The 288,358-nt window shown below is 38.3% G+C and overlaps 1 protein-coding gene and 1 pseudogene across 1 annotated transcript; both read right to left on the bottom strand.

Annotated features, from left to right (window-relative positions):
• Positions 1 to 65,115: 65,115 nt before the first annotated feature.
• On the bottom strand, positions 65,116 to 65,332 carry LOC130021635 (60S ribosomal protein L39-like; annotated as a pseudogene).
• A 93,167-nt stretch (positions 65,333 to 158,499) lies between these two features.
• ST8SIA4 (ST8 alpha-N-acetyl-neuraminide alpha-2,8-sialyltransferase 4) lies at positions 158,500 to 262,343 on the bottom strand. Its single transcript, XM_056112568.1, has 5 exons — positions 261,980 to 262,343; positions 254,471 to 254,602; positions 243,512 to 243,769; positions 218,705 to 218,998; positions 158,500 to 159,433 (listed from the first exon to the last, which is right to left on the bottom strand). Exons 1-5 carry the CDS (start codon positions 262,090 to 262,092, stop codon positions 159,151 to 159,153), a joined length of 1,080 nt encoding a protein of 359 aa, XP_055968543.1. The 5' UTR covers positions 262,093 to 262,343; the 3' UTR covers positions 158,500 to 159,150.
• Positions 262,344 to 288,358: the final 26,015 nt, after the last annotated feature.

Genomic DNA, 288,358 nt, shown 5'->3' with positions numbered 1-288,358 from the left:
TCTTCTTATTTTCTTAGACTCATCTGTTTTTTTTTTTAGCAATTAATTCGGAACCTGACACGTAACAGAGTTATAAAATATTAGCTCTCTGCTTCTGTTAATGTTTATTAATGTTAAACTTTTGAGACTATTTATAGATCCACCACAATAAATCTGAGATGAGAATTTTAGTGTATCTAAGTTAAGTTAAAATTATGTAAATAAGTAAAACATATGTATGTCTTATCTGTTAATATTTGAAATATATGTTGATTATATCAGGAAAAAAGCAGGAGACAACCATGGTTATTCTAAACCTCCATTGCCCTTTTGATTTTTATCTGGCTAAGTTCAATTTTTTGTCTCCTCTTCCAGGTGGAACATATTTATTCCACCTATTCTATCAAAACTGAGCATTACGCAAAATCATTCTCACTTGATTAAAAGGTTAGGCAAGTGAATGAATGCATTCATGAAGAAAACACACAACAAGCATTAGAGATTAGAGATTGAGAAGAACTACACTTGATTCTAAACATTCACGACAACAAAATGTAAAGATATTAAGAATAAAGTGGGTCATGGGCCATTGAGCATTAACCCTGGATTTCAATTGGAACACTGAACACTCAACACTTTATTATTGGACGTTTTATAAGTAAAAATAAGATTAAACTGGAAAGCAGGGCTGTACTTATATGAAGAAATTACACTAATACTTATCTAGATGATGCTTGTCTGCATATTTGTATTTAGAACTGACATGAATATAGATGAATAGAGATGATTGTCAATTTTACATGTTGTAGTATTGCAGTGAAACTAACTTTTCAGGTTCTTGTGGATAAAGGTAAAGGTAAAGGCCCTCCCGTTGATCGTCGATTTGCTCGAGCGGGCCCAGTAACGTCTCCATTGGAGACTTTGTTGTTACTGTGTCTGGCATATCGAATACTCTCGGTAGCTTGCCGGGCTCTCCGAGAGGGGCGGAGGAATCGAACTCGGGTCGGCCATGTTGGCCGCGTGTAAGGCGAACGCCTTACACGCTCCAGGAGCGATAGCACAGCAGGTAGGGCGTTTGCCTTGCACGCAGCCAACATGGCCCGCCCGAGTTCGATTCCTCCGCCCCTCTCGGAGAGCCCGGCAAGCTACCGAGAGTATTCGATATGCCAGACACAGTAACAACAAAGTCTCCAATGGAGACGTTACTGGGCCCGCTCGACCAAATCGACGATCAACGGGAGGGCCTTTACCTTTAGGTTCTTGTGGATGGCAAAAAATATTGCATTCCAAGCTCTGAATTTCTTTAGTGCTATGTGTATTGATTTACTGTGCTAAGCATGACTCTTTAGCAGAATTAGTAGCAATAGTAGTGGGATTGCCCAACAACACCAACAGCCCCAATAACACCAACCTAAACAGTGACCTGAGCTTATTGCTATATCCTTCCTCTTAACAATTTTTGTTATCTGATTGGTTATACCCCATGCAAATGAGGATTTAAGGAATTGAGCAATTGTATTGCAAATCCAAATGAGAGATCAATTTTGAGGTCTACATTTTCTAGGTGCTTTTTCTCACTATTTGCATACCACTGGCTCATGGCTAAGTATCTTTAAAAATTTATTATTTATTTATTTTAAAAATGATTTTATTTTATTTTAGGTAAAGGTAAAAGCCCTCCCGTTGATCGTCGATTTGCTCGAGCAGGCCCAGTAACGTCTCCATTGGAGACTTTGTTGTTACTGTGTTTGGCATATCGAATACATCACGGGTAGCTTGCCAGGCTCTGCCGTGCGGGCGAGATACTCTCGGTAGCTGGCCGGGCTCTCCGAGAGGGGCGGAGGAATCGAACTCGGGTCGGCCATGTTGGCCGCGTGTAAGGCAAACGCCCTACCCGCTGTGCTATCGCTCCAGCCCTATTTTATTATTATTTTTTAACAAAGCTGTTCATGATTTGATTTCAGTCATAAAGTATTACAACATCCATCCCTCCACTATTGTTTTTAATGTATGTGTTTGTTTAATTTTAATTTAAAAAACATGTGGACGTGCCATGTGTGCATTCGGTGCCACATGGCAGCTCCCGAGGCCAGCTGATGGTGACAGGTGAATGAGGGAACACAGAACCGAGGCTGGTTGTTGGTCAGCTTATTTCTTTCTCTTCTTCTCCTCTCTTACAGATTCATTCTCCTGCTTCTCTCTTACAGTGTAGTTATTTCTTCTACAGCATAGTTAAATCTCTTCCCTCTTTACAGTGTCAATATTTCTTCTCTATTTACAGCGTCACTATTTCTCCCTTTCCCCCAAAGTAGTTCAGTTTTTCCCCTTGCAATATAATCATATAGAAATCATGAAGGGGAGGGGTACACATAGGTGGGGTACACATAGGGTCCAGGATTCAATAAACAAACGTAAAGTCACTCCTTCAGGGGGAGTTCTAGGAGAATAACTCAAGGATAAAAGCTCATGTGAGGGTTCAGCACTCTAGATTACTAGGAGATCTGCTCAAGGGAGGGATTCCATCTAGGGTGTATTGCTTTCTTTTTTTCCTCAGCTAGTAATCCATTTAAACAATCAGAGTAAATGTACTACTAATATTTGTAGTCATTTTGTATGAACACAGTAGCACTGTCACTGTAGCACTGTCCTCCTTTGTTCATCAATTTGCTCGAGCAGGCATCAGTAACATCTTCATTGTGAGACTTGTTACTGTTTTTGGCATATCAATTATGTCACAGGTAGCTTGTCACAGTCCTCAGGCCAGGTTAGTCTCTCCTAACCCCAACAGGGTCCTTATTCAGTTACTTCTTTTTGAGTCATGACAGTTTGTTCCATGACCATACTCTTAATTTATTATACTTATGGTTAGCTTGTCTCCTTTCGATTCCAGGGTAGCTTACAGTTTGCCCTGGGTCCATCCTTGTCCCTCGCTGGGACACTCCTTTTGGGGGTGTTAGGAAGTAAAGGCAACTGAGGTTAAGTCAAGTAAATATGGATGGGTGCTCAGGAGTAAGTATTATTTGGAGTCAATTAACTGCCATGTAAAGCATAGCATCAACTGTCTTCCAAAAAGAACATTGCTAGACCATGCAAATGACATAAAAGAAAGAGAAAGTCAATATAGGGTTATTAGAGCTTGATGGAATTGGGGTGCCTCAGAGACACTATAATGGGAGTAACTCAATAAACCTAAAACTCCCTGAAGGAGGAAGGATAATTTATGCTATGCAACTGTAGTGTAACTATCATGTAAGTCATGAAGTATGTCCTATTTTTATTCACAGGACACATGAGGAAACTGAGGTAGTGACAAGTTGAGATTATTCACTGAAAAAAGTCAAGACTTGAATCCAGAATTTAAACTGAGATTCTATACATATGTCCATGAAACTATATTAATTACAGTATTTTTAATTAAGATATTAAAAATAGGAAATTAATTTTTACAGAAAATTGACAAAATTTAATGAGTGATACAGCAAAACTAATGAAAAGTAAAAAAGATAGTTTTTAAATTGAAAACAGGAAGAATGTTGCAATAATACTCTGTATATAAGATAGGACTGGAATTTATTTAAAAGAGATTTTTATTGTGGTGGAACTTCTAAACTGCTGCACAAAGGAAAAATTATTTTTGTATCTTATACTTTTTTACTAGTGATTTTAGATTCAGCAAACTGTCATTCTAATTTCTTAACAATGAAGACTAATACTAAAGTCCTCTGTCATGCCTTAATATCTGTGCTCATTATGCCTTAAGAGCAGGGAAACTTAATTTTGTTTCATTGAATTTAAGCTTTTGTCCAACAACTGGACATTTTTTTTCATGTAACTCTGAAAGCAGCTTTAGAACATACTTAAGAGCATTGTTATGAAATTGTATGAAAGAAAGATAATACAGCTTTCCCTGCAGTGTAAACATTTCCACTGTCTCAGATGGCAGATTTTAAATTACATATTCTATATAATGCTCGAGCGGGCCCAGTAACGTCTCCATTGGAGACTTTGTTGTTACTGTGTCTGGCATATCGAATACGTCACGGGGAGCTTGCCAGGCCCTGCCCTGCGGGCGAGATACTCTCGGTAGCTTGCCGGGCTCTCCGAGAGGGGCGGAGGAATCGAACTTGGGTCGGCCATGCTGGCTGTGTGCAAGGCAAACGCCCTACCACTGTGCTATTCTATATAAAAACAAAGTTGCAATTGATATGGCATATATGTCCATGGGACAAACCCCCTGAACTCCCATGCCTTGTCCCACAATTAGACATGCAACAAAGCAAAGCTGGAGGGAGAATTATACAATTAAGGAATTAGGAACAATTGAGGAATTATAAACAACAGCCCAGTGACTGAATGGTTTTGCACTTTAGAAAGGACACATACGTATTGTTTCACTCACTTAAACATGGCTCTGGCTATAGCTAACTGCTGTGAAAAATGTAACTCAGCTTTTGGAATGACTTTATGTGATTAGTTTTATCAGTGCTGGAAGTTCCTAAATTATAAAAATATATCCAAAATTTTAAACAATAGATCTGGATTTGTGGACCAGATAACACAGCAGGTAGGAGTCTTGTCTTCTATGCAGCTGACCTGTGTTTGGTTCCTAGTACCCTGTATGATCACCCAAACCCCATCAGGAATGAGTCCTGAGTGCAGAGCCTGGAGGAAACCCTGTGCACTCCCAGCTGTGACTCAAACAAACAAAAGAAATACTTCCAGCTATGGACCAAAGTCAAATTCTAGAAGGAAATTAAGAGAACGTTTTCAACTTTATCATTATTTTATAGAATATGGTTTACTTCTCTTAAAATTGCCAAAGACAACTGAGCAAAGCTATAGGAACTAAGAACATTTGGAGCAAATTTCAATCTGAAAATGCTGTTTTTTTTCTCTCTCTCATATGGAGTAGCTTTTTATCCCAGGGAGACCATTGTATACCCTAGGGTTAAATATAGGGAACAAAATGGCAAAATACATAGGAAAATCACCACAGAAAAACTGAACTGTCTTCTGAAAACTAGGCATGGGACTAGAAAAATAGATTTCCTTTATCTATTCGACTGGCTACACCTCATGCCGGCAAGATTGAAAAAATCAATTGTGTTAACTGGATTACCTGACTCCATCCCTTGCCTCTTTCATTTGCACTTTAGTAATGCAATTGAAACCTTTGTTTAAGCTTGCAGATAAGATGGAGCTTGCCTGGGAGGGAATTTATTCAACACTTTGGATCTTCAGTCAGCAATCCCCCCTTTCTTATTCTCTTTTATTCTCTCTCTCTCTCTCTCTCTCTCTCTCTCTCTCTCTCTCTCATTCTCTCTCTCTCAATGTTTATTGCCCATATTCACCTGTATTAGTGCTCACCCCTGGCTCGGTGCTCAGGGATCATTTCCCTTAGTGCTGGAGTGAGGGACCATTTACTGTGCTGGGAATCAAGCTGAGATCTGCCTCATGCAAGTCAATTTCCCTAACCTCTGGATTATCTCTCAGGCTGCTTCTATGCTCTTTTTTTTTTTTAATAGAAAACGTTTCTTGTGCCTTGCAGAGAAGATAATTTCTATGAAGATGTGAATATACGATCCTTTCCCTGCTGCCCTGCTGAGAACAAAGCTCCTTTGTGACCCATTGTCAACATCTATTAATTACTTGGCCGTGAGTGACCAGTGTAGAACTGGACCTTTACGGTTCCGATTCAATAAGAGATTCAGGAGTGGAGACTATGCCAGTGAGCCAATTTTTGTTTGGAAACTTTGGGCTAAAACCCCTCAACTGACAGAACTTTCCACTCTGCCATCTAGCTCCTAACCATAGCTGACTGTCTCTGGAGCCATTTTCTAGGTTAGAGAAACAAGTATAGATAAGTTAACCGACTATTAATTTATGTGGCCACTTCTGCGTGTGTAAGAGGGGAAGTAGCATTTGAACTCTGTTCTGGGTTTCACCTTTTCCTCCCTCTGGGACAAAGCAACCAGTCGAAGAGGACTCTTTTTAAGCCGAAACAGTTATGGAAGTTTTTCTGGAAATTTGTGAATAGATTGATCTGCTGCCTTTTCTGCAGATCATATGTCCACAGATTAGACTAATGCAGATGTATCTGCATTTTTCAAATAAACAGCACCCTGGGAGGTAGATTTCTGATATGAAAATAGGTAATTCACCACACTGTGAGAAATCTTGAAGGTCAAAATCTGATTGAAGTCTTAAGTAAGACATCATGTTCAGGTGATATGGTCTAACTGAGAACTAAAATGGACTTTTGAATCATTGCTGGAGTCTTAGACAAGGAGTGTGGAAACGAATTTAACAATCTGAGAAATCTAGGAACTTGTTAGATGAATTCTCTTACCAGTTCTATGACTTCCTAAGGCTCTGGGACAAGTCAGTGTCAGTTGGGTTCTCCATTTTTGTGTGATTTGCCTTTAGTCTTTTTAAAATCTTATTTCAATATCTTGAGTATTATGTTTTGTTTATATTATATATGATTTTCAGGTTTGTTTGTGAATCCAAAATTTTGTAGTAACTTTAAAGATTTCCCGATAGCTTCATGTGTTGTGGTATACAGGCTCTGTCTTTTTGGTTGTTATAAGAAGAAAATCTTGAATGTCAAAAATCACAAATTGAAGTATGTAATGACCATTAAGAGCACTCACGCTTGCCGCACTCAGTAGTGAAGAAACCAGTGGGCACCACAACACTGGAGAATTCTCTGGGCCTCAAACCAACCCAATATCACCAGGGTGCCCCAGATAGAGCAGGTGCAGGTCTCCCCACCTTCTCCAGATGGAATTCTGGCGACCATGAGCTTCTACAAGCATGGCTCTGGTGTGTGGGGACCAGGACTATTTCTTTGAACTGCGTGACCACTTACGCGGCCATGCGACTGATCCTGATAATACAAATGTATAAAAATTAATATATTTCTATGGTGTTAACATTTCTGGTTTTTATGTTTAAAATTACTGTACCTTCCCTACACCAAAGGGCTAAGACCCTAGAATATTATCAGCACTGTTGAAGGGATGAATATTATAACATTTTGTAACTGAAACTCAATCATGAAAAAACAAAACAAAACAAAAAAAAGAAAATCATGAACAACTTTTTAACTGTATATCTCACAGTAAGTTGATTAAAATATATTTAAAATTTAAAAAGATAAAGAAACTTTTCACTTTGTTAAAGAAATGTATTCTAATGTCCAAAAGGAAAGAGAGTGAGAAAGAGAGCAAGCCAGAGATAGACAGACAGATACAGAGAGAGGGAAACATGGGACATTGGTAATGGAGACCTACACTGGTGAAGGGATGGCATGGAAACTTTGTATCACTGAAATCTAATTGGGAACAACTTTGTAACTCTGCAACTCATGGTGATTCAATAATTTTTTTAAAATTATATATATATAAAAGAACACTCACATGTTCCTAATTTTGAAACTCAAGTTTCAAAATCAAGCTCATTTCCAAAACATGGATTTCAAAAGAAAAACTGAATTGGACTGATTAGAGTCTATGAGCAACTAAAAATATGAAATTTCGGTCTACCCCCTTCTTCTGTACCTGAACTCTGTGTTTTGTGAATTTCATGAGATGAGATCATGTAATCAGATTATGTTGGATTTCTTCTTTTGGCTGGGAGTGGGGTCAGTGGTGATCTTTAAAAAATGGCTGAACAGATGAGAGGATATCCCCACCAAATATTTACAATCCAAATTTGAGGAATTAGGTTCTCTTTGTCTTTCCAGTGATAGTGTGGCTTCAGAGACTGTGTGGAGAAGGCCCTTGAAGCAGATGTAGGGAACAATTTTGAAATTAAGTCAAAGGAAGTTTTCATTTTTGTAGAAATATCAGCAGCCATTTTTTTCAACTAATCCAGAGTACCTAAAATTCTTATAAATTGAAGAATACCTTTTGTGATGTGAATGTACTTTTATTCTCTCCCACTTATAATTTGCCTCAGAATGAAAAGTTAGAATATCTGACTCCAAATGTGTGAAATCCAACAACAATTTGGTAAATTAAATCTCATTTAGAGTCTAATAGGCTAGTTTGAAACATACATGGATGTTAATTCATATAAGAGGAGACAATGTTTTCACTCCATCTGTGCTAATGCATGAGAAAATACATGTCTTATTTAACTAGAGAAAATACTTACTTGGTCTCATAAATTTTGAAATTGGTGTGGGGAGATAGGATGATTCTTTCTAGGATGTGAGTCCACCAACGTACAACCTTCCAGCTGTAAAATTCTCAGATATATCTAAATGTTTAAAATATGCTAGATGCATTTCTTTAATTGGATTATATACAAACATATTATATATACAGAACATTTTGTACTGTGTTCTAGGTTATTCATAAACATTAACACATTCAAACTTTTTCATATCTCTGTTAAATAAAAAACAATTAATTTTGATCTTGCTCTTTAGTAGATGCAGAGAATGAAGAAGAATGTGAATTAGTACTTTACCCAAGGTACATACCGCTCAGTATTGTCAAAATTGAAATTCTAGTCAGTTTTGGTATCCACTGCTAGTTTACTTCTTTGTTAATAATGGCTGAACTTGAGTCCTATGATTAGACCAGATAAATTTCAAAAACATAATGCTGAATGGAAATATCCATTAAAAATGACAGATTCAGAGTGATACCAAATACTGGATTATTAAAACTAAGAAAATATTGCTACATATCATTAATAGTTTTATATATACATATATGGGCTGGAGCCATAGCACAGTGGGTAGGGCATTTGCCTTGCAGGATGCAGACCCAGGTTCAATTCCTCCACCCCTCTCCAGCAATCTACTGAGAGTATGCTGCCCCCATGGTAGAGCCTGGCAAACTCCCCAGGGCATATTTGATATGCCAAAAACAGTAACAACAATTCTCACAATGGAGACGTTACTGGTGCCCACTCAAGCAAATCTATGTACAACTGGAGGACAGTGCTGCAGTGCTCTCTCTCTCTCTCTCTCTCTCTCTCTATATATATATATATATATATATATATATATATAGTTTTTATGTATATAAAGAGAGAGCACTTAAATTACTGCTAAATGAATATAATAGATAGAAATCAAATTCAGGTTACCAATTAATTTTGAGTATGAAAGAAAAAAATATAATACTAATGAAAGTATACCAAGGGTTTCAACTGCATTGAAACAGTTCATCCATGTAAAACAAAAAATATTTGAAGCTTAGATGACAAAATTACATTATATTAAATCTGAGAGGCAACACACATACAATTATTGTAGTATTATATCATAATCATTTCAAATACATAGTATTAACATACATATATGTCTTTATACTCCTCTCATGGAAACATTACTAAGGATTCATGTAAGTATTTTACAGATGTTAATATTAATAATAAAAACATTTAAATGTTTATATTAATAATATAATAAACATTATATAAATGTTTATATTAAATTTTCATATCCACACAAGTATGCACTTATACCCATAGCATAAATTTCAACATTTTCAATCCATTCTATTGAACCCATGGATCATTTTTTCATAGATATGATGTTATTTCAAAGTTTTCATGTAAACTTGTCGTAAGTGGAGGGAGGGCAGTTAGTATACAGAAGGGACCACTATGACAATGATAGCGGAAAATGATAACTCTGGACAAGAACAAAGTGTTGAAAATAGGTAAACGGATATACATGATAACTTTTCAGTAGCTATTGCAAACTGTAATGCCCAGAAGAAGAAAGAGAGAGAGAGAGAGAGACAAAGAGAGACAGAGACAGAGACAGAGAGATAGAGAGAGACACAGAGAGAGAGTCTCTGCCATAGAAGCAGATAGTGTGTGTGTGAGGGAGTATGGGGACTGACAGAAAGAAAACTGGGGATATTGGTAGTGGGGTATGTACGCTGGGGATGGGCATGAGAACGTTATATGACTGGAACCAAATCATGAGCAACTTTGTAACTGAATCTCATAGTGATTCAATTAAAAAAAAAGTTTTGACCATGTAGGTAATTCAGCAATATACATAATTAAGTAAGTAATATTTTTGAAAGTAAAAAAAGAAAAATAGAAGGTGCACGAACACTTTTTTATTCCTTATATAAAGTTTCAAACAGATGCTTCCTTTCGATAGTCAAGTTGGCGAATTTTAAAAGCAGGAAATGAACTTGAAACAAATCTTTCTCACTAAAGTTACTGGTACTCAGTTCTCTAAGTGATTAATAACAAGGTTCTTAAAATGCATGAGGTTGTAAAGAAATTGTTAATTATTTTAATATACACTTTCTTCTAGAGTCAACTGGAATGCCACATTTAGGTGTGATTTAATACAAATCATAATATATATGTATATGTATATATATAGGTAAAGGTAAGGTAAAGGCCCTCCCGTTGATCGTCGATTTGCTCGAGCGGGCCCAGTAACGTCTCCATTGGAGACTTTGTTGTTACTGTGTCTGGCATATCGAATACTCTCGGTAGCTTGCCGGGCTCTCCGAGAGGGGCGGAGGAATCGAACTCGGGTCGGCCATGTTGGCCGCTTGTAAGGCGAACGCACTACCGCTGTGCTATTGCTCCAGTAACAACAAAGTCTCCAATGGAGACATTACTGGGCCTGCTCGAGCAAATCGATGATCAATGGGAGGGCCTTTACTTTTATATATATATATATATATATATATATATATATATATATATATACACAACTAGGACTGGAGCAGTAGCACAGCGGGTAGGGTGTTTGCCTTGCATGCAGCTGACCAAGGGTTCGATACCTCTGCCCCTCTCAGAGAACCTGGCAATCTACCAATTGCATCTCGCCCACATGGAAAAGCCTGGCAAGCTACCTGTGGCATATTTGATATGCCAAAAAGAGTAACAAGTCTCACAATTTGTTGTGAGAAATCACTGATGCCCGCTTGAGCAAATTGATGAACAATGGGAGGACAGTGCTATACTACAGTGATATATATATATATATATATATATATATATATATATATATATATCCCCGCCCTGAGCAGAGCCCCAGCAGCTGAGGACCTCCGGAGCCAGTCACAGCCATGCTGGGACCACTCTCCACATGTCCAGACGGGTCTCATGAATGAAAGAACTGGCAGAGGAACCCAGGCATGCGGGTCCCGGGGCTGAGGTCTCCAAGCCTACTCGGATTGGGACTGGGCCTTCTCCACCTAGACCCTCCATCTTCCAGTAGGTAGGCGTCACACCCACCAGCTACCGCCAGCGCCAGGTTGGTTCCCCATCGGCCAAGATGCAGAGACTATAAAACCCAGCTCCCAGAGGCTTGCAGCCGCATTCATGGCCACACGACATCTCATTATCTTATTTTTCCTTTGAAGAACCTGGCAGGCTACCAAAAGTATCCTGCCCGCATGGCAGCGTTTGGCAAAACTTCCCATGTCGTATTAAATTTGCCAAATACCAGTAACAATGAATGGGTCTTGTTCTCCTAATCCTGAAAGAGCATTGAAATGGCTCTTTTAAAATCTCAGGGCTAGGAAGAAGGAGACGTTACTGGTGCCTGCTTGAGGAAATTGACAAACAACAGGATGATCGTGATCGTGACATATATATATATATATATATATATATATATAATGGAGGCATATATATATATGCCTCCATTATCTCTCTATATGTTAAACATCTCTATTAGAATTTGGGAAGCTTAATAGTACTGAAATTTATGGTATCAATATAAAAACTTACCATGCTCTACCACTACCAAAGTGTCCATGACCTACAAGGTCACAATGTCACCCTACTCTGGTCTTTGCTCTCCCCTTCTCTCCTCTGCACTATTTGGTAAGCAGTTTTGTATTCCAATGCCAAGGGTTGTCATTGTTCTCTTTCTTGATTTTACTCTCTATATTCCACAGGTGAGAAAGAAACTTATTTTTCCCTTACCTTTATTGTTCTTGTTTATTTTGCTTTGTTTCTGGACATAACTGGCAGTGCTCAGGGTATCCTTCTGTCTCTATATTTCTGGATCACTCCTGGCTGTACTCTGGGGACCATACGTGGTGCTGGGGATTGAACCCTGGGCAGCTGCATCATGGGCCTACCCCGTGCTATTGTTCCAGCTCCATTAAGGAAACTTTTGACCCATATCTTTCATCCATATCTTTCTTGGAAAAAATAGCACTGTAGAAATCTCCACTCCTGTTTCACCTAAAGTTTATGAATTATCATCAACATCATCAACAGACTTCAATCAACCATATCCAAGTTCATTCTATATGCTTATGATCAGAGCCTGGCGAACTGCCCGTGGCATATTTGATATGCCAAAAACAGTAACAATAACGGGTCTCATTCCCCTGGCCCGGAAAGAACCTCCAATACGGCAGCATTGGGAAAGACGAGTAAGGAGAGGTTGTTAAAATTTCAGGGCTGGGAAGGATGGAGACGTTACTGGTGCCTGCTCAAGTAAATCGATGAACAGCAGAATGACAGTGATACAGTGATAAACTGATGCTTATGATCTCACTATTTTTTTGCCACTCTTGAAACTTGCTAAAGTTTTCCTTTTAAAGGCAAGTGTAAGTGAACAATTCAGAATTTTACCTTATGGATAATATAATTGCAGTGTATTAATGTGCCTTTGCATTTAAGATCAGAATCTGTAGTTTATTTCCAACGTCTATTAAGGTCTTGGCAGACCGCTCTTTCCTACCACTAGGTTATCTTTCAGACTTCAGGGAACCGTGCTGTCATTTACCCTGGTCAAAATGCAGTAACTAGACCTTTCTGAATAATGCTTACCTAATTCTATTTCTTTTCAAATAAATATGACCGACACCTCACCCCATGCTTTAAGTATTTTTCTAACTTCTTTGTCTGATTATCATTTTCCCCTGACATTCAGATTTTCTTATCTTGATATGCCCTCAAAATGGTGGAACTATTAATGCGGTATTTTTTACATCTAGGCCTAAATCCCGAAGTGTTATTTATTTATTTATTTTGGCTTTTTGGGTCACATCTGGCGATGCTCTGTGGTTACTCCTGGCTTTGCGCTCAGGAATTACTCCTGGCAGTGCTCAGGGGACCATATAGGATGCTGAGAATCGAACCCGGGTTGGCCATGTGCAAGGCAAATGCCCTATCCGCTGTGCTATCGCTCCAGCCTCCACTAAAGTTTTAAACACTAAATAACTCTTTATATGTCATGGGAGAAAAACTGAACAATCCATAACTTGCACATATATATGTGTGTATATATATATATTTTAATTTTTATTAGTGAAACTGGTATATGGATATGGTATATGGTATATGCATCTCATTTCCCTAACCCTGAATATGCAGAGTCGAGAAGGATATGGAAGGAGAGGATGATAAAACACCAAGGCAGACATAGGCTGCCAAAACGCAGAAAAACAAAAATGATTGTCTGTACTTTTAATGCTCGTACCCTGGCATCTGCTGCATCCATTGAAGACCTTATGGTACAAGTGCGAAAGATCAAGTACGACATCATTGGTCTGACCGAAACGAGAAGACATCAATCCCATCATGCCGTTTTTGACACTGGAGAAGAACTGTTCCTTGGAACATGTGATAAAAGAGGCGTCGGTGGTGTCGGTATCCTTGTCAACACAAACTTAGTCACGAGCATTGATTCATTCGAATGCCTAACAACCCGAATCGGACGATTACACTTGAATAAATGTGGCTCACTACCGGCAATTTCTATCTTTGTTGTCTATGCACCAACATCCAGTTATGGTGAAAGAGAAACTGAGAAATTCTACATGGAGCTGGAGAAGTTCTATAAAGAAGATCACACCTTCTACAAGATCATTGTTGGTGATTTTAATGCCAAGATAGGACAAGAAGATCAGTGGATGAACTCCACATCGGAACCCATGGCCTGGAATGGAACGAACAGGGTGACAGACTATCTGAGTTCATCATGTCAACCAATACCTTCCATGGTAACTCACAATTCCAAAAGGCTGAATCTAAACGCTGGACATGGGAGTCTCCCGATGGACGGTTCCACAATGAAATAGACCACATCATATTCAATCGGCGGTTTTGCCTAACCGATGTTGCTGTTGTCCCAAAATTCCAAACGGGATCAGACCAATATCTTCTTCGTGCAAAATTCTACCTCACAGAATGAGGAGAAAAGAATGCAAGGTTTAAGAAGAGGACTCCCAGAACAACCACCAACTGGGAGCTCTTTGGCTCTATTGCGGCAACATGGGAAGATGCCGTCATTGACAACATTGATGAGGAATACGATCGAATGATTCAGCACCTCCATGATTGTGCAAGGAATGCCAAGAGAGAGATAACCACAAAAAACCGTCTTTCTTCGAACACTCTTGAACTTATTCGCCAATGTGGCTTGGCACATGCCTCAGGCAACCACAAGCAAACATCCGAACTGGCAAAACAGTGCAGAGAAGCCATCAAGGATGACCTCAAAAACAGGAGAGCAGCAGTACTGGTAGATGCAGCAGAAGCTGGGAAAAACATTCGTAATGCCTGCCTGTCCTTCACCAACTACAAAACCAAGATGACTGCCCTCCTACATCATGATGGATCTATCACATCTTCCAGAAGGGCAATGGAGAAGATTATTCATGACTTCTACTCAGATCTCTTTAATAGCCACATCCACTTGCCCACATACCACATAGCACATGATGGATGTCGTTCCCATTGTTCTCCCTTCCGAAATCCAACATGCCATCTCGTAGGTAAAGAAACAAAGAGCACCTGGCCCAGACAAGATCAGACTTGAACACCTGAAGAACTTACCATCAGTACTCATCAATACATTGGCTCGACTCTTCACACGCTACCTGTCTGAATGCAAGGTTCCATCCCAATGGAAAACCAGCAGGACTGTACTACTATACAAGAAAGGAGACATCCACGACATTGGCAACTATCGCCCAATCTGCCTATTGTCTGTCATCTACAAACTATTCACTCGAGTCATCCTGAATAGGATTAGCAGAACACTAGATGAAGGACAACCATGTGAACAAGCTGGATTCCGAAAAGGATTCAGTACCATCGACCATATCCACACAGTAACCAAGCTCATTGAGGTATCTCGGGAGTTCAAGATGCCGCTCTGTCTAACGTTCATTGATTTAAAGAAGGCCTTTGATTCTGTTGAGACGGAAGCGGTCATGGAAGCCCTAGCCAATCAGGGCATACAAACTCAATACATCAAGATCCTTCGTGAGCTCTATTGCAGATTCACTACCAAGATCTCACCATTCTACAAAGAAGTAATCATCCATATCAAGAGAGGGGTTCGGCAGGGTGATACCATTTCACCAAAACTCTTCAGTGCCACCCTCGAGAACATCATGCGACGACTGGAATGGGAAGGAATGGGAGTGAAGATAGATGGTCGGCAACTACACCACCTCCGCTTTGCTGATGACATTATTTTAATAACACCAAATATCAGCCAAGCGGCACAAATGCTGGCCGACTTTGACCGTGAGTGTGGAAAGGTAGGTCTACAGCTGAATCTTACGAAGACAATGTTTATGAGAAACAGCCTTGTTCCTGACGCCCCATTCGCTCTCAACGGAACCACCATCTCCGAATGCAACAGTTATATATACCTAGGTCGAGAAATCAACATGATGAATGACCTGGCACCTGAGTTGCGCAGGAGGAAGAGAGCAGCTTGGAATGCCTTCAAGAGCATTGAAGAAATAACTAAAAGGACAAAGAACCTCCAGCTACGAGCATATCTCTTTGATTCCACTATTCTTCCTGCATTAACATATGCCTCAGAGACCTGGACCCTACGAAAACAGGATGAGAACGCTATTCGGGTCTCTAAAAGAGGAATCGAAAGAACTATGCTTGGAATATCATGATTCACTCAAATGAGAGATAGAATCCGGAGTTCTGATCTTCGTCAACGCTCAAGAATCAGGGACGCTGTCTCATTTGCCAAGACATCAAAAATAAGATGGGCTGGACACGTAATGAGGTTTACAGACAACCGCTGGACTAGAGCCATTACTGATTGGATTCCACGGGACATCAAAAGATCACGTGGACACCCACCTATAAGATGGTTAGACTTCTTCGTCAAGACCCTAAATGATCTGTTTGAGGCTCTACATGTTCCTAGAACGAACAGATACCATTGGGCTACGCTAGCACGCAACCGGGATGAATGGAGACGTTACTGGCACCCGCTCGAATAAATCGATGAATAACGGGGATTAAGTGATTAGTGAAACACCATGAGGTAGAGTTGTAGACTTACAAATTTTTGTGCTTGGGTTTCAGTTATACAATAACCCAGTACCCATCCCTCTACCAGTGCCCATTCTCCCATCATTTACTTTTTTATTTATGCGTTTGGTCAAACACTTTCCATCTTCACAGCTTCCAAAACTGATTGTGATTTACATTATATTTGAAATACAGTATCTTTTGTGTGAATTTCAAAACTATTTCCCACTGGAACTTCCAATGATCATATTGTTTCATTTTATAATATTTTATATAATGGGCACATATAACATGTCAATTATTTTGTTAGACATTTTACCATGGCATTTCACTTACTTCCATTAAATTCCTGAGCTTGTAAATCACATATCTTTCACAGCTAATGCCCTACTTTATATGTGTTTTATAGTGACCTGTTTGCTATCACAAACTTGAATTGTCAAAAAAATCTAATTTTGTAAATAAAACAATTTTTCTTATTAAATATGAACAAATGCAAAGATGTTAAATTTTAATATGTGAATGTTAAAGCATGTCCACAATAGGTGTTGGTCATGAATTATTCTTTCGACTGCTCATAGTAGATAATCTCATTTAAAGAAATATTTACAGGTGTGAAAGATTTTAGTTTCTATTGGAAACAAAAATGAAAATTAATTCTAAATGAATGCAGGATAAACATAGCAAGATACGCTATAAATTGAATTGGAGAAAATGAGCAAGCATGAGTCAGAGAACATGACTCAGTGTTAGTGTCTGACATGTACTAAACTGGATGTAATCTTGGCACTGTCCACCTCACAGAGGTCATTTGTTTTTTTTTTTTTTCAAGTGATAGAGATTTTAATTCAAGAGTTAGTAACTTGATCTTTGATATGTTAAAACTTGCTCATAAAAATCAATTGTTAAATTATAGGAAATTTGTATTCTGGTAGCAAACACAGCCATTATTAAAACAGTATTGAAAAATATTTTTAAGTGTATTGTAATACAAGTTCATAAATCTTCCATTGCCATCATTAGTTCTTAGTTACTTGAGTGAATTACAGTTTTACCTATGCTCCTAATGTAGTATCTACATGTATGTAATCTGATATTCTATAAATATATAAGCTGTACTTCTCCCAAATCCATGCTCAGTTACAGGACTCTTGGTAAATTACAATTAGATGTGGTTACATATTTACACTATGAAAAATGAATACTCCTTATCAACCAGTTTATGGTTTAATGTTTTGTTGATTGTCTAAACTTATGAAAATCATTTCATTATTCTCTATATTCAACAAATGAGTGAAATGATCTTCTATTTGTCCTCTCACAGAGGTCATTTGTGGTAGTGTCGAATACAATCATAGTCACCACAGATGACACAGTATCACACCTCTGTCACAACAAGAGAGGAAGAAAAGAAGAAGAATGTTTTATGTAATCAGTTCTGTTTTCATTGTAAAATCGTTACTCATTTTTCTCTTTTCAATTTGGATTGCGTGCATTATTGGAGAAAAAAATCTTGGCAGAATATACATATATTTATTTTCCGGGAGGTTATAGAATACAGTTACAAGTAAGTATTCACAAAAGAATTTTCAAAGTCTTATACACTGAACACTTTCAAAGAAAAAATATATTTTATGTATTTTACTCAGGCTGGAGCAATACCATAGTGGGTAGGGCATTTGCCTTGCATGAGGACGACCGGGGTTTGATTCCTCCGTAGAGCCTGGCAAGCTACTGAGAGTATCCTGCCCGCATGGCAGAACCTGTCAAGCTCCCTGTGGGTATTCGATATGCCAAAATCAGTAACAACAACTCTTACAATGGAGACACTACTGGTGCCTGCCTGAGCAAATCGATGAACAACCGGACGACAGTGCTACAGTGCTACAATATTTTACTCAGTTCATGTTCCTCGTTTTCCTTTATCTAGCTATCCATCTATTTTTTTATTCCACCTGTCTCTCATGCAAGTGTATGGTTTTAGCAGTTTAAATACAATTTTGTCTTCAGGCTTTTATTTCTAAAATGCTAGGTCATTTCTGATAAAGTTGAAGTAATAAAAGTTATAGACTATTAATTAGCATATTAAAATATAAAATTAAATAAGAACTGAATCTGTGAAGTGTATTTGGTTGGTAAAGATTAACATATTTCTAGCTTCATTATTATAAATATATTTTTAAAACTTCAAGATTGCAGGTCTCAGAGAGAGAGCACGAGGGTGAAGACACTTGTCTAGAATGCTGCCGACCGCAGGTTGATTCCAGAATGACAATTATCATCCCCATGAGCATAAGATTCAGGAGAAGCACTGAGCACTAAAAGGCATGGCCTCTAAACCAAAAAAATCCAAATCAAACAAAACTAAGCCAAAGCAAAGCAAAGCAAAACTATAAATTATACATTCCTAAGTCTAGGAGACACCCCACCCAGGGCTGCCTAAACATACAGGACATACATTTCTGTTACTTTTGTTTTTCTCCCAAATCTTAGAATTCCTTTGAGGGTTAGGGTTCATCACTCAACAGGATTACTAACGAAAAGAGTCTGTTGATGACAGACTTTTCTTAATCCTAGCAAGGGTGCTCTCGGAAATAGAGGGCAGTACTTCCAGTCACCAAAACAATCACTCCTAATAGGTGCAGTAAACAGGTTTGTTTGTTTATTTTTACTAACTTGGATATGAATTTAGAAGAATGTTAGTTTGAAATTATTTTTGTGTACCCTAAATGTATCTGGCATAATATCTATCAGTCAATGAAAGTATAAATATTTTTCCATTATTTGATTTAGGATTTAATTAATCACTTATTGAATAGCTTGTTACACATTTGAAGAGTTCAAATAAATCAGAGAATTTACCTAGCACATCTTATTCTAGAGGCAAATCTCAGTCCTATTTAAATTCATCAGTCAGATCATGTTCACTCTTAGCAAATAATACTTAGTGTGATATCTCAAAGATATCTAGGAAACACATCTCTCTAGAGACTGTGAGAACACGTACTTTGTTCAACGTATCTTATCAACCCCAAATTTGCAAGAGAGCATTATATCTGCCTGGAATCTCAGATGATAGGGACCCTTTCGATCTGATGCTATACGTTTTTATGTTGTTTAGAATCTTTTGACAATCTCCCCTTTGTTTTATTTCTGGAATAAATATCTGATGAAATTAATTCTTAGTCACATTTTCTAAATTCAAGGTGACTATGTTTAAGAATTTATATATGTGTATTTGCATCTTATTTAAAATTATAGTGAGAATGATTTGTGCTGATTATAGAGCCACATATAAAAATGAAATAAACTTGAATGAGTATTGGTTCATAACTAAGGAATGCAGGCAAAGTTTTCTCTACCTCCTGTAAGAGTGATTTCCTATCTCCAACACTCTGGTGTTGCTCAGATGGCAACTTCGGACAACTTCTACAAAATTTCCCCAGAAGGTTTCTGTGGTAAGTATAGTTTTGTTTAGTCTCTCATGTGGGCTGAAGTGTGTTAAAAAGAATCCTGTGTTTCTTTCCAGAGTCTGACCAAATAAGTGTCATCTGACTCTGCCCCTTCTCCTGCTAAGTACACTCATATTAAGTCACCAATCTATAACTATGAATACAGATGACTAATGTTTTCTTTTTACTCTTTTTTTGGGGGGGGGTGCATTTAAATTCCCCTCAAGGATTCCACATAGCGTATCCTGTCAAGATCAATGGTTAGGCATGTTTGGTAGGTTTCATTTGAAATGTGCTGAAGATTTATAGGATTTCATTATTGCTAATGGTTTGCTGAGTGAAAAGTATGTTCAATCGAGAGCTTCTTTGAATAAGATTCCCAGATGTCACTCAAACACAACTGATTTCTAGGCAGAATAATGCAAAGACTATTTCAGCCAAAGTGTATGTTTTATAGAACTTAGGTGGAACTCTCAAAATACTGTTGCATTTTCAAAACCTGAAAATTTATTTTGCTTTGTGTGTGGAACAAGACCAAATGTTATAGAGAATTTCTTAGTCATTTTTTTTTCTTTTTTCTCTGTCTGTCTTGGCAATCCGGGTGTGAGTTTATCTGTTGCCTGCAGATACTGTGGCTACTTGGCGTTAGTTTTTAGAAATACTTAATTGCTATTGCTCTTCTGCCTCCAGGGCCAAGTAGGATCCAAGCAGCTCATCTCTAGTCAGTGTTAGTCTGAAGGACACTTACAGAGCAGTTGAAGCAACTCTTCTTGCTAGGTCATAAATTTATTTTTATTTCATGATGTGATATCAGATACATATCAGTGATGCTGGTACTAAAAGTTAAAAACCACGCTAAAAAAGAAACTTGATAATTTTTCAGCTTTCATTAAGAAAACACACATCTTGATTGCAGAAGCTATAAAAGTGTGAATTTAAAAAAGTCAGTCTAGCTGGTTTAAGCACAGAGAAAATATACTGACCATGTAACAAAGACCCAAAGCTAGAGTTCGATTTATGTATTTTTGGATCTAGAAGCTGGAAGAGTGTTAACAAGGTTGTTTATTTTTTTCTTTAATTTTCACTCTGCTTCCCCTATCTCAGCTTTGCTCTGAAAAAAAGTTTGCATTGGGTAGAAGTATGAATGGCAGCAATTTCAGGTTATCTCTTTATTTTTCTAGATTTAAAACTGAAACTATGTGACAGAAAGAAGTGAAGGAAGCACAAGAAAATGGTTCCTTTATGATCTGAGGAAATGTTCTAAGCAGCTGATATACTTTTCCCTAAACCAATTGAGTTCCCTTCCAGATCCTATTTAAATGCCATTTTGAGTACTGGATTCAAGAGGAAGTTTATAACACTGCAAATGGTTGTTCAAAGAATGATATATGGTAGTCTTTGAAGAAAATCAGATGGATGAGCAGAAGATGAATGACTGGATATTGACAAACCTAGTCCAAATTTCTAGCCAATTAGTGAAAAATGAAACACTTATTTGTACATAGGCGCCATATCCAATAGTGCTCAGAGCCTCTGCATCAGTCCTGGTAGAGCTCTGCCTAGTGGCGCTAAGGTTATGGAGCAGCAGACAACAACAGTGAGGTCCATGCAGGGTTGAATTTAAGGTCTGGCACATCCTGGGCATATATCCACTCTGCTGGCCCTCTCTTTAGCTGCTGTCTTCTGCATCCCTGAAACAATAAATAAGCATTATCTGGTTAGGATTAAATCATGGCAATTTTCCAAAAAATTAGTACTTTAACCAATCATTTGAAGATCAAACCTAGAACACAGGATATTTCGAAGATCATTAAAATCTTCAGGAAAAAATTTCATAATCTGAGGATTTCTGGAAATGCAAAACTTCTCTTGTTTTTTAGTCCCATACAATGAAACTGGGGAACTTCTGAATGGAGCTGGAAAAGTGCCTTTAGAACTCCTCAGGGGCTTCGGAGCCCCTCCTCAATTTGATTCTTGGACAGGAAATTCTCTAGCTTTGCCCTATTGTGGAAACTCTGGGTGTATCACTATAACAGAGATGCAGAATACCCATTGGAAAATTTGTAAAGATGAGAATTTAACCATGGATAAAAGAGGAAAATGATATTTATGTAATTATAGGCCAGAAGTGGTAATAAACTAAGTGGCATGCAGTTTTACAGTTATTCTATTACAGAAATACACAAATAACAGTATGTAACAAAAATTTGATGAAACTGAGGTACGTTATGCATGAAATTATTGAATGTGTAAAGGACTAAAGAACATGAAATTCGCTTCTGATTATTCAGAGTTGGTGCTGAAAGAACTTACAGAGACATGTATGCACTAAGAGAGGAGTCCCCCAAAATCCAGGGACCCACCAATTATGACAGAGATGACATCTAGACTAGCAGATAGATCTAATATGAGGAGAGCTTTGAAAATTCTTATGGTGTCTGAGTTAGGCTAACAGACATGCATTGAAAAGTAAAACAGTAGACTTGATTTACCTTGCATCAAATATCATAAGTTACTCTGTCAAACTACTTGATAAAGGATTGATCATTTTCATACAAATAAATGTTTACTCATTAAAAATGTAGACAATCAATAAAACTTCCTGGGCAATAATAATTCAGATATTATAGTAAAATTGAATTCCAAATCTTAAATCCAGCAGATCTCCATTCTTCCTTCTTGCATTAAAATTTCATAGTTTTTCTTCAGCTGTGGGGTTTTCTTTTGAACACCGTATTGCTTCAGACTAAATATCCTATCTGAACTCAAGATGGACAGTATATTCAACTCAACAGGAAATCTCAGTTGTCAAGAAAAGATTTCAAACTGGCAGGTCAGTCAGGAGTGCAGAACCCCTGCTTCCAGTCAAATTTCCATGCTGACTCAGAACAGCACACCAATGGCTCTTCTCTGTTGGTAAGGTATGTGACCTTAACAAATTTACATTTTCCTTCCAGGGAAAACACTTTTTACAGAATTTTTGTCTTGATTTTTGGACTATAACTGTGTCTTTATAGTCTTTATAGATCACAATAGTTCTAACATTATAAAGCTGGATTAAATGCTTTAATCTGCTGATTACTTGGAAGTATTTTAATAATTATTTTCCCTTAAATAAGACTAAAGTATATTTCATACATCATATGTAGTGCACCTGATTGTTCTATAATAAACTGGTGAACAGATCAATAATTTGTAAACACAATTTCTTCTTTTTCAGACTTAACTTGAGAGCAAATAAACATGTTAAATAAGCACATTTCCCCCAGCTATTGTTGCCTAGGTTGAATTAGTAATGAACTAATTCAAACACATGGGGAATAGAAGGCACTACTGGATTTTTTTCGGTCTTAGAATATACGTATTAATCTTCAGGAGAGCTGATGTTTTGAAACAACTAACAAGTCAATTATTTAGTTAAATGAGGAACCCTTGTCAGGCCAAGAGTTAGTACAGCTGGTTGAGTGTGTCATGTAACCAATCTGGGGTTAATCCCTGTGATCACATATGTTCTCCTGAATACTCCCAGTACTGATCCTTGAGCACAGAACCAGGAGTATCCCTGAGCACATATATGGCCCCAAATCTGTCTGTCTGTCTGTCTTTCTGTCTGTCTGTCTCTCTCTCATTCTCCCCCATTCTCTCACACACATAAACGCAAACATATATCCATACACAAATACATATATGCATTTTTCTAATATGTGTTTGTGTATATACTTTCTAGTATGTATATACATTTTTTAATATGTATTCTAATTTAAGTCAACTTTATTTTTCTATGCTAGACAAAGAGAGGGCTGGAGCGATAGCACAGCGGTAGGGCGTTTGCCTTGCACGCAGCCAACATGGCCGACCCGAGTTCGATTCCTCCGCCCCTCTTGGAGAGCCCGGCAAGCTACCGAGAGTATTCGATATGCCAGACACAGTAACAACAAAGTCTCCAATGGAGACGTTACTGGGCCCGCTCGAGCAAATCCACGAACAACGGGAGGGCCTTTACTTTTACTTTACTTTAGACAAAGAGAAAGTTGTCTGAAATGACATGTCAGGGGTAGGTATCTCTGAAGGATCATAGAAATAAATGAAAGAACATGTAAGTACATAGTAGCAGGAGTTCATAATGAGAGGTGGGGTTGTTTTCATAGAACGGGGACGAAAGCCTTCAGAAATGGGCTGCAGGCCTGGCTGCTCTTCATGATTCTTTCTCTCACATTTTTCTTTTCTTTATTATATCTTCTGATCTCTCATTCAGGTAAGACTTCCTGCTTTTGTGACTGCAATCTCTCTGTCACATAGTTTCTTACTATTCGTCATTTTGGCTTCCAGTGAGATTTCGTGGCTTAAGCACTAGGTCATCCCCATCCTTCTAGCAACAGCTCTAACATTAAAACTATTATAAGCAATAGTAAAGCATTGAATCAGATTAGTGTCTTTGTACTTCTAGTCTATGGATTTACTGCTTTAGGATAATGCCCCCATCTCCCCAATCGACTGCACAGGTCACTTTACAGGGTATAAAACAAAGTTCATTAAAATAGATACATAAAACATCCTCAGAGTGAGAGAAAGGTCACCTAGCAGGACACGCTGGGTAGTAGATATTTCAAGACTTGTGTCTTTCAGTTATATTTCTTTTTCATAAAATAAATGTCTCTCTGGTAGAGAAGAGGGGTCTTGATATTGTAGTCATCCCAAAACTTCTACTTCTGTTTGTCTATCCTAAGAATGCAACCCATGTGATTGGTATATTATTGCTTTATTTATTTGTTTTTGTGTGTTTAGAAGTAGATGTATTCCAAGTCACTTCAATCAACTCCTTGTTAATAGCACCTGATGTTCTAAAACCAGACTTTGATTTTCTTGGGCAGAAAAATGATTTGATCAATCTCAATAAAGCATGGAATTATTACACAATCTTCAGTACTATTGAGACTTTACTTTTGTCTGCTTGATTTGAATGACAATAATAGTTAACTAGTTATAAAGATAGTCAGTGTTTTTGATGTAACATATACTGCTTAAGGCAGAAAAATAATAAAAATAAATTGATGTTTTATAATATTGTTAAACTTTTAAATTTAGTTATATTTGTCCATAGTTCTTTTAGAATTTAAGTAATTTGAGTTGATGTATTTTATATGTGATTTAACTCAATTTGTATTGGAGAATTTCAAGTAACAGATAATGGAGTATATAGGTTACATTTTATTAAACAAGGCAAGATGGTAGAAATTTTAGTGCGTATTAACACAAACAAACAAAAGAACCCCATTATGTTTTATATCGGTAATATCTACCAAACTGTGTTTTCTTGAAGAATAAAGGTAAGAGATAAGGCATTCCATAAAAATTGGGAAAATATCAGTGCAATGTCTGACAGTAGTCAATTTCTAGGAATTCTTTGCAGCCTGGGACAAAAGATGCGCCATAGAAGATATATATAACTTTGAATTCTAGTTATTCCAGTCCAAGTTATTCTGCTCATTTGCAGTGTGGCAACACTACGTTTTGTTGTTGCTCTTGTTACATCTTTTATGTCCTCTTGAAATGGAATATGCCTTCTCTTACAGAACTCCCAACTTTTTTCTTGATTAGTTTGTGGGAGTGATAGCACAGTGGTAGGGCGTTTGCCTTGCACACAGCCGGCTCGGCCGAGCCAGGTTCGATTCCTCCACCCCTCTCAGAGAGCCTGGCAAGCTACTGAGATTATTCAATATGCCAAACACAGTAACAAGAAGTCTCACAATGGAGACGTTACTGGGTCCGCTTGAGCAAATTGATGAACAACGGGAGGACAGACAGACAGACAGACAGACAGACAGTCTGTGGTAGTGATGGGAGATACCTATAGTGTCTCTCTGTCTCTGGAAAATGAGTAGCGTTGTAGGTGGTAGGAGAAAATGCCTACCAGGGACATGGGTGTGGGTCCTGAGCAGAAGAAAGGGAGCATGGTTAGAAGTGTGTAGGTGACTCCATCCCTCTGAATGACAGGAGCAACTTGAAATACAACTCTGCTTCTGTGTAAACAAAACTAGAGAGGAGAGTGCCAAGCAGGCAGAACTTTTCATCTGGGAACTTTAAGATCAAAAATACACTTTGGGGAAGAATGGAGATTTCAAAAATATATATATATTAAAGCTAGAAGAATCTTAGGGATAAACATTTCCCAGGGTGTCTCATAAAAAAAAGGAAATTCTTTAGTATGGTAATAGATGTTACATGAAAAGTAGCAGTTTTTAAATATTTTTTGATAAAAAATGTATGCAGAAAGAAATCCCAAACATGGAAACATTTATTTACTGCCAAGTTTCTCATTAATATTCTTTGTGATACTGCTGATTTGGTGTGTCTTCTCTATCTATTATTTTCTCTATTTTTTTAATTTTGCAAAGAGAATTTTGTGACTATGGAGCTCAAGACATTTATTTTAGAAAATTTATTTGTATTTAATATAAGAATTTTGCAAAGCAACTGAAGCTGAAAAAGAGATCACACAGTTAAACTGACACAGTTAGAAACACTATCAACTCTTATCATATGTATGTACGTATATATGTATGTATGAGTTGGAGGGCCACACCCCACAGTGCTCAGACTCATACCTGTCTTTGTGCTCAGGGATCACTCCTGGTAGTGCTCAGGGGACCTCATAGGGTGCCACAGATCCAAATGAGGTGGTCGCATGCAAGGCAAGGACCCGCCTACTGTACTAACTCTCTGACTCCAGATTTTAGATTTTTATACTTTATTTCATGATAACTTCCCTCTTCTATAGCTTTTATGCTTTGGTTTTTATTTATTTTAAGAGCATTATCATAATCTTCTCATTCATTCTACCTATTTAAGGTAAAGGTAAAGGCCCTCCCGTTGATCGTCGATTTACTCGAGCGGGCCCAGTAACATCTCCATTGGAGACTTTGTTGTTACTGTGTCTGGCATATCGAATACGTCACGGGTGGCTTGCCAGGCTCTGCCGTGCGGGCGAGATACTCTCGGTAGCTTGCCGGACTCTCCAAGAGGGGCGGAGGAATCGAACTCGGGTCGGCCATGTTGGCCGCTTGTAAGGCGAACGCCCTACCGCTGTGCTATTGCTCCAGCCCTACCTATTTAAAATGTTTTAAGTGGAATATTAATGACTATTGACCAGAAGACATGTTTCTAGTTTCTAAGAGTTGAGTTCAAGTCAAAGACTCTTAGAGCCCTCTAAACAGATGTGGGTCAGTAATGTCACAATCATCTCCAGTCGAGCAATTATAAATTCTTCATTAAATTAAACGTTTTCATTCAATAGACTGGTTAATTAATTAGTTTTATTTATTTAGGCTTCTTGGGTCACACCTGGCAATGCACAGGCATTACGCCTGGCTCTGCACTCAGGAATTACTCCTGGCAGTGCTTGGGAGACCACATGGGATGCTGGAAATTGAACCTGGGTCGACCGCATGCAAGGAAAACTCCCACCCACTGTACTAGTAATCCAGCCCCTAGACTTGTTAATTTAGAAACTACGATGTGTGAAAACACTGACTTTGTGGACTTTCTCCCTCAAATGGAAGCACTAGTATTCATATCAGCCTGCCATTATTAAAAGAGAGGAAGAAAAGGCATGAAAATCTATGCCTTAGATAATATGCATTCAATTTTTGTATGTTTTTTATGAATATAGTGTGCTCTGTAGCACTGTTGAAATTATATGAACAGTTTAATTTCTACTGTAATTCGAAGGAGGCGCAGCATCAAACACTACAAGGGCTGCCTTGCTATCTATCATCTTCTTAGAAACATTCAGACCAAACTCATGAGAATGGAATCTCAAATTAGATCTTAGTAAGGATTGCAAAATCTTGAGTTAGTTTTCACAATTTAGGACAGTACAAGACAAGCAAAGGTGGAACACATAGGAAGACTCAGTTTACTCAGTCAAAAGGAGAATATAAAATCTTGTCATTTTCAGCATTCATAATTGTAATCTGTGATTCTAAAGAAACTAATTAAATGTAAATTAATACAGACAATGACAAGTTTGAATTTTAAATGGGGGCCTTTTATATACTCATTTGAATATAAAACAATGGTGCCAAATTATATTAAATTATGTTATCTCTTCCCATAAATGTATCATTCTTTAAGATTGATTAATATTTCATCTATCAAGTCAGTGTCCAGTCGTCAGCTTTTGGGTCTCAACCCCAATACTTATGCAGTGTAAGATGGAAATCTTTTCTCCTAGTCAATATTTTGGGCAGTATACTTGAATTTGTGCTGTGTGTGATATGCAAAGAGAAAGTTCAACAACAAAATTTGTGTACTCAAAAAAATAAACAAGAGGGGTAGAGAGATAGTACAAAGGTTAATGTGCTTGAGGTCAACCCAGGTTTGATCCTCAGTAAGACATATGGTCCTTGATCATTCTCTGAACATAAAGCCAGGAGTAAGTACTGAGCACAACCAAGTGTGGATGCAAAATCAAAACAAACTGTGAACATTTATAGTTATTGGTTCAAATGGTCCAGCTAATCCAGAGCTAGAGATCCTATGAATTCGTTTCTTTTGCCTAGTCTGTTCTAGAAGTGATTAGTACATATATTATAGTACATTATAATATATAAAATGGTATTATATATTTATATTATATAATATATAAAACACATATAGTATTGTATATTATACTTTATAATACCGCAGATATATAGTATCATATATTTTACTTTATAATACTATATTCATAGTACATATAGACCTTTGATATTCTTTGATGAATAAAATGTAACAGATAAAATGCTGTGTGAATTTCCAAATCCCATGAACTTAGGTTTGGCTTTATTTAGTTCTCTGACTTCACCATGAAAACCAACATGAGATAAAATGTTGAGAAAAGATGGGGCTGAATAGATTTATATTAATCAAAATCACCCAATATTTTTCAATAATTGTAAGAGTGCCTATAAGCTAATTGTTAAAGACATGACATTCACAAGGAAAATATTAGTGTAATCTCATTTCCAACTTGTTGGATAATAATATAATTTATAGATCACTAAATTTTGTCATTGTTTATCACAACAACTAATACAGAAGTCTTTTTCCTCATTCAGTCTCTCTTCTCATGAAACAAAACATGGCTCCTTTGGTTATCCTATAAAATATCCTCATTATACCCATTCTCAACTATACCCACTACTTCATATTTTTTAATATTTGATATATAAACATATATGAAAACTTTGCTTGTGTATATAAATGAAAAATTATATAACTTGAAATGTTTAAAGCACTTTACAAGCTATTTTAAGATAATTATCTGATTAACATTTCAAAACATAAGATTTAATGATAAAATATATCAATATAATATCCCCTTGGACAAAGAATATCTGCAACTTCTTTGAAGAGAAATGTGTAATTCATAGATTCTGTTGTGAGATGAAAAAATAACTGAAAATCTTTCAATATAATTATTGACTTTTTATATTAACTCTGGGAGCTGGACATGGTGTTAAAATCTAAATTTGAAGAACTTTTCAAGGTAATTTTATATTAAGCATAATCCATACTGAGTAAAGGTTTTGCAAACTTTGAAGCTTAATGACCAATAATAGTGTTATGAAAAATTCTACATTTATAGAATACTATAATCAATCTTATTTAAATAAATAAAAAAATTCTAAAATAAGGAAGAAAATTTATCATAATCTCTATTTTATATAAAATTTATTCAGCCACAGAATTATTAAACTGGAAGATCTAAAATCCATTTCAACTTTGCTGACTTCAATCCATTATTTTTTTCACTATGAGGAAGAATGAAGACAGATAGTATTTACACAACTAGGTACAATACAAGATAGAATGTGTTAGAAAGGATAGAGAAAATATGATCAATTAGTATAGCAATTTAAAGATGATAGATATTATTTTGTTTAGAAATATTAAAAATGGAGTTTGAATTGATTTTTTCAAGGAAAGAGGTTAGTTTCAGCAAGTACAAATATGTTAGTGTAATACACTAACAAAAATAATGGGCTTTTAAAAATCTGGAACATTTCAATTAATTCAGAAAAAGTAATTGTTTAAACATTATGTGTATTACAAAGCACATAGCAAACTAAAAATGTAAGTGATTTTTTTCTTAAATTGAATAATGAGTTCCTTTCAAAAACATATTGCAAAGTCATATTTAATGGTAAAATTTTGAAAGCATAGCAATTAAATCCAGAGCATAATAAGGATGTCTAGCAGGCCTAGTGTTAAAGAGAGGTTCATAAAGACAGGTGAGTTTATTGCTTTACCTGCTTAAGAGTATATGACTTCTTGAAATCTGCTTCATTAGGCTTTATGCCAAATATTTTTGGACAACAAAATTATAGAAATAAAATTAACAAGATTATTAAAAATGGGAAACTGCTTTTATTTATTAACTGTGCAGTATTTACCCCACAGATTATAAAATATGTATATCACTGTGGGACTTCAGTCGTGCGTGAGTCTCGGCCGGAGCTGCCACGCGGGTCCGGAAAGCGTCCTGGAGTGTGGCGATGGCTGGGTAGTGGAGGTAGTGTCGACTGAAGACTCACAGAACAAGATAAGCAGAACTCTCTGAGACCTTGGACTCCAGCTCGGCAGACCCAGGGACAGAGTTTCTCTGCTTGCTCCCACCAACCACAGGTGACAAAGGGATTCTAATCAGGAGCCGCACCCTACCCTGCCCTGTCTGCTTCCATCAACCACCCAGGGATCGGGTTTGGGCACAGAAGACCCACCCTACTCAGATAAATACCCCACTGGCAGACTTCCACTATCGACACTACCTCCACTACCCAGCCGTCGCCAAACTCCAGACGCTTTCCGGACCCCACTTCGTGGCCATGCAACAAATCATAAGACAGTATATACCCATCTTCCGGAATTGTCGTACCATATTTGATAGGGTTCAAATATGGTAACACCTACAAGGGCGATTAGAGGTCTCCCCAAAAGCCTCTATCCCTCTCGGAAAGACTGGCAGGATACTGAGAGTATTCTGCCCGCACAGAAGAGCCTGGCAAACTATCCATTGTGTATTAGATATGCCAAAACCAGTAACTATAACTGGCCTCATTCACCTGACCCTGAAGGCTTCACTGACATGGCAGCACTGAAAAGGATGAGAAAGGAGAGGCCAACAAAATCTCAAGGCTGAACTAGGCTGCCACAACGAAGGAAGACAAAAATGATCGTCTGTACTTTCAATGCACGTATGCTAGCATCAGATGCATCCATGATGACCTGATGGTACAAGCGCGAATGATCAAGTACGACGTCATTGGTCTGACCGAGACAAGAAGGCACGAATCTCACCATGCCGTTTTTGACACTGGAGAAGAATTGTTCCTCGGAACATGCGATAAAAGAGGTGTCGAAGGAGTCGGTGTCCTTGTCAACACAAACTTGGCCAAGAGCATTGATTCATTCGAATGCCTAACAATCTGAATCGGACGTTTACATCTGAATAGATGTGGATCACTGCCTGCAGTTTCTATCTTCGTTGTCTATGCACCAACATCTCATTATGATGAAAGGAAATCAAGAAGTTCTACATGGAGTTGGAGAAGTTCTATAAAGAAGACGACACCTTCTACAAGATCATTGTGGGTGATTTTAATGCCAAGATAGGAACGAGAAGATCAGCTGAAGAACTTCACATTGGGACCCATGGCCTAGAATGGAACGAACAGGGTGAGAGACTGTCTGAGTTCATCATGTCGACCAAGACCATCCATGGTAACTCACAGTTCCAGAAGGCAGAATCTAAACGTTGGACATGGGAGTCTCCCGGTGGACGATTCCACAACGAAATAGACCACATCATATTCAATCGACGGTTTTGCCTGACCGATGTCGCTGTTGTCCCAAAATTTCCAACAGGATCGGACCACCGTCTCCTCCGTGCAAAATTCTACTTCACAGGGCTGGGAGAAAGGGCTGCAAAATTCAAAAAGAGAACTCCCAGAACGACCACCAACTGGGAACTCTTTGGCACTATTGCGGCAACATGGGAAGATGCCATTGTTTACAACATTGACGAGGAATACGATCGACTGGTTCAGCACCTCCATGAATGTGTGAGGAACGCCAAGAGAGAGATAGCCACAAAAATATGCCTGTCTTTGAAAACTCTTGAGCTAATTCGCCAGCGTGGTTTGGCGCAAGCTAACGTCCGAGCTCACAAAGCAGTGCAGAGATGCGATCAAGGAAGACCTCAAAGAGAGAAGAGCAGAAGTACTGGTAGATGCGGCAGAAGCTGGGAAAAGTATTCGTTATGCCCTCCTGTCCTTCGCCAACTACAAGACCAAGATGACTGCCTTCCGACGTCTTCATGGATCCATCACATCCTCCAGAACGGCAATGGAGAAGATTATCCATGACTTCTACTCAAATCTCTTCGATAGCCATGTCCACGTGCCGACATACCAAATTCCACAGGATGGATATGTCATTCCCAACGTTCTCCCTTCTGAAATCCGACACGCCATTTCATAGGTAAAGAAACAAACAGCACCCAGCCCAGACAAGGTCAGACCTGAACACCTGAAGAACCTGCCGTCAGTACTCATCAATACACTGGCTCGGCTCTTCACTCACTACCTATTTGAATGCAAGGTTCTGTCCCAATGGAAAACCAGCAGGACCGTACTACTGTTCAAGAAGGGAGACATCCATGACATTGGCAACTATCGCCCGATCTGCCTATTGTCTGTCATCTACAAGTTGTTCACTTGAGTCATCCTAAATAGGATTGGCAGAACACTAGATGAAGGACAAACATGCGAGCAAGCCAGGTTCCGCAAATGATTCAGTACCATCGACCATATCCTCACAATAACCAAACTCACTGAGGTTTCTCGGAAGTTCAAGATGCCACTCTGTTTAACGTTCATTGATTTAAAGAAGGCCTTTGATTCTGTTGAGACGGAAGCGGTCATGGAAGCCCTAGCCAATCAGGGCATTCAAGCCCAATACATCAAGATCCTCCGTGAGCTGTATTGCGGATTCACTACCAGGATCTCACCATTCTACAAAGTGATCGTTGATGTCAAGAGAGGAGTTCTGCAAGGTGATACCATTTCACCGAAACTCTTCAGTGCCACCCTCGAGAACATCATGCGACGACTGGAATGGGAAGGAATGGGAGTGAAGATAGATGGTCGGCAACTACACCACCTCCGCTTTGCTGATGACATTTTTTTAATAACACCAAACATCAGCCAAGTGGCACAAATGCGGGCTTACTTTGACCGTGAGTGTGGAAATGTAGGACTACAGCTGAATCTTATGAAGACAATGTTTATGAGAAACAGCCTCGTTCCTGATGCCCCATTCGCTCTCAACGGAAAGACCATCTCCGAATGCAACAGCTATGTGTACCTAGGACGAGAAGTCAACATGACAAATGACCTGGCACCCGAGCTGCGCAGGAGGAAGAGAGCGGCTTGGAACGCCTTCAAGAACGTCGAGGAAATAGCTAAGAAGACGAAGAACCTCCGGCTCCGGGCACATCTCTTTGATTCCACTGTTTTTCCTGGATTAACATATGCCTTGGAGACCTGGGCCCTACGCAAACAAGATGAGAACGCCATTCAGGTCTCCCAAAGAGGACTTGAAAGAGCTATGCTTGGAATATCACGTTTCACTCAAATGAGAGAAAGAATCCGGACTTCTGACATCCGTCCGTCAACGATCAAGAATCAGGGACGCTGTCTCATTTGCCAAGGTGTCAAAAATCAGATGGGCTGGTCACATAATGAGATTTAAAGACGACCGCTGGACTAGAGCTGTTACTGACTGGATTCCACGGGATGTCAAAAGACCCTGTGGCCACCCACCTACCAGATGGTCAGACTTCTTCGTCAAGATCATGAACGATCGGTTTGAGGCTCTTCATGTTCCCAAAACGAACAGTTGCCATTGGGCTACACTAGCACGTGACAGGGACAAATGGAGACGTTACTGGCGCCCGCTCGAACAAATCGACAACTAACGAGAAGTTAAGTGATTAAGTGATTAAGTATATCACTGTATCACTGTCATCCCATTGTTCATCGATTTCCTTGAGTGAGCACCAGTAATGTCTATTCCTCCCTGTCACGTGCTAGTGTAGCCCAATGGCATATTGGCTACACTTTTAGGGTCAGGGGAGTGAGGACCATCATTGTTACTGTTTTTGACATATCGAGTATGCCTTGTATGCTTACCAGGCTCTGCCATGTGGGCGGGATACTCTCAGTAGCTCTAATATAATATCAAGGCTCTGAGAGGTGCCATTACAAATCTCATCAGACACCATTAGAGTATCTTAATTAAGTGCCACCTTGAGCTCATTTGTTGGCTCATTGGATCATCGATCATCTTTCATTCACAATGAAAAAGATTCAATAGCTACTTTGAGACTCTTCTAGAATGACTCATCATTTTCATAGGATGGAATTTATCATTTTCATGACATGAATAACAAAAAACCCCAGATTTTTCTTATCTTACATCTACTCATTTTTATAAGAACAATAACCTTATTCAAAGTATCTCTTAGGCTGAGTGAGTGTCTCTGATTAGGGCTACCATATGAACTCATAAGAATAAGAAATAGCTTTTTCTAATAACCACCTTAGTGCTCACTCTCCTCCACCCCACCTCCTATAAGCACATACTTTTCCCTCTATGTTATTTAGTAAAACAATGCACTTTATGACTTCAAGAAAGTACCTGACCAGTTACACATTTGGAACCTTCTCTGTGAAGGGTCTACTTTCTATGCCAAGGAGGATTCCAGAGCAGTCTATCCCCATTGGTGTTAATTCCTGCTACTATCAACTGGCAGGTACCAGACACCACAACACTTTCATCTTAAATATTTTAGTTTTTGGTTTTAGTCTAAACTATGAAAGCATATAGAAGGACAAACTCATGGGAGGCGATTTTTCACAGATCTCTTGTGTTTCCCAGCATATCGCATTGTTCTTCTGTTTCAAAGATTTTGTATCGTAAACGGCCTTTGACAATATACAGATAATATTTATATATATTGAGCTTTTTATATATATACATATATAAAAGGCCATGTGTGTTCACTACCCAGTTACAACAATTCAGTAACAATACTTCCTTTCAAAATAGAATATGCACAAAAAACTTCCTTGTAGCTGATGACAAAATACTTAAACACAAAAAGTTTGAGATTCTGAAAGTATGATACAACTCTTCTCCATGCTTAGCTCCACTTGATCCCGTTGAATTATTCTTAGCGGATTTAGAGGCAACAGCTGCTGATAGCTAGGGCATGAATTGGAGCATCCTAAATTTCTGATTCAGGGGGTTATATCTTTCATTCAGCATCCATAAATCAAAACTAGGATATATTTTTTACTACCATGTAAATAAAATTTCAGACCCCTCACTTTCAGATACCAACATTAGATCTCCTTCTAAGAGCTAGGATTTTATCTCCACACTCAGGCACATCTATTGCTACCTCCATCTGGATGCCCCCTGTCTCCTTGTACGTCAAAAACAGTACATAGGCATACTTCATCTGATCAGCACATGAGTGCTATAATTGTGAACATACTATACAGTTTTAAAAAAATATTATGTTTTGTGCCCATAGTAACTTCTTGAACTTTCAGGGAAAATAGTTTTCTATGCATAGTTTCTGGGATTGAGTATTATGTTTAAATTGGTTAGAAGATACCTCTAAGCAATAGGCATCATTCTATAGTTCTAATTGATGACTTGATCACTTGACATCCCATTACTCATTGAGTAGCTCGAATGGGTGCCAGTAACGTCTCCAATTTGTCCCTGTCACAGGTTAGTGTAGCCCAATGGCATTTGCTCATTCTAGGAACAGGAACAGCCTCAAACCTATCATTCAGGGTCTTGACGAAGAAGTCTGATCATCTCATAGGTGAGCAGCCATATGATATTTTGATGTCTCATGGAATCCAGTCAGTAACTGCTCTAGTCCAACAGTCACCTCCAAATCTCATTACGTGTCCAGCCCATCTGATTTTTGACACCTTGGCAAAAAAAGACATCATCCCTGATTCTTGACTGATGATGGAAGTCAGAACTCCGGATTCTTTCTCTCATTTGAGTGAAGCATGATACTCCAAGCATAGCTCTTTGGGAGACCCGAACAGCATTCTCATCCTATTTTCAAAGGGCCCAGGTCTCTGAGGCATATATAAATACAGAAAGAACAGTGGAACCGAAGAGATGTACCCGGAGCTGGAGCTTTTTAGTTCTCTTAGCTATTTCTTCAACTCTCTTGATGGAGTTCCAAGCTGCTCTCTTCCTCCTGCACAAAACAGGTGCCAGGTCATTCGACATGTTGACTTCTCACCCTAGGTACACATGACTGTTGCATTCAGAGATGTTTGTTCCATTGAGAGTGAATGGAACATCAGGAATGAGACCGTTTCTCATAAACATTGTCTTCATGAGATTCAGCTTTAGTCCAACCTGTCCACACTCAAAGTCGGCCAGCATTTGTGCCGCTTGGCTAATGTTTGGTGTTATTAGAAAGATGTCATCAGCAAAGCGGAGGTGGTGTAGTTGCTGACCATCTATCTTCGTCTGATTCTGGTTGTTAGGCATTTGAATGAATCAATGCTTATGGCCTCTTTTGTTGCATGTTCTGAGGAAAAATTCCCCAGTGTCGAAAACGGCATGATGTGATTGATGCCTTCTTGTCTCGGTCAGACCAATGATATTGTACTTGATCTTTTGTGGTTGTATCATCAGGTCCTTGATGGATGTATCCAATGCCAAAATATGTGCATTGAAAATACAATCATTTTTGTCCTTCTTCGTTTTAGCAGCCTCATTTGGCCTTGAGATTTTATCAGCCTCTCATTCCTTGTCCTTCTTAATGCTGCTGTATTGGCTCTTTTAGGGTCAGGGGAATGAGACCCATTTTATTTACTGGTTTTGGCATATCAAATACATCACAGATAGCTTTCCAGACTCTGTCGTGCGGGCAGGATACTCTTGGTAGCTTGCCAGGCTCTCTGAGAGGTATAGAGGCTTTAAGGGCTGCCTCTAATTGCCTTTGCAGGTGTTCCCATGGCTCAAACAATATTTGGACCTTATCAAATACGGTATGGTAATCTTGGAAGACGGGTATCAAGTGTCTTATGATGTCTTGCACAGCCACAAAGTGGCCTCATGGTCCAGAAAGCATCCTGGAGTGTGGCGGCAGCTGAGTAGTGGAGGTAGGGGAGTTCTGCTGATGAGGTATTTATCTAGTACCAGTTGGGTGGGTCTTCTGTGTGTAATTCCTGGGTCACTGGAGGTTGGTGGAAGCAGACAGGGTAGGGTAGGGTGGAGCCTCTGGTTTTAATCCCTTGGTTGTTGGAGATCGGTGGGAGCAGGCAAAGGATCTCTGTTCCTGGTCCATTGAGCCTGGAGTCCAAGGTCACAGAGTTCCACTTATCTGGTTCTGTAGAGCTTCACTGGTGCATAAGTCTCAGCCCTCCACTATCTCCACTACCTAGCCGCCACCATGCTCCAGGACGCTTTCCTGATGCTCGAGCTGAGACTCACTCATGAGTGAAGCCCCACAGAACCAGATATAGTTCTAATTGAGCATAATTTTTCACAATTTGGGAAAGCATTTTTTTTTTGCTTTTTGTTTGTGGGGGGGTCACATCCAGTAATGCACAGGTGCATAGGGGTTACTTCTGGTTCATGCACTCAGGTATTACTCATGGCAGTGCTCAGGGGACCATATGGGATGCTGGGAATTGAACCTGGTTTGGCTGTGTGCAAGGCAAATGCCCTACTCACTGTGCTATCACTAAAGCCCCTGGAAAAGAATCCTTAATGTGAAAAATTACTTGCTGTCTCCATAAGGTAAAAATGTTTTTTGAGCTCGTTCTTTGTGCATCATTCAAAAATTATTTCTGGATTGATCCAATCAATCCTTTAGACACATCCTCTTATACCACGATTAAATACAGCTTAGACTTAATTGAGAAACTGTTTCGATTCTGATCTTACAGGAAATCGTTTTTTTAATTGTTCAGTTTGATAGTTAAGGTATATAAATAGGCTAAAGCTGATATTAAGATAATTGGTGGTTATTTTTTCAAATAGTTACCTTCCTCCAGGATGCAAATAGCAAATAATAATGATAATAATAATTTCTACTAGTTAAAATTCATGAAAAAGATATTTGCATCTGCTTTACAAATTCCTTTTACCTGGATTCAATGCCCAATCACGTAGACTTTGCTAAATATGTGAGATTAGGGAATTCCCAAAAAATTTATAATTTTATAGGAATAGTGTCTAGGGATATAAGAGTCCTTATATTTTACAATCTAGGTTTTTAGGGTCAAATGTATAAATTTTAAGAAAATCAAATTTGAGACATTTTTATTCTTCTAGCCATCTGTGTTAGGAAGTTGATAAATACTTTAAATTTCTGACTTGAATTTTTTATCAAAAGACATTAAAATTTCAAATAGGACTTCCCTGCCTCCCCCCACATCCTTCAGTGTTCAGTGCTTACCCCTGGCTCTTCACACAGGCATCACTTCTGATGGGACTTTGGAGATTATATGGAGTGACAGGGATCAAACCCAGGTTGGCCGTGTGTGAGACAAACACCCTATTTGCTAAACTATTACTCTCGTCCTCAGGGAATTTTAATCAGGATTTGATGGATAAGATCATATTCTTAGAATAGTTACTTAAGTATAGAAAGTAGCACTGTCCTATACCACTGTCCTCCTGTTGTTCATTGGTTTCTTGAGCGGGCATCAGTAGCATCTCCAGACTTGTTGTTACTGTTTTTGGCATATCAAATACGTCATGGGTAGTTGCCAGGCTCTGTGGTGTGGACTGGATACTCTGGTTGGCTTGCTAGGCTCTCTGAGAGGGAAGGAGGAATCGAACCAGGGTCGGCCACATGCAAGGCAAATGCCCTACTCACTGTGTTATCGCTCCAGCCTAAGAAAACACTCAATCAAAATCATAGCAAAGTTCACAAAGAATGATCATTTGTAATTAAATTTTTTTCAAATAGTTCTCAATTCCTTTGAGACATTCATTGGATTCTTACCCATTACATCTAAAAGGTGTTTGTACATATTTTAAGCATTTTATATTTTTCATTCTTCTATTAATTTAACACACATACACACATGTATATATATATATATGTATATAATTTAATTTATAAAGTTTAGGGCACTTGGCCAACACAGCCAAACTGAGTGCGATTCCTCCACCCCTCTCGGAGAGCCCAGCAAGCTACTGAGAGTATCTTGCCCACTTAGCAAAGCCTGGCAAGCTAACTGTGACGTATTTAATATGCCAAACACAGTAACAAACAAGTCTCACAATGTTATGGGCCAGCTCAAGCTAATCAATGAAAAACGGGGGGACAGTGACAGTGACAGGTGGATATATCAAAATAATATTTTTGAGCATTCTTAGAATCATCCATTCAGTTATAGATAAATGTGCATTTAAAATGTGCAAATAAGGTGGACCAGGTGCAGTCAATAAAAATAAATATCAAGAAGACATACATTTTAAAGATATAGAATGACATTGCTATAAATTAGCCTGGATTTTCAGCTCTTTGTAGAGTGGTAGCTCCTATCACATTCCAAGTCAGCAATACAGTGAAGGCCACGAGGAATTAAAATTAGACAATTAATAAAATGAGATGAGTATGAAATTTCTCAGACTTTATTATGCATGACAATTTTACAAAAAAACAGGTGTCTCAGAAGAAAGAACTGGCGTGGATACCTAGACTGGTGTACCATCAGGGCATAAGATTGTACCTTGAAAAACAATTCAAATCTTTACTTCTTTTTTAAAAAATTTTTATTAGTGAAATACCATGAAGTACAGTTGTAGACTTACAAATTTTTGTGCTTGGTTTTCAGTTATATAGTGATCAGTACCCATCACTCCACCAGTGCTCATTCTCCACCACCAATGATCCCATATCCTCCCACCCACATACCCTCATCCCACGCCTTGTGTTCTCTCTCTCCTTTTGGGTGCTGTGGTTTGCAAAAAAGGCATTGAGTGGCAATCATGTTCAGCCTATAATCTACTTTCAAAATGCATTTCCCGTCCTGGGAGGATCCTCCCAACACCCATTATTTAGTGCTCCCTTCTCTAGCTGAGCTGCCTTTCCCCCTAGAATGTGCGGCTGGCCTCCAAGCCATAGAGTGAACCTCCTGGTATTTATCTCCACTATTCTTGGGAGTTAGTCTCCTATTTTGTTACTTTATATTCCCCAGATGAATGCAATCTTTCTATGTCTGTCCATCTCTTTCACAAATCACAAATCACAAATCATCCTGTTATTCGTCGATTGCCTCGAGCAGGCCCAGTAATGTCTCCTTCATCCTAGCCCTGAGATTATATTCAAGGCTCTTTAGGAGAATAAGACCCATCATTGTTACTGGTATTTGGCATATTGGGTACACCACGGGGAGTTTGCCAGACTCTACTGTGTGGGCAGGCTACATTTGGTAGCCTGCCAGTTTGTCAAATCCGGGAGCTGGTTTTTATACTCTCTGAATCTTGGCCGCTGATGGGATTACATGGCGCCAGGGGGCCAGTTGGTGGGAGTGACTCCCGCCTACTGGAATGTGGAGGATCTGGGTGGAGGATGCTCGACTCCAATCCAAGTAGGCTTGGAGATCTCGGCCCTGGAACCCACGTGGCTTTGTCCCTCTGCCGGTACCTTCAGGTGTGCGGAAAGTGGTCTCAGCAAGGTGGTGGCTGGTCCTGGAGGTCTTCGGCTGCCGGGGCCCTGGTCAGGGCGGGGATATACAAAGTACTGGTTGAACTCCACAAGAAGAAAACATCCAACCCCATCAAAAAATGGGGCGACAAAATGAACAGAAGCTTTCTCAAAGAAGAAATCAGAATGGCAAAAAGGCACATGAGAAAATGTTCTACATCAGAAATCATCAGGGAGATGCAGATCAAAACAACAATGAGATATTTCACACCACAGAGACTGGCCCACCTCTAAAAGAACAAAAGCAACAGGTGTTGGCGCTTTAAACTTAGCATGATACTATCCATGCAGTACCACTTGTATACATCACCATTTACAAATTTCATGACTTCATCCTTTCTAACAGATACATAGTACTCCATTGTGTAGATGTACAAGGTTTCTTTAATCAGTCATCTGTTCTGGGGTACTCGGGTTTTTTCCAGATTTTGGCTACTGTGAACAGTGCAGCAATGAACATAGAAGTGCAGATGTCATTTTGACTGTACTTTTTTGCCTCTCTGGGATATATTTCCAGGAATGGTATTGCTGGATCAAATGAGAGCTTAATTTCTAATTTTTTTAAGAATTTTCCATACTGTTTTCCAAAAGGGCTGATCTAGTCGGCCTACCCACCAGAAATGAAGGAGGGTCCCTTTCTCACCGCATCCACGCCAACACCTGTTGCTTTTGTTCTTTTGTTGGTGGGCCAGTCTCTGTGGTGTGAAATATCTCATTGTTGTTTTGATCTGCACCTCCCTGATGATTACTGATGTAGAGCATTTTCTCATGTGCCTTTTTGCCATTCTGATTTCTTCTTTGAGAAAGCTTCTGTTCATTTTGTGGCCCCATTTTTTGATGGGTTTGGATGTTTTCTTCTTGTGGAGTTCAACCAGTACTTTGTATATCCTTGATATAAACCCCTTTTCTGATGGGTATTGGGTGAATATACTTTCCCATTCTGTAGACTGTCTTTGTTTTTTGGTCACTATTTCTTTTGAGGTGTGGAAGCTTATTATTTTAAGATAGTCCCATTTGTCTATCTCTGTTTTCACTCGCTTGGCCAATTAGTATGACATCTTTGAAGATACCGTTAGCTTCTATGACATGAAGGATTTTGCCAAGCTTGTCTTCAATGTAACTTATGGATTCTGGTCTGATGTTGAGGTCTTTAATCCATTTTGATCTTACTTTGTATATGGTGATAGGCAGAGATCTGAACCCATTTTTTTTTGCATGTAGCTGTCCAGTTTTGCCTGCACAATTTGTTAAAGAGGCTTTCCTTGCTCCACTTCATATTTTTTGCTCCCTTGTCAAAGATTTTTATAGTCTCAGAGACTATAAAAACCCATCTCCTGGAAGTGCGTGGCTGCATTCATGGCCGTGTGACATCTTATTATATCATTCCTACTTTGGACAAACTAGCTGGCTACTGAATGTAACCTGCCCACACTGCAGAGTCTGGCAAACTCCAATATGCCAAATACCAGTAACAATGATGGGTCTCATTCTCCTAACTCTGAAAGAGTCTTGAATATGGCACTTTTTAAAAAATCTCAGGGCTAGGACGAAGGAGACATTACTGGGGCCTGCTCGAGGCAATTGACGAATATCAAAGATTATATTATCATATGTTGGGGGAAGATGTCAGTATATTCAACCCTGTTCCATTGGTCTGCAGCTCTGCCTTTGTTCCAGTACCATGCTGTTTTAATTATTACTGCTTTGTAGTAGAGATTGAAGTTATGAAGGTTGATTTCTCCCATTTTCTTTTTCCCAAGAATTGCTTTAGCTATTTGTGGGGGCTGATTGTTTCATATGTTTTTCAGGAGTGTTTGCTCCATTTCTTTATAGAATTTCATGGGTATCGTTATCAGGATCGATTTGAATTTGTACAATGCTTTGGAGGAGTATTGCCATTTTTACAATGTTAATTCTCCCGATCCATGAGCAGGGAATATCTTTCCATTTTCTCGTGTCTTCTTTTATTTCCTGACTTAGCATTTTATATTTTATTTGTATGGGTCTTTTAATTCCTTAGTTAAGCTGATTCCTGTCACTGTCACTGTCCTCCGGTTGTTCATCGATTTTCTCAAGCGGGCCCAGTAACGTCTCCATTGTGAGACTTTGTTGTTACTGTGTTTGGCAAATTGAATACGTCACAGGAGCTTGCCAGGCTTTGCCGTGTGGGCGAGATACTCTCGGTAGCTTGCTAGGCACTCCAAGAAGGGCAGAGAAATTGAAGTCGGGTTGGCCATGTTTGCTGCGTGCAAGGCAAATACCATAACAGCTGTGCTATCACTCCAGCCCGAGCTGATTCCTAGATACTTGTTTTTCTGGGGCAAAATTGTGAATGGGATTGTATTTTATGTAATTTTCTTATCTCACTATTTGCATATAGGAAAGCCATGGACTTCTGGGTATTGATTTTTAGCCTGCAACTTTACTATAGAAGTCTATTGATTCTAGGAGTTTCTTGGTAGAGATTTTAGGGTTATTTAAGAATAGTATCATATCATCTGCAAATAGTGAGATCTTGATTTCTTCCTTTCCTACATGAATGACCTTAATATCTTTTTCTTGCCTGCCCACTATTGCAAGTACTTCCAGTACTATACTGAACAGCAGTGGAGAGAGTGGGCATCCTTCTCTCGTCCCTGATCTTAAAGGGAAAGCTCTCAGTTCTTCCCCATTGAGTTTGATGCTTGCTGTAGGCTGTGGTAGATGGCTTTAACTATATTGAGGAAAGTCCCCTCGATCCCCAGTTTGGTGAGGGTTTTCATCATAAGTGGGTTCTGGATCTTGTCATATGCTTTCTCTGCATCTATCGGTATGATCATCTGTTTTTTTTCTTTTCTTTTGTTGATATGATAGATTATGTTGATTGATTTCCGAATGTTAAACCATCTATGCATCCCTGGGATGAATCCCACTTGGTCCTGGTGTATGAACATTTTGATGACTGGTTGAATACTTTTTGTTAGTATTTTGTTGAGAATCTTTGCATCCGTGTTCATCAGGGATATTGGCCTGTAGTTTTCTTTTCTTGTGGTGTTTTGTTTTCTTTTGGTATTAGAGAGATATGGGCTTCATAGAAACTGGGAGAGTTTCTGTTTTTTCAATTTTCTGGAAAAGCTTGAGAAGAGCTGGCAATAGGTCCTCTCTAAACGTTTGTAAAAATTAGCTAGTGAATCCATCTGGACCTGAGCTTTTGTTTTTGGGAAGACATTTGATTGTAGTTTCAATTTCCTTGATAATAAAAGCACTATTCAGGTATTCTTGATCTTCTTGATACAGCCTTGAGATTATAGGAATCCAGGAATTTATTTCTTCTAGGATCTCTTGTTTTATGGCATACAGACTTTCAAAGTAGTCTCTGATGAACTTTTGAATTTCTTTGGTTTCTGTTGTGATATCCCCCTTCTCATTTCAGATTCGGTTTATTAGGGTTCTACTTCTCTCTTTCTTTGTGAGTGTTGCTAGTGGTATATCTATCTTGTTTATTTTCTCGAAGAACTAGCTCTTGGTTTCATTGATCTTTCAGATTGCTTTTTTTTGTTTGTTCATTTTCCATGTCATTGATTTATGCTCTAACTTTTATGATCTTTTTCCTTCTGCCTGATTTGGACTCCTTTTGCTGGTCCTTTTCTAAGAAAATGAGCTGTGAGGTCAAGTTGTTTATGTGCGTCCTTTCTTTCTTCCTGAGAAATGCTTGTAGAACTATAAATTTTCCCCTTAACACGGCTTTAGCTGCATCCCATAGGTTCTGGTAGCTTGTTTCTCATTCTATTTTGTTTCCAGCTATCTTTTTTTTCTTACACCCGGCAATGAACAGGGGTTACTCCTAGCTCATGCACTCAGGAATTACTCCTGACAGTGCTCGGGGGACCATATGGGATGCTGGGAATAGAACCTGGGTCGGCGTGTACAAGGCAAATGCCCTACCTGCTGTGCTATTGCTCCAGCCCCTTTTTCCAGGTATCTTTTGATTTCGTCCTTGACTTCCCTCCTGACCCACTCGTTGTTCAACATTGAATCGTTTAATTTTCAGGTGTTTGATTTTGTTCTCTCTGTGTGTGATTCACTTCTATCTTCAGTGCATCGTGGTCTGAAAAGATTGTTGATACTATTTCTATCTTCCTGATTATATTCAGATATGTTTTGTGGCCTAGCACATGGTATATTTTGGAAAATGTTCTATGTACACTGGAGAACAACGTGTATTCTTTCTTTTGGGGATGTAGAGCCCTGTGTAGGTCTATAATCCCTCTCTCTTCTATTTCTTCCTTCAGAGTCAGTGTTTTCTTGCTGAGTTTTGTTCTTGTTGATCTCTTCATAGGTGATAAGATGATGCTGAAGTCTCTGGCTACCATTGTGTGGCTAGCAATGTCCTCCTTAAAATCTGTTATCAGTTGTTTTAAATATTTAGCTGTTCCTTCATTAGGTGCATATACATTTAAGAGTGTGATTCCTTCCTGTTGTACGTATACTTTGATAAATAGAAAATGGCCTTTGCTGTCCCTTCTAATCTTTTTCAACCTGCAACTCACTTTGTCAGATACTAGTATCGCCACCCCAGCTTTTTTGAGGGAGCTGTTTGCTTGCAGGATTGTTTTCTGTCCTTTAACTTTGAGTCTGTGTTTGCTCTGACTGTTCAGATGAATTTCCTGTAGGCAGCAGTATGTTGGGTTATGTCTCTGAATCCATTTTGCCACTCTGTGTCTCTTAATTGCTGAATTTAGACCATTGATGTTGAGAGAGATCATTGTTCTGGGGTTTTGTGTCATCTTTCTGTAAGGGTTTGTTATGTTTGTAGGAATTTGTTTACTCTTACAGTAGCCTCTTTAGACATTCTTTTAGGTTTGGTTTTGAGTCTATGAAGTTCCTGAGCAATTGCTTATCCAGAAAATATTGTACCGTTTCATTGAGTTTGAGTGAGACTTTAGCCAGTTAGAATATTTTTGATGAGGAGTTCATTTCAGTGTGTTTTTTAACTATATCCCCCATTACCTTTGGACTTGGAGGGTTTCCTTTGATAGGTCTGCTGTGAATCTAAGGGGTGCTCCTTTGTATGTGATTTCCTTCTTTGATCTTTCCTCTTGCCGTCTTGTGTCTCTATCCACGGCATCCATCATTCTAACTATGATATGTTGGAGGATTTTTATTAGGGTCCCTCTTAGCTGGCACTCTTTGGGCTCCTTTAATCTGAATGGCTGCATTGTCCAGCTCTGAGAACTCTTCAGCAATGATTTGTTTAACCATGCTTTTTTCATTGGAATTCTTTCCCTGACCTTCTAGTACTCCAATGATTCTAATGTTGTTCCTCTTGGAATCATCTCCTAGGACCCTGATTTGCTCTAGAGCTATTTTGAGGTCTCTTGCCATTTTTATTGTTGCCTGTTGGCTTGGTGCAGCTGATCTTCCAACTCACTGATTCTGTCTTCAGCTGTGGCCATTCTACCTTTGAGGGCACAGACTGAGTTTTTTATTTCTTCTACAGAATCTTTGATTCATGACATTTCTATGCGTAGCTTTCCAATTTCTGCTCTCATTTCTTTCTGGATTTTCTTGATTGTCCGATCCATTGTTTCTTTCATGTCCTCCTTTAATTCTGTCTCACTGTTTGATTGAGTTCATTGAATACCTTCATTACTTCATATCTGAGTTATTTCTCAGAGAGGTCCTGTAGTTGAGTAAGTAGCACCTACTGAGCCTTCTGGACGCTTTCAATCATCCTCCCCACGTGGTGGGGCTTTGCGTTGTTTCTTCATGTTGATGTCGAGGCCCGGAGACTGAGATGTTAGTTAAAACTGCTGGGTCTGAGTAGATTACCTGTGGCTGCCTGAGTGGCCAGTTGTCCAAATTAGGCCACACCCACCTCTACAGAAGCCACACCCACTTCTGAAGAGGCCACTCCCCCTCTGGGTACGTGATGTATGTGGGGAGACAACCCAGGGAGGTAGAAGACTGGTCCAGCATTGGGGATGAACAGGAAGAGATTCAGGGATAGTGAGTGTCCCAGGGTCCTAGAGGATGCTTGGGGTGCATATGCAGAGAAAGCCAAGTCCTGGGTTCAAATACTGACTGACTGACCTGGGGGAGGAAGAAGACCGGCACAGCTTTGGGGACGAACAGGAAAAGGCTCAGGGATGGTGAGCGTCCTAGGGTCCTAGAGGACACTTGTGGCCCATTCGTGGAGAGAGCCAAGTCCCGGGTTCAAATACTGACGGCAAATCACTGCTTCTTATCAGCATCCTTCGCATAGAAAGATATTCTCCAGAGCTGGATTCAGTGGCTCAGAGAGTGTTCGGGCTATATACAAAATAAAGACAGAGATGGTGCACATCAATTTTACTTAATTAGCTTTTTACATGACTTTCATTTCTGTTAAGTTCGCTAATTAACAACATGCTTCCAAATCAGCTCTCCTACTTCTCTCTCTTGAGTTCACAGGCGTTTTCACTCCCCTGCTCACTGAAATCAGCTCTGCTAACATCCCTTCTTCTGCTGTAATTCAGGCTTTAGGGTAGTTCCCCATTGAGATACAGTAGCTACACTATTAATTTTGTTCTATACTTTTCTCTCTGTGGGAAACAGGCTATTTAATTCGTGAGATTGCTCTGAGGCAGTGTATTTATGTTGTTGAGCAGATTTATGTACTGCTTGTGTTGAGCAACTGAGTATGCCGGCTGGAAATTACTAGACTTGCCACAGATATGAATTTTAAATAAAATTTCTCAAAAACCTATTTAGGTAAATGAAGAGCGCCCACTCCACAACGAAAATGATTGCTATTTTGTGTTTAATGGTGTTTTCTCCCCTAAGAACAAGCGTGATTAAACATTCATGACAAACCTTCCATTATTGTTGAATGCCTTAAATATATTTTGCTTGATTAAGATATTAATACAAATTGACTGATAACATTAGATTCCCTGACTCCAAACAACCATATTTGGAAACTTTTAAATGACTCCATGCCTTATTTAAACTTATTATCAGTCAACTCAGGCAAGCCAGTCAATTTATGGAAGGAATTAATATTTTCTTTTATTGATACAATTTTTGATATTTAGTTCTACATAAACCTTCACATATATTTCTCCTTCTGAGCACAAGGAAATACTATTTCAATTTAAATTACATAGAATAAATCATTTAAACTCCAAATACCTGGAAACAGCTTTACAATTTTCCTAATTAGGGTAACTTACTAGGTTTCTTAAAAGGTTCTGTAAAAATTTTTTTTGTTTTGTTTTCTTTTATGGCTGTACTGGCAGTGCTCAGGAGACCATAGCATGCAGAGGACTGAACTCGGGACTCCTATGTGCAATCGTGTGTTCCAACTGATTGAACTCTCTCCACTGCCCTGATGTTTTATCACAAAATAATTACTTTATTCTGATGACTTTCAAGTTTTAAGCATTATTTTTGTGGATAAAAAGGCAAAGTCAAGATGTTCATAAGTATTGCTAATATATTGGAATAGATACTTTACCCAAACCTCTACTATATACTCACAAAATTAAAGAAACCCTTTCAGTAATGGCTTTACCAAGTGGCTTAATATAAAAACATATTAACAATGAACATTTCTTTAATAAGTTCTGTATTTATAGCTCATTATACAAAGTCAGTAAAAAAATTATAGTGATAAAATGTTAGATTTTTAAAATACTGAATTGAAATGGATTGATAATTTTATTCACAGTAATTCATTTTATATATATATATACATTTTTTATGGATATAATTTGAGACTTTCTGTGGGTGTGCATTAGCTGGTGTTGGTGGTAATAATAATGTGAAAAGAAAGGTAAATATTAACGTAATCTTATCTTAAGCATTGATTTTTAGCAAATAATAACTTTTGAAACTAAAAACAAGTGGATTCCAGGTCAGAGCATATTATAAAAACTCAATACACAAAAACATGGATTTACTAATTGATATAAACTTAAACAAATTATTTTGGATTTAATGAGTTCATTATCTCTAACCACAAGGAAGAGAAATGCCTTAAATGGTATTTTATAAAATGCAGATTCTTTGCAAAAGTTATCTATTTTAACAAAAAAGTAGTACATGAAAGATGACTATTTGGCAGTAATTTTGTGAAATCTTTTTGAAGTCAGTGGGCTCCCAGCGGTGGCGCGTGTGACACAGAGGGAGAGATAGTTACTTTCTCCTGCTTCTGTGACCTCTTGACCGGCTGGGCAGGCTAGGACTGATAAAGTCTATGGCTGAGCCACTGCATGGCATAGGCCGGAGCCCCGCCAGCCCCACCAGGTGACTGTCAGACCACACCTGACATCCACTTTGTTTTCTCAGCATGGGAGTTGATCCCCATCACCCAATTTCCTGGGAGCTGCGAACTCAGGCTGCAGCACGGAACTGCTTTTTGCAAGAAAGGAAAGTCAGTCCTCGGCCTAAGCCAGACCTTCCTTGTTTTTTCCTGTCTCAAAGAAAAAAATCAAGAGGAGAAAAACAGTGAAGAGAAAACAGATTTTATTTGGAAGCTTTTAGGAAGGTGTAGGAGAAAGAGCACAGGGAGAGAGTCACATGCTCAAGAGAGAACGAGAGCTTCTCCAGAGACAGGGAGAACCCAGTACATATCTCAAGGAGAGAGATGTGGGCACACCTGAGACATATGTGCTTGGGCATTTTATGTGCGTGGCATTGACACAAGCAGAACAAGGGCTCAGGCAGCATATGCATTCACTTCTTTTGTTCAAGGTGGCTTTATAGGGCTGTCTCCAAGCTGCCTCATAGGTAAGCACTCATTGCTAGGGTGGTTGCCAAGAGGATAGATTTGGGATTAGATATAGTCTTCTTTGAAATTCCTTCCCTTGGTCCATCTGATCCATCGTTTAGATTCAGCACCATCGACCATATCCACACGATAACCAAGCTCATTGAGGTTTCTCAGGAGTTCAAGATGCCGCTCTGTTTAACGTTCATTGATTTAAAGAAGGCCTTTGATTCTGTTGAGATGGAAGCGGTCATTGAAGCCCTAGCCAATCAGGGCATTCAAGCCCAATACATCAGGATCCTCCGTGAGCTGTATTGCAGATTCACTATCAGGATCTCACCATTCTACAAAGAAGTGATCGTTGATGTCAAGAGAGGGGTGCGGCAGGGTGATACCATTTCACCGAAACTCTTCAGTGCCACCCTCGAGAACATCATGCGAGGACTGGAATGGGAAGGAATGGGAGTGAAGATAGATGGTCGGCAACTACACCACCTCCGCTTTGCTGATGACATTGTTTTAATAACACCAAACATCAGCCAACTGGCACAAATGCTGGCCGACTTTGACCGTGAGTGTGGAAAGGTCGGACTACAGCTGAATCTTACGAAGACAATGTTTATGAGAAACAGACTCGTTCCTGATGCCCCATTCGCTCTCAACGGAACGACCATCTCCGAATGCAACAGCTATGTGTACCTAGGTTGAGAGGTCAACATGACAAATGACCTGGCACCCGAGCTGCGCAGGAGGAAGAGAGCGGCTTGAACGCCTTCAAGAACGTCGAAGAAATAGCTAAGAGGACAAAGAACCTCCGGCTCCGGACACATCTCTTTGATTCCACTGTTCTTCCTGCATTAACATATGCCTCAGAGACCTGGGCCCTACGCAAACAAGATGAGAATGCTATTCAGGTCTCCCAACGAAGAATAGAAAGAGCTGTGCTTGGAATATCACATTTCACTCAAATGAGAGAGAGAATCTGGAGTTCTGACATCCGTCGACGATCAAGAATCAGGGACGCTGTCTCATATGCCAAGATGTCGAAAATCAGATGGGCTGGTCACGTAATGAGATTTAAAGACGACCGCTGGACTAGAGCTGTTACCGACAGGATTCCACGGGATGTCAAAAGACCGCGTGGCCGCCCACCTACCAGATGGTCAGACTTCTTCGTCAAGATCATGAACGATCGGTTTGAGGCCCTTCATGTTCCCGGAGCGAACAGATGCCATTGGGCTACACTGGCACGCGACAGGGACGAATGGAGATGTTACTAGCGCCCGCTCGAGCAAATCAACGACTAATGGGAAGTTAAGTGATTAAGTTATTAAGTGATATAGTCTTCTTTGAAATTCCTTCCCTTGGTCTTTGTTCCTCCTGGAGCTTCTATAGGAGTGGGGTCCAGCCTTCTCTGGGTCTGTTGGCATCAGGTGAAGATCTGATTAGCCCTTAGTTCCTGCTTCTGCAAGGTGGCTTTTTTGTAGCCTCAGGACTATTGGTCTTATTACTTCCTTGGAATTCCATTGCCATTGGCCCTTCCATATCTACCTGCCTACATCAATATCTAATTTATGTGAATAAGCCACAGCCTGCCGACACCTCCTCATCTGCCACCCTCCAGAACTCACGGATGCTCCTCCCAGACGGTAGTATAAAAGGAGGCCCCCAGAACCATGCCAACAGATTCCACACCAGACTGTGGGACAGGTGAGAGCTCTCCCCACCTCAAGGGACCCAGACCCGGCAGCCAACCTCCACTGCCCAACCACCACCATGCTCTAGGCCACCTTCTGGACACATTATAAGACACTTCCTACCCATTTATGCCTCTCATAGAGCCCGGCAAGCTTCCAGAAGTATCCCTCCTGCATGGGCAGAGACTGCCAAACTCCCTGTAGCACATTCGACATGTCAAATACAGTAACAACAACAGGTCTCATCCCCTTGACCTTGAAAGAGCCTCCAATCGTTGGGAAAAGACAAGTAAGAAGAGGCTGCTAAAATCTCAGGGCTGGGAGGAATAGAGATGGCATTGGGTGGGGTGGGAGGGGGGTAGATTGGGCTTTTTTGGTGGTGAAACGTGAGTACTGGTGAAGTGAAAGGTGTTTGATCATAGTATGACCGAGACTTAAAACTGAAAACTTAGTAACTTTTCCCACAGTGATTCAATAAATAAATATAAGACGAAAAATAAATAAATAAATAAAACTATGAAAAAAAAGTAAGGTGGAGTTCATGCCCAATTCAATCAGCTAATCAGTGGCTGAATAAATAGCAGTACTCCTACTAAAAAAAAAAAAAAGAAATACGAATGACAAAAAAAAGGCACATGAGAAAATGCTCTACATCACTAATTATCAGGGAGGTGCAGATCAAAACAACAATGAGATATCATCTCATACCACAGAGACTGGCCCACATCCAAAAGAACAAAAGCAACTGTTGTTGGTGCGGATGTGGCGAGAAAGGGACCCTCCTTCACTGCTGGTGGGAATGCCGTCTGGTTCAGCCCTTTTGGAAAACAGTATGGATGATTCTCAAAAAATTAGAAATTGTGCTCCCATTTGACCCAGCGATATGACTCCTGGGAATATATCCCAGAGAGGCAAACAAGTACAGTCAAAATGACATCTTCACTTCTATGTTCATTGCTGTACTGTTTAAAATAGCCAAAGTCTGGGAAAAAAACGAGTGCCCGAGAACAGACGACTGTTTAAAGAAACTTTAATACATTTACACAATGGAATATTATGCAGCTGTTAGAAAAGATGAAGTCATGAAATTTGAGAACAAATGGTTCTACATGGAAAATATTATGCTAAGTGAAATGAGTCAGAAAGAGAGACAGACATAGAAAGACTGCGCTCATCTGGGGAATGTAAAGTAACAGAATGGGAGTCAAACACCCAAGAATAGTTGAGATAAGTATCAGTAGGTTTGCTCCACGGCTTGGAAGCCGGCAGCACATGCTGGGGGGAAAGGCAGCTCAGATATAGATGGGAACACCAAGTAAATGATGTTTGGAGGACTCGCTTGGGATGCTAGATGCGTGTTGAAAGTAGACTATATACCAAACCAGATGGCCACTCAATACCTCTATTGCAAACTACAATACCCTAGAGGAAACATTGAGCAAAAGGGAACGCCCTGCCACAGAGACGGGGTGGGGTGGGGGAATGGGATGGGGGTGTTGGAGGGTTACTGGGATCATTGGTGGTGGAGAATGGGCACTGATGGAGGGATGGGTACCCGATAATTGTATAATTGAAAACCAAGTACAAAAGTTTGTAAGTCTACAACTGTACCTCATGGTGTTTCACTAATAAAAAAAGAATATATAGGTTATATATTGATATACAAAAATGAATATATGAAAAACAGAATGAGCTTAGTAACTGAATATTCTTTTTGATCAGTTTGCTTTATCTGTCTTTTAAATAATTATATTTATGCTATAACTTTAAAAATTAAAATAGTTTATAATATTTGTTTAATAAGACTATGTTTTAGGGGCACAGTTTACCCCTATTTTAAATGTATGTTTTCACCACTAACCACCAGCAGAGTACAAATATTCCTCTACCAGAGTCTATGGGTTCTCCTTTTCTCTTCACTTTTGTATATTCCTCACCTACCTCCCTAATCTCTTTTCACCGTAGTTATTTGGTTAGAGTAGAGCTTGTTTTCATTTGTCTTTATCTATTTCATTGCTTTATATTTTTTCTTTATATTCTACCATTTTCTTTATATTCTTTATTTTCTTTATATTCTACCTTTAGAAAGGTCAACCAGTTACATGTTTTCCTCTTTTGACTTATTTCACTTATTTTGACCCAATTCTGTTCTATCCATAATGTCACAATGGCAATTATTTTTCTCTTGGCTAATACAACTATGTTTTGTGTGTGTATTGTTTTGTGTATATACACATCATCATCATCTTTAGTCACTCATCTGTCATGTGAACACTCTGGTTGATTAAAAAATCTCAAATAATTTTAATGGTACTGCAATTACACAGGTGTGCAAACATCTTTCAGAATTTCCATTTTTGTTTATATCTGAGAGATACCTAGGAGTAGAATTGTTGTACCACATGGTAGATACATTTTTTTTAATATTTTCAGAATTCTCTCTCTAGTTTTTCATAAAGGCTAATCAATTCACCATTTTAAACAGCAGTTAAAGAGGGTTCCGTTTTCTTTCATGACTCCATATTATATTATATGATGCATTTTTATGCAGGCTATTATTATAATGGTGAGGTACCAACACCTTCATGTTTTAGTTTACATTTACCTGTCAACAAGTAAAAATGAGCATTTTCTCAGTCGTGCATTGTCCTTGGTTATTTATTTTCTTATTGTTAAGTTTTTAAGGTTTTTTATATATCTTGATTATTAGCCCTTTGTCAGATTTCTGTTGCTAAAGACTAACATCCCAAGTTCCTTATTTATTTTTTGAGTTAACTTTTATACGTGGCATGAGAAGGTGACCGAATTCAATTATTTGCATGTGTATTCCCGTTTTCCCAACAATGTTTATTGAAGAGATCCATTTACAAGTAAACTTCATTACTTTTTCGTTTGCCTTGCACGCAGCCAACATGGCCGACCCGAGTTCGATTCCTCCGCCCCTCTCGGAGAGCCCGGCAAGCTACCGAGAGTATTCGATATGCCAGACACAGTAACAACAAAGTCTCCAATGGAGACGTTACTGGGCCTGCTCGAGCAAATCGATGATCAACGGCAGGGCCTTTACCTTTGGGGCTAGAGCGATAGCACAGTGGTAGAGCGTTTGCCTTGCACGCAGCCAACATGGCCGACCCGAGTTCGATTCCTCCGCCCCTCTCGGAGAGCCCGGCAAGCTACCGAGAGTATCTTGCCCGCACGGCAGAGCCTGGCAAGCTCCCTGTGACGTGTTCGATATGCCGAACACAGTAACAACAAAGTCTCCAATGGAGACGTTACTGGGCCCGCTCGAGCAAATCGATGATCAACGGGAGGGCCTTTACTTACTTACTTACTTACTTACTTTTTTTTTCTAACAGCTTCATAGTATTCCACTGTGTAGAGATACCATGATTTACTTTAAGCAGTCATCTGTTCCCAGGCACTCGGGCTGTTTCCAGAAACTAGGTATTGTGAATAGTGTTGCAATGGATATAGAAGTTCAGACGGTGTTTCTCCTGTGTGTTGTTACTTATGGGATATGTTCCCGGAAGTGGGATTGCTTGTGTATATGAAAAATCAATTTCTAGTTTTTTGAGAATGCCCATATTGTTTCTGAAAGGCTGCAGAAGTCAGCATCCACCAACAATGAATGAGAGTCCTTTTATCCTTCTATTTACACCAGCGCTGCTTGTTCTTGTTCTTTTTTATCTTTGCCAGTCTCTGTGGTGTAAGATGATATCTCATTGTTGTTTTGAGTTACGTCTCCTTGATCATTAGCCATATAGAACATTTTGTCATGTGTCTTTTGGCCATTTTTATTTCTTCTTTAAGGAAGTACTTGCCATAGCAGTTAGGTAAGATAAAGGGCATCCATCCAGGAAAGAAAGAAGTCAAACTATCACTATCTGCAGATGACTATATAGTTAGAAAATCCTAAAGACTACCAAAAAGCTCCTAGAAACAATATATTTTAAGTTAAAGTGAAAGGCTACAAAATCATTATCCCAAAGTCCATCAGTTTCCTATATATAAATAATGAAAGAGAAGAAAAAACTATGAAGGAAAAACAATCCTGCTCACAATTGTTCCTCAGAAAATCAAGTACCTTGGAATCAGCTTAACTAAAGAGGTTAAGTACCTATCAAAGAAAACTATAACCAACTACTTCAAGAAATATAAGTGGACACAAGGAAATGGAGACACATCCCCTATTCATGGATTGGGAAGATTAATGTTAAAACAGCAGTACTCCCCAAAGAATTATGCTAATTCAATGCAGTCTCTATAAGCACACCCATAACATTTTTTCAAAGAAATATATTAAAGCACTCCTTAAATTTATATGAAACAATAAACCCCCATGAATAGCCAAAGCAATCCTTGGGTAAAAACTAGAGGGGAGGCATCACTTTCATTAAAATGCAAACTGTATTACAAAGTGGTAGTAATTAAAACAGTATGGTGATGGAATAAAGATGGACTGAAGACTGTAATAGACTCATGTGTCCTGATACCAAACCTCAAATATATGATCACTTAATCTTTGATAAAGGAACAAAAAGTGTGAAATGGAGTAAGGAAAGTCTTTTCAACAAAAGTGCCTGGAAAACTGGGCAACTACATGCAAAAAAAAACATGAACTCAGGCCTCTCTCTAATGTCAGGCACAGAAGTTAGATCAAAATAGATTAAAGTCCTCACTATCAGACTTGTTTCCATAAGACACATGAAGAAAATGTAGGCAGAACCCTCCATGACCTTGAAGCTAAAGACATCTTTAAACATGAAACACTACTGACAAAGAAATTGGAAGAGAAAATCGACAAATGGAACTTCATTAAACTAAGATTTTTCACCTCAAAAGAAATAGTGACCCAGATACAGAGACAGACCACAGAATGGGAAAAATTATTTACCCAATACTCATACTCGCCTTGGAGGGGAGCAGGTTGAGCTTTCCTCCCCGCCCTGACCAGGGCTCCAGGAGCCGAAGACCTCCAGAACCAGCCACCACCATGCTGAGACCACTCTCCGCACACATGAAGGTACTGGCAGAGGGACAAAGCCACGCGGGTTCCGGGGCCGAGATCTCCAAGCCTACTCGGATTGGGACCAAGCATCCTCCACCCAGATCCTCCAAATTCCAGTAGGCGGGGGTCACACCCACCAACTGGCCCCCTGGCGCTGTGTGATCCCATCAATGGCCAAGACTCAGAGACTATAAAAACCAGCTCCTGGAAGAGAACATTGCAGTCTCCTGCCCCTGCGCCTGGCTGTCCTCGCTGGGGCCCCTTGGAGGGGAGCGGGTTGAGCTTTCCTCCCCACCCCAACCAGGGCTCTGGCAGCCGAAGACCTCCATGACCAGCCACCACCATGCTGAGACCACTCTCTTATTGTGACATCTTATTATCTCATTCCTACTTTGGACAAACTGGCAGGCTACCGAATGTAGCCTGCCCACACAGCAGAGTCTGGCAAACTCCCCATGGCGTACCCATTATGCCAAATACCAGTAACAATGATGGGTCTCATTCTCCTAAAGAGCCTTGAATATAATCTCAGGGCTAGGATGAAGGAGATGTTACTGGGGCCTGCTCGAGGCAATTGATGAATAACAGGATGATTTGTGATTTGTGATTTGTGAATACTCATAAGATAAGGAGTTAATATCCAAAATGTAAAAGGCAAGGTAGAACTTTACAAAAAAAAATTCAACCCCATCAAGAAATGGAGAGAAAATGAAGGAACAGACTTTAAATTCACTTTAAATTATATATCTACCATTCTTATTTTGTTATTGGAAATTGTAAGTTATAGTGAATTTTTAGATTATGTATAACTCATAAATTATTAATATAAGGCACTTTCCTTGTGCTTTACACAGATAAGCACACCATTACTGATGACGGTATAATGATAAAGATGATAATGAATATAACATGTTTAAACTCATGCAGTAAACATCTAGTGTTATGTGTTTTCAGAAGAATATATAAGTGAGTTACCGGGCTGGAGCAATAGCACAGCGGTAGGGCGTTCGCCTTACAAGCGGCCAACATGGCCGACCCGAGTTCGATTCCTCCGCCCCTCTCGGAGAGCCCGGCAAGCTACCAAGAGTATTCGATATGCCAGACACAGTAACAACAAAGTCTCCAATGGAGACGTTACTGGGCCCGCTCGAGCAAATCGACGATCAACGGGAGGGCCTTTACCTTTTACCTTTATATAATTGAGTTATTGTTTTATTTAATATGCATTTTATTTACATTATATGACAGTAAAGAACTACTGAAAAAGTACTATTTCTTTTTGGTCAACCAATGCAATTAAGTATATTAAATATTATTTAGAATAATCGTTAGTCAATTTCAGGAATACACATTGTGTCATCTTTGTAAATTATTATTTAGCATATTTGAGATTTTAGTATTTATCTTAGAATTTATATTTAGAGGGTGTTTTCATACCTGGCAGTACTCAGGGATTACTCCTGGTTCTGAGATCAGGAGTCATTCCTGACAGAGCTTGGAGCATAGTATGTGGTGCCTGGGATCAAAACTGAGACAGCCATATGCCAGGCAAACACCCTCCCCTCTGTACTGTCACTCCATCCCTAAAATAAAACGTAAAGGTAAAGGCCCTCCCGTTGATCATTGATTTGCTCGAGCGGGCCCAGTAACGTCTCCATTGGAGACTTTGTTGTTACTGTGTTTGGCATATCAAATACGTCACGGGTAGCTTGCCAGGCTCTGCCGTGCAGGCGAGATACTCTCGGTAGCTTGCCGGGCTCTCCGAGAGGGGCGGAGGAATCGAACTCGGGTCGGCCATGTTGGCTGCGTGCAAGGCAGACGCCCTACCTGCTCTGCTATTGCTCCAGCCCATCCCTAAAATAAGAGTTAAAAATATTCTTTATTATAGGTGTTTGTTTGGTATGCCTAGCAGTGCTCAAAAATTACTCCTGACTCATTGTTCAGGGGTCACTCCTGCAGTGTTTAGAGGAACAGGTGCAGTGCCCAGATTGAGCTGTGGTTGGATACGCAATGCTAACACCTTAACCTCTATACCATCTCTGTGGCCCCTGAAAATATGTTTTCTTAACTTTAAAAAATTTGGATTTTTCCTTTTAGGTTTATTGTATATTTATTTAGAAATTGAGATGATTTTATATGATAAAAAAGTATCCCATTATGTTTACAAGCCATAGAACAATGGGTAGGGCATTTGCCTTGCACGCGGTCAACCTGGTCGACCGGAGTTTGATTCCTCCACCCCTGTTGGAGATTCCACAAGCTACTGAGAGTATCTAGTCCAAACAGCAAAGCCTGGCAAGCTACCCGTGATGTATTCGATATGCCAAACACAGTAACAACAAGTTTCACAATGTTACTGGGCCCGCTCGAGCAAATTGATGAACAACTGGAGGACAGTGACAGTGAGAGTGATGTACTACAATTTATGTTAATTATAAACTCATTCATTTTTTTTGGTAAAAAGTACTAATTTCCATACCCAGATTGTGCCATTTAAGACTTTGTAATTTTTTGAAAGTATGGTTCTTTGTGTCTTAGAGATTACCATAACAGTTTTATTTCAGAGCTTCCTGAGTAACTTTATTTTATTTTTTAAATTTTTTAACTTTTATTAGTGAAACACCATGAGGTACAGTTGTAGATTTACAAATTTTTGTGCTTGGGTTTCAGTTATACAATGATAGAGTACCCATCCCTCTACCAGTGCCCATTCTCCACCACCAATGATCCCAGTATCCCTCCCACCCCCAATCCCCTCATCACACCCTGCATCTGTGGCAGGGCATTCCCTTTTGTTCTCTTTCTCCTTTTGGGTGCTGTGGTTTGCAAAGGAGAAATTGAGTGGCAATCATGTTCGGTCTATAGTCTATTTTCAGCATGCATCTCCCATCGTGAGCTGATCTTCCCAACACCCTTTATTGGGTGCTCCCTTCTCTATCTGAGCTGCCTTTACACCTAGAGTGTGAGGCTGGTCTCCAAGCTATGGAGTAAACCTCCTAGTACTTATCTCAGCTATTCTTGGGTGTTAGTCTCCTATTTTGTTACTTTATGTTTCCAGATGAATGTAGATTTTCTATGTCTGTCCCTCTCTTTCTGACTCATTTCTCTTAGCATGATACTTTCCTTGTAGTACCACTTGTATGTAAATTTCATGACTTCATCCTTTCTAACAGCTACTCCATTGTGTAAATGTACCAACGTTTCTTTAACCAGTCATCTGTTCTTAGGCACTCAGGGTTTTTCCAGATTCTAGCTATTGTAAACAGTGCTGCAATGAACAAACAAGTGCAGGTGTCACTTTGACCATACTTTTTTGCCTCTCTGGGATATATTCCCAGGAGTGGTATTGCTGGGTCAAAAGGGAGCTCAATTTTCAATTTTTTGAGAATCGTCTGTACTATTTTCCAAAAGGGCTGAACCAGTAGGCATTCCCACCAGCACTGAAGAAGGGTCCTTTTTTCGCAACATCTGTGCCAACACCGATTGCTTTTGTTCTTTTGGATGTGGCCCAGTATCTGTAGTGTGAAATGATATCTCAATGTTGTTTTGATCTGCAGCTTCCTGAGAAACTTTAGAGTGTAAAGTATATGATAATTTGTACACTTGTTCTGTGGTCCTAATCTTTGGAACCATAAGTGTCTTTTAATCCTTTATATTAAATTTTTCTTTGCGGATTAGGAAATTGTTGCTAGAAAAGTATTGAATCTTTTGATGGGTTATCTTCCTGATAGGAACAAACTAATTACAGATAAATTCTCTCATTTTTCCCCCTTTGATTTTTGACGCATAAAGAAAGGCAATCACTCAATCATAGCAAGTTTCTTTATATACTTCTGAGATGTATTATTTTTTTTCTGCTAATGATTTTAAACCTTTATCTAATACAGACTATATCTTCACACAGAGAACATACTGCTAGTTTTGAACTTTTTTTTATCATATATACTTAGATACAAATGTACTAAAAAAAAGTACTAAAAATACTACAATTACTTTTACTGCTAAAAGTACTCCAAAGTACTAAAAAGTACTTAAAAGGAACAAGAAATCCAGATGTAGATAGATTTATTTTTTAGGTTATTCATCACTATTGCCTCAGCATCTTGAACAGAACAATGCCTGAGACATAAAGTAGGTTTTTAGGATATATTCTCTGAATGAACAAATAATATTTAATGACTATGAATGAAGTAAGAAATAAAAAAAAGTTCAAAGACACTAGTCTTTAAAACCCATACCTATAACACACATTGCCTTCTCATTGATTTCTCTGTTGCTACCATACCCATCTCTTCATTTTCTATTTCTAGAACCCTTAAAATTATGGTCCATTGTTTATATCTGCTTTTTTATCTCTTGAAGCTATCAAAGATGAAACTATATTATTTGTGATTATTTAAAACAGCTTTAAATTGTGTGTTTGAGAAGGCTATTGAAATTGCTATTACTCAAATTGCAGTTACTCTAAGACTAATAATTTCCCCTTGAGCATTCTCTTCCACATTGTCTACTTGCATAAAAATAAGACAGGCTCATTTCAGCACATAAAGAAATGTTTCCATGAATATTTAGGATGAAATATGAGTATAAAGAAGTGTTGAAAGCATAATTTATTGGCTTAACAAGCAAGTTTACTTCTGAGAGTCGACTTAGGAGCTGTTAAAAATTTACTCAACGGCAACTGGCATAAATTAGGCCAAACTGAAAATTGAGCTAAATCTTTTGTGCAAGGTGCTTTCTCCTGGTATTTTAGGATGCCTATAAATTTATCTTATACATTTTTTAAAAAACAAAAGGTTTAAAGTCTACTTTCAGTAGACTTTAGACCGAACATGATTGCCACTCAATGCCTCCTTTGCAAACCACAGCACCCAAAAGGAGAGAGAGAACAAAGGGGAATGCCCTGCCACAGAGAAAGGGTGGGATCAGGGGAATGGGGGGTGGGAGGAATACTGGGATCAGTGGTGGTGAAGAATGGGCACTGGTGGAGGGATAGGTACTCAATCATTGTATAACTGAAACCCAAGCACAAAAATTTGTAAATCTACAACTGTACCTCATGGTGTTTCACTAATAAAAATCTAAAAAATAGTTTTAAATAAAGGAAAATGATAATTTATTACAAAACATTAAGCATTGCTATTGAGTGTTAAATTTTTTGTCTAAGGGAATGATGCTTATGAAATGTTTAACAATCTGGAAGTCAAATTAGAAACACTTTATATGATTCAGGAAATCAAACCAAGACAAATGTGTAATTGTAACTGTACATAAACCACAACTAGTATATATTTTTAAACTTTGCTTGTGACTAATTCAATCCAGAAAATAATTTAAAAGAAATTTACTCTTCATGTATATAAAGGAATTTACAGGTTAGATAGACACAGTATGACATAAGCATTCCATTTCAATTTAGTCTGTCTCAGTGAACATTGTCAGGCTCTGTTCTAGGATCTAGAAATTAAATAATGTAATTTTGCCCTTGTGTAGACAAGAGTTAACTAATATAAGCAGTCATCTAAGAAGTCTGATTTACCAGACATACAATTTTTTGCACTAGGATACTATTAACTCCAATATCTTTTCAATAAAAGTGTCACAGAAAGTTCTAGTTATAATAAAACTATATCATTCCCAGGATAAGTGGAAACATAAATCAGGTATGAGCAATTATTATATTTTTACTGTTCTTAATACCTTAATAACAAGAGGATAAGTCAGGCTAAGAAGAATAAACAAGAAAGAAGAATCACAAATCACAGCCCCTTAGAAGGACTGGTTGTATTTTGTGATAATAACCTACATGAGAAAAATGATTTGATTTTAGCTACTGAAATGGTGTTTTAAATGCATTTTGTAAAAACTCATTGAATTAATTAATGCACTAGAATAAGAATGACTGAAAAACAGCACCCTTTAACAGTGTGTGAGGTACAGAGGAAAGTAAGTGTGCAGCCTAAGCTTAATTACTTCTTTATCACTGTATCACTGTCATCTCATTACTCATCAATTTGCTTGAGCAGGCACCAGTAACGTCTGCATTTGTCCTAGCCCTGAGATTTTAGAAGCTTCTCCTTACTCGTCCTTCCCAATGGTGCCGCATTAAAGCCTCTTTCAGGGTCAGGGAAATGAGACACATCATCGTTACTGTTTTTGACATATCGAATATGCCATGGGAGCTTGCCAGTCTCTGCCTTGTGGGCAGGATACTCTCAGTGGCTTGCTGGGTTCTTCGAGAAGGAGACCTAGACTATAAGAGGTGCACAGCCACATATGCTAAAATTTATAAAATAAAATAAAAGCAGAGCCCCGGCAGCCGCAGACCTTCGGTACACAGACACAGCCATGCTTAAGACCACTCTCCACATGCTCAGAGGAGCCTCACGCGTGAAGGAACTGTCAGAGGAACCCAGGTGCATGGGTCCCATGGCTGAGATCTCCAAGCCTGCTCGGATCGGGACTGGGCCTCCTCCACCCAGATCCCCCATTTTTCAGTAGCTAGGCAGTTATACCCACAAACTGCCCTCGGCAGTTTTATTTTATTTCATGGCACTGCCCTGCAGCACTGTCCTCCTGTTGTTCATTGATTTGCTCGAACTGGCACTAGTAATGTCTTACAACAAACTGTTAGACTTGTTGTTACTATTTTTTCATATCAAATACATCATGGATAGCTTCCCAGACTTCTCTGTGCAGGTGAGATACTCTCGGTAGCTTGCCGAGCTCTCCAAGAGAGGTGGAGGAATCGAACCCAGGTTGGCTGCATGCAAGGCAAACACCCTACCTCCTGTGCTATCACTCCAGCCCTTACTTTATTTTATTTTATTAAAATAAAATTTATTTTATTTTTATCCTGGGGATCTGCGTATGCTAAAATTTCTTTAGCTAATAAAAATTTTGTACGGAAGCTGGAAATATATATATTTTTCTTTCTATATCATTATTACACAGTTGAGATACTTTTTTTTGCACTTGTTTTTATTTTATTATTACGTTTTATAGATTCTTTCAGGAATAATAGAATTGTTATTCTAATTTTTTTAATTAAAGAATTGGTTCTAGAGTTTATCCTCACAAATGATGTTTGAATACTCTTTCTTAGCAACTGAGTCAACCAGTGTGGTCCAACTAGGCATTCTGGCTCACTCAGAGTTACTGTGAACATGGATTGGTGTATTTCTAATACAGACGTATCCTTTACTAGTGTGAGGATGTGCCCCACACCTGTTACCAGATGTTTTCTCTAAATTTGTTAATGGTCAATTAGTTTTTATCACCTTTTTTGGTTTCTATTTATAGCTGTAAGACTATTGTCTGTGTGTTTTATTGTTTGCTTGTGTTTTGGGGTTTCTTGTTTATTTTTATTTCACCTTTGGAGTCACACTTGGATGTGTGCGTGCTCTGCACTGGGCTTGTCTTTCAGTTGTCATTTCTGGGAACCACGTGGAGCCAGGAATTGAACCTAAGCTTTCCACGTGCAAAGCACACACTCCAACCCTTTGACTTATCTCCCTGGCCTTTTTAAGACTTTTATAAAATTTGTTTCTTTTATCTGTTTCCTTAGACAAGGAAGTAAAGATGTGTCTGGGAAAGAGGAGGAATTCGACTAGGATAATTTTTCATTTCACATGTGCCTTTCAAATATACAGTAACTGTGCATCAAAACCATGAATCTTAATGATATTACACTGATGTTATTGAATCTCTAATACTTAAGTAGAGGTTTAATAAAAAAAAAACACCGTAAGAGAGCCTAAAACTTAGTGCTCAAAAAGCTCTCAGAGCCAGAGCTATAGCACAGCGGGAAGAGCAATTACCTTGCACACAGCCAATCCAAGTTTGATCCCTACGATTTTATATAGTCCCCTGTTCCCGTCAGGAGTGATACCTGATGACAGAGCACAACTTAACCCTGAGCACCACTAGTTTGGCACCACTAGTTTAATTAATTAAAATGCTTGTAGGGCTGGAGAGATAGTACAGTCGATAAGGCATTTGACTTGCAGCTGGTTGACCCATGTTTAATCTGGCATGGCACAACATATGGTCCCCTCAGCCCACCAGGTGTGTTCTCTGAACACAGAGCTACAAGTAAATCCTGAGTGCAGCAAGGTATGCTCCCCCCAAAAATTAATAAACAAACAAACTCTCTAATCTAACTTCTTACTTTCTAATATGTCCGTTAATAAAATATGTACTTAATAGAAATATGCTAGTTGTGGTTTTCTGCAGGTCATTAGAAGGAAAAGCTTATAAATATGCATTTACTATAAATATATTTGAGAAATTCGTACCTTTTTTGGTTATTTTTTTATTATTTGAATCTATGGGCCCATGATAGAATCGTATCATGGACTTATAACCAAAATATAAACACTTAAATAAACACTTAAATATAAACACTTAAATTTCACATTCATAAAATAAAATCGGTTATAATTAAGTGTATGAATAATGCAAAGATGGGGTCAGAGAGATAGCTCAAATTGTAGAGCAATATCTGACAGTTGTGAGTTCCTAACTTTGTTCTCTAACATCATTTGCCTCCTGCCCCAGAATCGCTGCAAAGGGATCTCTTATGCAATCAACTTACAGGGTTGGAGATATAAAAATGAATCGAGTCCTTTCGTTTACTGTATTCTGAAAACTGTTAAGAGAGCAAGTCTTTGAAAATTTAGTAACACTGGTGAATCTATCTGCACCAGAGCTTTTGGTCTTGGCGATATCTTAATTTTATATTCAAGTTTTCATTCATACCTTACATGTTGGCATAGTTATAATCTTTTCCATTTTTGAGACAGCTACTAAACTCCTATCATCTCTGATATGATTTATTTGAGCTTTCTTTCTTTCTCTCTTTCTTTCCTTTCTTTCCCTTCCTTCCTTCCTTCCTTCCTTCCTTCCTTCCTTCCTTCCTTCCTTCCTTCCTTCCTTCCTCTCTCTCTTTCTTTATTTTTATTTTTTGATCCTAGCTAAGGGCTTCAATCTTGCTTATTCTTTTTGGAAAAAAAATCTACCGGTCACATTGACAATATTACTATTATTATTTTTTTCACGGTATCACAAAATTTATTACTGAGTTAGCAACAAGGCACAGAAGCTAGAGAAGAGGAACAGAGATCCTAATCCAAGAAACACGACTTCAGGCTTGTGGTGCCTTTCAGCCTGCTGCGTGTTCAAGATCCTAACAACCTGTCATAGCAAACACGCATGCGTCTCTGTGACTCTCGTTCCAGACCCAGCTCCGTCCTTCTTCAGTCCCTCCTCTTGGAGTTATACTTGATCTTGTTACCAATTTTCATCCGAAACCATTGAGGAATAGGCTGATTCTGCTTTTGTTTCTGCTAGGAATTGCTTGATCCTGAAGGTCTGGTGGGAAGACACGAAGAAGAGCCACGTTCACACCGCAACGACAGCGAAGGAGAGAAAAGCTATTACTATTATCTTGATTTCCATGTCATTGATTTCTGCTCTGATTTTAATATTTTCTTTATTCTACCAACTTGGGAATTCATTAATTGTTCTTTTTTTCTAGCTCTTCAATCTGTGAAGTTAGATAATTGGTTTAAGCTTTTTCTTTTTTTCCTAAAGCAAGCATATATAATTATGAATTTCTTCCTTGATACTACTTTTTTGTGTGTCCCAGAGGTTCTTATCATCTATCTTGTTCACTTACAAGAATCCGTTTCTTTTATTTCTCATAGATCCTATAATTATTTAATAGTATGTTGCTCCATTTTCAAATGTTGGTGCTTTCCTCAACTATTTTTTTTCCCCAGCACTAGGGTGAGGTGTGTATGTCACTCCTAATAGTTCTTTGGGCTAATTCCTACTTCTGTGCTCATCAGTAACCTCCGACAGTGCCAGGGCGACCACATGAAGTGACTGAAACTCAAACTTGGGTTGGCCTCATGCAGCACAAATGTCTTAGCCCGTAACCTTTTCTCTAGCCTCCTGCAAACTTTGTATCTAAGATTAATTTCTGCCCTCATTGCACTGTGTACTGAAAAGAGGTGATACGATTTCTATTTTTTTGATTTTATGCACGCTTGAATCATATCCCAGCAGGTGTTCCACTGTGGGGAATATCCCATGTACACTGAAGAAGAATGTGTATTTTGCTTCATAAGGGGGTGGAGTGTCCTGTAAGTATATTAATCACATTTATGAAAATTCCTCATTTAGGACCCTTGTTTTCTAGTTTACTTTCTGTATGGTTGATCTGCCAAATGATGACAGAGGGTTATTAAAATCTCCCACTACTTTTTGGTTACTATCATTGAATCTCCTCAGGGTTATTAGCAGCTACTTTATGGATTTTTCTTCCCCTTCATTTGGTGCATAGATGTTGGTTTAAAATAAGTTCTAGGTAAAGTCTGTTCTTACTCCCTTTTTAAAAAAAATCCTTGAATGTTATTTGGTCTGACGTAAGTATAGTTCTCTTTTCCTTCCTGTAGTCTACCATTTCAAATTTTCAATATGAATCGGCATTATCATGAGCGTTCAAGTGTATCTTGTAGTCTGCATAAAGTTGCCTTTGGTTTCTCAACCCATTCCTCTGCAACTCTTGACAGATTTCAGTTCACTGATATTTAGAGAAATTATTGTTATGAAAGGCTGGAGCGATAGCACAGCAGTAAGGCATTTGCCTTGCCTTGCGCGCAACCTGCCCTGCCGAGCTGGGTTCGATTCCTTCGCCCCTCTCAGAGAGCCCAGCAAGCTACTGAGAGTATCTCGCCCACATGGCAAAGCCTGGCAAGCTCCCCGTGACATATTCAATATGTCAAACACAGTAACAACAAGTCTCACAATGGAGATGTTACTGGGCCTGCTTGAGCAAATCAATGAATAACAGGAGGACAGTGACCGTGACCGTGATTGTTATGAAGGAATTTGTTGTCATTTTCTATGTGGGTTTTGGTCATTTTTGCACTTTAAAAATTTTTGGTAGGAGTTCACACAGTATTTTTTGTAGTCTTATTTAGATGCAACAAATGTCTTCAGTTGTTGATTGTCTGAAAATGATTTTATTACTCCATTGTATCTGAGTGATAACCCTGCACGGTAAAAAAATTTCTTGGTTTCAGTTTATTTCCATTCAGCGCTTTCACTATATCATTCTATTCTCTCCTTGCTTGTAGTTTTGTTTGAAAAATCTGATGTGAATTTTATATTGGTTTCACTTCTGTTCAGGGCTGCTTTATTTCTTGCTTCCCACTCTAAGGATTCTATTTCCCTCTTTGGTTCTTACCTTTGTTATTGCAATATGTCTTGTTGTTTTTATGTTTGGTTTATTTTGCTTGGGTTATTTTCATATGTGGGAACACTGCAAAATTCTCTGTCCTCAAATTGGGAAGTTCTTAGTTATTATCTCTTCTACCAGGGATTTGTCTTCCCTCTCCTTCTTGAATTCCTATGAACTGGAAGTTGTTACTCTTGTAACTGTCCATTAAATTGCTTAAATTTTATTAATTATTTTAAAATCTCTTCTCTGTCATTCTTTCTTTATTGATGATTCTATGTGCTTTGTCCTAGAGATCACTAATTTTTAAAATTTTTTTTAAATTTAAAATTTATTTTAATGAATCATCAAGAGAAACAGTTACATACTTACAAATTTTCATGATTACATTTGATAAAACAATGTTCCATCCCTCCACCAGTGCCCATTCTCCACCACCAATGTTCTCAGTGTCCTTACCGCCATCCCCACCCTTCCCCAGCCCTCTCCATCCCCTGCCTCTGTGGAGATCACTAATTTGATTTTCAGTTTATTTTATTATTCTGATGAGTTCTGCTACTTTATTATTTATTTTTCAATTTTTTCCACTAATTTTTCCTCAAACTTATTGAATCTCTCTTCTGATGAATTTTCTCAGTTCAGTGAACATCAAGAGGATTGTTACTCCGATGTCATCCTCGAGTACTGTTAAAAGTTTTGATACAACAGAGGAATTTTCTTGACTTCTTTCTCAATCTGTTGATGACTGCAATCCTTAATTTGGTCATTATACCTGTCCATGAAGACTAAGAGTGGAACCCCAAGTTCAAGGTTCGGTGACCCAGTGTTTCTCTTGGCCACATCAGGCTACTGTCCATTGTTCTACTAATTACCAGCAGTCACAAATGCCAGGATTTCTTAAATGCTTTCAAAATCACTGTGGTACCTGAATGACTGAAGGGCATATGAGACACCTGCACCCTACGTTGCTATAGCAGCAAGATCTAAGTAGGCTCAAGGATCACGATTTCTGGTGTCTGACAGTTCAAGTGGCATCACAGTCCAAATGGCTTCAGTAGTGACTGGGGATAATAGTCACATGTACCAAGTCATAACTGTTTGACAAAATCGACATTTATAATGCCAGGTGACTATTGCATTTGCCATTAACAGTTTGGGAATAGCTACTCCAAATCCTGGCTTGATGACTGTATCTACTTCTGAAGTGTCTACTACCTGTCTTGCTTCTGGGATGGTAGCTACCGCCTGTTTTCCCAAGAACAGTTGTTCCCAGCTTTAAGCTGGGGACAATAATATACTTTCCTGTGTATTAGTCAGTCCTCAGCCTAGGCTGTTCCATTCTGTCAGGTTCTAGACTTCTCTTCCAGTCTCTGCTTCTCCCCTTCAGCCACCCGGGGAAGCACTCCTTAGCTCTGAATATTCATAGTTCTGCCATCCATGGAGTTCAGTGTCCCTAAATTGAATTTTGCTTTCTCCAGTAAATTTTCCCATGGGGATTCCCCCTCAACAGAACACTGTGCTCCATTTAATATCTATGCATCTTTGGGTTAACACACAGAAACACCCTCAGAACTGTTCCTTTCAAACCATCTTGGCCCCACCATCTATCTGTAATTTTTTCAGGTGCAGTGTTTTTCCTTCTTGTCATACTCTTATGCCTTCATTAATTAACTTTTCCTTCTATATCTTTGGGCTTTAGCTTGTAAAGCAATTCCTCATATCATTTTCAAAAAATTTTCAAGATAATGATAAGACATTTTGTTGTCTCACAGCTAATTGATTTCTGGACTGTTGTTGTTATCATTATCACCAGTATTTTGAGAGCATATTTGTTCCAGCTATATAGCAGAAGTGAAATATTTGTTGAGAATGAAGCCTTGTATGAAAGTAGAGCAATTAGCATAGGGAAAAAAAAAAAACCTTGGGAAATTCCTAAACTTGAGTTGAGATCTGTTAGCACAAGAAAATAGAATGCTGATGCACAAAGGTCTAGCTGTGAACCTAGTTTCATGTTTGAATATTTGGGAATTTCCACTAATTGTCACTTGTATTGTTCACATAAATTGAACTAGCCAGATACAGTCATGGATGATATATGAGCTTGAAATAGATGAAATAAAATAGATATGTGATTAAAAGAGTGCCTTACAACTTTATTGTTGTTGGGGGTTGTGCTGTGTAACACATTTCTTTTTTAAAATTTCATTGATTTATTTTTGTTGAATCACAGTGAGATATACTGTTACAAAGTTGTTCGTGATTGAGTTTCAGTCTTAAAATGTTTCAACACTTGTCTCTTCACCACTGAATATTTCCCACCACCAATGTCCCAAGTTTTCCTCTCCACCCTGCCTTTATGTCAGACACTTTTCTCCTCTCTCTTTTCTCATTTTCTCTCACTCTCTCTTGCACTTTAGGCATTATGGCTTGTAAAACAGATACTGAAAGGTTAACAAGTATCGCCTTTACCTACTTTCAACATTCAGTTCTTGTCCAGAGTGATCATTTCTAACTAGTTCCGTAATACTGGACCATTCTCTATTCTAATTGTCCTTCACTCCCCTGCTCCTCCCCCCCACCCCCCAACACACACACAACACACACACACACACACACACACACACACACACACGGCAAGCTTTCAGTCCTCCTGGGCCTGTTTTTTCCTGGTTTTTGGATATTAGTCTCATACTATTTTTTAATGCACTCATTCTATATTTGTCCCTCTCTTTCTGACTCATTTCACTTTTCACTCAGCATGATACTCTCCATATCTATTTATTTGTAAACAAATTTCATGACTTCATTTTCCTCATAGCTGTGTAGTATTCCACAGTGCACCATCGTTTCTTTATTCAGATGTTTGTTCTCTAGCACTTGGGTTGTTTCCAGATTTGAGCTATTGTGAATAATGCTGCAATAATCTAGAAGAACAGATGGAGTTGCGGCTGTGTGATTTTGGGACCCCAGGTTGTATTCCCAGAAGTAGTAGCACTGTAGAACTGTCCTCCCATTGTTCATTGATTTACTCGAGTGGGCCCAGTAACGTCTCCATTGTGAGACTTGTTGTTACTGTCTTTGACATATTGAATACGTCATGGGTAGCTTGCCAGGCTTTACCATGTGGGCGAATTACTCTCAGTAGCTTGCCGAGCTCTCCAAGAGGGGCGGAGGAATCAAACCGAGCTCAGCCGGGCTGGCTGCTTGCAAGGGAAATGTCCAGAAGTAGTATTGCTGGGTAAATTGTGAACTCAATTTCAGTTTTTTGAGGAATGATCAACAGGAGGATACAAATCAAAACAACAATGACATATCATCTTATGCCACAGAGACTGGCCCACATCCAAAAGAACAAGGAACACCAGTGCTGGCACCCATGTAGGGAGAAAGTGACTCTCATTCATTGTTGGTGGAGATGCCAACTGGTACAGCATTTTGGGAAACAATTTGAATATTTCTTTTCGTGGTTGTTGTTCTAGTGTCAAACTTGGTGGTGCTCAGTGCTTACTTTTGGCTCTGTGCTCAAGAATCACCTGGTGACATTTAGGGCACTCTAAGAGACCAGGGAATCAAACATGGGTATATTGCCTAAAAGGCAATTGTTATACCCACTGTACTCTATCTGCCATGCTTAAAATTTTCTTAATTATAATAAATGTCTCTATTAACTTATAGCAGGGCTGGAGTGATAGCACAGTGGGTAGGGCATTTGCCTTGCACATGGCCGACCCAGGTTCGATTCCTCTGTCCTTCTTGGAAAGCCCCGTAAGCTACCAAGAGTATCTTGCCCGCATGGCAGAACCTGGCAAGCTCCTTGTGACATATTTGCTATGCCAAAAACAGTAACAAGTCTCACAATGGAGACCTTACTGGTACCCCCTAGAGCAAATCGAACAATGGGAGGACAGTGCTACAGTCCTGCTATATTAACTTGTAGCAGCCTGTTGGAAACAATTATGAAACATGTCTTGCAAATATTTATTTCTTATAAAGAGAGATTAATCATCTTAATTTTTTGCTTGTCTTTTGAATTACATCCTGTGATGTTTGGGGCTGCTACTGTTTGTGTACTTAGGGACCAATCCTGGAGGTGATTGGGTAAGCATATGGTGCCTGCAATCAAATCTAGGTTTCCTGCAGGCAAAGCATGTAAGCAAGCTTTTGGAGCTGTCTCCCTGACTTACTTGGTAATAACTTTTTGCTCAGGATTGTATTCTCAAAATGTAAGGAAAAGTATATATGAAAAACAGTATGCTTTTTTTTCTTCTGAGAAAGGACAAATTTACTTTTTGCTCTAGACATGATCATAATAAAGGTTATGTTACTTTCCCAGACAAGATTGGGTTGCTCTGCTTGCGGTAGATTCTAGAAAAAAATTTTTCTTATGATCAGCGATGCTTAAATGTAACAAAAATCTGCTCCACATTAGCCATCTATACAGATTTCTTCATACCACGTGGTGAGACCTCGGTGGAAAAATGAAGTGATATGTGCTATATATAATCAAGTCCTTAGTCCCACATCCATCTCTTGCAGGATAATTTGCAAGCTTGCAAGTACAGTGAACTTTCAGACTTTTTACGGTTCTTGATATAGCACTATAAAGGAAATTCTAATGTTATAGGCATTCTAAAAAAGTAATAAGTTAAGGTACAGTTTAAATAGTTTCCCCAAAGTCAGATCTATAGCAAAGCGAAGAGTAAGAGTCCCATCTAGATGATTTTGGTTCAGAATCCAAGGTTTCAAATGTGCTTTTTATTATGCTGCTGGCAATTTTAACTAGTCATTTTCTTTGTGGTACATGGTTCTAGATAATTATTGAAATATATTTACTAGCCAATAACTACCATGTTGTCCTGAAACTTCTTGATCACAAATTGTGTAATATTCTTCTCCCAAAATGACTATCAGGTTCTGACTTATTTTCTTAGCATTCCTCACACTTTCCTTCAGTCCTTCCTGTGCATTTTGCAAGTAATTGACAATAGTCAGTTTAGAATGACACAACAGTCAGTGACACTCATTTCAAAAAAGATGTGATACCACCTGGAGGGCAGAAAAGGGGAGGTTTTTTTTTTTCTTTTTTGGGTCATACCCAGCAATGCACAGTGGATACTCCTGGCTCTGCACACAGAAATTACTCCTGGCGGTGCTCAGGGGACCATATGGGATGCTGAGAATAGAACCCTGGTTGGTTGGCCATGTGCAAGGCAAAGGCCCTACCTGCTGTGTTATTGCTCCTGCCCCAAGGGGATGTCTTTTTAAAAAAATTTTATTGAATCACCATGAGATAATTACAAGCCTTTTGACCAAAGAGGAATACATGTTCCTGACCAGAGGAGGAAGTGCAAGACTGTTTTCGCTCTGTTCAGATTGGACTTTTTTTTTCTTTCTTTTTTAAAAATTTTTATTAGTGAGACACCATGAGGTACAGTTGTAGACTTACAAATTTTTGTGCTTGGGTTTCAATTATACAATGATCAAATACCCATCTCTCCACCAGTGTACATTTCCCACCACCACGGGTCCCAGTATCCCTCCAATCCCCATCCCCCCATCCCACTATGCCTCTGTGGCAGGGCATACCCTTTTGCTCTCTCTCCTTTTGGGTGTTGTGGTTTGCAAAAGAGACATTGAGTGGCAATCACGTTTGGTCTATAGTCTACTTTCAGCATGCTTCTCCCATCCTGAGAGGATCCTCCCAACACCCTTTATTTGATGCTCCCTTCTCAATCTGAGCTCCTTTTCCCCCTAGACATCATTTCACACCAAAGAGACTGGCCCACATCCACAAGAACAAAAGCAACTGGTGCTGGCACGGATGTGGCAAGAAAGGGACACTCCTTCACTGCTGGTGGGAATGCTGACTGGTTCAGCCCTTTTGGAAAACAGTATGGACAATTCTCAAAAAATTAGAAATTGAGCTAACATTTGACCCAGCAATACCACTCCTGGGAATATATCCCAGAGAGCCAAAAAAGTATAGTCAAAATGACATCTGCACTTGTTTCTTCATTGCAGCACTCTTTACAATAGCCAGAATCTGGAAAAAACCTGAGTGCCCGAGAACAGATGACTGGTTAAAGAAACTTTGGTACATCTACACAATGGAGTACTATGTAGTGGTTAGAAAAGATGAAGTCATGAAATTTATATACAAGTGGTACAACATGGAAAGTATCATGCTAAGCGAAATGAGTCAAAAAGAGAGGGATAGACATAGAAATATGGCATTCATCTGGGGAACATAAAGTAACAAAATAGGAGACTAACACCCAAGAATGGCCGAGATTAGTACCAGGAATTTTGCTCCAGATTGGACTTTTCTTGAACAAACTTTTCCCTTGTTTTGTCAGACCCATTTTTACTTACTCTTTAATCACTTGACCATGTGCAGAGGCTGCTGTAAGTCTGTTCCCAGTCCTTATTCTTCATCCTGGAAGAAGAAAAACCTCAGTAGATCAGCCACATTGATTCCTCCAACACAAACAGAGTCTTCTGTATTTTGTTACAACCAGAGAAAAGTGTAGATGATGTTCATCTACTGAATTTTCAAATACAAGGAGCATATTATGGCACGGCAGGCACTCTTTGGGAATTAAGTCTCAATGGTAAACTAGTTTGAATCTGCGTCTAGATGTAATTTCATCTTTTATGTATTCTTTGCTTTATTAAGTCCACTGAAAACGGCACATTAAAAATAACCAAGAAAATGTTTAATTTTTTCTCATAAATAAGTCTAATGAAAAGACTCAGCTAAAAACAAAAGTCTTATTATAAGACCTGAATGTCTCACATAGTATATTACAAATTAAACCTATGAATATAGGTTGTGTACATAATAATAACAGAAGAATTAAATATATAGCCAACACAACTATTTCCAGTTTCAATATCTACCTAGGTAAAACATTACTTTTTCTCTTCCTTTTATTTTTATTTGTTTGTTTGTTTGTTTGTGTCGGGGCCACACTTGTCAGTGCTCAGGACTTACTACTGGCTTGGCACTCAGGAAACACTCCTGGTGGTACTGAGGGGACCATACTTGATAATGAGGAATGAACCTGGGTAGGCCACATGTGACATAAGTGCCTTAAACTCCATATTCTCTCTTTCTCTCTCTCTCTGCAACACTCTCATACTTTTGAAAATTTAAATTTGCTCTTTGAAGTTTAATGGCACAATTTTTAGGTTTAGTGATCAGAATAGGAACAGGGTATATTCAAGTAGAGCAGATAATAAAGCAAAGTATTAGCTTTCAGCTGCAAAGATTTGCATCCACGGAAGCTCTCTACCTCCTGGACAGTGTGGTTCAGGCTCAGCCTCCCAAGTGTGCTCTGAGAAGCAGAGGCATGTTAGGGATCAGGACTGAAACACTTAATTACTTAATGCTTGAGATGCAAACTCTCTATGGAAAACACCAGGGAAAGTTTTATCCCGTCTGCTTCAGAGAAGTTTTTTTGGTCCCGGGACAACTCCCCTCATCATTTGAGTTTAAATAATCTTTGACAGCTTTGCATTCTCACTAAAAACATCTTTAAACTCTTTGCGAAGGCCTACCGTACACTTTATTGCTATTTAACCACTTATTATTGAAGTAAATGTATGAGAATGAAAGCCCCCGAGAGTGGCCTATGTCTTTTACAAAAAGTTAAGTATTGCAACACACATGTATAGTCAAGTCTAAGGAGTCAAGTATGTTTCCAAAGGTACTCTAGGAATGTGCAGAACCACAATTGTAGAACGAAGTGTTTTCAGTGAAATTAAATTTATGTTTAATTAACAACACTAAGATCCATCTGAAATCAAATTTCAAACCCAATGTCAGTAAGTGAGAATGTCATGACTGAAAATAGACTGTAAGAATCACATAAATGTAACTAAAAATTAAATCTAAGATTTTTTTAAAAAAAGAATTTGCTTGCTTATTGTATTTTTACTTATATTTTGGGTGGGGGTTGAGCAACATTCCATTGTGCTTAGGGGTCACTTTTGAAGTTCACGGAGGAACAGATGCTGTGCCAGGTATTGAACCAAGGTCAGCAGTGTGCAAAGTCAGCACCTTCCTTCCTGTACGAGCGCTCTACCCACTAGTTTTGTTTACTTTTACCGTTCCTTATTTTAAATTTTTTCCTTGCTTAAAGTTAGCATGTATTTTTTTCTGAACATTTTGACATTTATTTTATGAGTTTTTAAATACAGCAGTGTCCTGGAATAGGAAATAGTAATTATCTCCATTTTGAAAATAAGACAAAGGCACAAAAGTCATCTTGGCCTTCAGTTGAGGTCAAACAATTAGTGATTACAGAACTGAAACTAGAACACAGGTTTGCATAGGTCCTTGCCTCGTACTTTATCATTAAAGTATGTAGCTTATAGCAACTAGGATTGGGGAAAAACTGTTTGGATGGTTGATGAATCAAAGAAAATTTGCTGATTAAAAAGGCACAGGTATAAATTGAAACATAACCATCATCATAAGTGAAACTGTATTATGCTGGAAAATGATTATGTTAGTTGAAAGTGAGACAAAAATGGAATGGTATGAAATTGTGAGAGACAATGTTCTTTAAAATCTTCAATCTATTTTCTCTTGCAAATCATTTTTGGACATAGCAATTTGTGATGACAAGTATCAGTAATAATGAATCAAAGATCACAAGACAAAGGTGAAATGATTCACCCTGCTTTTCAAATCTGAGGTGAGAGCTCTGAGATTTTTTTTCAATTAAAGCACAGAGAGAAGCAACTATGTGAGTTTCATTCTAGCATCTTCAAACTTAAAGCAAAATTTTGTTCAATCCCACATGAAGATTAATTTTATTTATTTTCATCTGGTTTTGTTTTGGAGGCATACCAAGCTGTGCCTAGGGCTTATTCCTGGCTTTGCTCCCAGCTATTAATCCTACTGGTATTCTTGCTACCAGACTAAGGGCTGGGAATTAAATTGGGGTTGGTGATATGCAAGGTAAGCACTCTACTCATTGTACTCTCCAGCCCCACATATTAATTTTCACTAGAAACATGATATAGGCAATTTCAGAAAGTCACATTAGAGTTTTATAAATAAAAATAAAAGCAATGTTTTATTTTATTGAACATGTGTCCTCTAAGATTTCCTGGGAGTTCTGAGACCCACTGCGATGTGTCAGAGCATAATGCCCAGCAAAGATTCAAGGCTCAGTATCAGTGCATGATTGTGTGCAGTTATACAACTCCATCCTGTGTCCACAGACTCTGAACTATACATGTGAGCCTGGAAAAAGTATTTGAACATCTCTGAGATTTCATATCCTTCAATGAATTGGAAACACAAACCTCGGGAATTTGGTTTGATAGGAGGCAGAATGTCAATTCCTCTAAAAGATCAAACATATCTATATCCTTATTTTAATCTCCAGAATTGGTGAATTAGAAGGTATTTAGAAGAAAAAGGGCTCTTTCCTGATGCTATTAAGGAACTCGAGATCTTTGCTCACGAAGTTAAAGAACTTGGATTAACTGGGTGTGTTTTAAACCCAGTGATGTTTCCTTTCAGGTAGTGCAGATAAAAATACACAAAGAAAAACATACTATGAGTCAGTGGACTGATAAATTGGATTGTGACCACAAGGATCTCTTAAAACTACCATAATCTGGAAAACACAAGGAATAAAAATAACTGTCAATTTTAGAAAGAGATCTTCTGTCATATTAATTTTGCATTTCTGGCCCACAGAGCAGTGAGGGAGTAAATTGTTTAAGTCAACTGGTTGATATAACTCATTTCAACAAGCAAAGTAATATCATTGTGAAGAAAGTATTTAGCATATGATTTAGATGTATATAGTTGCTAAGTAGTTTTTATGTATGCAGTTCCTGAATGATTTTTTTTAATTTTTAAAAATTTTTTTATTATTATTTTTAGTGAAACATCATGAGGTACAGTTGTAGATTTACAAATTTTTTGTGCTTGGGTTTCGATTATACAATGATCAAATACCCATCCCTCCACCAGTGCCCATTTTCCACCACCATGGATAATATCCCTCCCACCCCAATCCCTCCCATCTCACCCTGCCTCTGTGGCAGGGCAATCCCCTGTGTTCTCTCTCTCCTTTTGGGTGTTGTGGTCTGCAAAAGAGGCTTTGAGTGGCAAACATGTTCAGTCCATAGTCTACTTTCGACATGCATCTCCCCTCCTGGGAGGATCCTCCAAATACCCTTTATTTGGTGCTCCCTTCTCTATCTGAGCTGCCCTTTCCCCTAGAATGCCCGGCTGGCCTCTAAGCTATGGAGTAATCTTCCTTGTGTTGATCTCAGCTATTCTTGGGTATTAATCTCATATTTTGTTTCTTTATATTCCCCAGATGAATGCAATCTTTGTCTATCCCTCTCTTTCTGACTCATTTCGCTTAGCATGATACTTTCCATGTTGTACCACTTGTATATAAATTTCATGACTTCATCTTTTCTAAGAGCTACATAGTACTCCATTGTGTAGATGTACCAAAGTTTCTTTAACCAGTCATCTGTTCTTGGGCAATCAGGTTTTTTCCAGATTCTGGCTATTGTAAAGAGTGCTGCAATGAACAAACAAGTGCAGATATCACTTCGACGATACATTTTTGCCTCTCTGGGATATATTTCCAGGAGTGGTATTGCTGGGTCAAATGGGAGCTCAATTTCTGATTTTTTGAGAATTGTCCATACTGTTTTCCAGAAAGGCTGAACCAGTCGACATTCCCACCAACAGTGAAAGAGTGTCCCTTTCTCTCCACATCCGCTCCAGCATCGGTTGCTTTTGTTCTTGTGGATGTGAGCCAGTCTCTGAGGTGTGAGATGGTATCTCATTGTGGTTTTGATCTGCATCTCCCTGATAATTAATGATGTAGAGCATTTTCTCGTGTGCTTTTTTGCCATTTGGATTTCTTCTTTGAGAAAGTTTCTGTTCATTTCATTGCCCCATTTTTTGATGGGGTTGGATGTTCTCTTCTTGTGGAGTTCAACCAGTATTTTGTATATCCTTGATATTCTGAATTATTTTAAGTCTAGAACCATTGTCACAGGATATTATCACTCCAAGGAGTTTCTTTTTTCTTTTTTTTTTTTGAGGACTTAACATTTATCAAGCTTTTTCTGTAGGCATTATGAGAATTTTTCTTCTAGCTATTAGTAGTAATTATGTTGCTTTTGACAAATATGAAAGTTGGGCCTCATAAGCATGAAATGACTTGCCTAAGGTCTTGTAAAAAGGAGAAAAAAAACAAGTTCAACTCAAATTTGGCTGTTACAAAATGTTCATTCACTTTCCCATGTTTCTTCTGTAGGACAATATGTAGAGATGATGGTTGAGTTTTGGAAGCTAAATTAAAGCCAGGAGTTCTGTGCATTATTTTATTAATTTAAATAAACTAGCACATTGGATCAAGGAATATGGCAATATGATGGATAGTGATGATGTAGTAAATGTGTGTGTGTGTGTGTGTGAGTGCGTGTGTGTGTGTGTGAGAGAGAGAGATCAAATGAGAAATTTGAAGGTCTCTTCAAAAAATTTCCTTGTCTTCGTGGTTGGAGATAAAAATTGGGTGGAGGCAAAAATGTCTGTTCAAATAGCTTCAACTTTATGACAGACAGAGTTCGAAGAAGGACATGAAGCTTGGGACACCATGACATTTGTGTGTGTGTGTGTGTGTGCGTGTTAGCATAGACAGAATGTGAATGTATATTAAATAAACGTTTAAACATTATATTTATATTGTGGTATATTTTTATATATAAATGTTTAGATATGTTGTATATTATATAAATAAATATATAAATAAAATATGTAATTATAACTCCAGCAATGCAACTCTGGAGTAAAGGTGAATTTTGTCAGTAGGGTATGATAACAATTTTATGTTACCTTCTATGACAAAGCTAAATGAATTTTCCTATTGTTACTTTTGGTTACTAGAGAGAAATATTATACTTGACGGGTGTGATTAATCAGATGAAAGCCCTTAAATAAGCCTCCAGCCCTTTCCTGTGTTTGAAATAATTCTCCTGCTGCCCTGGATAATAATTCTCCGACCACCCACTGTGTAATCCAGATGCCAACTTTACACACACAAGCACACATAAACATACATTTGCACACACATGAATATACATTAATATCTAAGTGCTCAGAGGAAGTTACATGAGGTCAACATATGCTGTACAGAAAAACATCACGTATGTGGTAGCATACTGTCGTTTCAAGTCTATAACATGTAAACCTGATTGAAAGCCTTGAGTTTCCTTACCTATTCCTATTTCTCTTTGGGACTTAAAACACACAGATGGCCAAAAGTGCCCTGTACAGTGGTATATTAATGTAACTTTCCCATTTTTATCACATCTTAATCTACCATAGTAATAATTCTTTGGTCAACTGCTGCATTATTAATAGGAGAGGTTTTTGCTTTTCCAGAAATATCCTGAATTTGTTGTGATCCACAGTCTTTATAGCCCACTAATTATCATGTGAGTCAGAATGGGAATGCAAAAGATTTGGCAAACTGTATTAGGCGCACTTTGATCCAACTACTGCCACATTTGAAGTGCTTCTTTTCTAAAAAAAGAATATTAGGGCTTGAAAACAAATCTTGGATTGTAAATGGTTGTTCTATCTTGCAATAAAAATAAGAGATTTATTGGCAAAGGTTGTAACTTCTCAATTTCATATTTTAATTTTCCAAACTCTAGTAGATGAATGCAGAAAGATATAGCTTGAGCATGGATTAGTGATTAAAAGTTCAGCATGCAAATGTCATCCAAATAGTTTATTTATTGCTAAGGTGTATTAATTTATCAAGTTAAACTAAAAATCACTCTCCCCACTGTATAAAATTAATTTTGATATTTTCTTATATAAAGAACTTAAGATTGCTGTATAAAGATAAAGGCTTTGCGAGATCAGTACCAGGAGGATTACTCCATGGCTTAGAGGCCAGCCAGGCATTCTAGGGGAAATGGCAGCTCAGATAGAGAAGGGAGCACCAAATAAAGGGTGTTTGGAGGATCCTCCCAGGATGGGAGATGCATGTTGAAAGTAGATTATGGACCGAACATTATTGTCACTCAATGCCTCTTTTGCAGACCAAAACACCCAAAAGGAGAGAGAGAACAAAAGGGAATGCCCTGCCACAGAGGCAGGGTGGGATGGAGGGGATGGGGGTGGGAGGGACACTGGAATCCATGGTGGTGGAAAATGGGCACTGGTGGAGGGATGGGTATTTGATCACTGTATAATTGAAACCCAAGCACAAAATTTGTAAGTCTACAACTGTACCACATGGTGTTTCGCTAATAAAAATTAATTTTAAAAAGAAAAAAAAAGATAAAGGCTTTGACAATGTGATGAAACACAAATACATAAATAATGTAAACAAATATAATAAAAACTAATAGAACAAACATCTCCAAAAATAAATATTTTTAAATTTCTACTAGCAAAATTCCCACATAAAACTAACTACAGGTACCCAGTTACTTATTTGTCAAATTAGCAAATAATAATTTATTTATTTGCCAAATTATAGTGAGTTATTTATTTGTCAAATTAGCAAATAATTAAATGGGAAAATCTATGTAAAAAATCTATGTAACTTGTATCGATATATATCAATATAAGTTTGAAAACCTAGAATATATTTATTTCTTTATCTTTATTATTGATTCACTGTGAGGCACAGTAACAAAGCTTTCATGTTTGAGCTTCAATCGTGCCATCATCAAACACCCATCCCGTCTCTAGTGCACGTTTTCCACCACCAAAATCCCTAGAATCCCACCCTGCCCCCGTTCCATACCTCCCCTACCTGTGTGGCAGATAATTTGCACAATACTCTCTTTCTCTACTGTAGTTACCTTCGATACTTGGAGACCAGTCCCACCCACCCCTCATGCCTGCTGAAAAGGCAATGCTAGACAATGTGTTTTGTATTGCTTGTTATGGATGCAATATACTGTTGCACGGCTGTCAGAGCGGCCATGAGCTCTAGGAATTCCAAAATTTTAGTAATTAGGATCTGGTGAGATCGCTGCAGCAAGTTCCTTGGGTTCGAGGTTAGTTTGCACGTCTCTGGATCATGGCCCTGTGGGAGCCTAAGTGGCCGGTGGCCGGATGTGACAGTATCTGAGTCCCACTGGGGCAGGGGGAAGGTGAAGGGCCCACTTCTCCCAGGCCTCATGGGACAGGGGAGCACTGCTACTCTTACCTGGACTTTGTCTCTGAATTCTAGAAAATGGTGGCCACTAGGGCTCGTGGAGAGCAGGTGAAGGGATGGCACCTCCCCCTATCTGGAATTTCCCAGCGGAGATGGCCTATTGCAAAGTCCGGGGCCATTTCTGCAGCAGGTTGCTCGGGTCCGAGGTTTGTTTGTGTCAGAATATATATATATATATATATATACATAATCTGTTATTTCAATTCTTTATTGTAATTTTCAGCTGCTGGGGTTCTGCTTAGGGTGGGTAGGGAAAATTTTCGGCAGCTGAAAGCCTCCAGAACCCAGCCACAGCCATGCTCAAGGCCACTCTCCACATGCCCGGATGAGCCTCACACTTGAAGTAACCGGCAGAGGAGCCCGAGTATGCACGACCCAGGGCTGAGATTTCCAAGCCTGTTTGGATTGGGACTGGACCTCCTCAACCCAGATTCCCATTTTCCAGTAGCTTGGCAGTCACACCCACAAACAACCCCTGGTGCCATGTAATCCCATCAATAGCCAAGATCCAGAGTCTAGAAAACAAAGCTCCCAGAAGTTTATGGAAGACTTCTTATAGTCTAGCCCACTGATACACCTAAAGTAGCACACGTGTGTCTGGTTTTAATGTACTTGCTTGTATTCTCTTATATGCATTCTCCATCCTTCTCAGAGAGCCCAGCAAGCTACCGAGAGTATCCTGCCCACACAGCAGAGCCTGGCAAGCTCCCTGTGGCATATTCGATATGCTAAAAACAGTAACAATAGTGGGTCTCATTCCCCTGACTCTGAAAAAGCCTCCAATATGGAACTGTCAGGAAGGAAAAGTAGAGACTGCGAAAATTTCAGGGCTGGAACTAATGGAGAAGTTATTGGCACCTGCTCGAGCAAATCGATGATGACAACGGGATGACAGTGATACAGTGATTTTAATTTTCAAAATAATACAGCAGAAACAAAATCCTAAAAGCAAATTATTCATGTGACAATTCTATCACTTAATCACTTATCACTTAACTTCCCGTTAGTCGTCGATTTGCTCGAGCGGGCGCCAGTAACGTCTCCATTTGTCCCTGTCGCGTGCTAGTGTAGCCCAATGGCATCTGTTCGCTCCGGGAACATGAAGGGCCTCAAACCTATCGTTCATGATCTTCAGGAAGAAGTCTGACCATCTGGTAGGTGGGCGGCCACGCGGTCTCTTGACATCCCGTGGAATCCAATCAGTAACAGCTCTAGTCCAACGGTCGTCTTTAAATCTCATTACGTGACCAGCCCATCTGATTTTTGACACCTTGGCAAATGAGACAGCGTCCCTGATCCTTGATCGTCGACGGATGTCAGAACTCCGGATTCTTTCTCTCAATTGAGTGAAACGTGATATTCCAAGCATAGCTCTTTCTATTCTTCTTTGGGAGACCTGAATAGCGTTCTCATCTTGTTTGCGTAGGCCCAGGTCTCTGAGGCATATGTTAATGCAGGAAGAACAGTGGAATCAAAGAGATGTGCCCGGAGCCGGAGGTTCTTTGTCCTCTTAGCTATTTCTTCGACGTTCTTGAAGGCGTTCCAAGCCGCTCTCTTCCTCCTGCGCAGCTCGGGTGCCAGGTCATTTGTCATGTTGACCTCTCGACCTAGGTACACATAGCTGTTGCATTCGGAGATGGTCGTTCCATTGAGAGCGAATGGGGCGTCAGGAACAAGGCTGTTTCTCATAAATATTGTCTTCGTAAGATTCAGCTGCAGTCCTACCTTTCCACACTCACGGTCAAAGTCGGCCAGCATTTGTGCCGCTTAGCTGATGTTTGGTGTTATTAAAACAATATCATCAGCAAAGCGGAGGTGGTGTAATTGCCGACCATCTATCTTCACTCCCATTCCTTCCCATTCCAGTCGTCGCATGATGTTCTCGAGGGTGGCACTGAAGAGTTTCGGTGAAATGGTATCACCCTGCCGCATCCCTCTATTGACATTAACGATCACTTCTTTGTAGAATGGTGAGATCCTGGTAGTGAATCCGCAATACAGCTCACGGAGGATCCTGATGTATTGGGCTTGAATGCCCTGATTGGCTAGGGCTTCCATGACCGCTTCCGTCTCAACAGAATCAAAGGCCTTCCTTAAATCAATGAACGTTAAGCAGAGCGGCATCTTGAACTCCCGAGAGTGACAATTCTATAGTCAATAAAATTAGTAACATTTTATGAAATTGTGATAATATTTTTTTTTTTGCCGAGACCATACCCAGCTGTGTTCAGCACTTACTCCTGATAGTATTTGATAGAACATATGTGGTCCTGGAACTCAAACTGGGGTTAGCTATGTGCAAGACAAGTTCCTTAATCTGTAAACTACCTCTCTGGCCCTGATTTCAGTTTTAAATAGGACACATTTCACTATATACTTCATCATTATTGACAAAGAAAATTAATGGGTAAGATATGTGTGTGTTTTAATATAGACACTCCCTGACACTTTAGTAGATGATTTTCAGCTCATTTCAGTTTAATCATATTTTTCACTTTTACTAACACCTATCTGTATTCATATACAAAAATGTAACACATCTCCAGTGTAGAAAACTGAAAATATAGCTTTAAAAACAAGAATATATAAAAGAAAACTAGAACTTCTATTTTAATTTTAAGTCACTTAAGCACCATATAATTCATAAATATTTTCCCTCTGATCTGAGGATAGTCTATTTTAAATTCTAACATAGGGTAAGTTATAGGGTTTTTCTTTTTTTTTTTTTTTTGGCTTTTAGGGTCACAGCGGTAGGGCATTTGCCTTGCACGCAGCCAACATGGCCTACCCGAGTTCGATTCCTCCCCCCCTCTCGGAGAGCCCGGTAAGCTACCGAGAGTATTCGATATGCCAGACACAGTAACAACAAAGTCTCCAATGGAGACGTTACTGGGCCCGCTCGAGCAAATCGATGATCTACGGGAGGACCTTACCTTTTAGGGTCACACCCAGCGATGCCCAGGGGTTACTCCTTACTTTGCACTCAGAAATTACTCCTGGCAATGCCGCGTGGACCATATGGGATGCCGAGGATCGAACCCTGGTTAGCCATATGCATGACAAATGCCCTACCTGCTCTACTATTGCTCCGGCCCCACATTAAAGCTTTAAAATAATAACTGCTGTCTTTTTCCTATAAAGAACCCTATAGATTCTCTTCAGGTAGAAAATATATTTTTGTTTGAATTTTCTATTGGGGGGCCATACCAGATTTATCCCAGGCATAGCTGGGTTTATTCCCAACTCTGTTCAAGGATCACTCCTGGGAGAGCCTGGAGGTACCAGAGACTGAAGCTCGGTTGGGCATACAGGCAAATGCCTTACCTGCTCTGCTTTCTCTCCGAACAGGCTCGGAGAAACATTGTGAAATGACTTTATTTCTTTATCTGTTCAGTTGGCTATTTGATGAATGAATGCAGACATCTTTAAAAAAACCATTTTTTTATTGTATCAACATGAGATAGACCATTACAAAGCTGTTCATGATTGGGTTTTAGTCATGCGATGTTCCAACACCCATCCCTCCACCAGTGTACATTTCCCAGCACAAGTTCCCAGTCTCTAACCCACAAATTCCTCCTCCAAGCCACCACCACCACCTCCTCCTCCTCCTCATCTCCTCCTCCTCCTCCTCCTCCTGCCTCCTGCTCTTCCTCCTCCTCCTCATCTCCTCTTCTTCCTCCTCCTCCTCCTCATCTCCTCCTCTTCCTCCTCCTCCTCTTCCTCCTCCTCCTCCTCCTCCTCCTCCTCCTCCTCCTCCTCCTTCTTCTTCTTCTTCTTCTTCTTCTTCTTCTTCTTCTTCTTCTTCTTCTTCTTCTTCTTCTTCTTCTTCTTCTTCCACTTTTACTTCTTCTTTCCTCCTCATTCTCTTCTCCCTTCCTCTTCTTTTTCCTCTTCCTCCTACTCTATCTCTTCTTTTTCCTCCTTCTCCTTTTTTCTCTTTCTCCATTTCCCTTGTGCATTGTGATTTTTAAAACAGATAAAAAGGTTGTCATATATATTCTAGTTAATTGTTGAAATCTACCCCAAGTGTGTGGGGGCAGAGGGGAGTTAAGATAGAAATCGGACCAGTCTGAAAATAATAGTTGGAAATGATCATTTTGGACAAGAACTGAGTGTTGAAAGTAGGTAAAGGGAATGTAGACATTTTTATCTGTGATTTAAACTGAGACTTTTCAAATAGTCCAATTGATTGTAGGTCTAGCTAGAAGGTGATGATTGAGCAAAAGCAGACATAGATCTCATACTCTTATTTTTCCAGCATCATTATTTCAATATATAAAATTTTGTATGAGAGAGATTTTCTGAATTTTAGTTTCTTCTGTTCTCTTAACCAATGTCATTTTTGGACTTTTTGTAGAAACAAATTAAGAATTAAACCAGAAACGACCATAAGAGGGGTCTCCAACGCTAATGTCATCCTACTTCTCTCTTTGACTCTTGATTTTTTTCTCTCCCCCCCTCTTATTCCTTGCTCTTACACTCCTACACACCCTGTTCTCCCTTCTCTATCTTCATCATTTTTTTCTGTCCCATTATCTTCAATAGTTCCTGCCATTCCATTTGCTAGTTTCTGATGTTCCATTTTCTCTTAACAGAATGAACATCTCCGAATGCAGTACCTAGGTCCAGAACTCAACATGACGAACGACTTAGTACCTAAGCTGTGGAGAACGAAGAGAGCAGCATGGGACACTTTCAAGAGAGCCAAAGAAATAGCTAAAAGGACAAAGAACCAATGGCTCTGGGCACATCTCTTCGACCCCACCATTCTCCCTGCACTAACATACACCTCAGACTTGAGCCCCAGGAAAACAGGATGAGAATGCTATTAGAGCCACCAAATGAAGAATAGAAAGAGCTATGCTTTGAGTAGCATGCTTCCCTCAAGTGAGAGAAGGAATCCAGAGTTCCGACCTCCATCAATGACTGAGAATCAGGGACGCTGTATCATTTGCCAAGGCATCAAAAATCAGGTGGGCTGGACACGTAATGTGATTTGGAGATGACTGCTGGACTAGAGACATTACCGACTGGATTCCACATGACATCAAAAGAACACATGGCTGTCCACCTACGAGATGGTCAGACTATTTCGTCAAGACCCTGAATGAACTGTTTGAGGCTCTTCGTGTTCCTGTAGTGAGCAGACGCCATTAGGCTACCCTAGCATGTGACAGGGACAAACGGAGGTGTTACTAGCACCCGCTTGATCAAATCAATGAGTAACGGGATATCAAGTGATCAAGTGATTATCTTTCCTGTGTGTCTAAGCTTCTTTGTTTTTCAAATACTCAGATATATGCCATACATCAAGTATGGTATATACACAAGGTATGTAAATATAACCAATATGTTTACATCTAGCTGCTGCAAGCATCAAGGAGGCAGAGTTGAATCTTAAAGTAAGTTACACGTTTGCATAAGAGTTAAGGAAATCCACTATTGTTGACAAGAGGTATAAAAGAGAATAATTTCTAAAAAATGTGAGCTTGTCTGAGACTTAAATAATTGCTAATGTTTAGTCAGATAATATTTTTATTTACTATAGAAAAAAGTTGTATTTGATAAAATAAATAGATATTACTGAGCTTTCTTTACTATTTTTATTAAAATTTTTTTAATAGTGACACATCATGAGGTACAGTTGCAGACTTACACATTTTTGTGCTTGGGTTTCAATTACACTATGATCAAATACCAATCCTTCCACCCATGCCCATTTCCCACCACCACGGATCCCAGTATCCCTCCCACCCCCCACTTCCCCCATTCCACCCTGCCTCTGTGGCAGGGCATTCCCTTATATTCTCTCTCTCTTATTGGGTATTGTGGTTTGAAAAAGAGGCAATTGGTGACAATCATGTTTAGTCTATAGTCTACTTTCTGCATGCTTCTCCCATCCTGGGAAGATCCTCCCAACACCTTTATTTGGTGTTCCCCTCTTTATCTGAGCTCCCTTTTCCCCTAGTATGTGTGGTTGGCCTCCAAGTTATGGAGTAAAATTCCTGGTACTAATCTCGGCCATTCTTGGGTGTTAGTTTCCTATTTTGATACTTTATGTTCCCCCAGATGAATGCAATCTTTCTATGTCTATCCCTTTCTTTCTGAGTCATTTCGCATGATACTTTCCATGTAGTACCACTTGTATGTAAATTTCGTGACTTTGTATTTTCTAACAGCTACATAGTACTTCATTGTGTAAATGTACCAAAGTTTCTTTAACGAGTCATCTGTTCTTGGGCACTCAGGTTTTTTCCAGATTCTGGCTATTGTAAAGAGTTCTGCAATGAACAAACAAGTACAGATGTCTCCTCGACTATACTTTTTTGCCTCTCTGGGATATATTCCCAGGAGTGGTATTGCTTGATCAAATGGGAGCTCAATTTCTAATTTTTGAGAATCGTCCATACTGTTTTCCAAAAGGGCTGAACCAGTCGGCATTCCCACCAACAGTGAAGGAGTGTCCCTTTCTCACCACATCCGCACTAGCACCAGTTGCTTTTGTTCTTGTGGATATGGGCCAGTCTCTGTGATGTGAAGTGATATCTCATTGTGGTTTTGATCTGCATCTCCCTGCTGATTAATGATGTGGGGCATTTTCTCATGTGCCTTTTAGCCATTCTGATTTCTTCTTTGTAAAAGTTTCTATTCATTTCATCTCCCCATTTTTTGATGGGGTTGAATGTTTCCTTTGTGTGGAGTTCAAACAGTACTTTGTATATCCTTGAAATTAACCCCTTATCAGATGTGTAGTTGGCGAATATCCTTTCCCATTCTGTAGACTGTCTTTGTATTTTGGTCACTGTTTCTTTTGAGGTGCAGAAGCTTCTTAGTTTAAGATAGTCCCATTTGTCTATCTCTGTTTTCACTTGCTTGGTCAGAGTTGTGACATCTTTGAAGACACCATTAGCTTCTATGTCATGGAGGGTTTTGCTAACTTTTTCCTCAATGTACCTTACAGATTCTGGTCTGATGTTGAGGTCTTTAATCCACTTTGATCTTACTTTTGTACATGGAATTAGGCAGAGATCTGAGCCCATTTTTTTAATGTAGCTGTCCAGTTTTGCCAGCATAATTTGTTAAAGAAGCTTTCCCTGCTCCACTTCACTTTTATTGTCCCCTTATCGAAGATTAGATGCTTGTATGCTTGCAGGGAGATGTCAGTATATTCAACCCTGTTCCATTGGTCTACAGTTCTGCCTTTGTTCCAGAACCATGCTGTTTTAATTAATACTGCCTTGTAGTAAGGTTTGAAGTTTGAAGTTAGGGAGGTTGATTCCTCCCATTTTCTTTTTCCCAAGAATTGCTTTAGCTATTCGTGGGGTCTTATTGTTCTATATAAATTTCAGGAGTGTTTGCTCCACTTCTTTGAAGAATGTCATGGGTATCCTAATAGGGATTGCGTTGAATTTATATAGTGCTTTGGGAAGTATTGCCATTTTGGCAATGTTAATTCTCCCGATCCATGAACAGGGGATATTTTTCCATTTCCTCATATCCTCTTTTATTTCCTGAAGTAGCGTTTTGTAGTTTTCTTTGTACAGGTCCTTTACTTCCTTAGTTAAGGTGATTCCTAAGTACTTGATTTTCTGGGGCACAATTGTAAATGGGATTGTTTTCTTCATGTCACTTTCTTCTCTTTCACTATTTGCATATAGGAAAGCCATAGACTTTTGGGTATTGATTTTATAGCCTGCCACTTTACTGTAAAGCCTATTATTTCTAGAAGTTTCTTAGTAGAGGTTTTAGGATTCTCTTAGTATCATATCATCTGCGAATAGTGAGAGCTTGATTTCTTTCCTACCTGGACACCCCTAATATCTTTTTCTTGCCTAATCGCTATTGCAAGTACATCCAGTACTATATTGAACAGCAGTGGAGAGAGTGGACATCTTTGTCTTGTCCCTGATCTTAGAGGGAAGGCTCTCAGTTCTTCGCCATTGAGGACGATGCTTGCTGTAGGTTTGTGGTAGATGGCTTTAACTATATTGAGAAAAGTCCCCTCTATCCCCATTTTGGCTAGGGTTTTCATCAAAAATGGGTGCTGGATCTTGTCAAATGCTTTCTCTGCATCTATTGATATGATCATATGATTTTTATCTTTTCTTTTGTTGATATGGTGGATTATGTTGATTGATTTCCGAGTGTTAAACCAGTCTTGCATCCCTGGGATGAATCCTACTTGGTCATGGTGTATGATCTTTTTGATGAGTAGTTGAATTCCATTTGCTAGTATTTTGTTGAGAATCTTCGCATCTGTGTTCATCAGGGATATCGGCCTGTAGTTTTCTTTTCTCGTGGTGTCTTTGTTTCCTTTTGGTATTAGAGAGATATGGGCTTCATAGAAACTGTTTGGGAGAATTTACGTTTTTTCAATTTCCTGGAAAAGCTTGAGAAGGACTGGCAGCAGGTACTCTTTAAATGTTGGGGGAAAATTCGCTAGTGAATCCATCTGGACCTGGGCTTTTGTTTTTGGGAAGACTTTTGATTGCAGTTTCTATTTTGTTGATGTTAATAGGTTATTCAGATACTCCAGATCTTCTTGATTCAGCTTTAGGAGATTATAGGAATCCAGGAATTTGTCCATTTCTTCTAGGTTCTCTTGTTTCGTGGCATACAGACTTTCAAAGTAGTCTCTGATGATCTTTTGGATTTCTTTGGTTTCTGTTGTGATATCCCCTTCTCATTTCTGATTTGGTTTATTAGGGTTCTCTCTCTCTCTGTTTCTTTGTGAGTGTTGCCAGTGGTTTATCTATCTTGTTTATTTTCTTGAAGAACAAGCTCTTGGTTTAATTGATCTTTTGGATTGTTTCTTTGGTTTCCATGTCATTGATTTCTGTTCTAAGTTTTATGATCTCTTTCCTTCTGCCTGATTTAGGCTCTTTCTGTTGCTCCTTTCTAAGGTCTTGAGCTGTGAGGTCAAGGTGTTTATGTGCATTGTTTCTACAGACCTAAGATATGCTTGCAGAGCTATAAATTTTCCCCTTCATACAGCTTTCGCTGCATCCCATAGGTTCTGGTAGCTCGTGTCTTCATTCTCATTTGTTTCCAGGTATCTTTTTATTTCGTCCTTGACTTCATTCCTGACCCACTCGTTGTTCAGCATTGAGTTGTTTAATTTCCAGGTGTTTGATTTGGTTCTCCATGCCTGTGTGTGATTCACTTCTATCCTCAGTGCATCATGGTCTGAAAAGATGGCTGATACTATTTCTTTTTTTTATAATTTGTTTATTTATTGAATCACTGTGGGAAAAGTTACAAAGCTTTCAGGTTTAGGTCTCAGTCATGCAAATATCAAACAAATTTCCCTTTACCAGTACTTATTTTTTAACCACAAAGAACCCCAATAAAACCCCACTTCCCACCCCTCCCAATACCTGTGAGGCAGATGAATTCTAGTTAACACTCTATCTAATTTGACTAGATTCATTGTTTCGATAAAAGATGCACCATTATTATTTAGAGTTTACCCCCCTCCCCAATCAGACATGCTGAAAAAGTGTTGTGAAATGATTTGCTTTCTACACCAGGGTTCAATAATTAAATAATGTTTTGGATTTCTGCTATTTTACTTATTAGCCCTGAAAGTATTTCTACTAAAAGTCAGATAATTAAGAGATTGGTTTCTGAGCTCTGGAGTCGTGGCTGTGCCGGAGAGCCGCTCGTGGGGGGCAACTGGTGACCTCGGTAGGGTGTGAGGAATGGGCCGGAACGCCCCCCCTTCCCATGAGGTTTTCGTCGCCCCCACACCCCCAGCTCATACCTGCTCTCCACCAGGCTCCCGTGTGGCCGCCATCTTTCTTTCCAGAGAGGAGAGGGCAAAGGGAGCAGCACCCTTTTCCCACCGGGCAGACATGATGGCGTGGATTAACGCATAGTCCGTTCACTTTTCTGCTCCAAGCTGTTGGTTTCTGCATTAAGTCCTTGTGCTTCTGGGGTCGTGGCCGTGCCGGAGAGCCGCTTGTGGAGGGCAACTGGTGACCTCGGTAGGGCATGAGGAACAGGCCGGAACACCCCCCTTCCCATGAGGTTTTCGTCGCCCCCACACCCCCGGCTCATACCTGTTCTCCACAAGGCTACTATTTCTATCTTCCTGATTCTGTTGAGGTATGTTTTGAGTCCTAGTCCATGGTCTATTTTGGAAAATGTTCCGTGTGCACTGGAAAAGAATGTGTATTCTTTCTTTTTGGGGTGTAAAGCCCTGTATAGGTTTATAAGCCATCTCTCTTCTATTTCTTCTTTCAAAACCAATGATTCCTTGCTGGGTTTTGTTCTTGTTGATCTGTCCAGAGGTGATAGGGCGATGTTGAAGTCTCCAAGTACTATTGTGTTGCTTGCAATGTCCTCCTTAAAATCTGTTAGCAGTTGTTTTAAATATTTAGCTGTTCCCTCATTAGGTGCGTATACATTTAAGAGTGCAATTTCTTCCTGTTGTACGTATCCCTTGATGAAGAGAAAATAGCCTTTGCTGTCTGTTCTAATCTTTTTTCAACCTAAAGTTAATGTTGTCGGATACTAGTATGGCCACCCCAGCTTTTTTGCAGGAGCTGTTTGCTTGCAGGATTGTTTTCCATCCTTTGATTTTGAGTCTATGTTTGTTCTGAGTGTTGAAATGAGTTTCTTGTAGGCAGCAGAATATTGGGTTCTGTCTCTGTATCCATTTTGCCACTCTGTGTCTCTTAAATGGTGAATTTGGACAGTTGATATTGAGAGAGAGTATGGTTATGGGGTTTTGTGTCATCTTTCTGTGTGGGTGTGTTGTGGTTGTAGGGTTTGTCTTGTCTTATAGTAGCCCCTTTAGGCCTTGCTTTAGGTTTGGTTTTGAGTCTATGAAGTTCCTGAGCTGCTGTTTATCTAGAAAATAGTTCCTTCCATTTTGAGTGAAAGTTTAGCCGGATAGAATATTCTTGGTGAAGCATTGATTTCAGTGAGTTTTTTGACTATATCTCATCTCTGCCTTCGGGCTTGTAGGTTTTCCTCTGATAGGTCCGCTGTGAATCTCAGGGGTGCTCCTTTGTATGTGATTTTCTTTTTTGCCCTTGCTGCTTGCAGTATTGTGTCTCTATCGGCAGCATCGATCATTCTAACTATAATATATCTTAGAGTGTTTCTGTTAGGGTCTCTTTTAGCTGGCACCCTTTGGGCTTCTTGAATCTGAGCTTTCCTCCCTGCCCTGACCAGGGGCCCGGCAGCCGAAGACCTCCAGGACCAGCCACCACCATGCTGAGACCACTCTCCGCACACCTGAAGGTACCGGCAGAGGGACAAAACCACGTGGGTTCTGGGGCCAAGATCTCCAAGCTTACTCGGATTGGAGTCAAGCATCCTCCACCCAGATCCTCCAAATTCCAGTAGGCGGGGGTCACACCCACCAACTGGCCCCCTGGCCAGCTCCCGGAACCGTGCGGCCGCAATTGCGGCCACGCGACATCTTATTATGACATCTTATTATCTCATTCCTACTTTGGACAAACTTGCAGGCTACCGAATGTAGCCTGCCCACACGGCAGAGTCTGGCAAACTCCCTGTGGCGTACCCAATATGCCAAATACCAGTAACAATGATGGGTCTCATTCTCCTAAAGAGCCTTGAATATAATCTCAGGGCTAGGATGAAGGAGATGTTACTGGGGCCTGCTCGAGGCAATCGATGATTAACAGGATGATTTGTGATTTGTGATTGTTGTGATAGAGGTCAGAACTCTGAATTCCTTCTTTCACACGAGTGAATTGTGATACTCCAAGACAGCTCTTTCCATTCCTCTTTGGGAGACCCAAATAGAGTTCTCATCCTGTTTCTGTAGGGCCCAGGTCTATGAGGCGTATGTTAATATAGGAAGAACAGTGGAATCGAAGAGGTGTTCCTGGAGCCAGAAGTTCTTCATCCTCTTAGCTATTTCTTCGACTCTCTTGAAGGCCTTCCAAGCCACTCTCTTCCTCCTACACAACTTCCATTTGCTAGTTCAAATGGAATGGTCCCAGGTCATCCATCATGTAAACTTCTCAACCTAGGTACACATAACTGTTGCATTGAGAGATGTTCATTCTGTTGAGAGCAAACGGAACGTCAGGAACAAGACTGTTTCTCATAAACATTGTCTTTGTGAGATTCAGCTGTAGTTTGACCTTTCCACACTCACTGATGAAATCGGCCGGCATTTGTGCCGCTTGGCTAATGTTTCTTGCTATGGAAACAATGTCATCAGCAAAGTGGAGGTGGTGTAGTTGCCGACCGTCTACCTTCACTCCCATTCCTTCCCATTCCAGTCATCACATGACATTCTTGAGGGTGGCACTGAAGAGTTTTGATGAAATGATATCGACCTGCAGAACCCCTCTCTTGACATGGATGATCACTTTCTTGTAGAATGGTGAGATCCTGGTAGTGAATCCATAATACAGCTCACAGAGCATCCTGATGTATTGAATTTGAATGTCCTGTTTGTCTAGGGCTTCATTGACCACTTCAGTCTCAACAGAATCAAAGGCCTTCTTTAAATCAATGAACATTAGACAGAGCTGCATCTTGAACTCCTGAGAAACTTCAATGAGTTGATTAACAGGTGGATATGGTCAATCATGCTGAATCCTTTTTGGAATCTGGCTTGCTCACATGGTTGTCCTTTATCTAGGGTTCTGCCAAATCTATTTAGGATGACTTGAGTGAACAGCTTGTAGATGACAGACAACAGGCAAATCAGTTGATAGAGCTAGTTGCATGTATGTACAAATAGTACAATTAAAGCTCTATGGATGCAATTCAATATGTATATATAACCCATCTTTAAAAACTTCTAGTTTTAAAATTGTCATTATTAATAATTAACTATTATCACTGAACTCTAATAAGCATGTATTTGATTTTAACCTCAAATACTATTTTTATTAATTGTTAATGCTAATTCAAATTTAGTGTTCTATTTCTAGGTATAATTTTATAAGAAAATCTTAATTTATATATTCTCAAACTTAATTTTTACCATTTGCTTTTGGACCTTATGGTAATTAGTTCATTTAAAGTCAGTAAAAAATAAATTGCAAAAATAATGTGCGCTAACTAGAACCGTAGTTATTGCTTTAAAACATGCATATTTAGTCTCACATGCATGTATAATACATGTAAATTTATGCTGCTTTCAGAAGGGACCATTTAATTAGAGAAGAATGAAAGTAATTTAAAAACATATTCATTTCTTTTGTGAATATGAGATATAATAGAATCTCACTAGATTCATATTTTCATAAAGAAAATAAATTAGGAAACAGCACTGCTAATTGATATAAAAATAACTCCACAACACAATCTTAATATGCCACTCAAAAGTTGTTGTAATATACTTAAGAATAAGTTTTAAGATTTCATTAGAAACTAAGCCTAATCAAATCTCATAAGTATTTTCATGCTGGGACGAATATAGGAAATTTGTTTGGACTAATTCAAGTTTGTATCTCAGGTTTTGTCATTACATGTTCTCAATCATCTGTGAATATATATGGAAAAACAACAGTAAAGCACACCAATTCAGAAATGGGTCAAAATTTAACAAGTTCTATTGCTCATTGTTTTCGGAAATTGAATTATTTCTGAGAACTTAAGAGGCCAAACTATAGCTCCTATCAAATATGAGGGAACAGACAATGGAACTTAAATTTATATGCATGCCAAAAATAAAGGCTGATTTTCAAGAAACAAATGTTCGTGAAAATTTTCAAGAAACAAATGTTCATGTAGCACAAACCCACAAAATATATGGCACATCATAATCATATTCAGAACATTTAAATATGATGTCAATTTTTATTAATAATCACTAATTTAGAGTGAGATTTTCTTTGGATTTGTAAAAACATTGAGTTATAAATGGTAACAGAGGTTTGCAGAAGATACACCCAGAATTACTCAGAGGCTATTCCTGGTTCTGAGCAGAACAGTAATTCCTACTGCTGCTTAATGGGCCATATGTGGTGCCAATGATAGAAAGACTCACTTAACCTCCTATCCTATTTCTCTGACCCCTTGCAATTCTTGTACTTTTGTCACTTAAATGAGTCATTACACTATAGTAACTCAGTAGAGCATAATTTACTTCCTTAAATAGAAATTTTATATAAAAATGTTCTAGAAATATTCAAATATGGAGCCAAATAGATTGTACAATGAACACGTTCTTCCCTTGCATGCAGCTGACCAGGGTTTAATCCCCACTGATAGTCCACACATCCCCACCAGAAATGATTTCATGCAAGGGCCAGTAGTATGCCCTGAGCATGGCTAGGTATGACTCTCCCCCCAAAACTAAATCACTCAAATAGGTAAAGTTTCTTACTACTCTAATCTAATTTTATCATACGGTAGTAGACACAGGACAAGATAGCCTAAATGAAAATGCTAAGAAACAGGAAAAATGCATAGAGGCACTTATAATTTATCAGAGAACCCATATTTTTCCTAAAATATTCACAACTTTAAGTACTCTTTTATATTTTATAAAGAATTTTTAGAGTAGAGAACACAGGTGAGAAAAAGATAGGAAAAATAGGCGTTGGAAGACAACTGAGAAAATTATCCCTATCATTTACTATCAGGCATATATTTAGAAAAAGGACTCAAAAATGAAATTCTAATATCTACTTTCATGGACATGTCTAATACAGGAAAGGGGAGACTTAGCACAGCCTTCTTAAAGGGAAAGGAAGCAACCCCAGGGTTCAGAACATAGGTCTAAAGAAGAAAAAGGAGGAGAGACACTACAGGTCTGACTGTACTGTGGTGCACGTAATCTCTATAACAAAAGTTCATGATAAACAAGGATTTTTTGATGTTTATTTGAATTAACTAATACACTCTATGCTAAGACTCTCAGTTTCCATCTAGTAGAAAGTTGGTTACTGCAAAGAAAAGGATGATACACAACAAATCTGAAAATGAATCGAAATAATAAGAGTACTACATGATACTGATGACACAGAACTGCAAACACATGTGAAAGTCTAATTAGAGCTTACCTTTATCATCTTAAAGAAATGTATCAATGATTGAAAAGAAATAGAACCATAATAAAAGAAGATAACATTGTTAATAAAGTACAACAAAAAACTACAAAGAATAAAAAAAATTATGTGGGTTCACATCATCTGACTACAAAGACAAAATTAATTGTCTTCCTGTACATAAGCAACAGAAACTGAAATTTTAAAGTTACCATTTAGAAAAACAGAGTCCTATTTCTCTGACCCCTTGCAATTCTTGTACTTCTGTCACTTAAATGAGTCATTACACTCTAGTAACTAAGTAGAGCATAATTTACTTCCTTAAATAGAAATTTTATATAAATTTGGTGGGCACGTTGGTGGTCTTATGGTGGTGGTAGTTGCTTATTACATTAAAGCCATAAACTCTAACACTGTAATAGCCATGTTGCCTAAACAGTAATAAAAATAAATATTTGAAAAACACAAATAATAAAATTGTATCTAAATCATGAGATATATAATTATTTTAAATATCCATATAAGAGAGACTATAAAATGTTACTGAGAAAAATGTATCATTAGAAATAACAGAAAATATATCATTCAAAATTAACCAAGTTATTCTAAACATGATAAGATTTCAATAGCCAAAATGTCTTCGGCAGAAAAAATGTGTAGGATTCTCAAGATAGAGGGAAAGAATAAGGAATAAATGTATGATTTGTTTTATCATAATTAGTCTCTAGAAGTTAATGATATTAATGTTTTTCCTTTTTTATAATTTCATTTATTGAATCACTATGAGAACAGTTACAAAGCTTTCGGGTTTAAGTCTCGGTCAGACAATAAAATACCCATACCTTCACCAGTGCCCATTCTCCACCACCAAAAACCCCAGTATCCCCCCTATCTCACACCCCCCCCACCTGTGGGGCAGATGATTTCCACATTACTCTCTCTCTACTTTTATTACATTCAATATTTCGACACCAGACCCACCATTATTATTTGGGATTTTACCCCAACACTCAGATCTGCCAAAAAGGCAACAGTAGACAATTAGTTTTCTATTGCTGGTTATGAATAATATATGATGTTGCAAGTCCACGGTAGTGGCCTCAAGATTTTGGAATTCCAAAATTTTAACAATTAAATCTGGAGGGATTTCTGCCAAACCTTGCTGGGTTCCAAGATTTGTTCCTGAGTCTCTTGGATCATGCCATTAAGCAGCTTGATCAGGACCCAGAGAGGCCATTCTTGGGTGGTGACTTGGGATCTTGTTGGGGCGGGGAGGAAAGGGCTGGCTCCACCCCCCTCCCGAGAGGCCTCATTTGTCTCCTCACTGCGGGCCCAATCCTGACCTTTCAATGACCTCTGGAGGATTGCGGCCACCGAGCCACTAAGGGAGAGCAAGTGGAAGGACAGCATCCTTTCCCTCCTGAGGTGGCCTGCCTCCTGTAACCTACTGCAGGACCAGATGCATTTCTGCCAAAATCATTGGGTTTTGAGATTTGTTTCTGAATATCTGGGATTATGGCTCTTAAGCAGCTTGATCAGGATCCAGAGAGGCCATTTGTGGGCGGCAACTCAGGGTCTCGTTGGGGTGGGGAAGGAAGGGCCGGTTCGACCCCCATCCTGTGAGGCTCCACGTGTCTCGTCACTGAGGGCCCAAACCTGACCATCCAGTGACCTCTGGAGGATGGCAGCTACCGAGCCGCCAGAGGGAATAGACCAAGGCACGAAACCTATCCCACCTCAGGTGGTCCGGTGCCAGTAACCTACTGCAGGGACCAGATGCATTTCTGCCAAAAGCTGCTGGATTCTGAGATTTGTTTCTGAGTCTCTGGGGTCACGGCCAATGAGCAGCTTGATTAGGAGCCAGAGACGCTGTTAGTTGGTGGCAACTCAGGGTCTCATTGGGGTGGGGAGGAAAAGCCTGGCTCCGCCCCCATCCCATGAGGCCCCGCATGTCTCGTCACTGTGGGCACAAACCTGACTGTCCAATGGCCTCTGGAAGATGGTGGCCACCGAGCCGTCAAGGGGAGCAGGTGGAGGGACAACACCCCCTGGTGTGGTCCGGCACTGGTAACACATTACGGGGACCAGACGCATCTCTGCCAAAAGCCTCTGGGTTCTGAGATTTGTCTCTGAGCCTCTGGGATCATGGCCGTTAAGCAGTTCGATCAGGAACCAGAGAGGCCTGGCCCCTCCAATTATATAGCTGAGCCGGAGGTGGTTTGTGGGTGTGTCTCCCACATACCTAACTTTTGGCCATTTACTTTCTTGGGAAACTTTGCCCAAGTTTTTGGGGTCTGGCCAAAGGCACAGCAGCCATTTTGAAATATCTGGAAGTCTGAATGCACTCAGGCTGCTGATGCACTCGCCTCACAGGTACAGATTGACCTGCTGGCAGCACCATACCCCGCCAATGATACTAATTTTTAAAATTACATAAAATGAGAAAGATTATTTCAATCTCCCTGTTATTATACATTTTCCTCATTATTAAAACTATCTCAGAATGATTTGTCTATTAGTCTGTATTCTATAACTTATTAGAGCTCTGTAATTGATCTTTATCTTTTCTTTTTTTTCATGCATTGCATAATATACAATTCAATTTTGGGTATCACATATTCTCTTTATTTCATAAAATCTAAAACGTAATAAGGTAAAGGTAAAGGTAAAGGCCCTCCCGTTGCTCATCGATTTGCTCGAGCGGGCCCAGTAACGTCTCCATTGGAGATTTTGTTGTTATTGTGTCTGGCATATCGAATACATCACGGGTGGCTTGCCAGGCTCTGCCGTGTGGGTGAGATACTCTCGGTAGCTTGCCGGGCTCTCGGAGAGGGGCGGAGGAATCGAACTGGGGTCGGCCATGTTGGCTGCATGCAAGGCAAATGCCCTACCGCTGTGCTATCGCTAAAGCCTGATAATCTCCTACAGTACTTTATTTAGAAATGTTCTCTGTATTCTTGTGAGAAATTATCTGAATGGCATTTATATAAAGTTCTCACTCTATCTAAGGTAGTTTAACAAAATTCAACTCTTAAATTCGAATTGAGAACTCTATCCCCATCCTTCTGTCCCAAAGTATTCAAACTGTGCTCTTCTATCCTGTGTCTCTCTAGATCTACCTTGCTTTGATTACCCAAGTAGCTCCTGAAGTCATTGAGGTTTTCCTCCTCCAAGAACATCAGAACAAGCATTTCTATTTCAATTTTTATGGTGTTGTTTTATTGATCCACATCAAGTCTTCTTTTGCCTTGTGTTCTTTAATAAATGCTAATTCTATAGTTACAAAATTGACCAAACAATCATTTGTTAGTCTGCAACAGATATGCAGTTCCACATCCTAGATATGTGCCCTGGATACACATACACATTCACGGCAACATTAAGAAACCTGAACATTTCTCTGGAGGTTTATACTGTGATGCATTATCAATTAAGAATCACCAAATTTTATTTTTCTTCAGCATGAGTATATCCATGCTGGATATTTCAATTGCTTTTGATGAAAAGTTGTCAAAATCAAACTTTTAGGAAAGGAGATATCATACAGCAGGAAAGGTGCTTGTCTTTCAAGTAATATATCTAGTTCCAGGCGTCGATGCCACAAATTGCTTCCTGACCCTTGCCAGAAGTAAACCCTGAATCCAAAACCAGGAGTAAGTCATGAGCATAACTTACAGATAAAAATGAACTTTTTTTTGTTTGCTTATTTGGAGGTCATACTTGATAATACTCAGAGCTTACTCCTGGCGTTATGCTTAGGTGTCAGAAAATCATCTGTGGTGCCAGAGAATGAAGTTGAGTTGACTATTTACAAGACAAGAGCACTACTGGCTGTATCATCACTATGATCTCCAAATAAACTTTTTTTTAAAAAAAGCCATTCTCTTTATAAAAAGGCCCTCCCGTTGATCATCGATTTGCTCGAGCGGGCCCAGTAACGTCTCCATTGGAGACTTTGTTGTTACTGTGTCTGGCATATCGAATACGTCACGGGTAGCTTGCCAGGCTCTGCCGTGCGGGCGAGATACTCTCGGTAGCTTGCCGGGCTCTCCGAGAGGGGCGGAGGAATCGAACTCGGGTCGGCCATGTTGGCTGCGTGCAAGGCAAACGCCCTACCGCTGTGCTATATATAATAAACACAATTGTGTTTTATAAGGAAAATATTAAATTTCAAATAAATTTAACAAATTCTAAAAATTCAAGGATTTCTGGGTCTTTGCCTTTCAACAAACACATAAGAGAAGAATTTTCAGTTTTTATGAAGCAAACTGCTGACATTTTGATTTTGATTGCACTAAAACATTAGATCAAGTTGGATATGTCTTATTTTCACAACAATGAATCCTTCAAACAAAGCACAAAAACATTTTTTCTCTTTATTTGGTTCTTTGTTCCTTTGAACAGAGTTTTGTAGGTTTTGTCATGAATCATATACATATGTTTTAATTTAGCGAAGCATTTTAACATTTGAGTCTTTCATTTCATTTTATTTCATTTTTATTTTTATCAGGGTACTGTGATTTGCAAAGCTATTTATGGTTGAACTTTAAGCACAAACTGTTCCAACACCAATCCTATAACCATGTCAACTTTTCTCAACCAGTGTCCCAAGGTTCCCTCTAACCCAGGTTACCTCCTTGACAGACACATTTTTTAAGTTTGGTTGTTGCATTTGTATCTCATGCTTTCAAAAATTTAGGTGGTTCTGTGGTTCAGATATATAGGAATAATTCCATGTGTTACTAAGGGAGCTATAGACAGTACTGGAAATAGAAATAAAAGCCTCATGTGCTAGGCAAACTCCTTAACCCCTCTCCTATCTCTCTGGTTATTCCAGGGGCTGTTTATCTTCATATTTATATAGAAAGGTGAAAATGAATATTAACTTAGAAATATTCCATAAATATTTTAAAATAAAATTATTGAAATTAACAGTTGGCATCCTGTGTGTGCATGATGTGGCCCAAAACTGTATAAGTTTAAAGATTAAATAGAAAAAAAGAACTTTCAATCTTGTATCTCCTTTCATAGATTTTTACACAATAAAATATATCCCTGAGTCATAATAGCAAAATCAAAAAATTATCATTTTGATATAAAAAGAGGTCTAGTACTTGGAAATTTCAATGTAGCTTTATTCATAAAAATTTAATGCACTCACACCAATTGAGGTAATTAGATTTTAAGACTTTCATTTGTCAGTCATAGCAATTTATAATTCTTAGTAGTAGGGTTTCAATTATTGGTGTATATCAAAATTTTTTTCTTGGTGTCAGGGGAAGGGGCTGATGTTCTTGCTGAGATTAATTTTGCATAATGGAGAAGATTAAATTACGAAGATATCCTTGAATAAAAGGTGATTCAGCAAGAGATTGGAACTGATGTTCCTATAAATGAAGGACAAATATATTGCTTTTCTATGTATATTTTAAATGAAAAATTGGTTAGCTTTATATTCTAGAAAAGTGTAACTGCCAACTTTCATTTGTTTGACAAAATTTAGAACTAACCAATAAAAAATATTCAAGTTTCTTTGAAGGCTACTAATAAACTATTCTTCCCACAATCGTTAGAAATTAAATTTTACAATGATTTAGCTTTTGAGTGTTAGGAGGGTTTATAGACTGCCCCTATCCATGCCCCTTCACAGCGTCTGACAGACATATTTACCTAACACAGTATCTCTCTATGTAAAAGAATGATAATTGTCTTATATTGAGCTTTATGATTATGGTGATAATGTAATTTGTCTTCTAATTCCAGGAAAAGTTTTTAATGTTTATTTTTAAATTATTTTTGTTTTGAGACTCAGAGCTTGTTCATAGCGTTGCACTCAGAGATTACTGATGACAGGACTCATATACAGTGCTTGGCATGGAATCTTCGAATAAGGCAAGTGACTATCGACAGTACCTCTCAGTTTCCTTCAGGGCAAGTTTAAAGGTAAATAGGTTTCTATTAATATACTAATAAACAAACTAAACCAGAACCCTCTCAGTCTCAAAATTGGGAATTCTGGTGATCTTAATTGTGCTATAATAGATGAAACAGGATTTAACTGGACATATATTACTATTTATCCATAAAAATGGTATTTAGGAGAATCAGAATGTAAACAAAACTTTGGTTGTTAGTGACAATGGTTAGTCTTGGTTTTGGTTTCCAGATGTAACTCAATATTTGGAATAAATAGCATCATTAAAACATTTCCAAATTTTAATTTATAAATTTTATATGTAGCCTTCTATAAATGTCAAAAACATAGGTAGGACATATTTCATTTCTTAAAATAAGAAATATTATATTTTATTAGAAAATATTGATTAAAATTTTGATGATGATGATTTTTACTTTACATTTAATAGCCAATAGAGAGTAGAAATGAAATTGAAAAATATGATTTGAAATAGCAATTAATATTGAGATCTTAAAATTAAAGAGATAAGGAATAATTTTAACTACATTGGTTAAATTGTGGAGAGGTTTATTTTATTTTTTATTTATGAGTTTAATAAAAACAAGTCATATATTCTGCATTTCCATACCGATTTACATCAAATCACTCAAATTTTAAACAGATTATACTACTTTAAATAATAAACACGGTGGTTTACACAATTGTTCATTATATAGTTGTTACAGGCTTTCAGTGTTCAAACACCAATCCCACTACCAAAGTGACCTTACCTTCACCACTGTCCCCATTTTCTAATCTACTCCTCAAACCTACTCCTTAGAAGGCATACAATAGTTGCTTTACGATTGAATGACTAAAGGGATCATCAAAATAGTACGGTCATGGTCACGGTCCTCCTGTTGTTCATCGATTTGCTCGAGCAGGCCCAGTAACGTCTCCACCATGAGCCTTGTTGTTTCTGTGTTTGGCATATCGGATATGTCACGGGTAGCTTGCCAGGCTCTGTTGTGCGGGCTAGATACTCTTAGTAGCTTGCCAGGCTCTCCAAGAGGGGCGGAGGAATCAAACTCAGGTTGGCCAACATGGCTGCTTGTAAGGCGAACGCCCTACCGCTGTGCTATCGCTCCAGCCCCAAAATAAAACAGTAAAAGAAAATTATAAAAATTGTTGTTGTATCACTACAAGGTTAAGTCCTTATGTAAGGATTTACTCAGCTGTTCATTGTAGTTGAACCTTCTGTGTTACTGTTTCTGTATTTTGAATTTAGTTGACTTCTAGGTTACTTACCCATCTAATCTGACATGTTCCTACTGAATTTAGAGTATTGAGGAATTAGAAGGTATCTCTAGGCTACATATGTGGCTGCATGGTGCAGGGACTTAAGGATCTATGGCCTGAGTCACTGCATTGCCATGGCAGTGACTGTGGCAGGGAGAGTGGCAACACAGAGGGTGAGGAAAGGATGGCAACTCCCACTGCAAGATGAACCCAGGACTTTCAGTCTGAAAACCAGGATAGCTATTTTTCTTTCAGTTTGTTGTCTGCAGAGAAAGTATTCATGAAACGTTGGAATTGAGCTGTTGATGTGATTGAATCAGGGGATTGTTGGTGTGGCTATAACAAGTTATGCTTTAAAAAAATAACTTTTTTTATTGAACCACTATGAGATAGACCATTAAAAAACTGTTCATTATTGGATTTCAGTTATTCAGTATTCCAACACTCATTTCCCCACCAGTGTATATTTTCCTGCACCAGTGTCCCCAGGATCCCCCCCACCATCAGCCTTCCACCCCCTTTCTGCCTCTATGGCAGGTGATTTCTTCTTCTCTCTCTCTCTATCCCTCTCTCTACCGGCTTCTGTCTTCCTCTCCCTCCCTCTCTCTTCATTTCTCTCTCTCTCAATCCTCTCTCTCCCTCTCCCTCTCTTCCCCCTTCTCTGCCTCTCTCTCTCTCTCTCTCTCTCTCTCTCGCTCTCTCTCTCTCTCTCCTTTTTGGCATTGTGGTTTGTAATATTGAAACTGAAAGGTTATTAAGAATATCTTTATTTATTTTTTTAATTTATTTCTTTATTGAATCACTGTGGGAAAAGTTACAGAGATTTCAGGCTTAGGTCTCAGTCATGTAAATATCAAACACATTTCCCTTTACCAATACTTATTTCTAACCGCGAACCCCAATAGAACCCCACCTCCCACCCCTCCCAATTCCTGTGAGGCAGATGAGTTCTAGTTAACACTCTATCTACTTTGACTAGATTCACCGTTTCGATAAAGGATGCACCACTATTATTTAGAGTTTATGACCCCCCCCCAAATCAGACATGCTGAAAAAGCATTGCGAAATGATTTGCCCTCTACAGCTGGGTTCAAGAGTTAAATGATGTCTCACGGCCGCGCGGTTTTGGATTTCTGCTATTTTACTTATTAACCCTGGAAATATTTCTATTGTGGACAACAGGTTTGAGCCGGGGGTCGGGGGCGGCAGGGACCTCATGGGAAGGGGGGCGTTCCCGGTCCATCCTTCACGCCCTACCGAGGTCACCAGTTGCCCCCCACGAGCGGCTCTCCGGCACGGCCACGACTCCAGAGCACAGAAACCAATCTCTTAACTATTAAGAATATCTTTACCTGTCTTTTAACCCTCAGATCCTGTTCAGCGTGATCATTCCCTGCTATTATTATCATACTGGTCTCTTCTCTATCTTAACTACCTTCAGCCCCACACACACTTGTGGTAAGATCCAATCATTGCAGACATTGACCAATCCTCCTAACCCCTGTTTTCCCTGGTTATGCATGTTAGTCTTCTACTATCTATTATCTATCTATCTATCTATCTATCTATCTATCTATCTATCAATCATCTCTATATATTTATACCACAGTGCATTCATTCATTATCTGTCCCTCTCCTTCTGACTCATTTTACTCAGCATGATACTTTTCATGTCTATTCATTTATAGGCAAATTTTATGACATCATTTTTCCTAACAGCTGCATAACAGTGAACAGAATAAAAAGACAGCCTATGGAATGGGAAAGGGTATTCACCCAATACCTTTCTGATAAGGGGTCAGTATCAAAGATATATAAGGCATTCGTTGAATCTACAAGGAAAAACATTCAATTCCGTAGGAAACGGGGCAATGAAATAAACAGAAACTTTCTCAAAGAAGAAATTCGAATGGCCAAAAGGCAAATGAAAAAAATATTCTTCATCACTAATCATCAGGGAGTGGCAGATCAAAACAACAATAAGATATCATCTCATACAGAGACTGGCACACATCCAAAACAACAAAAGCAGCCTGTGTTGGGGTGGGTAGAAAAGGATGCTCCTTTATCGTTGGTGAGAATGCCGACTAGTCCAGTCATTTTAGCTTATGTTTTTAAAAAGTACTGTCTTGGTGTTTAATCAGTTTTTCTCAAGAAATGGTGGTCAAGTTGCTGAATTACAAATATGAAATTAAAACATTTAAACTTGTTAGACAATGTTAGATCAGCTTCGAAGTATGTTTCAATAATGCATGAAAGAATTAAAATATCAGATTTACTATTCAAGAAGCAACCGTAAACTTTGGTATTGGACTTTTAGCCACTTTCCTATCATTCACTGGATTCAAAATTCTATGAGAATTTTTATTTATTTTGACAAAGATCTTGACCTGACTTTTTCAGCAAGAGCACTGATGTATCTGTCAATTGTAGTTGCCTAGTTTACGTCTCCTCAGAGATACACAGTTTTTGATTTTTCTATTCCAAATACATTGCAAATATCACAAAATTTTAGTCCTGTTTTGGCTTTTCAATTCTTTAAAATGTGAAAACATTTTTAGTCAGCAAAATATCTGAAATAGAAAACCAGACATGATTTGAAGAATTCTGATCTAGACTGTAGATTAGCCTGGAGAACACAAGCTGAGTAACTCTCCCAACCAGTCCTGACAGAGTTGTTAAGCCTCCCAGAGGCGAGGTGGTTTCCTGAGGTTTGCTATCTTATATTTGAATCTCTCAGACTTTGTTTTGTTAGCATTTACTTGGTTCTCAAAAGCCACTAGGTCCAAAAACACCTGGTTCCTCATTTTCTTTCTTATACTTATCTCTAATAGCATTTCTTATGACTTTTTTATTTTATTTTTTTATTTTGCTTTTTGGATCACACACGGCAATGTACAGGGGTTACTCCTGGCTTTACACTCAAGAATTACTCCTGCCTGTGGTCAGGTGACCATAAATGATGCTGGAAATCGAACCCGGGTTGGCTGCGTGCAAAGCAAATGCCCTACCTACTGTGTTATAGCTCCAGCCCCTCTTATGACTTTAATGCTTTTATTTTTTTAATTTTTTATTTATTTATTTATTTTTTGCTTTTTGGGTCACACCCAGCAATGCTCAGGGGTTACTCCTGGCTCATGCACTCAGGAATTACTCCTGGCAGTGCTCGGGGGACCATATGGGATGCTGGGAATCGAACCCGGGTTGGCCATGTTGGCTATGTGCAAGGCAAACGCCCTACCCGCTGTGCTATCGTTCCAGCCCCACCTTAATGCTTTTAGAAACCATCGGATGTATAATTTATATCCTAAATATAAACAAATTAATAGCATGCACAAAATAAATGAAACAAACATTTCACAAATTAGATATTTCCCTTATCATTTGCAATATGCTGTTATATTTTCTATGCCATGCATTTTCCATTTTATTCCATCTATTTTAAAAATTGTTCATGGAGAGTCACCAGTAAATCAATACATACAGCTTGAAAAATTGATTTAATTAAAATAATTGACATCAAGTTCTGGCTTTTCTATAAATTAGCAACCCCACCTCACCAAGCTACATAAATACACATACTGATCAATTTAGCAATCATATGCAACACACTATAATGATTTATAAACACAATGCAATATTTATTTACATATATTTCAAATTCAGTATTAACCTTCTGACTAATTTTTTATTTTCTATAATGTTAATAAAATGCATGTAAAGTTAGAGATAAGGCCATATAAGGTGGAGAAGTTAGTCAAGATCATCCTATTGTTTTGTGTTTTACTTAATACATTTTATTCTTCTACATAGAGAATATCCAGAAAATACAATCAGATCAACATAAATCAGCTTAAACTATTATGATAAACCATGCTTTGGTTCTGTGATTCTATCAGACTCTGCCTCTGCCTTCTTGGCATAAACTGTATCTTTCCCTAATGACTGTCATAGGATAATGTAACTTTTGATTCTAATTTGGGAAATAACTTGATACTATTTATAGTCCGATGGGAAGTTTAAGTCATATTAGAGAAGGTAAGCCTAATATGAATTAGAAAAATGAAATTGATTTATACCATATCAATAAAAATGACCATATAATTATCATATTGCTGAAAATTTCTTGTGGATCCAATTTCTTTGTCTATAAGATCATAAGGTCATACTAATGCTTCTCTATTTTGGTCACGGGACATTATTTGTGAAGCAGTGATTATATCACATGTGTAAGTTAATTTTTTTTAAACCTGAGAATACTATAAAACAACATATGATCACACGTGAACATCTATTTCATTACTCTTTTACTTCCTTGATTGTTTTTTATTGGGTAGAGGCACTCAGTAGTTCTAAGGGTTCTCCTGGCTCTGTATTCAGGGATCATTTTTAGCAGGAATTGGGGGTCGGGGATCAAACCCTGGTGAGCCACATAGAAGGCAAGCACTCTATCTGCTGTACTATTAGTCTAGCTCCTATTTTTGCTGCTTCTAACTTCACCTTTATTTGGAAGCCACACCAAGGCTCCCTCCTTCGCCAAGGCTGTGACAGTGACACTAGCTCTGTATGTACCCTAAGCAGAGACTAAGGATGCAGCAGGGAGATGGCACCTGTGTCTTTATAATGAGTACAAATCTTACTACCTTTGGTTGCTCAAATGCTAAAGCACATGCCTTTGACAGTTGTGGAGACAGAAATTCCAGTAATGAAAATAACGAGCTATGTAGGGGAAGTTTTTAACATTATCATGACTTACTGCTAGAAGACGCTGAATAAATGCATTTGACACACATCAGCTCTTTTAATTACCCTTTTGAAGCTTCACTAGTCCTTTTATCTTTTATATTTAATATGCTATTATAACAGTTTCATATTATCTTCAAATTAAACTTTTCTTCCATTAAAATGAAACCTTTAAAATGATTGAAATATTTTAATGCATAGTTGAAAACTGTTTCAAAGTGGAAAAGTCAGAGATAAATGTCCTTTGGTGTGCTTTCATATATGTATGGGCATAATAACCCACAAGACACTCCTTTAAAGGATTATACATTACAAGATGCAAATTTGAGACCTGCCACGGTGGAAGAGGGGGAAGTAACTCTGTCTTCCAAGGATATCTCAGTAAAGGATTTATCATAATAACCTCTGAAACTTGTGAAAGCACAAACTCTAGAATGTCCTAAGATTCCAGATGTTCCTGAACACAAAATATGTTTTCCAATTTTGTTATTTTATTTTCTGCACCTCATGGGGCTGGAGCAATAGCACAGCAGGTAGTGTGTTTGCCTAACACACGGCTGATCTGGATTTGATTTCCCAGTTCCTCTCCGGGAGTCCGGCAAGCTACCAAGACTATCCCGTAGACAGCAGAACCTGGAAAGCTCCCTGTGGCAGATTCGAAATGCCAAAAACAGTAACAAGTCTCACAATGGAGATGTTACTGGTGCCCGCTTGAGCAAATCGATGAACAACGGGAGGACAGTGCTACAGTGCTACACCTCATAAATATGATGTGATTAGGCTAACTCCGTCTAGAACACATTAGGATAAAAGAAACGTGAAATTCCTGTCCTGCTTTCTTTATTTTATTTATTGCTTATTGTTTCTTTTGGGTTTTGTTTGTGTGTATGTTTTAAGGCCACATCTAACTATGATCAAGATTTACTCCTAGCTCTGTGCTCAGGGATGACTCTTGGTGGGTCTAGGGGGACTTATGGGGTGCGAGGGATCAAATTCAGGTCAGCTGTGTGAAAGGCAAGAAACTTAAACTCTGTACTGTCTCTCCAGCCCCTCTTTATTTATTTTTGTTCCTGTTCTTCATACCTATTCCTGTTTATCCAAGAGAAATTTTACTATTATGATTTAGATATATTTTTCATGTATATGTTTATATAATTATGCCTCATTTGCGTGCTTACATTTTAAATAGTATTGCCTTACGTACGATGATTATCATATTTATCATTCTTAAAAATATTCATAATTTTTATATTTCTAATACATTTCTTCAGCATTCACTAATTTATTTTTTGATAGAATATATTTATTTATTTTTAGTTTTTTATTAGTGAAACACCATGAGGTACAGTTGTAGATTTGCAATTTTTTGTGCTTGGGTTTCAGTTATACAATGATCGAATACCCATCCCTCCACCAGTGTCCATACTCTACCACCACGGATCCCAGTATCCCTCCTATCCCCCGTTCCCCCCATCTCACCCTGCCTCTGTGGCAGGGCATTCCCCCTTGTTCTCTCTCTCCTTTTGAATGCTGTGGTTTGCAAAAGAGGCATTGAGTGGCAATCATGTTCGGTCTAAAGTCTACTCTCAGCACGTGTCTCCCATCCTGGGAGAATCCTCCCAACACCCTTTATTTGATCCTCCCTTCTCTATCTGGGGCTGGAGCGATAGCACAGCGGTAGGGCGTTTGCCTTAAAGTGGCCAACATGGATGACCCGAGTTCGATTCCTCCGCCCCTCTCGGAGAGCCCGGCAAGCTACTGAGAGTATTCGATATGCCAAACACAGTAACAACAAAGTCTCCAATGGAGACGTTACTGGGCCCGCTCGAGCAAATCGACGATCAACGGGAGGGCCTTTACCTTTCTCTATCTGAGCTGCCTTTTCCAGAAGCTTGTGCCGCTGGCCTCCAAGCCATCGAGTAAACCTCCTGGTACTTAAAACGTGGTACTCTGCTATTCTTGGGTGTTAGTCTCCTATTTTCTTACTTTATGTTCCCCAGATGAGCATTCACTACTTTAGGTATGATACTTCATGTCACATATCCACATTAATCTAATTTTATACTTTTAAAGAAATTTATACTCTGTATACTCTTTTAGTGATACATTTGCATATTACCTCTTCAGTGCCACCCTCGAGAACATCATGCGACGACTGGAATGGGAAGGAATGGGAGTGAAGATAGATGGTCGGCAACTACACCACCTCCGCTTTGCTGATGACATTGTTTTAATAACACCAAACATCAGCCAAGCGGCACAAATGCTGGCCGACTTTGACCGTGAGTGTGGAAAGGTAGGACTACAGCTGAATCTTACGAAGACAATGTTTATGAGAAACAGCCTTGTTCCTGACGCCCCATTCGCTCTCAATGGAACGACCATCTCCGAATGCAACAGCTATGTGTACCTAGGTCGAGAGGTCAACATGACAAATGACCTGGCACCCGAGCTGCGCAGGAGGAAGAGAGCGGCTTGGAACGCCTTCAAGAACGTCGAAGAAATAGCTAAGAGGACGAAGAACCTCCGGCTCCGGGCACATCTCTTTGATTCCACTGTTCTTACTGCATTAACATATGCCTCAGAGACCTGGGCCCTACGCAAACAAGATGAGAACGCCATTCAGGTCTCCCAAAGAAGAATAGAAAGAGCTATGCTTGGAATATCACGTTTCACTCAAATGAGAGAACGAATCCGGAGTTCTGACATCCATCGACGATCAAGGATCAGGGACACTGTCTCATATGCCAAGGTGTCGAAAATCAGATGGGCTGGTCACGTAATGAGATTTAAAGACGACCGTTGGACTAGAGCTGTTACTGATTGGATTCCACAGGATGTCAAGAGACCGCGTGGCCGCCCACCTACCAGATGGTCAGACTTCTTTGTCAAGATTATGAATGATCGGTTTGAGGCCCTTCATGTTCCCGGAGCGAAGAGATGCCATTGGGCTACACTAGCACGCGACAGGGACAAATGGAGACGTTACTGGCGCCCGCTCGAGCAAATCGACGACTAACGGGAAGTTAAGTGATTAAGTGTGATTGCATATTTCCTCAAAAACTCAATTGCTATAAATATTTCTGCAACGATCAGTTGATGTGTGTTTCTGGTGACTTACATGAAAATTTAGACTGCACACCTGTATAGTCAGATATACATAATTTGTTTTATTAAGAATCTTTATAATCTCTTCAGAGTTAATGCTAAAATCTACATTCTCAGAAGATGAAATCATATAGCTCTTATATGTACCAGCCCTTTAAATTTTCCAGCTATTATTTTGCCTGTAACTAGGTGTTACATGCTATCTCGTTGCCTTTAAAATTTTTATTTTGGGAGGCTGGAGCAATAGCACAGTGGGTAGGGCATTTGCCTTGCATGTGGCCAACCTGGGTTCGATTCCCAGCATCCCATATGGTCCCCTGAGCACCACTGGAGGTAATTCCTGAGTGCAGAGCCAGAAGTAATCCCTGTGCATTACCGGGTGTGACCCAAAACCAGCAATAAATAAATAAATAAATAATTTTTAAATTCTCTGTGGTTATTGCTCTTTCAGTGTGACTAACTCTATAACTATCTTACACACTTTGTCTTCTTTAATCCCTTTGATAATTTACTGCTGGGGCTCATGCTGGTTTTCAGTAATTCTATCTTTTATTGTTCTACTATTTGTTAACTTCACATACCTTTTCTCAGTTGATTATATTAAGTCTTATGTAGGATAACATTGGTTTGTCCTTTCCTCCTTGTCACAGGGAACTTAGGTTTATTGGTTACTCCCATAACAATGCTCCCATTCCTCTGGATCTAACCTTATTCTTTATGCTCTATTGACTTGTAAATATTGTTTTTCTCTCCTTCTTAAGTCCTTTGCATAGTTAATTCAGAGCAATGTTCTTTTTGTATGGACACAAGAAGACAGTTAATGCTATGTTTTTGTAACTTGGGAATTAATTGACTCTGAATGATATTTACTTCCTGGACATCTGCTCTCTCGAATTAAGCCTCAGTTGCCCTTACTTCCTAACACACCAAAGCAGGGTCCTGACAAGAGACTGGATGGACCCAGGGCAAGCTGTGAGCTATATGCTACCCTGGCATCGAAATGGGTTTAGCCAAAGTGCCATATGCTTAACTATAAGTTAAGAGCAGGTCATGGACAAATGCTGTCATGAGCCAAAAAGCAATGACTATATTTGGACACTGTTAGGGTTAGGAAAGATTAGTCTGGCCTGAGTACTATAGTCTGAGTTCGTGGTGAGATATTCCTGGGCGAACCACCCTACAAGCTCAATGTATCTCTTACTATGTCCATGCAAAATAACTAATATTAAGAGGTAGGATTAAGATGCTAATTAAGATGTTTAGAATCAAGTTATTGGATTAAAGAGAAGAGGAACACCCCTGGGTGGTGTTTCTACTCTTGAGCCTGATGGGTGGTCAGGAAGGGCTTTCTTATGTTGATTTTGCTAACAGACTGGGTGCAGCTTCTACCTCCAGTGCTGGGGAGTTGGAAAGAGATGGGAGATATGGAGGGAGATGAGAGAGAGAGAGAGTAGGGCAGCAAGATGGGGCGTGGAGAGACTAGCAAGAGGGACAGAGTAGATGTCGGGGAAGAATGCAGGAGCAGGCATGTGGAGAGACAAGAGACATGGCTGTGAGATGGAGTGCGGAGACATGAGTGGGAGAGACAGGAGACAGGAATGAGACAGTGTGAGACTAGGATGGGCAGCTGAGAGAGACTGGGGCAGGCACATGGGTAGAATGGAATAAATGGCAACTGATCTAACAACTGGCTTGGCCGTCATTTCCTCCTCTGCCCACCCCATGTCATTGGCCTCCCTGGCTGGGTGAGCAGTCAGAGCTCACCAACACTGGCAGCCTGGGGGAGAGCTGCCAGGGCCCTCCCTAGCTGTCTGGAGATTATACAGTCTTAGAACAATTATTATTTTCATACATAGCATGTTTATTTTTTAAATTGTTTTAAATATAAGTTTTTATAGTTAAGTAAGTTCTCTAGCTATGATTTTTGAAGTTTGAAATATGTGAAATTCTTACGTATCATTAGAATACCCTTCTGCATTTCTTATCTTTGTTTATGAGTATTAACTCCAACACTAATATTAAATTCTTTGGGGAAACTCCTGCTGGTGTTCAAGGGACTGGATCCACTCTTGGTGTACCCATTTGGTCAGTGTCAGCTGAGAGGTTCAGTGCTCAAGCAGGCAATATGGTGCTCTTTATTCCTAGAAGTATGTGGGGACAATAGGCCTACAGGCAGCACTGTTGTGGGACTTGGGGGGTGGTACATTTGGTGTTGAGCTTTGAGTCTAATACTTCTGTGTGCAACGAGTATAATCCATTTCTCCGTTTCTACGTGCTATCTTAGAAGCACAAGCTATGATAAAGTCCTATTTTTAATTTACTAACAGGCAGTGAGTCAGTCTTACTTTCCTACATATAATAAATAAATTTTCTGCCAGTACATACTTTTGATCCCTCCGCCCCTTTCGGAGAGCCTGGCAAGCTCCCGAGAGTATCTCTCCCGCACTGCAAAGCATGACAAGCTACCCATGGCTGATTCAATATGCCAAACACAGTAACAACAAGTCTCATGATGGAGACATTACTGGGCCTGCTTGAGCAAATCGATGAACAGCAAGAGGACAGTGACAGTGATATTAAATAACCAATCTTTTATTCATTAATCTCTGGCATTTCTTATAAATTAATGTTCTATATATTCATGTCCCTGTCTCTGAGTTTTCATATTTGAATCCTCTGCATTATTGTCTGTTTTTCTGTGATACCACTCTGTATTTATTTTTATGGTGTTCTAATCCATCTAATTATTTGGTTGATCAATTTTATAGGTGTGAAAAGATCATAAGTCATAATCCAAATTTCCTTCAATGTCAAAATATCTTACAACACCCTTGATGGATAATTCTCAGTGTCTATTCAATAATACTATTCAGTGCAACTTATCCTGTTTTTGATTTAATGTCTTCACACATGATCTTTACACTTTAAAATGATATATGTTCCTGTATAACTTCCACCATTACACTAGATTTAGTTTCTCTCAAGCAAAACAAAAGATTGAATTAGTCTCATTTGACAATATTTTGGATACCATTGTTAATTTTTCAGTCTTCTCCTTTACTTTTAATATCATCTAATAATTGATTTTCCCTCATATATTGTGATCTTAAGGATTTATGTTCTCTGTGCTCTAGTTGACTTCCTTTATCTGTCCTCCTCTACACATAACCTAATATTTTTATCCTTTTAAAACATTGCATGTGTAATTGGGGGAAAAAGAGTTCAGATTGTTGCAATCATTCAGTGGTGTGAAATTATATGATGAATAAGTTTCATGTGTGTGCAAATCATATAGACAAGTATATATTCCATGACTTAATGGAATTCTTTGAAATGTTTCTAATGGACTCTGGATGATGGACCATATCCACATTATAACCAAGCTTATTGAGGTTTCTTGGGAGTTCAAGATGCTGCTCTATCTAACGTTCATTGATTTAAAGAAGGCCTTTGATTGTGTTGAGACGGAAGCGGTCATCGAAGCCCTAGCCAATCAGGGCATACAAGCCCAATACATCAAGATCCTCCATGAGCTGTATTGCGGATTCACTACCAGGATCTCACCATTCTACAAGAAAATGATCATCCATGTCAAGAGAGGGGTTTGGCAGGGTGATACCATTTCACCAAAACTCTTCAGTGCTACCTTCGAGAATGTCATACGGTGACTGGAATGGGAAGAAATGGAAGTGAAGATAGACCGTTGGCAACATCACCACCTCTGCTTCGCTGATGACATTATTCTAATAACACCAAACACTAGCCAAGTGGCACAAGTGATAGCTGACTTCGACCATGAGTGTGGAAAGGTTGGAATACAGCTGAATCTCACCAAAGACAATGTTTAGGAGAAACAGTCTCATTCCTGACTTTACATTCGCTCTCAATGGGACAAACATCTCCTAATGCAACAGCTATGTGTACATAGGTCAAGAAATCAACATGATGAATGACCTGGCACCTGAGTTGTGCAGGAGGAAGACAGTGGTTTGGAACACCTTCAAGGGGTTGAAGAAATAGCTAAGAGGATGAAGAACCTCTGGCTCCGGGCATATCTGTTCGATCCCACTGTTCTTCCTGTATTATCATATGCCTCAGAGACCTGGGCGATATGAAAACAGGATGAGAATGCTATTCGGATCTCCCAAAGACGAATTGAAGGAACTATGCTTGGAGTATCACACTTCACTCAAATGAGAGAAAGAATCTGGAGTTCTGACCTCCATCGATGATAGAGAATCAGGGACACTGTCTTGTTTGCCAAGACATCGAAAATCAGATGGACTGGACACATAATGAGATTTGGAGATGACCGCTGGACTAGAGCCACTACCGACTGGATTCCATGGGACGTCAAAAGATCACGTGGCCACCCACCTATGAGATGGTCAGACTTCTTCCTCAAGACCCTGAACAATCAGTTTGAGGCTCTTCATGATCCTGGAGCAAGCAGACATCATTGGGCTACACTAGCACGCGACAGGGACAAATGGAGACATTACTGGCGCCTGCTCGAGCAACTTGGTGTATAACAGGATGTTAAGTGATCAAGTGCTCAAGGACTCTGGATCAAATTAAAATGTATCTTAGTCTACTACAGGAATAATTTACTCTCTAAAAAAAAGAGATATTTTGAATTTCCACTACATTTGTGGTTTCAGATGATTTTCCCACTAGAAACTAATTCTGAGAAACTTTTGTCTCTTTGTCAAACCGAAGTCCAGGTTTCTTCATCCTCACATCACAGTGCTTCCATTCAATACAGCAAATAGGCCTTTTGAGCTTATTTCAGAAGAGATGTAGTCTTCTTGGATCACTCCAAGTCAAATTGGGCATAATAGTGCCCTGGCATGTCTTTTTTCTTACTTTTAGGAAAGATTTCCTCACACATCATTCTGCTGTAGCATGGAAATAACTTGGAAAATATTAGTAGAATGATTTTACTTGCCCCACACCCCTGCCCTCCCAGGGAAGGAGAGCAAACTTTAAAAACCAGTGACAAGTTCCATGTATGGAGACCCTAAAGCTTGACAAATCCTGTCAAGCATATGACACACTGCTGCAGGCCTGTCAGCTCACCTTCAGTGTGTTATCAAATGCAAATTCCAGAACAGTGCCCTGAAATTCAAGGGAAAGCATGCAGTCCTTTGAAGAAGTATGTCCCAGTGAATTCTCTTAGGTTTCTTCACACAGCCAGTCTTGCTTACATTGCTTGAAAAATAAATACTTTGGGTGCTTTGAGCTTCAACATATTTCTCTAAGCAATTTCTAACTTATTTTGACAAGCTGTCTTTAGGTTGTATTTGGACATGGTAAGCAATTTAGCTGAATGCGTTTAGAATCAACTTAGAAATCTGTTAAGCTTTGTCTGATTGCACACTAGCATAATTTATCTTATCCTTCAAATCCAAGTAGAAGGTCATCTTCTCAGCTGTGCTTTCCTCAGCTCAAGTCAATGCCTTTTATTTTTTATGCTCTTTTTAAAGGCAGTTTACAATATCATACGATTCATTCATTCATGCATGCACTTACTTGACTGTGCATTACATATCCAAGCCTGGGGTGTATAACTAGGAGTTTGAACTTTGATAAAAATTAAACTGTTGTTTTAAAATATGTTACAACTTAATTGTAAAGATATTATTAACATTCGCGGCCATGTGACATCTTATTATCTCGTTCTTACTTTGGACAACCTGGCAGGCTACCGAATGTAGCCTGCCCACAAGGCAGAGTCTGGCAAACTCCCCGTGGTGTAACCAATATGCCAAATACCAGTAACAATGATGGGTCTCATTCTCCTAACCCTGAAAGAGCCTTGAATATGGTGCTTTTTAAAATCCCAGGGCTAGGGCGAAGGAGACGTTACTGGTGCCTGCTCAAGGCAATCGACGAACAATAGGATGATCGTATTAACATACGACTTACAATGCAGCGTGGCTCATATTTGAATGAATATATATGCAAGAGAAGTTTTCTTTTTAGGAAAAATGAACAAATTGTCTTGAGTTTAAGTCAATTAAGGCTTAATAGATGAGAGACATTTAAGAAAAGTGCTGGGAGATGAATCACTCCACAACTGAGTTTGTTGTACACAAATTTTACTTCTCCACAAGAGTGTTGTTTTTTTCTTAGGTGAGAGAAAATGTGAGCTCTTTATTTCTGAGTTACCCTGCCTGGTTAGAAAACTCATATCTAGCAAGTGGTCAAATTATTGGATATAGATGCTTATGTGGTGTTGAGGATTGAATTCATGGCCTTATTTATATATGCAAAGCACATACTTTTCCACTGAGCTATATCCCCAGTCTTCACTGCGCATTATTGTGCCAGGGAATATATACTCTAATGTAAGCACTCATTTCGCGTAATGGTCATTTTTCATTTTCTTCATGTCATTTATTTACAAATATCCAATATATGCAGTGACAAAATTGATAGTGTATTGAATTATTTTTGTCTTGGGAAATAAAGACTTGAGTAGAAGGCTGATGAAGAAAAAAATAATTCTGTGAAGGAAAGGGTGATGTCGCAGGCTTAAATCTCTTAACTGGTTTATCAAGTTATGTTCACCTGGGGAACTTTATATGGCTTCTGTAACTTCATGTTACAGAAGTTACAGATGGATTAGGCTCAGATGGATTAGGCCTAGACAAAAGACTTGTAGTATGAAAGCTTAAATGAATCTACCCAAATAGCAGACCTCTCCAGCCTGAAGGTACACAAAACCTGTTTCGTTAAGTAACATGGCAAGAAAGAAGTGAAGAGAGATTCCTACCATATTACCTAGAAATGGGACATGTAAATAAACTTTATTCTAGTCCAGACCATAACTTCATTCGGAGAATAATATGAATAAATTTTTACATAGTCAAACCTTGAAGAATATACCTTTTATTTAAATGTATGCATATCTGCCTCTAAAAATAAATCTTAACCATCCAAAATGGGGGCTGGAGCGATAGCACAGCGGGTAGGGCGTTAGCCTTACAAGCGGCCAACATGGCCGACCCGAGTTCGATTCCTCCGCCCCTCTCGGAGAGCCCGGCAAGCTACCGAGAGTATTCGATATGCCAGACACAGTAACAACAAAGTCTCCAATGGAGACGTTACTGGGCCCGCTCGAGCAAATCGACGATCAACGGGAGGGCCTTTACCTTTACCTTTATCCAAAATGCTATTAAGTTTTGAATAGTTTTAACCATATGTTGCAATATAGGACTTCATAAAAGTATATTTCAATTAATTTTATACCAAATCTGGGTAAAGATAAAAAGGTAAAGGCCCTCCCGTTGATCATCGATTTGCTCGAGTGGGCCCAGTAATGTCTCCATTGGAGACTTTGTTGTTACTGTGTTTGGCATATCGAATACGTCACGGGGAGCTTGCCAGGCTCTGCCCTGCGGGTGAGATACTCTCGGTAACTTGCCGGGCTCTCTGAGAGGGGCGGAGGAATCGAACTCGGGTCGGCCAGGTTGGCCGCGTGCAAGGCAAACGCCCTACCGCTGTGCTATCGCTCCAAATCTGGGTACTTGTTTTATTTACCTGAATGCCATAGCAATTAAGTCTGTGAAAACTGAGTATAAAAATTTAGCTACTGTAAATAACTTAAGTTGGGCAAAGCAGAAAAGAAGAAGGTGAATGTAAGAACTGAAAAAAGATATGAACAACTACAAGTTAAGTGAATAAGATGCAGCGGGAATGAGTAAGACATGAGCTTATGAATAACTTAGTTGTACTACTATTAGGTTTTAAGAAATGTTGAAAATAAGGAAAGCTAAATGTAGAAACATCAATGATGTTTTATATTTACTATATGAATATAGTAAATCATAAATATATAGCACAGTGGTAGGGGGTTTGCTTTGCATGTGACCTGCCCGGCCGACACGGGTTCGATTCGTCCACCCCTCTCGGAGAGCCTGGCAAGCTACCAAGAGTATCTCGCCTTACGGCAAAGCATGGCAAGCTCCCTGTGACATATTCTATATGCCAAACAGAGTAACAAGAAGTCTCACAATGGAGATGTTATTGGGTCCTCTTGAGCAAATCGATGAACAACGAGAGGACAGTGCTACAGTTATAGATTGACAAATATTGCTCACTTTTATTTGTATTAAAAAGATATTTTCCTAATATATCAGGAACAATAATTGTCATGTATTAACATAACACAAATTTAATTTTAGAAAGCAACTAAATAAAATTGTACTAAAATTAGAATTGTGGAATGGAAAAATAGGGCATGTTCTGGTCCATGGGAAAAGTTCATACTTTTTTATGTGAAGCAGTCATTTCAATTAAATAGAACCGAAAGGCCTTTATTTAAGACTAGTTCTTTTTATCTTAAACTGACATTCTTCCTGAACATTTGTGTTAAATATATATATATATTTTATATAGATACCATAAATGATAAAGGTCACAACTAGTAAATATGTTCTATTTCATATTATACATCATTCAGGTCTACAACTTTTGACCAAATCCCAAAAGAAAGAATATTAATCATAGAGTTCAGCTTTTGAGAAATAATTGAATTTGTCTGGCTATTCAATGTAAAATCATTTAAAGGATAAAGAAGATCAATAGTTTGAAAGGCCAGTTTAAAAAAAATAAGAGTGTTTTAAGAGTATTTAACTTTTCTGACCTAAAAATTTGTCTCTATAGAATGTTATGTGAAGTAGGCAAAGATTTTGAGCCATGCAAGAAAAAATTCTTTATAGTATTGTCTTAGTTTTCTACATCACTTGATCACTTGACATCCTTTACTCATCAATTTGCTTAAGCGGGCACCATCAATGTCCCCATTTGTCCCTGTCACGTACTAGTGTAGCCCAATAACGTCTGTTCGCTCCAGGAACACAAAGAGCCTCAAACTATTTGTTCAGGGTCTTGATGAAGAAGTCTGACCATCTCGTAGGTGGGCAGCCACACAATCTTTTGATGTCCTGTGGAATCCAGTAGGTAACAGCTCTAGTCCAGGGGTCATCTCCAAATTGCATTACATGTCCAGCCCATCTGATTTTCAATGCCTTGGTAAACTAGATAGCGTACCTGATTCGTGATAGTCAACAGAGGTCGGAACTCTGGATTCTTTCTCTCATTAGAGTGAAGCATGATACTCCAAGCATAGCTCTCGGTTCCTCTTTGGGAAACCCGTATAGCACTCTCATCTTATTTTTGTAGGGTCCAGGTCTCTGAGGCGTATGTTATTGCAGGAAGAATGGTGAAATTGAAGAGATGTGCCTGGAGCCAGAGGTTTTTCATCCTCTTAGCTATTTCTTCAACGCTCTTGAAGGCATTCCAAGCCACTCTCCTCCTTTTGCACAACTCAGTGCCAGGTCATTCATGATGTTGACTTCTCAACCTAGGTACACATAACTGCTGCATTCAGAGATGTTCATTCCATTGAGAGCTAATGGAATGTCAGGAATGAGTCCACTTCTCAGAAACATTGTCTTCATGAGATTCAGCTGCAGTCCAACCTTTCCACACTCACGGTTGAAGTCGGCCAGCATTTGTGCCGCTTGGCTAATGTTTGGTGTTATTTGAATGATGTCACCAGCAAAGTGGAGGTGGTGTAGTTGCAGACCGTCTATCTTCACTCCCATTGATGTGACATTTTCTACATATTTTAGACAAATTTATTTCAGCAGAGGAGGCAAAAAGGAGGCACAAGCTAATTCCATGTGATGAAATGAATTAGATAAGAGGCAAAGATGACTCAAAGTGTTAGAATATATGCCTGGCACTTGTGAATCTATGAGTTCAATCACCTGTGTCCCATGGTCCAGATAAATCCAGTAAGGGATTTATCCTCTGAGCCCATAACTACTATTGGGAAGTACTTCCTCATCACAAATTAATGGTATAAAGGAAAGATAATCTACAAGACAAGAGCAAGCTAGGTGTGTGGTCTCATGAAGAAACAGAATTAATTGTTCCAAATTTAGATTGAAATAAGATAGCCAATATCTAGCTTACTACAAATTTGGCCTTATTTTTTTCTCTTACAAACTTCTAAAATGTCTAGTACATTATATATACTATGAGAAAATTTCTCATCCCTTTATATATGCTGTCTTAATCTGTCCAATAACCAACGAAAGAGATGAAATTGTATCCTGATTTTTGTGACAGTGAGATAGGCTCATAGTCTAAGGAATCTGCTCCAGCCACAGAGCTAGCAGCAGGCACAGGATTTTAAGCCAATTGAACTTAAAGCATCAGCCCTAGTGCCTGCTTCACTAGTAATTGATCACCAGAGCTTGAACTTATTATTTTCTTTGTACTGCATCTAAAACGCCCAAGAAACAGTTCTGGCTCCAAAATTCATAGGTAAACAGATTTAGAATTAGCCTTTAGAAATATTCTAAACACTTTTAAAATGAACAGAAAAATCTATGGCTCACTTTTTATTTTTCCATTGATAAGCCAGGCTACACACATTCTCATAATAAAATAGTAAAGTAAATATCAGAATGGAGGGCTCACCCACGTCTCACCATACTCAATCTTCCCTTGATGCAATAGGGTGTAACATTCAGGCTTGATTTCCTCAAGATGTCCAGAAAAGATTTTCCTACAGTTTGTTACTCTGGCATATGTTGCCTTAAACTAAGGTCAATTAATATCCTTCAGGCTCAAGAGAAACTGTTTACAATTTCCTTAGCTGCATAGAAGAAGAAAAACTACTATGTTGCTCGTGATTATTATTTTTATGAGAAATAACATTTATATTGAAGAAAATATGGCCAGGAAAATCTTAGTTAGAGAGCATATGATTTTCATTACCCTGTAACTCCTTCCCTGTCATGTGAATTCCCTGTGTCTTCTTGAAATTCAAAATATATGTATGTAAATTATATGTATATAAATTATATTGATATTATGTTATATTTTATAAGTACATAAATATATATACTGAAAAACTATGATATATTATACCATTATATATTATATCCTATTATATCATATATATTTATTACTCTATATATTGTACAGGAAACATGTAAATATATATGTATACCCTCTATTGTCTCACTGAATTTAGATTCAACTCACTAGGTTGTGGAGATAGTACTGCTAGGTAGTTGGTTACTTATATAAAGCAGACCTGGGTTTGATCCCTTATACTCCTATAGCACCATCAGGAGTGATTTCTGAACACAGAGTCAAGACAAGACCTGAGCACAGCTGGGAATTTCCCATCTCAGAAAACAAAAAAGCTCACAACTAGAATTACCTCCCTTGTAGAGTATCCATAGCATGCAATTAAATAAGCTCCTCTCTGCTACTAATCTGTCTGACATTCGTTTGGTTGATCCACCAGACTAAGAAGTAAGTACCCAGAGGGATAGAATAAAACTTCACATCTGTCCTTACAATAGCTTATTGGTATTGTGCCATCATATCACGTTTATTCTTAAAATATCATATAGATAGATAGATATTCATAATATATCAGAAACATTATGTTTCATAAAGTCTAAAAGGTTTTTTTTGACCTCCTGAATTTTGAGGACTCCTCAATTAGAGTAGGCACAAGCCACTCACAGGTGAAGTGAGTGAAAAGTTAGGATAGCCACAAGCTATCTTAACACATGTCTTTTTGCTCTCACCTTGTTCTGAAGATGTTCGAATAATTTGCTTGAGATGCGGTTTGATTCTTCCCATTTCAGTTAATTTTCTTGCCTTCTCATAAACTTCATATTCCCTCAAATGATAAAATTAACCCAGAGTAGCACTGCACTGCATTGTCGTCCCATTGTTCATAAATTTACTTGAGCAGGCCCCAGTAACGTCTTCATTGTGAGACTTGTTACTGTTTTTGGCATATCAAATATGCCACGGGGAGCTTGCCAGGCTCTGTCGTGTGGGCGGGATACTCTCGGCAGCTTGCCAGGTTCTCTGAGAGGAATAGAGGAATCTAACCCAGGTTGGCTGCATGTAAGGCAAGCACCCTACCTGCTGTGCTATTGCTCCAGCCCAACCCACAGTAACAGTTCTATATAGTAAGCATTTAAAAAATACCCCCAGTAGCCTAATCATAGGGCCCTTATTCACCCAATTTGTATTTCCTATCTTTGTTGTCATGTGTGATAGGTTTTTCTACATCTTCTAATAGAATACAAACTCTCCAGAACATTTTTATATCATTACAGTATTTTGTGTCATTCAATTGGAAAATGTGGATAGACTCACCTGCTTTCTTTGACAGTAATATATTAATTTACACTATTGCCTTTATAGTGTTGAAGGATAGTCAGAAGCCAAGATCTAAGATACACTCATTTTATTAATAAAATTTATAATGATTGCCTGTTGGGCTTAAAAGACAAGGTAATGATAGAATTATAAAGAGTATTACTATCATTGTTAGTAGAAAAATTACATTGATGTGAGCATTAAAAGGAAATGTGCATTTCCCCCCTAGATTTTCTTAAAAGATTACCCTTTCTGAAAACAATCTTAAAAACACCCTTTGGGTTTTCTTTGTTACTTCTTGTCAACTTTACAAGGTTCTTTCAGAAACTACCAATTTTATTTTAAACTTTTAATCAATATTTCACCCAGTAAAATGTTTTTCTTTGACACAATGAGTTATCAAATCAACTTTTCTTCCCAAGACGGCTTTGAGCTGTGCCTGACAATAGATTTTGTGGATATTATCTGAGTCAAGGTTAGAGCAACACCATGGGGTTTCCTTTTCACATTTCTACCTGCTCAGTCCTCATAAGCAATACACAAATTTATTCTAAAGAAGAGACTGCTCTTGATGGAATGACTACTTCTGATCATATTTGATATTCATTAGTTAAAAAACACACAGATATACAATTTGAAATTGTACCTGAGTACATTTTTATTGGAATTGTGTTTTTGTTCTTTGAATGTAGTTGCTTGCAAAAGCACCAAAAATGTTTCTCCATTCTATACGGCCTAACAGTTAAATGATATATGCAATTAAATCTTCAGGTCATAAAATATTTCTCTTTCATCTAAAACTCATTCCTTATATTAAAAAATAGAAAAAGATAGATTATTGATTGTTTTTGGTTGTAGAAATTGAGATTTTTAGATTTGGTTCACAAGAGAGAAAAATCTCTCCTCCCTGTTTGTGTTTGCATGCAGATAGTTATATATATATATATATACATTTATGCATATATATGTAATTAGCTCTTTTCTAGTTTTATTTGTGTCTATATTCTTATTGAGTACAATCTTCCATCAGATTTTTGTGGGGTTGAATTCTGTGTTGGTCTCTTACTGTTTGAACTTTGAGTTCTCTGAGTCTTATTTTTCTCATAGGTTATAGTGCTAAATACATGACTGGGAAGAGGACTGGAGTTATAGCACAGTGGTAAGGTGTTTGCCTTGCAAGCGGCAGGCCCAGCTGAGCTGGGTTCAGTTCCTCCACCCCTCTTGGAGAGCCAAGCAAGCTACTGAGAGTATCTCGCCCACATGTCAAAGCCTGGCAAGCTACCTGTGATGTATTCAATATGTCAAACACAGTAACAACAAGTCTCACAATGGAGTCATTACTGGGCTCACTCCAGCAAATTGATGAACAATGGGAGGACAGTGCTACAGTGCTAATCTATGGAAACCTTTGATTCTGTTCTTGATACAAAATGGCTGTTTCATATCTAGCTAGCTAGCTATATATCTACCAGCACCATTATTGTTTGTATATTAAGAACGACATGATATTTAAATTGGAGGACAAAAACTTGCCTAAAATGACATTCTTTAAGGGAATAATATTTTAACACAATTATTCTTGATTTATCTCTTCACGTGCTTTTATTAGCTTTTTTTTCCAAATCTCATTGGAAAAGTGATATCTAAAAGGTAAAATGATGGTATTTTTGAAGCAAAAAAATTATATTAAAGTAGTTCATGTGGTACCTAATAATTTAACAAATAAGGAGGATATTTTGAACATGAACAATTTTCTAGAGCAATCAATATTTTTATATTAAATTGCTTCATATTTATAATTTTAATGTTCAGTGACTAACCAAACAGAAATATTCTTTAAGAAAAATGCCAAAATTTGTATGCTCCAAGAAAAGAGTATTGAGGAAAATTTGCTTCTGATACAGCTAATACAGCATTAGTCTCTGTTAAAGAAGCTAGTAGCTGTCTCAGTTATTGATGACCTGCTGGATGCTTTCCTGCTTGAAAAGAATTGGTTAAGTGGAAGATGAAGTCATTTTCTACAGATTGGCATGTTGCCCCACATTCTTTTCACTCTGACCATTCAAACAGTGCAAGAGAGCAAGAGAGGAAGTTTGATGCTGACATGAAAAATGGGGTTAATGAACCATGAAGATGCATAATACAAACAAAGCCATTCCAACAAAGTAGAGTTGCATCTTTTGCTCCATAAACAAAAGGCTTACACTTGAGAAATTAACCAGCTTTTAAAATTTTAATTAACTTGAAATGTTAAGTGGATTTTAGTTATTTACTTCCTTGTTGAAGACTGAAGGAAGTTAATCAACAAAACGTCTGGTGAAGGGAATTGTTCAGCAACCAGGACATTCTTACATGGTGTTATGAATGAGGTTAATACTTTTTTTTGAGGTTAATACTTTTAACAAAAGTCATAAGCATTTATTTACGTGGTCCTATATTTAAGCCTCACTGTATCATAATTTTCTATATGAGCATTCTGAAAATAGTCGCTAGAGCTACTGGCATTCTGACTTTTGAATGAATGACATTTTCTAAAGAAAAAACTAGAAGGACGAATTTGGGAAGTCTTTGTTTATGGAGAGATGGAAAGGTCCGGTTAGTGAGAACGCTTTCTTCCCTTTAGCTAGGATTATTCCCCAAATGTATTTTCCACAAAATTTGCTATATCCAAAGTCACACTTAGGATTTCCGAGTTAAGAAGCGGCTTTAAGGAGTCAACGAGAATTAAAGGAAAGACCCTGGACTGAATTTTCCACCTGGGAATGTAGAACCAACCTCAGGTGGCTGCAATCAAAGAGAATTTTCTGTTTGATTATAAACAACTTATCTAAAAATGATCTAAAGACAGTTGTCCAAATCAGTGATTATCAGAAATGAAATCTACAAAAAAATCCAGTCTTGCCTTCACCTCTTGTCTAATTGTTTTTTCTAATCTACACAAGCTAAGGTGAGTGAGGAGATTCCTTTCCTATGCGACTTTGTATCATAGGAGCAGGTGAACACTCGTCCTCACCCTGTGATGCTAAAACGTAGGGACAGTACTCCATCTGCAAAGTCTCTGTTTCCCCGGGGTACCTCTTTGCAGAAATGTTCTTAAAGCTTGGAGCATAACTCCCTGTAATAGAGCTGTTCTGGAATAAATGGAATTTTTTTTAATCTTCCTACAGACAAAAATATCACATTTTCTTCATCTGGGAATAACTATTTCTCAACCACATTCCATCAATCTTTAAGGAAAAAAAAACCCAAAAAATTGGGAGGGGGATAAACTCCGACTTTAGCTTATGTTATTTATTTATTCAGATTTTTATGGCTATTTTTTTATTTTTTTTAATTTTTAATGAATCACCGTGAGATACAGTTATAGACTTGCAAATTTTTGTGCTTACATTTCAGTCATACAATGATCGAGTACCCATCCCTCCATCAGTGCCCATTCTCTACCACCAGTAAACCCAGTATGCCTCCCATCTCCCACCCCCATATTCCCCCGCTTTACGTTGTTTTTTTGTTTGATTTTTTTTTTTTTTATTTTTTGGTCACACCTGGCAATGCACAGAGGTTACTCCTGACTCATGCACTCAGGAATTACTCCTGGCGTTGCTCAGGTACCATATGGGATGCTGGGAATTGAATTCGGGTTGGCCATGTGCAAGGCAAATGCCCTACCCACTGTGCTATTGGTATAATATTTTATATATATATTTTAATATATATATATATTTATGGGCAAAACTTTAAGAGATTCTGCAGTCCAAAAGACATTTTAGAAAAATGTTTAGAGAAGATCTTACAGAGAAGACAACAAATGTATAAAATTGTTGAATATTTTTTGAAAGAATATTTTATGTTTGGAAGGAAGGAAATCTTCAAAAATAAGATAGTGTATGTAAAGGAGAAATTTCATATGTATTTTTTAAGGATTTTCTGCAGTGGCACCCAAGCATATTAGTAAATTATCTGTATATTCATACAGTGATAATGCTGTTCACAGTTGGCTATGATGGATTGCTCTAGTTTTGTAAATTAAAACTTTGTAGCTTAGTAAAAGAAATCATAAACAAAAATTCAGTGATTCATGTTTCAAACATAATATGGCCAAAATTATGTGATGACGGGCATACTGCATTAGAAATGGTTGACTATTAAATATTGCTTAAAGCCAGATAGAGAAAACCCATGTGTAATATACATACCTTGTTTCAATGTTTTTCAGCATATGTACAATTCTTGGTTTTAATTTCATGATGATAACATCATTTATAGGCCATATAAAACGTTCAAGCTTGAGTAAATTTCTAAGCTACATGACATTTAATAGGTTTGGAGGTATTAGTTCTTAATCACTTTGCCTGGAAAGTGTGATGAAAGTTCATTCCTTTTTTCCCTGGGTTCCTGAGTCACTGGATTGGTTTCCTGATAATCATCTACTAGGAAACTGATTTGCTTTGCATGTTGTCACTTTCAAAGGATCAATAATGCTTCTACCCCTTCGCCATTCGGGTCACTCTGAGGGTCTGCCCCCTCTCTCTTTCTCCTCGATTATTTTATGGCCTAGTGTGCTACGTGTTTAGTGGTACATAATAGGTGCTTCAAAAAAAATTTTTTTTCAAATTTTTTGTTTGTTTTTTTTGTAGTGAAGCAAGATCATTTTTCTTGAAACTTACTTAGAAAGAAGTGAAGGGTAAGAAAGAGAGGAAGTATGTGTTCAATAAAGCATGAGTTCTTCAGTGTTAACGAAGCAAAGAGACAGAGACAAGCAAGCAAGGTGTGTTCAAGGGAGAATACGAAGTTGAAGAGCAAGCTTCAAATCCTGGATTTGAATGAATGATAATGAGTGCTAGCTCTCATGGGTGCTTACCACTGATAGGCCTAGGTTTCTGTCAATCCATGACAAGCTCACAAACTGAACTTTTCTGTAGCTTTGCAATAGCTACACCCAATCCTTATTACAATCTCTTCCCCATATTTCCAACTGATGAAGTTTTGAACTAAGTGTATAACATGCTTTTTCAGCTGTTCTGTTTTCATTCTTAAATCTTCTTAAATTTGCAATCTAACAGGTGCTCACATGATCACAGACACTCTATAATCAAAGAATCTGACAATGACTGTCTCCTTAAACCCTTAAATCCTCATTACAAGATATCCTTGCAATGCTCCACACACTACTAGTATCAATGTTGGGGCATACCTTTAACGTACACAATTCATTCACATGGAGAAACCTAGCTACTGGGGTTGTTTATGAGCACACTATAAAAGATTACATAAACAGATTAATGGTGGGGTTATCTACATGATTATACTTTTCTTCTGTAGTTTTCCTTATTTGAATTTTAAACAATCATGCATATTATTTTATCTCCCCCAATTCTTTATTTATTTTTCCAGTTTTAAAGCTTTTAAATGATATATTTAATGTTGTACAACTTTAAGACGTACATTTTTTTTTTTATTTTTGGATCACACCCATCGATGCTCAGGTTGTACTCCTGGCTTTGCACTCAGGAATTACTACAGGCGGTACTCAGGAGACTATATGGGATGCTGGGAATCGAACCCATGTCGCATGCAAGGCAAATAGCCTACCCTCTGTGCTATCGCTCCAGCCCCCACGACCTACATGTTAAATTGATGCAATTGTATACAGCAAGGTAACTGCACCATACCAACTACTTACATCTTATCACCTAATTGCTATTTGTTTTTATGGTGGAGAAATTTAAATGTTTTGCTGATGTTTTAGCCTTTCAGATTATTATTGACTAGAGTTACCTTGTTGTAATTAGGTCTTCAGAGTTGATTCGTTTTACAGTTTTGTCATCTTTATACATTCATCCCTTTATGAATTTAGGTTGTGTCCTTACTTTGACTATTGTGAACAATGTTGCAAAATATATGGGGAGTACAGTTTTATATTTGTAATATTTGTAATTCTATGGTCATATCTTGGAAACACAAGCAAAAGTAGGTTTGCTGGATATTATTATAGTGCTAAGGTTAACATTTTGGGGACCCTCATGACTTTTGATAGAGGCTAAACCAATTTGTCTCACCATTGCATGCTCAATTATCCCCCTTTAGAAACATCAAGGTAAACACTTTTCTAAAAATCTGGTCTTTATTTGTTATAATCATTCTACTTTATAACTTAAGATATTGAGATTCCAGGCAATAAAAAAAGTGTTTTAATTAGCATTTCTTTAAAGGTAAAGGTAAAGGCCCTCCCGTTGATCATCGATTTGCTCGAGCGGGCCCAGTAACGTCTCCATTGGAGACTTTGTTGTTACTGTGTCTGGCATATCGAATACTCTCGGTAGCTTGCCGGGCTCTCTGAGAGGGGCGGAGGAATCAAACTCGGGTCGGCCATGTTGGCCACTTGTAAGGCAAACGCCCTACCGCTGTGCTATCGCTCCAGCATTTCTTTAACGATTAATAATGGTGAACACTTTTTCTTGTAACCCTCAATATATCTTCTTTGAACATGTATCTAATCAGCTATCATACTCGTCATTTAATCACACTTTTTGACTGAGTTGCATAAGTGATTTTACATGTTTTGGGGATAAGCTCCTTATCTGATATGGGCTATATAAATCTTTTCTTCTATTACATGAGTTGTCTTTTATTTGTCAGTAGCTTTATTTGCTGTGTGTGTGCAGAAACTTCTTAGTTTGCTTAAAAGCACTTAAGTTTTGCTTTGTTATAAATTTTTGTTTCATTTAAAAGCATTTTTGCAAAAAAAAAAAAAGCAATGTCAAGGACCTTTTACCAGCTTTTTTTCTCAAGGAGATTTAAAGCCTCTGTGTAAATCTTGAGTTTATTTACAGTTAGTTTTTGAGTGGTGCAAAATAGCAGTCCAGTTTAATTTCTTTTATTTCTTCTTTTGACTTTTGTTTTGGGTCCACACCTGGCTCTGTTCAGGGCTTACTCCTGGCTCTGCACTCAGGGATCAGTCTGGCAGGCTTGTGGGACTATGTAGAGTTGACCACATGCTAGGTAAGTACCTACTGCGGTACTACTTCTCCAGTCTTCTCTCCTTTTTATCATCTTTGTTCTCCTTCTATTGCTACTCTTCCTTTTTCTCCTTGTTGTATTTTAAAGTTTATTTCTGAGTTACTCTGTTCCATTTGCTCCAATGACCTATGTGTTATTTTGTGCCACTAGAACACTATTTTGATAACACAGCTTTATAGCATAAGTTGAAATAATAAAAAATATGATGACTCTTTTGTTTTCTTAGGATTTCTTTTCTTTATGATGACTCTTGTTTTCTTAGGATTTCTTTTCTTTGTACAATCCCCTCTTCTTAGTGTCCAGTGCTAGTGTGCAATGATGAGAACTTGCAGATACACAGCTGAAGGGCTAGGAAGAAGGTTCAGTGTGATGGTTGGGCCTGATCTGGATACTGAGGCAGTTGTGGGGTTCTGTCTGCCAATTTTTTTTTCCCAGTAGTTGCAAAATCTCACTCAAGATTGCATCATACTAGTGGTTGGTGCCTGACAGCAAGGGGGTGGGTAAATGCCCAGCCAGGGAGGCGACCCTGAGCTCCCACAGGGCAGCTGGCATGCACCATGGAAGTCTAGGAAGATGCATTATTTTCTCGCAGCAGCAGTGGTGTGAACTGGCTGCAAGTGTAGCCTGAGCTCAAAGTGGGGAAAGAGGAAATGAAGGAGCATTCAGGTGCCTGGCCTAAGTGAACACAAATAACTGTGGTATAAAGCTGGCGGTATCTGTGGGCTGCCTGCAGCAGTCACTTTGCCTTTACTTCCCTTTTCAGTAGCAACAGCTGACTGGGCTCACCTGTAGAATCAGTTCCTGGGAACCACAGACACTCTCACTGTGTGGTTACTTTGGAGTGCTTTGTTTTGCTTCCTTGTTCCCAGATTTTTATTTATATCTCACTTGTGATGGCCTGGGCAGAGTGAAAGTGAAGGAGAGCCTTTCTCCTCTGTAAGCGTGGGAAGACACAGCCACTTAACCCACACTCCGCCCATCAAGGGGCCTCTCTCTATATATGGGAGGCGGCTCCTTGTACTTCTGTTTTTTACTTTTGTTTTTGTGACACACCCAATCGTATCAGGCCTTGTTTTTGACATCCTCAGAGATCACTTCTGGCAGGAGGAGGTCAAGTAAGGCAAGCGTCCTCCCCACTGCACTCTGTCCTTTGAGAGGTCACCTCTTGGCAGTGACCCAAGCTAGCTTGGGGAGCAGCATGATCAAGGCAAGTGAAGCTGTCTTCCTTCTCAGGATTTTGTTCCTCTATTGTGATATAAAATCTTGTATTTGGACTTGAGAAGTCTTCAAGAGCTGGGTCATTGTTCTTGGATTTCTAATTATTGATTTTTTTTTCTTGCTGTGACATGGAGACTGGATTTCCCTATGTGCTCAGTTTTTTTTTTAAAGTTTTTATTTTATAAGTTATTTCACAATAATTGTTTACATTTTATATTCAAACACCAATCTCACCACCATTATACCTTCCCACCACCAAATTCAGGATGTTTCCATCCCAAGCCCCAAGCCCTGTCCCAAAACACAGCTGAAATAATATATTTTGTATTGTCTGTTATGAAGAACTGCTGAACATGCTTACAAAAAAGTGTTCACATAGGAAACAGTGGGAAGATTGCTCAATTTTGGCAGGAGACATTCTATAGGATATCACTAACATGTTAATGTTTGGGTGATATGAGCTTTGGTATATATATCTGAAAATATGTGTATATATTTTTATGGCTGTCCTCACTGAGGCCCCTTGGAGGGGGGAGGGTTGAGTTCCACCCTCCCCCCCCAAACCGAGCCCCAGTAGCTAAGGACCTCCGGAGCCAGCCACGGCCATGCTGGGACCACCCTCCACACATCCGGACAAACCTCATGCATGAAAGAACTGGCAGAGGAACCCAGGCATGTGGGTCCCGGGGCTGAGATCTCTAAGCCTGCTTTGATTGGGACTCGGCCTTCTCACCCAGACACCCCTCCCCCATCTTCCAGTAGGTAGACTTCACACCCACCAGCTGCCGCCAGTGCCAGGTTGGTCTCATCAACGGCCAAGACGCAGAGACCCTAAAACCCAGCTCCCGGAAGCGTGCGGCAGCATTTGCAGCTGCCCGACATCTTATTGTCTCATTTTGCCTTTGGAGAACCTGGCGGGCTACCAAAAGCATCCTGCCCGCATGGCAGAGTCTGGCAAACTTCCCGTGTCATACTCAATATCCCAAATACCAGTAACAATGATGGGTCTCATTCTCCTAACCCTGAAAGAGCATTGAAATGACTCTTTTAAAATCTCAGGGCTAGGAAGGAGATGTTACTGGTGCCTGCTCGAGGCAATTGACGAACAACAGGGTGATCATGATCGTGATGTATATATATATATACATGTATATATATATATATATATATATATATATATATATATTTCCCTCTAAGCTTTGCTGCCTACTACCCGTGTCGTATTTAATATGCCAAAATCAGTAACAACAGTCTCACAATTTGTTGTGAGACATTACTGGTGCCCACTCGAGCAAATCTAAACCCCATCAAATATTGTGTGTTAATTATGAAGAATGGGTAGGGAGTGTCTTATGATGTGTCTTATGACCCACAAAAGTGGCTGCGTGGTCCAGGCTTATGTTACTCATATGTGAGGCTTGGCCCAAGCATGTGGGAAATGGCCTTGAGCGTGGCGGTGGTTGGTTGGGTTGTGGAGGTTTTTGACTGCAGGAGCTGGGTCCCTTGGGGCTGGGAGGGTTCTCGCCTGCCCCACTCTGGGGACCCCCTTGTGAAACAGCCTGGCATGGAGTCCGGTGGCATAGCTATGGGGGCCTCCTGTTATGTTCCCTTCTGGGAGAAGTATTGGTGTGATCTGGCTGGTGGCTGATGATGAAATTATCTCATGCCGGCAGAAGGTGGCTTATGGGCATAATCCCTGGGTTACCGGAGACTGGTGGAAATGGGCAGAGGATCTCCGATCCCAGGTCCCATTGAGCCTAGAGTCCAAGGTCACAAAGTTCCGCATTACCTAGATTCCGTGGGACTTCACTCATGTGTGAGGCTCAGCCCGATTGTGTGGGGAGCGGCCTTGAGTGTGGCGGCGGTTGGATTGTGGAGGTCTTTGGCTGCCAGGCCTGGGTCTCTTGGGGTGGGGAGGGCTCTCACCTGCCCCCCTCTGGGCCACCCCAAGTGAAACAGCCTAGCACAGAGTCTGGTGGCATGGCAGAGGAACAAAGGCATGCGGGTCCCGGGGCTGAGATCTCCAAGACTGCTCGGATCAGGCCTGAGCATCCTTCACCCAGATCCCCCATCTTCCATTAGGCAGGCGTCACACCCACCAACTGCCCCTGGCACCAGGTAATCCCATCAAGAATTAGCCTCTAACTAATTTAACCAACAACACAGAAATGATAAAAATTATTTGAGTTTTTATTTAATATAGATATAATTTGACTTTAGATGGCCTCATAGATTTAACAAGATATTTTTACAAACAAGTAAGAACAATGATTTTCTATATGACATTAGGAAAAATGAAACATAAATGCAGTAATTAGCTTTCATCTATGCCACACATCACTTGTATGCTTTGGGAAGCAAGAACTGATAAAGTTACTCTACAGAGGTCACTAGTTTAGCAGAAGGCATGTAGTTAGGAAAACCATGTATTTTTGTTTTGTTTTGTTTTTAATGTTTGGTTATAAGTGTTTTCTCAATGCATAATTCAACCGAGGCAAGACAATGAGAATGATTTTGACTTTCATTTGATTAAAAAGGTGAAAACAATGCTCTAAAATCTGCCTTAACAATTTGAAGCCCACAGATATTCAGAAGTAGTCTTTACCATAATTATTAAATAGAAAGAGAAATTCATTATGTAGGGGGCTGGAGCGATAGCACAGCGATAGGGCGTTTGCCTTGCACACAGCCAACATGGCCGACCTGAGTTCGATTCCTCCGCCCCTCTCGGAGAGCCCGGCAAGCTACCGAGAGTATCTCGCCCGCACTGCAGAGCCTGGCAAGCTCCCCGTGAGTATTCGAGATGCCAGACACAGTAACAACAAAGTCTCCAATGGAGACGTTACTGGGCCCGCTCGAGCAAATCGATGATCAACGGGAGGGCCTTTACCTTTTTTTTTTTTTAAGAGATAACATTTTATTATATTTTATTTATCATCAAAATTTCACGTGATTACTGAACTTTTATCCAAATTCTTTCATTTCAATATAACACTATACTCAACCTATGCTTCACCACACAGAATGTACTGTCTCAGTCACATTTGCTTTTTTAAAAAAAATATTTTATGCCTCACAATTTAAATTTTTACAGATTAAGTGACAAGTGTGTGAGGCTAATTAAAATTCTTTCTTTTTTTATAGCTTATTTCTTTATTGAATCACTGTGGGAAAAGTTACAGAGCTTTCGGGTTTAGGTCTCAGTCATGTAAGTATCAAACACATTTCCCTTTACCAATACTTATTTTTAACCGTGAACCCCAATAGGGCCTTTACCTTTAAGGGCTGGAGCGATAGCACAGTGGTAGGGCATTTACCTTGCACGCAGCCAACATGGCCGACCCGAGTTCGATTCCTCCGCCCCTCTCGGAGAGCCCGGCAAGCTACCGAGAGTATTCGATATGCCAGACACAGTAACAACAAAGTCTCCAATGGAGACGTTACTGGGCCCTCTCGAGCAAATCGACGATCAACGGGAGGGCCTTTACCTTTTACCTTTTTAACCAAAAAATAGACAAAATCCAAATGGTTATTTCACATTTTACCTTAAATCCCAGATGAACAGGGGCAATTTTGTTAGATTCACTGTTTTTTCTTTCAGAATTATTGTTGTAATTGCTTCTGGTTCGACAGATAAATAGAGTTAAATAAAAAAAAGACTTAATGGATTTTTTATTAGACCTTCTTATAGTTGTAAAGCAGCAATAAATGTCTAAATTGGAACAGAACCATATTATTGTATTTGAGCTCAATGCACACCTTTTATGGGAACTTATTTATCAGGTTCCCAGGACATATTCTGAACTTCTGTAAAAAATACTTTTGCATTGTTCCAGGCAGTTTGGTTCAAGCTAGAGCAAATGTCTATATTAAAAACTCTTTATAAGGCTCTGTGTTAGATGAAATGTGAAATATGAAGATACCAAGAGTTGACAGGTGGCCTCTAAGGGATCACAGTCTAGTGTGGGAGAAAGGAGTTTAAAGCAATTAACCATAAAGTAAGACATAATATATTACGTGCTATAAAACAGAAACAACGTGATGGGAAAGTGAAGCAAAGGGGAGAGCCCATTCTGACTAGGAAAGGAAAAGATTGCTGAAAGTGACTTTTTAGCTTGTTTTTGCAACATTTAGAATCTGACAAGTAAAGGAAAGAAGAACACTCAGAAAATACAGGATTTAAAGTGTAGGGTAAAATGAGCTGAGAGTGTCAGGCTCCCAGAAGGAATTTAAAGAAAGGAAGGAAATCAGGAAAGGAGGCTGAACTGTGAGGTTGGAGTCAGTTTACTCAGGATATCAGATACAAAGCAAGACTTGGACTCTGTCCTCTAAATAACAACAATGGACAGTTTCAAAGCCCAGTAGTGGCACAAGCCAAGCTGTGTTGGAGAAGGTAAGGTTACGGCAAAGCAGTATTAGACTATAGAGGCTAGAAATTAAACCTAAATAGATCACTTACCAAACTAACCCTATAGCAAATGAAAGGGTACAGGAGAACCATAGTGATGACAAGGAAATGCAGGGAAAGATATAAACAGTGGGAAGAATTGGTGGTATTTAACTGGTGGAATGTAATGATGAGAGGAGGGAAAACACATTTTTAAAAATGACTGGCTACTAAATTGTTAATTCAAACAAAGTTGCTCCCTGAAAAAGTTAGAACATTTTTTTGTATCTTTTGCATGCAAATACATTTTGAAACTCTAAAATTTAGAATGATTATGGTTATGAGAACATAAAAATCATCTTATCTTTCAGATGATTCCTAACTTTAACTGAATTTTCTAAACAGAGGAGAAGCAGTGTTGTAAAAAATCTGGACATCTGTATCCCATTGATAATGATTTAAATTTAAGAGGTCTGACCAGGAATGCTGTTCTATTAGTTTGTTATAATCCGTATCTCTTTATTCAATAGTATCCTTATATTCAGTGAAAATTTAACCCTTTTAAGTTTTTATGTTTTTTATTTGTTTGAGATTAAGTCCTTACTCTGCTCACCACTAACCTGCTTTTCTTCTTATTCTCACTTTTTTTTTTGAATGCACTTTATCTGTGAGTATAATAAGAAACATACCAGGTCATGTGTAAGAAATTGGAACAGTGATAATGCTATTTCTATTAAAAAAACTTTGTGGCTAATTTTATTACATTTGTCATAAATTTATGTTCAATTCTTATGTCTTAGGTCCAGACCACTCTAACTTCTTGGTGTTATATATATATATTTTTTGCTTTTTGGGTCACACCCAGCAATACACAAGGCTTACTCCTGGCTTTGCACTCAGGAATTACTTCTGGCTGTGCTCGGGGGGAACTGTAGGGGATGCTGGGAACTGAATCCAGTTAGGCTACATGCAAGGAAAACACCCTACCCACTGTACTATTGATCCAGCTCCAGTGCAATATTTTTAATTTGTTGCCTCTTTAAATTATCCCGTATGCCTTACTATCATCACAAAATCAATGTTTCTATTAAAATTTCATCTGCTTAATTATCTTTGTTAGTTTCACAATTAACTCATGACCATTTTACATACATCTTGATGACACAAAACAGACCCTCTACTCATGTTGAATCACCTTTGCCTGTCACCTCTGGTGTAGAAATCTCACCAATGTGGTCTCTGGTTTCACCGGCAATGAAGGGATTATTACCAAGGAACATATTTTGAGTTTTTCATACAAGGCAAAAATTCTCAATTTATGATACATTTTGGCATTTAAAAATATTTTCCACTGCAACACTCAATTAGACACCGCAAATAGCAGAATCTTGTTTCATTTTGAGAGTAGAATCCTCTTTTTCTCTTATTTTGATGCTTTTTCCCAATTTCTAGAAGAATCTTTTCCTCAAATACTACATTATTAAACTTAGTCCTTTGAGATTCACAAAGCCCAGGCAGAGTTCTTTTTATTCTCAGAGTCTGTCTAAAGATGATGAACACACTGCATGGTTAGGAAGATGAAGTTGGAAGTGATGGGAGGGAAAAAAATTCTACCGTTAACGTTGCACACTTTCGAGCTATATTTAACCTTATGCTTTTTTAACTCATTAATAAAATATAGTTGTGCCTACCTGTCATGGTTATTACAAAGAAGCAAAAGAGAACACTTATTTTTATCATTATTATTTCTTCTGATGGCCAAAGACTTCACCTTTGAGAGCTAGCTAACTGATGACTGTCACAAAAATAATCACCCACATTATAGGAATATTTGGGGAAGAATATTAGTCATGATTAGAGTTGCCCAACGATTACCACCAAAGTGTATCTGCTGTAACATTAGCAAATGATACTGTATTGTGGGTGAATCCGGGAGATCTTTCTGGCAACACAATGTTTTAAAGCAATGCTGGAGAACTTGTCAGATGTCTTGATTAATTGCTGTTCTTGAAGCAGAAATAAGACCATCACAAAACCGTGAACAAACACCAGACTTCCAAATAAGCTCTCAGCCAGCACCACTCCATGCCAGCCAAGATACTCAGCTGTTAACTGGAGGTACTTACTCGCCTTCTAAAGTCATCAAAGAGCTTAGCCGACCAGCAAATGATAACAATAAACAGCTAACCATGCATGAAACAAGAAATCAGAATTTTCTACTCGTATGCATGCTTAATCTAGGAGAGATGCCAGTCAATAAGCTCTTCCTTCCTTAACTGAAAATGGCTAAAGAAACTGCAAGATGGCATTGAAAATTTTCAGCGGAAAATGTGCCCAGCACTTTACATCGTGCTGGTAAGCTTTGGCTCTTGGAGGTTCTTCGAAAGACACTTTCTGAAGTAGGAAGGCAACCTGAGACAGATTTTGGCTGTCAAGTGGGGTAGACGGGTCTGTTTGGCCAAGCAGGGACTTCTCTGTTGTGCTACTGTTTGATGTTTTCACACAGATTTGAGTTGCCTACGTTCAATCACACCTCTAGGTCAAAGGATCCCGTGACCTCATATGGGTTGCTGGGAGCATCATCAGGACCAGAGGCTGGGGTTGGGGAAGCATTTTCCCACAGGAAAAACGGGTGGCTCTCGGTGTCTTTGGATTTTGCAATTTGCCCAAAAAAGTGAGAAAGAAAAACCAGAGTTGTAGCCCTTGATTAAAGAGAAAAATAATGTTTTGTGGGGAAAGTCAGCTGTGATTCCATCCGAATGTGGCTGCTGAGACTCAGTGAGGCTTTGATTTGGTTAATCACTGAGGTCTTTGTCGAATACTAACGAAGGATTCCATGCAGAACAAATTCATTCCTGATGAAGTCTCAGGGCAGACAACGTGGAATAATTTGAATCGCAGCCCTGTAAAATTTGATCAGGGTGGAATTACACGACCTTCCCAAAGTGATCTGGCAACTCTGCTTCACCAAAGCATTGAGCTGAAACCTGGAAGTCAAGAAAGAGGAAGTCAGAGAGTCTCTGGGGCATCTCCCCTGGGGCCAGCTCGGGAGGATTAGCAAGGTCAGACCATGGAGAACACGCATGCCTACCAGAGTAGCACGGAAAGATGTGATGAATACTCAGAGATTCCATTTACTACCAGTTACGTCTCTATCACGTACGGAGACCCTCTTAGGATTTATTTGTGCTTGGACCACCCCCTGGGCATTACACGCTCTTAAAATTCTTGGCACCTCCATGAAATTTAATTTCTTTTTATTTCGCCTATCCTTTGCATCTCATCCAATTTAAAGAGTACAAAGCATCAAATGACCTTGGTGAAATATAAGGAATAATTCACTTCTGTACTTCCAGCTTACTGAGCAAACACTATCAACTTGGCCTTCTGAGGTCAGGGTGGAAATGAGGGGTTGAAACCAGAGTGAGGACAGAGAAGCCTCAAGTTTTAGTCTGGAGGATATATAAATACTTTAGTTGAAAAAAAAGAGAAATGTGTACCATGGTAAAAACAGTTGCTTTGTACTTATAAGAAAATGTCAGCAATTAGTAAAATACTATTTTAAGTTTCCAAAAGAGAAACAGTACTATGATCACTATTTCTTTAAGGCTACCTTTGTCTTTCCTTTTACTACCTAGTGTCTTCTAACAATTTTCCCAAGTTAATTTTATTCTATACTGGTTACTTCTTATTGCAACTACAATCAAGCTTTATTTGCATAACCTTTATTTATTTGAAATGCAACTTATTCTGAAAATCTTAAGTCTCTTTTTCAAACTCTTCCATTAATCCTAATATTTTAAAAATGTGTTTGTATTTTTGTTGATGTGGTATTGGTTTACAAGGTGTAAACCAAAAAAAAAAAAACAATTACAATTGTGTTTCTCTTTAAGACACATCTTTGCATGACAGCCATTCATGTTATAGCACCACACAAAACTTCACCTTTTGGCTTTTATTTTTTAAAGACTTAACAATGGCAATCTAGGTGCTTTGCTGATAATCCATTTAACATCGGTGTTAGTTGAAGCTCAAAAAAATGTTATGCTGAAATTCTTACCTACTTTGTAACAGAGCCATACTTTGAAAGGTGTGTGTGTGTGTGTGTGTGTGTGTGTGTGTGTGTGTATGACTTAAAGTCCATCTTGACTGCAATGCCACCTCCTTTAGTGTTCAATATTTTCCCTAACAGTCATATTGTTAATTTGGAATTTTTTGTGCTTCCAATATTCCTTGTCTCTAATTGGAACAAAACCCCCTAAAAACGAAATCTTTCTCAGTGGTGTTTATTCACTAAAGAAATGTGTCTGCTTAGTATAAACCTAATTCAAGGAATAATATGCCAAGTCAGATTTGGCAAACAGATACCTGTGTTTGGCATAAAAATTCTGTTTTGGCAAATTTTAGTAATGATTAACAAACTATAAATATGGTGTGGCCATACATCTAAATTGGTAACCTGTTTGAAAGATGCTTGGAGTCACCACTAATTTTGGGCTTGATTAAGTATTCCTTGCGCCTGTGTTTCTCTTGTGCTATATTTTATTGTTCTTTGGGAGAGATGACTTAAAGCAGGCTGTTTCCATACTAAAAGTGAGTGTCAAGATTCAGGAGCAGGTCAGTAAACACTCTGGTGTCTACTGGGAATCTCAGTCAAACCATATGAGCAATTTCCCTCAAATCTGACCACTCCATCCAATACAGAATTGATGGGATACTTCTCTATAAAGAATCTTTACACTTTTAGCCAGTCTCAAACCTAGAACAGGATGTTAATACTAGACAGGAGGAATGAGAAGCTAGGGCCACCTCAAGGACTAGGGTCCAATGGAGGCAACAGGCAACCTATTTAGCAGGGTTCTCTTTTCACCTTTATATATAATATTTTATAGACTCTTAAGTTCCTAATTTCTCTATTCTGAGTGACTTTGAGTTAGTTCAACTACCATCCTTTTTTACTTTTGGGTACTCTTTAATGTTGAGAGCACAGAAAATTGAATGAGTCATATTTCCGCACTTGAGTTCTGCTTACTCAGTATAATGAGATAAAATGGGTACTGAAAACCACTAAACACTAAATTCATTTATGTCGAGCATGCATAGAACAAAATAAGCTTTCAGTAAACAGAAATAAATTGTGCTTTTAATTATTTTGAAAAACAGGGGTGATTTGAAATTGTTTGTCTATGATTTTCATGTACCGAATTGGGTTTTATGTTAATTATCTATCATTTACTTTTTAAAAATAGCCCTGTATATTTACAATGCATGCTAAGAGGGGCTGGACAGAATCACAAAATGACTGATAGTTACACTATTTTGATTAATGGTCAAGAGTATGTTCAAAATAATGGATGGACATAGAAATAAAAAACAGCAATATTATGAATGTGTCACTTCGTCTTTGTGGAATAGAATGCCTGGATTTCTGAAGAAGAAAACAAAGTGAGATGGGAAATTATACTTGAAGTTATATAGTGGGAGTTTCCATAAGCCAAATCAAGGAGCCCTTAATTTGTCAGAGGATAATGATTTGTTTTGTCTTTTGATCTGTTTTATTGTGGTAATGTCACTCAGAGTTGGCGGACAAGTGAAAAGTCTCTTCTTATTGATCAGGTGAAACATTATAGTAGTGAAGAGATTGAAGGTAAATGTGACTCAAGAAGCAATTAGGTTCATAATTAATGAGTTATTATATAATTAAGAAGGGACTGCAGAAAATAGATGAATACATTTTGGTCCTATTATTTGGGTAGATGTCAATATCCTTTTTTTTCTTTTTTGGGTCACACTCGGCCATGCACAGGGATTATTCCTGGTTCTGCACTCAGAATTTACTCCTGGCAATGCTCAGGGGACCATGTAGGATGCTGGGAGTCAAACCCAGGTTGGCCTCGTGTAAGGCAAAAGTTCTACCCACTGTACTATCGCTCTAGTCCCCAATATCTATTGTGAAGGGAAGAAATATTAAGGGAGTAGAAATTTGAAGAGCAGGTTTAACTAGAAAATGTTTGCCAATTAGAAGCAATCTTTATGATTCCGAAAGCTAGGCAACAGGTTTCAAGTCTGAATTGGAAGATTTTGGTTGTTGTTTTTAGAAGGTGTGGTGTTGGGATGATGTATGCATGAAACTATCATTGATGGTTTTGTAAATCTTTAAGAACAATTTTTAAATAGTGGCAAATGGAGGAGATAGAAAACAATTTTTAAAAGTTACATAGATCAGGCAATTTCCTTTTGACCCTACACTAGCACCCAAAGGGAAACCTATACCCTATATCCAGATAGATTGCAGAAAAGACAGTTTTTGTCCAGGTTCATACGGCCCAAGAAAAGGAAGAAAAAGGGACAAAGAGCAGCAGGACGCCAGGCCTTATGAAGCAGATAAAGGGCCTGACAGAGTAGAGAGCAGCAGACCTAAGACCAAGAGGACAGCAGAGGACATGAGGCAGTGATGGATATGAGGGGACAGACCAGAAGACATTAAACAAAACAGGACTGAGGGTCAGAACCAACAAGACGCCAGCGAGGACCAAGGACAGCAGACACTGGACTACCAATGGACAAAACCAGTGTAATACTAAACCAGATTAGCAGTTTATCTTGGACTTGACAAACCCAGGTTCCACCCATGATGCCCCATATGGTCCTACAAGCCTGCTAAGAGTGATACGTGAGCATAAATCCAGGAGTGATCTCTGAGTACAGCCTTGTATGATCCCCTAAAGCAAAAGACAGACAAACAAGCAAATAAAAAACCAACCCCTAAACAAACAAAAAAGAAAAACAATGTTAAGCCTTGACAGTGGACTTCAGGAGACCCAAAAGTGCTTTCTCAAAGCTGTTGAATAATTTGAATTCATGAACATCTAGAGTTTCATTTATAATTTTACACAACTCAGAGTCCCAATTACGAATTTTACAGTTTCGTGATATTGCTTTGTTGAACTTCCGTTTGTGTGGCACTTTAAAATACTAATATATTAGAAGTCTTTAAAAATTTTGGAAATAAAGTGGAAAGAATGAAATGCTCTTAGATATTGATGTCATCCCAGACAAAGTGTGATCTATTGAGAACCCATGGGAATCACAGCACCCTTTGCTAGGATCCCAGCCTTACTAATTTGCCTGCCAGGGAAGCCTTCTGGTCTACCCAGTAGGAATGTGCAGCAGTGTTCTCTGAGACCTATACCCTACTGCAAGAAAGTGTGTCTCACCCCAATCACCTACTCAGTGAGCTTCAGATGCTCAGGGGTGCTGAAGAAAGGCTATGAAATGGAGGTTGACATTCTGCTGCTTATTTTGTTTTCACATAGCTTTCGATCATGCTGTCACTTCACATGAAGTGACTCAGATGGATAGTAGGTTGTCTTCTGCTGTCTTCTCAGAAATGAACACGGACACTCTCTCTCACAGAGTCAGATCTTGAATTTTCTAACTTGATTGAGCAATATTTCATCCACTGCATAGCTAGCACATGCTACACACATTTCAATTGCCTTTAGACTTGCTAAATGCATTTATAGACGAAGAAGGAGCAGTAGGAAGAATATGCTAGCTGAAATGAAGTCTTTTTTTCAGACTACCTCTTTTACTGTTGTGATATAAAAATCCAGGCTCCAAATAGATTGAGGTAGATTTATCTTTTAATGAAAATAGCTGGGAGGCTTGAAGTCAAATATCCTTATCTTTTTTTCTTCTGCCTCCAGTGTAGGACTTGTTTGCAGCACTGACCTTGCAGTTGGTCCTAGAGGGAGCTACAATGATAATGTGGCCTGCCTGCCCCCAGGAGGGACTTGGAAAAGAGTCAGTGAAGCCAGCAAGCTTTCTCTGAACTCCTTTGTTATGCGTTGGCTTTTCCAAAGAGCAAAGGATAGAGAAGTTCAGGAGCATTGTATGCAGCAGAAAGGAGCCTGGTTTCAGGGCATTGCTAGGAAGCTGCCCAGCTATTCGAGGGACCATCAGCAGAGTTTACAGGCTTCAGTCCTTCCTGACCTGTGTCAGCTGCGGAGCAGAAAAGATTCTGGGTCCTTCCAACACATTCTTGTAGCCTGGAGCTGCAGAGGACAAGGGCCAGGTTCTAAGGTGCTCCTCAGCACATAGCACTGCAAATGCTTCTCCCCTCCTCCCTGAAACCTTAGGACAATTGAAATAGGCTCTCTGAAATTTCTGTAGCCCAAGAGTGAGGTTACCAACTGTTTCTTGCCATTACTTTATCTCTAACACAAGCCAGTAGGAAAGGTGCTGCATGCTCTTTCTTGTTTTTAGTTTCTGTATGAGTTCTGAAGTTCAGAAAAGCAAGTGGTTGGGTGTGGTGGTAGGAGAAATGAAAGTTCAGGTGGGTACAAGGAAAAACGAGGCAGAAAAGGAAGTTACATTTAGGAAAAGGCTGTCAGTCAGCATTTCAACAAATATCTGTTGAAAGATCACACTGGGAAAATGCAGTAATGTGAATTTAATGTCAATTGGATGCAATTTTATGCCTAAATACACTCAACATGGCAAAGAATTCTTTAAATCTTAATTAGAAATAAATAGGTAGTGACATTAAATCCCCCCCCCCCCCCACAAACTACATAGCTCCTGGAACTAATTGCCTTCTCAAAGTAATATATAATTGGAAAGGCAACATTATTATATCATATGTTCTGGAGAACAAAAATAGTATCACACTGATTTTTTGACTCCATGAAGTGGAGCAGCTTTTTCGATATCACTGTAGCAATTAAAATATCATCTATCCATCAAAATGGAAGGTTTTACATTTCTGTGCATTGCTTTACAATCACCTAGCTATGAATGAATTTCATGTGCAAATGGCAAAGCAAGCTTGAAGAACTTATTGAGATAAGTACTTTTTAGTCAATTACCTCTGAATAAAAGTCTCAATGAAATTGTGTTCTGCTTAACATTTTAGGATTTTTTTTTTAAATTGCTGAAACAAATATGTCTTTTATATAGATAAGCTTGTCTAGGACTTAACTATTATGGTACAATCTGCCTCCAACTTTCCTCTTCCCCTCATTTTTTAATGATTCACACAACCACTTAGTATCCAGCTATGGATGGCTGAACAACCTTGATTAAATTTAAATTCTTCTCCACTCACATGAAACTGGCCGAACTTTCCCCCATTAACGCCTACCAGTGCCTCCCTAAAATTAACACTTTTTTTTTTCTGAGCAAAGGTAGCTTCTTAAGAAAAATACATTTTTCTTTTTCTTCATTCTTTTTCATTAAAAAACATACTCGAACGTAAATTCAATTATGAAGTTAAATGTATGTTGAAAATGCTCTGACTGAAAAGATTTCCTTTTTTTACCCCCATGTTAATTAAAAATACATGAAGATTTACTTATGGTGGAAGCTTAAAATGTCTAAAACAAATGTTAACGTAGAATAGAAATAGGAAAGAGCCATCACAGATTTTCATTCATGTGTAAATTGGTGTGAAATGTGGATTATTATCTCCAGATGTGAGAAGATTCACATGTTCTTTCTTTTAGTAAAGTTCCTAGGGAAAAAGTTGGAAAAACTTTATGTCTGATACATCTAATATAGTATTGTATGAGAAAAGCTAACAATGAATGAAAAATAGCTAAGAAACTCCTTTTGAGAATAATATATCCAAAAAGATCTGGTCACAACTACTTAATGGTTAATAATGAAATCACTGTCACCTTAAATCACATTTAATATTCATCAAACACTACAATAAGATAATTTCAAACCTCAAGCATTTTGGTCATTGTTATCTTTATAGAATGAAATGCTTTCTCAGTTGTAAGATTTCGTTATTTTAAACAAAATTAAGACAAAATCTAAACAAACATTTCCATTAATTTATACAGACTATTGTTTAGTATCATTATAAATTTAGATATGTTAAAATATTCAAATATGTGTCTTGGAATCATTGAAGTGCAGTAATTAAAAAATGTATCACAGACCTTATTAGTATCAGGTACTCTGAAACATATTTATAATAGATTAAACTGATACATTATTTATTCCTGACCCCAAATTGTTTGGCAGAGTCAATAGAAAATGAAACAATTAATAATAATAAAGTTTAGATAGTGATTTTATGGGATGGAGAGATAGCAGAGCAGGTAGGGCATTTGCCTTGCATGCAGCTGACCCGGGTTCGATTCTTCTGCCCCTCTCAGAGAGTCTGGCAAGCTACTGAGAGTATCTCACCCGCACACAAAGCCTGGCAAGCTCCCCATGACGTATTCAATATGTCAAAAACAGTAACAACAAGTCTCACAATGGAGACTGACTAGTGTCTGCTTGAGCAAATAGATGAATAATGGGAGGATAATGACAGTGACAGTGATTTTATGTGGGGGATATAGATCAATATTTGAGCTAAGGCAAAAGTAATAATGAGTCTAGACAACTAATATATGGTGGGCATTAGGAAAGATGTTCTAAGTAAAATGAAGAGCAAACAAATATAGAAAAATAATGGTGATAAAAACATTTTATTATGTCTAGAATGCCATCTTTTTTCATGAAGTTCAAGTATCAAGGAATGTGATTACTGAGACAAAAAGATACAAGTTACTGAAGGCTTGATAAGCGTAGAAAAATGAAAAACTACATTTATAGCTCATTTAATACTACCAGGGTCCAAAGCGTGCTGTGTGCGTCCATCTTCTTTTTGATGCTCCCTGTTTCTTTTGGAATGAATGTAATTAAAGTTCTCACTAAGGAAAATGCTTACCTGGAGCATCAGCCCATAATTAACAGAACTTCTTGACTTGAGTCATACAGGTGCGCACATGGAGTTTGTCTTGACACATGCAGAGAAACTTCAATTTTGCATCTGGAGAGCTGGAGGCAGGATGTTGTCTGAAAATTATTCTTTCATGTGACTATTACAGCAGACACGATTTTAAATTTTTAGTCACACATTAGATTACTAAATAGTGGTGAGAATAAATCAAGTAGTGCAATATTCATCATCAAAGAACTCTACAGATATTATGAAAAGAGACAAATCAGTGGTAAAATTATATAGAAATAACTATTTTACTTTTACTGACCTTACACTATGCATTAAGAAATGATTATCTAATGTAAAAACATGTGGCAAAACAGTGAAGAAAAAATCAAGGGTTTAATATTATTTTTATTACCAATGTTTATTAATCTAAGCACATTAATACATTTATACATTAAATTATTCAAATTTTATTGTTTATGAGAAATATGTTATGCCATATTCCCTAGTACACCTCAATTCTTCTCATCTTTTTCTATCAACAGCCACAACATAGCATATCTGTTATATAGGGCTGTACCAAGTAAATAAATAACTTTAAAATCAAGAATCGAAAACAAAATAAATGAGAGGTCCAAGATTAGACTAGACCTTTTCAGTTTGTTTGTAGCCTTGTATCCTTTGTATGCAAAATACATATTATTATTATTGACTGTGTAAACCCCTCCCCCCTTACCCCCCCCCCCCCCCACACACACACACCATGCTATCAGGGTTGCAATGATGTGGCTATGATGTTCAAGTCAACAGTCATTAATTTTATTAGTTCTATCTTACAAGAATTCTGCCTTATACCTATCCTCAGGTGCCCGCTCAAGCAAATCAATGAACAATGGCAGGACAGTGCTACCTATCCTCAGGGATTAAATGATGTTCCTTATTTTCAAGGAGGTTGCATATTATTTACTCATAATGGTACCAGTATGACATCTGGAAGAAGACAATTCTAGAAGTGACTTCTGGAAGAAGACACTGATGGAAAGTTATAAGCACAACACATTTTGAGAATCAACACATGTGAATTAAATGTAGATGAATAATGACTGCGCAGAGAGTACATTGAAACTCTAATTCAGACTCATATTCAGTCTCCTGAGCACAGGGAAATTTGGGAGCTCATAGAGTGGATCAATGTTGTCACCTGTTGAACCAAAATGGTTGAATCTTCTTAAACCTCTCTCAATCAATCTTGAATATGGCTTACCCTGATGTTGGACTAACCCTGATAAGTGCTTTCTACAACGGACCTAAACCCAAAAGGACTGATAATGGTATTTTATTAGCTGACAGCTTCAGTGGCACATCCTATCTCCTTCACAGTTCTGATGATGATCTGGCTTTTGCCCAAACTCTTGATCCATAAATGCAACTGCCATATTTATGTCTTTATCTTCCAGATGCTCATTCCATCATATATTTTTATCACTGTGATGTGCTAATCTAATAGGAAAAGGAACGAAGTCAGAACTGTTCTGGAAAGTGATAACTCAGAGCCAAGAACACATGCAATTTGATCAAGTGACCAAACTTTAAGATGTGTAGCTTGCATTAAACTACAGTAAAAAATAGTGCTGTGTTCCTAGTAGCTTTGATACTGGTCCAATTAAAGTACCACCAACTTTTCTTTGATACTTCTGTTACTTCACTTTGAAAATTTGTGACTCCAATAGTCAGTTTAGACTATTAAATTATATGTCCTGACTTCTAAGGGAGGAATACTGCTTCTAGGAAAAAACTAAATTCCCACAGAACTTGCAACTATGATTATTATGTCACAAAACTAGCTTGTTCATGCCAATAAGCCAAGAGGCAGGTGAAAGGATTTATTCCTGGAAAAAGTAACTGATACTGTTTATGACAGAAACAAGTGGACCCAGAATCACTTGGATCCATATAAATAAAACATAAGTATTACCCAGACTCACTTGATGTGTCAATAATGAGAAATGCATCTGATCAGACAATTTTAGTTTTCAGCACTACCACGTACGAAAAAGGAAGACAGAAAAAGATTATGAGTCCCAACTGTGATTAGAATGGCTTATGGAAAATGAGTCTATAGTTGCTGAACTAGCCCTCTGATATAAATTCTTCTCTACATTTGGCAGCCTATGACAATTTGCAGTTGGTTATAGATTGGAATTCATAAAAATGCATAGACACAAGCTAATATGATGGTGCATGAGAATAATTATATTAGATTTTTTTAAAACCACCAATTTCAGCTTTGCCACATGTTAGTTCAGTCCTGAAAAGTCATATACTTTGTACTCACTGCCTCATGTCAAGCATATTAATCATCACCTCTCACGTTTTTCCTAGGTGCGTCTGTAGCATATGCTGGGGAACGCCTATGGAAAACTCAATTTGAATTAAGATACAACCCAGAAGGTCAAGGTTTTTATAACTCATGGGGAAAATTTCAGTGGGAAATTTGTTCTTATGGCCAATTGTTTTCTTTATCCTCCACAGCGTCTTGAGGACCTTATACATTTCTTTATTATGAGTGCAATGGAGCATTCATTATAAAAACAAAAAGGGGGCGGAGTAAATGTTTTATGGAAACATCTCTATCTAGGCTCTTACGTTAACATTGTTATATGTTTTGTTCCATTCATTTTGCTGTCCAAATACAATAGACCAGATGACTGCTAGAAAACTATGCTCTTTCTCAAATGTTTCCCACACTTCTGGATACTACTTTGTCTTAGATCGAAGTATGAGACATCAACAGATTTGATAATTAAAAGTGCTTAGTTTCTGGTTTATTGGCATCTATCACTCCATATTGTATGCTGGGGTCTCTCAATAATTTCATCCATTAGGAATCCCTCTCATGACCTAATCAAATTCTCTTTGCAATTATTATTCTCACTTCCATTGCCTTGGATGAGGTATCAACATATGCATTTTGAACGAATGCATTTCATCAGTGGCAATCTTGTTTTAGGAACAAGTTTTGGTTCCAGGCACAGTTTTCCCAAAGAAGACTTGAAATAAAACTTCTTTGAGTTATATTTATAGGGAACTCACATGATGTGTATGATAGAAATAGACATTTCTCCATAGATCCTTTAATTGTATTATTTGCTCTCACGTTAACACACGTGCTGCTTTGTAAAGGCTCAGAACAGGTAAGATCTCTGGAGGTGTGGAAAATAAATCCTATAAAAAACACCTTTTAAGATAAGTACATAAAAAGAGGATTATGGAGTAGAAAGACAAGTCATGCTGATTGACAAATTATATTAGAACTCTCATTCTTTTTCTTGTCAAATTTGGGTTGATAAATTTTCAAATTCTGAAATTATCTCAGAATCAAACTCATGAGACTTTGGAGCAATACATTAAAATCACAAAAATAAATCTCTCTTAAATATTATATCTAATGTTAAGTAAAAACTATATTCTTTTGTGATATATTTATTCTAAAAAACATGAAATATATGATAGAGTATTTGCAATCAGATGATCTTGTAAAATGGATAAAATGTGTTCTTGGTGTGAAATATTTAATCAAAGACTTTGGTTTTATTGAAACTCTCAATTTACAATGATTTGGGGGAAAATATAGTTAAGAAAATATTGTTGAGGATAAAAACTGCTTTATTTCATCACATAGAAATTGTTGGTTATGGTAGTATTTAGCATGTAGCACTGCAGCACTGTCCTCCCGTTGTTCATCAATTTGCTCAAGCCGGCACCAGTAATGTCTCACAACAAATTGTGAGACTTATTGTTACTGTTTTTGGCATATCGAATATGTCACGGGTAACTTTCCAGGCTTTGCTGTGTGGGTGAGATACTCCCAATAGCTTGCTGGGCTCTCCAAGAGGGGTGGAGAAATTGAACCCCGGTAGGTTGTGAACAAGGCAAACACCCTACCCATTGTGCTATCAATCCAGCCCATTTTTGCATAATACATTTTTTTGTTTTTTGTATTAATGGGGTATTGATTTTTACCACCTGATTATAAACCATGCTCAACACAACTGTTTTCTTTGCTTGATCTCTTTTATATACATCAAAATCTCTGAATACTTCAAGAACACACTACATTGTACCAAAGAATATTTTATTTTCTTGCGTGAGTTTTCCACCTAAATTTTGATAATCATGAGAAAAGACATTCCTATTGTCTAGAAGAGCACCTAGTAGGAAGAATTATTTTATGAATATCAAACAAATATACCTAGAAGATAAACTACTTTTAGATTTTACAAACTATCAAGCTTTGCAAATGCAAATATTTTAAGCAAGTATAAAAACTCACATAAGAAAAACATGTCATCATCAGCTCCATAATTAAATTAATTTCCCCATAAATTAATGTCTGTTGTATTGATAAATTAGAACTGAAACTATGAATAGTACAATTGTAATAAAAAGAGGACAAAGAGGACAGTCAATACAGGAAAGTATTGCACACATTTTGTTTTCTTTTACTAGCCTCTGTTTTTCTAACCTTTAAATAAGATCGGTAAATTGAATCTTAAAGCATAAAAGAGGCTCATTAGAAAAAAGAGAAGTCTGAAAAAGCCAGAGAGATAGCATAGCAGGTTGGACACTTGCCTTGCACTTGGTCATCCTGGGTTTGTTACCTGACATCCCTATGTTCTCCTAAACCCACCAGGAATGATCCCTAGGTGCAGAGTCAGGAACAAGCCTTGACCACTGCTGGGCGTGGCCCCCCAAATAAGCAAACAAACAAAAGACTCAGCTTATTTGGAGATCCTTGCAAAAACATTTCTACTCATATGCATTTAGTAAACATCAAACACTTGAGCCCATATCTACTCTGTTATAGCTCTCTACCTGCGAGATCAACAATCTATTTCATCACAGTGACCTTCTGCCCAATCATGTAGATGAAATAACTTGAATTCCAAAGCAGACCAATTCCATTGGTAGCCATCTTCCCTGCAAAGCATCTGCTGTCAGCTGAGAGTGTTTACATTTTGGCAGCACTGACAGATGTGCCTGGTGATAGCCCATCTGTGGTTGTTGGGAGGCTGGAGCTAAGGAAAGAAGTTAATCTGGACTGAAAGAAGAGTTTTCTGTAACATACTGAGTGGTTCCAGAATATGCACATTACCGATTTATAGCATTTTTTTCCTTCTCATTCTAAGTAATGCTTTAAAGCTAATTGAATTGTGTGCATTGCACACATGAGTAATGAACCGACGTGGGACTTCCTTTAGGAAAGACACCATGATATAATTAAGATTTTACAAATTAAAACCATTGTTAAAATAAAATGATAAAAGATATAACTTTTAAAAACCAGCTCCCGGAAGAGAACAGTGCAGTCTCCTGCCCCCGCGCCTGGCTGTCCTCGCCGGGTCCCTTGGAGGGGAGCGGGTTGAGCTTTCCTCCTCGCCCTGACCAGGGCTCCTGCAGCCGAAGACCTCCAGGACCAGCCACCACTACGCTGAGACCACTCTCCGCACACATGAAGGTACTGGCAGAGGGACAAAGCCACGCGGGTTCCGGGGCCGAGATCTCCAAGCCTATTATGACATCTCATTATCTTAATCCTACTTTGGACAAACTGGCAGGCTACCGAATGTAGCCTGCCCACATGGCAGAGTCTAGCAAATTCCCCGTGGTGTACCGAATATGCCAAATACCAGTAACAATGATGGGTCTCATTCTCCTAAACAGCCTTGAATATAATCTCAGAGCTAGGATGAACAAGATGTTACTGGGGCCTGCTTGAGGCAATCGACAAATAACAGGATGATTTGTGATTGTGATTTGTGAAATATTCTTCATATTTTCAATATTAACATACTCTTATCTATGAAACTGTTGAATAAAGTAGATAACAAGATTTCCTTCTGAAATTCTTTCCTGTTCTCTAAAATTAATTGGACAATATATATCTTATATGATATATACGAATGCAAAGAATATATCTGATCTTACATTCAGATGTAAGATATTCAGTAACATTGGATTAGTCCTATTCTCAGGAAGAAAGACAAATTAAAATAAAAAATCAATATAAAAGTATTCAAAGTACATTCTGTAACACATGAGATTATACTTCATAGAAATCATATACAACATTCTCAGACCTTTAAAGACAAAAAATCCCCTTCAATTTCAAAAGGCAGATTTGTCATTGAGCCATTTTTGTGGAGAAATTTCTGTATTAGTATTCTTAAATATTCAGTAAAAATTTTTACTTGGGTTATTAAAAACCAAAATAGCTAGATGAGAGGCATGAATATTATACATAATTTATTTATTGAAGTTTAAGAAAGTAGTAACTATCCTTAAGGAATGAGCCAAATAATGATTCCACTTTTATATAAGTGAGTGTATTGCCATTGTTATTTTTGAGTTCTTGGTCTGGCAACTGATTAAGGAGGTGCTCAAAGAAAATCATTAATCTAACACCTAAATTGGGTTACTCCTATTCTCAGGAAGAAAGACAAATTAAAATTAAAAAAAAATCAATATAATATGAGTAAATTTTAGTAATTTACAGAGTTTGACATGTTTTCGTCATACATACCCCATGTAATCAAAATATTTGCTTAGGAATTTCATAATCCTCCTTTTAAATAGCTGTGCAATGTAGTACATTTTGTGATATATAAAAGTTAGATTCTATTGTAAGAGCAATCTAGCTGCATGAAAAAGAAAAAAATATTTGGGAGCTGAAAAGAGTAGAGCAAGAATGGCACTTCCTTATATGTGGCTGTCCCATGAGCCCTGCCAGGAGTGATCCTGAGAGGAGCCAGGAATAAGCCCTGAGCTCCACTGTTGCTCTCCCCCAATCCTGAAAAAATAATGGGAAATAATTTGGTACACAAATTGACAATGAATATCCAACAACACTCAGAAGAGAGTGTTGACTTGGAAGGTATATTTTTTCCTATCATTCGGTTGTTCTGTCTGGGAACAGGCATTAACTTATTAGACTTCTTCAAAACTCAAGTTATATCTTCCAATTTACTTAGCTGTATTTAAAAATTGTTAATCATTAAATAATTACTTGGGCTGGAGCGATAGCACAGCGGTAGGGCGTTCGCCTTACACGCGGCCAACATGGCCGACCCGAGTTCGATTCCTCCGCCCCTCTCGGAGAGCCCGGCAAGCTACCGAGAGTATTCGATATGCCAGACACAGTAACAACAAGGTCTCCAATGGAGACGTTACTGGGCCCGCTCGAGCAAATCGACGATCAACGGGAGGGCCTTTACCTTTTACCTTTTAAATAATTACTTATTTTCTGGAAATTTTCTTGCCAGTTAAAAGGTGGCACCAAAAATGGTGATAAAGAGGGTGGACATGGTATTCGAACAAATTGCTTGGATACAAATCCTAGCTCTCTCACTGCTGAGCTTTGTGATCTTTGGCAAGATTAAGCAAAAAATGACCTATTGCTTAATCTCTTGTATGAAACTTTAATATTTGCAGTACCAATCTTGTAGCTCATGATGATATCTCATTGCATCCAAAGGAAAGAGGAATGAAGTGCTATCTACGAATCCTTGCAACTAAAGGATCATTATGCAAATATAAAAATGATCTATATTCATTCACCACCGTTACCATTTCATTGTGTTTCAAATATGTCCAATGCTAAAGTGACCTCATGAAAACAGACAATACTTTCTGGGTAAATAAAATAGTATCGAACATAATGCATAGGCTTTCTTGTTACATGGTGCCCAGCAGGAAGATTGCATATGTGCTTTCTGAAAATCATCTCCTAAAAGGTGAACTGCAGTAGCATGTAGGTATGATTGCAGCTGAAATCACAACTCAAGGGCAAACATAATGCACAGTGTGCAGGGTAACCTTGTTATTTTCAGTCATGATGCTAGTGAAAGCAACTGGCATCAGTAAAGATATTCCAACTGGCTCTAACAATGCATTGGATACTGAGTAGACGTGCAAGCATTATATAGTTTTGTAAAGCTATATAATATATAATTGGATAAAAAATTGAATATATAAATTGGAAAGGTAAATTGGATATAAAGTAACTGCAAATTGTGTAATGTTGTTTCTTTCATTTAAACCACTCGAGAATGCACAGCATACAAATAAGTTCCTACAGTTTCCCTAATGTTTATGGGGTTTATGTTATGTATCATAAGTTTGATAGATATGCTTAAACATCAAAGGTTTGCCAGATTACCATGACTGGGACTGAAGGGTCAGGGGGAAAAAAGCATCACTAAATATTATTTTAAAAGATCACTTTTATATTTCTAAAACGAAATCCAGGATCTGAATGGAAGAGATGAGAAAAACTGAAAAAAAAAAACAAAGTATTTAATTTATTTTATAATTTTACAATGATAAAACATTGCTATACATAAACAATAGGGAGACAGTGTTGAACAAAATGAACTTGACAGAAAAAAACCTCAGCTTCCAATTTTACAAATAATATAAGAAATACTCAGTAGCAATTATCCTGTGCAGCAATGCGATCTTTGTAAACTCTGTTTCCTGTTATGTACATTTGAAACACTTGTGCTTTCACCTACACAAAGAAATAGAATTTATTAAAAGGTGCTACTTCACTGGCCTGGAGCCACAATCTGAATACTGCAATTCAACTACATTGCCAGCCCAAAGGCTGTTGTTTCTTAACTTTTCTCTTTCCTTTTCTTTTTAAGTGTTGGGCAGGCCAGACTCTGACTGTGACTCTAGACATGAATTAATTCATTTTTAAAGTTGGGCCATCCTAAAGTAGGTTAGTAACTGAAGTTTCAAAAGAACTTCTTTACTCTACAGTGGTCTTATCTCCAGAGGGCTTCACTGTGCAGCCCCTGAAAATGTTGTAACGCAAATCTATTGTGTGTTTGTTACAGACTTGGTTTGCACACACACACACAGACACACATATATAACCTTGCATATATGTACCACACATCTCTATTTGTAATATATAGGTATACCTAGAGCACATACATAATAAAATATCTATTTCTAGGTGGGCTTTATTTGGATTTCCTTTTATCAAATGCAAACAATAACCCTTAGTCACTCAATTTTTAAAACATTGGCATATTAATAATGTTTGATGGGGAAAATTTTTAAATTGTGGAGGAAACAACTAACTATACATGACTCTTTCTACTCCCTTTCCACAAATATAGATACTCCGAACAATAACCACTTGAAAACGACTCTTCTATGAACCAAATACCACATTGTGTGCATTATTACTAACTGGTTCAATTAATAATAAATTACTTTGTTTACCCTTTTCCTGTGTTGTATCTTAATAACTAGTTGGTATATACACTACCCCTAGCATTATTTAAATAAATTGCTTCTGTAAGCATATATGTAGAAATTCCCATTTAGCAATTGATTTACAATTCATACGATATACAATACATGAAGACATTTCAATGCCCAGCACCTTCTTTCAGATAGAAAAACTTCCACAGTAATTTCAGCAGTTCTGTGGGCTGAAACATTGTATTTGCCTAGAAAATCTGTTGCTGACTGTTTTAAAATTCGTAACTTAATATTATGTATTGAACAGTCTGTGTGATAATGATGAAATGCTTCCATGACCTATTCATGCCAACAGCACAATAATTGCTATATTCTCTAAGGAACAGGAATATTCCATAACCAGCTGCCTGAGTACTGCCAGGTATAGGGTTAAATCATGAAAGAGCAGTAAAAAATTAAAGCTGTAAATATATGAGAGCTCCAAACGAAAAAAGCAAACAAACAGGTATTTCAGGTTGGTATTTATAATTTGATTTTCATCATGATCCACACTACCCCTCTGTTGGTTTCACCTTGATTCTTACTCTAGCTGTTGGTCTTCTGATGACCCCTTACCCTTTCCCTGCCATAAGGCCAGAGTAGTTAGTGAAGGAGGATGAGAGATGGAAATATTGTCAGTAAGGATGAAATGGCCTTGCATTGTTTGTCTTTTCCGAACCCTAAACGCCTTTATTTGAATTCATTCGTGAGTATTGAAAGTTCCCTGAGATGAACAAAAGTAGTCTCAGTCAATACTGAAGCCCTTTTATATGCTGAACATTTTCAGACCTGGGCAACAAACTTAGAGAAAGGATAGCAATGGGAAGCTGAAAAGGCACTACTCAATGCATCTATGAGATAGACACCAATGCACAGAACAGTGGATAGCTAGGATACTTTCACTGTGGCCTTAAATTCATTTCAATGCATTAATTGGAAGTGCAGTGAAAACGAACAGGGACCTTGCTGCCTCTTCGTAAGATACACTTTAAATGATTTCTGGTATGAATTTTAACGAATTGTTGTGATTTCTATTATTACTTTTTGTCTGTAAATTAAAGGCCACTCAATTGATCCACAAACTGTTCAAATTAAACTTCTATAAACCACTTCCTTTTGACCTGTTACAAAAAACCAGACCTTTCAACTTTACATTCAAAACACATGATTATTTTACAATTTCTAGTGGGAGGTTTAGGAGAAAAGTACATTCAGAATTTTAGCTATGGATCTCCTTTATGGATTTTATTTTGTTTTCCTCCAGATACTTATTTCCTCAGAAAAAAGATTTAATGTATTCCAAGTTTCTGTCATATTTCAAAATTAAAACCACACATTACTAATATATTGAGAACTTTGCTATTGATAATAGCCTTTTCCATGATAGCCTATTCTGCAAGTTATTTCTTATTCCCTCAAAATCTAAGAAACAAGTTGTTTCAGGCCAAGAGCAGAAACGACACATTCTACTTTCCAAAGACACAATTTACAAATGTCCTATCAGTGTGACTAAAATTTACTAGAAATCTCCCTTAATTGTCAGTTCTGCCACATGCTAAAATTTTAAATATTATTTTATGAATAACTTCTTGGACTATTTGAAAGATGCATTAGCGTGATAAGAGATTAGGTTTAACCACACTAAACAAAATGTTAGCCAATCTTAGTGTGGATTACTGATGTGTTTCATTATTTAAAGCTCTTACAATGATTTATCTCTGTTATGGAGACAACATTCTCTTAGTTGTTTTGGCACTAACAAGATTTAACACTGCTTTAAAAAATATGTCAGTTTTTCCATTTGAAGACTGGCAGGATATTGGAGAGCTGGGAGTCACACTAAGTTCTCTCAATCAAATATTTATTATAAAAGGCAAAATATTTCCTTAGGATTTTGAAGTGGATAAGTGGTGGAGGTCTCCCTTCAAATAAACACAAAGTTTGATTTTGGGATACATTAAATATCTAGAGGCAACTTTCGCATTGGTAGCAAAATGTATTTCCATGAAAGGAAAATGGTTGGTTGTGTAGAAACATCAGAAATAATCTTTGGTACCAATGATAGTTTGTCCCCACTAAATTTCCCATCTCAGATTAACTGGTACCTCTACACCTTTGGATATCTGAATTTCAAAATAAAAGAATTTATACTTATTCTGTGAATGCATCTTAAAAATATAAGACCTTGATTAATGATTACTTTTTATAATTTATTTGTCTCACTCAATTTATTTTAGAAAGGGTTTCTAAGCACCCCAATACCCAAACCAAAATATAATCTAGAAGACAAACAAAATCAGAAACAAATCAAATTCATGATCAGACTTGGAATCCTGACTGAAGGCAATTGTTTGAGTTGTTCAATCGTAACTCATTCACGGCTCAAACTGTTTCCATCATGACTTCTGCTGACCAGGGTAGTTGGATTTCCCCAAGGCTGAGTTGTATTCCTGTGTTCTTCTTCTAATGTGCTTGGCATTGCAATGGCGGCCCAACTGTGATGAACATATTTGCTTCACTGACTAATGACAAGTGCATTGTTGGATCTTGTAAACACTACTGATTATACATTCAAACTGTGTTCTTAGTGGAAGTGGCACTTACTAGGACCTTTGAAGTCAAAATGTTTAACTTTTAGAGCACTTTGCAGGTATTTCATCAGCTGGTAGTGAATTTCTCACAAATATTCTTTTTCTCCTTCCGGTTAGGTGGCGGATGCTGAAACGCAGTCTAGTTTGGGATCCTCTTCTCAAACAGTAGGAAGCATCTTCGGGAAAGAAGTGCCTATTCAGTTTGTTTGCAAGTCTTCCAATGTGCTTATTGCTTTACGCACTTTCCTGTTGTCAGTTTTAGAGCTCCCTTATTATGGAGCACGTTCAATGTTTTGAATTCTAATGGCATTCTGTGTGGACTTGCAGTGGAAAAGTACCGATATTTCAAGTCATCGTAATAATGGTATTTAACAGCTTTTCCATTCAGGTCCTTAGGGAAAGGCCAGAATCCATACAGGTGGATTTCGTCACAGAATCTTGTGGCCAGTGTGTACATGAGGAGACCTGTGCTCGGCCTTTTGATGGGAACTTTGTTTGTCAGCCAGTAACTGAAAAATACACGCACATAAGACAGACATAGAACAGAAGAATTTAGAGTAATACACAACGTATCTTAGCGCCAGTAAACCACAAAGAATTAAACTAAATTAAATTTTACATGTATCCTTATTCAAAAGAATCCCAAGACTACTGAAAAAATAGTTCTTAAGCATTTAAGACACTTAATATGTTGTAAGTAAAGTAAGTAAAGGCCCTCCCGTTGATCATCGATTTGCTCGAGCGGGCCCAGTAACGTCTCCGTTGGAGACTTTGTTGTTACTGTGTCTTGATGTAGGTTTTTTTAATCCTTTATTTCCTTGCTCAGTTTTGTGTTAAGGGACATGTAGCATAGATAAACAATAGTATGGAATCTCATATTCAAAATAAACTAGCAGCTAGCTGTTATATAATGCAGAGTAGAGTGTTCTCAAGAAATGCCAAGTATAAATGCATAAATGGTACAGTGTTTGGGCAGAGATGAAATAATTCCTTTAGAAAAAGTGGAAATTATTCATAGAGACTTTCAAAATCTCTAATATTTTAATGACAAATCTGAACAAATATATGTTCTGCATAAATTGTACCCACTTGTTTCATTTCAGTGTTCAAGTCAAATTTTATTAAAGCTAATTAAAACTGCTGCCTTAGCTGACAGAAAAAGAGCAACATGAAACAATAGCATAGTTGTAAACAGCTCACTAGCAGAGTTTGAAGTTTTATCAAATAGGGAAAAATTCTAATACCAAAAGAATTTTAGACCGTTTATTATCAAAGGCAATAAAACACTCCAAAATGTTCAGCTTCATTGTCTTTGCTCCACTTTGCTGAGCTGAAATGCATTCAAACCTGTAAGTTTCATCACCTTTGAAAAGAATAAGGCTTACTTGGCAACCCATTTCTTGTTCAGAAATAACTAAAAGAGGTCGGGAATGAAGGGCAGTAGAGATAGTTCAAGGCTTAATGCACTTGCCTTGCTTGAGTTCAATTCCTAGAGCCACGTATGGTTCCTGAGAACTGCTCAGGAGTCAACCCTGAGCACAGAGCACTGAATGAGCCCTGAGATGACTATGGGTTCCAAACTAAAACAACAATAAATAAAAACTGATCTTTTAATTTATAAATTGTTCCATTAAAATGTAATAAAATCGATGAGGTATTTTTGTTTTTCTATAAGGGCCAACCCCAGTGGGCTTCAGGGTCCAGGGGTGATTCCTCTGGTACTGGGTCCAGCATCAGTGGGCTCTCAAAGGCCTGGAAGTGCTGCTCTGTGCAGCAACTAACCTTGGTATGCTAGATAGAGGTCACCAGACTTGCACTCAGAGGTTCTTGGGGCCAGCAAGACTCTACTAAACAGTACTCACAAGGTCCAGGCAGCACCAAAAATTGACCAAGGAACCTTATGCATGATAGGTCTGCGCTCCACCCTCCTAGGCTATGTCTTCAGCCCCCATGAATATTGTTTTTAAAACTTTTGTTCATATGATTGTCCTTTGGGGGAAAACATAACCACTGTCATCTTAAAGTAAGAAGAAAGTTGAAAGCTCATGCTATATTTAAAACCCTAGCAATAGATTTGATATAATGTACTTTACTTTTCCATTTTACTAAAAAGTAATTTATAAAGCTTTCAAGAGAACAACAAATGCATCTAGACTATTAAATAAGAAAAAAAAAGGTTTGTTTTTTTGAGACAGATTGTGTACCTTTTGTTATCATGTGTGTTTTGAGGAAACCTCTTCTCACAAAATAAGATCCACAACAAATTGTTAGGAAAGAGCATCCAAGAATTTTCTCATAATATATAGCCACGTGTATAAAAACCAAAGACAATTCATTGTTAGCATTGTAAAGAAACCAAACAATTATTCAAAATAAGAGGCATAGTTAAAACTATAGTTTTGACGGTTTTGAAGATACAGATACAGCCTAAAAGTTTTCTCAATGTTTTTGTTGTTGTTGTTATTTTGTTTTGTTTTGCTTTTTCTTTGGGGCTCCACCTGGAAGTGTTCAGGGGTAACTCCTGGCAGGTTTGAGGGAGCATTGGGGTGCCAGGAATTGAAACCACGTCAGCTGCATGCAAAGCAAGTGCCCTACCTGCTGTTTTATCACTCAGGCCACTAAAGTCTGACAAAGCAAGTGTTCTCAACAATAAGTAATTCTTAAAGGAATATTTTGTGAGCGTGAGAGTGATATGTGTGTTGTTAAAACTGGGAGATGATGAAATTGGTTAGCTTTTTTAAAAAACCGGTGATTTATGTTAGTCCTTAGGAAAGAAAACAAAGTAACTAGTGAAAATTTGAATATTTTAGGGTATAAAAGGTCAAAATATATATGTGATCCCAATGCTACATTAATAAACATTTCCATTTCTGAATGATGAAGTACATCATAAAAACCTACTCAACTACATGTGGTCAAGTACAGAATACCCCAGCAACTTTTACAAGACACTGTAAATTAGAATATTCCTGAAGGCAAAATGATCCTTAAATGCTTCCTAACATGCTAGAAATGTACAATAATTCAATTATCATTTGATCCAGAGCACTGTATGAAACGCTGCAAATAGAAAATCAATTACTTCTCAAGTAAACGACAATTTGAAAGCAGAGCAGAAATGTAAGCATTATGAAGACATCAGCACATGAAATGACAGGTAAATAGTAGGGGTCCGTGAAATAGTTCAGTGGGCCAGGTGCTTCTCTTGCACTGATTCACCGCCATGCAATTCAGGCACTGCATTTAGTCCCTGAGTACTGCCAAAGATCATCTTTGAGCACAGAGGCAGAAATAATCCTAACATTGCTAGGTGTGCCCCCCGTCAATAAAGGAAAAAAAAGTACAACAACAAGTACAAGCCCCACAACAAAAAGATATACAAAATGCTTTGGTGACGTGTCTTTGTGGGTTTTCATAAGTATAAAATTAGTTTTTTTCCAGCTAGTTTTGTTTAGTGCAGGGGGTAGTAGCAGAGGTGTTTCAGCCAAGAACCTAAATGGATTGAAGGAAACAATTATCTCCCACCCCTTAGAAATGAGTGAGAAACAGACCTTAGCTATCATCAAAACAGAGGAGATGGTTGACTGTGTCATCAGTTTCTTTATCTGAATGCTTTAGATTTTAATCTTTATTTATTATTATTTTTTGAAGGAGTTTCACAAGCAGTGGTATTAACATCTTACTTCTGACGCTATGCTCAGTGATCACTCCTAGAAGGCTTGAGGGATTATAAGGGGCACCCGGGACCAAATCTGGGTTGAAGCCTGCCAGGCAATTGCCCTATCCTGGTATATAAAAAATACCATCTCAACAATTATTTTATGTTTTATTTCATGTATAACTTATGATTTCCCTCTTCCTTACTCTTTTTTTTTTATCAAATTCCTTCCATCTTTCCTTCATTTTAGTTTTTATTGTTTAATATTCTATTCTGCTGTATGAAGACGACCCACATTTGAACATTATGTGTAAATAGAAGCTTTCTGACTTTGCAAAGTTGCAGTGTCTCTATAGATTAATTTTTCAGCATGGAAGCCCTGTTCTTGCCTAATATGTTTTCTTCTCCCCTAAAATATAGTACTGTTTCTTACTTTAAAAAAATCCAACACTTGAAATATTTTTATACACCAATTAAGAGGACTTCAGAGACCATAGCTTTACTTACAAAACATGGGTGTGAATCTGTGTTATAATGTTTACTTGTTTGGGTAAATCTAATTCACTTCCTTGAACTTTGGTTAATAATAATAATTTTAACACAAGGATGGTATCAAATAATAATGTGAAGGTATATAGATAAAGTTGGGGTTACTGCACATGATGCTATGTGGTTCTCAACATTGAAATTTCATCTACACCAAAATAGCTCATTTTACCTCTCAACTTCACTGACTTTGAAGCTTCATGGTAGAAGCTTTGGGAACATATTAGCTAGAAAAATGGGGTCATGTAATTTAACCTCAATGGGCCTGCTTCATGAATTGAGAAACAAAACATTTCATTCAAGGCTGAGTTTTTCTCTTCTTATAAGACACTACTTCTATTAAAGATATTTCCTCTCCAGAAACTGGGAGAAGCACTCTGTCTTGTTTTGTTTCCTCCCTGTTCCCATTTTTCCATTCTCATCTTCTTTCACGTGTTAATGTATGCAACTAGTGGTGCTTGATAAATGCTTCTTGATTTTAAAAACCAGAAATATATCTCATGATAAAAATCAGATCCTATCTCCTGAAAGAAACATAATAATGCGATGAATAAAATTATGTTTATTTCAGAGCATCTGGATGGACAGTATACCTCTGATATCTGATAAGGTCCTCTGAGCCCCAAAGGAGTGATCCGTGAGTGCAGAGTCATGAGTGGCCTTGAGAACAGTCAGGTGTGGCCCCCAATAAAATAAAAAGTATTTATTTAAAGCCATTAATTTTAGAAAGCAAAAATATATTTCAGCAGTTTTAGCACACTGATGACAGTTCATAATCTATTTTCAAACAAGGGACACTACTTTACATTTTAAACTGGAAATTCATAAGGAATAGAATGTTTTTATCTCTTAAAATAATATTCTCTACCAATGACAACATCTTGGATTTGAATTTAGAAAACAGAGCCCAAGTTTCAACCAGTTCAACTCAAGAACCTCCTACAGAAAGGCCGTGGGGGGCCCTCCACAGCTACCGAGAATGCTCCGGGTCCCAAAGAGAGCCGAGATCACCGGGAAGTCCCAGATGGGGTAGGTGCTGCATCCTGCCTCCTCCAGAGGGAACCCCGGTGACCATGATCCTCTACAAGCATAGCTCGCTTATGCAGGAACCAGGACTCTTACGCGGCAGCGCGACATCTTCTTATATATAAAGTGGTCAATGGAAAGTAAATTCTCTAGCGTTTCTCCCTGAAAATCAGGTTTAACTCTTTCACAAACCACAACACCGAATAGGAAAGAGAGAACAAAAGGGAATGCCCTGCCACAGAGGCAGGGTGGGATGGGGATGGAATGGGGGGTGGGAGGGTTACTGGGATCCGTGGTGGTGGGAAATGGTTACTGGTGGAGGAATGGGTATTCAAAATAAAATAAATAAATTTAATAAAAAAAAATAAAATGTCAAAAAAATAAATAAATTTCAGGGTTCACTGGCAAACATAAAGTGAATAAACTAATTTAATAGCATTAATGTATCATATTGCCCACTTATATAATTTTACCTTTATAGTAAATTGTCTTATGTTAACTACCACTGATTGTGATCTTTCTACCTTGAGGAAATAAAATTTTATAACGTAAAAAAAAAAAAGAACCTCCTATAAAATTGAACATTCTTTTCGCCTGGAAAGGAGTATAACATGACGCTTGCGATAACCATGCCACTGGACCCCTCCAGAACCCAGCTGCTGCCCTGCTCACAGCTGCTTATCACATGCTCGGGCCGAACCTCACCCATGAGTGAACCTTCAGAAAAACCCAAGTATGACGGACTGAGAGCTCTGGGTTCAACAGAATGGGGAACAGAGATCTCCCACTCATACACCCATCTCCAGCAACTCAGCGGTCACTCCCATAAGCCACCTCTGGTGGGAACGAGATAATCTCGTCATTGGCCACTATCCAAATCGCATGTCCTTCTCGCCTGAAAAGCAGCATAACATGACACTCGCCATAACCATGCCACCAGACCCCGCACCGGGCTGTTTCACTCGGGGTGCCCTGGAGGGGGTGGGTGAGACCTCTCCCCACCTTAAGGGGCCCAGCCATGGCAACCGAAAACTTCCAGAACTCAATTGCCGCCATGCTCACGGCCACTCTCCACACTTGGGCAGAGACTCACTCATGAGTGAATCTATTCCTGGACAAACGCGGCCACACAATACTTCAAACCACACAACCTACCCATACTCCAAGACTACCGCACCACATCTGATATGGTTCAAAGCAGGAGGCAACCTATCTTAGAGGGAAATATACATTTTGTAACAGATATATATGTACATATAGATAGATAGATAGATAGATAGATAGATAGATAGATAGATAACACATAAGATTCAACCTTTAACAACATGTTAGTCATCTCTCTTAGAAAGGCTTAATGGCCCCTGGGTGAAATACAGCAATCTCCACACTCTTTCCTCTAAGGATACTTTTTTGGTAGCATTTTCAGAAGTTTTTTATAACAAGAAACACAAAATGTATTATTTCAGTTCTACTTTGGGGCAGGGATTTGGGTTTGGGATGGTGGTGGAAGGTGTGATGGTGGTAGGGATTGGTGTTTGAATATTAAATGTAATGAAATATTTCAAACTACTTTATAAAATATGCCAAACACAGTAACAACAAAGTCTCCAACGGAGACGTTACTGGGCCCACTCGAGCAAATCGATGAACAACGGGAGGGCCTTTACCTTTACTTTATAAATTAAAAAAAAATAGAAGAACTCCCTATAGCAACCAGCTAAAAAAAAAAGGAAAATTAGTTATCATAATTATTTGAGTATTTCAACTGAGCCAGAGAACATAGGAGCTCTACCTTTTCATATTCTGGATAAGATTTTTCACAAGCTTACAGCAGATGTTATTTCACACGAAAGACACAAAAGATTATTTCTAGAGACTGTCGCTAAGATATTTAGAGTATCTTGTCTAACATGTACTACAATAGACTAAGGACAATGATGACCTGTGAGTCTAGGGGGAAACAGTCATTATAATAAGAATTCACATTGTCTAAATTTCTTTCCAGACATAACCATTTTATTGTAGAAACCTGAATTAAGGCAGGGCAAACATCTAAAGGCAAAGTTTTGCTATAAAAAGTCACCCCTTTCTTACCATGTCAGCCTTCTTCCTCTGTGAGGTCCCTACTGTATTCCTTGGCATAGGCTCATCCTATTTACTTTAGACTTTACAGCCTTCTGGTGGCTGTATTGAGATTACAAGGGTTAAGGTACTTGTCTTGCTTGAGGCTGGCCTGATTTCATCCATGGGACCACTAACTCCCTGTTCTGTAGCTTCGAAGAATAAATAATTTAAAGAAATTAATTAATTAAATTCATTTTCTGCACTGCACCTAGTAGTGCTCAGCGCTTTCTCCAGACTCCACGTTCAGGAATCACTCCTGGTGGGAACTGGACCATATGGGATTCCAGAGATCAAACCTGGGTCTGCAGCAGGGAAACCAATGATAATCTCGTTCCCGTCCAAATTTTAATTTAAAAGACGTGCTCATTGCATGATTTTGATTTTAATTAAAACAGAATTGGCAACAGAAGTCCTCAAGGCCATTTTGGACATAGAGTTCATATACATAAAAATAAATATCTATCTGGTGTTTTGGTATCAGTTCAATATCAATGGTGATGTGGTTTAAGAGCATAACATTTTTGTGACTTTTTTTTCCCTTCCAATGCAAGATTTATCACCAGTACATAGATTGCACTTTCCTCAATACACTCTCCAAGGTGTTTAAAATCACAAAATACTTTGTGGTTTTAATATATAACTTGCTTAACCATGTTGCAAAAGCCAAATGGCCTTATATAAAAGGGGAGAAATTTCCATGAGCTTTAAATGCTACTTTTTACAAGTACTTTCAGTGGCATTAAAATAAAAGCAGAATTTCATAATTTCAAGTGGTTTTAAGTTTTTTTTCTACAAGTCCTTTAATGATAGAGCTCTCTGCTCTATCATTACTCCCTTTAGGGACTTAAGGGAGACAGAAAATGCACCCTCACTACCCACTGCCCAGTGCTCCTCTATTTAACACATGTTTTACTTATGTGGTATCCAATATAGGATTCAGGTTTTGATATTAGCTCTGAATCTAAACTCTGTTCATTTGGTCCTGCCACATACATACATTTAGGTTCGTAGAGTGTTAAAAATTTTAGAGTGACATGTGTTTCTTTGGTTTTGCTAAATGACTCATATTTTATTAGTGAACACATACTTCTCATTATTTCAATCAATATTAGGAATTATATTTCACACAGTTTCAAAGTACTCTCATGCAATGCACATAATATCCTATGGTAGATGTGATCATTGCTTTTCCACAGAGGGAACGATACACGCCTATGGGAGTAAAATGACATTAAATTTCGCTCTGCCAAAGAGCTTCGTATAGGTGGAATGAGATGCACTGAACAACAGATAAGGATGAGAGGGAAAAATATTTATAGCACCTTCCAATTACTGTGATGTAAATAAATATATATGACAAGGTTGATTTCAATGAATTGGCCTGATATCAAGGGACACTGGGCTGAAAAGAGGTGACAAAATCAGCAAATGCAACGCAGAATAAGACAGCTGCAGCATAGCACTGGCTGTAAAGCAGAGAAATACATATTCTTTAGTGGGGCAGGGGAGACATACAGGGGCTAGTACAAGTGCTTGTACAAATTAGTACAAGTACAAGGTGCTTGCCTTGCTTGAGGCTGATCCTTATTTTATCACTGACACTACATATAGTTCCCTGAGTACTGCTGGGAGTGAACCCTGAGCACAGAGACTGGAGTAATCCCTAATTTGAGCCAAATTTGAACCAGCCTCCGGAGGTATTCCTTCACCCCCAACCTACTTCCTGTAAAAGCTCACAAGATAATTCAACTTTAAAGAATTTTCAGTTTGAATAAAATTCCAATTCACTGTTTACTTATACTTCATCTGTAAAAATAAAAAGGGGGATATAGCTTGCATGTTTGTTAAAAAAAAGCTTCAATGAGCACTGCTAGAAAAGTCTAACATTATTCTATTTTTGTTTTTTATTATCCATGGCAAAGATGGATATGCAGCAGATATTTAATGAGTGCTCATTATTATTTTTTTTGCTGACACTTAAGAGATTTGTAGTGTTAATAAATGGAGGATACACATGGCTTAGAAATTTCTGAGTGACACTAGTCAACAGCAAGGGAAGTACTGGAAAAGCTGATATCTTGACCAGTACTTTTTGCTAATTGTGTGATCTTGCCCAAGCATAAACTTATGCTGTCTCAATTTGTTCAGCAAAAAATGAAATTAAATTGAAAAATAAAATGAAAATAAAATGAAATTCTTAATATGGTTTCTAGTGCATCAAAAAATCTCATTTATAGAAGGCCACATGTACTTTGAATTCAGACTGAGAAACAGGGATTTTCTTCATTGAGAGGAGCAGTCTAATATTAATGTTTTGTTTTACTTCTTATTCTTCCTAGTTTTACAAAGTGAGATCTTACACAGCATGGTATTTCTCTGCCACAGCATTATGGAAATGGCTGATACCTCATCTCCACTGAAAAACTTAACTTCATTTCTGATTTTCTCTCATTTTTGAACCATGGGATTCAAAATTCTATCTATAAATTATTATATTAATTTTTGTTTATCTAAAAATTTCAATATGAATATCATTCAGATTTTTGTTTATCTAAAAATACCATTCCTTGCAATTTCATAAATAAAAACAAAGAAAATCATGTCAAAGAAAATTTGACTATTAGATATATTAAACAGAATCACCTAGAATGTATTTAGAATATCAAGAACATGCAAGAAGTTAAAATGGATTGCTCTGAAAACTATATTATATGTTAGGTAGATCTGAGTAAGGAGAAATACATCAATCTTTCCAGTTCAATCCTGGTGCCACATATGATACCCCCAAGCACCCTTAGGAGTGACTCTTGAGCTCAGAATCAAGAGTAAAGTCTCACACAGCCTGGTGTTGTCCCACCCTACTAATACATACGACCCATGCAAACAGGAAACATACCAAAGGAATTCTCATATAGAAATTCTATTTAGTATATTTTAAGACTTTCAAAATAAAATGCTTAAATACTTGAGTTAGTTATTAATATATGGTAAGAGAAAGACAGAGACAGAGACAGATGAATCAAAGGTTTTACTGACTCTTTCAACTCATTCTGAAAGACAACAGAATTTATGATACAAATTGCTAAAGTGAGAGCTGTAGCTTAAGTTCCAGGCTTTCAGCGCTTCATGTGGTGATCTTACTTGATTCCCAGCAGGAACACAAAGAGTGACCTCTATAAGCACAGCTGGGAGTAGCCCCTGAGCACCACTGGGTGTTAAGAGTCTAAAGCCATCCACGGTCCCCCGCAAACTGCTGGTGCCCAAGAGGTAATATATTAGAAACATGGCAGGAGAGTCTTTTGAAGAATGAGATAATTAAAGGAGGTTAATGCCATCTTCTCTTGTATATGACTGAAAAGAAGAGATAGGATATCTGATCAAAGGACATGCGTAAGTTATGGTACACTACAATACATTATGAAGAGATGCAAATTTGAACCCATAAAACAGATATAGTCATATAAAACATGTTCCATGAAATTGAAAAATAAGAAAAGAGAACATGGAGTGTACAAAAGAATGAAAATTAAAATCAAGTTGGAGCAATCAGAAAACTTACTAAAACTAAATATTAGAAAAACTAGAGAAAGATTTTATTTTAATTTTAATTAAACATGTCAAGAAATAAGTTCCTCAGTCAACATTGGGAGATTTTTCTAGTGATAATCCATTTTACTCTAACTTTTTTTGGTTCCATTTTTGGTCACACGTGGCAGTGCCCAAGACTTTTTCTGGCTCTGTGCTCAGGGATCACTCCTGGCAGTGCTCTGGGGACCATATGGGATGCTGGAGATTGGACCTGTGTAAGCTGCATGCCAGGCAAATGGTTTACCTACTGTATTACCTTGCTGGCTCCAGTTTGACTATAACTTTTTAAATTTGTAATTGATCTCCTAATTATCTCATGTAACTTTTTTTTTGGGGGGGTGGGGAGGGAAGGCATATCTGTGCTCAGGCCTTACTCCTGGCTGTGCTCCAGGATCACTCCTGGCTGTATATGAGGGACCAATTCAATGCCAGGGATCAGTTCCAGGTCACCGGCATGTAAGGAAAGCATCTTACCCCCTGTACACCTTCTCTGGCCCCAGTGACCTCATTTAAAAAATATTGGATTATTTACAAATGTGTACATCCAACACACAAATGTCGCATTAACCTTCTAGATAGAAAATGTGATAAAACTCATTTCAAGAAAAGTAAGAACCAACAAATGCAATCTATAATATATCCAATAGTATAAAATTCTTGCTAGGAAAGTATGCAACTAAATTTCACATATAATTCCTTTCAAAGCACGTGAAGGACATAAAATTTTAAAAATCACAAGAAATGTAAAGTTGCATAAAACTTTTCTTGTAAATGTCAAAATAATAGAATATAAGGAGGTTGGTCAGACTAGGTCATTATTTCCAATTTCTATCCCTACCACGTGGTATAAAATATTGAAGGTCCTGTCTATTTAGACACCTACCTTTCCTAAGCTTTCATTTATCCCAAATAAAATGCTTCCCACTGAGTGTGTGGGTTAAGAAAGGAGCGTTAAGGGGCTGGAGTGATAGTAGCTGTACTATGTAGGGGGTTTTCCTGTGGGGTTGAATCCCAACATTGCATATGATCCCAAGTGTCTACCAGTAGTGATTCCTGAGCTCAGAGCCACAAGAACTGCCAGTTGTGCTCCCAGTACAAAAATCAAAATAAAAAAAAGGAGCTTTCATTTGAGGGAAAACTTGACTGAGGGAATATTACTGAGGCAATATCAGGGACTCAGGATTCGGGAACTGAAATCACTGTCACTATCACTATGACTATGACCCCGTTGCTCATCTGTTTGCTCAAGCGGGCACCAGAAATGTCTCCATTCATCCCAGTGATGTGCTAGTGTAGCCCGATGGCATAATAGGGGCTCTTTCAGGGTCAGAGGAATGAGGACCATCATTGTTACTGTTTTGGGCATATGGAGTATGTCACGGGTAACTTGCCAGGCTCTGTGGTGCAAGCAGGATATCTTGGTAGCTTGCCGGTTTCTCTAAGAGAGATGAAGGCTCCTGGGGCAGCTTCCAATCATCTCCACAGGTGTTCCTAGTCAGACACATATGCGGGCAGGATACTCTCGGTAGCCTGCTGGGTTCACTGAGAGCGAGAACTAGACAATACGAGGTCACTTCCGGGAGCTTGGTTTTATAATTTCTGGATCCTGGCTGTTGATGGGGTTACATGGCAGTTGGTGGGTGTAACTGTCTAGCCACTGGAAGGTGGGGGAGCTGGGTGGAGGAGGCCCAGTCCCAAACCGAGCAGGCTTGGAGATCTCAGCCCCGGATCCCACACACCTGGGTTTCTCTGCCGGTTCCTTCATGTGTGAGGCTGTCCTAGCGTGTGGAGGGTGGTCTCAGCATGGCTGTGGCTGGATCCCAGAGGTATTCAACTGCCAGGGCTTTGCTCAGGGCGGAGACGGAAACTCAACCTGACCCCCTCCAAGGGGCCCCAGTGAGGACAGCCAGGCAAGTGGGCAGGAGACTCCACATTGTTCTCATTGGGGAGCTTGGTTTTATAGTCTCTGGATCTTGGATTTTGTTGCGGTTACACGTAATTGGTGGGTGTAACTGTCTAGCTACTGGAAGATGGGGGATCTGGTGGAGGAGGCCCAGTTCCGAACCAAGAAGGCTAGGAGATCTCAGGAAGTGAAATATATTACTATAATCAGAAATGTTATTCCTGTGTTTCTGTTCTACAATATTAATTAGGCAACAATTAAAAATTTTTTCCCATGCCACCCTGAAAGAATAGAAGTTGGTATTTAATATTTTATTAAATCAAATATTAGTAAATGCATCTTTTCTTTCTAGATGACAACGAAACTCCAATCTAACAGAATCAATGATAATTTCCCCAATTCTAATTTTACTCTGGATCACTTAATGATAATAACTTCAACATATTTTTAGATGGGATCACTACATTTATTGACTGTATTCACAAAACAGTAGCTGAAAGGAAACTCTCAGTAGATACTTTTTAACATGCTATTTTCCTTTGGTGGAAATAAAACAAACAGAAGGGTAGTTGTAAGGATTATATTATAAGGTACATGATTACTTGTAGGGGGGAAATATGATGGTGAGATACCTCCACAATATCAGAGTAACCTTTATCTTGCCTCCAACTTACCTCTCCTATGATATCTCTCATGATCATAAATATGGATAATTTCAATATACTGAATGCAAACATAAAATGGATCTTTGATACAAATATAAAGGCTAAGTCCCTAAAACAAACTGAAGGAAATATAGAATAAATTCTCATGAATATAGGCAACACCAAATGAGCAAGTGACAAAAGAAAAAATAATGAAGTGAATTCTATCAAAATGAAAATGTTTCCTGTTCAAAGAGTTTAATCAAAAAAGCAAAAAGTCCAAAAAAAGGGGGAGAAAATATATGCGAATCATATATCTAATAAGTAACTTGTATAAAAAATAAATGATGTGCTCAGAGTTATAATATATTAGGGTAGGGCTCTTTGACATCAATAAGGACAATTTTAAAGTATGCTCACAAAAAGTTATTTAAAGCACCAGTTTTCATAATAGCAAACAGAACCAACTCACATTCTAATTAGTAATGAACAAATAAAAGATAGCATATCCATCCAATGGAATATTAAAATAAAATTAAAATTGAGTGCTAATATATAAAGTTGAAAAGATAGAGGAAAGAAGAATGACTGCAAATGGATTAGAAGTCACTTTTGGGGTAAAAAATATTTTAAAATTAAGAGGAGAGTTGCATGACTGTCAATGTACTAAAAATAATATGAATTGTGTACTAGGTGGTGAATTTCAAAGTAGTAGATTATATAATCATTAAAATAAACTAAAACAATGTTAGTGAACATACTTCACATTGGTAAGAAGATAAATTTCTGAGTCAACTAAGTAAAGTAAAAAGTAAAGGCCCTCCCGTTGATCGTCGATATGCTCGAGCGGGCCCAGTAACGTCTCCATCGGAGACTTTGTTGTTACTGTGTCTGGCATATCCAATACTCTCGGTAGCTTGCCGGGCTCTCCGAGAGGGGCAGAGGAATCGAACTCGGGTCGGCCATGTTGGCTGCGTGCAAGGCAGACGCCCTACCCGCTGTGCTATCGCTCTTGAGTCAACTATTTTAATAAATTATATGCAGCTCTTGAAAATAAAATAGTAATAATTGCAAAATAAGTGAATAAACAATTTTAAAATTATGATATCTATAATTTACTGCCTATCAAAAATGTTATTATCTATGTTATCATATGCACATGTCATACATACATTTTAAACACAGAATTCCTTAAAGTAAAAAAAAAGCAGAAACAATATTAAATTGACTCCACTCTATTGTAAAATTGAAAATCTTTCATACAATAGACAAGCTTAGGCCTTAAAATGCAGTAAACTAGCACAGCTATTTCTACCTCTCTATCAGATTCACTTGGTCCCTCTCCTGTCTGTATTTCAAGACTCATGTTCTATAATTTTCTGCTGCTTGAATGTACTATCTTACTTTCTGGAAATGTAGAAAGAACTGAAAAACAGTGCAAGTGACAGGTGACTGTGAATCATAAATCTAAATGCAAATGAATTCAGCTACAGTAAAAAGGTCTGATCAGATACTCATAAACATATTTAGGTATTAATTTAGAATATTTGAGTTTAGTCCTGTTCTTGTTTTTGTTTAAAGTAACTGGTGATTTATTGCCTGCATTAACAAAGAGGGTTTAAAAATGATATATCAAGTATACTGTTATTGTCTAGTTCTTGCTCTTGGAGAACCCGGCAGACTACCGAGAGTATCCTGCCCGCACAGCAGAGTCTGGCAAGCTCCCCTTGGTGTATTCAATATACCAAAACCCAGTAACAATGATGGGTCTCATTCCCCTAACCCTGAAAAAGTCTCCAATTTGGCACTTGCTAAAATCTCAGGGTTAGGACGAATGGAGACATACTGGTGCCTGCTCGAGGAAGCCAATGAACAATGTGATGACAGTGATAAAGTGATATAGGGTGATATCAAAGCAAAAAAAACAAAAATTGAATAGTCACTTTTTTTGACTTCACAAATTTTAGTGGCAGGGAGACTTGATCATTACTTCTCTATTTGAAATGTGAACTATACAATTCAACTGAAGACACTATCATGAAACTCATACCAATTTAGAGCGTTGCCTTAGACTCTTTTAAACTATTTGTTTTACCTGTACTGATACAAAAGAATTCAGAAGTGAGAGGAAACTTTTTTTCATACACTTAGAAAAAGAATACACGTTGAGGAGATAATTAACACAGACTTTCTACCAATAAACTTATCAAAGGATGAAACACAACTTTTCTTAAAACTAAAATGTAATATAATGACTTCCTGTCACCCAAAGAGAATTTTTTCCGTAAAAAATATCTTAGATCACTTGTTTGATGATTTTCCCTACTAGAGGGAAAAATCTGACGATAGGCAATGTCTGGAAGTTGGCTTAAAAAGCATGTATACTATATTCTTGGCCATCTGTTTTTCCTTGTGTTAGTACATTGACATAGTACTATTTATGTCATGTCACAAATTTCATTTATAAACTTCCTTGATGTGCAAATATGCACAATGAAGCAAGGGATGGATGTACAGTCAGAATAAAGACTTTATAGTAATGAGAATAACTGCATTTAAAGTTTTGGGGGAAAACTACTGCTTACATTGAAAATATTAAAACATCTCCTTTTGATTCTCTAATGATCTTCTTTAACTAAAAAGGAAATAACCCTCTAAATGTTTTATCCCAATTGTTATTTTAACATCAATCTGTGGGAAGCCAAGAGCCCTCTCATAGACCCTGGCCGTGGTTCCCATGTTAGGAACTGCTTGGGACAGACATTGGTGACAGTCTCCCAGGACTTCCTGATCTCAGTGGATGCCTGATCTATAGCATGCAACATCAGGCTGACAGTTAGCTTATCTGGCCTTATCTATAGTAACCTCCAGGATGCATCTACTCCCTAAGACCCTTTGATATACAAATGTAAAGCTCAGGATGCACCTACTGCCACAAGACCCTTTGATGTACAAATGTCTACCATGAATGTTAGGTAAAGCTCTTGTTGCTGACCTTACCATATATGGTTATATTGCTTCTGCTCCTGACTGAGCTGCCGGACCCTATATAAACAGCCTGTATCCCTCAATAAAGCCTGTCCCTTTTTCTCTCTATTTCTAAACTGTACTCTGTCTCTTGTGTCTCGTTTTCATTCGGTTGGTCCCTCCTTGCACCATGGGATCAATCCTCGGGCCACCTCCGCGGGCCGGAGAGTGGTTACTGGGGCCCCCTGCATCAATCCTTTCAATAATGATGATATGGTGAATTTTAATGAAAATAATTAAAATTCTCAAACACTCTAAATATTTGTCCCGAGGCTACTTTATTTTGTACAAGATTATAAACAGGCCCTTTTTTAAATCCAGGTTTAACAATTGTGTATGAAAACAAACTCACAAATCAGGAACTTAGTTATATATTTGAAGAATAACAAATGATAAAGAAAATAAAGAACCTTCCTTGATCATTCTTTATAGTTTAATTAAATAAGCAAATCACTTAAAGAAGTAACTAAAACTGTCTACCTACATGTAACACTTGGTAAATAAGATGCTTAAACAACTTATTAGAGCCAATAATTATTCCTTGCGAACAGTGAAACAGGTACATTTCTGGAAGGAAGTTAAGTAGAACAAGCATAATAAATTTTCTAGCTTTTTTGTATGAATTTAAATCTGACTACTTTATTTTGAAATTGCAAACACAATTAAAGAAAGGAGTGAAATTCCAGGTTTCAAAAGGACAAAGTTAAAAGAGTTCTGAGTATGGTCTGTGAATTTTACCTAGAATTATGTGTATAATATTAACAGTAAGCTTCCTAAGGCAGCAATGTTGAAATGAGGAGAAAAGCACAAAAATAAGAGGTACACTGGCAGATGTTTTTGAGAGTTCCCATTTATGCTATTAAATGTGGTCTTACACATGTGGAGCTCCCTAACTCTTTAATGTTCAAGAATTTGGAGTTACCTAGTTTAGACCAACTGTCAAGTTGCTTTGGTCTCAGAACTCTAATTTAATGCGTCCAGTCCCTGCAGTAAGTTACAGGCGCTGGGCCACCCCAGGTGGGAATAGGTTTCATGCCTTGGCCTGTTCACCCTGGCGACCAGTGGCTGCCATGCTCCAGAGGCCAATGGACAGTTAGGTTTGGGCCCACACTGAGGAGACATGCAGGGCCTTCGGGATGGGAGTGAAGCCAGCCCTCTCCTCCCTGTCCCAGAGAGACACCGAGTTGCCGCCCATGAAGGGCCTCTCTGGCTCCTGATCAAGCTGCTTTACAGCCATGATCCCAGAGACTCAGAAACAAATACCGAAAGCCAGCAGCTTTTGGCAGAAATGCATCCGGACTGCACAGTAGGTTACTGTCGCTGGGCCACCCCGGGGGTGAAAGGGTGCTGTCCCTCCACCTTTTCCTCCTTGGTGGCTCAGCGGTGGCCAACTGCCACAGACCACTGGACAGTCAGGTTTGGGCACTGACAGACACGTGGGGCCTCACGGGAAGGGGGTGGAGCCTGCCCTTTCCTCCCCAGCCCAACGAGATTCCGAGTCACCACCCATGAACAGCCTCTGGCTCCTGATCAAGATGCTTAATGGCCATGATCCAAGAGACTCAGGAACAATTCTCAGAACCCAGCAGGTTTGGGCAGAAATCCCTCCAGATTTAATTATTAAAATTTCAGAATTTCAAAATTGCGCGACCACTACTGCAGCCACGCGTACCATATGTTATTCATAACCAGCAATAGAACACAAATTGTCTACTGTTGCCTTTTCAGTAGATCTGAGTATTGGGGTAAAATCCCAAATAATAATGGTGGGTCTGGTGTCAAAATATTGAATGTAATCGAAGTAGAGAGAGAGTAATGTGGAAATCATCTGCCCCACAGGTAGGGGGAGGGTGTGGGATGGGGGTATACTGGAGTTTTTGGTGGTGGAGAATGGGCACTGGTGAAGGTACAGGTGTTTCATTGTATGACCGAGACTTAAACCTGGAAGCTTTGTAACTGCTCTCACGGTGATTCAATAACTAAAATTATAAAAAAAATTTTAAAAAGTTCTCAGTGCTTTCTGCATATCTAGAGTTCTACTCTAGTGTTCTTAGAACTGTAGCACTGTCCTCCCGTTATTCATTGATTTGCTTGAGCGGGCACAGAAAGAAAAAAAAAACTACAGTAATCTGTGTGTACATATAGACTTTCAAAAAAGCCTTCTTATCATAATGTGGTCAGAATGCTGGGTTTGGAATGTTTTGAACTATTTTTATTATGTAATTCTATAGACAGAGGGGGGACTACATTGGAATGCTTTCTTTTGTTTTGACTTAGGACCACACTCAGCAATGCTCAGGGGTTATTCCTGTATCCACACTTAGGAATCACTGCTGGTCATGCTCAGGGCACCACCTGGAATGCCGCGAATAGAATCCCAGTCAGCCATGAGCAAAGTGAGTGTCCTACCTACTGTACTACCTCTCAAGCCCCTACCCTGGAATGTTATGTGGCTACATGTATTTGCATGCATCCTGGCTGGTTTCTCTCTCCCTTCAGAGCTTATTAGCCCTTACATAGTCTCACATATTCCCCTGTGGAAAACACTGAAACACTGTTCTTTTCTTCTTTCCTTCCTTCCTTCCTTCCTTCCTTCCTTCCTTCCTTCCTTCCTTCCTTCCTTCCTTCCTTCCTTCCTTCCTTCCCTCCCTCCCTCCCTCCCTCCCTCCCTCCCTTCTTTCTCTTTCTTTCTTTCTTTCTTTCTTTCTTTCTTTCTTTCTTTCTTTCTTTCTTTCTTTCTTTTGCTTTTTGGGTCACACCTGGCAATGCACAGGGGTTCTTCCTGGCTCTGCACTCCTGGCGGTGCTCAGGGGACCATATGGGATGCTGGGAATCAAACCCAGGTCGGCCATGTGCAAGGAAAACGCCCTACCCACTGTACTATTGCTTCAGCCCCAACACTGCTCTTTTCACACAGAAGTTCTATGTAAGTTTCAATTTTCAATTGATTCATCAAAACAAGCTAGTTCAGAAAGGGGAAAAATTACAAATTGCTTACATCTGTTCCACCTACAACATTATTTGTAATCTTTTAGTGATGATGGCTATGCCATCTGGGGAATATGATAGCTGAAGAGGAAGGGGGAGGGTATTATGTCAGGGCAATGAGGAAATGTCATTTGCAAAAGTCTCAAGGTTATCTCATAATTCATTAATGTGAAATTTAGTGATAGGATTTTTAGTTTTCATATATTTGGAGATAAATAATCTCTGGAATTTTTTTTCACATAAACCATAATCATGTTTCTTTTAAACAATCATACATCTTAAGCATGAATATAGTGTAAAATAAAATAATAAAATACTGGCAACAAGTTTATGATAAATAAGTAAAGCACACTAGTTTAGACTATAAGGAGTAGGACATTTCCTTTAAATTATTGAAATGAGTCTCCATTCATTATAAGATTTGGTTTGCACTGCAGATATGTGCAAATCTTAACAAAATTGCACAAGATATTCTTGTTATAAAACTTATTTCAACAACCTTATCAGGGTTATACCAAATTAAATAATGAATTTAGTATTTGACTTTCTTACCACTCAAAAAAATCTTTTAATACAAATCCAAGAAAAATAAATTACTTGAAAATTGATTTTTTTGCACCTATTTGGAAACAAATGAGGGACCAAGTATGTTAATTCCTTATTAGGAAAATGCTTTTATAATCACTAATCTTATTCACTGAGCTTCACTTGACATTCATGGTGCAAGTTAAGAGTTTTCTTCTTTATTTTTTTAATGGGAGAGTTAGAGCTAAACCTTCATTAAAATGTTGAACAGAATAAATTCAGTAAAAGGAATAAATACAAAAAATGTTTTAAAATAGGCAAGTTAATTCTCTTCTTTCAAAACACTTTCATTGCAATACCTTGGGGATGTATAGGGATAATATATTCACTAAGGTACGAGGAAGGCAACGGCATTTCTTCAAGCAGGAGAGCTTCCAAATATTTCGAATACATTTGCTTCTTAAATAAAAACCAAGAGAAATAGAGAACCAGTTTGTTCCATGAAATTCTTAGCAATCAAAGATTAGAAGAGGGACTTGGAATCATTTTCAGTTCCCTGCATATTCCGTGTCAACACTCCAGTGGGAAAAATCGCATTCAAACTTCAGTGCATTTGTATTCATTCCACCATGGAAACAGTTTGAATTCTTTTCTCTGGAGACTTATGCATCTCAGTGACAGCTGCATTGCCACAATATGCTGAAGTGGCTCATCTTGACAGGTCACATCCTGGATTTCAGATTCTGAACGGCAGCTGGGATGTCTGAGGCTTCCCTCACAGAGGGCGGGCTACTTGTAGAATCAGGCCCTTTGGAGCTTCAGAGACAAGTTGCACGAGTGGCCACAGATAACTTGAAGTCCAGGATATACCTTTGTCACGCTAGCTGTTCCCTAAGTAGCAGTGCCATTTACAGTAGCAATCTCTGAGGTTCTGGAAGAGCAGCAAGAAGCGCCTTTATAAGATCACAGATTACCAGACTCTCACAGTAACCCTTTTTCCCAGTACCTAGACCACACATCGTTAGAGCTGTCTAAATCAGGAACCATGGTCAAAGCAATTAGAACTGAAACCTTTATCTTCATCCTCCCATCTATGTATTTGCTCATATCTAAACTGCAGTGAAAAAGAACATCCTAGACTACTGTTCTGCAGCGAAAAACAAACAGAGCAAATCTCTAACTGCAAGAACAAAACCCGAGTCCACGCACATCCTGGAAAGCAATTTAAGTGTCCTACGTGAGCCATTGCAGGAACAAGCTTCTGCTTCTTCAGTTCATTACAGACTGGGGTCTGCATAAACCAAGCACTGTGCAAAACTCTAATGAGCTGATGGGTAATAAATTAATATGTGCTGACATGGGGAGTATTTCTCTAGCCTTTCAAAGTCCCTTCTTTGTGCCAGGCAAGCAACTTTACAGGGCAATCACCCAAGGCTTATAAGCAAATAACCCTGCTACTCATTTTTCAGACTCAAAGCTACACTTTTCACTTTCCTAGACTTCATAGAGCAAAACCTCTTTGCAAACTTCTCCTAATATGTCTCACAATACCATCAAAAGATTTTTTTTTTTGCTTAGGTAACAACATAGGTTGAATTCAAAATTTCTAAGCATGTCTTTGAGAAGGGCATGACTGAGACCAAAAACTTAAGTTTGTGCCCTAAACTTTTTCACTACCAAACCTCCAGGAACATCCCAGTCCTTGTCCTGTGATTAAACCTAAACTCTCAGTTTAAAATCTGGGAGAAAGCTCCAGATTTCTCCTAACAAAGTTTCAGCAATTTGTGTGGGGAAGATCCTTAATCCATGGGTGTCTGGCAAGGCAAGGAGATAAAGACCTTCAGGCCACTCCATGGTAGTGCAAGGGAGGCTTTCTCAGAAAAACAGATTCCAGTGAAGTGTTCTGAGTAGTCAGAAGTACAAGTCCAATCAAATCAACTGAAAAATTCAGATCGAGTCTCAGGCAGGTAAGTCTGATGCAGGCAAAATCTGAGCCCAATTAAAGTCATAAATCTCCCATGGATGGTGTGGGAATAGGATTTTTGGATGGAGGAATCTTTTCCTGCCAACCATGCTTATCCTGAAGATATGCGTCAGGCATATGCTCAGGTCTCATTTTCAGCCCTGCAGCACTCAGTCCTCAGGATAATTGCCAAGACATTCCAGCGAACACAGAACCTGACAAGTTCCTATCAGTTGTGGTAACCAAAGGCTTTTTCCTGACACTGTCTATTCCCTACTTTCAAGCAGTGTCATTAGGCTTGATAGTGCTCTTCTGTCTCTAATCTTAATTAAAGGCATTTAATAATCATCTTTTTTCAAATATTCTCCTTCATTTTTTTATTCTTCCCCAAAATTGTCTAAATGTTTTGCTAAATATTAATTTACCTGAAGTTTCTATCTGCTATTTCTATTTGAAAGTAATAAAGAATTTTTTAAAAAGATATTGATAGTTATAGATCTAAACCTCCAAAAGAAAACCCATACATTAAATTAAAATGGTCATAAATTGAGGCTGGAGAGATAGTACAGTTGGTTAGAGATGGCACAGTTTGTGAGCTAACCTGGATGATCCCTAGTATCCCGTACAGTGCCCTGAGCAGCAGTGTCAGGAGTGATTTCTGAGGGCAGAGCCAGAAGTATCCCTGAGATTCTCCAGGTGTGAACCCTCCCTCAAATCCCTCCCACCCGGCAAAAAAAATTGGTCACAAATTATTTGTGCCTTAAGTTAAAGAACTATTTAAAACACTTTTTATAATGCTTGAAAATATCTCATAGAAGGAAGCAGAAGAGGGGATGGGAGGGAACCTGGAGACATACCTGAAGGACACTGCCATTGGTTGTGGGTTTGGAGTTGGACTTTTTATGTATGAAGCCACCATAAACATTTTGGAAATGTTTTTCACTTTGAGGGATCACAGATCACAGATCATCCTGTTATTCGTCGATTGCCTCGAGCAGGCCCCAGTAACGTCTCCTTCATCCTAGCCCTGAGATTATATTCAAGGCTCCTTAGGAGAATGAGACCCATCATTGTTACTGGTATTTGGCATATTGGGTGCGCCACGGGGAGTTTGCCAGACTCTGCAGTGTGGGCAGGTTACATTCGGTAGCCTGCCAGTTTGTCAAAGTAGGAATGAGATGTCATAATAAGATGTCCGGGAGCTAGTTTTTTATAGTCTCTGAGTCTTGGCCGCTGATGGGATTACACGGCGCCAGGGGGCCAGTTGGTGGGTGTGACCCCCGCCTACTGGAATTGGGAGGATCTGGGTGGAGGATGCTCGACTCCAATCTGAGTAGGCTTGGTGATCTCGGCCCCGGAACCCACGTGGTTTTGTCCCTCTGCCGGTACCTTCAGGTGTGCGATAACACAGCAGTAGGGCGTTTGCCTTGCACGCAGCCAACATGGCCGGCCCGAGTTCGATTCCTCCGCCGCTCTCGGAGAGCCCGGCAAGCTACCGATAGTATCTCACTCGCACGGCAGAGCCTGGCAAGCTCCCTGTGATGTATTCGATATGCCAAACACAGTAACAACAAAGTCTCCAATGGAGACGTTACTGGGCCCACTCGAGCAAATCGACAAACAACGGGAGGGCCTTTACCTTTACCTTTACTTTGAGGGACAAGAAGCAAAAACCCTAGTTTTTAAATAGCTATCAAAGGGAAATACTTACAATGAAAGTATTCAAAATATGTGTTTGGACAAATATATAATGATGCATATACATCATGAAAATATAGAACGATTTTTAGTCCTGAAATTCATCCAACTTTGTTCTATTTCAATATTGCATTGCCTAATCTGGATCATTTTCTCTCCATATAAATTACAGAATCAGATGAGTATACCTATATCTTGATTTGATTGGGATTGCACTAAATCTATAGATCAAGCTGGATACAACTGACAACTTGATTACATTGAGCATTTTTACCTATCAATATGAAATCTCTCTTCACTTATTTGTAAAATGTTTGATATTAATAATATATTATTAATTATACCAATCCATATAATGATCAACCAAAGAACTCTTTGGGAACCTTGGCCTAGAATGGAACGAACAGGGTGAGAGACTGTCTGAATTCATCATGTCCACCAAAACCATCCATGGTAACTCACAGTTCCAGAAGGCCGATTCTAAATGTTGGACATAGCAGTCTAAAGGTGGACAGTTCCACAATGAAATTGAACACATCATATTCTATTGATGGTTTTGCCTGAATGATGTCACTGTTGTCCCAAAATTCCAAATGGGATCGAACCACCGTCTCTTTCATGTAAAATTCTACTTCATGGAGGGGGGAGAAAGGGCTGCAAAGTTTAAGGAAAAATCTCCCAGAACGACCACCAACTAGGAGCTCTTTGGCATTATTGTGGCAACATGGAAAGATGCTGTCATTGACAACATTGACGAAGAATATGATCAACTGGTTCAGCACCTCCATGATTGTGTGAGGAATGCCGAGAGATAGATAGCCACAAAAAGATGCCTGTCTTCGAAAACTCTCAAGCTCGCCAATGTGGCTTGGTGCAAGCCTCAGACAACCACAAGCAAATGTCAGAGCTCGCAAAGCAGTACAGAGAAGTGATCAAGGAAGACCTCAATGAGAGAAGAGCATCAGTGCTGTCAGATGTGGTAGAAGCCAGGAAAAGCATTTGCAATGCCCACCTGTCCTTCGCCAACTACAAAACCAAGATGACTCCCTCTGATGTCATGATAGATCTATCACATCCTCCAAAAGGGCAATGGAGAAGATTATCCATGACTTCTACTCGGATCTCTTTGATAGCCATGTCCACTGGCCCACATACCCAATTCCACAGGATGGATATGTCATTCCCAACATTCTCCCATCCAAAATACAACACACCATTTCCTCTATAAAGAAGCAAACCACACCTGGTCCAGACAAGGTCAGACCTGAACACCTGAAGAACATGCCGTCAGTTCTCATCAATAAATTGGCTTGGCTCTTCACATTCTACCTGTCTGAATGCAAGGTTCTGTCCCCATGGAAAACGAGCAGGACTGTTCTACTGACCAAGAAGGGAGACATCCATGATATTGGCAACTATCAACCGATCTGTCTGTTGTCTGTCGTCTACAAGCTGTTCACTCGAGTCATCCTGAATAGGATCAGCAGAACACTAGATGAAGAACAACCATGCGAGCAACCCAGGTTCCAAAAAGGATTCAGCACTATCTACCATATCTACACAAAAACAAAGCTCGTTGAGGTTTCTCGGGAGTTCAAGATGCCGCTCTGTCTAACGTGCATCGATTTAAAGTAGGCCTTGATTCTGTTGAGACTGAAGTGGTCACTGAAACCCTAGTCAAACAGGGCATTCAAACTGAATACATCAGGATCCTCCGTGAGCTGTATTACAGATTCACTACCAGGATCTCACCATTCTACAAGGAAGTGATCATCCATGTCAAGAGAGAGGTTCAGCAGTGATACCATTTCACCAAAACTCTTCAGTGCCACATCCGAGGACATCATGTGATTGAATGGGAAGGAACAGGAGTGAAGATAGATTGTTGGCAACTATGCCACCTCCACTTTGCTGTTGACATCGTTCTAATAACACCAAACAGTAGCCAGGTGGCACAAATGGTGGCCGATTTTGATCATGAGTGTGGAAAGGTAGGACTACAGCTGAATATCATGAAGACAATGTTTATGTGAAACACACTTGTTCCTGGCATTCCATTCTCCCTCAATGGAATGAACATCTCTGAATGCAACAGTTATGTGTACCTAGGTCAAGAAGTCAACATGACAAATGACTTGGCACCTGAGGTGCGTAGGAGGAAGACAGTGGCTTGGAACGCCTTCAAGAAGAGTGTCGAATAAATATCTAAGAGTATGAAGAACCTCCGGCTCTGGTCACATCTCTTCAATTACACTGTTCTTTCTGAATTAACATATGCCTCAGAGATCTGGGCCCTATGAGAACAGGATGAAAATGCTATTCGGGTCTCCCAAAGAGGAATCAAAAGAGTTATGCTTGGAGTATCATGCTTCACTCAAATGAGAGAAGGAATCCAGAGTTCCAACCTCCATCAACAATCAAGAATCAGGGCTGCTGTGTCATTTGCCAAGGCATCGAAAATCAGATGGGCTGGATACGTGATGAGATTTAGTCCAGCTGGAGATGACCGCTGGACTAGAGCCATTACTGACTGGATTCCATGGGACATCAAAAAATTGCATGTCCCCCCACCTACAAGATGGTCAGACTTCTTTGTCAAGACCCTGAACGAACGGCTTGAGGCTTTTCATGTTCCTGGAGCAAGCAGACACCATTGGGCTACACTAGCCTGCAACAGAGATGAATGGAGACATTTGCCCGCTTGAGCAAATCGATGAGTAACGGGATGTCAAGTGATCAAGTGATCAGTCCATTATTGTTTTGCTTCAATATACTTTATTTTTCCAAACAAAATTTTGTACAAACTTTGCTAGATTCAAATCTATTTATTTCAGTTATTTGTAATCAACTTACATAAATTCTATTTATAGAAGGCATATAGGAAAGCAATGAACTTTTCTTTATTAACTATGCATCCTGTAACCTTAATGTATTTATTCTACTGTCTATTTTGGGCTGGAGCGACAGCACTGTGGGTAGGGTGCTTGCCTTGCACGCAGCAGACCCCGTTCCATTCCCTCATCTCTCTCGGAGAGTCAGCCCAGCAAGCTACCTAGAGTATCCCACCCACACAGCAGAGCCTGGCAAGCTCCCTGTAGCATATTTGATATGCCAGAAACAGTAACAATAAGTCTCACAATGGAGATATTATTGGTGTCCGCTTGAGTAAATCGATGAACCACAGGATGACAGTGCTATCAGAGTGCTACAGTGTTATCTATTTTGGCATGCTGACAAACAGTGCTCTTTTGCACTAACATAGGCCTCAGAGACCTAGGCCCTATGAAAACAGTATGAGAACATTATTTGGGTCTCCCAAAGAGGATTCAAAAGAGCTACACTTGGAGTATCATACTTCACTCAAGTGAGAGAAAGAATCTGGAGTTCCAACCTCTGTCAACGATCGAGGATCAGGGATGCTGCCTCACCTGTCAAGGCCTCAAAAATCAGATGGTCCTGACATATAATACGATATGGAGATGAGCACTGGACTATAGCCATTACTGACTGGATTTCACCGGACGTCAAAAGAATGCCTGGCCACCCACCTATGAGATGGTCGAACTTCTTCGTCAATACTGTGAATGAATGGTTTTGATGCTCTTCGTATTACTGGAGCGAGCAGATGCCATTGGGCTACACTAGCACACAATAGGGATGAATGGAGATGGTATTGGTGCCCGCTCGTGCAAATCTATGAGCAAAGGGATGACTGTTTCTCAATTAGTGTATCTATTTTGATTGTTTTGCATGAATATTTTAATTGCCTTTACTCAAAAAAAAAAAAACCATATTTACATCTAGTAATTATGTTCCAGGCTGGAGCGATAGCACAGTGGGTAGGGCATTTGCCTTGAATGTGGCCTACCTGGCAGACCCAAGTTCGATTCCTCTGCCCCTCTCGGAGAGCCCAGCAAGCTACCAAGAGTATTTCACCTGCACGGCAAAGCCTGGCAAGCTACTCGTGATGTATTCAATATGCCAAAACACAGTAACAAGTGTTGCAATGGAGACGTTACTGGGCCCACTCAAGCAAATCGATGAACAACGGGAGGACAGTGACAATGAATGTATGTTCCACTAAGTAAAGCTATTTTTTCTAAAATCTTGAATAAGATAAGAGATACAAAGCCATAGCTATTTTTAACCTATGTTATACTAATATGCATGGCAGGCTTGTTTTTTTTTTTTCAATCTTTGGTCATAAATGGACAACGTGAAAGATCAAAGACTGTGATCAGATCTAAGGGTTTAGCTACCACTTATCAGAATGTTCTAAACGACTTGTTCCAAAATGCAACCAAGTCAAAGGCTGCAGGGCTTAGTCAGATGCATCATTGTGTGGTGATCACAGACGTACAGGAACTAGACTGATAAGGCCAAAGGCCCAAGCAGCTAGCCAAGAGGCACCAACCATTAACCTTCAGGTCAACTGAAGCAATTCTTTCCCTATGATTATAGAACCACTTGTCTGCCCTACTTTCTCAAAGCATTTTGAAAAGCGCTTTCTTCCAGTAGCAAAACACAGATGGCTGCCAGATTTTTCTGCTGATAATTCTATCCCCACACTTAGGGCATGTACAGAAACCAGAGGCGCTGACCTTCAGTAACCAAGGACTCAACAATGATTTCTGCTTGGGGAGTCATTTAGCACCATTTTTCGAACACCTGTGGCATGGTTTTACCTACACAGGAATACAGGGTCAATACAACAATTCAACAGCAAGCTACACAATCACTACTACCAATGTACAGGAATTCCACGATGTCTATAATTTCTCACTAATCAGCATGTTCAAGGAGTGAGAGTTTTGAAATGCTAGTGTTTGTATCTTTAATTAGTCACTCTGAGTAATAAACCGATATATTCTGGCTTTGGCTGTGTCTTTCAACTTGATACCAAGAGGCAAACACATTTAGTTTGCTAACAGTGCCTACGTTTATTCAACTCCAGTGCACCTCACTTATCATCTATAAAAAAAGGAGATGATATTAACCTTACAGAACTGAAGACAAAAGAACTTAAAACTTGTGATGTGCTGCAGACAAAGCTTGACAGTTAAACTGTTTATTCCATAAAACAGTCAATAATATATAAAAAATGTTTTTTTCCATTACGACACCTTAATTCATAAAATTATTCATAGTTGAGTTTAGGCATACTATGTCCCAGCATCAGAAAATTTTGAATCTCAAATCATTTCCAAAATTGAAACTGCATGTGTGTATCAGATACCTATATAAAATAAATAATTTGTTTTTCTGAATTCAGAATACTCCCTTTAAATCCTCAGTAAGTTGTTTTATGTCTATGGTTGGCAACATAATTAATGCTTGGATTTTAAGCAAAGTAGTCAAAGATATTTAAAAATGTTGAGTGGGAGTGTGTACAGGAGGTTAAGCACTTTTCTCAAATGCAGCCAGCCGGTGTGATGCCTGGCATCACGTAAGATCCTCCAATCACCACTAGGCGTAATCTCTGAATACAGAGCCAGGAATAATCCTTGAGCTCCACTGGGTGTAGCCTCACCCTCCTCCCAGCAAAAAGAATATGACACATCATGGAGCTACTTAAATAAGCATCTCTATGTTTTTTTTTTAAGGACAAACACTATATTTATTATGTGCCTATGCACATATGTGAGTATGAAAAGACATAAAATGCACTCATTTGCAATAAAATTAATTAGTTTAAAAAATTACAAATGATTTCTAAAGAACTCAATTAAGAGCTGTATCTACTTAGTGCTATTTATACGTATGAAATGCAAGTATCATGACTGCATTCATGTATGATCTTAAATCTAAGTATTACTTTTTATTATAATTACTTGGGTTATAGCTATAAATTTAGTGTTTTAGTAATAAACTGTTAAAGTGCACTGTAGCCAAATACCTCCTAGTTTCTCAAATACACTTGAATATATACAGGACTTTTATTAAGTATCCATTAATAACTCTCCAACAATCTAATCTGAAATTCAATCTGCTGTTTTTACCAACTGATAATTAGTGAAATTTGTTAATTGTTTTCAGAACCACTTCTTTCTGAAGATCTACTATTTACCAAGGGTTCTGCTGAAAATCGGTATAGAACGATACCTAGTCTATTATTTTGGAGAAACTAACAATCTCCATTCCCCCCAAATAAGCAACTAATGAGTTGATTATAATCCAAACAAGGGAATGCATAGAATGATAGATAGATAGGTACCAGATCAGAGGATCTAAAAGGAGACCAGAAACTTTTTTTTTTTCTTTTTTATTAGTGAAACGACATGAGGTACAGTTGTAGATTTACAAATTTTTGTGCTTGGATCTCGGTCATACCACGATCAAATACCCATCCCTCCACCAGTGCCCATTTTCCACCACCAGGATAATATCCCTCCCCCCCCCCATCCTCCCACCCCCCCATCCCCCCCTACCACTGTGGCAGGGCATTCCCCCCTGTTCTCTCTCTCCTCCTGAGACCAGAAACTTTTAAGATAACATTTTATGAAGTCAATTACTTCCCAGTTTTACATCTTCCTTCTCAGATTCTTGAATTTCATACTCTTTCTGGGCACCAATTACTCTCACCTTAAGAGTCTTACACATACTACTTGTATGAGGACTAAATGTGAAAAATAATCTTTGAAAACTGTGAAGAATTCATTCTTATTGCTATTCCTTCTCCATTGTAGTCACAAAATTCTTTTCACTCTTAACTTCATGCCTCCATCCTATCTGATCATACTAATTTTTCCTTCATTCTCCATTTCTGCTCCAGCTCTTAACCTTCCACTGGTATTGTTACTGTTACTGTGTCTGGCATATCGAATACTCTCGGTAGCTTGCCGGGCTCTCCGAGAGGGGCGGAGGAATCGAACTCGGGTCGGCCATGTTGGCCGCTTGTAAGGCGAACGCCCTACCCACTGTGCTATTGCTCCAGCCCGTAGTAATTAACCAGATGAAGCACTCCTAGATGAAGTAGGTCTTATCATGTCTAAGGGAATCAAAACAATCATTTTATCAAATATACCTGACTTGTTCTTTTGGCCACATTTGGCAGTACTTAGGCCTGCACTCAGGGATCAATGCTAGTGGGCTCAAAGGTGTGCTGATTAGCTAACCAATGTTGGCATGCCCTACACACTCTGACACCTACATTCAGCCTTTATAAACAAATTTATTTAGAATATTTATTCTGAAAAGTATTTGGAAACATCTGTTTTCTGATAGAATTAGTTTCACTTAAAATCATCTTTGTCTAAATACATATCAATTAAGATTCCATATTTGGATGCATTAAACATGTTTTCTTTTACTTTCAAACTTAGAGCACTGATACAAATCAGTCTATATTTTATATTTCACCCCTTTTTTGTTGTTGTTTTACTTAATCAGGGGTAGCTTTTCCCTAGGGGTTCTGGTGGAGCTCCAACCATTACAGTTATACCCAAAATGGGACACTGTGTTTCTGGGACATATGCCTGAGGAAAGCCTTCCTAATTCTAAAAAAAATTATATATTGAGAATATTTCAGTATCACATATCACGGATGTTTTATTAGTGAAGATATTTCAGTATCACAGATGTTTCATTTTCAAACATGCCTTGGACCACAGCAGCTTTTATAAGATGAAAGAATTGCTATTTGCATCAATGGAGTGAAGGAAAATGTTCTTATTTTCAAAGTGTGACTGTCTTTCAGTCAGAGTAGGTAAGTGAACTATAACAAATTACAGCATTCTAAGAGTCCAACATACCACTAGCTAACACCTACATTTTTTGTTTACTTTCTCATTCTGCTTTATTGGGGTGCAGTAGAGCATCATTAATTTGAATAGCTTATCAAATTAGCCTTTAAAATATCCGTGTAGGTGCCAATTACCCACAGAAATCTCATTTTATAGAAATGCAGACGTGATCTTGTCTAATGTTTCTTATATTTTATTTAGTCACCCTTGAAATCACGAAGTTATTATGATTGCGCTTCAGGCATGTAATAATCCAACACCAACTCCCTCACCAGTGTCCATTTCCTGCTACCCATGTCCCATCTACTACATTTCCCTTTTACCCACCAGTCTGATTTGAGCTGAGGTGCTTTAAAAACAAAAAGCTTTTACACTATGGTTTTGAGTACTGCTGCTGAGAGGGTTTCATGCTTCAGACATTACCACCTTCAAGCACCACCTCCTCCTTTTGTTTGAATATTTCCCTCCACCACAGACTTTGGCCCCTCCCTGTCCTTTCTCCCAGTCCTACTTGTGGCATGTCTCGCACTGACTACCCGTTCTCATGTACTTTGTTTCCATCATTGTTTTTTTGAGCAGAAACTTTGATAAATTCTCCATTTCTAAAAGGCTAGATTTTATTAAAGGCTTTCTGAAATCTTAGAGTGATCAATCTCTAGTATATTTTTTCATTATTCCTTCTTAATGATCTACTTTTCGAATTTCTTTGTCTTTCTATTGTTAGGACTATGGGCCACACCCTACCTGTGCTAGGGCTTACTCCTGGCTATGCTCATTCATATCTTACTCTTGGCCTGCTCTGGGTACCACATGGAATGGCAGGAAGAGAACCAGCGATGGTTGCATGTCAGACCTTAACCTCAAAACTGTTTTCCAGTCCAGTTACATGCTTGTCTTTTATAATGGTTTTTTCTCATTTTGTCTTATCCACTTGCCTTGTTACTTTACCACCTCCACTGGGAGTTCCAATGTGCTATTTGGGACTCAAAACACATCTTTTAATGAAGTGCCTCATAATTTATTCAGATAAAAGTAATTTGTATTGGGTCCAGAAAGATAGTTCAGGGGTTAAGGCATTTGCCTTGAACAAAGATTTGATTTGATCTCTTGCATAGGGAACCTGAACACCACTAAAAGTAATCCCTGAACGGGGAGTCAGAAATAATCTCTAAATACCACAGGGTACTCCCACTCTCTCCCAAAGATAGGAATTCCCTTTATAGCACATCGTAGTATTTACTCCATAAGTAACTAAGTGATAAACAGTGTGCTATGAATTCAGAGGCAAATAGGGGAAACTATATACTCATGATACATGGGTGCCAGTCTGCTTGCACTTGCAGCAAACTCTGGTATGTTCTTATTAGCTAGTACATTGTCTGGAATGCAAAATGAACATGTGGGACCAGATATTAAAGTAACTGATCCTTAGGGAGCTGTGGCCTAGAAGAAAACTTAAAGTAAGATACATCTTTGTCTATGTCAAGTTACTTCCTATTCTCTTGCAGACTTTCCTGACTCATAATAAGTGATACACATGTTTTATGGTGATTTATTTATTTTATATATCACAGATTTCTGAAATAATTTTACTGATTTTATTTGGCTCCAAAATGAATGCCTGTTATAATACACTGAATTGTATTTTAATGCAGTTCCATTGTAAAAAAGAGGTAAATGGAATTAAAAGTGAAATGTCGATTATGGAATCAAACTACTTAAATTGGATTCTTCTAAAAGTATCTCTCCCTAATACCTTTCCTTGATCATAACTATTATACTGATCCCAAAATAATTTTCTAAGTAAAGAAAATTATATATTTTCATTGATATTTACAATTCAGATCTAGTAAGGCACTTGCTAAATGTTTTATTCTTTTTCTATGCCCCACAAACTAAAAATGCTCCTTATCACTATTAAATTCATGTATATTTTATTGTGATTATCCTTTCATTTTTCAACCCTTGACTATAAAAATAGACTTCTCATAATATCAATACATATATGTAATTAGGTTATAATTTATAAGAATGTCCTCTGATTGTTATTAATACTCATTTGATTAAGATGATTTTGTAAACTTCAATTTTCTTCAGTTATTTTTCTCTAGTCATATATATTCATTCAACTTCTACAAATTCACTAAGATAAATTATGGGTTTATTCTGATGGGATGGTGAGGTGGGCTGAAAAGGCTTGTCGGTAGAAAGCTTAGAACCAGAACTGAATATCAGAAAGACAAACTGATTGGAAGGTGGCGCCTTTCAGCCCATTCCTTGATCTCTTAGACATGGGGTGAGAGTGACTGGTATTGAGTTACAGATATTTTGAACAAAAAACATTTAGTGATCTTCTTGGCCACTACAGTGAGCAAAGCACTGCAATATCTAAGGCTGAAAGCTCCCACCTTCCTTTTCACTGGCCCCTCACCCCTGCCCTATGTACGTCTTCCATTTAGTTATTCTCCAGTCCTGGTAACACTGTAGCACTGTAGCACTGCCCTCCGGTTGTTCATCTATTTGCTTGAGCGAACACCAGTAACATCTCCAATGTGAGACTTGTTACTGTTTTTGGCATATGGAATACACCATGGAGAGGTTTCCAGGCTCAGCCATACGGGCAGGATACCCTTGGTAGCTTGCGGGGTTCTCCGAGAGTGACGGAGGAATCAAACCTGGGACAGCCCTGTGCAAGGCAAATGCCCTACATGCTGTGCTCCAGTCCTCAATAATCATAGCAAACAAAAAACGCAAAGACAAAAACAGAAAAACAGAAGATTAAAAGTTTCTGGGTTTTGTGAATTGTTCTAGCAAATTTTCAAACTTGAGGAAAGTGTTTGGGGATTCATAAATTACAGTTCCAGAAATACAAGCACGAAGCAACTTTATATCAATGTCTAAAGTGATGATAAGTTCATATACCTGGGGTCTAAATTGTGGAATCTGGTGCTAACTACAGACAGATTTACATTAATTCTTAAGACACCTAGCTGATATTCAGAGAACTGAAGAATGGCTATTGACATTCCTGAGGGGCTGGAGCGATAGCACGGTGGGTAGGGCCTTGCATGTGGCTTGCACGTGGCTGACCTGGGTTCGATTCCCAGCATCTCATATGGTCCCTGGAGCCACCTCCAGGAGTAATTCTTGAGTGAATGAGCCAGGAGTAACCCCTGTGTAATGCCGGGTGTGACCCAAAAAGCAAAAACAAAAAACAAGCAAACAGAAAATGTTCCTGAGATTATAGGAATTAGTCATACATGGAAATGTTAACTATTATGCATAGAAATGTTAACTATTCTGACAAACCGGTGTTGTTATCTGCTATTCTGGAAGATATTGCTAGCTTGCAAACATAACCAGATCATGCTAATTTATATATGTGAGAAATTCATTGAAAATTATGAAAAAATTGTTCATTTAAAAATACCCCTTTACCTGAATCATAATACACATAGTTCTCTGAAAATAGAAGACTTTATAGAAAACATAGAAGATTTGCTTTACTTTACTGCTACCTAAAATAAGCTTTATATTCATTCCTAAGTAATTACCAGCGGACCTAATTCTCAACATACATGTGAAATGGTTTAGATAATATTTAGAATGGGAGAAAAAACATTACAGAAGCTGTGGTTGCCAACTAATATTTCAGAAATAAATAGTGAGGACAATAAGTATTTACCAAGAATAATGTAGAACTGCTTCATCAGCTATGTTTGAAATGAATTTATATACCCCTTAACATTTTATTCAAAATATTTTGCTAGAAATAATTCTTATCAATAAAATAAACCCTTAGAAAAGGAGGATTATCTGGAGAGGAAATTATCTGAAGAGAAAAAAAAAGAACTTTTATTATTATCGAGGAAAGAATTGGGAAATGAGGTTGCAGGCTATGAACCTTCTAAGCAATGTCCCAGAGGCCCACAGGCATCACCAGTGACTCTTGAACAACTTAACTGGTAATTCAATGCAAGTGCCCATGGATACAATGCTGCGGGGATCCCAAATTGATGCAGTTCTTGGGCCACCCTGGAGGGACAAGAGCCTGCCAGTGCAGCAACACTGTGTTCTAGGGCCCTCCCGTTGATCGTCGATTTGCTCGAGCGGGCCCAGTAACGTCTCCATTGGAGACTTTGTTGTTACTGTGTCTGGCATATCGAATACTCTCGGTAGCTTGCCGGGCTCTCCGAGAGGGGCGGAGGAATCGAACTCGGGTCGGCCATGTTGGCCGCTTGTAAGGCGAACGCCCTACCCGCTGTGCTGTTCTAGGGATTATATGGAATTGGAAATCCAGTCTTGGTGCACTCTAACCTCTGTGCTACCTTCAGGAAATAAGTCACTGATACTAATTTTCAGTGATGCACCTGATACGGATAAGCCATTAGTTTAGCCTTGTACACTGTATAGTATATAAACACACACACAGATATATATATATATATATATATATATATATATATATATATATAATATGGGCTGGAGCAATAGCACAGCGGTAGGGCGTTCGCCTTACAAGTGGCCAACATGGCCGATCCGAGTTCGATTCCTCCGCCCCTCTCGGAGAGCCCGGCAAGCTACCGAGAATATTCGATATGCCAGACACAGTAACAACAAAGTCTCCAATGGAGACGTTACTGGGCCCGCTCGAGCAAAATCGACAAACAACGGGAGGGCCTTTACCTTAGGGCTGGAGCGATAGCACAGCGGGTAGGGCGTTCGCCTTACACGCGGCCAACATGGCCGACCCGAGTTCGATTCCTCCGCCCCTCTCGGAGAGCCCGGCAAGCTACCGAGAGTATTCGATATGCCAGACACAGTAACAACAAAGTCTCCAATGGAGACGTTACTGGGCCCGCTCGAGCAAATATATGTAAATATATACCAAAAATGTATCAACTGTATAAGGTAGGTAGTCTTTATAACCCCATTCTAAAGACCAGAAACGTGAAGGGATATAATGAAAAACTAGTCAGAAGTCATTGGGGTGGTAAGCTCTGGAACTAGAATTCAAAAAGGAATTGTGCTACAGAGTCTCGCCCTAAAACTATGTTGAGGCAAAACTATTAATTTGATCATTCTATTTTTAGTTGACACTGCAGTTAGTTTAAATTTAAAATAGAACAACAAATAGAGATTCTCTCTGTTTTATAATTTTATCTTAGGTGATTTGAGATTAGTCATTAACTGGTAAAAATACTCAGAGACATGGAAATCTTTCTCTAATCATATGTACACAAGTAAGTCATCATACTGTTAAGTTAAATATAAGGCAATCTTGACATTTCAAGTGTAACTTGGAATAAAACAATGTTCAATTTTCTGCTCAAATATTAAGTTTTGTATTTATTTCTTCAACTTGTCAAGTTAACATTATTATTTTATATCTGAGACAATTTTTAGAACTGGAGCATAAATAAAAATACAACCATAATCTATGCATAATTAGGAAAAAAACTTTAATGGTATTTTATCATCACCAGATTCTATTTTTACATAGATGTGGCAGAAATAATACTGAATTTTGGAAAGGAATGAAATACATTAGAGAAAACTGCTACCCTAAAATGTAATACTTTGGAAACTTTTCAATTTCCAGGTAAAACTAGATCCATATCTTTTATTATCATTATTGACTTTACTCAATAAATAAATGATGAAAGGCATAAAGATTGTCTAGGGAATGGTCTTATTACTGCTAAAACACACGCATACATAAACACACACATGCACATACTCAAACACACACACACACACAGATTCTGATAAACAGCCTTATTTTCACTTATAAAATCTAAGTCATTGGTCTGAAAGACAGTACAGAAATAAAGCATATTATCGCAGTGTAGGAAATTTCAATTTATTCCATAGCGCCATAGGTGATCACACAAAAGCATAGCCACAACCAGGTTTTAACCCTGAGCACGGAGGCAGGAGTAACCTGGATTTGCCCCCCAAACACAAACAAAAATATGAGTCATCAATAAATATCAATTGTGCTTTTGAGGAGTCCAAATTGAATGGGTTAACAACAACAAGAACAAAAAATGTTAGACTCCATGCTTGGTAAATAGATTAATATGTTCTTGCAACTTCATTTTCCATCTCTCTCTCACTCTTTCTCTCTTAATTTGTGAAAAACACATAAAATAATAACTAATGTATATCATTAGGCTTAACATTCCCACTTCTCCCAGATTTCTTATTAAGGACAATTCTGCAATATTAGCACACAGGATAATTTCTTTTTTCTATTATGCTGTTGTTATTTTCATATACTATTCATCCCCAAACTCAAAGATCCACCCTTCTTTTACTCATAACATAATACAAATAAAAGGGAATAGAGTTCAATGACTGGCCCAACATTCTAATTATTGCAAAACACACACAACAACACACACACACACACACACACACTTTCTCCACTTGTCAGTAGTTTTAACTAGTGTTAATGCATTTATTTCCATATCTTATCTTCCATTGTTTTTCCTATTTAACATGCTATAACTTCTTTTTTTTTTTACTTTTTTTAAACTTAATAATGGAAATGACACCGATTTCAGTATCTGTAATCTGTAACAATTCTGTGGCATAAGTCAAGTCATCTTCCCACAAGTGCTGATACTCTTTTGGATACAATAAACTACTTAAGTGAATTTAAGAGGCTTTAGGTGAAATACTTTCTATTTACCCTCTATTTCCTTTAGCAGCAAAACTCTGCAAATTAATTTTTCTTGGCAATACAATCATCCTCATTTTTAAGATGAAAGATCCAAGAATACAGAGCAATTAATGAGCTCTATAAGTCTTGACTGTTATTATGAAAAGTGTGGTTCTACTTTTTGCCAATGAGATATCTTTATTAGGGAATAAGGGAGAAATAATAGTTCAGATTCTTAAAAAATTACAAGATATATAACCGACAGTAACTGCAAGCTGAGATTACCTCCCCCATCATTCCAAATTACTACTTTGCACACTTAAAGCATATTTTTTTCTTTGGGAATAAACAAATTTATATTAATGATTAGCTCAATCATACCTTAGAGTTAAATAGAATTTAATACAGAATAACTGAAACACACATAGTACATAAGCAGGTATATATACACTAGTACGCAAGACATATAGCTAGTAGATGTCTGTTTTTTGTATAAAATTTTACCGCATATAATTTAATGTTTTTCTATATTTAGTTACAACTAAAGTAAATGACAATTTACTTCATGAGATAATTTTTTTTCTTTTTAGAAATTTTATTATTTTGTTTTGGAGCCGCACCTGTCAGTGCTTAGGGCTTACTCCCTGCTCAGTGGGTAAATTATTACTTTTTGCTAATATCATCATAGATTTTAGGTTTAGTTAAGAAACAAAAAAAGGGACCAATTATGTAAATATATTCCTTGTTGTAAGAATAAGTGCCCAAAGGATAAAAATTCTAGAATGAAAAGGAAACAACTAACTCCTGTCAAAATGCAATCAAGCATTTGTAATAGATAAATTATAATATAAGGATTTTTCTGCATCTTACCTATTATTATTAAAATTAGATGTTTTTACATTTTAGAAAAGAAGATGACCATGTGGTTAAATAATAATAGGGTTAGAATAAAAATACATTTGTGACAACCGTCATAAAATTTGAAGGAATGCTGTGTAAACACAGTACACCAGATCAAACTCAATAGCAGGATGAAGATTAGAGTATATTTTGTATTTTAGTTAATAACACTTTATATTATTATATAAAAGTACATTATGCACATTAATTTGATTACTACAATAAAACAAATAAAAAGTACATAAAAGTTACTAATTTTTCTTTTAGATAAATTATTGTGTACCTGTGTTGGTCAATCTAAACTATAATGATAAATATAATTTTAAAGTATTTCACTTCTGGTTATATATCCTGGGAGCCCAAATACACCATGCAGAAAGCCATCTGCACTTCTATGTTCATTGCAGCACTATTCACAATAGCAAGAATCTGGAAACAACCTGAGTGCCTGAGAACAGAGAAAGAAACTATGGTATATCTAAATAATGAAAAACCACAGAGCCACCAGGCAAAATGAAGTCATGAAATTTGCTTATAAATGGATGGACATGGAGAATGTCATGCTGAGTGAAATGAGTCTTAGGGTGAAGGACAAACAGAATGATAGAACTCATTTGCGGGATATAAAAAAAACATACTATGAGAACAGTACCCAAGCACCATAGAAACAAGGCGAGGAGAAATGGCCCATGGTTGGGAGCTTGCCACAGGAGGTGATGGGGAGAAAGCAGCTAGGATGGAGAAGGGACCACTATGACAATGATAGCTGGAAATATCACTCTGGACAAGAAGTGAGTGGAGTGGTGAAGTCAGCTAAAGGGTCAAACATTATAACCGTCAGCACCTGTATTGCAAACCATAAGGCCCAAAAGGAAAGAGAGAGAGTGAAAGAGAAAGAAGAAAAGAGACTGTCATAGAGTCAGGCTGGGAGCAGAGGGCCAGGAATGAAACTGGAAACAGTGTTGGTTGGAATTGTACACTGGTGAAGGGACAAGTGATGGAACATTGTATGTCTGAAACCCAATCGCAAACAACTTCGTATTGTGTATCTCAGGATGATTCAATTAAAAAAGTAAACTAATAAATGAGCTTAAAATTTCTGGTAGAGTTGCCAGTGTGACTGAAGAATTTTCTTGAATAGGTCTGTATGCCAATGAATTCAATTTTTTTCCTACCCAATATACATTAATAATTTCCTTGAGTCATTCATTTATTGATTCTTTTTTTTGGGGGGGGGGTCACACCCAGCAATGCTCAGGAATTACTCCTGGCTCTGCACTCAGGAATTACTCCTGGCGGTGCTTGGGGACCATATGGGATGCCGGGGATTGAACCAGGGTAGGCTGTGTGCAAGACAAATGCCCTACCCTCTATGCTATCACTCCAGCCCTGAGTCATTCATTTATTCTAGAAGAATGGAGCTGGTTCATACTGCTTCACAAAAGCAATTGTTAATTTTTCTAAAATTATAAAAATACATTGCTTGACATCTTCTTAGTAGCCTTAATCTGAACACGGTAGTAATATTAATACTATAGTAATAAGAAAATCTTGTATTCAAGGTTTGTTTGTTTTCCCAAAGAGATGTTTGTTAAACATTTATTTAGCACTGACTGCACGGAAAAAAATCTTCATGGATGAAATGCTACAAAATTGCTATAGTTATAGCACAAGGAATTTCTTGAACTAGTGAAAAGAATATGGGATTTGGGTCAAATCATGTATGTTCCAGATCAACCTCTTGTCTAGAGTTCAGTAAGTCACTTTAACTTGCCCAAATGATGCCTTAATGTCATTGTGGCAAAGAGACCTTTAATTAGATAATTAGATGATATTCAAAATCTCAGTTTTAAACCTTGTTTGAATCAGTTACTATATATATGTATAGTTTATACATACACACATATATACATATATATTATAGATATTTATATTTCCTCTTACAAATTCAATTATAAAACTAATGGTTTAGGTGAGGCAGAGAAAAAACAGAAAATTAGGATACATGACTCTGACTGTCAGAAAGAGGAGACAGGGAGTATATGGCTGTGAAGAATTTGGTAAAATGTCTAGACACTAGCAGATGAAAAACTCAGCTTTGATTCACAATTATGAAGAAATAAGAGCTCATTATTACCAGATATTTTGCATTTTGAAAAATAATCACCAAAACCCGAACATTCCTGGTTTAGTTTTGAAAACTCCTTGTTCTTAAATGTTGGCAAAACATTTAAGTTTTAATGTTGTGCTATTAGATCAAAAGTCTGGAATTAAACTGTTAGTCATAATTTACTGTAGCTTTTCTATAATCAAGAAGAGGAACTGAAATAGCAAAAGAATGTTTCTACAGAAGAAAAGAGATTTTAATACAGACCAACATTAAATTACTTATGCTATTGATAAATGAGTAGAGTACCAAATAGATAATGAGTAGAAAACATTTTAAAATCTGTCACGACTAGAAATAATATCTAACTTATTTAATTCTGGTCAAAACATTAGTAACTGATTTTATGTTTGGGGGCACAACAATGAGTACTAATGGGAAAATATTAAATTAAATATTAAATATAGGTCCTAGTACTATAACTCATTTCCTTATTTATTTCTAAGAATATAATTAGTGTAATCCAAATATTTTACATCTTCTCTTAAAATTCAAGAGACTCAGGTAAAGTCAGTAATACAGTAGTTACTTAGAATATTTTTTCTGCTTCTTTTCTCAGTTGTATCTTTATGAATATCTGCTTTGCATGAAATAATAAAAGTATAGAACAGGAAAGGCAAACCTTCCCAAGGCAGTTCTAGCAAACAGAAACAGTGACATTTGAATTTTTATACTGTATCACTCATATATCTCCCAGAAAAATTATTTAAGCCTTGTTGACAAAGTTCCTTCTAAAATCACTTTTTTTATCCATATCATCTTTCACCTACTGAGAAGTATTAGAACTGATATTTAGTTATGATATGAATATAACATGTTCCCTGGCCAAATGCACATTTTAAATTTCCTTGCTGTATATATTTTAGATTTAACTTTAAAATACTTCAAATTTGGATGGTTTGAGTTTTATGAAGACCACAGCATACCACTGATCAATTTTCTAAGAGTGACCTTGATTTTGCTTTGCAGATGGCAACTGAAAGCCTGAATAGCTAAATGGACTCAGGTTTAATGAGAGACTTCCAAACTCAGCAATAGCATTTGTCTTATCTCTTTTACAACTGGAAAATAAGAAAGGTTTCCCTTTTAGAAGTATTCAAACATTTGTCTTTGAAGTTTGGAGTATAATCCTTAGCTACAGTTTATTTAGTCGTTTCTTCTTATCTGTGAAGAATAATCTTTTCATCTCAGGCCAGGAAAAACAAGCCAGAAACAGTTCAAAATCTGTGATAACTTACATAAATAGATGTACATACACATTCTCAGTATAATTTTGACAAAGCTGGCAAAAATATATTTTCTTATGTTGATAAATCTTTCATTAATAGGAAAACTAAAATGACACAAATATTGCCATGCTAAGTATAGACCTACAGTTTTCTGTAGAGATATTGGTGGAGATCTTCTTTGGGATGCTATAGCCACGGAAGATTCTCTAGCAATGAGTGTCAAGCCTTGGGTGACACTATGGAACTCAACATCCTACTTGGAAAATGAGGTTTTAACTCAATTATGTCAAAGGATCACTAAGATATCATCCATATATATATATATATTAGCCACATGTAATATATTCACACATTTGGTGATAGTCATATGATATTTTAAGTGACACTGTACCTAAAATACTTCATTAACCATCTCAGTTACTGGCCTTTTATATTATAGATTGCTTTATCAGTGAAACAACACAATTGTCTAAGGTAAAGGTAAAGGTAAAGGCCCTCCCGTTGATCGTCGATTTGCTCGAGCGGGCCCAGTAACGTCTCCATTGGAGACTTTGTTGTTACTGTGTCTGGCATATCGAATACTCTCGGTAGCTTGCCGGGCTCTCCGAGAGGGGTGGAGGAATCGAACTCGGGTCGGCCATGTTGGCCGCGTGTAAGGCGAACGCCCTACCACTGTGCTATCGCTCCAGCCCTAAGGAATTGTCTAAGGAATATAAAAAAAATCCTCAGTGGTTTTCAAATGGGCTAAGTGTTTTCTAAGCATATAGAAGCTTCTTTACAGCTTTCTTCACATTTTAAAGCATACTTTACTTTTTCTCAGGGAATTGGAGTGATAAGTCTAAAGAAATCCAAAGCAGAGAAGAGTTACTTGATGAACTCACATAAATACATAACATTTTTAGTTTTCTTTCGGGAAAAAGATGGGGTTTGGGTTACAAAGAAGCCAAAAAACTAGTTTTCTTTGTACTTTGACGATAAAATAAAGAACAGTGGGGCCAGAGCAACAGAGCAGAGGGTAAAGCATTTATTTGCCTTGCCTGGGGCTAACCCTGGTTTGATCCTTGGCACCCCAGATGGTCCCCGGAGCATGACCAGAAGTCATTTCTGAGGGCAGATCCAGGAGCAACCCCTGAGCATTGCCAGCTGTGGCTCACAAACAAACAAAAAGGAAACTGTAAAACTGCTCTCTCATATCAGCATCAGCTTGAGTAGAAAGTCCCCACATCAAAACTAAGTGCTAAAAAGTCCAGATGTCAAATTCCCCCAATATTTCACTTCATGGTGAGTCAGAGCACTGAGCCAATGCAAAGTCATTTCCTAGCACTCTGCTGCAGAGGAAACCAGTGTTTCCCTCAGCCCTTGCCAGGCCCAACAGCACCCAGCACAGTGCAATGTATCCTCCCTGCCTTTGGGTCTCTGTCCCAGACAAACTGAATCCACGCCCATAACGTTCCTCTCTGGGGGTTAACCAATCTCCAAAGTTATCTCATTACATAGTTCCAAACTAATAAATTAAAATGAAGATTGTGTTATATCTTTCTCTCTTCCGCTCTTTTATTCTTACACTTCCCCTCTCTCCCTCTCCTCCGACCCCTCTTTCTTTCTGCCTCCTTTACCCCTGAATATAAAGGTGTAAAGTCCAAGGTCTCCAACACTGAACCATACATTACTTTTGTATTTTTGTTTCTTTATCCATTTATTTGCCAGTTGGCCCCCAACGTCCATCTGGTCTATTTAGAGTCAGAGTTCCTCTCCATTCCCATACTCAAGTGCCTCACACAGTAAGAATTTCAGGAAATTAGTTCCAGTGGATGCCAAGTTAAATAATAACACTGCATACAGTACGTATCATATCTATGATCTATTAAGTCAAAGAAAAGATATTCATAAATCCAGGTGCACAGAATTTTGTTCTGTCACCTTGAATTATTTCTAAAGAATTTGCTCATTTTGGTAGTTATATAACCGTTTCTCCTTCTAATCCTTTCTAAAATACATTTTAGCATACAGATTCATGATTTGTATCTTAAATTTTCAGTAAATGAGCACCATAGCTCTTTTTTTTTTTGGAGGGGGTTGCATATCTGGGATTGATCAGGAATTACTCCTGACTTTACACTCAGGAATCACTCTTGCCTTGCTCAGGGGGCAATTCCTCACGACAGAGAAATCTACAGTAGTCATAGTACCTTGATTGGTTGTTAACCAAAGGTCAACATTCATAGATATGATGAAAACCCCTTTCTTAAAAACTGAGAAAATATTTTGGGAACTTACAGTCACTCTGGTCCATGAAGTGACGTATAGTATACCACAGCTTTGGTGGAAGTGATAGTGGTGGTAGAAACACCGATAGGAAATGTGTAACAATTTCTATTATTTATTAACTCAAAATAAGCTGTTAAATAATGTTCCCATATCAATATATATATATTACACTTAAATAATCTTTTTAGAAAACCATATTGAACCACAAATATCCCATCTTGGAGCAACATACTATATTATTAGTGCAAAGAAATTAGAGCATCAGTCAACATTTTCATGGGAATGAGGATGGACATTGATGGGCCCAACTGTTGAAGAAGCCAAACACAGAATACTGAAACACTTTCTAAGCACTTTGGTTTTCATTAGAGCTTTATAATTTTGGTTCTCTTATCCTTAATTGTTTTCTTTTACTTGTTTTAAGGATGAAATGTAAAAGTAAGAATAAATTATTTTTAATAAGAAGTTAACCCCATACAATGCCTCTACCTGATATCCATAGGAAACAGCTGCCAGATTGGTTAGCCAGTCTTATTCATACATTTTAATACATACATTCTAGTTCACACATTCTATTCGTGCATTCTTATTCATAGTTTATATAACACATAAATATTACAGGTTTTTATGTTGATATACTTAAAATCTCTTTACTATTTAAACTAAATAAGTATTAGTTTAAAGTGAGCTCACTTTGGTGGCATACATACTCAAACTGAAACACTACTCAGAATGTCATGAAAGTTCATGATATGTTCCATATTTAAAAGAACTGATTATTACATATTTTCCTTTAGTTTAAATTGCATATTAGCTACTTTTACATCTACAAGCAGTCCTTGAAAGTACTAATTTCCCATTACCTTATATTTCATTAGAAAAGCTCTACGTAGATAAATTTGTATGTTTTGTATATTGATCACTGTTCCTCTTTTTTCCTGAAAGGTCAGGGAGCAAGGGGATTTCTAAGGTTGTCTGTGTACTTTTTAATACCCATTAGAAAATTGGTCTTAAAAGGTGAAAGGTAACATAATAGCAAAGGCACACAATGACTACAACTGACAACAAAACATTTTCATGTATTTTCCCTAAGTTTTCAAACACTGAGTTATGAAGATAACAATAGAGATAATAAAGTACAACAACATAACAAATTATGGAACTGTGGCAGTTTTCTAGTAATACAAAATGAATGTATCATTAGTTGTGATGTTTACAAGCGGCACAGTTTACTATTATAAATAATGTACTTTCTGAAACCAGAACTTAATCTTATATTTCATTGCTAACAATTAGTCAGATAAAATTTAGTAAGCATCAACTTGCACCATTTTGCAGATACTGAGCGCAGATTGTTCTCAATATGTGCCATTTGATTAAATAATAAACTGGTGGGAAGATAAGCTATCTAGTTTCTAACTTCATTATTTGAGATTTAATCCTTCTTATTGGAATTGTTTTGCTCTGATTGTAAGCTAAATGGTGAAATAAGCCCCACAGTGGGAATTTTCTCTTCAAGCCTGTGTTCTCCCTTGAACACATATCTTATTTGCTTTGTCCAATGGAGACGTTACTGGGCCCGCTCGAGCAAATCGACAAACAACGGGAGGGCCTTTACCTTTACCTTTTAAAAATAGCTTCTCTTCACTCACGCACACACATGCACACAGACATCCAGTGGGTACCCAACTGACTGTTTTAAAGTCCTGTCTTCCATTCTGTTTCCCACACCTTCTTCTTTGATTGTTCTCTAGAGAACTAACCAGAGCCATCACCCAGCTCTTACTGACTAGATGACTCTATCTCCAACCTTTCACATGCTCCAGTGTCCACCACAGCAGATACAAATCAATCTATTTTTGAAGAAAAAAATGATCAATAATCATGTATGCTGATGATTGTTCAACTGGACATATGCATCCCTTGGGAAGAGTATACAGAGTCATGACATTTAAGTTGACCTCAGAATAAGGTACAAGAATGACCATCTGTGCCCAGTTTGAAGCAAGATTGAAAAAATCGGAGAAATTATCAAGGTGAAGTGGAGAGAAAAATGGGATCTAAGGAGACGAGGACTGGCTACCTTAAAGCCAGCATACTATTAAGAGTATCTCTCAAGAAGGCAGCTGGGATAGAGAAAAGGTCACTAAGGCAATGATGGTTGAAGGGATAGCCTGGGATGGGAAATGTGTGCTGAAAATAGACAGAGGAGCAAACATCATGGCCTCTCACTATCTGTATTGCAAACCATAATATCCATAAATAGAGAGTAAGAGGGAAATTGTCTGCCGTAGGGGGATGGGTGAGCTGGGGGAGGGTTACTGGGGAAATTGGTAGTGGAAAATGCACACTGGTGAAGGGATGGGTATTTGATCATTGTATGACTGAAAATCAAACATAAAAGTTTTATAACTGTAGCTCACCGTGATTCAAAACTTTTTAAAAAATTAAAAATTAAAAGTATCCCTTCTCTTCAACGGTCACTCCAGTTGACAGGAAATCAATAATTACAGATAAGTTGGCATTCCTGTAATAACTGGCATTCGCATAAATTCCAGTTTGATCCATACACTTGTGTATGACTTCACAGATATAGAGTAAGACATGAGTACATGCAGCGATACCAGGAAAAGATATTGTGATTTAAGTGTAATCAGCTCAAGTTGTCAAGAATCATTGTGATACCAGAAGGGCAGATAATAGAAGCCCCAGTAAGAGAAGGAATATTTCTTTATGGAAATATCATGAAGTTTAAAATATTCCTTATGAAGCTCCTCACTACTCAAAAGTAGTTAAACAACAACAAATGTTTTATAAAGATGTATTGCAGCTGTGTTGCTCATTGGTCAAAATAGAAACCATGTGGAAATGTTTTAGGATAGGACTAAATTTAAAATGAGCAAGTCACTTCAGAAAGCACTTGAAGTAAGTACCTCATTTTTCAAAATTGTTTTCCCTGATGTGACTTTGAGCTGATTTAATACTCCAAAATAAGTAATCTGAAAAACTGGTAAGTTCAAATTTCATCAACTCTACTTATGGTCAATTGTAATCAATCTCTTTTACAGAAAATTGTATTGAGATTATTGAAAGCTCATTCAAATACTTGTGCAAGCATATACAGTTTGCATGGATTTAGTCTGAAAAATAGTCCCATAATTTTATATGGCCTTTTTTCATTGCAGTCATTTCAAACTAACAGGTGCACATGCCTGAAAGATTAGTACAATAGCCAATATCTCACAAATGGTAATTTTGTGTCCAGACTTAGGGCTGGATAAACTTGGATACAGGGATACATGTGAAAGTACTGTTTATGCATTTCTATAACTACACAGACACACACATAAAAATCATATTATAAGAAAAACAGCTATTGTGCAGTTTTCTTAAAATAGTCAAGGTATAGTTAACTAGTGAGATATTTTACAAGTGTCAATTATACAAAAAAGATGCTAAGATAATTTCTCAATCTGATTTCTAGAAGGTTTATTATACCTTCATGCATGAAATCCCAAACCTAGGAATTACAAACTAAATATTTAAATAAGTAAATAAATATATGCTTTTTGGAGGTCATTCTAAGACAAACTGTCAATAGGCTAAAGAAAGACTCAGGAAACTTAAGGGGGTATATTCAAGAATTTGCCCCGTTATGAATCTGTCACTGTCCTTTCACTGTCCTCCCATTGTTCATCGATTTGCTTGAGTGGGCCCAGTAACGCCTCCATTGTGAGACTTATTGTTACTGTGTTTGGCATATTGAATACATCATGGGTAGCTTGCCAGGCTTTGCCGTGTGGGCGAGATACTCTCGGCAGTTTGCTGGGCTCTCCGAGAGGGGCAGAGGAATCGAACTCGGGTTGGCCATGTTGGCTGCTTGTAAGGCAAACACCCTACCACTGTGCTATCGCTCCAGCCCATGGTAAAGAAGGTAAAGGCCCTCCCGTTGATCGTCGATTTGCTCGAGCGGGCCCAGTAACGTCTCCATTGGAGACTTTGTTGTTACTGTGTCTGGCATATCGAATACTCTCAGTAGCTTGCCGGGCTCTCCGAGAGGGGCGGAGGAATCGAACTCGGGTCAGCCATGTTGGCCGCTTGTAAGGCGAACGCCCTACTGCTGTGCTATCGCTCCAGCCCATGTTATGAATAATTTTATTTAATAATAAAAGCAAAGAAACAACTGTATTTTTATAAAACATGAACGTTGATTGATATTATATTATAAATAAGAGGTCATATACTAAAAATTATTCAATCACTTACAATAAGCTATATTATCCTCCTAACACAATATGGTATTATTATTATCATTACTATTTTTGGTGATAAATTCAAGTTAGCACAACATGAAGCAAGGGGTTCTTACTATGAAGCAATAATATTGAAAACAATTTTTGAAAGTTCCAAATGATGGCAAATTAAATATGAATCATCAATTTACACTCAATATAAAGAAATTCAATGTGTTTCTATGTTCTTGACATATGAGAGGTCTGACAGTGTAATTTGCATAAATTAAGTTGCAGTATATATACAATATAGCACGTTAAATATGCAATATACTACATGCACAACACACGTGATACAGTTAAACCATACTATGTTGTTTGTATTATATGGAAATGTGTATAATATACAGTATATGCTAATATACTTTTATATTATAGCATCCATGGTGAATATCTACTTTTAAAATATCGACTTTTATATTTACGATATCTATGGTATAGTGTAAATAATATAGCAAATTTACATATCAATATATTATATATCATTTTGTATTATATCTAATTTATGTGCTCATATATATTAAGAATGTACTAAATATTGATGTATATGCTGTATGTGCATGTAAGTATATGCACATATTTATTTTTCACATATAGAATATACAAATATCACTCCAGAAATAATTTCCCCTAATATGTACTTATAGATAGAGCTGGGTGAAAAAAAATAAAATAATGATAGTATGGAAGGTAAGGTGAATGCCTTACCCAGTGACACCCTGGGTTCAGTTCTCTGCACAGAGTAGACTTCCCCAAGTACCTCCCAGGGTCATCTCTGAGCACAGAACCAGGAGTAAGCTCTGAACACAGCTGGGTTTAGCACAAATCTCCTTCCCCAAAAGCAGAGCAAAAATAACACACACACATAAAACAGGACCTATACTTTAGTATCTAAAGTGTAAAACTGTAGAACTCCAAGGGGAAAACTAAATATACTAAAATATCCCTGTAACAAATATATGTACCATCTCTTCTATATCTACTAATTTATGTTTATGTGTTTTCATATTTATGTTATTCATATATATGAATTTATATATATTCATATATAAATCGTAAAGGTCCTCCCGTTGATCATCGATTTGCTCGAGCGGGCCCAGTAACGTCTCCATTGGAGACTTTGTTGTTACTGTGTCTGGCATATCGAATACTCTCGGTAGCTTGCCGGGCTCTCCGAGAGGGGCGGAGGAATCGAACTCGGGTCGGCCATGTTGGCCGCTTGTAAGGCGAACGCCCTACCCGCTGTGCTATCGCTCCATGTGTGAGACAATTCCAGCAGAGTTAATTTATATACTTATGTTATGCATATAATGATATGATGTAGTTTTAAAATATGCTTTTTTTTAAAACCTATGTCCTGAGAAAATTCTTTAACAATTTATCTATGGTAGTTTGGCAGCAAAACTGATAACTTTTTTTTTTTTTGCTTTTTGGGTCACACCCGGCGATGCCCAGGGGTAACTCCTGGCTCCAGGAATTGCTCCTGGCGGTGCTCGGGGGACCATATGGGATGCTGGGAATCGAACCTGTGTTGGCCATGTTGGCTGCGTGCAAGGCAAACGCCCTACCCACTGTGCTATCGCTCCAGCCCCATAAAACTGATTACTTTTTTCAGTGACTTTTTTCCCACTATGTAAAAAAAAAAATTGTTGTACTTTTAAGTTTTTTGGATCAAGTAATATGAAATAAATCTGTTACTTGCCTGCCAAGAAGGTAGCTAGGGGATGTTAGGTATTCTGGCGACACTGCGGGTAGGATGGGTGCTACAATTGCATGATCAAAACAATTCTATTATGAACGTCTTTGAAAATCATGGTGTCATAACAAAATATCATGAAAATAAACTGTAAAATCATGAAAAATGAACTGTAATAAATAAAAATAGTTAAAAAATAAATTTTAAACATCCTATTTAAAACGTTAAACAGGAGCACAGAAATCACACAAAGGGTTGAAGTGAATGTTTTGCGTGCTGTATCCAGGGATTTGGTATTTGGAACCAGGAAGTTAGCCCTGTGTGACACTAAGAGAACAAAGCTGGGAGTATCTCTGAGTACCACTGATGCTTGAGAAACGAGTAAAGCTAAGAGAATGTCGTAAAGAAAATTTTTTGATAAGTGATGCTAGAGTAACTGGCAATCTATAAAGAACAATTACAAAAGTGAGTCTGGACCTATCTCATGCTCTTCAAAACCAGATTCTATTTCTTACATGTCAGGTATAAAACTATATAACATTGTTTCAAGATATACAGAAAAAAATCTAAACCACTTTGGATTCGATGATAATTTGGGAACATTCTATAAAATAAATAATAGAGAAGCTGGTTGTTACTAAAAATAAACTGTTTTGCTCTAAAATAACATCTTTAAGAGAATATAAATGAGGCTAGGTAGACACCTCCAAGGGCTATGAGGTCCTGAGTTTGATTCTGGCACCTACTGACCTCCATATGTCTCTGGAGATGCCCTGGTGCCTCCCATCACCAAACATTACATGTGGCCTGAGCATTGAGCCACTAGGCCTGCACAGTTGGGCTAAGGACTGCTGGGCATGACCTGGGTATTCCCATAACACTATTGTGGAGATCCATTCTCCCCCTAAAAAAGTAAAAATTGAAAATCATAAAATCATACCAGAAAGTCTATTCAGAAAATATTTGACTTCTATGTTCATGCAACATTGTTGACAATATCAACAATCTGGAAACCACGTCCAAGAAGAGAAAGCTAGAGAAAGAAATTATAGTACATAGGTAAAGGTAAAGGTAAAGGCCCTCCCGTTGATCGTCGATTTGCTCGAGCGGGCCCAGTAACGTCTCCATTGGAGACTTTGTTGTTACTGTGTCTGGCATATCGAATACTCTCGGTAGCTTGCCGGGCTCTCCGAGAGGGGCGGAGGAATCGAACTCGGGTCGGCCATGTTGGCCGCTTGTAAGGCGAACGCCCTACCGCTGTGCTATCGCTCCAGCCCATAGTACATAGACACAGTGGAAAACTACTCAGTGATAAGAAACAATGACAGTGGAGGACAGACTGAGATTACAGAGGTAAGATAATTCCCTTGCAAGTATTCAGCATGAGATCGATCCCTGGCATGGTCTTCCAAGCCCCACCAAGAGTGATCCCTGAGTTCACAGCCAAGAGAAAACCATGAGTACCATTGAGTAGTGTCACAGATATGGAAATTAAATAAATGAAGTCAGGCAATTTGCTGCTACATGGATGAATCCAGAGAGGATTATGCTGAGGGAAGTTAGTCAGAAGGAGAGGGGAAAACACGGAATAATCACATTTACATCTAGGATATAAAGAGATAAAGTAGGGAAACAGCAAATTTCCCAAGATAACAGAAAATGAGAACTGTTGTTTAGTAGGAAGCACCACAGTCCAGAGGTGAGGGACAATGGTAGGAGGAAGAAGACACTCTAATGGTGCTCGACTGTTCTATTTATGAAAGACTGTGGTTATGGATATTGTAAATCATGGTGCCTAGAAGAAAACAAAATTAAAAATTAAGACAAAGAAAAAGAAGAAGAAAAGCTTCAGACTGGGACTAAATATTTGCAAAAGGCTCATCTTGTTAAGTTCAATTATCTAAAATAGATAGTGACTGTTCATCCCCAACTCTGTGCCGGGTCTTCTTACTCCCCTACTTTGTACACTTCCACATACACCAGGGCCCCCCTAGGGGGCGTGGCCTCTTCAGAAGTGGGCGTGGCATAATTTGGGATCAGCTGAGACTCACGCGGCCATATGAAATTTACCCATACCTAGCAATCTTGTGTAACATCTCATCTCCATACCTCCACACCAACATGAAGAAACAATGCAAATCCACACCATGAGGGGAGGATGATGAAAAGAGAACAGAAGACTCAGTAGGTGCTACTCACCTAAGGGACCTCTCTGAGAAAGAATTCAGATATGAAGTAATGAAGATGTTCAATGAACTCAATGAAACAGTGAGACAGATATCCAGTAAATTAAAGGAGGACATAAAAGAAACAATCGAGAAAATACGGGAAGAAATGAGAGCAGAAATTAGAAAGCTATGCACAGAAATGTCACGAATAAAAGATTCCATAGATAAAATAAAAAACTCAGTCTGTGCCCTCAACAGTAGAATGGCCACAGCTGAAGACAGAATCAGTGAGCTGGAAGATCAACTGCATGAAGTCTACAAGCAACAACAAACAATGGCAAGAGACCTCAAAATAGTTTTAGAGCGAATCAGGGTCCTAGGAGATGATTCCAAGAAGAACAGCATTAGAATCATTGGAGTACCAGAAGGTCAGGGAAAAAATCCCAATGAAAAAGCTACAGTTAAATCCTAATGAAAAACTATGGTTAAACAAATCATTGCTAAAAAGTTTCCAGGGCTGAAAAATGTAGCCATTCAGTTTCAAGGCGCCCTAAGTGTGCAGCTAAAAGACGCGAACAAAAACACTTGAAGACATATCTTCGAGTGTTAGAATGATAGATGCTGCGGATAGACACATAACTGCAAGCATCAAGGTCAAAGAAAGAAATCACATACAAAGGAGCACTCCTTAGATTCACAGCACACCTATCAGAGGAAACCCTACAAGCCCGAAGGCAATGGTGGGATATAGTGAAAAAACTCACTGAAATGAAAGTTTCACCAAGAATACTCTATCTGGCTAAACTCTCACTCACACACAATGGAACAGTATACTATTTTGTGGATAAACAGCAGTTCAAAAACTTCACAGACTCAAAACCAAACTAAAAGTAGAACTAAAGGGCCTACTATAAGACAAGACAATCCCTACAAGCACAATAGACCCTTACAGAAAGATGACATAAAACCCCGTAACAATAATCTTTCTCAACATCAATGGTCTAAATTCACCAGTTAAGAGACACAGAGTGGCAAAATGGATTCAGAGACAGAACCCAACATTCTGCTATCTACAGGAAACTTATCTGAACAGTCAGAGCAAACACAGACTCAAAGTTAAAGGATGGAAAACAATCCTGCAAGCAAACAGCTCCCTCAAAAAAGCTGGGATGGCCATACTAGTATCTGACAACATTAACTTCACGTTGAAAAAGATTAGAAGGGACAGCGAAGGCCATTTTCAATTTATCAAGGGATACGTACAACAGGAAGAAAATGCACTCTTAAATGTATAGGCACCTAATAAGGGAATAGCCAAATATTTTAAAAGACTGCAACATATTTTAAGTAAGACAATGCTAGCAACACAACAGTAGCAAGAGAATTCAAGATCACCTCATCACCTATGGATAGATCAACAAGAACAAAACTCATCAAGGAAACATTGGCTTTGAAGGAAAAAATAGAAGAGAGAAGTCTAATAGACCTACAGAGAACTTTACACCCCAAAAAGAAAGACTACACATTCTTCTCCAGTGCACATGGAAAATTTTCCAAAATAGACCATATGCTAGGCCACAAAACATACCTCAATAGAATCAGGATGATAGAAATAGTATCAACAATCTTTTCAGACCACGATGCACTGAAGATAGAAGTGAATCACACAAAGACACGGAAAACCAAATCAAACACCTGAAAATTAAGCAACTCAATGTTGAACAATGAGTAGACCAGGAAGGAAATCAAGCATGAAATCAAAAGATACCTGGAAACAAATGAGAATGAAGACATGAGTTAGCAGAACCTATGGGATGCGGCGAAAGCCATGTTAAGGGGAAAATTTATAGCTCTGCATGCATTTCTCAGGGAAGAAGAAAGGATTCACATAAAGAACTTGACCTCACAGCTCAAGATCTTAGAAAAGGACCAACAAAAGGAGCCCAAAGCATGCAGAAGGAAAGAGATCATAAAACTTAGAGCAGATATCGACAACATGGAAACCAAAAAAAAAAATTCTAAAAGATCAATGAAACCAAGAGCTGTTAGTCAAGAAAATATACAAGAAAGATAAACCACTATCAAGACTCACAAAGAAATAGAGAGGGAGAACCCTAAAAAACCCTATCAGAAATGAGAAGGGGGATATCAAAACAGAATCCAAAGAAATTCAAAAGATCATCAGAGACTACTTTGAAAGTTTGTATGCCTCAAAACAAGATAACCTAGAAGAAATGGAAAAGTTCCTGGATTCCTATTATCTCCCAAGGCTGAATCAAGAACATCTATAATACCTGAATAATCCTACTAATATCAAAGAAATTGAAACTGTAATCAAAAGTCTTCCCAAAAACAAAAGCCCAGTCCATATGGACTTAGTAGCGAATTTTTCCAAACATGTAAAGACGACTATTGCCAGTTCTTCTCAAGCTTTTCCAGGAAATTGAAGAAACACAAAGTTTCCCAAACAGTTTTTATAAAGGTCTTATCTCTCTACTATCAAAAGGAAACAAAGACACCACAATAAAAGAATACTGCATGCTGATATCCCTGATGAATACGGATGCAAAGATTCTCAACAAAATACAAGCAAACAGAATTCGACAACTCATCAAAAAGATCATACACCATGACCAAGTGGGATTAATCCTGGGGATGCAAGAGTGGTTTAACATTCGGAAATCAATCAACATAATCCATCATATCAACAAAAGAAAAGGAAAAAAAATATGATCATACCAATAGATGCAGAGAAAGCATTTGACAAGATCCAGCACCCGTTTATGATGAAATCCCTCACCAAATTGGGGATAGAGAGGACTTTCCTCAATATAGATAAAGCCATCTGCCACAAGCCTATGGCAAGCATGATCCTCAATGGGGAAAAACTGAGAGCCTTCTCTTTAAGATCAGGGACAAGACAAGGATGCCCACTCTCTCCACTGCTGTTCAATATAGTACTGGAAGTACTTGCAATAGTGGGCAGGCAAGACAAAGATATTAAGGGCATTCAGGTAGGAAAGGAATACATCAAGCTCTCACTATTTGCAGATGATATGATACTATACTAAAATAACACTAAAACCTCTACCAAGAAACTCCTAGAAACAATAGACTTATATAGTAAAGTTGCAGGCTATAAAATCAATACCCAAAAGTTCATGGCTTTCCTATGAGCAAATAGTGAGAGATAAGAAAATGACATGAAAAAAAATCCATCACAATTGTGCCCCAGAAAATCAAGTTAGGAATCAGCTTAACTGAGGAAGTAAAAGACCTATACAAAGAAAATACAAAATGCTACTTTAGGAAATAAAAGAATACACGAGAAAATCTAAAGATATTTCCTGCATATTGTTTGGGATAATTGACATTGTCAAAATAGCAGAACTCCCCAAAGCATTATACAAATTTAAATTGTTCCCAATAACAACACCCATGACATTCTTCAAAGAAATGGAGCAAACTCTCCCAAAATTCAGATGGAACAATAAGCCCCCGCGAATAGCTAAAGCAATTCTTGGGAAAAAGAAAATAGGAGGAATCAACTTCCCTAACTGCAAACTCTACTACAAAGCAGTAATAATGAAAACAGCATGGTACTGGAATGAATGCAGAGTTTCAGATCAATGGAACTGGATTGAATCTACTGATATCTCCCCCAAAACATATGATCATCTAATATTTGATAAGTGAGCAAGAAATATGAAGTAGAGCAAGAAAACCCTCTTTAACAAATTGTTCTGGCAAAAATGGATAGCTACATGCAAAAAAATGGGCTCAGATCTCTACCTAACACCATGTACAAAAGTAAGATCAAAATTGATTAAAGACTTCAATATCAGAACAGAATCCATAAGGTACATAGAAGACAAGCTTGCAAAACCATCCATGACATTGAAGCGAACAGTATATTCAAAGATGACACTCCACTGGCCAAGCAAGTGAAAACAGAGGTAGACAAATGGGGCTATCTTAAACAAAAATGCTTCCTTACCTCAAAAGGAACAGTGACCAAAATACAAAGACAATCTACAGAATGGGAAAGGATACCCATTAAACAAGGGGTTGATATCAAGGATCTACAAAGTACTGGTTGAACTCCACAAGAAGAAAACATTCAGCCCCATCAAAAAATGGGGTGACAAAATGAGCAGAAAATTTCTCAAGGAAGAAATACGAATGGCAAAAAGGCACATGAGAAAATGCTCTACATCATTAATCATCAGGGAGATGCAGATCAAAACAACAATGAGATATCATCTCACACCACAGAGACTGGCCCACATCCAAAAGAACAAAAGCAACGGGTATTGGTGTGGATGTGGCAAGAAAGAGACCCTCCTTCAGTGCTTGTGGGAATGCCAACTGGTTCAACCCTTTTGGAAAACAGTATGTATGATTCTCAAAAAAATTAACAATTAAGCTCCCATTTGACCCAGCAATACCACTCCTGGGAATATATCCCAGAGAGGGAAACAAGTACAGTCTAAATGACATCTGCACTTCTATGTTTATTGCTGCACTGTTCACAATAGCCAAACTCTTGAAAAAACCTGAGTGCCCGAGAACAGATGACTCGATAAAGAAACCTTGGTACATCTACACAATGGAATAGTATGTAGCTGTTAGAAAAGATGAAGTCATGAAATTTACATGCAAGTGGTACTGCATGGAAAGTATCATGCTAAGTGACATGAATCAGAAAGAGAGGTACAGACATAATAATATTACATTCATTTGGGGAATATAAAGTAACAAAATAGGAGAGTAACACCCAAGAATGCAGAGATAAGTACCAGCAGGTTCACTCCATTGCTTGGAGGCCAGCCACACATGCTAGGGGTAAAGGCAGCTCATATAGAGAAGGGAGAACTAAGTAAAGAGTGTTGGGAGGATCCTTCCAGGATGAGAGATGCATGCTGAAAGTAGACTATAGACCAAACATGATTGATACTCAACGCCTGTTTTGCAAAGCACAACACCCAAAATGTGAGAGAGAACAAAAGGGAATGCCCTGCCACAGATGTGGGGTAAGATGGGGGAATGGAGAGATGGGAGGGATACTGGGATCATTGGTGGGGGAGAATAGGCACTGGTGGAGGGATGGGTACTCGATCATTGTATAACTGAAACGCAAGCACAAAACCTTGTAAGTCTAAAACCTTGTAAGTCTCCAAAACCGTGTAAGTCTATAACTGTACTTAATGGTGTTTCACTAATAAAATTTAAAAATTAAATAAAATGAAATAAAATAGATAGTGAAATCTATTTTGATGGGGCCTTTTAATCAGCCTTCAGGGGCTCCATCAACCACTCTTAAGATTCTTGGCTAATTGGGCCAGTGATTCAGTGCAAGGCTGGAGGATGCAATGCTGTTCAGGTCCTTTGATGCAGGGATCACGCCATCAGGGCTTGTGATCATCAGGTGCAAGACACTGAATCAGAGTGGACTGCAAGCAAGACATGTGTCCTACCACCTGTACTCTCTCTCTCTCTCACCCTGACAAGGAATAATAGAATTCAAATATGAGAAAACAAATGATCTAAAGAAAATAATCAGCCCCAAACTTAATGGAACTTCATTGATGTTTCACTAGAAACATCAAATGCTAAGGAAGCAGCTCATTTCCACCACTCATTTTCTAGAGGTTGAAATGAATTCAACACAATACACAGCCAATTTGAAGACATTTCTTACAAAGTTAAACATACATTTTATCACAAGATATAACCATTATACTGCTTAAAATATACCCAAATGCACTTGAAACTATCCCAAAGATGCAGGCAAAAATTTACTCTCCCAGATTCATGCATCTAATTGAAGAGGAAAAAATTAGGAAAGTTAATTCTCTTGCCAACCAGAACACAGGTTAATTTTTCCAACTTTGTATTCCATTACTACATAGTAAACACCATTATTTCACAACTTCACCCTGTCTTTAATAACTCCCTTATCTTATTTCACTCTATTAATGCTGTAGCATTTCATTTTGTCTAGCTCTCCTTCCTTCTTCCTGCCACTCTCCTCCTGAAAATTGCTTTTCTGTCTCTAAAGTCCACTTTAACTAGTAGTTCTGCTTTTAGATTTCTCTCCAAATCTAAGGGATGAAATCGACATCCCCGACCATATAGTATGTCTCATCATTTGGAACATGCCCTCATCAGTTCCTCACCATAGAATATGCCCTACCTCGATATCTATTCTGTGCTATTCTAACGGTTACATGTTCCTAAAGAGCAGTGATCAACTTGTCTTCATTTTGTTTCTCATTTCTGCACCGTTTAATGCCCAATTCATGCTCAATAAATATACATTTTTCCTTTCCTTTCTTTATTTTGAATGTCTATATCTCTCTATGCATTAAATATAGTTTTTGGTCACTTACAATTGGTAAGTAAAACTCTATTTGTTGCTTTTTCTTCTGAGCTCATGTTAATAAAATAAAGATGTTGGCTTAATTCATAAAAATAGCATCTGGGACTTCTGGGAGGAAACATTAAGGCATATGATCTCAGCCAGACTTTCCTATCTCTAGTAGGTTTCTTAACTACAGATGGGACTTAATTGCTCCTTAAATACAACTAACATTTATGTTTCCACAATATTGCCCACTAGCCATTTAGCACTTCTGCTGGTAATTTTTCTATCTCATATTAATCAATTTTACTATGAAATCTTATTACTCTATAAGAGAGAAATTATAATGTTAAGTTTTCATGCATGTACATAAACCGGAGTCAAGCTCAACAAGTCACTTTTAAAGGTAGAGAATGAGATAAAACAACAGGGGATGTAAACAAAATTCAAGTTGGTATATAGAGTAATCATGACAGAACAGAGGAAACATGTATTCCTAGAAAGGTTTTACTGAGCTTCCTTTCCAAATAAGGGCAAGGTTCTGTTATGTGTTGTTCCATTATGGCAAGGACAGGCGGGTTCTTTCCAGACACTTACCCTCTGACAGCATGAATAAGCCTCAATGATGGGTACGCAGTTCGCACTTTCAGTTTATTCTTAAGGATTAATGCATTAACCCATTCCACGTGCTTCTCTCCTCCTTTGACCATGAAAGCAGGGATCCAAAGGACACTGTCATTCAGCATGGAAAGTCTATGCACAAATTTTTCTCTGTCACTTTCATTCCGAAAGCCTCCAAATGCTCTTTGGATAACTGATGGGTTCATGGTAATAAAATCTGATTTAGTTCCCACATCGGCAGCAAACTCCACCACAGGGGCTAGATTACACCTGAAGAGGAAAAAAATTAATGGACAAATGAAAAACTAAATATGAAACATTCACTCCCAGAGCGGTATTCGGGAAACGAAGAATGGAAAATGAACCTGCTTTAAAGATGGGGAAGGTAAAACAATGATCTGTCTGATAAAATTATGTTTCCAGTAAGTTTAACACCATTTCAGAGCATTGTCCTCAGTGACAAGGAATGCTCAGTAGAAGATTAAAATTCTTCGTTATATTCATATGCTCTTACTTTAATAAACAACATAGTATGAATTGCTAATTGATTGGTTTGTGATGGAATATTCATTGGCCTCTGTTGTCAGGATGTCTGCAATCCAAACCACACTGTTATACAAGAAAGCTGAACACATTAGATACAATATCCAATCTATATCACTTATTGTCAAATTAAAGTCATTTCAACAAATCTACACTTAAGTCAATAAAAATGGCTTTCCTTTACTCTGAGGTCAAAGAAAAACACAACAATTCCTTCTTGTATTTTTCCACAAACATTTTAATTGCCTTCTATTGTTCTGAATAGAAAAAGAAAGTAGAAAAATGGAGTTTTCCATATTCAATATGCTATTTGGAAATGCCAAACAATGCAGAAACATCCTTGCTATCATGCCATGTATCTTTTTATCTATTTTGAGAATACTCTCAAAATTTATGTCTTCCCAGCTAATACTTCCCATGCGTTCCATGGGAACAAAAGGTAGAAGTTGTCACCCCATCTTCTCCACTGAAAAGTTATGATCTTACAAAGTGCCTGGCTCATATCTTATTCTTATAAGTCGATTTCATTCATTCCTACAGCAGCAGTTTGGAAAGTGTAAGCACCTGAAATTGTATTTTGTTTTGTAGTTTTCTCTGATCCTAATTTAATACTGGCGTCTCCCCAGTCTTGGGCAAGAGAATTAGGGGAGCCCGAATGGGGATGCTCTGCTACACTGGGACAAGGGTTCAATGTCATGCTCTGAGGCTGCAGTGCTGTTGAGTGGTGTCCTGCCAGAGATGACCACCTGGGCTAGCCTGGGACTGTGTGGGGGTCTCCAAGGCAGCACCCAATGATGTTTAGGGTACTAGATAGTCTAGGTAATCAAACCAGAATCAGCCACACAAAGAACGTGTATTGTATATTCCAGCACCTGGAACTTTGATTTCAACTGTGTAATGTTCCTTTGATTCTGTCACAGAGAGGTTCAAATACCCAAGTTTAAAAATAAATTTTCCTGTGCCAGAGATATAGTACAGTGGATAGAGTGCTTGTCATGCAAGTGACCAATCTGGTTTTGATCCCCAGCACCCCATACGCTCCCCAGAGCCCACCAGGAGTGATTCCTGAGCATATATCCAGGAGTAAGCCCAGAGAACCCATGGCTGTGGTGCTGGTTGTAACCAGGCCCAAACCCATGAAACATAAATGCTTCATTTAAAAAAAATGGGTGTCGTGCTTAATTAGTTGATAAGTGAAAAATTTTTGTTCTCTATGTCACAATGAGAGAAACCAATTTAATCTTCTTATGTTTCCACAGCTTTGACTATACTATGAAATTTCTCACATTTTGTGCCACAGCTTTAGCGAAACAAATAGACTGCCTGCCTTGCATGTAGCCAGCTGGAGTTTAATTTTCAGGACCCTCTATGGTTTCCAGAACCCACCAGGAGTGAGCCCTGAGCACAGAACTAGGGGTAAACCCAGAGCACCCATGGGTGCACCCACTCTCAACCCTCCAAGAAAGAATGATTATCACACTTCTTTTCCTTGTGCCCCTCTGAAACAACGAAATTTAATTAAAATTAGGGTTTATGCTGCGATTAAACATACTGGCTTCTACATACTTCTTTATAGCCCTTAATGAGGTATCTGAGAGCACTTAGCCACCACGAAAATTATTTCATCTCAAACAGTTTAGTAGAATCTATGCCATCTAAAACAAGCTTCTGAGAGAAAACAAAAATCATAACACTATATACTTTAAAAAATTATTTCATTTCTACATCATATTATTTTATATCTCTGCACCACTATATATTCCTACACTCACCTAATATATCTGTACAACCATTAGATTTTATATTTATTTGCCCCTCCTTGTACTCCATGTATTTCAAATTATTCATAATTTTATATTCCTATCATGATTAGAATATTACAAACAGACAACCCTAAAGAAAGAACAACCAGATGAACAAAACCCTAGTAATCAACTTGCTCATTCATGGAATTCATGGAAAACTGAGAACTTTATAGTTTTTGAAGTAGTAAAATGTGTCTGACACATTTTAGTTTAAAACAGTTTACAAGGCTTTAAAAATAGCCTAAAATTCTAGCCAAGCTAATTTTAAGATGGATTTGCATACTGTGAGAAATATGAATCTTGAGCATCATCACAAACACTTCAGCAGCAGGTAAAAAAGAGGCAAAACCTGTTAACAGCACAGGATGCCTGCTCCTATTAGGGGAAATGGCTTCAGCTCTGTCTTTCTGCTAGCAACACTTCCTCAGGAATTTTTTGTTGAGGATTTTCATTTTACACATACACATGCACACATACGAAACATATTTGCACTTCATTTTCTGCATATTTTCAAAAATAACCTTAGCAGAGCCGGTGAAAGACAGGAAGAAGCAATTCTACTTAATTGTGTTTACAAGAAAAAGCAGTATTTGATTTTCATTTTTATTTCTTATTGACATATTTAAAAGTCCCCACAACCCCATGTTGACACCCACTCTTTTCGTACTGATTGAACATGTTTCAGAAACAGGATTACCTGGCTCTGTGACTCTTGAGAGCTACTAAGATCTTCATTTACCTTTAATGTCAAAAGACAGATACTGTCCTCCTTGGAAACACAAAGTAACTTAATAATAAAGTAACAACATTTCTGGAAATCAGAGTTGATCTACAAGGTACACCGAGTATCTGATATAACCAAAGGATGCTAAATGACTATGCTGTCCATTGAAAGAACATCAGCAAATCCAAAAGGATCTCTATCTAGGAGTTTTATCGTAAAGTTTTAATGATATAAGCATAGCCCTGTCCTGGCTATAGAATGGGAATGGAAACAGAGGTTCCTAGAATAGCAACAGAGGGAACCATCATAAAATATAATCCAAGCAGACTCTAGAGCTTGGCTTGCTCATTTTCCTTGGAGTAACTGTGTCAACTTTTTACTTAAAGGAAAAAATAACATATGGCCAATAAATTAACTTATTCTGTGCTCAAGTCAGATATTTCGTCATATATTTAGCTGAATGACACAAAGCCAGGCCAAACTAAGACAGCTAAAATAACCAAGCAGCTGTGTTGCATTCCAGCATTTGGGCATATTTGTTGAGAACTTCAGTGTTTCTAGTAGCAAGACTGCTGATTAGGCAAGATTATGAATAGATTTGCAATCGCACATCCTTCCTCTTTCTTTTTTAAAAATATTCTGAATTGTTCCAATATTCAAGAATAGCCAGAATATGCTGTAAACATTTCTGAAGCAACATGCTATTTTATACTATAATTCTTAATCATATGAAAGTTAAGATGGTCAGTGGATCTTAAATTAAAGGTGAGTGTGGGAACTTCCAGCAATGTGCAGGAGTGAACAGGGTCACTCCCTGTCAAGAATGAGGTACTGCCAAGTCTCTGTGGTACCAGAAATTACCACCCCAAAGGCATAACACCTTAGCAGTATACAAACTCCAGGAATGCACCCAGCAATGTCTGTAGGTCCATGCAATGCTGGGTATAAAACTGGGTCATTCATATGCACCTTACCTCTCATATTATCTTTCTAGTCCTAAGGTGGTTCATTCTGAATGATAGATTTTTGTAAAATTCACTGTGTGCACAAGACATGTAATACACTAGAGGTGGATTATTTTAGCTAAACTAAAATAATTATGTTTTATAACATAACACTAAAATACTTGTTCTCAATATGTTGCAACTAGTAATGCCATGTAAAATCATGAAAACACATACATAGAATTAATATGCTGATCAAAATTTCTATTTATTTCAGGATGTTCAATTCTCAATTTATTAGTCCCATATTTTATCATTTATTATATGACCACCTGCAAGAAAGCACCTAGCTTCACTTGTTCTCTCGATCAGGAATTCTTAAAATTTTCTACCATGACTCCTTTTTGTTCAAGAAATTTAACAGTGCTGTCAGAAATAGCCTAGATTCATCACACAGTTGATTTTGTCTTAATTTTTCACACTGCATGCTCAGAAAACTTTCACTGTTTTCAGATTTCTCCACATTGAGTTCCTCATATAAGGTCATGACCCACACAGATAAGACAGGATCCAGACCTCTAAAACTTCTTTTGTAATCTATGCTGAAAACTGTCTGCCTCTTCACACCATTAATATTCCTCCAAACTCCAGACACGTGATTAGCGTTCTTTCTCTCCTCTGCACAATCTTGCCTATGTCTATAGTGCCATTGATATCCCCCAGTCCAATCTTTATTATCAAAGGATCTGGATTTGTCCACTAACCTTGAAATAAAAAAAACAACCTCTCCTCTTATATGCTCCTGGAGAAACATGATGGTCTGTGGCCACAACCACTCTGCTTAAACTTGAAAAGTCAAGAAAACAAAGACCTTTGATGCCCTTACTCTCAATGATTTATTTGTGGTTACCCTCTCAATGATAGGCTACTGAAGCAAATAACTTATTAGCCTTCATAAGACAAAAAAAAAGGTTCCAGGAACTTTTGCAAAGTGTTGGGTAAAGAGTAGGACAGTTTCCATTGTATATGTAATCATTAAAGGCATAGTGATCAAAATATGTTTAATAATAGGATATAAATTAAAAGTACCAAAGCACCTCCACTTTAGTCTAAACCCCAGAGAGATGTTTCAGCTGGCCTCTTCACAATGTCACAATATGATTCCTTTACGAATAAGAGGAAATATCGATATGTTCATACTTTCCCTTCATCTTTCGTGAAGTGTATAACTGAATAATCAGCCTTATGAAACCTGATATGCCTTTCCAACACCTGAAAAACTTAGAAGTATTTTCTAGGTTTCGGGAAAAAAAAACACAAAATGGTTTGAGACTTGAAGTTTGGAGGATGTGACAGTCTTTGGGGAGAAATCATATACTGACATGATTTGCATTTTCACAGGACCAAGACTGAGTTTTATGAATACTTGAACTGATAAGGAACCTAGATCTATCTGTGTAGCACTTGTCCATGGACACTGTTCAAAGGGGTCCTCTCTAGACCTACAATCACTATTCTTACCTTTTTCCTTTTTACTGTACTAGAAGACACTGACATTTTTCAATTTTCTACATGATGAATGCATATATATGATCCTCCACTATGTATATTCAATATTGCACCACATAAGTAAGCATGGGTCTTTCTCTTTTTCTTTCTTTCTTTCTTTCTTTCTTTCTTTCTTTCTTTCTTTCTTTCTTTCTTTCTTTCCTTCTTTCAATTTATGAACCACACTCAGCAGTATTCAGTGCTTATTCCTGGCTCTGCGTTAGAGGGTCAAACCTTATATGGTCCTCATAACCACTAGAATCGATCCCAGAACACATAGCCAACACAGAAAGATTTGACCCAAGCAACCAAAAAAAAAACAAAATATCAGAGTATCTTTTGTAAATTCTTTACTTATAGTCCTTGATATATATTAGATTATGTTAACATCCTCCATGCTCTTTTACAAGAATAAATGAAACGACAAATTTAAGAGCATGTCCAACGACCAGGAAGATGGCTCACAGGTGATAATGCCTGCATTGCGTGTAGCCTGTTTCAATCCCTCCTGTTGCATAAGCCCTGAGCAGTGCACCACAAGGAATCCATAAACACTGCTGAATATGGTTCCAAACAAAGCAAGCAAAGAAAAAATAAAACAGACGCTGGTTGTCCACATAGAATTCTTCACACTAAGAATTACAGAAGACAAGAGCTTCAGCTGAGTTTAGACACCACCTGGAGCTTAACAACTTTGTAAAATCCATTTGTAAAAGGCAAGACTACACAACATTGCACAAATATTGCCAGCTGATAGTTCACTTGTCAGCTTTGCTACAGAACTACTTACCTGAATCATCAGTTTGGAACCCACACAGTTTCACAACAGATATTCAATAATTATTTTGATTAATTTACCCTCATTTATTATAGGCATTAATCCGTGTTATAAGATATATTCTAAATAGTTCATAAATATGTCCAACATTTCATTCCACAAAACAATATATTATAAAATTCTTTCTATAAGTTTACTGCTCGTGACAGTTAAATCTTTTTTTGAAACTAGAAATAAGGTCTTTCTCTTCTGTTTCTGCTTGTACTTCTGTTTGCTTATACCCAGGGATGACAATGAACTTTGAATAATATAGAAGAAAGTATTATATTGGAAGAGAAGTTGGGGAACAGATGTCACTAAAAGGATCACAGTCCACTGAGGTCTATTGGTGAACTCCTTCAGCTGCCTCGCTCCTCTGGCTGCCTCTGAAACAGCCTCCTCATTGAGAGTTACTTGACTCTTGGCACCTACAAACAAATAGCTGTGAACACTCTCACTAAATTCCCTATGGGGAGCACTGCTTAGGTTAGTCCAGGCTACAGTTTTGATCCTTGCTTCCATTAAAAATGTCTGCCTCATTTTAGTTGGTGCACTGGATAGCAAAGCTCCCCTAGAAGTATTGGTTTAGAGTATCCCTTCAAACAAGGCTGTTAATATATTAAATATTTTGAAAGATATAAATTTCCACCTAATAACTCCTAACCATCTTTCATTCTTTTTTCGGTCCATTCCTAACTACTCCTAGACCTTTAGTTAGTGTGGTTACACAGATCTCTGTCTCCAAATCTGTCTTCTTTCCTGGGATGTACTGATTCAACACTTGCAATATTTGTAGCAACTGACACTTTAAATTAGCATGTTTAAATCTTTTTAATGTATCATCCATTGTTCATAATTAAAACCTTATGGCACTATCATTCCATTGTCATGTGTGCATGTGCATGCACATACACACACATACACACACACTCAGACACGCTCAAAGCCTCTAACTTAAGACAATTCTTTCTTTTGTTTGTTTGTTTTCATTTTTGTTTGTGGGACACACCTAGAAGCATTCAGGACTTACTGCTAACTTTTCATTGAAAGGTAAATTCCATAGTGGGGCTCAAGTGTTGAGCGGGGGTAGAAAAAGATTAGTCACATGCAAGTGCTTTAATCCATGTACTGCTTCTTTGGTCCCTATATAGTATAGTACAAATTCAAGGAACACAATGCCTCTCATTTTCTTTTTCTTATTTTTCAGTTGCTGAGGCTATTGGCAGAGCTCTACGATTACAAACAAATTTTAAAGCATTTGTTCTAAGCCCTTTAAAAAGTCATCAGAATTTTATAGGTATTACATGGAATCTGCATAATGCTTGGATAGTATGATTATTTTGATGATGTTAATTCAACTAATCCATGAAGATTGTATATTTTTCCCATTTTTGTGCTCTTTTCCATTTCATTGGGTAGTGGCATTCTTGTAAATGCATATTTTTTTCACATGATTTGCTAAGTTGAGTCATTAGGCACATGATGTATTGAACACTACTCTACATAATGTCTTTTGAAAAATTATCTTATTGATTTTTACCTAAATAAATGCAACAAAATTTTGTATATTTATATTCCACGAGGTAGAAAAATGAACTTATCTTCAGAAAATGGTGCAGGAACTGAGGAAAGAGAGAAGAAATGAAGGAAGGAAGGAGGGAAGGAAGGAAAGAAGGAGGGAAGGAAGGAAGGAAGGAAGGGGGGAAGAGAGAAAAGAAGGGAGGAAGGAATGGAGGAAGGGAGAGAAGGAGGGAGAAAAGGAGAGAAGGAGGATCAAAGGAAGTATTCATAACTCACATCATACACAAAACTTAATGTGTCTTATAAAATGGATTGGTCACTTGATCATTTGATCACTTGATATCCTGTTATTCATCAATTTCCTCGAGTGGGCACCAGTAGCATTTCCATTAGTCCCTGTCACGTGCAAATGTAGCCCAGTTGCATCTGTTCGGTTCAAGGACACAAAGAGCCTCAAACCATTTGTTCAGGGTCTTGACAAAGAAGACTGACGATCTCATAGATGGGCGGCCATGCGATCTTTTGACATCCCATGGAATCCAATCGGTAATGACTCTAGTCCAGCATTTGTCCCAATCTCATTATGTGTCCAGTCCATCTGATATTTGACACATTGGCAAACAAAACAGCGTCCCTCATTCTCGATTGTCAACAGAGGTCAGAACTTCGAATTCTTCTCTCACTTGAGTGAAGGGTGATACTCAAGCATAGATCATTCAATGCCTCTTTGGGAGACCAGAATAGCATTCTTAATCCTGTTTTTGTAGGGCCCAGGTCTCTGAGGCATATGTTAATGCAGGAAGCATGGTGGAGTCAAGAGAACCAGAGGTTCTTCGAACTCTTAGCTATTTCTTCAATGCTCTCGAAGGTGTCCACACTGCTCTCTTCCTCCTGTGCAACTCAAGTGCCAGGCTGTTCAAGATCTTGAGTTCTCGACCTAAGTACACATAACTACTGCATTCGGAGATGTTTGTTCCATTAAGAGCGAATAAAACACCAGGAACGTTTCTGTTTCTCATGAACATTGTCTTCATGAGATTCAGCTGTAGTCCGACCATTCCACATTCATGGTCGAAGTCGGCTAGCATTTGTGCCACTTAGCTAATGTTTAGTGTTATTAGAATGATGTCATCAGCGAAGTGGAGGTGGTGTAGTTGCTGACCGTCTATCTTTACTCCCATTCCTTCCCATTCCAGTCATTGCATGATGTTCTCGAATGTGGCACTGAAGAATATCTGTGAAATGGTATCCTCTACTGAACCCCTCTCCTGACATGGATGATCACTTTCATGGAGAATGGTCAGATCCTGGTAATGAATCCATAATACAGCTCACAGAGGATCCTGATGTATCGAGTTGGAATGCCGTGTTTGGCTAGGGCTTCGGTGACTGCTTCAGTCTCAACAGAATCAAACCCATTCTTTAAATTGATGAACATTAGACAGAGCGCCATCTTGAACTCCCAAGAAACCTAAATGAACTTGGTTATCATGTGGATATGGTAGATCATGGGAGCTGGGTTTTGTAGTCTCTGGGTCTTGGTCATTGATGGGATTACACAGTGCCAGGGGGCCAGTTGGTGGGTGTGACCCCTGCCTACTGAAATATGGAGGATCTGGGTGGAGGATGTTCAACCCCGATCCGAGCAGGCTTGGTGATCTCAGCCCCGGGACTCGCATGCCTTTGTTCTTCTGCTGGTACCTTCATGCGTGTGGAGAGTGGTCTCAGCATGGTGGTGGCTGATTCTGGAGGTCTTTGGCTGCTGGATCCCTGGTCGGGGCGGGGAGGGAAACTCAACCTGCTCCCCTCCAAGGGGTCCCGGTGAGGACAGCCAGGCACGGGGGCAGGAGACTCTGTGCTATTCTCTTCTGGAGACCCAGAGACTACAAAACCCAGATCCATATTCCAGTAGGCAGGGGTCACACCCACCAACTGGACCCCTGGCACCGTGTAATCCCATCTATGGCCAAGACCCAGAGACTACAAAACCCAGCTCCCGGAAGCTCACAGCTGCATTCATGGTCGCACGACATCTTATTATCTCATTCTTACTTTGGACAAACTGGAAGGCGACCGAACGTAACCTGCTCACACGGCAGAGTCTGGCAAATTCCCCGTGGTGTACCCAATATGCCAAATACCAGTAGCAATGATGGGTCTCATTCTCCTAACCCTGAATGAGCCTTGAATATGGCACTTTTTAAAAAATCTCAGGGCTAGGATGAAGGAGATGTTACTGGGGCCTGCTCGAGGCAATCGACGAACAATAGGATGGTCAGGATCATGGTGGTAGATCATGCTGAATCCTTTTCAGAACCCAGCTTGCTTGCATGGTTGTCCTTCGTCTAGTGTTCTGCCAATCCTATTCAGGATGACTAAAGTGAAAAGCTTGTAGACTACGGACAACATGCAGATGGGGCGATGGTTGCAATGTTATGGATATCTTCCTTCTTGTACAGTAGAACAGTTCTGCTGGTTTTCCATTGGGATGGAACCTTTCATTCAGACAGGTAGCGTGTGAGGAGCCAAGCCACTGTATTGATGAATACTGATGGCAAATATTTCAGGTGTTCAGGTGTGACCTTGTCTGGGCCGGGTGCTGTTCGCTTCTTCACCGATGAAATGGCGTGTTGGATTTTTGAAAGGTGAATGTTGAGAATGACATATGCATATGTCATATACATCCATATGTGACATATACATCCATATGTATGTGGGCAGGTGGACATGGCTATCGAAGATATCCGAGTAGAAGTCATGGATAATCTTCTCCATTGCCCTTCTGGAAGATGTGATAGATCCATCAGGACATTAGAGGGCAGTCATCTTGGTCTTGTAGTTGGCAAAGGACAGGCGGGCGTTGCAAATGTTTTTCCTGGCTTCTGCCACATCTGTCAGCACTGCTGCTCTTCTCTCTTTGATGTCTTCCTTTATCGCTTCTCTGCACTGCTTTGCAAGCTCGGATGTTTGCTTGCAGTTGCCTGAGGATTGTGCCAAGCCACATTGGTGAATGAGCTCAAGAGTTTTCGAAGAAAGGAATCTTTTTGTGGCTATCTCTCTCGGCATTCCTTGGACAATCATGAAGGTGCCGAATCGGTCCATCGTATTCTTCTTCAATGTTGTCAAGAACAGCATCTTCCCCTGTTGCTGTAATAGCACCAAAAAACTCCCAGTTGGTAGTCATTCTGGGAATTCTCTTCCTAAACTTTGCAGCTCTTTTTTTCCGCTCCATGAAGTAGAATTTTGCACAACGGAGACTGTGGTCCAATCCTGTTTGGAATTTTGGGACAACAGCGACATAGGTCATGCAAAACTTTCTATTTAAAATGATATGGTCAATTTCATTTTGGAACTGTCTACTGGGAAACTCCTTTGTCCAACATTTAGATTCGGCCTTCTGGAACTTGAGTTACCATGGCTGGCCTTGGCCGACATGATGAACTCTGACAGTCCCTCACTCTATTCATTCCATTCTAAGCCATGGGTCCTGATGTGTAGTTCTTTGGCTGATCTTCTTGGTCCCATTTTGGCATTAAAATCACCAACAATGATCTTGTAGATAGTGTGGTCTTTTTTATAGAACTTCTCTAGCTCCATGTAGAACTTCTCAATTTCTTCTTCATCGTAATTGGATGTTGGTGTGTAGACAACGAAGATAGAAACTGCCAGCAGTGGGCCACATCTTTTCAAGTGTAATCATCTGATTCGGGTTGTTAGGCATTCGAATGAATCAGTGTTCATGGCCAAGTTTGTGTTGACAAGGACACCGACACCTCCAATGCCTCATTTGTCGCATGTTCTGAGGAACCGTTCTTCTACAGTATCAAAAATGGCATAATGTGATCGATGCCTTCTCGTTTCAATCAGACAGATGATGTCATACTTGATCTTCTGCGCTTGCACCATCAGATCCCGATGGATGCTTTAGATGCCAGCATACATGCATTGAAAGTAAGACAGCCATCTTAGTCCTTCTTCGTTTCAGAAGCCTAGCTTGTCCCTGAGATTTTACCAGTCCTCTCTTGCTCCTCCTTCTTAACGCTGTTATATTGGGGGCTCTTTCAGGGTCAGAGAAATGAAACCCATTGTATTTACTATTTTTGACATATTGAATATGCCACAGATAGCTTGCCAGGCTCTGTTAATTAATTCATTAACATGGATTAATGCTTGTAATAAATGAGGGTAAATTAATCAAAATTATTATTGAATATATGCTGTGAAGTTAATGACTCTCTAATGAATTAGTGACCTCAAAGTTAGATCAAAATCCACAAAAAAACACTGAAGAAAACATGGTAGACTTCTCCAGGAAGGATATAGATAAACTGCAATGGAGTCTTCAATGATTCAACTTCATTTGCAAAGAAAACAAAAAGTAACATTGCACCATCTCTCCAACAACAAAAATTCTACTAAAATAAAAAAGCACAATACTGGATGGGAGAAGATATTTGCACACCATACATTATTCATACATAAGATAGAGGATTAATACCCAAGATATATAAAGCATTCAAAAATCTCAACAATAATAACAAAAAAACAAATAATGCTAAAAAATATGGGTGGGGGAAATGCTAATAGGAATTTCCCTTAGAAAAGACAGAGGGACATTAAGTTGGTATTAGAATATGACTATCTTCTCACTTACTATGAAGGAAATGTAAATGAAAGCGACAATGAGATAACACCATAAATCAGTGAGACTGAAAAATATCAGTATTGGTAGGGATGTGGTGAAAAAAGAACTGGCATGACCTGTTGCTGGGATTGTTGTCTGGTGTGCCCTCTATGGAAAACAGTCTGAAGATTGCTCAAAAAAAGTTAAAAATAGTGTCATCATAAACTCAATGATTCTAATCTTAACACGTATTCCAAGTATACAAAATTAACTTAAAAATATATACACATGTATGCCCATTGCAGTACTAAGTATAATAGCCAAGGCATGAAAACCACCCAAATGCCCAAATGCCGTTATTTATAAAACGCAGAGGAAAAATTAACTTAGCATAAGTTGACAGGATATATTCCAGAAATGTCCATTTAATAATAAGAAAATAATCATAATCATAGAATTTCAGAGCAAAAATGAATTTATAAGTTAATCTAGTTCAACAGTCTTACTTGGCTTATGGAAAAACCAAACTCCAAAGAAGTTTATGTTACTTGTTCAAAGTCACACAACTACGCTGACTGACAACAGTTGCAAAAGTACCTAGGTTTTATTTTAGGTCTAAATTGAGCCTGTTCTCATTATACTTTATGGAAGGGCTCTCAATCCTTCACAACAGGATTAAACACAATATTTAACTATGAATATTGTCTCATGTATATAATATTGCACAATTTTAATGTACAGAAAGTGCTTATTTAATGAATTCATGCATTTTATTTACACATATTCTAAACAAGACTAGCTAAAACAGTCACAATTTCACATAGTTGCTGATCTGTGCACACGTATATGTTTATATTTATGTGTGGCTTTATGTAAGCTTAACTTATGTCCTTAGACCAGACTTTGAAGAATGGTTGGTTAACTGTAGGAATATTTGACATTCACATGGCATTCTCCTTTCTACCTTTCAAGCTAAACCATCAAATTTAAAATGTATTCGGAGATGATACCTCAGCAGTCTTCATATTTTAAGATAAATACATAACTAGAATCCTTTAATACAGGAAGAATTGTTATTTCTAATTGAAATTATCTGCTTTCAATGTTTATTTGAAAATAAAAATCGCATTTAAAGCAAGGGAGAAAAACGCATGATTGTTCTCTTCTCCAATGTCCTGTGTACATTTGAGAAAAATCTCTCAAACTGCACTGTAGAAACATTTATTTCATTACCTTAGATATATACACCAAGGAAACACCAGATTCCTCAAGTTTTATTTTCTAGTTATGCAAAAAAGTTAATTTCAAAGCATGCCATTTGTGATCATTATTATTTTCTTTCCATTTTTTGACTACACAAGTTTTTTCTTGGATTTTCTTCACTTGGCGTCCATTGTCTATCATCACATCAATTTTTTTAAAATTTTTCCTTATTTATTTCTACCTGGAAGCTACTTTCAGTTTTACCATGTCTGTCCCACTCTAACTTATCACCAAGAAATTTAGTTTGTAAAATTCTGAGACCAAAATTGGTATTGCTATTCATTGATTGGTTAGCTCCACAAACTACCTGCAAATTCTTCCACAAAGCACAATTAATCCAATATCATCAGCCTTCCAGACTCATCTCCAGCATTATGCTTTTATTACCCACAACCCTGCAAGCAGAGAAAATCTACACTTTCCAGTGTCCTGACCCTTTTGTCAATCATAGCTACAGTCTGGAATATATATAGGTCACTCTTTTTTCTCTTTTTATACATATATATATGTATATATATATATACACTTAGTTTCATGACTCTATTCAAGTGTGCGTCTCTTTGAAAACCTTTATATGTCTCTGTCTTATTTCCAATGTTCACCCCTGTGAGGGAAATTAAATAAAGGAATCGTCACATTATTAATTCATTGTTTTGTTTTCACTAGACTTGTTATCTCAAAGGAAGAATTTTGAGATAAAATTTTTTTTTCACTAGACTTGCTTTCCATTTCTGTCAGGAGATACACCTTCCAGAAACAGGAGCATAAAAGAGTGTAGGAGTTGGTGAATAAATTACAAAAACCAAGGCCTGCTTAACTGTATAACTTTATAGAATAGGTAGTGAACATATGTGCTTGACTCTGGGTTATGTGTTGAGTTGAAGTTAAGTGTGGCAGTCGACAAGTAAGCATTCTGGAACAAAAACTGGAGTCATATCTTAAAAATCTAAGGGTGGAATAATCATTTACTAGTATTCATCCAATATCAGGGAAGCATAATTTTAGCAAAATTTTCATTGCGAAGAATTAAACCAAAACAGAGACAGGAACAGCAGGTAAGGGATTTGTCTGGCATGAGGTCAATGTGGGTTCGATCTCCAGTACCCCATACGGTCTTCTGTGTCTTAACAGGAGTGACCTCTAATCATAGAGCCAGGAGCAAGGTATAGTCCCAAATGAAGAAAATAATTAATAATAATTAATTATTATTATTATTAATGATTATTATTATACTATTTAAGCTTGCTTTGTCCTGAATTTCATCACTTTTTGCCTTTTCTAGTGTTTTACTATATGTTAGATGACTATACAAATGCACAATGATTTGTCATGTTTTGTCATAGACCTTAAAATTTATTTTATCTTGGGGCCACACCCAACTGTGTTTGGTACTTACAGCTGACTCTACATCCTGGAATCACTATTTGAGATGTGTAGTACCAGGATCTGATAGGGGTAGGCTGTGTGTGCAAGACAAATGCCTTACCCACTGTACTCTCTCTCTTACTGTGTATATATGTATGTGGGTGTGTGTCAGAGAGAAAGAGAGAGAGGAAGAAAGAGAGAGAGAAAGAGAGAGATAAAGATATGGCTGTACTGATCATTTTTTATCTTTATAGAGGTCCCAATATTTACAATACTGATAGTGACAGTTTCATACATACATCATTCCAACACTATCCTAGCCACCAGATAAACCCATTTTCCTTCACCAAGGTCCTAAAGGCCCCTTTCATTCTACAATCTCTGAAACTGGTCTTGTATATCAACTCTCCTTTGGCCATTTGTTGCTACCTTACTGTGTCTTTAAATTCCGCAAATGAGAGAGATCATTCTCTATCCTTTTCCTTCTGACTGTGAAAGTTTTTATACTTAAACAATTGTTCACATTAGGGTTAAATCATGAAACTGAAAATAATAAGTAAAGTAATACAACTATATTCAAAGTGTGAAAGATATAGTAACCTGATTATTATAAAAATATCAGCTTACATTTTTGAAAAATACATAGAAATAAAAATATCAATGCAACTTTTTTGAATATAGACTTTACAAATGTATAGTAGCATAAAGCAATGTCTAATTGGCAAAATTTGACTTACAAATCTATTTTTAAAATGTAAATAAATGAGAAACTGTTTACAAATAATGCTGAAATTAGGAGGAAGAGCTATGGACTATTTCTCATTACAGTCCACCATAAATTTTATGTTCAGTTTTCAAATATTTTATTGTATCATTATTTTAGGGGACTCCCAAGCAGTGATAGGAACCCCTCCTGGTGACTTTTGGTTCAATGTGAGGGGCAGGAGGCAGTGTTGTTTGTCCTTCGTGGTACAAAGGGTCCCCAGTGATGCTTAGTGACTTCCAGAGTCACTCCCAGCAGGGCTAAGAGTCTAACTGCAGCTGGAAATGCTCAGAATCAGGTAGGACTGGGGACTGAACCAGGGCTGGCTACATACAAGGAAAGTACTTCACCACGGTACTAATTCTCTGTTTCCTTAGGTCAAATTTTACAAAACACAAATAACCAGAATTAGATAGAAATTTTAATCATACAGAGCATGATTTTTTATTAAAAGAAATAGAAATAACAAAACAAATTTAGCTTATAAATATAAATAAATTAATACTTTAAATAACCAAAATTTAGTAGGTCATAATGAATTAAATAGTGAGTGAAAATGAAGTAGCCAATAACATTCAAGCAAAATAATATTCTGAAATATAAAGTGATTATTTAAGTCCATAATATTTTTCAAATTCTTTGTAATGCCCTGGACCTGACTCCTCACCAGAACACTTTTTGTTTGAAGTAAAAAATTTGAGTGAGAGAAAAATCACATCCTCAGTTGAGACTGAAGGGAAAAGAATCAAACTTCTTTCTGTGAACACATAGCAAAGCCAACTTCTTTTTCTTTCTCTATTCTGTCATAAAATACAGCATTCACAGAAGGTCAAGAGGATGATTTAGAGTTAGCTATAAATTATCCACCAGTGGAAAAATCAAAACTGATTGAGTTACAAAATATATTATATCCATCAAGACGTGTTAATTCCTCCATATTTTTCTTTGAGAAGCTTATGAGCCCTTTACTACTAAGGAAGCCATAAGGAGCACATTTTTATCTTTTTAGTTTCCTGAAGGAATGTACATCTTCACTACAATTATTTCTAAATTTATGAACTCAGATTTTAGACACATCTATATATTCTCTGTGGATTTTTTGATATTTCTGTCTTCTATGGCATATCATCTAATAAGTTTTTTCAATGTCATGTTTTTCTCCTCTGTCCCACCCTTACACACACACACACATACACATACACACACACGATGGATTTAAAAAACGTTTGCCTTCTTGTTCATATAAGACAAAAATAAAAATTTGTATTTCTACTCAATTGTTATATCTATTATAAAATGCAGTGACATTTAATTTTTTAGGTAAAACATATACCTCAATAAAATGTGTTTAATGTTTTTCATTATAGTATACTTTGACATTTTATGTCTTAACCATATTTTCCATCTAACACTACAAACATTCTGCTGATAGGAATATTATTCTTACTTGACAATAATGTTGCTCTGAATCTTAAGACACTTGTCTAACAAATTTCTGGCAATTTTCAGGAACTCATTTTTTCTGATACCCAATATTTAGGACTTTTTACTATTCCATGCTTCATATGTCTGTGTTTTCTTATATATTAGGAGTATAAAATGACTTTTCTTATATAGGCATCCTCTTATTTTTTAAAAAATTATCTAGCATAAAATCATGAATACAAGAATGCATGATACAAACCATTTTGTCAACCTCTATATTACACTTTTCATTTAATAAATAATCGCCATTTTTATATTATAAGTGAAAATACAGACTAAGTAAATCATAGATGTTGAAGTAAAAAATTTGAGTGAGAGAAAAATCACATCCTCAGTGAGACTGAAGGGGAAAGAATCAAACTTTTTCTGTGAACACATAGCAAAGCCAACTAAATAAATCAAATCCAGCTTCCCTACAGGATACTATCAAAACCTGTCTCCACTGAGACTGCCTGGAACTTATGATCCACTGCATATTGATGAAAGTTACAAGTTTGGGGTGTTCTAACAAGCTTCCAGGCAATGCCACTACTGGCTGGTCAGAATACACTTTGAATAGTAAAGGTTAACATATATAAATATGCACCTATTTTAATGAATTTCTTAATATTTTTCTCATTATTCTTAAGACTTTGGGGTAAAAATGAACCAGAAAAAAATGGGAAATAACTGGCCAAAAAGAGGAAAAAAATCCATAGTAGGTAAAGAAAATCTTGTTCAGCAAGTTTTTTTTTTAGAAAAAAAAAAGAGTAAATAGACCAAGAGAAGGTAAGGGGTAAAATGAAAGGAATACACAAAACTGAGTGGCAAACCCCATCAACTAGCTAGAAAAGACATAACTAAGTGCTTGCATTTTTTAGTTAACCACTTCCTAATCACTTCTAGTCATGGTTGCTTATTTCTAATATCCCCAATTATGGTCAGTGAAGAGTGGGATTTTCTAGTCAAGAAATGCCAGTTGCCAATTACCACTGTTCATTAACTCCTTTCCCCAGAATCCAATGCTGTATTATGTGGAACTAGGTTTCCCTTCTTTGTTGGTTTTTGTTTGGGCAAGGCTCAGCATGCCCAAGGCTTGCTCCCAGGTCTGAGGTCATGGACACTCCTAGTGGTGCTCAGGACTATATGCGGGGCTAGGAATGAACCTAGGTAGTATAGCCAGTGTGCAAGACTAGGGCCTTAATCATTTGCATCATCTATCTGGCCTTGAGATTAGTTTACTTAATAAACTGGACATCATCCCTTCTCCTACCAAAACACTGCCTGGTAGTTTCTGTGAGCCAGAGAATGGAAAGAATGTACCACCAATTTTCTACAGCAAACTGAGGAAAGAGATTGGGAAGATGGAGAGAGAATATGTTCTTTATTATAATTTGACATTATTGCTATTGTACTTCTGACACAAAAAGAAGTTTTAAGCATCATGTAACTATATTAATCAGTGATCCTTTTGATTTGAATAATATCTCACTAAAATTAGCATTCAGCATTATGGATCAACTGATAATACAAACTGACTGAGGGAGCATCCTTTGTAGGAGAGGAATTAAGAATTATGTGGGTGTGTATGTGTCTTGTATTGGGGCATAACTCTCACTGTATGCACACGAATGTAACACAGGGAATTTTAACAACTCTGTATTAAACTACTTGTGTTGGACATTACATAGTACTCTCCAAAATTACATTTCTCTAGGACAGCAATAATGTATAACCTCCAGGCTATTCGTTCTAATAAGAAAACTGTTTGAAGCAAGAGATAACTGATCGCATATAATAATTAATTCTGATATATCTTTAATCAAAGAACACAATACTTAATTTCTTTAAAACCCTTTCAAAAATAAAGAATATCTGAATTCCAATAATAGTGAAATGAATATTTTTCTGTCAAAATACTTCCATTTATAAATAGAGTTCAACTTGAATATGATTACTGAGTATTAAATATGATCTTTAAGAGGTCACTGAACAAACTGGTGTCATCTGCAAGCAGAACAGATATAACATTTATTTCCCTTAATGAAGTTACTATCTAAAAATTAAAATGGGAAGCAGTTTTGGAAAAATATGGGAAAAATAAGGCTACATAGGCAAACAGCCAACCAAATTGATCTCTATTTAGCAACACATATGATAAATTTCTATAAAAATGAAAAATGTGAAAGATTCTAAGGACATTTATTAAAATCTTTAACAATTTCATCCAGTTTGAACTGGAAACTACTTCAATAAATAATGAGGTTTTGATTGGAATTTCAAGAAAATTTCTTCTAGAAGTCGTAGCATACAGGAGACACAGTCACCATAACAAAAGTCTATAATTTTTTGGGGGGGAAGGCAAGGGCATTTGACCCATAGATAATGAGCAAATCCACCATAAAAATGACAAAGAATTTTAGTGAAGTTAAAGATCTCTCTGTTAAATAAAATCTCAGTGAAGATCCTGGTATAGATATTGAGGTAATATATTGCTGATGTTCACAACGCACATTAAAATTTGATAATTTTTTTTTTTTGCATTTTGGGTCACACCCGGCAATGCTCAGGGGTTAATCCTTGCTTTGCACTCAGGAATCACTCCTGGCAGTGCTCGGGGAACCATATGGGATGCTGGGAATCGAACCTGGGTCGGCCCTACCCGCTGTGCTATTGCTCCAGCCCTAAAATCAATATTTTTAAGAACTGTCACATGCTTGTTTTACTAAGGACATAGGCACTGCATTCTGGATTCACCAGCTTCACACTCAGTAGAGGTGTGTAACTTCCTTTACATGATCTTGCTCTCCCTGTGTACCTCATCCCATAACCCTTCTTTCTTCTTCTCCTTCCCCCATTTCTATTTCTCCGATTAAACTATCCACTGCACAAAATAAAATCGTATTCAAGGTATAGAACTCAAAAAAAAGTGAAAATATAGATCTAGAAAAAATAATCTTTTTTAAAATTTATTTTCTGACACCCAAGGAAAAATAATCCTAATAGTTCAAACACAAAAATACATCTGCAGATATATTTTTATTCCTAGAAATATTGCAACTTCAGTTGTCTCAGAAGATGTTGCATTCATTGCCTCACTTTCCATCTATTCATTACAAATGATCAACATCTTTGAGATAGTCAATTTAATTTTTTTCTTTATGGGAAAGCTGGTATTTATTGCACTTTGTTTTATTCTTTCTCCTTTAATTATGCCTGACAAAATTATTTGATTTCAGAGATTCACATGTCTATTAGTGAATCTAGCAAAAGGATCTAACTTACAGCTGGATTAGGCACTGAGATAATTTGGTTCATTATTATTGCCAGACTCAGCAGCAAATTTTCTGGCTCACTAGTTTGAAGGATGTTATGTATTTAGGAATGTCCTGATTAATAAAATAAAGGAAATGAAGTCACATGCCCTGTGGCATGAAATGACAGTCTCTATTCAGAAGTGTCAAAGATTTTCTTTATATGCTCATGGTTTTTTCTCCCCCTTTTGGATTGATGGTTCTTAAGTGCCAATTGAACTTTTTCAGAATCTATCAACTTTTACAATTCAGTAATAACCAAATATCGAAGTACTGCCTTTTGCTTCCCACACTTAATAATAGAGTTTTCAATCCAAAGCATTGAGAAAAGCTACCAAAATGTACACTATTTTTAGTAAATGAAACCAACCGATCACTTTTCAACTGCATAATAAAATATAATTAAATGGAAATGAACTTTTCAGCTAGCTGGAACTTCTTTTCTGCAGAAATAATGCATTGTAGTGATAAATGAACTTTTTCTAAAGGTTTTCTTGGAAAATCAAAGACTCAATCCAGGACTACTATATTTCTCATGTGAATATTTTAGTCTTCTAGAAATAAGTCTCTGGGTTCAAGTCCTGGCAACACACACCCATGCTGAGTGCACTTCAGGTGGCCATGCCATTTGGGAATCCTGGGCTTATAATCAATTGAGTGAACAGCCCACCTAAAGTCTGCGGTCCCCCAAGAGCACCACGCCAAGTATGAAAGTACCACAAACCACTGTGCAACTCCCATCTCTCAACTAGTGTTTACAGAAAAGGGGTGGGAGGGAGGCAAAAAAAAGAAATACTATTTGTGCTTTCACTAAAATGTTCGTTCTCCTCTATTCACATTTCTTGGTTAAGCTCATAGCACAAGCCTAGATTGATTGCACTAGTCATAACTGTGTTCCTATAAATTGCAAAAAACCTCTTCAAGTTTTAGTCCTAAAAATATCCTACTATTTGCAAATGCTCAAAGACCACTAAATGACTTCCGACTTGAGTTCTAGAGATCCATTGCATAACAATTATAAATAATATTAAGAACTTCAATGAGGGCTGGAGCGATAGCACAGCGGGTAGGGCGTTTGCCTTGCACGTGGCCGACCTGGGTTTGATCCCTGGCATCCCATATGGTGCCCCAAGCACTGCCAGGAGTAATTCCTGAGTGCAGAGCCAGGAATGACCTCTGAGTACCACTGAATGTAACCCACAAAGCAAAAAAAAAAAAGAACTTCAATGAGCTAAATCTTTATAGCTTTTCCTCACAATTCAATATATGATAAGTATATGACCTAATAACACTATGGTGACACTTAATTACAATACTATGAATATGTATGTAAATGACAATTATAATACTATATAAATGTATTGATTCAACATGTTGTATACCTTAAATATACACAGTATCTCAATTATACCTCAAAACATTTGCAATTGAAAAGCACCAGCCAGTGGATTCTGTGACTAAAAATCCAATTTATATATTGTTCATTTTTAGATTTAGAAGCCTTTCTTGCAAGTTAGCTCATAAAATTTAACATTATAGATCTCAATGGATTCTTTCTCATTTCGTTATGCTCTTCTCAATTTTGTTATACTCTTGAAATATGTCATCTCTTTGCAGGAATAATATAATAGAGATGTTCACAGCTTAGACAAAAATCTAGTTACAAAAAAAAATTCCAAAAGATAACATGTATAGTAGTCTCTATAGGACAATAGCTCTTAGGCTATAAAACACTGAATTTCTCTAAATTCAGCCTTATGCAAATAGTCCTGGAAGGTAGTCTTGAAATTTTATGATACATGTCATAATGGCATAAGTTAAAAAGCAATGCATACTGAGAACATAAATTGAGAGACAAGGACACCCACATTCTGCTGGTGAAATGCTTTGTAAAATGAAGATAAGGGTTACCAAATCTTTCATCTTTGCATCATAAAAGATGGCACAAGAGATCTAAATTTAATGCAGTAAAAGCGGGAGTTTACCCTGCAATTGGGTCTCCTAACATTTCTAAAGGAGGCGATGTGACAGCCCTTTCTGTCCATTAGGAGGGGCTGATTGAGGGGTGTTTTATGTGTGTGTTTATGTGTGTGTGAGAGAGAAATTGTGAGAAACTGATGATGGGAAGATGTGAGAAAGCACCTCCGTACCTTCCTTTTTCCACGACCCTTCTTTGCTTAAACAGAACTCATCAACGACACATAAATGCAGTCTTAAACTGAGTCACAGGAGGGCTGAATGAAATAAATTATAAAAGTCTAAGAACTAAAACAGGGGCCGGAGGGATAGTACAGTGGCTAGGCCGTTTGCCTTGCATGCGGTCAACCTGAGCACTGCCAGGAGCAACTCCTAATTGCAGAGCCAGGAATAATCCCTGAGCATTGCTGGGTGTTACCCCCCCCCTCTCCCCCCCCCCCCCCCCCCCCCCGCCCCAGAAAAAAGAGCTAAAACATATGCAGGAGCTGGAGAGACAGTACAAGCATTGAAGTGCTGTCCTTGCCTGCAGCCAAACCTGATTGCATGCGCAGCACCAAGTGTAATGCCTAAGGACAGTCTGATGTAGCCCCAACCCCCAAACGACCCCCACCCCCACCCCCACCAAATAATGAAACTTGGATGAAAGTCTTATTTGGTTGCTGTATTCCTTCAATGTTAAATCAACTTTTAAAATTCTTACGTAGTGCAATTTCTATTATGCTCCAAAATCTTCAGTAAACCCACCCTTCCATTGAAGTCTTCTATAAAAGGAAGCTTTACTTTCCATCATAAGCATATTTCACACAGCTCACCTTTTTCACATCTTTTTGTCATTCCCTCAAAAAATATTTTATATTTTAAACACTTCCTGTTTAGCTATAATTTTGTTTTTGTATCAACACATTGACAGGGTTTTACTCTTAGTCAAATAACGTAAGCGGACAGACTTTAGAGACTCATTCACGTGAAATCAATTTACAGTCTTGTATCTAAGTTAAAATAATTTGTAGCAATATTCATCACTAATGATTGCATTCCCTTGATGGTTTTTATTATATTTATATGTGCATTATAATTTTCTGAAAAAAAATGTTGCCAGTATATGAAAAATTTTCACATATTAAAATATTATTTCTTATATGTATACATCATTTTAAAGGTATTTCAAAAAGGATCTGCAATTCTGTAAGCTTTTCCACAATAACTTCAAAGAATTTAAGTTATTTTTCAGCATAGTAAATCAGCATAATTTCCTAGTTACCATTATATTGCACCATTTTATATTCCAGTCTATTTGTTTCAGTCATTGAACATTTTTTTCTAAAGAAATGAAATAAGTCAAATAATAAGTTCAGATTAAGTGAAAATTAAAAACTATAAAACTGATGGCATCATAAACCTATCTATAATGTTTCTTTAAGTTAATTAAAAGTTAACTAATGACATAACATAAATATCTATTTATGAAAACAGATGTGTTAAATTATGTGAAAAACCTCAAAGCTAATAAATACTAATATCAACAATTACCACATAAATAGCAAAAAAGTCATTTAGTTGATGTTTCGAATATATAATTATGAAATTGTTCTTAACATATGCCAAATAGTTATCAGTAAAAATGTAATAGCAGACGATACCAATTCCATTGTAATGATCATAACCTTTCCAACCAAGTTCATTGTAATCCACTAACTTAAAAGACCATTATACATTCATAAATTATTATGAAAGTCATAAATGTTAGTGAGAAAATTAATGAATACAAATTAATATAAGGATAATTAAAAGAAAAATAATTTCCCAATGTGATATTAAATCAATAAAACATTGACATGGGCCAAAAGGAAAAAAGGAACCTGCATCTTCCTGATTCAGGGAAGTCATCTTAACTTTCAATTATATAATAATGTTTATATGTAAATTATTATTTGGATAATAATAGGAGCAATGTATATTTGGATACTATAGCACAAAAGCTATATAATAAATATTAGTTTAAACTTTCTATAAACCTTAGTATCCCTATAGATTTTAGAATTTTTGCAATTTTTATTCCTGCCATAATATCCTTGAAATATGACAATCTTTAGAAGCAAAAGAAAACTTACCTTATGACAAAATTGTGACTGTTAATCTCTTTTCCACATCCACTATCTAGCAGAATGCCAGAATTTCCAACCACAGCACAAGTCTTAAACCTGCGGTTTTTCATTGGTGAAACTTCAGGTAGAAGACTGTGCAGATCTTGAGAAATATTTAATGTCCGACGCCTGTCCAGCACATAATGTATAACATCACCAGGCTTAAAACTGCTTTTGACAACTGAGACATCTCGCTCTGCATCTAAGAAACGAAGAATATTCTTCCTATGTTGGAAATAGAAATAAAGCTTTCTATTAGTGATGCCGTATCTCTTACAAAGTAACATGATACAATGTAATTAGAAAGTGACTTGTCTTTAATCAAGAATATGTTAACCCACAAATCAAGTGCATTCAATAAGAAATGGAATATATTTTTGACAATCATTTGCACAGTAATTCTGTAAATAGGTATATAGTGACACCTTTGAGTGAAGTTAAAAAGTTCTATCAAAATAAATAATATTAGATCATTACTTTAAATCATTTGTGTATAACATGATACTCTCTGATTTCAGTGAAGTTTCAAGAATCATCTATTTTAATGCTGTCTACTTAAGGTACTCGGAAATAATTTAAAATTGTTTGAAGTATATGTACCTTTGTTCTAAAGTTTTGAACTTTTCAATAAAATAACATCTAGCTAAATCATGATTGAGTTCTGAATCTTCAAAGAGTAAAAACCAGGCACTAAAATATGTGTAAGATATATACCAGGTCGAATAAAGATGGTGACATGAGTGCATGAATGGAAAACACTAGACTGTGTGGCAGAGATAGATCATTGGTCTTAGTGTTCTTTCTTCTTGCTTTTAGTACTTGGAATCAAGTACATTTGACTTAAGCTCATGTGTACACATCAAGAGTATTTCCAACTCTCAAATTCCAAGAGAGGTTGAATATGAACAAGTAAGTTAGTTATCTTACATGGGACATGAGTGGATTATCCCCATGCTTACGTATAAAGGAAATTAGCTTCAAACTTGCTTGATCCACCCTATTTTAAGGTTTTCTTTTTATGAAATATTATCATATACTATAAACAATAAATATAAAAAACAGATGAGTTCAACTCATCATATGATTCACATGTGATAAGTTTGGGTATGAGAAATTTTGAAATAAATGCAGGCGATTGAGAAGTAGAAAATCTTTGACATGATATAGCATAGTACCACGTAAAACTATGGTCTGTAGTAATTGGGAAGTCATACTCTATCTAACAAACCCATTGCTCTTGAATAATTCATTAAAATGTGAGTGTATTGTTTTATGTTGGTTGTATCTCTTAGCAAAACACCTAAGAGGAATATAAATAAGGCATGAAATAGCCACCTTAAAAGCTGTGATGGAAGGAACTATCTCCAGCAATAGCCTGTATTCATCCGGAAGAGTCCGGAAACTGAGAATCCTCCCAAGTGTTTCTAATACTTAGATTAACATTACATACAACTATAAATCAGTGCCACCCCACTAGCAAGAGAGACTACCTTCCCACCTAATTCTGTAGATTCAAATGACTGGAGAATAGCTGCCAGAAATTGAGGACAAGAAGATATAGCTCAAAATAGAGTTCTGACTCAAAAAAGGTTAAGGCAAAAAACAAAACAACAATAACAACAAAGAAACAAACAAATGAAAAAAAAACAAAGAAAGTTTAAGGCTGGCATTCTTTTACCAGGAACTACCTGAAGAGATGCACCAGGAGCCCAGAATTGTTTGAGGAAACTGTATCCTCAATGATGCTACATGACTAATTTAAGTTTCTTATTGTTTTATTCCTAAAACTACTGAACACAAACCGGATAGAAACTATCCTTTTGTTTGTTGTTTTGTTTTGGGGCCATACCTGGCAATGCTCAGATGGTATTCCTGTGTGTCTCTGCTACCTCTCACAGAGCTTGTGGGAACATATGGTATGCTGGGTATCAAACCAAGGTGATGATGTGCAAGGCAATCATCCTACCCGCTCTACTGTAGCTCCAACCCCCCAACTAGAAAACTTTAAGAAAATATTCCTAAGAAAACTTTAAATAAGACTGGAAGTCAGATATTTACTGAAATATTGCTCTAGCAAACATATTTTCAGTGTGCTAAAAACTGCCATCTTTATTACATTCAAGAAACAGTTCATTTTCCCTCTAGTGGCATCGTTTAACTATACCAAAATGTGGGAATTTTATTACTTAATGTAAAATATGACCTTATCTCATAACCCCACCAAAAGGGTGATCATACAAATCACATTTATAAGTTGGAAGTGTGACTAGCAAGATAGAGAGAAAATAATTAGCTGTTATATATCCTTTTTAATATTTGGCTCCAGTTTAATAAATGACCTAATAGAAAACTGGATAGCTCATAGTTTATTTGACAGATTTTATGTACCTAAGACATTTCCATCAACTCTGAAATAGAATATTTTTAGAAAGAACAACTTAAATATTTGGAATATCAGGTTCATAACAAGAGTGAGATTTGTACAAGACCTTTAATTATTAATTATTTAAATTAACATAATACTTCCAGAGACCACTCAAGTTTATCTTAAAGTGCAGATTTTACCGGAAGAAAATTTCAATTGTAATTACAGAATACATTTCAAATGAACTGCAAAAAAAGTGAAGTTTTATTATATGTAACATTCTTTACATAATTGAACAACAAGCGCCATATTCATGGAATATTTTATAGATAATCACAAGATCACAAGCATCCTGTTGTTCGCCAATTTCCTCGAGCAGGCACCAGTAACGTCTCCTTCTTCCTAGCCCTGAGATTTTAAAAGAGCCATTTCAATGCTCTTTCAGGATTAGGAGAATTAGACCCATCATTGTTACTGGTACTTGGCATATTGAGTACGACACGGGAAGTTTGCCAGACTCTGACTCTCTTATCTATTTTATAGGTAATAAATATAATTAATTTAAAAAAAAATAGCAAAACCTTATAGTTGCATTTAAACAAAAACAACCATTTCCTGTGAAAAATGTCAAAGCTGGTTCTAGCACGTCGGCAGCCCGGATGTGGTCAAAGCCCCGAGCAAGACAGTATTCTCATTTTCCTTTGAACACCAAGGTTTGCTGTAGATTACTAGTAAACCAAGCAGTGGCATGTTTACAGCTTCAACTGAACAGAGATGTCCAAATTTGAAAGAAGTTCCTTTGGCGTGTAAATCCAAGAGTAAAAGTCCCTTTCACTCATAAAAAGAGTAAACACATAATGATAAGCACGAGAGAGGTTTTCCTGTAACAGTGATGTGCCAAGCTACAGAAAGTGAGCCGCAAAAAAACCTTAGAGCTGAAGTCTTCTAACAACACCTTTATTGTGGTCAATCTTTGGGAAAATTGAGCGTGAAAGGAAGAGTTTCAGGCTGGAAAGACACTAGAGCCAGGAGGGTGCTTGTCTTGTATGCAACTGACCCGGGTTCAAACCCCTATGTCCACCAGTAGTGATCCCTGGGTGCAGAGCCATCACTAAGTCTTGTGCATATACCAAGGGAAGACCTTCCACCTCAACAGTTGGTTATCAGTCAGATTTCATCAAAATCTTGAAGACATAATATCTGATTCTTGAAAGATAAAATTGCTTATGATTATTATGTCAACAACAACTAGCACAGGGACACTGCTGAGGAGGGCTATTAGGCACTTTGGTGATACTGTAAAATTTGCCCACCAATGCCATGTCACCTAAATTAAACCAGAAAAAAATATATGCATATTTATGTTTAAAGATAATAAATAAAAATATGTATCTTCAGTTTTGTGTTATAGGATCAAAGTAGTTTATTTCTTTTTAAAGTTGGCAGCATTGAAAGTAACTGTAAAGTGTAAAAGTAATTTCCAAAAAAATGAAAAATACCAATTTACATAGAGCAAACATAAAAATATGTTTTGAAGGTAAAACTCAGCACAATTGCCAGTGTAGACTTTGCTTTATTTAAACTCAAAAGAAGAGAGAAAGAAAACCTAAGTGTCTCCAGTATGCTTTTTCTTATGTTGAACAAAAACTTTGGGTTTCTATTTTAGGGCTTACATCTATGCACAGAAAATTATCTAAGCTAAGATTTCTGGTCTGAAAATAATTACTATGTGCAAATAATATTGTGACTTAAATGCTTAATATTTTTTGAAACATTACAGAAAAAGGCTTTTTTTTCCTGCTTAACAGTTTGCAGGAATTTATTTTTTCAGGATTATAGATGTAATGGGCTATTTAAAGTTCTGTGTACTTGGTAAGTCGAGTTACTGTTAAGACTGCAAATCTACAAAAAAAAAAAGAAAGAAAACAAGTGCTTAAATATAACTTAATGTCATTAGAAGGAAAAGCTACTCCACTTACATTGAATTGAAACAATTCAAGTATCACCAAAACAGACTACATATGCTTTTGTAGCTGATAGTTGATAGCTTTTGTAGATGAGAGTTGATATGAATAAAAACAAAATGTCAACAAAATTATTTTAGGTGACAGTGCAGAAAAATCCAATTCAACTTCTGGGTTGTAAATAACCATAAATCAACGGGAGCTTACATTTCATATTAAAGCTTTCTAGCACAATTTTTCCTAACATGCAGTCAAGTCTTTATCCACTTTAAAATAGGGGTTTGTGTCTTCTACATACAACTTATAAGAACAACAAAAGAAAAAGCACATATGAATCTTTGTTATCTTGTGAACACAAAACAATAATGATCAAGAAACACTAAAGTCAGGAAACATCTAAATCCAGCAACCATCTTAACTGAAGGTAACTGAAAGACTTCAAAAATGTTTCACTTTCAGTAAGACCAAAAAACTTAGTCATAAGAGGGAGAACTTTTTAGGGTGTTTCTTTAAACAGAAACGTTGACTTAGACTGTGTAACTGACAATAGAGTCCACACAGAGAGTTTCTAATTGAATTTTCAACTGTGACTTTCTTTCAGCATCACCCACTGCTAGAAACAGCAGCTGTACAGAGTCCCAGAGAATTTTCTAAACAGTATTTTCCATGTGAAATGTTAAATATGACTAACCTAATACCGAGTTTCCCTTTTTCTCTGTGGGTTTCTGGTCAAGGGTATGAATGAGTGGTGGGCCAACTGAAATGTGTTGTAAATGTTTTAGTGGACCCTTTCAGAAAAAACAAAGAAGGAACATTTTGATATTGGCACATATCACAAGTTGAGAAGCAAACTAGGTTAGCACACAACTATCTGAAATCATCTTTGGAAAACACTTTCTAGAAGAATTAAATCAATCCAAATGTTATTAGTATTGTTTATTAAAAAGAAGGGGGAAGGTTTAGCAAATTCCTGGTGCTTCATTATCCCTACAAAATCAAAGATTCATATTTTGTTTGGCTGGTTCATTGATTATTTCCAGAAGGCAGTTTGCTTCTGAGTTCCCATGAAACATAACCGGTAGTTTGTTCAGACTTCTGAGCCTAAGGTCCAGCTTGCTTTAGTCAAGATACAATAGAATTAAAAGATTCCCAGAAAATCACAATTGAAGGAAAGAACAAAAATATCCCATAAGCTTTCAAAAAAGAAGGTTCACTGAATTTACACACCAGACTGCCCTTCAGCACCATCCCAGTATTATTTTTATAAAATTGTAGGAAGAATGTTTTATGCTTTATTACTTTAAATTGCATAAAAGACTCAGTCTTGTGAACTTCACAATGTATTAAGACCACTACAGGAATATTATGAATTTATGAAAATTTTAAGATGACAAAGATGCATTTTAATAGTATACACTTTTACTCTAAAAATATAGAATTGGAGTCCCAGAGATTGCTCTGAACAGTGGGTTCAGAGGGTTGGGAGTTTGTCTTGCATGCGGCGGGCCAGAGTTCAATTCCTAGCATCTCATACGGTCTTCCAAGCACCACTAGGAGTAATTCCTGAGTGTAGATCCAGGAGTAACCTTTGAGCATTGCTGAGTATGACCCAAAAAGCTAAATAAATAAATAAATAAAATATAGCATTGGAGCCAACTCAGAGGGCTAGAACACACGCCTTGCATGTGTAATGCTAGATCCTTGACATTACCTGTTCCCCTGGCATCGCACAGATAGTCTCGAGGACCCAATGTATGTGCTGCTGAAGCACACTGAATCACATTCAGAGCTTGCAAGAGGTTGACAGGCCTGGTCTGAGTATTGCCTTTATTGTCCTTGGGCTGGGAGGCCCCATAAATAAACAGATAACATTCCAAGAAATTTTGTTTCATAAATGGAGCTCTGATATCATAGTCTGTTCTGGGTTTAAATCATGACTCTGCCACTAAGAAGCTGTAAGTCTCTGAATAAGCGCCACTGGTCACTTACTACTGAAAAGAGTGGAAGATTTACAGGAAACTTTCACTCAAGTAAATCAGCACATGGAACAGCAAATTCTTGTGACCAGTGAGTACATACCTATATCCTTCAAGCTTTATCTACTAAAAAACATTGTTAAATGATAATAACAAGAGTTAAAATATTTTTCTAACAGAATCTGTCAGGAAAAATTTTTCCTGTCAAAAATCTGTTATGGAAAACACTGTGTTATGAAGACTTCATATTTTTATACCCCTATAATCAATATGTAGTGTTGATTTTTTAGTATTTCTATTTAGCATGCAAAACATGATTGAAAAATAAAAACAGTAAAGAAAAAACTCAATTGTTTCATAAGGATGGGGAAAATGTCAAGCCATAAATGTTGAATATAAAAAATAGTTTTCAGGGGCTGGAGCGATAGCACAGTAGGTAGGGCATTTGCCTTGCATGCAGCCAACATGGCCCACACAGGTTCGATTCCCAGCATCCTATACGGTCCCCCAAGCACCGCCAGGAGTGATTCCTGAGTGCATGAGCCAGGAGTAACCCCTGACCATTGCCGGGTGTGACCCAAAAAGCCAAAAAAAAATAATAATTTTCAGTACAAATTTTCACAGACTAACTCACAACATAAATGCTTTTAACATGTTTCATTTATTTGTTTAAACAATTTACAATAAATAACGTCAAATCTTCAGTTATTTTGTTTATAAAATTAGCTATAGAATGCAAATGCTTCCCAAATCTTGATGAATCTTCAAAGTACAAGAACTAACCCATGAAAACATCTCTTTCACAATTCCTTAGAGGCACTGTTGTTTGTTAAATATACATACATCAATTATTAATGACCTTATGAAAGTATCATATAGAGTTGAAGGAATAATAATAAGAAAGAAAATCATGTATATAAATGCAGAGAAAACAACTTTTCTACAATTCCTATTTCAGGTTTTAATGCAAATAAACAATGTATTGAGGGTATTACACGAGTATTATAAATTTGATGAGTTTTTTTTTTGCTTTTGGGGTCACACCCGGTGATGCCCAGGGGTTACTCCTGGCTCATGCACTCAGGAATCACTCCTGGCGGTGCTCGGGGGACCATATGGGATGCTGGGAATCGAACCTGTGTTGGCCATGTTGGCTGCGTGCAAGGCAAACGCCTTACTCGCTGTGCTATCATTCCAGCCCCTTGATGAGATTTTTAAAACATTCAAGATTTAAAAGCATGCTTTAATCTTGTAGATTAAAAAAATTATGAGCTGTAATGTTTTTATCAAAAAGGCCAAAGTGTAATCTAAAAACACTTGCAAAATATGTCGATATCCACTATAGACATAAAGTAATGTTTCTTTATGAACACTATAGATTTGATGATAAAAAAGAAAAGAGAGAAAAGAAAACAAAATTAACAATCCAAACTATTTTGTGCTCAGTTTGGGGATGATGTAAAAACAAAGCTAACAATCAGAAATTTTCATATTCTAAATTTTTTATGATGTGTGTCAAATTGATAAATACTAGTCACCACAGCTATAGGCTATTATAATAATCTTATGAACTGTTTGAACATTATACAGTAATGTTCTTGCAAATCATGATTTGCTTGTAAGTGACAACTCCGTATATATTATTCAATATTTTCCCAGTTTTATTGTTTATTATTTTAGAGTTAACAAGAACCACATGAAAAGTGCATGCATGTCATAGCATCAGCTATAAACATGAAACTAAATCATATGTGAAGATACAAATGTAGTGTTCATAACATTTTAAGCTTTCCATAATAAATTTATTGGGTCAATTCATTTGAAACATTTTCCCTGGAATTTCCTTTTTTTTGCTTTTTTGGGTCACATCTGGCAATGCACAGGGGTTACTCCAGGGTTACTCCTGGCTCTGCACTCAGGAGTTACTCCTGTCGGTGCTTAGGGGACCATATGGGGTGCTGAGAATTGAACCTGAGTCAGCCACGTGCAATGAAAATACCTTACCCGCTGTGTTATCTCTCCAACCCCCCTGGAATATTTTTGAACTATCAAAATGAACATCTGTGATTTCATGCAAATTTGCATTATTTAATAGATACAGGAGCTATGTCATTAGATATATTTATTTAGAGTACTATCAACACATATAACTAACTTATTGATTTTTCTTTTCTTTGATAAATTATTGAGCTTCTCTAGATATTTTATTTAGACCTTACCAATTTATTTTCTTTTGCTGATTAGTTCAATTACATGATTTATACAGCCTTTTGTAATTAGTGCCCTCCGTGCACCAATAACTCAATTTGGAGTTCTCTTTTAAGGCATTTTATAGAAAAATATTTCCTTTTCCCATCTACTATAAATACAAACTTTAAACAAAATGATTTTAAAGAAATGAATTTTTCCAAGGCTTAGTGATACAGAAATTTAAGTTTCTGTGGCATATTTATGGTCAAAAAAACAACAGCAAAGTTCTAAGTCAGTTTAATCAAGTACAGTTTAATCCAGCATGGCTGGAACCTTTCAACAGCTTAGGGTATAAGAGAATCAATTCTGAACAAGAAACCATTTCATCTCAGGGCACACCCCTCTTTTCTCTGTCTTTCTGTCTTTCTGTCTGTCTCTCTCTCTCACCACCACTCCTTTCCACCACCCAGTACCCAGTCTCTCTCTCTCTCTCTCTCTCTCTCTCTCTCTCTCTCTCTCACACACACACACACACACAAAACACACCACACACAAACACACACTCACGCATGCACACTTGGACCACAGTAATGAATCTAATGTACATACTGCTGGGATATGAGAACAAACTACATTTTCCTTTAGAAGAAAATTCACATAGACATGAGAAGATTGGAGAACCACAAGAAACTCAACGATAACCATCCCATTAGCAGTCAATTTTCCTTTTCTCATAAGTATTATAAAGAAATGACTTTGAACAAAAGACATTATTGGCTGGCCTGCTCTATTACTCTAATTCTAATATATCTTCAAATAACCACATTATGTCCAACGAGTCCCACTTACCATAACTTTTTCCTTATAATTATAAAAACTTTTATACATATTTTGAATTCCGGGGCTGGTATGAAGGAATAAGGTAGTGAGGGAAGTACCACATAGATAATCGCGAGAGATGAAAACCCTCGTTGTAGAAATGTCAGACTGATAGATCACAGCTAATGTTTCTGAAGAGTATGAAAAATTTTTAGTGAATGTGCTATTTTTTTAAACATTGGTCTTCAGAGTTTTTTGTATCCAAGTAAAATAATACGTATTTGTTTACCATATTCTACTCAGGAAACACTAATCTATAAACTTTGTAATCAGACTCCTCTTGGTCTCATTTTCATACTCCACCTACAGATAAAAATTCTAAGTTTCTCCTAAACTAAAAGCAACCACCTGAAATTACCAGGATTTGTTTCCAATTTCCTTGTCCCATCATTAACAAAGTTTGACAAACACACTAATCAACCCCTTCCAGCATTTCCGGAATGCAACTCTCTTCTTAATTCACAGATCCTCTGTCAAGGATGTCACAGAATGTACTAACCGTCTTTGCTTTGATTCATTCTGTGAATTGCTAAGTATACTCTAAAGATGTATCTGGCTGCTCCTTTTTTTATATCGGATGCTTACAATCTATATTTTATGTAAGTATGAGTCTAGAGGTGATAAATATATAAAAGTAGGTCCACAAGTAATACTTTGAACCACAGCCTTCTTTTATAAAATCTCTATGTTGATGAACAGTTTTTGAATGATTAGCATTTTTTCTCAGTGTGAAAAAATATCATGATGTCATTTTGAATGTTATGGTTGTTTTCTTTAATTTAAAATTAATTTACCTATGTACTGTAGTTCAAAGATAACTGGCAAAAGAAAGTAATTATAAAGAAAACCATCTGCTTAATTGGTCACAATTAGAAAGGTCTAGTCCGAACATTGTGTTTCTATATTTGTGGGAGAAGGGGTTTTGTTTTGGGTCACACCTGTCTGTGCTCAGGGCTTACTCCTGGCTCTGTGCTCTGGAAGCATTCCTGGGGTGCTAAAGGGACCAGGAACAAACTGGGATAGTATCACGCAAGGCCAGAGTCTTACCTGCTATACTATCTATCAAGCCTTCATAGGAAAACCAAATACTGTGACAATTATTATAGGGACTCACATAGATAATGTCATTTATAAGATAAGTCAAATTTATCTGTAATATTTAACAAGATGCAATATAAATAGGTTTTTTCTTAAACATAGAGTGAGAAAACACAAGATTGTATCACTTATTGGAGGCAAAGAATAACTCTTAAAATGTACATCCATCATCAGCGATAGACTAAAGAAATGCATAGCAAAAAATGGTATTCTGTTGAATATTGTATTTGATTGGTATAAAGGTAATAGTATATTTAAAACACACATATATGATTCTTTAATGATTTCAGTATTATGGTATCTCATCCTTCTGTGAGGAAAGTTATAGAAAACTATTTCACTGTAATTAAAATGCTCAGACTTAAAATATAAATCAAGCATTAAATGTATTTGCCATGCCCACTATATTCAGAAACATGATATGAAATTACCGTTTCTTATTAAAGAAACTAACCTTATCTCCAGGACCAAAGATGAATTGATTCTCCAACCTTCTACAGAGTGCTGGAAGATTGAAGAACCAGCTTTTCGAATGATTTTATCGGAACTATTGACAAGTGATCGACTCAAACACAGTTCACCATCTCTGAAACAAAATTAAAATGCCAATGATTTAATAGTAACAAGCATTTTTCGAAGAAGTATAGGACATAATCTGATATATATTACTGCTATTAGTTTAGAGACATTGTTTAATGTCGGCAGAAACAATATGATGAGTATGATGAAATGTATCCTAAGCATTAAGTGAATGTGACTTTATCAATAGTTATTTATATTTATTCTTTTGGAGATTTTCTTCCTACAGTGCTGCCATGCATTGCACCCAGGAACCCACAAGACAAATGCTCTACCATTGATCATACCCTAAGTCTCATTTATTCATAAACCATTTCAGATAAAGAAAAAGCCTTTGTGATATTTAAGGGAAAAAATACTCTCATCAAAGCCCAGATCCACTTCAGCCTTTCCTTCCCCACCGTGCACAGACAATAGAGACAGGATGTTTGGTCAACTCCCCGGCATCTGTATAATTCTGACTCCCAAGATTACAATTTCAATTCCACAGAAGCTACAGACAAAATAGAATGTGCTTTTGTTTGGAAGACCTTGAATTATCAAGTGATTTGGCCATGCTGGGATTTTATCACTTGCAAGTCTATATATGCCTTTGGACAATAGTCTCTTCCTAAGCCATAGTGGATTTCTCATTTCTTAAAAATTGCAAAAATCATTATCTTATATATATGATAAGACTGTGTGGAGAAAGCTGGACTCTGTATATGAAAGAAATTTATAAAGCATTATTGAGCAACACATTTCTAAAATGACATTGGCTTCAAAACTCTTCAATATTGAGATATTTTCCTGATGGTAGTGGGAAAACATGTGTGTGGGGGAGTAGGTGGGAATCAGGTAGCACATGGTCTTCCTAGTACTTTATCGTATCAGAATATCAACTGTGCTAAAGCCCCTCTGAACAGGTACCTATACCTTGTGGCATAGTAGTGTTTCATCACAGTGATGCTGATGTCAGTGTTAATAATGGTGACAAATGCATAGGAGAACATTAAGGCATTTGCAATGAAAACAGTTCATTCTTGAGTAGACTGTTTTCTGCATACATTTTATACAGCATCTACTTACAGAGAGATATTGTATTTTGAACTATTAACTTTGAATCAAAAACACACCTGCTGCGGGAACAGACCTTTTAATACATGTTTGTTTTTTTTATGTTACTTTTTAAGTTTTTAGATTCTGAAGGATTTAGTTAAAAGTAACGTGACTATTTGCTGAGTTACACAAACTGAATCTGTATTTACTACGTCGATAATCCTCTCCAACTATCAGTGGAAATACTGCGTCTGTAACAGCTGTTAAATGAATTCTATAATTGAAGGATTTGAGTTTGTATTTCAGTTTGCATTCTACTTTTAATCATGTAGTTTAAATTTGAAGTAGTTCAGAGCATAAAGAAATCTATGAACTTTAGAACTCATTAAAATTAATATTTAAACTTCCTGTTGAGAAAAAGTTAACTTTTAAAACCTATACATAGCTGATAATGATCATTTTCTGAGAACATTTACAGTCCAAGGAAACAAAACATGAAATATATGTTCTAACAGTACAGATGTCAGTTATACATTACATGTGCAATAATAATCATAGTTAAAACAGTAACTAGATGTGAATGGCAATCGATGAAACAGGAATTAAACTTCATACTTTGAAGCTGGGCTGGAGCGATAGCACAGCGGTAGGGCATTTGCCTCGCGCGGGGCCAGCTGGGCTGACCCGGGTTCGATTCCTCCACCTCTCTCAGAGAGCCTAGCAAACTACTGAGAGTATCTCGCCCGCATGGCAAAGCCTGGCAAGCTACCCGTGACGTATTCGATAGCTAAACGCAGTGACTACAAGTCTTACAATGGAGACGTTACTGGGCCCACTGGAGCAAATAGATGAACAACTGGAGGACAGTGCTACAGTGCTACTTTGAAGCTAGATTATCTAGATAATGTCCATAGACTCTGACCATTTATTTTTCTGTGTGGAAGAGATGTTTGGGGTCAGACTTGGCAGTGCTCAAGGCACACTCCTAGCTACACACTCAGGGATAATTCCTGGTGGTGTTCAGGTGGGATGCTGGGTATCGAAACTGGGTGGACCACATGCAAGGCAAACACTCTGTGTGCTGTACTAGCACTCTTTGCTTAGACTCTCACCATTTCAGAGGCCAGGAATATTTCCATTCTTTATCTCCTAAATAACTGTTCTGATAGTGTTGTCTTTTGATAACTACAGATTTCTGTAATTGTAATTATTTTTACCACCAATAGCTATCTATAGATGTAAAAATCTACATAAACCATCATTTAAAAATACCTGTAGAAGATCTCTTTCCTGACACATACATATAGATTTAGTTTTTCAACATGTTTTTTGAAACATTTACTATGATATGCTTAATGATATGGAGTCTTTCAAAACTTGGAAGATATTTATAAAGTTCTTTAAAAGTTCACAACTGTCTTACAGTAATGAAATCAACTGCATTACTATGATTCAATTCAATTCAAATCTCTAGTTTATTTTCATTGATTATCAGTGATTATCCAAATGAAACTTATTGAATTTTGAAGATAACTCCATGGTCACACTTCGCCATGTTAGTATAATCTGAGACTGAAGCAAATGTTTTTGTATAAAGTAACATCAATATGAAGAGATATTTTCATTTGTGGGCTGGAGCGATAGCACAGCGGTAGGGCGTTCGCCTTGCATGCAGCCAACATGACCGACCCGAGTTCGATTCCTCCACCCCTCTCGGAGAGTCCGCAAGCTACTGAGAGTATCTCGCCTGCATGGCAAAGCCTGGGAAGCTACCTGTGACATATTCGATATGCCAAAACACAGTAACAATTGTCACAATGGAGATGTTACTGGGCCCTCTGGAGCAAATCGATAAACAACGGGAGGACAGTGACAGTGACAGTGATTTTCGTTGGAGGCTTTGGAAGTTGCAGCGCTGTAGCACTGTAGCACTGCCCTCCCCTTGTTCATTGATTTGCAGAAGCGGGCACCAGTAATCTCTCCACTGTGAGACTTGTTACTGTTTTCGGCATATCGAATATGCCACAGGGAGCTTGTCAGGCTCTGACGTGAGGGCGGGATACTCTCGGTAGTTTGTTGGGCTCTCTAAGAGGGACGGAAGAATTGAACCCGGGTCGGCCACGTGCACGGCATGCTATCGCTCCAGCCCATAGGGTAGGGCATTTGCCTTGCACTCAGCCGACGCGGATTCGATTCCCAGCATCCCATATGGTCCCCCAAGCACTGCCAGGAGTAATTCCTGAGTTTAGAGCCAGCAGTAACCCCTGTGCATCGCCAAGTGTGACCCAAAAAGCCAAGAGAGAGAGAGAGAGAGAGAGAGAGAGAGATTGGAAGTAGTATATCTTTAAAAAGACTCTTTAGGGGGCAGAAAATTACTACACAAGTATGGATCCTGCAGACTCTGGTTCAAATCCCTGGCACCACCTGAAGAGCTCAAAGGGCTGCACACAAGCTCTTCATGGAGAAGAGGAAGGTCTGACCTCCGGCAATGCAGAATAGTTGGAGTAGCCCCTGAAGACCACCAAGGGTGGCTCGAAAAATATAACAGACTTTTGCTTCCTCTGAACGTAAAGTGTAAATACTTAAATAGAAAAACAAGAAAATCCAACTGTAATGACTACTATTAGTCATGTTATGGTTAGTATTTATAGCTACTTTTGTCTTTATAGTGTGAACTTCCAGACATCACTATAATTTATTCGATGGGATCTGCAGTACATAACAAATAGGATAAAAAGAATAAGGCCCCCGAACCCTAAACTCAACCACACTGAAAACCCTTTATGACTTGACTTTGCAATCAATGTGCTTGATCTGCACTAATTTAAATTTCCTCCTTAAAATAAAATTCATAAAAGTTCTTTTAGAGGAAAATAACCTGCAACTAGACCTGAACACAAACAGCACATAACTTTACCTTTTTTCCCCCATTACCTATGTGTCGAGTAAACATTGTTCGTGTTTCCTCGTAGAGTTTGAAATGCCACAGGAAGGTGAAAATTTTTAATTTCCCCGGTTTCAAGAGGAATCAATTTTCTGATATCTTAGAAGAAAGTGGGTCTAATTTGTTGACAATGCTAATTCTCCAATTTTGATGATCAATTACCATCACTGCCAGGTCTATTATGATTTCAGCAGTAATGCTAGTGAGCATTTTGTGAGGCAACCTAAATGACAGCGAAATTCAAAGGGCATACTTCCTTGACAAAAAGTTAAAATTTCACTTATCAAAAAAATACTATGTGTCAAGTTTTTTTTAAAAAAATAACACCATGAACATGATGTCTTTATGGTATGGAAATTTGTGTAACACTTTCTAGTATATTATCTCATTAAACGAGCATGCCTGTATTTCTTTCTTCCAGCACCCTTAAATTCCAAGTACAGTAAAAAAGAAAGAAAAAAAAACAGTGAAAACTGGTGGCAGTTGTGAAACAAGTACTCTTCTTTCACGCTAGGGAATAAGTAGGTCAAGAACAGAGCACTGTAGGACACACCCACCTCCCCACCCCAATGCCTTCTGAGTTAAACTTTATTAGCCAATCCTTATACAGGGCAATGAACAGGTTTGTGCAGAAGGAAATGCAAGTTTTGAAAATCTAACAACAGTCACTAGTCCTTTCTTCAAACAATCCTTTAAAGAACATGCATCTAATATTCCTCTATGCATCTAATATTCCTCTCTGCATCTAATATTCCTCTAGAAATATGAGAACAGGGAGAGTTGGGAAGAAAACGCGTGATGGGGTTTTCTTTGCCAGGCTGCTCCGCTATGCAGGAAGTCTTGGGTTGCACTGACTCTGTCTACACTCTACTTTTAGACACGGAAAGGTCAGAGAGAAACGCAGCGCCCATCCACTGCCAAATGGTTTACTCGGAGAGTGAATACTCGCCGGGAATGTGGGGTGTGGAGGGTGCCTCAGAAGCACTTGATGGGATCAGCTGCTCACTAGCAAGGCATGCAGTGCCCCCCAAAGGTGGGAGCCTGCCGCCTGCCTGCCTCTCTTTGGCGCGCTTGGCCTGAATTCTGACCACCACGGTGCGGGGGTCCCAAAGCCAGCCCGGCTGCCAGCCGCGAAGTCAAGGACCAGACTGGACCGTTACCAAGGATCAACTCCTCCGGGCTCTCGGGAGGCAGAAACAAAAGCCTGGAGGAGGAGCCCCAGCTTTCGCTCAGGGCGCTAGGTCCGGAGTGGGCCGGGAAAGAGCCCCCAGGGGGATTAGCCCGGGCCCGACTGCGCGTTTCCGAGCCAAGAGCTGCGGCCGAGCCAGGACACCTCTGAGCGGCAGCGGACGCGTGAAGCCCGCAGCAGGCTCCTGGCCTCCCCCGGCAGGACAGCAAGCGCGGGTTTTAATTAAGGAGGAGGAGCCTGAGGCCTGGGAGGGGTCTAGGAGATTCTTCCCGGGGCCCGGGGCCGGACCGGTGCAGGAAGGGCTGCCGGCCAGCTGCGCACGCCTCCCCGCAGCTCCTGGTGTGCGCGCACCCCCAGCGGCCGCCCGCCGATCGCCCGGAGCAGGGGGGCAGCGAAGGGAGGGCCAAAAATAGAGGGGCGGGGTAGGGGATGCAAAGCTGCAGGGGAGTCCGAGACGGCTGGAGCCCAGCCCAAGGGGGTCGCTCTGTCTCCCGCGGTCCCAGCTTCCCCCGAGTCTCCAGCGGCGCCCTACTGCGTCCCGGAGCTGCCCCGCGGGGTGCAGGGGAAACGGGGGGCTGCAGGCAGGAGCCGCGCTGCCCCTCCCCGCCCGCCGTTTATACGCGACTGGGGGCACGGCCCGGACACCTGCGCGGCGTTGGGGCGCCTCCCGGCCCCGCCCACCCTGCGCCCGGCAGCGGGGACCCGGTTCCAAACCGCTCCGGAGTCCCGGGGCGAGGGGCCGCTTTGTCTGGGCTCGATAGGGAACAAAGAACCTCGACCTGCGTGGCCCAGCCTCCCCTCTCCCCCACTGTGAGCGGGGGCCCCACCTTCCCAGAGACCCCTTTGTCTGCCGGAGAAGCCTGGGTCCCCCAGGGCTGGCCACTCAGCCTCCCCAAGTCCTTCCTTCTGGCCTCGCGCCGGGATGCATTTGCAACCCAGCCCGGTCCCCGTGCAAGGGAGAAACGTCTTGGTTCAGTCTGCTCCCCTGACGACACCCCCCAGAATAGACCGTGTCTAGATTGGCGGCTGCTCGACACCCACCCATTGCGCTTCATTCAATCTCTTCCAGCGTCTCTCATTGGCACTTGCGGTCTCATAGTGCTCTTTAAAAAAATAGCGATTCCCGGTGGCATTTAGTTTCCCGGGAAAGAGCAATTCCTGTCCTACAAGGACAAGGTTGTGTCCGACTCCTTTGGACTCAGGAAAGAGAGACGCTGGAGAAAGAAATCCGGCACAGCAAGTTTTCTGCGCGAGCCTCCGTGCACGAACGCACGTTCAGGCGGGGTCGGGCACCACCTCCTCCCCGTAGCCCAGAGGGATGCTCCTGACCTCCACCCCCCAAACCCCCCACCGCCCACCGCCCCGGCCTCCCAGAACTAGAGAGAACCCCGAACCCCGCGGGCATCTCGTCGCCGGAGGCACTTCCCAGGACCCACGCCCCCAGGCGCGGGAGCCTTTCCCGGGGAGGACTTTGAGCAGAGTTGACAGGCAGGCTCGCGCCCCGGGGAAACGCTCTCTCCGCGCAGCCAGCGCCCCAAAGTTGCAGGCCACCCCCTGTCCACTTCAAAGGCGCAGGGGCGGGAGGTGGGGAGAGGAAGGAAGTGCGATATTTAAAGAACTTGGCGGTGGGGGCGGGCTGCTGAGGTCCTGAACTCATCTAGGCTCGCTCAAAAAAAAAAAAAACAGGGTGTCGGGGGAGCACCCTGTTTTATAAAAGCTGCCACCCCGATCCCATCCCCCCGGCCCCTCGCGCGCATGCTACCGGATTGAGCGTGAATAAGGCGGCCCCTTCGGCCACTGGACTTCCGCGCTGAAATTCCTTGACGCGCACGAACCCCAAGGCCAAAGAGGGGTCTCGAGGCAAGAAACGCGTTTCCCGTGCTCAGGGCTCAACTTGGCCCTTTGGGGACCGGGTGTTTCGGCCCTACCGCCCCCTTGGCGGGCCCGGGCACGGCCGCCCCGGAGGTGCGGGAAGCCCCGGTGCCGAGCGCCCCTCGACTCCACTCCGGCAGACACTTGTCCGGCGGGGCTGGCCAGCGCCAGGGCCACTGTCCCCGCGGCCGCCGCCGCCGCCGGCGCCGGGGAGGGCGGGCTGACCGCGCGCACGCCTCCCGCAGCGCCTTTGTGGCTTCAGCCGCGCGCCGGGGCGCCCGCACGCTCCGACCCGCGGCCGCCCCGCACCCGCCGCGCCCCACGGGGACCCGCGCCGTTACCCGACGAGTTGCGTCTCGCGGTGCTCCTCGGTCCTGGCGATCTCTTTTGTCTTGTAGAAGATGAGCAGCAGACTTATGGTGCAGATGGTCCAGCGCTTCCTGATGGAGCGCATCCTGGGCGCCCGGGAAGGTGCCGCCGGCCCCGGCGCGCTCTCCCCGGCCGCACGCGGAGACTCCGTTTTCGGAGACGGAGACGCGGGGCGCGCCGGGCGGGGAACCGCTGGCGATCGGGAGCCCCGCGCCAGCCGGGATCGCCGGTGCCGATCGCGGGGGCTCCCCGGGGGGCTCCAGCCCCGAGTCTGCGGGCGCTCTTCGCCGCGCTCGCCCTGGCGCCTGGCGACCCGGCTCGGGGCGCCGCCTCCCCGGAGCTCGTGCGGGTCCGCGCCGAGGCACCGAGCGCACAGGAGGTGGCGGCTGCTTCTGCCGCCGGGCTCGGGGGCGTCGCTGGCCCTTCCCTTTTCTTCGCAGGGAAATGATGAGCAGAAGCAGCCAATCGCCGGAGCCAGGGGGCGGAGGCTGCTGCTGCCGTGCTAGGCTGGCGGCGGCTCCGAGAGGAACGTCGCTGGCGCCGTGCGCCCCGGCGCGGGGGACGCTCGCGGGCTCCCAGTGGCATCCACGCACTCGCCGGCGCGCGCCAGCGACGCACACCCTCGCCAGACGCGGCATCCCCGGCCCGATCACTCTGCGGTCGCGGGACGCTAGGACGAAGTCGGGGCGGCCCCCCGGGACACTGATTTCAGTTTTCCAGCAGAGGGAGCGGGGCCGGGAGAGGGTCCGCGTCACAGTGGAAAGGGGACCGCAGTAGGTACCGAGTAGAGAGAGACCCGTCCTGCAAAAGGGTTTGTGGTCCGCAAGCGCCTTGGTGAAACAAATATAATCGCGCACAGGCCCTCGCCCGTGGAGTGTGTCTCGGGAAGGAGGGGGCAAGAGTGGGACTCTTTTTTTAGACTCCCTGCTCAGCTCAGTTTGGAAAGTCCAATTGCACACTTGATCCAATCAGCTGATCCACCGCCTCTGGATGGGTGGTAGATGGTGATGTAGCTGGGTCCTGCACGGAGAGCGAGGGAGGACTGGTGTCAGTGGGAGCCTGAAGGTTGTTTCTGTGAGTCTTCTGCTTTGCTGTCCTGAAACATCTCCTGCAGAAGTAAAGGAACTTCCATCGCACTTAAACTTCATTAAAGAGAAATAGGAGTTCGACAAATAACCGCCAAAGGCATCCTTTGTAAATATAGGAAGGCTAGAGGGAGCGAGGGAGGGAGGGAGAAGGAAGAATGGGAGTCTAAGTGATGTGTTTTTTAGTTTCAAATTTTTCTCTCACCTCCTAGGGTCCCAGCTTCCGTTTTCTTTCTCCCGCTGTACTAAGGAGGAAGGACCCTTCAGAACCCTGCTTTCCTGTCTTCATTCTGAGATCCTCATCACTGTCTTTTGATCTCTGCCCTTACAAGAGCCAGCTGAGTGCTCTAGTGGCACCAAGCTCTGGTTTGGCTCTTTATTGCCTGGCTGCTTGGAATGGGTGCACAGACTTCTCTAACTTAAGCACTGTATTAAGAATAAAAACAAAACACTGTCCTCCAGTTGCTGGTCGATTTTCTCCACTGGGCCCAGTAACGTCTCCACTGTGAGACTTCTTGTCACTGTGTAAGGCATACTGAATACTCTAGGTAGCTTGCCAGGCTCTCCGAGAGGGGAGGAGAAATCCGCACTGTATTAAAGGGACGGTTTTCCCGCCTACACGGCGGGTTCCAAACTCATAGTTCCTTGTCTCTGCCCCTCTGCTCCCACCAATATACACGCTCCAGGCTCTCAACTGAAACCCTTTATCCTTTGGGTTGATCTGTGGATCCAGTTCTTGGTCTCTGGGGTCTACATTATCCCAGGCTAGGGAAGGGTGAGGCCCATTTTCAACACTAAGCCAAAGAGAGAAAGAAAGAAGGAAATTTGAAGTAAATTAACCCACTGACAGTTTAACCCATCCATAAGGACGTTTATTTAAGAAACTAAGTTGCCCACCAGTGTTTGCTGTGCTTCCCCTCAGCTTTAGGAAATGAAGAAGCTGCCAGGTTTAGAGCTTGATAGTCACAGCAGAGCAAACTAAAGGATCGGGTCTTAAATGCTCAAAGGAGCAAGTAATTATGGAGCTGTTATTGACACTACAAGTGGCCCACGGGGAGCCTTTTGAGTTTATTGATGTCTAGGCAAATCCTACTTGCATTAATGCTTCTCTATCAGCCTCACTTCTCAGCTAGAAGAATCTTATAAAATAGCTTCTTATAAGTTAAAGGGAAGTGAGTGAAATGGAGTGGATGTGGGCAATGCATTGTGAGGATGCAACAGTTTCCAGGTAAGTAAAGTTTAGATTGTTAAAGAGTAAACAAATACATTTTGAATTTTAAATAAAACATCACTCCCTGACAGTAATGGACTAATATGCATCACTTAAATTCATCTTGAGCAATTATTATGGGTCAGGCAATGTTTGACCACACAGAGATGAAAAAGATGCAGCATCTAGGTTACCACAAAGCCCACTCAATGGCAACAGGGCAGATTGTAAATAGAGGAATTTTGTTGTAGCCTCACAACCCACGATCAACAGCATCTGCCATCTATCCCTGGCATCTGAGTAGACTTCTAGATAGAATCTGATGCATGTGTGATTCTGGGAACATAGAGGTAAGTTCCCTGGGGAACGGTGACTATAAGGAGTAAGCCAGACAGGAAACTAGAACTTTCAAGCAGAGGAAAGACAAAGAGTCATTCCAGCAAGGAATAAAATGCTGAGAGTTTGAGAACTTGGGGGCGGTTTAGTACTATTAGAACCGGAAACAGAAAATGTCGTGGGGCAAGTTTTTGTTGTGGGACCAGAGAGATAGTACGAGACTAAGAAGTTTGTCTCAAGCACAGTCAAAGCCAGTTCAACACCAGCACTTTATCTGGTACCTAGAGCAGCACCAGGAGTGATCCTTGAGCTCAAGGTCCAGAGTAAGGCCTGTGAACCACTGGACATGTCCGCAACCCCGTGTCTTCAAACCCTCTCAAAAGAAATAAATGAAAAAAGTAAAGGTGATTTTTAAAATTTTTCATGTGAACATGAGACAGTCGAGTTAATGTGAATGTGGTATACTACTGATCTAAAAGAGGAAATGTAGGCCTGTCATGGTAAAATATTCCATGTGAAGACACTGAGAACTTAATAGCTTCAGCATTCTGTTATTTCCTCATGCAGACACCATTGTGTTTATTCAAGAATTACTGGCTACTGTACCCTTGTCCATTACCATATTAATATCTCAGCCTGCTTGCTTTGATCCGTTCACAACCATAGCAATGCTGGGAAACTGAATATGATTTTGCCAACAGAGTTGACACATTGTGAGTGCTTTACAGTTAATGTGTTGTAAGTGTTAGTTAGTGTGCTGTAGGTGCTAACACCTCAACAAGTGAGAACTATGAAGTCCAGAATGCATTGGGGAATAATTTTGTTTGAAATCAAGGAAAACAAGGTAGAGGACAAAATAAACTCACAATATTGTTCTTCTAATACAGTGCTCTATATTAGCTATACCACCTGCAGCGTACGACACCAAGACAGTTTGAAAATGCTTGGTGACCACAGAAAGTGATATAATTGGATTGGAAAGTACTCATTGGGTCTAGAGTACAGTGGGTAGGGTGCTTTTATTACCTGTGGCCAATCCAGGTTCAATCCCAGCATGCTTATACGATTCCCTGAGAACCACCAGAAGTAATACCTGAGTACAGAGTAAAGAATAACCCCTGGCCATCACTGGGACTGAGAGTTTGAAATCTGCCTTAAAGATGGGAAACACACACACACACACACACACACACACACACACACAAGGTGTGTTTAGCACATCAACTCCAGGAAATCACCATTTCAAACTCATTCCTGTTTTCTAAAATATCCTAAGTATATTGTAATTATCAATTTGCTCCAGCTCTAGGCCTATGTCAAATAGGGATTTGTGTAGAAATGTCTGTATTCCAAGTATGCCTTCAATCATGATCCACCTAGAAAGCCTAGCCCATGAGCTAAGTGAGTTATTTATCCTCCTAGTAACTTCAGGTCTAGTAATCTGATTCCACTTCAACTCAATAGTCTTGCTATCTCTCGACCTATTAACAGCTTAATCATAGACCAGTGACAGTGAGCCATAGTTCGTGAATGCAAATTCCAAGACACTATACACCAATTTTACAGTGTTTTTTCTCCCCCTGTGATTATGAGCTTTTTATAATCTGCAGTTTTATATCTGCATCCTAAAATCTAAGGCATTTCTGTCACTGTCATTGCCATCCAATTGTTTGTCGATTTACTCAAGCAGGCGCCAGTAACATCTCTATTCCTCCCAGCCTTGAGATTTTAGCAGCATCTCCTTACTCACCATTCCCAAGGATTGGAAGCTCTTTCAGGGTCAGGGGAATGAGACCTGTTGAAGTTACTAGTTTTGGCATATCGAATACACCATGGGGAGCTTGCCAGGCTCTGCCCCCGTGCAGGCAGGATACTCTCTCTCCTATATAACATATATATATATATATATATATATATATATATATAAATTTCTCTCTATGATTTGTTGCCTACAGTCTGAACTCCATCAAACATGGTGTGGCAATTATGGAAAATGGGTAGGAAGTGTTTTATGATGTGTCACACCGCTGCTTTGTGGCCACGTGGTCCTGAAAATGGCCTGGAGCATGGCAGTGGTTGGGTAGTAGAGGTTGGCTGCCAGGGCTGGGTCCCTTCAGGCAGGGAAGGCTCCCACACAACCCCCTCTGGGGCGTCCCATGTGAAAACATCCTGGAGCAGAGACAGTTGTCATGGTTATTGGGGCCTCATTTTATAGTCCCTATGAAGGTATTGCTATTCCTGAATAAAACTTTTTCGATATTTTATTTGTCTGACTGGGTTTGAACTTTTCCTGTGCGAGTCAAAGAAATCTGGTTCCCAGATCACAGCCTAATGCATTTTAACCTGACCATGTGCTTCCTGCAACAAATACAATCTTCCATAGATTCTACAATGGGAAACAATATTTTCTAAGCTGTACATTTGCTATAAATATCTTTGAACTTAAAAAGTGAGTTTTTATCACATACTAAGTTTTCATCACATACTAAGCGGTAAGTTAAATGAGGGGAAACTGTTTATTCAGAACAAATGCACCAACAGCAAAATGAAAATACTAATTATGGAAACTTGTTCAAGAAACACAAAAGACAAAAACATATAGGAGTAAAAGTAAACTCTCCAATTATTAAATGTCAATACGTAATTTTGAAGTTTGCTAATCATTACACCATTTTCAGGAGAATGTTTCTCTAAAGACTGAAAAGTTTTAATGAGATTTATATGATTCTCCTTCCCATGGTGAACCATTTTGTTTCTGGAGTATATCTTAGTGTCACTTATTTAAGATAATTAAACTCATGACAGATTCACTCCAACAAGCTGCTAAGAAGAAATAAACAGCTAGGCCAAACTGAGAAGAGTCTGGTCTTCTCTACATAGAGTGAGGTACAGGAACCATGCCCGTTGGGTAAAGAAGTCTTGTTCATGACCCGCATCCATTAGAGTGTCCATTTTTATTAATGCTGAGAAATGATTAAGTGTCCTTAAATTTTCCTTCTGTCTTTGGACTTTCAGTTCTTTAATACAGAGAATGCATTTATCTTTATTCAGCACAATTCTGCAATTACACAGTACCCTATGAATAAATAATGCAAGTAATGGCAGCTTGTTCTAAAATGCTACTTTATCCCTTAACTTAATGCGAATCGTATTTTAATTGTTGGCTGAGCTATTTTAGCTGGAAAGAAATGGGTAGACATTTGTGTGCTGAGAGTGAGGTTTTTGATGTCCCCTAAGAATTTTAATAGAGTATATTTTTGTTTTAGGTTTATAGTGACTTAGAGCAAAAAGGGGCTGGAGCCTTTGCCTTGCATGCGGCCAACTCAGCTGACCTGGGTTTGATTCCCCCGCCTCTCTTGGAGAGCCTGGCAAGCTACAGAGTACCTCACCCGCACGGCAAAGCCTGGCAGCTCCCCGTGACGTATTCAGTATGCCAAATACAGTAACAACAAGTCTCACAAAGACGTCACTGGGCCTGCTCGAGCAAATGGATGAACGGGAGGACAGTGCAGTGCTCCAGATTATATGGCAGCGCTATAGTCAAATACCTACTAAAGACAATTTTTGTTACTTCCAGTGTTAAGATTCTTGCCAATTAATGATGCTTAGCATTCAAATGCAGGTTTCGTATGGAAATAAAGCTTCAACTCACTTGAGCAAGTGCTGCAAGGAGAAAATTACCAGAGGGCTTTTATTAAGACTAAGTTTTTGTGTTTTTTTAAATGAAAACCTCAACTCTATTGCAACTGATTTCATCTGGAAATCCTATTATATCTACAAATATGAGTTTGTGTTACTAACCACCTCACAGGCAAGTGATGCTTTCTGACCAAATCAATATGTGAGTAGTGGAAACATTATTGGTTTTGCTTGGATTTCTTTGATTATATATGATTTACAACACATATAGTGGGCACAGATGCAGCTGAGATGGAAGACTATACGTTTTATGACTTCCAAATTTTAGGCTTATTTATCTATTTTGAATAAAGTTTTCTGAAGAATGTAAGGAATATGTTTTTTTTTATGTGCATATCTTGTTATTTCAGCATCTTTTCAAAACGACTGCCATTATTATACTGTGTTTCTCTTTTGTCAAAGATCAAGATCAATTAAAATCACTTTATCTCTATTTCTACCATTTTATGTATTTCTTTGATGCATTTGTCTGTTTTTCACAAATTTAATGATGTCTTCATTATAATGACTTTATAGTAATTCGAGTTTTTTCATTAAACCACTGTGACATACACATTTACAAAACTGTTCTTGATTTAGTGTCAGTCATACGATGTTTGATCACCTGTCCCTTCACCATCGTACATTTCTCACCACCACCAATGTCCTCAGGTTGTTTCCTACAGGCTCTTTCCCCAATCTCTCTCCCTCTCCCTCCCCCCCTCTTTTTGTGCATTATGGTTTGCAACACAGGTACTGAAAGGTTATCATGTATATTCCATTACCTCTTTTCAGCACTCAGTTGTTGTCCAGAGTGATCATTTTCAACTATCTTTGTCATACTGGTCCCTTCTCTGTCCTCACCACATTCCCCCCATTACCACTTGTGACTAGCTTCTAAATGTGGACCATACCTCCTGGCCCTTGTTTCTAATGTCCTTGGGTATTAGTCTCATACTACGTATCTTTTGGGCTGGAGTGATAGCACAGTGAGTAGGGAGTAGATATTTTGTCTAGAAAAAATATCTACTTGCCTTGCACGCGGCCGACCCGGGTTTGATTCCACTCTGGGAGGCTGGCAAGCTATCGAAAGTATCCCGTCTGCAGGGCAGAACCTGGCAAGCTCCCTGGGGCATATTCGATATGCCAAAAATAGTAACAAAAAGTCTCACAATGGAGTCGGTACTGGTGCCAGCTCTGGCAAATCTATAAACAAAGGGATGACAGTGCTACAGTGCTACTCTGTTTCTTTTATATTCCACAAACGAGCCCAATTATTTTTATGTCTGTCCTTCTCCTTTTTTTCCCTCAGTATAATACCAATGTTGATCAATACCCCCAAGTCTATATATATGTGAATTTCATGACTTCATAATTTTAATATCTGCAGTATTAGTACTTTGATATTGTTCTTCTCCTTTGCTTTTGTATTAGTTGCTTTAGGTATTTTCATCATATCTAGATATTAGGTTAAAACCAAAAGATTGTTCAAATAAATTTAAGGCCAATGTGGTAATACATGCACACAGACATACACACACACACACACACACACACACACACACACACACTTGCTGGAGTTAGATCGGCATTGTTTTTTTCTTTATTATTTGGGGAGATGGTATTGTTTGGAATCTGTTGATAAGAAGGGAAGAACTGAAATCCAAAAAGCTACCTAAGTATTTTACTTTTTGAAACTTATCATGAATGGTGCTGTTCTTTATTTTCATTTCTTATTATCCATTGCAAATTATCATAACATTTAATAATTGAAATGTTGCTGTATTAACCTAAAATCTACAAAAATCAGAAACAAAATGATATGTATAGATAGAAAGATTTCAAATAGAACACATGACTGTAGAAAATGAAAGATCCCAATGCCTTAGGAAAAACTTGTAGATGGAAATCTTGGACGAGGGAAGAACTGAAACTTGGCAGGTAAAAATCTCAGGATATAGAGAGGAGAGCATCCGCCCTGAGTAACCTCAGCATGATTTTCTGGATCTTTTAGTTTATTGGATGAGGTCCACATACATTATGGAAGACTAGCTCTTTACTCACTATAATTGTTTTTTTTTTATTTATTTATTTATTTATTTTGCTTTTTGGGTCACTCCTGGCGATGCTCAAGGGCTACTCCTGGCTCTGCACTCAGGAATTACTCCTGGTGGTGGTGCTTAGGGGACCATGTGGGATGCTGGGATTCGAACCCAGGTCAGCCATGTGCAAGGTAAATGCCCTACCCGCTGTGCTATCACTCCAGCCCCGCTGTTAATTGTTTTAAATATTACTCTTATCTAAAAATAAAACAACTTACCCAACATCATCTGTGCTTGATACAATATTTAGATGCCATGGCCTAATCAAGTAGGAACATAAAATAACCCATCACATATAGACTGGGTGAGAATCATATAAAATAGAGAACATTATTCATGCAAAGCCTTTTACTTATGAATTAATGATAAGGTTTATAAATTATTACAAATAATATTAATATTAAAGTATAGTGATTAACACAAGAAAACCTTGTCATATTTTTCTCTAGACAAAATATCTACTCCTTAAACAACATATCTACTTCTTAAAAATGAATTAGTCTAAATTAATTTATTTGGTCATAGAAGTATCCATAAAGTTTAATATACTTTCTGTATATTTTATTACTATTATTGCTTTTTTATGCATCAGAAACAAATCTAAAAGCAGAAAGTCCACATGGAATTGAGAAATAAGTACAAATTTAATTCGTGTAAGATGAATATAATTAAAAGAAAAACAAAAAATGTCCCTTCATACTCATTCTAAAATAATTCCCATTATTTAACTCAAGCTAGTTCTATTATTCTTTTCATTTGGTACTTGATCTCTATTTAAATATGCATGTCCTCAGAAGAGACAAATGTTAATTACTATTAAATAGTCATTAATTTAGAATTTTCTTTTAGAATATTCTTTTTTTTTCTGGTTTTTGGGTTACATGCAGTGATGCTAAGAGGTTACTCTGGCTCTGCACTCAGGAATTACTACTGGCAGTGCTTGGGGGACCTATTGAATGCCAGGGATCGAACCCAGGTTGGCGGTGTGTAAGGCAAATGCCCTACCCGCTGTACTATCACTCAGGCCTTGAGAATATTCTTTAAAGTTGCTTTTATCTACTTCTAAATACACATGCACTTGTATATATAAATATATGTACATTTGGAAAAGGTATTTCAGTAGTTCACAGTGTACATTTTAATGTGTATCCATCTTAGCTTTTTAATTTTAATTCTATAACCCTAGATCTTTCTGCTTTTTTTCCTACTGAAATGGTAAAATAAATAAATGCACCCTACCACATACGTTTTGGGATTGCTTAGCTATTTTACATTGCTACCTTATGACTTTTTGTTTTGTATTTTCCTGTGTTCCTGTGCCAGTTAGAAATGGGATAAACTGTGAAAGAAGAGAATAGCCATGAAGCGAAGTGTGATTACAATCCAGAAAATTATCAGAGGTCAATTATTAGACTATTTTCTGGGTCACTAGGAAGTTTATTGTGTAGAATTTAAATTCTTTGTAAACACTGCATTGTAAAGTGGTTGATTTAGTCCATTTCTTTTTCCTATGTTAATGCATTTCACATGACCCAATATATGGCATGTAATGCCTTATTTAATGAAGTGGATTTTGCTTTTTACATTATTTTTAATTCATTATTCATACTCATGAATTGAAAGAATTAACATTGCAAAATTATCTTCCTATGGGTCAGAGCTGAGCTGGAGCAATAGCACAGCAGTAGGGTGTTCACTTTGCATGCAGTCAACATGGCCAACCCAAGTTCGATTCCTCCGCCCCTCTCAGAGAGCCCAGCAAGCTACCGACAGTATCTCGCCCGCAGGGCAAAGCCTGGCAAGTTCCCCGTGACGTATTTGATATGCCAAACACAGTAACAAGTGTCTCAATGAAGACAACATTACTGGGTCCGCTTGAGCAAATCATGAACAACGGGAGGACCGTGACTGTGACCGGGTCAGAGCTATAGTCCAGTGTGTATGGTGCTTACCCTGCAGATGACTGACGTGGGTTTGACATCCAGTTCATGTATTGTCTTCTAAATCTAGCCAGGCAGGAGTAATCTCTGAAAGCAGAAGTAGGAGAAAGCTCTGGGACATCTGGTGTTACCCTTCCCCCAAATTATAAACATCCTACTCAAGGTACTACGCATATTCAATTAAATTTCCATGAAAATTCTATTGACTTTTTTCAAAGATATGAGAAAAACTACTCAAATTTGTATGGAAACCATAAAAATTCCTAGTAGCCAAAGCTACCATAAGATTAAAAAAAAAGAAGGGAACATTGTACTTACCTACTTTGTTCTATGATATAAAGCTATAACGGTACAAACTGATGGTTCTAGAAGTACCTGCAGACCAATGGAATAGAATTGAGAGTCACGAGTTAAGCCCCAGATTTATGAGCAGCTAAACTACAAATGAGCTAAATATATAAAGTGAAACAAAGGAAATATTTTCATTAAATGGTATTAGGGAAACAAAATAACCATATTTTTTTAAAAAAACGGAAATTAGCCTTATATCATTAACAAAAGTAATCTCAAAGTGGATTAAAGATATCAAGATTATACTAAAATCAATAAAATTCATTGGATGGAACTCTCCAGGAAATTTGCTACAGCAGCAACATTAAAGAAATGTTCACAATGGTAAAAATAACAAAACCAAATAGGACTAGATCAAATTAAAAAGCTTCTGCTCCATGAAAGAAACTCAAACTTCCATAAAAGGATTGATATATGGGGCTGGAGCAATAGCACAGCGGGTAGGGTGTTTGCCTTGCACTAGGCCAACCCAGGTTCGATTCCCAGCATCCCTTATGGTCCCCTGAGCACTGCCAGGGGTAATTCCTGAGTGCAGAGCCAGGAGTAACCCCTGTGCATTGCCAGGTGTGACCCAAAAATTTAAAAAAAAAGGGATTGCTATACAAAATCTATAAAGCACTCACAACAAAACTCAACAACAAATATCCAGTGACCTCATTCATATAAGACAAGAGGAGATGAACAGACAATTTCCCAGAGAAGATATATGAATGATAAAAAAGCATATGAAAAGATCTTAATAATTATTCATGATTAGGGAAATGGAGATAGAAACAACTGATATTTAACTTTAGGCCTGTGAAATGGCATTGGGCAAAGTCTAGAAACAATCATTGTGGGTAGGATTGTGTGGTGAGAAAAAAACCCTCATCCACCGTTGGTGGGAATGTCATCTGGTTCAGTCTCTATGGAAACAAATATCCATTTTTTAAAAAAAGGAATGGAACTATTATGCAACTCAGTGATACCATTTCTTGCCATCTATCTCCAAAACACAAAAAAAATTAATTACAAAGGATATGGCCACATCATTGTTCATCTCCGCACAGTAGTCAAGATAAGGAATTGATCTAAATGCCTATCTATCTAAAACTTGTGGTACATATGCATGACAAAATACTACGCATCTCTAAATAGGAACAAAATCACAGAATTTGAAGCAATGTGTATGGAACTAGTGAAGTTCTGCTGAGTGATCTTAGAAAGAAAGAGAAAGCTACAGAATGGCATGTCTCCTGTGTAGGATTTAGAAATACACACAAGGTTTGAACAAAGGATCAAAGAGAATATAATGGAAAAGCTGATCAACAGTTGAGTTGGTGTGGTTGGGTACTTTAAAGGGAAGAAATTTAGGGTCCTTTGGGGGGGATGAAAGTACGCTAGCTATAAGTGTGATATTGGAATTATGAGCATAAAAACATTATTAATAGTATTATAAATACTACTGTCCAGGTAGTATTTATAATGTCCAGCTGATTATCACAGAATCTCAATAAAATATTATTTAACATTCAAATTCATCAAAAGTTGAAGAAAGTAGCATAACATTGTCAAGAATATAACCTTTGTGTCATTTTTATAAGTGCATCTACACAGTTGATTTTATAATTATAGTAGTATAAGATAGTATCTGAAATAATCCATGTATCTATTACAATGTGAAAATTTCTCTTCAAATGAAACTTTGTGAAGCCAATATTCAGAATGGAGGTTTTATGATACCAATATCAAATCAGTGCTGAAAAGTGATCATAAATAAAGTACATAGTATTAGAATGTACTTAGACACACTAATCAATGGGAGAGAATTGACAACTGCCACATAAAACTACATATAGATGGACATTAGATGTATAACAAAGAAGTTGAGCTTTTCAATGGGACAGCTGAAGTCTTGTTAATAACCAGTATTAGGAAACCTGGACAGCTGTATGTCAAGTTTGTATGTCAGTTAAGCCTCCCTCTCAAAACATTTACAAAATTAATTCAGATTAGATTAAAGAATTGGAAACAGGAGCTGATATATTAAAATAGAGGGGAAACATATGCAATATGCTTATTGACAACAGCATTACAGACATGTTTGGGGACTTGATTCCAGTACAAAAGATACTAAAGCAAAAATAACAAATGTTGCTATATCAACCGAAGTGCCAGTGCAGTAAAATAAACTTTCTTTAAATGGTATCATCCCGAATAGAAGACTGTTGCACACTTATTTGTGATAAGCGTTTAATACCCAAACTATAAAACATTCTCATAAAATTTGTCAATTTAAAACCGTTTGAGCGAGAGACATTGCCACAGGGGTTGGGGTGCCTGCCTTGCTTATGGCCAATGGCAGTATTATCCTTGTACATCCTGGTTCCTTGAACATTGCCAGACCTAGTCCTGGAGGCTCCTAAATATTCTGGGAACTGCATAGGTAATCCCCGGTACTAAAGTTCCTGTCCTTTCATTGAATCAGTGACACAGTTTGTCAATAATAGAAGGGAAGGGTCCAGGGCTCTACTGAACACTATTTGAGATGCCCCACCCCAACAAAACAAATCTCAACAAACCAATCTAAAATTTAATATTTTATTTGAGTCCTCAGGTTTTTGAATAGATGCTTTCCCAAAGAAGTCAAACAGAGGGCAATAGATTAGCGTACAAGTGAGGTCCTTCGTCTTCTCTTACGAGAAAAGTGAAAATTAAAACCATGGGATATTACCTCAAGTCTATGAGTGTTATTCAAAAGATAGGAAACAAGAAGCTTCTGATAGGATATTCGAGAAAGTTAGTAGGAATGTAAATCAGTATAACCGTGACTAAAGGCAGTTTGGAGATTCCTACAAAGGTAAAATAAAATAATTAGAAAATCCTTGAGTTATTTTCCTATTTTTCTTTCTTTTTTCTAATTTTATTGAATCACCACGAGACAGTTACGAGCTTTCATGGTTGAGTTACAATCATCCAACACCCATCCCTTCACTAGTGCACATTCCTCACCACCAATATCCCTGGTATACCTCCCATTTCCCACATTCCCCCTGCCTCCATGGCAGAAAAATTTCCCCATACTCTCTACTTTTGGGCATTGTTTTGCTATATAGCTACTGAGAGGCCATCATGTTTGGTTCTTGATCTGCTTTCTGCACACATCTCCCATCTCGACCGATTCCTCCAGCCATCATTTTCTTAATGATCCCTTCTCCATTCCAGCTGCCTTCTCCCCTTTGCACATGAGGCAGTATTCCAGCTATGGAGCAATCTATCTGTCCCATCGGTTTAGTAAAGTGGCAGGCTACAAAATCAACACCCAAAAGTCCATGGCTTTCTTATATATAAATAATGAAAGAGAAGAAAGAGACATTAAAAAAAAAATCCCGTTCACAATGGCACCTCAGAAAATCAGGCACCTCAGAATCAGCTTAACCAAAGAGGTGAAGGACCTGTACAGTGAAAATTACAAAACACTACTTCAAGAAATAAAGGAGGACTTTAGGAAATGGAGACACATCCCCTGCTCTTGGATAGAGAGGATTAACATTGTCAAAATGGCAATACTGGCCACAGCACTATACAAATTCTTATTTTTTTTGTTCGAATCACCATGAGATAGAGTTACAAAGCTTTTATAATTGAATTTCAGTCATGCAATGATTGAATTTCCTTACCAGTGTACATTTTCCACCACCAATGTCCCCTGTATCCCTCCTGCCACCCCCATCCAACCACACTCCCTGCCTCTATGGCAGATACTTTCTTTCTTACTCCATCTCTACTTTGAGGCATTATTTTTTTTTTTCATGGCCACACCTTGACAATGCTCAGGGCTTTCTCCTGGATCTATGCTCAGGGATTAATCCTCATGGTGTTCAGGAGTGTTGGGAATCGAATCTGGGTAGGCTGTGTTCAAGACAAAATCCCTACCCACTATACTATTGCTCTGACCCAGTGTTCTATTTTCTTGAACTCATGGATCACTCCAATTGTCCCCCAGCATGTTGCCTGTCCAGGAGATGGTTCATATGCATTTACTAACTCCCCATCTTTAGGTTTTATTTCATTTCTGGTACCAACATACTGTGGTCCCTGTTCTCTTCCAGTTTCTGTTTTTCCTCTTCTTCCATCTTGGGAAAGTTTTCCAAAGCTCTGGACTTGTCTTCTGTTTCATGTTTCCCAGCTCTAAGTGTCCTTGACACTGTAGCTGTGCTCTCCAGTGGAACTTCTCAGTGACGTGTCTCACAGTATGCTGTGATAAATTCAGATTTCATGTTCATGTTACAGGAAAGGAAAATTCTCAGAACTAACCCTTTTTAGTCATCTTGAACCTGCCCACTCTCTCTTGTTACCTTTTTAAAACTTGCAGTCTATTTTATTTGCTTATTTGCTTTTTAAGAAAACTCTTTGTAGAATTGGTTTAAACCTTTTCATTTCATCCTTTGTCTTTGAAACTCTATGGGTCCCTTGAAAGAGTCTAAATTGTAGCTTTTTGTTTCCTAGTATAGCCAACTATTTTATGTTTTAAAATTTTTTGTTTTGTTTTGGGGTCATATCAAATGGTGCTTAGAGCTTATTCCTGGCTGTGCTCAGGGATCACTCCTGGTAGGTGCCAGGGACACTGGGATGTTGGGGGTGGAGTGTGAGTCATTGGAATGCAAGGCGATTACCCACTGTATTATATCTCTAGCCTGCCTTTTGATTTTTGAGATCTAGATGTTAAAGTTTAGGGACATTACTAATCTGTAAGTATGGTCATTTGTTAATAAAAGTATCATGACCACATATCAGTTGACACATTTGTCACTCATATAAAATGTATATCTTTTCATTTCTCATTATAAAAATGATAATTTTACTTATTAATACCAAGTTCAACATCTCTACTACTAATATTGGGTATATTTAAGTTATAGCTGTTAAATTTGCTTCTATAATTTTTATTGTTGCAAAATATTTTATAAATGCATAAAATATTTTATGCACGTATTTCACCTACTTGGTCTCTGCATATATTTGAGTTTGCAATCCTTAGAAATAATAGTACTTAAGGAAATCAACTTTAAGGTTAACTACTAAGTGGATTGATAATCTGATAATCTTGGCTTATATAAAGTGAATAATTTAGCAAATAATTAAAAGATCTTGTGAAATAAATTTTTTAGTACTGAGTACACTGATGCCTAATCGGTCAACAAAGTAATTTTGTCCTTGTGAATAAATTGCGAGCTATTTATTGAGGGGAATTTATGGGAACAAAAGAAAAATAATGTTAATTCATATATAACCTGTGATTCATTATATAACAACTCTGTCTTCTGTAATACTATGATTTCATAATAATAATTCTTTAAAATAATTTAGAAAGACTTACATAAATACCTATGGATAATGTAGGTTTTGCAACAGAACATTTACTATACATATGCAGAGCTCTTATGAGTTGTTAACCTATAATTAGAAGAGCAAAGAATAAAGCTTTTTAATTCTACTGAGAAATTCTAAAATATTTGCTAATTTTACATGTATGTGTGACATAAATGTAAAGTACTTTTACCTTTGGACCACATGCTTTGCATTTAAACATATAGAAAAGGTTGACTAGGTTTAGTCACATTTTGACACAGGAGTAAATTTGCAGAGAATTATTAGGAATGGAAGTATTATTCCAACATTTCTGATGTTCAGAATTAATGTGGAGATCAATTATAACCCATGATGATTTTAAATGTATTTCATCAGTTATGGATGTCAGTCTTACCTCTGTTGATGAGAAAAGGCATTTAGACAGCAGTTGGATAATTCTTGTCTGCAGATTTTTTTTATCCCCTTGAAGATATAATCACTTATAGGGGATATAAAATCAGCCTTAAATCCTCCTCCAATGACGGTCACGGTCCTCCCGGTGTTCATCGATTTGCTCGAGGGGGCCTAGTAACGTCTCCATCATGAGACTTGTTGTCACTAATGACAAGTAGCTTTTAATAACAAGTGGAAGAAACAAGGACAAAAAGACATTTCAGACTCTCAGATGTTTTAATCTACCACTTAATATAGTATATGGTTATTCACAACCTATCACCTAAGGATTTAAAAAGTGACTAGAATTCCATAGGAAACTTTGGAAATAAAGCTCCACATCTTTTTTTTTTTTTTTTGCTTTTTGGGTCACACCCGGCGTTGCTCAGGGGTTACTCCTGGCTCATGTACTCAGGAATTACTCCTGGCAGTGCTCGAGGGACCATATGGGATGCTGGGACTCGAACCTGGGTTGGCCATGTTGGCTGCGTGCAAGGCAAATGCCCTACCTGCTGTGCTATTACTCCAATCCCAAAGCTTTACATCTTTTATAATAATAGGTGATATAAAAATGACATAAAAAAGTAAGTAAAGGCCCTCCCGTTGATCATCGATTTGCTCGAGCGGGCCCAGTAACGTCTCCATTGGAGACTTTGTTGTTACTGTGTCTGGCATATCGAATACTCTCGGTAGCTTGCCGGGCTCTCCGAGAGGGGCGGAGGAATCGAACTCGGGTCGGCCATGTTGGCCGCTTGTAAGGCAGACGCCTTATAGCAATGATTTATAATATCATTCACCAACTAAAATAGCATAATCATTTTTAATATTCAAAAATATTTATTGAGTTCATATTTGTCAGACATATTTGTCAGACATACTTGTCAGATATACAGATATACTTATATATTTGTATTAATACATATTTTTCAGATATTACACTTGACACTTAAGATTCAGCACAGTACAAAACAGAACAATGTTTTCCTCTGATGAGCTTAATTTGTTGATGTAGAAAGACTAAAATGAGCAGTTATTACATATTGTGACTAGTGGTGTGAAGGAGTCAGAAGGACAATGTAACAGTGGGTGATAAAGAAGTTTCTTGAAAACATTGGTCAAGAAGGGCTTTCTGAGAAGGTGACATTTGAAATAAGACTGACAGAATAAGAGAGAGTCAACAATGCATAAACCTGGGCAGAGTATTAAAAGCCAGTGAATAGCAATTGCAAAGACCAGGTATTAGAACATAGATAGGCAGAAATGTCAGAAAATAAAGAACACACTGGAAGCCATTATGTTGAGCATAATAAATTAGGAAAAATCAAAAACTGTATAAGTAGGCATTCATTGAAAGCAAATCTATGAAATATTTATACCAATGAATAAGAAAGCAAGCTTATCTAGAACACAAAATATGTTTTTAGGCAATGTTGTTTGTCTGTTTGCAGCTTGAGCTCATGAGTTGAGGTACAAAATTGTCAGCCGGTATTGTTAGTGGACTGTTATCTGATTATTTTGAACACAGAATACATGTAGTTGGCTTCAGAAAAATTGATATTTTTCAGGAGGAAAAGAAAGCCAACTGTGAGAGATCTAAAAACTCATGAAAGCAACAATGGATCTCCAAATCTAAGAGATAGACACGCAAGCAGGCATATACGTATGAAGTTTACACTCAAATCATGTGATATCCTGGGGCTGGAGCGATAGTAGAGCAGGCAGGCTGCTTGCTCTGTATGCAGTCGACCTAGGTTCAGTCCCTGGGAATGATCTCTGAGTGCAGACACAGTTGTAAGCCAAGAGCACCAATTGATCCAAAAGCCAGCATGCAAGCAACCCAGCAGACAAACAAAACACACATATGGAATCTTAACACAAGTGAAGACACTTTATGGGGCTTTTATATAAAATAAGCTAAACAGATAAGAGTCAACTGTATTCAGAATGATATAGTTGACATGATTTTTAGGGGGAAACAGATTGATAGCAGAAGTTACAGGATTTCCTAGGAAAAAGAACATAAATAGAAGACTAAATTATGTCTGAAATTTTGAGAAAATAAGCAGAGAAATGTCATGGATTTGGATGTATCATCCATGTGATTATTTGAAGTCATACAGAAATGTTGATGAAATTCTGTATGGAGTACTTGAGTTTGTTTAATTGGGAATGAGTACATAGCATGAGTGTATAAAGGGTAGCAGACGGAGGTTAAGTTACAGGGATATGCTCGAGGGAGAGGGAGATAGTTTGTATATGTAATGGGGAACCAAAAAAGTATATATTTACTATTTCTGCCCATATATTATGATTCAAAGAAAAATAATTGTTATTATTGATGGCTTGTTGGAGAGCCTTTTATCCTCAAATGCTCAAAAGTGGTTATAAAATACTAATTACTTAAACTTTAATTATTTAAGCAAAAGGAAAAGCCTTTTCATATCATAAAATAAAGCTTCACATCCTACATAACTTTGCTTTCCTATGGAGGCTGGAGAAATAAGAGCCTAGTGGGTAAGGTGCTTGCCTAGCAAGGGAAGGACCAGTTTGATCCTGGTACCCCTAATAGTCCCTGAGCCCAACCAGGGGAAGAGCCAGGTGTAAGCCCTAAACACCCCTCAGGGTTGGCCCAATAACCTTTCCTCCCCCCCAAAAAAATGTTTGATTTCTTGGATTTTGGTATAAATATTTCAAAAAATTTGCTTTCAACAAATACCATTTTCTATGGCCTTCAATTGTATTTTAGTCTATTGAACACAATGTGATTATTTTCTCTTATTCTTTAGTTTCCATTCCTCAAAATGTGTTTTGTAAGTTGATTATAGATTTCTTTCTAACATTTTTAAAAATGTTAAATCTTTTAATGTGAATTTACCGAAATTTAATCTTCTCACCTTTATCATTTGGGAAGTAGTAAAACAAGTTATACAAAATAGAGCAGACCAAAAATTCATCCTGAATGTTCATTTTGGGGATAAATGCTCTTCTACTGATAACTCCCTGCAATCTGAGTTGCTTGCTGGTTCCCTCATAGGATCAGGGAGCATCTTAAAACCCATATTTTCCAAGAAAAGAGTGAAGCTTTTCTCAGCATACTATTCAGAGAGCATATCACCATTTCTGGGAGCATGCACCTCATCCATCAAGTGCAAAGAGTGCTTAGGGCAGCTGATGGCCATTCAGGCAAGTCAGAGATCTGAAGGTCTGATGTGAGTTGACCCGAGAGGAATTCTCCCCTGGACCTCCGTGTCTCAGTGCTGGAGAGCATTCTACCACCTCATGATCAGTGATACTGAAGACACAAAGTTTTATTTTTTTCTATTGAGGTTCCACCATATGCCTGCCTGATTTCCCTCTGTCACAGAGTGTTTTCACAGTTGAGGTGCATTATTTTCTTTCTAAACAGAGCGGCATCTTTAACTCCCGAGAAACCTCAACAAGCTTGGTTATCGTGTGGATATGGTTGATGGTGCTGAATCCTTTGCGGAAAACGGCTTGCTCGCATGGTTGTCCTTCATCTAGTGTTCTGCCAATCCTATTCAGGATGACTCGAGTGAACAACTTGTAGATGACAGACAATAGGCAGATCGGGCGATAGTTGCCAATGTCATGGATTTCTCCCTTCTTGAACAGTAGTACGGTCCTGCTGGTTTTCCATTGGGACGGAACCTTGCATTCAGACAGGTAGCGAGTGAAGAGCCGAGCCAGTGTATTGATGAGTACTGACAGCAGGTTCTTCAGGTGTTCAGGTCTGACCTTGTCTGGGCCGGGTGCTGTTCGTTTCTTTACCGACAAAATGGCGTGTCGGATTTCAGAAGGGAGAACGTTGGGAACGACATATCTATCCTGTGGAATTTGGTATGTCAGCAAGTGGACATGGCTATCGAAGTGATTTGAGTAGAAGTCATGGATAATCTTCTCCATTGCCGTTCTGGAGGATGTGATGGATCCATCAGGATGTCGGAGGGCAGTCATCTTGGTCTTGTAGTTGGCAAAGGACATGCGGTGTTACGAATACTTTTCCCGGCTTCTGCCACATCTACCAGCACTTCTGCACTTCTCTCTAGGAGGTCTTCCTTGATCGCATCTCTGCACTGCTTTGCGAGCTCAGATGTTAGCTTGCAGTTGCCTGAGGCATGTGCCAAACCACGATGGCGAATAAGCTCAAGAGTTTTCGAAGATAGGCGATTTTTTGTGGCTATCTCTCTCTTGGCATTCCTCGCACATTCATAGAGGTGCTGAACCAGTTGATCGTATTCCTTGTCAATGTTGTCAACAATGGCATCTTCCCATGTTGCCGCAATAGTGCCAAAGAGTTCCCAGTTGGTGGTCGTTCTGGGAGTTCTCTTTTTGAACTTTGCAGCCCTTACTCCCTGCTCTGTGAAGTAGAATTTTGCACGAAGGAGACGGTGGTCCGATCCCGTTTGGAATTTTGGGACAACAGTGATATCAGTCAGGCAAAACTGTCGATTGAATATGATGTGGTCTATTTCGTTGTGGAATCGTCCACCGGGAGACTCCCAAGTCCAACGTTTAGATTCTGCCTTCTGGAACTGTGAGTTACCATGAATGGTCTTGGTCGACATGATGAACTCAGTCTCTCACTCTGTTCATTCCATTCTACACCATGAGTCCCGATGTGAAGTTGTTCAGCTGATCTTCTCGGTCCTATCTTGGCATTAAAATCACCCACAATGATCTTGTAGAAGGTGTGGTCTTCTTTATAGAACTTCTCCAGCTCCATGTAGAACTTTTTGATTTCTCTTTCATTATAATGAGATGTTGGTGCGTAGACAACGAAGATAGAAACTGCGGGCACTGAGCCACATCTATTCAATCTCTTTGATTCCACTCTTCTTCCTGAATTAACATATGCCTCAGAGACCTGGGCCCTACATAAACAGGATGAGAATGCTATTCAGGTCTCCCAAAGAGGAATTGAAAGAGCTATGCTTGGAATATCACGTTTCACTCAAATGAGAGAAAGAATCCAGAGTTCTGACATCCGTCGATGATCAAGAATCAGGGACACTGTCTTGTTTGCCAAGGTGTCAATAATTAGATGGACTGGTCACGTAATGAGATTTAACGACGACCGCTGGACTAGAGCTGTTACTGACTGGATCCCACGGGATGTCAAAAGACCGCGTGGCCGCCCACCTACCAGATGGTCAGACTTCATCAAGATCATGAATGATTGGTTTGAGGCTCTTCAAGTTCCCAGAGTGAACAGATGCCATTGGGCTACACTGTCACGCGACAGGGACGAATGGAGATGTTACTGGCACCCACTCGAGCAAATCCCCGACTAAAGGGAAGTTAAGTGATTAAGTGATTAAGTGATTTTCTTTCTGGATTTTAGGAAAGAAGATGCTCAGGGCTTGCTTCTGGCTCTGTGCTTGGGGGACCACTGTGCTGCCAGGGATTAAACCAGGCTTGGCTGCGTGCAAAGGAGGCACCATCCCTCCAACTCGTCAGCCTATTCCCTCAGAATATTCTGTTAGTTTTCTCTGATGGATACACCAAAGTCACCTAGCAGATTTACTTCACTTTTGGGTTTCCACACCAACCCCAAATCTCGAGATAGTATACTTGTATGTGTGTTTGTGCAAGCACAGCAAAAAAATTCACCACAGGCATGGTTTTAACATTTATATGCTGCAATTGTAGTGCCCCATGTACTACAAGTGATGATGTTTTCCTAGTCAGTCAGTTTTAATAGCCCATATTAAAATGTATATACTTTGACAAACAGTGACAAATTACCTTCAATTAGAAAACAGATTCTGAGATGAAGACTTGTATGTGGGAAGTGTATTGAATAGTATTCCAAATATTAAAATTTTCTACGAATGAAAACACTAGAATTGTACATAGAGAAGACAAATTAAGTACTGTTAGAAGGATCAACTTTCAGAGTTTCATAGAAATACTAAATTAGGATAACCCTTTAGATCTGTCTTGTACTGAAACAAGAGAGTCATATATTTATATTCTGGTATTGACCCTGAGTAATATTCCTTGGAATAAATGTGACATGAGCACAGACATTATGATTAGCTAAAGGACTTTTCTAGAGAGAACCTCACCTGCTGACACTTCCAAATTTGGAGGGATTACTGCCTCAACCATACAAGACAGGATTCTGAACCTCATATCTTACTGCACTGTCACTGTCACCGATTTTCTGGAGTGGGCCCAGTAATGTCTTCATTATGAGACTTGTTGTTACTGTGTTTGGCATCTCGAATATGTCACGGTTAGCTGCCAGGTTTTGCTATGTTGTTGATATACTCACCGAATCTTGCCGGGGTCTCTGAGAGGAGCAGAGGAATTGAACTTGGGTTGGCCAAGTCGACTGCATGGAAGGCAAACACCCTACCCTCTGGGCTACTACAAAATGCAATCAAGAATGATATTGTATTGGTTGATCAGTCCTTGATTAAAAATTTAAAAGGATTTTATGATATAATTTCCCTATCTGTATATAAAATTCTGGAAGCATAGAACTTGGTTCAGGTTTCATTCAGTTCATTTTATATTGTCATTAATGTTGACATAAAATTTTAAGTGATATATGCTGGAGTTGACTACTATTTAATATTTCTACAAGAATTATCATATTTTTCTTTCTGAAAATCCACAGTTTTATAGTAAAAGTGTTTATTCTTAATACTTCTTAGAAAGGCTAAATTCAATAAGCTTAATATCTCTGAAGACTTTAGGAAAACATTTTAATTAATTTTTGGAGACTTAAAAGAAAATAAAATGAAGCCTAGGGAAAAATACACCAACAATGGTTGTAAGTGGATTTTTAAAAAATTCTTGCTATTTGTAGTAGCCCATATTTAATTTTGGAAATCCTTTGCAGCATTTTAATTTCAGATAATCTTTAGTACCACTGAGAGTTGCTGTCAAAATGAGATAGTGGAAATAAAAATGTCGTGTACGTGGCAAATGTTTCTGTCTATTTTCTCTTTGCAGTGGGATAATAAAACTCAGGTCCATTGATCCAGTCACCACTGCATAGGAACATCCCATGGCTCATAGTACTCAATCCTCAGATGATCTATTCAGCTCACACTGAAACAATTCTAAACGTCTCATTGTAAGGTACATATGACATTATGATTTTTGACTGTGGAGAGAGAGCACTTTCAAATATATTGGACGCGCAATGTGGCATTCCTTTAGATGAAAACCATGAAAGCATCACAAAAATACTCATGGTTGAACATAATTATCAACAATACCTAAATGTTTTAAAATACTCATAATATAAATTCATTAATATATGAGTTAGGAATAATTATTTGAAAATATAATCAGTAAAAATAGATCAGGCTAATATTATACTGGCTTCATGTACTCACTCAAAGTTCTATTTAGAACTTCATATTGTCTCAAAATTTGTATTGTATTTGTATTATTTCCTAAAAACAGTTTTCAAGCGGGAGTTTTGAAACTTGTGAAGATGGAGGCAAATTAATTACTCAATAAGAAGAAAAAACAGAACATAAATAAAATCAATGATGGTGATATGGCAGGCAGAATAGGAACTTCTTTACAAACTTTAATTATCTAAATATTGCTGTATTAAATATTACTTTCTCTTTAGAAATGTTTATACCAAAGACCATGGTTAACAAGTTCTTATTTCTTGTACAATTTAACTTGATAATTAAGTAACCCATTAATAAGAGTATTGTTTTCCTCAGTACTCCTTTTTCTCCACAGTTATCATTATATGCCACTGGCAGAGAAGGCCATTGGAACAACTAATGACAATCTAGGTATTCAATAATAAGTATACACAAAATAATTGACATGACACTTTTATCTCAACCTCCTGAGTGTTTCCATTATAATGCATATTTTTATACCCTCTATCTCTTCCTCCTTAGGACACTTCTCAATTACAATCTATAAAATAAGCATGTTTATTGTAAACTGTCAATCATGTTATTGAGAGCTAAAAGATGAATATTATTGTGGTGATTAATCATACATGCAACTTGGAGGGTGTTTTTGGATTAAACTGACATTTCAATTAATAAATGTTGCTAAGTCAGATTTATAATGAGTGTAGACCTCATAACATCAGCTAAAGACCTGAAAAGATTGATCAGTCTACCTGAAAGAAGGGATTTTCTTTAACAGGTTGCCTTTAGATTTCATCTGCACAATAGGCTCTGGTCTATAGTGTATACTAGACACTTGAGTTTCTATAATTAAAATCTTCCCTCTTTCTAATCTCTCTCTTTCTGGATTTCTCTGACGTTGAACAAATAAATAATATTAAGATAAGAAGCTAAGAGAAAAAACAAAAATAAAAATTTTAATGGATTGTAAGCTCTGATAGTCAAATGTGATGTTTTTAGAGAAAAAATGCTCATTGACCAATCTGAAACTGGATATTTCCCAAATTACATTCCTCAAATTATTAGGTGGAGCAGTAATCACTTCTTTGACTAGGATTAGGGCAAACATTTAGAGAGTAACAATCTCTTCTCTGATTAAGAAAGCACAAGTAATAAAGAAAAAATAGCTTTTAGCATCCAGGACTTTCATTACTTTCAATTCAAATCAATCTGCATTATTTAAGTGATGGTAACAATTTCTAGCAAATGCACAAGTCCTCCATTAGTTCTTTAAACCAAGATGGCATATTGGAAAATTGTCTACATGGCTCTTTTGGAGAAAACAAAATAGCATGATAATTTGTTATAGTGATTCTGTTTCTAAGAGTCTCAATAAGTATGTGATATAAAACTTTGATATTACATTAAGGCTTATTTCATAAGTGGAAGAATGATTTCATTGTTATTTTCATCCCATGGTCATATACTAGGTCCTTAAATTTCCTTGTTTTGTCTGTTTGTGTACATGCTTAATAGAGAAATTGTATTTATGTAAGGCAGTCGACTGGGGTTCTGTTTGTCAGGAAATTGCAGTGAGCCATAACTACAAAAGATGTTTGGAGGACAAGATATATTCTGTAAAGGATTCATCTTGCTGTCAGCTCAGGAAAAAGGCTAGCACTGTTCAGTAGAGTCACGCAGAACTAAAAGTCCTTCTATTTGACAGGCTCCTTGAAATGGTTCTTAAATTTGAGGCAGTGTAGGAAAATCGAGGCAACTTGGGAGAAGAGCACCATATAATCAGCTTCCTGAACCAGCACGGGGCACTCCGTTTTGGACTCACCCATATTCAAGCTGTATAATTTCTAATTTTCCAAGTGTTTCAGTTTGGGATTACTGCATGCCTTTCTTTAAAGAGGATGTGATTTTTTAACTATGCAGCTGTTAGGAAAAATGAAGTCATGAAATTTGCCTGTAAACGAATGGATATGGAGAGTAACATGCTAAGAGAAATGAGTCAGAAGGAGAGGGACATATATAGAATGGCTGCATTCACTTGTGGATGCAGCCGTTCTATATATATATATATTCAAAATATATATATTTTGAATCTACCACAAGTGTATGCGGGACAGTGGGTAGGTAAGATAGAGATGGGATCAGTATGACAATAATAGTTGGAAATGATCACCCTGGACAAGAACTGAGTATTAAGAGTAGGTAAGAGGGATATACACAATAACATTTCAGTATTTATATTGAAAACCACAATTCCCAAATGGAGAGAGAAAGAGAAGGAGAGAGAGATGCCTGCCATAGAGGGATGCTGTTATGGGGGGATTTGGGGAGATGGAAGGGAAACTGGGTACACTGGTGCTGGGAAAAGTACACAGGTGCAGGGATGGCTGTTGGAATCCTGGTGACTGAAATCTAATCATGAACAGCTTTGTAAGGGTCTGTCTCACAGTGATTCAATTAAAAAATACCTTTAAAAAAATCAGGAT

Source organism: Sorex fumeus, unplaced genomic scaffold, assembly GCF_029834395.1.
Source record: "Sorex fumeus unplaced genomic scaffold, SorFum_2.1 ptg000018l, whole genome shotgun sequence".
NCBI classification, from domain to species: domain Eukaryota; kingdom Metazoa; phylum Chordata; class Mammalia; order Eulipotyphla; family Soricidae; genus Sorex; species Sorex fumeus.
This window is presented reverse-complemented; position numbering and strand designations above follow the sequence as displayed.

Excerpts from the sequence above, each read along its gene's own strand:
- ST8SIA4 (XM_056112568.1), bottom strand. The coding sequence starts at position 262,092 with ATGCGCTCCATCAGGAAGCGCTGGACCATCTGCACCATAAGTCTGCTG. Across the intron at positions 243,770-254,470 it reads TCTTTGGTCCTGGAGATAAG|GAAGAATATTCTTCGTTTCT; the intron begins GTTAGTTTCTTT and ends TTTCCAACATAG. Across the intron at positions 218,999-243,511 it reads AGTCACAATTTTGTCATAAG|GTGTAATCTAGCCCCTGTGG; the intron begins GTAAGTTTTCTT and ends TTTCCTCTTCAG.